Source organism: Chiloscyllium plagiosum, unplaced genomic scaffold (genome assembly GCF_037043375.1).
Source record: "Chiloscyllium plagiosum isolate Xiang-an unplaced genomic scaffold, Cpla_swu_hap1 HiC_scaffold_8, whole genome shotgun sequence".
Classification (NCBI taxonomy): domain Eukaryota; kingdom Metazoa; phylum Chordata; class Chondrichthyes; order Orectolobiformes; family Hemiscylliidae; genus Chiloscyllium; species Chiloscyllium plagiosum.
The window spans coordinates 23588907-23863551 of record NW_028270146.1 but is presented as its reverse complement, the minus strand read 5'-3'; the positions used below and the strand labels follow the sequence as shown (position 1 = coordinate 23863551).

Here is a 274645-nt window from a genome sequence, read left to right as displayed (position 1 = left end):
GGAGAGTGGGAGAGAGGGAGAGTGGGAGAGTGGGAGAGAGTGTGAGTGTAGGTGTGCATGTTAGTGTGTGCATGTAAGTATGTGGGTTTGCGTATGTATGCATGCTTGGTAGAGTGTGTGCTTTCAGAACACACATTCTCACAGGCTTATACTCCGTCACACTCATGCACAGACTCTACCAAGCACGCATGCGCCGCGCGTGCGCACACACACACACACACACACTTTCTTTCTCACACACACGCAAACATACACATACACGCACGCACACAAATAAGTCTATGAGATGAATTTGCACTTGCAGAATCGTATTTGCAGATACATTCCATTTTGTTCAAAAAGCATACAATCTGCAGTCAGTCAATGCAGGCAGTCAATCCATGTGACATTTTATAAATTCCTACTTTAGAAACAGAACCAGTCTGACTCAAGACTGGAAAACAGACAGACTCTAACCTCACATGTTTAATTCATTGTCTAAGTGGAGGTGTCACTTTTTTTTATAAAACCTTCAGTTATCTTGGAAGAAGTTCCGGAATTCACCTATTAATGAATCGAAACCTGCAAATCATTCTAAAAGATGAAAGACTTAACAGCGATCTAGGTTTGTTCAATGTATCATATTATGACACTAAGATCTTGTGCTATAAATTCTGAGTCTTATGATCCTGCCCCACTAGCTACCTGATGAAAGAGTAGCACTCTGAAAGCTAGTACTACTTTCAAATAAATCTGGAGTATAACCAGCAGTGCATACAGTGGCATATGGACAGCAGTGATTCAAGAAGATAGCTCATCGCCACCTCCTCAAGGACAAGTAGGAACAAACAATAACTGTTGGACCAGTCTGTGATATCCACATTCCAGAAGCTCATAATCACATGTAATGTCACAGTGTACAAACTAATAATTAAAATACAAATGTGGGAGATGATTTTTCCCTTAATTTGTAAATAATGGAAGGGATTAAGAGTCATTGTTTCCAAAGAGTAAAGGGGAATTTCAATTTCTATTTCATCTTTGTCCTGAGACCAACTCATCATGCCCAAAAATCACCTGTAGGAATTATTATCCTTTCTCGAGGGATAGTCAGATGCCATGCAGCCTTATTCCGTACCTAGGTAAAATTAGAAATAAAATAAATACAAACTAGCCGAAAAATGTTTAGTAATAATACTGGCAAAATAGTTTCAAAACCTTACGGCTAAAAGTTTCTTCATATCTTAATTACATACACACACTGATACACAGACATACAGGTCTTAAAATTTTGATTAAGTGTAAGTTGCATTGTGGTATTTGGAAGGATTCTCACCATGAGACTCAGTGAAATTTCTATTGATATCTAATTAGCAATAAGTAACGCAAAGGAAACAAATATAGATACACATAATGCAAACCAAATGCTACAATTTGATTTTCACATTCCATGTTCAGTTTTTCACCATACTTAGGTACACGTGATGGTAAATCAAATCAAGTCAAATGTTCCTCTCTGCATCCAGCTAAAGTCTACTGGAACTGATTGTCAATCAGGCCCTGTTTGCCTTGTAGAGCCTGATGCAATTGAGCTCTGACATACACGAGCAGAGTTTACTGCAGCTCAATATCCTCACCCTTCGCCTTAGATGACTGCTTCTATCCCCCTGGCTACTCAGCATCTATCACATTGTCATGTTTCCTGCTTCAACTGTGCTGAGCACAGCACAACAGGATGGTGTGGTATACTCAGTCTTGACTATGTTGCAAGCCACTCCCATATCGCTCCAAGGTACAGAACCGTACCATTGGCAGCCCTATCATCTGTTCCGCAATGGCCCTGGTCGCAAGCATGTGCACCAGTTTGGTGAAAGTGCAACACTGGATGAGTGAATAGTACTTTACATTCGAAAGGAAGTGGCTCTTGTGCTCTGAACCCCTTCTCATCTCAAACCCACATCAACATTCCACTTTACTTTGCATTCATTGAAGTCCATCATCACACTTACATGACATTCATACAACTATTTTCCCCTTGTCCCCTTGGTAGTTCCATAAATGATCGGAATCACAAAATTGTTTTGAGGCTATTTGGTCTTTTATGCCTGAACAGTCCCATTAAAAGAATATAATTCCCTAGCTCCAGATCTCCTATTTCCCCATTATTTCTATCTAAATAATCAGGATGGGGAACTGAAATACACTTGAATAGTGCATTGAGATCATTGAGAAAGAGGAGGTATTTGCAGATTTAGGAGGCTTGAAAGTGCATAAATCCCCAGACTAGATGAAATGTATCTCAAGCTACTGTGGGATGCAAGGAGGAGATTGTAGGGGCTCTGAAATTAATTTTCAAATCCTCTCTGGCCACAGGATTAAAGGACAGCTAATGTGATACCAGTATTCAAGAAGGGTGGTAAGGGTAAATCAGGAAACTAAAGGCCAGTGAGTATAACATCAGTGATGTGGAAACTATTGAAAACAAATCCTGATGGACAAAATTAATATCCATTTTCAGAGACAAGGATTAATCAAGAATAGTCAGCATAGCTTTCTAAGGGGGGATTGAATTCTTTTGAGGAGGTAACTCTGCATGTGGATGAAAGTGTTGTAACTGATGTTGTTTACATGGACTTCAGTAAGCCTTTTGACAAACGTGGAAGACCAGTGAAGAAGCTAAGAGCCCACAGGATCCAGGACAATTTGGAAAATTGAGTCCAAAATTAGCTTGTGGCAGGAAGCAGAGGATGATGGTCAAAAAATGTCTTTGTGACCTTAAACCTTGTCCAGTAGCATATCACAGGGTTCAGTGCTGGGTCCCTTGCTATTGGTTGTGGATGTTAATAAATGTGGCAAATATGTTCAGTAAGTTCTCAGAGGAAAATTGGGGGTGTGATAAATAGCAAGGAGGAAACTATAATATAATACAGACGGGCTGGTTAGGTGACCTAACAGTGGCAAACAGAATTTAATCCTGAAAAGTGCGATGATGCATTTGGGAGCACTCACAAAGCAAGGGTGTATATAGTGAATGGTCAGACCCTAGGAAGTACAGAGGATTGGAGGATCTTGATGTGCATTGACACTTGAAGGCAGTAGGATAGGTCAATAAGGTAGCTAAGAAGACAAATAGCATAAAGTATGTTATCAGGATTCATGGGTCTAAGTTGTAGGGAGAGTTTTTCTTTGGAGTGTAGGAGACAGAGTGGGGATCATTTTATAAGTAATAAGATCATGAGAGGCATGGATAGGATGAATGCACTTAGTCTTTATCCAGGTTTGGAGAATCGAGGACTAGAGGGCATCAGTTTAAGGTTAGAGGGGAAAGAATAAAAGGGAACCTGAGGTGAAACCTTTTTACACAATGGATGGTACGTAAATGGAATGAGCTGCCAGCATAAGTGATTGAGGCAGTTACATCAACAACATTTAAACGGCATTTGGACAAATACTTGGATAGGAAGGGGTTAGAAGGATATTGGGCCAAGTGCACAAAATGGGATGAGCGTGGATGGACATCTTGTTCAGCATGGACTAGTTTAGGCCAAAGGACTTGTTTCCATGCTATCGGACTCTATGACTCTAGTCAGGACATTGAATACAAGAGCAAGGAAGTTATGATGGAGTTATAATTAGACTTATTCCTGGGAGACAGAACTGACTTATGAAGAAATTGGAGTCAAAAAGTGTGGCACTGGAAAAGCACAGTAGGTCAGGCAGCATCCGAGGAGCAGGAGAATCGATGTTTCGGGCATAAGCTAATGAAGGGCTTATGCCTAAAACATGGACTCTCCTGCACCTCGGATGCTGCCTGACCTGCTGTGCTCCAGCGCCACACTTTTCGACTCTGACCTCCAGCATCTGCAGTCCTCACTTTCTCCTCATGAAGAAATTGTCTTGGTTAGGACTATACTCACTGGGGTTTAGAAGAAAGGAGAATCCCACATATGGCAAGTCCTTCATCTCCGGGATCATTCTTCTAAACCTCCCCTCGACCCCTCTAATACCAGTAAATCCTTCTTTAGATAAGAGGCCCAAAACTGCTCACATATTCTATATGTGGTCTGAACAGAGTCTTATACAGCCTCAACATACATCTCTGCTCTTGTATTCTAGCGCTTTTGAAATGAATGCATTTGCTTCATAATGGCCAACTGAACCTACATGAAAACCTGAAGAGACCCCTGAACTAGGACCTCCTAAATCCCTTTGTGTTTCAGATTTCTGAAGCCTCTCCCCCATTTAGAAAATAGGCTATGCCTCTATTCTCCCTACCAAAGTATATCACCTCACACTTTCTCAAGTTGTATTCCATCTGCCACTTATTTGCCCACTCCCTTATTCTTCTGCAGCCTCCTCTCTTCCTCAATACTACGTCCCTCCACCTAGCTTTGTGTCATCTGCAAACTTAGCAACAATGCCCTCACAGTTCCTTCATCCAGTTTGTTAATGTATAACATGAATGGCTGTGGTCCCAACACAGATCCCTATGGAACTTCACTACTCATCAGCTGCCACTCTAAAATACACCCATTTATCCCTACACCATGCCTTCTGCCAGTCAGCCAATCCTCTAACCATGCAGATGCCTTCTTCATAACTAGGGCTCTTACCTTATTTAGCAGTGTCCTGAATGGTATCTTGTCAAAGGCCTTATGCATATCTGAATAGGTCACGTATACTGGCTCTCTTTGTCGAACTTGCTTGTTACTCCTCAAAGAATTCTAACACTAATATCTTATCCCTGATAGCAAAATTGCAAATTTTGAGGTCTCATCTGCTTCCTGTTTCATTTCATGCTGCGATACTTTTAAATGCTGTCTAGTCAACCACCAGCTCTATTTAATCAGTCTCTAAAATTTGACATATAATCCAAATGTGTGGTCTCTGAACTCTGACTTAGCAATTTCTCCTTAATCAATTTTAATGGTCCTCTCACTTCATGCCCAAAAACTAATTCAAATGGACTGAATTTGGTTGATTCATTTGGTGCATCTCTGATTGCAAAAAGCACAAATAGAATTCCCTTATCCCAATCATCTGGATGATCCTGATTGTAAGCCCTCAACATGGTCTTTAGCATTTGATGCCATCTTTCTAGTGCTCCCTGCGATTCTGGATGGTACACAGTAGATTTGCATTGTTTTATTCCTAAGCTGTCCATAACTTCCTTGAATAGTTTGGATGTGAAGTTTGACCCTTGATCTGACTGTATGTCTATTGGTAGTCCGTATCTAGTAACAAAATTGGAGTAATTCCTCTTCAATTCTTTTAGCTGTGATATTACGTAATGGAACAGCCTCTGGAAATCTCGTTGATACATCCATTATTGTTAATAAATACTGATTCCCACTTTTTATTTGAGGTAGGGGACCTACACAATCAATTAAGACTCTGGTAAAAGATTCCGAAAATGCTGGAATAGGTATTAAAGGTGCAGGTTTTATTACCACCTGTAGTTTTCCAATTACCTGACATGTATGATACATCTGGTAAAATTCAACTACAGCTTTGAGCAGTCCAGGGCCAGTAAAAATGCCTTTGTATTTTAGCTTGTGTTTTCCTCACTTCTAAATGATCTCCAAGTGGTAGCTCATGTGTCACCTTCAACACCTCCTTTCTATACTCCACTGGCAATATAATTTGATAAATCTTCGCCCATTTCTCATCTGCTTGATTATGTGATGGTCTTTATTTCCTTATTAAAACATCACTTTTCAGTTAATAACATAGGGATGCATTCAGACTCATTTACTGTGTATGACTTTTGATACAAACTGCTTTAAATTTTCATCTTTCTGCTTTAACTCAATGAGTTCAGCAGAGTTAAAAATACTTGGATGTTTACCTATTTGCTCCTGTTTTATCCCACTTATATGACCGAACACAGTCTCTGCTAATGCCACTTCAGCTTCCTTATCTGTGCCCTTTGATGTCTCCTGCTTCAGCTTGTGACTCTGCGATCTTGTTACTACTCAATCAGGGAAGATTCCTGGATAAACATCCTCCGTTGCTTCAGTTGCCTGTGTCTCCACTGGCTTTTCAACCAGAGTAGGCAGCACGCCTACCAGTGAATCAGCTATATCATTTGCAAGGACATATTGTATTCCTGGAGCCAAGAGTTTGTCCAGTACTCCTACCACAAATTCTCCACACTTTTCTGGATACTAATCTCACTATACATAATTGAGCACTTTTTGTCACATCACGAATTCCTGTTACCAGTAACTTTTCTGGCAATAGTCCTTCAGGAATACATATCTCCTCATCCTTCAGCAACACAGACTCAAAAGACTCTGTGCCCCTTAATACTGTAACCTCTTTACCTGTTACTCCTGGCCGATGTTAATAAATTTTACCTTTGCGGATTTTTTTTCAGCAGATCTGGCACTTGCTCCTTAACCAACCTCTGATCAGCTTGCACACTCTGATACAGCTTTCTAGCTTCCACTGTGCTTTCTGTTACCACTCCAACAAAGCTTCCAGGCTTATCCGGCCTTCCCACATCTGGCTTTCCTGTGGTTTCCTAGCCCACTAACACTGTGATTTCTTGTGGTCTACTTTATTACAATGAAAACACAGAGCTTTTTAACTTAAGGGTTTCCTTTTTATCCTGTGGTGAGTTCTCCTTATGATCTCCATGTGAAGATTTCTCTTTTGGCCAAATTCTATCTGTCATGGATTGAAATTGATTCGGAAAGTCAAATGAACCAACTCATAGCCATCAACCATTTCAGCTGTAACCTTGCTGTTGTAACTCTCTGCTCTTCCACATGAGTTTGCACTGGTTCAGGCAGTGAATTTTCGAACTCCTCCAAAATAAATAAGGGCACTGTAAGTTTGCTCTATTTTTAAAGCTCTTATCCACCTACCAAAATTACTTTGTTTGATCCTTTCAAATTCAATATAGATTTAACCAGGGTCCCTCCTTAGATTCCTGAAACATTGTCTATAGACTTCTGGTACAAGCTTATATGCACTTAAGATAGCTTTTTACACTACCTCACACTCCCCAGATGCCTCCTCTCATAGTGATGCAAATACCTCACAAGTTCTACCTCCAAGTTTGGTTTGGATCAACAAAACCCACATGGTTACTGGCCACTCCATTTGTTTAGCCACCTTTCCAAACGAGATGAAAAAGGCTTCCACATCCTTCTCATCAAATTTATGCAATGCTTGAAGATACTTAAACTAGACTTCTCACTAGGCTTTTGCCTACCTGAAGGGCTCATGCCCGAAACGTCGATTCTCCTGCTCCTTGGATGCTGCCTGACCTGCTGTGCTTTTCCAGCAACACATTTTCAGTTTTGACTACCAGGGGCTTGCTCATCCTCACTCTCTTCCTCACTAAGCCTACCTTCATCCTTTATCTCCATTCTTTTACGCTGACTTCCCTTTTCATGTCAATTTTTGAAGTTCAAGCTCTCTTTTTTTCCTCTTCTGCTAGAGCCCTTCATTCTCTTTTTCTCTTTTGCTAAAGCCCTTCATTCATTTTTTTTTTCTGATTTTAATTATAACTCAAACTATTTCATTTCTGCTACCCTTTCCTTTTCTCCACCTCTAACTCAAGCTGCATCATCTGCAATTGAATGCTTGCCATTTCTACAGATCCTGATGGTATTTCTAGCAAATTTAAATACTGAGCTGCTGCTGAAATCATTGCATTTTTCCTCACATTAGGAGATAAATTCAACCCCAGCTTATCTATTAATTCCTGCAGCTTGGTTTTTTTTGCCTTTTATAAAAGCCTTAAGGTCTCTCTTTCAACCTCCAGAAACCCCTTGGTGACTGCAAAAGCCATTGCTGTCCAAGTGTTGTTTAAACCACCAAATCAACACCTAAAATGAAAGACACTAACACCCACCACTCACTGTTTAAATCCTGCAAAGAGCTCCCAATCTGTTATGGACTAGGTCAGGCCCCTCAAAATTATAAGCAGATAGCCCAGACCATAACTTTGCTCTTTGTTTAGCTAAGTGTATAGTGGATATTTTGGGTGTAAATTAGCTGGGTCGACTGCCAAGTTTTAAACAAATAAGCTTTATTTACAACATTACAGAATTAAACACAAAGGACAGAAAACAGAATATTGCATAACTTATCCTATACAAACTCAACTTAATGGTGTTGTTCTGAAAACACACACATCCCTTAGCACAAACAGTAAAACATGGCACAGGCAACTTACAGTTTGTAAGGAGAGAGAAAGTCCAGCAGCTTGTTTCATATATCCCCTGCTGCAACTGGATCAAAAAACCTCAGCTGCCAAGACTGGCCACTCACCTTTCATTACATAAGTTATTCTAAAACATGAAAGCCTTTGGTTTGAGGTATCATCTGTTTAGGGGTAAACAAAAAGGGCCCCAATAGACCACTCTTGGGGCCCTTTTTGTTTACCCCTAAACAGATGCCTGGGCTCTGTTACGACCCCTCTGACAAAAATCAAGGACACAGTAACTTTGAGAAAGAACGACCAGCTTTGTGACACTCTGAATATAATGATATTTAGGGCACAGCTGGAATACAGTGTGCAATGCTCCAACTGTCTCACTGCTACTTCATCCTCTTGCCCAACTTTGTTTTGTCAGACTAAAGCTTGAATTGTGCTATCTCTCAATGGGTTTATAAAATGCTGGCTAAAACAGCTCTTTTAAATACAGTTCAAGAATTATATGCCTTCTACACCTTACACACTGCTTGTATCCCAGTTGATATTTTGGATTATTAAAATCCCCAATATACAATTCTTTGAAATTTGTGTCACAAATAGGCAAGGTGGTTCAGAAGGAATTTAACACACTTGCCTTCATTGCTTAGATCTTTGAGAATAGGAATGCTTTTGCTTTTGCACTCAGGATCTGGCTACATATTTGCTTCTCTCTAATTATTTGGGAGCTCATAGTACATGACTAGCAATGTGGCTGCCCCTTTTTTTTTGCAATCAATCCAATTAGAGACATATAGTCATACAGCACGGAAGTAGACCCTACAGTCCATGCCAACCATGTTCCCAAACTAAACGAGTCCCACCTGCCTGCACTAGGCCCATATGCCTCCAAATGTTTCTTATTTATGAACTCAATCAAATAGCTTTTAAATGTTGCAACTGTACCTACATCTACTCCTTCCCCTGGCATTTCATTCCACACACAAAACAATCTCAGTGTAGAAAAGTTGCCCTTCATGTCCTTTTTAAATCTTTCTCTTCTCACCTTAAAAATATGTCCCCTAGTTTTGGACTATCCTAGCCTAGGGAAAAGACCCTTGACATTCACCTTATCTATGCCCCTCATGATTTTATAAACTTCATTAAGATTGCCCCTCAAACCCTTATGTTCAGGTGAAAATGTCCCAGTCTTTCCATTTTCCTTTTATATTTCAAACCCTCCATTTCCAGCAACATCCTGGTAAAAGTCTTCTGAACCCTCTCCTGTTTAATAATATCCTTCCAATACAGGGCAACCAGTACAGCAAAAAGAAGAGACCTCACCAATGTCCTGTACAACTGCAACATGAAAACGCATTCCTATTCTCAAAGATCTAAGCAATGAAGGCAAGTGTGTTAAATTCCTTCTGAACCACCTTGCCTATTTGTGACACAAATTTCAAAGAATTGTATAACTAAACCCTTAGGTGTCTTTGTTCTACAACATTACGTAGGGACCAACCATTAATTGTCCTGTCCTTGTTTGTATTACCAAAATGCAATATCTCACATTTATCCAAATTAAACTCCATCTGCCACTCCTCAGCCCATTGATCCAATTGATCAAGATCTCTTTGTAATCTTAGATAATCTTTTTTGACTGTCTACTGTATCATTTATTTTGGTGTCATCTGCAAATTTACTAATCCTGCTTCCTATATTCCCATCTGAATCGTTTATATAAATGACAATCCAAAGTGGACATAGAACATAAGAACTAGGAGCAGAAGCAGGCTAACAGGCACTTCGACCTTGCTCTGCCAGTCAGTAAGATCATGGACGCAGCTGCACTTACCCATGCTGTCACCGTATCCCTTAATTCCTTTATTGTTCAGAAAACTATCTACCTTAGCTTTAAAAACATCTACAGAAGTAGCGTCAACTACTTCACTGGACAAGAAATTCTACAGATTTACAATCCTCTGAGTGAAGAAGTTCCTTCTCAATTAAGTCCTAAATCTGCTCCCCCCAATTTTGAGGCTATGCCTTCTTGTCCTCGTTTCATCTGCCAGTGGAAACATCCTCTCTACATCTGTCTTATCTATTCCCTTCATAATGTTATATGTTTCTATAAGATCTCCCCTCATTCTTCTAAATTCCAATTAATATGATCTCAATCTACTCACTGTCTCCTTATAAGCCAACTCCTTTGTGGGATATAAATGAATTAATGTTATTTCTGCAAGTATAAATTCTGATACAGAACAGGAATGAGAAAATACATATTCAGCAAAAAGAAAGGATATGTTAGCATGAGACGTGAATACAGAACAATGGTGGATATATGGGCAAACAGGAAAGCATCTGTTTCCCCCTACTCGGAGACACAGGAACAAACCCTAATCAAAGAGGTCAAAGTGGCCTCTGGATGGAAATAGATGCTGATAGAAGAAAAAATATGCCTAATCAATAATCTACAATAGACTGACGTCAAACACCCTTATGGGAGTCAGAGATAAGAGTTTGTCACGGACAAGACAGGATAAACAGAAGTTGTGGGATAAGTCTTAAGGAAATGAGTGACGTAAGCGAAGCAGGGAACAGACAATGGAATAAGGAAAACATATGGGAAAAAACAGTATAAATTGCAAGGGTTTTTTGGGATATACTGTGCATTTTGTCATTGCCTTACCTGGCAATTAGACAAAGCACCCACCTATAGGTGTACAAATAAACGGCTGATTCAGATATTTGTCTCGGACTGAAATTATTAAAGTGAGTGAGCTTTTGTTTCTCACATCCTTCAACTCCGGAACCAACACAGTGAACCTCTTCTGCACCCCCTCTAGTGCCAGTATATCCTTTCTCAAGTAAAGAGACCAAAACAGCACGCAGTACCCAAGGTGTGGCATCACCAGCACCCTGTACAGCACAACATAATCTCTCTGCTTTTAAACTCCATTTCTTTAGCAATGAAGGACAAAATTCAATTTGCCTTCCTAATTACTTGTTGTACCTGCAGACCAATCCTCTGTATTATGCACAAGGACACTCAGGTCACTCTGCACAGCAGCACACTGCAACGTTTTACCATTGAAACAATAATCCTTTTTACTGTTACTCTGATCAAAATAAATGACTTCACGTTTATTAACATTGTATTCAATCTGCCAGGCCTTTGCCCACTCATTTAAAGTATCTATGTTCCTTTTGCAAAGTTTCACAGCCCTCTGCACACTTTGCTCTGCCACTCATCTTAGTGTCATCTGCAAACTTTGACACACTACATGTCATCCCCAATTCCAAATTATCTATATAAATTGTGAATAATGGCTGTCCCAACACTGATCCCTGAGACACGCCTCTAGTTACTGATTGCCAACCAGAGTAGCACTCACCTATCCCCAGTCTTTACTTCCTGTTAGTCAACCAATCCTCTATCCATGCTAATACTTTACCTGAAATGCCATGCGTCTTTATCTTATGCAGCAGCCTCTTGTGCAGCACCTTGTCAAAGGCCTTTTAGAAATCTAGGTACAGCACATCCACTGAGTCTGCACCGTCCACCTTGCTCGTAATGTCTTCATAGAATTCCAAAAGATTTGTTCAGCATGACCTGTCCTTCATGAACCCTTGCTGCATCTATCTAATAGAACAATTTCTATCTGGATGCCTTGCTATTTCTTTCTTGATAATAGACTCAAGCATCTTCCCCACTACAGAAGTCAAGCTAAGTGGTCTATAATCCCCAGTGGCATCATACTTGCTGTTTTCCAATCTACTGGAATTGCCCCAGAGTCCAGTAAATTTTGGAAAATTACCACAAGTGCTCTAGTTATTTCTCCCACCCTCTCTTTTACTATGCTGGGATGCATTCCATCAGGGCCAGAAGACTTGTCTATCCTTAGCTCCATTAGCTTGCCCAACACTACCTCTTCCATAATAATGATTGTTTCCTGGTCCTCACCTACCTTCATTTCCTTGTCAATTCCTGACATGTTATTAGTGTCCTTCACTGTGAAGACCGATACAAACTACTTGTTCAAAGCCTCGGCCATTTCATCAGACCCCATAACTAAGTGTCCCTTCTCATCCTCTAAAGTACCAACGTTTACTTTAGCCACTCTTTTTCATTTTATATATGTGTGGCTAAATTTATAGAAACTTTTGCTATCTGTCTTTATATTCTATGCTAGTTTTTTTTCTAATGTTCTATCTTAGTTTTCTTTACAGCTCTTTTTTGTGGCTTTCTGTTGACCTTTAAAATCTTCTAGTTTCCTGCTGTCCTTGGCTACTTTGTATGCTTTCTCTTTCAATTTGATAGCCTCCCTTATTTCCTTAGACACCCATGGCAGATTACCCCTCTTCTTACAGTCCTCTCTTTCCACTGTAATATATTTTTGCTGAGAACTTTGAAAAATTGTTTTGAAAGTCCTCGACTGCTCGTCAACTGTCCCACCATAAAGTCTTTGCTTCCATTCTACTTTAGCCAAGTCCTTCCTCATTCTATTGTAGTCTCCCATGTTTAAGCACAAGCTCTGGTGTTGGATTTTATTTTCACACTTCCATCTGTATTCTAAATCTAACCATACTGTGATTGCTCCTTCCAAGAGGATCCTAACTATGAGGTCATAATTATTCCTGTCTCATTACACAGGACCAGATCTGGGATAGCTTGCTCCCTCGTTGGTTCTGTTACATAGTGTCCAAGAAATTTATCACAGATACACTCAACAAATTCCTCCTCAAGATTACCCTGGCCGAACTAGTTTGACCAATCAACGTGTAGATTAAAACCCTCCATGATAATTGCCATATCATTTTTACAAGCATTAGTTATTTCTTTGTTTATTGCCTGCTCCAATGTGGCCTATAGACTACGCTTATCAGTGACTTTTTCTTCTTAGAATTTCTAATTTCCACCCAAATTTCAACCTTATTCTCCATAGAACCTATATCATCTCTCAGCGCCGCCCTGATGTCGTCCTTGAATATCAGAGCTAAACCACCTCCCTTACCTTCCTCTCTGTCCTTCCGAATAGTCTGATACCCCAGATATTTAACTCCCAGTCATGACCATCCTATAACCATGTCCTGATAATGACTACTAAATCATATTCGTTCACGATGATTTGTGCCATTAACTCATCAACCTTGTTACGAATGCTGCGAGCATTCAGATACAGTGCCCTTGTGCTAGATTTCATACCCTCACGATTTCGAACATCTCTCATAATATCTCCAAAGTTATCCTTCCTTTTTACTTCTTTCATAGTCTACCTTGTACTTAAACTCTCCTGCACACATGCTAACCTGCTGCTTAACCTTTTATTTACCATTATACTTTCTGTTGTTTTCCCTTTTCTATCCTCCCGACTCACTAGTTTAAAGTCCTAGTGACCACCTATTTATCCTTTGCCATTGGTACCAGATCGGTTCAGGTGGACCGTCCCATTGGTACAGCTCCTGCACGTTCCAAAACTGATGCCAATGTCTCATGAAGTGGAACCCCTCTTTCCCACACCACTCCATAGCCATGTGTTTATTTTCCTAATTTTCTTATCCCTAAGCCAATTTGCATGTGGCTTGGGCAGTAATCTGGAGATTATGATCCTTGAGGACCTTAATTTCATTCCTAATGCTTGATAATCCCCAAGCAGGTCCTCCTTCCTAGCCGTGCCTATATTGTTTGTTCCAGTGTGGGCCATAACAATTGAATCTTCACCCTCCCACTCCAATATCCTTTCAAGCTGCTCAGAGATGTCCTACACCCTGGCAATGGGCACCCAGTACTGATTCCTGTGGAACAGGCTTCCAGTCCAAAGAACAACCCTTTACCACCACCCTCTGTCTCCTATCGTGGGCGGCACGGTGGCACAGTGGTTAGCACTGCTGCCTCACAGCGCCAGAGATCCGGGTTCAATTCCCGCCTCAGGCGACTGACTGTATAGAGTTTGTACGTTCTCCCTGTGTCTGCTTGGGTTTCCTCCTACAGTCCAAAGATGTGCAGGTCAGGTGAATTGGCCATGCTAAATTGCCCGTAGTGTTAGGTAAGGGGTAAATGTCGGGGTATGGGTGGGTTGCTCTTCGGCAGGTCGGTGTGAACTTGTTGAGCCGAAGGGCCTGTTTCCACACTGTAATCTAATCTAATCTATCATAAAGCCAATTTTGTATCCAACTGGCAAGCTCATCCTGAATCCTATGTGATTTAACTTTACTAATTAGCCTACCATGTGGTCATGTCAAAGATTTAACTAAAGTCCATGTAAATACTGTCTATCGTTCTGCTCTCATCAATCTTTTTGGTTACATTATTAAAATCTCAATCAAGTTTCTCAGACATGATTTCCCACACACAAAACCATGTTGATTCTCCCTAACAAATCATTGCTTCTCCAAATGCATATAAATCTTATCCTTCAGAATCACATCCAACAACTTACCTACCACTGATGTCAGACTCACAAGTCTGTAAATTCCAGGCTTTTCCTTACAGCCTTTCTTAAACAATGGCACAACATCAACCACCTTCCAACCCTACCGTACTTAACCCACGGTAATAAATGATCAAAATATTTTGGTTAGGGGCTCCACAATTTGCTTCCTAACTTCTCCCAACATCCTGTATCACATTTGATCAAGTCCTGAGGACTTATCTACCAAGAAGTTTTCTAAGACCTCCAGCAGCTCCTCTTCTCTAATGTGAACTGTTTCCAAAACTTCTGTAATGTGAACAGTTTTCAAAACATCAATATTTATTTCCCAGAGTTCTCTAGCCTCTATTTATATCTCAACAGTAAAAACTGACATGAAATATTCATTTAATGACTCTCACATCTTCTGAGGTTCAACACAAAGATAACTTCCTTGATCTGGAAAGTGTCCTATTCTCTCTCTAGTTGCTCTCTTTGTCTTAAAGTATTTGTAGAATATTTTGGATTATCTTTAACCTTATTTGCCAAGGCTATCTAATATCCTTTCTTTAACTTTCTGATTTCCTTCTTAAGGATGCCCCTACACTCTTTATACTCTTCAAGAGATTCAGTCGATCCCAGTTGTCTACATTTAATATATGATTTTTTAAAAATCTTGACTAGAACTTCAATATCTTTATTCATCCATTGTTCCCTAATCTTACCAGCCTTGCCTTTCACTCTAAAAGGAACAGAATGCTTCTGAACTCTTGTTATCATATTTTTGAAGGCCTCCAACTTGTCAGTCATCCTTTTACCTGCAAAGAGTCTACTTCAATCATCTTTTGAAAATTCTTCTTTCATACTCTTAAAATTTGCCTTATTCCAAGTAAGAACCTTAATTCTTATGGAAGACCTGTCCTTTTCCATAACTATTTTAAAACCAGTAGTATTATGATCACTGGTCCCAAAACATTCCCCTACTAACATTTCAGTCACTTGCACTACCTTATTTCCCAAGAGAATGTCAAGCTTTTACATATCGATAAAGAAAATTTGCTTGAACGCATTTAACAAATTCTTCACCATTAAGGCAGTCCCCACTCAATGTTTGGAAAATTTAAATCCCCGAGGAGAAAGTGAGGACTGCAGATGCTGGAGATCAGAGCTGAAAATGTGTTGCTGGAAAAGCGCAGCAGGTCAGGCAGCATCCAAGGAACAGGAGAATCGACGTTTCGGGCATAAACCCTTCTTCAAAATTTAAATCCCCTACAATTACAACCTTATTATTTAACATATATTGGACAGCTCTCTAAATATTTGCTTCTCTATTTCCCTCTGACTATTGGGGACCTATAATATAATCCCATCAAGGGGATAATCCCTTTCCTATTTCTAATTTCAACCCATACATTTTCATTAAACAATCCCTCAGAAACATCTTCTCTAATTAGAATGCTAATCAAAAATGCCACTGGCCCTCCTCTCTTGCTTCTCTTTCCTACAACATCTAAAAGCCAGAACAGTGAGCTGCCAGTCTATCCTTCCCTCAGTAAAGTTTCTATAATTGCTAGAACAGCCCAGTCCTATGTTCCCATACATGCCCTAATTTCATCAGCCTGTAAGTCCTCTTGTATTGAAATAAATGCAGTTTTATAGTTCAGTTATTTTATTCTCTAACTTGCTCTTGTCTGTCTTTTCTAATTAACTTGCTCTTTTCTGATTCAGAACCATATGGCCTCATTTGTAACCTGATCCTCTTCATGCGCAAACAGCCTAACAGGCTCTACCAACCGAGAAGTGATTGCAATGCCCTAGACATCAGCTGCACACTCCTGCACCAGCATTTCAACATCTTATTCAATCACTCAATTCTCCTATTTCTGTATCCAAATACACAGGGAAATGGGTGCAATCCAATATTATTGCTTTAGAGGCCATGCCTTTCAATTTCCTACTCACTTCCCAAAATCTGCTTTCAGCACATCCCATTCCTACCCAAGTTACTTGTACTGATGTGGTGTTTGTATTTGTTTTGATAGGAATACTTTGGCTGGTTCTTTAAGACTAAATTCCCTTACTTACATTGTCAAATGCAATTAAGATCATAATTATACATTTGTATATAAAACAGGGTCTTACCAAGCTTCTTTCAAACTTGAATGCAATTAAGGAAGTTCTGTTAAATATCTCTAAACTTGGAGTCAGCCCCAGACTTGTATATAAAGGAGAAAGTATGTTCATAACGCCTCCTTCAATATTATCTACATGGTACAAATTACAGATGATTTCCTGAAAGATATAAGTAATTTTTCATTTCAACTCTGAAAATTACAAAGAAGTAAACCAACAGAATTAGCAAGAACTTTTAATAAATAGACAAGGAAGACCCACTAAGTTCTGTACCAGACATTTTTTGGGCACTCACTTTCGAGAAGTGTATAAGAAATCATTTTTGTGAACAGGGTTTTTATAAATAGATAACGTCCTGCAAAACCATACAAACAGATCATGATACACTATTAATACAATGTTATAGCTTCACTTTCCACCCGATGACCTAACTCAACCTCATTCAACCTAGAAATCTCCACTTCCCAATAAAGATCATTTAAAGGGATGTGAATCATTCACATGTTAGGTGCAAGGTTATTTCCTCTAGCTAGTGCTGCTATAAATAGCGTTAATTGTCCACTTCTGCAAAATTGTAAAAGTCTCGGTCATTGGCATAGAGAGTGGTCTAGCCAGTGATGGAGAACCTTTTTGGCAACCACAAGGCTTATAGATAAGCCAACTGTTTCCAGATAGGGGTCCTTGTAACATTTCACTTTCGCATTAGATATGACCAGGAGGCTATGCAGAAGTCATACAAAACAGTGCAAGCTGCTGGAATCTGGAGGAAAAGAAGGAGTGAAAGAAGTGCACAGGATACTCAGGGAGTAATTCTTTTATCTGAACTTCACTCTCAACCAATGCAATGAAGCACCTATGCCTCACCAAAGATGTTACTGAAATCTACACATAGTGCTACAGTCAGTGTTCCAACCTGTGTTGGCTCTGAGCTGTGCTTTATTGGGCTCCTTCCAGCGTGCTCTGGTGACAGACACATCTTTTCATGAGCATTACACTGATGCATAGGAGAGATCATTAAGGTCTTTCACACAAAGACAGCCAACTTCATTCTTTCTTGCCGGAGACAAAAAGATAAAGTGATCATGAATGTTTACAAAGATTGCAGCCATCTCACAATGCAGAATACCAGACTGCATTATTTTGCATAAATTCAGTGCGAAGTCAGCCACAAACTCGAACCAATAGGAATTCCACTTGATGAAGATGCACTGGCGTGTGACAACTGATACACATCATACAGCAGGTGCACACTATCTTAGCAACTCACATTGTATTCAATTTGCAGCATTCACTGACACCATGCCTTGGGGAGGCAATGACTCTGTGGTATTATCATTAAACTATTAATTCAGAGAGCCAGATCATGATAAGAGAGCTGCATTCAAATCCTGCCATGCTAGATGGTGGAATTTGAATTCAATAAAAATCTGGAATGAAGAGTCTAATGATGACCATGAAACAATTGGTGGTTATCAGGAAAAACCCATCTGGTTTATTAATGTATTTTAGGAAAGGAAATTGTCACCCTTATCTGGTCTAGTCTACATGTGACTCCGGACCCACAGCATTGTGGTTGACTCTTAACTGCCCTCTGGGCAATTAGCGATAGGCAATAAATACAAAAGTGGCCAGTGATACCCACATCCCATGAATGAATTTTAAAAACATGTATTTCAATAATCATTGCAAACCAAAGAGTGATTGTCAGGTAAAAATGGTTTCAAAGCCATTCAACATGACTCGTGACTCTGATTGAGAGGCAGTAGTGTAGTGATGCTATCTCTGGACTAGTATTCCATGTTGTGGGCTTGAAACCTACTAATTTGAATGATAAAATTTGGATTAATTAATATCCAGAATTAAATGTTAGCCATCTGCTTCACTAATGTTTTTCATGGAAGGAAGGTGACGCCTGCATGACTCCCCACCTAAACAACATCATGGAGAGTTTTAACTGCTCTCTGAAAATGATGGACTCTCTTGCTGTCGACAAAGGTGGTAGGGGGATATTGGAGGAAGAAGAGGTTTATGGGGATTTGTTTGCAGCAAATTTGATCCATTTTCGACTCTTCACACCTATCATTGACACTTTTCTTTTGCCCTCATATCTCTCTTCCACTACCAATGGCATTTCCTTTGTTTTGTCCTGGAAACTCTCATCTACTCAACTCATCTTGACCCTTTGTTAACAGCATTAAAACCATCACTTGCCAGCACTTTCAGTTCTGAAGAGTCACATTAGACTCAAAATTAGACATTAGACTTTAGAACATAGAACATAGAAGAATACAGCGCAGTACAGGCCCTTCGGCCCTCGATGTTGCGCCGATCCAAGCCCACCTAACCTACACTAGCCCACTATCCTCCATATGCCTATCCAATGCCCGCTTAAATGCCCATAATGAGGGAGAGTCCACCACTGTTTTTCTCTTCCCAGATACTGTTGAGTTTCTCCAGCACTTTACATTTTAATTTCAGATCTAGGTATCTGCAGTACTTTGCTTTCATTTAAGGATCAATCCAAGTTCAGCAGTCATACAACACCCAGTCATATTGGTGGTGAACAATTAAATAACTCACTAGAGAAGGAAACTTCACAAACACCCTTAACCTCAATGATGAGGCACCTAGCACACTGGTGGAAAAAAATGGCTAAAGTATTTGAACAATGTTCACCAAGAATGCTGAAGAGATGATCCATCTCACCCTCCTTTGGAAATGCCCAGCATTACAGTTGACTTCAGCCAAAATAACTAACTCCACGTATTTCCAAGAAATCTTTGAAGGCTTTCAGCCTTTGGTGCAAAGGCAAAAGACCATGACAATATTCCAACATTAGTACTGAAGATCTGTGCTCCAGAACTTGTAGTGCAACTAGGCAAGCTGTTCTCATGCTTACAACACTGGTAGCCCTGTACACAAAAAGCAGAACAAATCCAACCCAGCCAAATATCACCCCTTTAGCCTACTCTCAATTATCATAAAATTGACTTAAGGGATCATTAACGGTGCTATCAAGGAACATTTGCTTAGCAATAACCTCTTCACCTGCTCAAGTTAAGTTCTGCCATGATCACTATTATCATCAGACTACTAATCCAGAAGGTCAGCTAATGTTCTGGGGACTTGGGTTCAAATCCCACCATAACAGATGGTAGAATTTGAGTTCATTGAAAAGAAGCTGGAAATTAAGGGTCTAATGATAACCATGAAACCATCATCAATTGTCACAAAATTCCATCTGGTTAACTAATGTCCTTTGGGAAACAAATCTGTTATCTGTACCTGGTCTGGCTGACATGTAACTAAGGTTGATATTGGGCAATGCAAGTTAGACAATAAGTGCTGGCTTAGACAGTGATGTCTATATCCCATGAGTGAGTAAAAAAAACTCAGTTTCTGATTGCATTACAGCCTTGGTTCAGACTTGACAAATGAATTCCAATAGTTAGGATTGAGTGTCTGTGCTTGACTAAATGTGGCAGCAAAGAACCTTAGCAAAATAAGAATCGATAAGAACCAACTCTGCTGATCGGTGAGATATCCAGCATCCGGGAAGATATTTGTGGTTGTAGGAAGTCGGTCATCTCAGCTCTAGAAAATCTTGATGTAGAGGTGCCGGTATTGGACAAGATCAAAAATCATACAACACCAGGTTATAGTCCAACGGGTTTATTTGAAAACACTAGCTTTCAGAGTACTGCTCGTTCATCAGGTGCTAGTGAGAGAGAACGAACTTAGACACAGAATTTAGGCTAAGGTCTTCCTCTTTTACTAGCACCTAATGAAGGAACAGCACTCCGAAAGCTTGTGTTTTCAAATCTCCTGTTGGGACTATAACTTGGGTTATGTGATTTTTGTTCGAGAAAATATTTGCAGGCACTCCTCCAAATAGTGTTCGAGATCCAACCATCTTCAGCTGCATCATCAATGACTTTTCCTAAAATATAAGGTCAGTATAGGTGATGTAGGCTGATGATTACATGATAGTCTTCATGATCTGCAACTGCTCAAATGCTGAAACAGTCCACTTTCAAATGTAGTAATACAATATCCATGTTCAGAGTCACAACTGGTAAATAACATTTATGCCACGCAAGCACCAGGCAATGACCATTTTCAACAAGCGAGAGTCTATGGGTCAATGAGCTTAACATTCAATATCAACATTCTTGGGGTTACTATTAACCAGAAAAAAAACTGGATGTGCCATATAAACACTGTGTCTACAAGCCCAGCACAGACTAGATGTCCTGAAGCAAGGAACTCACCTCCTGACTCCTTAAAGCCTGTCCACCATCTACAAGATACAAGTATGGACGGTGATGGAATGTTCCCACTTGCTTAAATGAATGAGATTTCTACAACAGTCAAGAAGCTAGACAACATTAAACTCAAAGTAGCCTGCTTGATTAGCACCACATCCACAAACATTCTTTCCCTCTTCCACCAACGCAGAGTAACAGCAATCTGTATCTTCTAAAAAGATGTAGTGAAAAAATTCACCAAAGCTCCTTAGACAGAACTGTCCAAACTCAACCACCAAAATCGAGATGGAAAAGAGAAACAGATATCTGGGAACACCTAAAACCAAAGGTTCTTCTCCAAGCCATTCCTTATCCTTAGGCGCATTTTAGACTTATTTAGACAACCTATTCCTTTGCTGTCACTGGATCAAAATCCTAGAACTCTCTCCCTAAAACCACAATGGATACACTTAGATAACTAATGGACTGCAGGGGTTCAAGAAGGGTTGTTCACCACTACCTTTACAAGATCAACTAATGATGAACATTCTCTAGCAATTAACTCACTCCCGACCTTCCAAAGCCTGTCCTCTATTATAAAGTTACAGTAGTATAATGGAATACTTTCCATCAGTATGGATGACTGAAATTCAAAAGATACTCACTACCTTCAACTCTAACAAAGACAAAGCAGCCCACCTATTGACACAGAAAAACACTATCTTAAGTATTTATTCTCTCTACCACAGAGGAGGAATCTCAAGTCCTGAGATGCCCCCAAAATGACAGCAACCAATTTCAATATGGCAGTGAGAGCAGTTCTAAATTGTAAGTCCAAGGCTCACAGAGGTAACTGCATGTTAATGTGCAGCTGCCTCACAGTGATCTCATTTTCACTATTGGGCTGTTCAAAAACACAACTTGTACACTTTGGAACCAGGAGAAAGTCAAATGCCGCTGGTATTCTTTAGTGAGGGACAGTAATCTCTTGAAGAGCTACCTTGAAGCTTGAAAGGCATTCTTATATTCATAGTTCAAGACACCTTTGAGGAAGTCAGGTACATTTGAGATTGTAAAATGTAGACAATAATGTGTATGCAAAATGCATGAACTGATTAAGTTGTAAATTTCTTTGGAATTGTCAGCCTCATTGGAAACTGACACGAGCGCTGTCAAGGCATTTAAAATTCCTGACTATTAAATATTTACTAAAAATTATCCAAAGTATTTTTAAAAAGTTGGTGTTTGTTATTTCATTGTGTCTTTTACATAGACCTGAGAATTATCTTTACAGGATCAGTGTTGCTTAATAATCATACAACCTTTCATTATCACAATGGAACCCTACAAAAGCCACACAGGTCGTGACCCACATAGATAGTTACCTCACATCACTCTCAGGCCCTTAGGTAATCAATATATATAGTGTCATAATACTTTTTTTTCTGTCAATGACTTTAATCTTCTTGAGCAAATATTATATTGTAAGAGGCTGAGAGGTGACCTTATAGAGGTTTATAAAATCATGAGGGGCATGGATAGGGTAAATAGACAAGGTCTTTTCCCTGTGGTGGGGGAGTTTAGGTTTAGGGTGAGAGGGGAAAGATATAAAGAGAGACCTAAGGGATAACTTTTTCGTGCAAAGGGTGGTGTTTGTATGGAATGAGCTGCCGGGGCAGTGGTGGCAGCTGGTATAAATATAACATTTAAAAAGGGATCTGGATGGATACATGAACAGAGTACAGGGATATAGGCCAAGTGCAGGCAATTAGGACTAGATTAACTTAATCTGGTTAGCATGGACGAGTTGACCAAAGGGTCTGTTTCCATGCTGTACATCTCTGTGACTCTATCTTTGGTCAATTCAGTCTTAATGACAGCTTCAACTCTTTGAAGTGGGACATCATTAATTATGCAAGCAAGATGTTGAATCTCAGGGATTTGTGTGACAGACAGGAAGAAGTGACATTGGTGCCATATTTAAAGCCCACCTACTTCAGATGTTTCAAGCCAGAATGACCCCTTTATACTGTGGTACTCGGGTTTTGGAGAAGACTCTCCCAATATTGATGTATGTTAGTACATAGTTCAGAAGTGCCGACAAACAGAACCATGACAAGAAAATGCCAAAATTATGGAAGTAGTCAAACTGAGTGACTTACGAGATTGTTTGCAACGGTCTACTAAATTAATTACCACCCTACACTTCACCAAACAGAAAGAATATTCAATACCATATTGAATTCAATTAGCTTCAATTAGCCATGATCATCTGGTAGGTAGGAGTGGTTGCTATACGAAAGTGTGAGAAGTCAGTCTAAACTCCTAATACAGAAAGCAAATAGATTGTCCAATCCTGAGATTTTAACAGTTTCACATTTCCTAATTAAAGTCATGAAAACAGAATTTAAGATATGAAACAGTTTGAGGGGAGAAAATTGATTCATGCAGTGGTACTTAAAAGTCATCTCCTACTAATATTACTGAGGTGTCCCACAACTGCCACACAGGTAGTGACCCACATAGATAGTGACCCTGGCCATCGGATAACAACAAATTTAGTTGCATAATACATTTTTTCTCAGCAGTTTATTGTATTGTAAGTTGGAATTGTGCACGAAAATTAACATTCATAGAGCATGTTTCACAAAGTAGTACCCAAGCCAGTTCAAAGATGTGTAATCAGACATTTAACAATTAGTCACGTGAAATACCACAAATTCATAAAATCAAAGCTTAATTAATATGTTTTAAGGTACAATTTAAGACAGGAGAGAAAAGTTAGTGTCGAGTAAACATAGAAACAACGGCACATTTTTGAAACAGATTTCAATATAACTATTAATACAATAGCAAGAGCAAGCTTATGTTCATATCACTTACCAATTTTTCTAAATAAAGGTACATTCTGATCCTTTCTGTAAAATTGTGTCCTTTTTCTGTTATACATCTAAATCTTGTTGTGTCTTTAACTGAAAGATAAATAAACAATGTGGTTATAATTTTACACATGGTAACACATAAGATCATAACATAAAAAGTACAAACAAGGGTAGGTCTACAGTGTCATTCAAAAAGATCATGGCTGATTAAAGGAGGTAGGGGGTATGGAGGTAATGTCACTGGACTACTAATCTAAGTCCCAGACCAATGTTCTGAGGACACGGATTTGAAGACCACCTAGTCAGCTGTAAATTTTGAATTCAATAAAAAATAACTGAAGTTCAATCACGCATAATTGTGACCATGTATTTATTATAATAAAAGCCTATCTAATTCACCAATAATCTTGAGGGAACAAAATTTACTTGGGCCTACATGTTTGGCCTACATGTACTCCAGACCCACAACAATGTGGTTGACACTGAACTCTCTCTGAAATGATCTAATGGCTATGTAGCTCAATGGTAGTTTGGGATGGGCAACAAATGGTGGCCTTTCTTAGCGACACCCATAGCCCTTGAAGGATGTTGCCTTCGCTCTTTAACAGAAGATGACTGCAGATGTAAATTTAGTGAAGATCTGGCAGAACCCTGAAAGGAACTATAGAATGTCACACCTGAACTTAAAACTACAGCTCTACAATGAGAGAGATGCAATTCAAAACAAACTGGATTGTGATCCTTTGGTTTCAAAGATAATAAACGACTGACTACCCATCTCAGCAGAAAGCAATCACCTGTGAATTATGTCCTAAAATACAAACACATAGGTGTTTTACTCTTTCAGGAATATACAAAAAAATGTTAAAAAACAACTGCAACCTGAGTATTTTAGTGTGTTGATGTAGTAGTATGGACCAGTAAACTGTGGAAGTCTTAGTTTGTAGGGTCCATTCGGCACCCCTGCATTGTAAAGAAAGACTCTCTAAGTCTGAATGCTGTAATCAGTGAAATCAATGTTGAAATTTAAATAAGACAAAAACTTATCTGTTAACTTGCAGAAACAAAAATCTCACATTTTACTACATTATATTTCAATGTCAATTTTATTTTGGTCTAGTCACTAACCTAGTTATATTACTTTGCATCTTTGCAACCTTGTCATAGATTGCTACGGATGGCCAGCAGGATCTGATCACTAGTATCTCCCTCTCTCACTAGCATCTTAACATACAGATAAGGAAGGACACCATTTCGACGGGGACAACACATCCATCTTAGGACAAGCCAATCAGAGACATGCACGAGAATTCCTAGAAGCATGACATTTCAACAAGAACTCTATCAACAAACACATCAAGTTAGACCCCATTTACCACCCTGAGAAAGAAACAGGAAATGACATCACCAACCCAAAGAAACCCAAACGTATAAATAGAAAGCAGGATTCATGTACAGTGCTTTACCTGAGGCCCACTGAAGATGTTACCTAGTAGAGTGACGAAACATCTGGAAATTAACCTTCCAGCTCAACAAGCAAACCTCCATCCAGGATCTGATCACGTCATCCTCTCAAGTGAGGAGCAAAATAGCTGCTCCAACCAAAAAATGTATCACGGAGTGTTAAACCTCCGTAAGGCACGCAGCATTGGGTGGTTCAGTAGAATTTCAACAGCACAACTGGCTGCAATAGCTTGGAATTACAAGCAGCCCTACTAGTCTAAAGTGCATTAGTGCACAAGACCACATAGATTTGGAGATCTGTGCTGAAGACTGGAGGGGAGGCCTACAGACTGAGTGGAATGGGATTGTGAAGACAAGGTTAAGCATGTTTCAAGTATGTAAAATCTGGAGGAATATCCAATTTGAAAAGGGGACAGTAAACCAAGTGCACCCCACTTCCTCCACTGCTAGTGAAAAGTTTGCAATTAGTTAGAACATGGCCCTTAATAACTGACCACTAATGGGCCTCAAATAGGACAACTGTAGATGGGCTGACCCTAAATATCACTCTAAGATTGTGAACAGATCAGGAGTGAATGGTGGAGTGCAGAAAGGCCACATGCAAAAATTTATAGTCACTCCACTTGTAAACTCATCATAATATTCTGCCATGATATATGCCAATTAACACATTAAACAATGACATACATAAGGGGACTAATAAAAAATTGTGATTGTATTTCTGAAAATTGCAATTTCAAGTAAAATAACTTTAAGTGAAGTACTGACTCCCATGGAACCGAAGTTAAAAATGCCATTAGGTTCCATAAGACCTTCCTTTGCAGAAAAACAAATCCCCAAAAAACCATCAAAGCCTGTAGCTTGTAAGCTGAAATACAGTACTTTAAAAAGCTAAATTCCTACATCAGCAAATGTAATCATTGTTTATAACTAGAGTGCAGCCTATAATATGAGCACTGCCCAGAATGGTGCCAAGTAATCTTTGCAGATCAGGTCCCATGCCATTGCTGATCCTGTTGTTTGTGGACTGCTGACATCTTACATGGGGAGCTGTAGCACCCCTTGTGCTCAACACTCTTGATGGGATTGCTCTTCTTGGCCTTCTGCCCTTTCCTTCTAGGTGTTTGTCATGGCTGGGTTCAAATCAGCTCTTGTACTAAATCATGACTCTTAGCTGATACGGCAGAGCAAACAGGTTGCTGGATTTTGCCTGGCAGGGACAGAATGTGATGGAACTCTATTCTAAAGGACTTGCTAGGACCCCATGGCCAGTGAGAAGAAGTAAATCTGTCATGCATTGTGGGGTGGGGTTGGTCTGGGACAGTGGCAGTTAGTAGGTGAAGTAGCGAATGCTGCAGTAGTCTGACCCCAGGTTGGTGAAGGCTTGCTGGTGCAGCCTTGGGTTTCAATACACCATGGGTAACAGCTGCAAGTCAGAAGATTAGGTGTGGGGTTCAGCTTCAGAGGTTGAGTGTGAAAGGTTGTGTCAAAATGGCACAGATTGTTCAGATATAATAAATACCATTAAAAATGGATCTCTCAACATTCAACAAGTTTTCAGGTTCCATTAACATTTTTTTGTAATCAATCGCAGGATGTGGGCATCTCTGGCTAGGTAAGCATTCACTGTCCATTCCGAATTGGCCAGAGGGCACTTGCAGATCAACCACATTGCTATGGGTCTGGAGTCACATATAGGCCAGACCAGGTGAAACTGGCAGATTTCCTTCCCTGAAGGACATTAGTGAGCCCGATAGCTTTTCCACCAACAATTGACAATGGTTTCATGGTCATCAGTGGATTCTTAATTTTAGATATTTTTTATTGAATACAAATTCCATCTTCTGCTACGGCAGCATTTAAACCTAGGTCCCCAGAACATGAGCTGAGTTTCTGGATTAATAGTCTAGCAATAATATGTCTGGGTCATTAACCCCTCTTAGTTATGAGGTAGGTTACTGTTAACTTACTGAGGCTGTTTTGTTGCATTTGTAATCCTGCTCAATAGGAGAGGAACAACAGGCATGTGCTTTGCTGAGGAGCCAATGATATGAAGCTACCATCTGTGGAAATATGACTTAATCAGAATCCTGCCTGATGTAACTAATCAATATTGAAGCAAACACATTAAATGGGATAACATTCAACTGGAACTTTCTGTAAGCTAAAGTATAATCTGTGTGGGCGGCACGGTGGCACAGTGGTTAGCACTGCTGCCTCACAGCGCCAGAGACCCGGGTTCAATTCCCGCCTCAGGCGACTGACTGTGTGCACGTTTGCACGTTCTCTCCGTGTCTGCGTGGGTTTCCTCCGGGTGCTCCGGTTTCCTCCTACAGTCCAAAGATGTGCAGGTCAGGTGAATTGGCCATGCTAAATTGCCCATAGTGTTAGGTAAGGGGTAAATGTAGGGGTATGGGTGGGTTGCGCTTCGGCGGGTCGGTGTGGACTTGTTGGGCCGAAGGGCCTGTTTCCACACTGTAATGAAATCTAATCTAAAAAAAAATCTAATCTATAGTTGTCTGATGTATTATTGACTCTATACTTCAAATTTTGTCAAACAACAAAATTGACCAATAGTTTCTTTTGCTTTTTAAATTTTAAGTACTACACAGATGCACAGATAAATTACACTACCAGATGGAACTAAAATAGACTAATAATTATACTGTACATTTAGAATTCAATATGTGTTCTGAGTTAGAAAGCAATAATTTCATCAACGTGATGATTACAATATGCATCCATTCCATGCTGCTGGAAATAGTTTCTGAAATTTAAAAAAAAAAGGAATAAAAGTTATTGTATGATTGAGCAGTTACCAGCAAAACACTATGACATGCCTTCAAAAAATAAGTTTATATAAATTGATGACAAAGCATTATATCATACAGTCATACAGCATGGAAACAGACCCTTTGGTCCAACCAATCCATGCCAAACATAATCCCAAACTAAACAAGTCCCACCTGCCTATTTCTGGCCCATATCCCTCCAAATGTTAAAACATATTAAGGCTAGATCAACATTTAAGACATCTAGCATTTCTCAAGTGGTAAAGGTGAAGGCAAAGTCACCATAGTACCAGTGGACCATAAGGCTGCTCTCTCAATAGAGAGAGGCAACTAGTGGTAAATTTAATTCGATGGTCATGTCACCTCAATATGTTCAGCAGTATTCAAGTCATGGAGGTAGGTTATTCTCTCAACTTTACTGTGAGGCATAGTGTATATGTAAGATGAAAAGAAAGATTCCACCTTTTGCTATGGCAGCATTTAAACCAAGAACATGAGCTGAGTTTCTGGATTAATAGTCGAGCAATAATATGTTCATTAACTCCCCTTAGTTATGAGGTAGGTTACTTTTAACCTACTGCGGATGTTTTTTCAAAGTTCTTCAATTTCAAGGAGCAGAAATAGTGATTACACTGATGAGGGTACAGAGCAATTTACCAGGACATTGCCTGGGCTGCAGAGTTTTAAGTATAAAGAAAGGTTGGAGCAGAGTCGTCGATGGGGAGGGAGGAAATTGAGATATATAAAATTATATATCCTAGATGCAGTCCCTCACAATTTTATATATGGTAAAAACGAGGACTGCAGATGCTGGAAACCCGAGTCTGGATTAGAGTGGTGCTGGAAAAGCACAGCAGGTCAGGCATATCCGAGGAGTAGGAGAATACATCCCGATGCGGTCTCCACATTGGAGAGACTGTACGCCTCCTCGCAGTACGCTTTAGGGAACATCTCTGGGACATCTGCACCAATCAACCCCACCACCCTGTGGCCCAACACTTCAACTCCTCCTCCCACTCTGCTGAGGACATGCAGGTCCTGGGCCTCCTCCACTGTCGCTCCCTCACCACCCAACGCCTGGAGGAAGAACGCCTCATCTTCCGCCTCGGAACACTTCAACCCCATAGCATCAAGGTGGACTTCACCAGTTTCCTTATTTTCCCTCCCCCCCCACCTTACCCCAGTTCCAACCTTCCAGCTCAGCACCGTCCCCATGACCTGTCCTACCTGCCTATCTTCCTTTCCACCTATCCACTCCACCCTCCTCTCTGACCTATCACCTTCATCCCCACCCATTGTACTCTTTGCTACCTTCCTCCAACCTCCTCTCTGACCTATCACCTCCATCCCCACCCCCATTCACCTATAGTACTTGATGCTACTTTCTCCCCACCCCCACCCCACTCTCATTTATCTCTCTGCCATGGAGGCTTACTGCCTCTATTCCTGATGAAGGGCTTTTGCCCGAAATGTCGAGCAAATGCTCCTTGGATGCTGCCTGACCTGATGTACTTTTCCAGCACTACTCTAATCCAGACTCTGGTTTCCAGCATCTGCAGTCCTCGTTTTTACCATATATAGAATTATGAGGAACATAGTCAAGATATATGGGAAGGAACATCTCCCCTTGGTGGAGAGATCAATGACTAGAGGCAAAAATTTAAAATAAGGGGCAGAATGCATAGAGGAGATGTGAGGAAAACCTTTTGCACCCAAAGGGTGATGGGAAACTGGAACTACTAATTGTAAGGGTAGTAGAGGCAGACACCCTCCAACAACATTGAAGAAATATCCAGATATACACTTGTGATGCAAGACTATGGGCCAAGTGCTAGAAAGTGAGATTACAATCATTAAGTAGTGCTTTTGACAAGTGTAGCTTCGATGGTCCCAAAGGGCCTTTTTCTGTGCTATAGAAACTCAATTCATTATCAACTATTTAAACAAATCTATTGTTTGATTTCACCCAGTTTTTAAATCTTGAATTATACCATTACTAGGATCATACTGTTTTACTCAACCTATCCAAATGAAGTGTCACCAAGTAATTCAGTTTCAAAATTACACGATATATTGTAACTTTTTCTTTGTATGCGGAATGTTTGTAAAATATTATTATTATGGCTCCACAGTCAAGGTAATTAGGGTTTCGGTTTTCAGTTCTGTGAAGGTGACTTTTATTAGGAAGGGTCAAAAACCTCTTTTTAATTATGTTGGTCAAAACAGCATTTCCAATAAATCATATGAGTTATGCTAAAACTGGAGTCGCAGGGATTTGAGTGGGAGCAGCGTCGAAGTAAAAGCGAACCCGGGAGACTACAGCAAAGGTAAGACAGTTTGTTTTAAAATTGCTTACCTGTAGCGGGCAGTGGTGTGTTTTTTTTTAAACACTCTCTCCACAGAAAGAGCGGGAGGAGCAGAGGAAGTGACGGCAAGCAGAGGGGCAGCCGGGAAGGAAAAGTGAGTATATAAGTCAGGAAGGCGGCTAAACCCGAGATTCTACACCTGTAGTATCTCCCACCCACCCTCCTCCTCCTCTAACCTTCTTAACTACTCTGCTTTTTCTTTTAAGGTAAGGATTTTTATTTCTTTACCAGGGACTAGTTAAAAATTTACTTCTTTTTTTTGTGTGTATACATCAAGTCCTTATTTAGGGTAAAAAAAACTATAGCAGAGAGGTATCAGAAGGTATTCTAACTCATACTTGTACAAAGTAAGTAATTAACTAACTAAGCAGAGATGGCTGGGCAGGTGATGTGCTGTTGCTGTATGATGTGGGAGCTGGCTGATCCCATTGTGAACGGCAGTGACCACATCTGCAGCAAGTGTTGGTTGCTGGAAGAACTCCAGATCAGAGTTGATGATCTGGAATCTGAGCTTCAAACACTGCGGCACATCCGGGAGGGGGAAGAGTTACCTGGATGCTTTGTTTCAGGAGGCAGTCACACCTAGGAGATTAAGTAATTCACATTCAGCTAGTGATCAGGTACAAAAGAGTGTGACTGTAAGTGAGGCAGGTAGGGGGAACCGGAGTTCAGGAGTGGAGGAGCCTCAGCCCTTGACCTTGTCCAACAGGTACGAGATTCTTGCTCCCTGTTCGGATGAGGAAAAGGGCTCTGGACAGGATGAGCCAACTGACCAAGGCACCATGGTGCAGAAGGCCATTCAAGAGGGGGGAGCTAATAGACAAGTAGTGGTTATAGGGGATTCTATAATTAGGGGGACAGATAGTATCCTTTGCAAGCCGGATCGGGAGTCTCGCATGGTGTGTTGCCTGCCCGGTGCCAGGGTGCGAGACATCTCCGACCGGCTTGAAAGGATATTGGAGCGGGAGGGGGAGGATCCAGTTGTTGTGGTCCACGTTGGTACCAACAACATAGGCAAGACTAGGGTGGAGGACCTGTTTGGGCATTACGAAGCACTAGGCAGGAAATTGAAGCACAGGTCCTCAAGGGTCATAATCTCCGGATTACTGCCCGAGCCACTTGCCAATTGGCATAGGGCCAAGAAAATTAGGCAAGTAAACACGTGGCTAAGGGATTGGTGTGGGAAAGAGGGATTCCACTTCATGGGGCATTGGCATCAGTTTTGGAACGGGGGGGATCTGTACCGTTGGGACGGTCTCCACCTGAACCGATTAGGTACCAATGTTCTAGCGAAGAGGATAAATAGGGTGGTCAGTAGGACTTTAAACTTCTGAGTTGGGGGGGGGGGGGGGGGGGGGGGGGGGAAGGGAAAGTGAAAGCGACAGGGAGTATGGAGGTAAATGGCAAGATAAGCAGCAGGATAGCATGTTTCCAGGCGGATTTAAAATTGAGGCAGACTGAGAATGCAATAAAAAGCATGGATAACTTAGGACGTATGACTTCCAACATCTCTAATGATAAGGAAGTTAGCATTAAGGCACTTTACCTGAATGCTCGTAGCATTCATAACAAAGCCGATGAACTAATGGCACAGATAATAGTGAATGATTATGATGTAGTAGGCATCACAGAGACTTGGTTACAGGGGGGTCAGGACTGGCAGTTAAACCTCCATGGTTTTTCAACTTATCGAAAAGACAGAGAGGTGGGCAGAGGGGGTGGGGTTGCCTTGTTAGTTAAGAACAAAATTAAATCTATGGTATTGAATGACATAGCGTCGGATGATGTGGAGTCTGTGTGGGTGGAATTGAGGAACCACAAAGGCAAAAAAAACATAATTGGAGTTGTGTATAGACCTCCTAACAGTGGTCAGGACCAGGGACGCAACATGCACCGGGAAATAGAGAAGGCATGTCAGAAAGGCAAGGTTACATTGATCATGGGAGACTTCAATATGCAGGTGGACTGGGTAAATAATGTTGCTAGCGGATCTAAAGAAAGGGAATTCATGGAATGCTTACAGGATGGCTTTTTAGAACAGCTTGTCATGGAGCCCACAAGAGAGCAGGCTATTCTGGACCTAGTGCTTTGCAATGAACCAGACTCTATAAAAGATCTTAAAGTAAGGGAACCCTTAGGAAGTAGCGACCATAATATGGTAGAGTTCAGTCTGGAGTTTGAAAGGGAGAAGGCAAAATCGGATGTAATGGTGTTACAGTTGAATAAAGGTAATTATGAGGGCATGAGAGAGGAACTGACTAAAATAGACTGGAAGCAGAGGCTAACTGGGAAGACAGTAGAGCAAAAATGGCAGGAGTTTGTAGGTATAATTGAGGACACTGTACAGAGGTTCATTCCCAAGAAAAGAAAGATTAACCGGGGAGGGATTAGACAACCTTGGCTGACAAAGGAAGTCAGGAAATGTATTAAAGAAAAAGAGAGATCCTATAAAGTGGCTAAGAACAGTGGGAAATCAGAAGATTGGGAAGGATACAAAAGCAAACAGAGGATAACAAAGAGTGTAATAAGAAATGAGAGGATCAAATATGAAGGTAGGCTAGCCAGTAATATTAGAAATAATAGTAAAAGTTTCTTTCAGTACATAAGAAACAAACAACAGGCAAAAGTAGACATTGGGCCACTTCAAACTGATGCAGGAAGCCTAGTGATGGGAGATAAGGAAATAGCAGGAGAACTTAACAAGTACTTTGCGTCAGTTTTCACAGTGGAAGACATGAGTAATATCCCAAAAATTAAAGGGTGTCACGGGGCTGAGTTGAGTATGGTTGCCATTACGAAAGAGATAGTGCTAGAAAAGTTAAAAAGTCTTAAAATTGATAAATCTCCTGGCCCCGATGGGATACACCCTAGAGTTCTGAGAGAGGTGGCTGAGGAAATAGCAGAGGCATTGGTTGAGATCTTTCAAGAGTCACTGGAGTCAGGAAAGGTCCCGGATGATTGGAAGATGGCTGTTGTAACCCCCTTGTTCAAGAAAGGATCAAGGCAAAAGATGGAAAATTATAGGCCAATCAGCTTAACCTCGGTTGTTGGTAAAATTCTAGAATCCATCATTAAGGATGAGGTTTCTAAATTCTTGGAAGAGCAGAGTCTGATTAGAACAAGTCAACATGGATTTAGTAAAGGGAGGTCATGCCTGACAAACCTGTTGGAATTTTTTGAAGAGGTAACAAGTAGGTTAGACCAGGGAAACCCAGTGGATGTGGTCTATCTAGACTTTCAAAAGGCCTTTGATAAGGTGCCACACGGGAGGCTGCTGAGCAAGGTGAGGGCCCATGGTGTTCGAGGTGAGCTGCTGGGATGGATTGAGGATTGGCTGTCTAACAGAAGGCAGAGAGTTGAGATAAAAGGTTCTTTTTCAGAATGGCAGCCGGTGACGAACGGTGTCCTGCAGGGTTCGGTGCTGGGGCCACAGCTGTTCGCATTATATATTAATGATTTGGATGAGGGAACCGGGGGCATTCTAGCGAAGTTTGCCGATGATAGGAAGTTAGGTGGACAGGCAGTAGTACTGAGGAAGTGGGGAGGCTACAGAAGGATCTAGACAGGTTGGGAGAAAGGTCCAGGAAATGGCTGATGGAATTTAACGTGAGCAAGTGCGAGGTCTTGCACTTTGGCAAAAAGAATAAAAGCATAGACTACTTTCTAAATGGTGAGAAAATTAATAAAGCCAAAGCACAAAGGGATCTGGGAGTGCTAGTCGAGGATTCTCTAAAGGTAAACATGCAGGTTGAGTCCGTGATTAAGAAAGCGAATGCAATGTTGTCGCTTATCTCAAGAGGGTTGGAATATAAAAGCAGAGATGTACTACTAAGACTTTATAAAGCTCTGCTTAGGCCCCAGTTGGAGTACTGTGTCCAGTTTTGGTCCCCACACCTCAGGAAGGACATACTGGCACTGGAACGTGTCCAGCGGAGATTCACACGGATAATCCCTGGAATGACAGGTCTAACATATGAGGAACGGCTGAGGATACTGGGATTGTATTCGTTGGAGTTTAGAAGATTAAGGGGAGACTTAATAGAGACGTACAAAATAATACATGGCTTGGAAAAGGTGGATGCTAGGAAATTGTTTGCGTTAGACGAGGAGACTAGGACCCGTGGACACAGCCTTAGAATTAGAGGGGATCATTTCAGAACAGAAATGCGGAGACATTTCTTCAGCCAGAGAGTGGTGGGCCTGTGGAATTCATTGCCACGGAGTGCAGTGGAAGCCAGGACGCTAAATGTCTTCAAGGCCGAGATTGATAGATTCTTGTTGTCTAGAGGAATTAAGGGCTACGGGGAGAACGCTGGTAAGTGGAGCTGAAATGCGCATCAGCCATGATTGAATGGCGGAGTGGACTCGATGGGCCGAATGGCCTTACTTCCACTCCTATGTCTTATGGTCTTATGAAGAAGGTGTCTAAAATGCTTTCCTTTATTGGTCAGAGTATTGAGTACAGGAGTTGGGAGATCATGTTGCAGCTGTACAGGACATTGGTTAGGCCACTGTTGGAATATTGCGTGCAATTCTGGTCTCCTTCATATCGGAAAGATGTTGTGAAACTTGAAAAGATTTACAAGGATGTTGCCAAGATTGGAGGATCTGAGCTACAGGGAGAGGCTGAACAGGCTGGGGCTGTTTTCCCTGGAGCGTCAGAAGCTGAGGGGTGACCTTATAGAGGTTTACAAAATTATGAGGGGCATGGATATGATAAATAGGCAAAGTCTTTTCCCCAAGGTGGGGGAGTCCAGAACGATAGGGCATAGGTTTAGGGTGAGAGGGGAAAGATATAAAAGAGACCTAAGGGGAAACTTTTTCACGCAGAGGGTGGTACGTGTATGGAATGAGCTGCCAGAGGAATTGGTGGAGGCTGGTACAATTACAACATTGAAGAGGCGTTTAGATAGGCATATGAATAGGAAGGGTTTGGAGGGATATGGGCCGGGTGCTGGCAGGTGGGACTAGATTGGGTTGGGATATCTGGTCGACATGGACAGGTTGGACCGAAGGGTCTGCTTCCATGCTGTACATTTCTATGGCTCTATGACTCTAAATCACTGGCCAAATCACCTGAGGAGATATTTGCTGAGTTGTTTACTAATGAACAATGAGTTGTTTTATAATGAACAAATTATTAGCTTCTGTCTTCAATGCAGATGATACAAAAAATCCCCAGTAATAGCTGTAAATCAGGAAGTAGAAGAAAGGAACTTAGCAAAACAAGGGATGTGGTACTAAGCAAAATGATGGAGCTCCAGGTCCTTAACTTTGTAAAATGATTCCAAAATTAGATTCAGAAAAGATTCTATCAGAGTGGAAGCAGCAAAGAAAACAACTCTATTCAAGAAAGGAGGCAGAAAACAAGAAGCTGCAAGCCATTAGCTAAAGATCAGTTTGGGGCAGATGTTAGAATTAATTATGAAAATTGTGCACCTAAAAAAACCTCAAGGCAATTGGGAACCGTCAAAATGGTTTCAACAAAGACAAATCACGTTTAACCAATTTATTGGTTTTAGATACCACAGGAAGGACAGAAAAGGAAGGTAAAAAAAGGTGTGGTGGCACTTTTGAATAAAGGAATATATTCCTGCTGTAACTAGGGAAGATATTTCTGAAAAATCATCCAGTGAAAATAGATTAGATTCCCTACAGTGTGGAAACAGGCCATTTGGCCCAACAAGTCCACATTGACTCTCCGAAGAGTAACCCACACAGACCCATTTCCCTACATTTACCTCTGACTAATGCACCTCACACTATGGGCAACTCAGTATGGCCAATTCACCTGATTTGCACATCTTTGGATTGTGTGAGGAAACCCCAGAGCACCCTGAGGAAACCCACATAGACACAGGGAGAATGTGCAAACTCCACACAGACAGTTTCCTGAGGCAGGAATCTAACTCAGGTCCCTGGCGCTGTGCGGCAGCAGTGCTAACCACTGAGCCACCATGCCGCCCTATGGGTAGAAATTACAAACATGAAAGGAAAAATCACTGAGGGGATTGTACTATAGGCCCCCCCAATAGTAAGACAGAAGTGGAGAAACAAATATGGGAAATTTCAGATATATGTGAGCACAATAAGTTGTAATAAATGGGGATTTTAACTTTTCAAACATAGACTGGGACTACCATAATGTTAAAGGTTTATCGGTAAAGAATTTGTTAAATGTGTTCAAGAAAACTTTCGTTATCAATATGTAGATGCTCCTACTAGAGAAGGAGTAAAACTAGACCTTATTTTGGGCAATAAGACAGAGCAGGTGACTGAAGTAAAAGAGGGGGAACATTTTAAGTCAAGCGATCACAATTCTATTAGTTTCAAAATGGTTATGGAAAAGGATAAGTCTTCCATAAAAGTTAAAGCTTTTAACTCGAGTAAGGCAAATTTCAATGGTATGAAACAAGCACTTTCAAAAGTTGATTGGAGTAGACTGTTCGCAGGTAAAATGACGTCTGACAAGTGGGAGGCGTTCAAGAGTGTGATGATGAGAACTCAGAGGTATTTTGTTCCTGTTAGAGTAAAGGACAAGGCTGGTTAAAAAAAAATAGAAATATAGAAGATGGGACAGGAGGAAGCCATTTGGTTCTTCAAGCCTCCTCTGCTATTCATTATGATGATGGCTGGTTGTCCAACTCAATAGCCTAATCCTGGTTTCTCCCCATAACCTTTGATCCCATTCGCCCCCAGTGTTACATCGAGCCACTTCTTGAATACATTCAATGTTTTGGCATTATACTTCCTGTGGTAATGAATTCCACAGGCTCACTACTCTTTGGGTGAAAGAATGTCTCCTCACCTCCATCCTAAATGGTCTACCCCAAAACCTCAGACAGTCTGGTCACACCCACCATCAGGAACATCTTCCCTGCATCTACCCTATCTAGTCCTATTAGAATTTTAGAAGTCTCTATGCAATACCCCCCTCATTCATCTGAATTCCAGAATAAACAATTCTAACCTAGTCAATCTCTCCTCTATATAAAGACTTTGTTAGGCTGCATTTGGAGTATTGTGCGGAGTTTTGGTCACCAAAGGATGTGGAAGCTTTGAAGAGAGTGCAGAGAAGGTTCATCAGGATGTTGCCTGGTCCCAAGGGCATTGGCTATGAGAAAAGGTTAAAAAGAGTAGGATTGTTTTCACCAGAAAGACAACTGCTGAGAGGAGACCTGATAGAGGTCTACAAAAATATGAAAGGCATAGATAGAGTCAGAGGCTTTTTCCAGGGTTGAAGTTTCAATTACAAGGGGGCACAGGTTCAAGGTGTGGGGGGGCAAGTTTAAGGGTGATGTGCGAGGGAGGTGTTTCATGCAGAGAGTGGTAGGAGCCTGAAGAAGTGATGGAAGCAGGCATGTTGGCAACATTTAAGAGGCATCTGGATGGTTACATGAATAAGGAGGGTTCAGAAGGATATGGACCGAATACGGGCAGAATGTTTGTGGTAAGGTCCTAATGAGTGTTGCTGAACAAAGAGACCTTGCAGTGCAGGTTCATTGCTCCTTGGAAGTAGAGTCACAGGTAGATAGCATAGTGAAGGCAGCATTTGGTATGCTTTCCTTTATTGGTCAGAGTAGTGAGTGTAGGAGTTGCGAGGTCATGTTGCGGCTACACAGGACATTGTTTAGACCACTTTTGGAATATTGCTTACATTTCTGGGGTCTCCTTCCTATCGGAAGGATGTTGTGAAACTTGAAGGAGTTCAGAAAAGATTTACAAGGATGTTGCCAGGGTTGGAGCATTTGAGCTATAGATGAGAGGTTGAATTGGATGGAGCTGTTTTCCCTGGAGCGTCGGAGGCCGAGGGGTGACCTTATAGAGGTTTACAAAATCATGAGGGGCATGGGTCGGGGAAGTAGACAATGTCTCTTCCCTGGGGTGGGGAGTCTACAACTAGAGGGCATAGGTTTAGGGTGAGAGGGGAAAGAAGCGCTCTGCGAGAAGGCGTCCAGTCTCTGCAGCGTAAAGGAGATCGCATCAGGAGCAAAGGATACAATAAATGACATTTGTGGAAGTGCTCCTTTGGGGCCTTGGATGGAGGTGAGGGGGGAGGTGTGGGCGGTGGTAGGGAAAGGTGCTAGGAGGGGAGGGTGGGTTGTTGGGGGTTGCGGGGTGTGGGCCTGACCAGGTAGTCACGGAGGGAAGGTCTTCGCGGAAAGCGGATAGGGGCGGGGAGGGAAATATATCCCTCGTGGTGGGGTCTGTTTGTAGGTGGCAGTCATGTCAGCGGATGATGCGGTTTATGTGGCGGTTGGTGGGGTGGAAGGGGTGGAAGGGGAGGACCGGGGGGGTTCTATCCTTGTTGCGGTTGGAGGGGTGGGGTTTGAGGGCGGAGGTGCAGAACGTGGATGAGTTGTGTTGGAGAGCATCTTCAACCACGTGGGAGGGGAAATTACAATCTTTAAAGGAGGAGGCCTTGGTCAGCTATATAAAGCCAATTGTACACACTTATTAGGGAAAATAATACAAGACCCTCAACGCTGGGAAGATCTCCAAATATCTTGATTAGGTAGAGTAGACTTACTTAAGATGAATATTTTACCTCGTCTTTTATACCCTATGAGAATGTGCCCCTTGATGCTGCCAAGACAGGCATTGCGTTAAGCTTTATGGTTGGCTCGGCTCCTTTATTTGGAGTCATAGACAGCCCCTTATCAAACTACAAAAGTTGCAGCTTGCACAAGTGAGGGGAGGGCTGGACTTGCCGGATTTCAGGAGGTACCAATTGAACTCCCGATTATCTTATGTGGCTGACTGGGTCTCTTGTGACCCACAATCAATCTGGTTAGATATTGAAGCCTCCCAAGCATAATGTCCCCTCTTCAATTTACTATTTATGGACAAGATGAAAGTTATTACAGATTATTGTAAAAATCCTATTGTATTAAATACAATCAAAGCCTGGAGGATAATGCAACAAGAGGAGAGTAACCTGCAAAAAACCTCCCCTTATACCCCTATAGTGGGAAGATTAGGATTCCAGCCAGGGCTAACTGATGCTATATTCAAAATCTGGGAGTCCAGAGGTATCTCTGTTCGATGGGGAGGTCATGATGTCCTTTGAGCAACTGCGCCAGAGGTTTGGGCTGCCCAGCAGGGACCTCTTTCGATATTTTCAAATACGAGACTTTATACAAAAGAAGACCACACTGATAATCAATCCTTATAAATCGGATAGGGAAAAGGGAGTGCTTCGGCCAATGGGTCTGCCCTCGGTCAGTCCTCTCTACCACTTACTATGCAATAAGGTATCAAGGACATGGAACGGTTATATAAAACCTGGAGTGAAGAATTAGGGTTGAAAATCTCCTTAGGAATGTGGCAGGATGTCTGGGAAAATGCCAGGAAGATCTTTATCTGTAACAGAACTCAGGCTACTCAATTGAAGATACTTCACAGGGCTCACATGGCACCTGAACAACTTGCAAAGTTCAAGGCAGGAGCATCTCCAATGTGTCCTAAATGCAAAATCTAAGTTGGTACTCTCACGCATTGTCTGTGGACATGCCTTAAGATCCACAGGTATTGGGACAGAGTAGCGAATGCCTTGACAAAGAATTTGGGGATGGAGTTGGATTGGACCCAGTGTCCCTACGCTTTGGCTCCCCAAATTTCCCCTCTTTGGATGTATACGGGAAGAAATTATTCACTACCTTTTCCCTTTGTGCGAGGAAAAATATTTTAGTGAACTGGGTATCTGAAGGTCCCCTAGGACTTTCAAACTGGCACAGGATAGTCATAGAATATATCCACCTTGACCTCCTTACGAATATGGTGCACCAAAAAACGGAATTATTTTATAGAATTATTTTATCTCCTTTTTGAACTATACTGACACAGATATTTCGGCCATGTTGTCCAGGGCCTTTGTTTAGCCGTGGTAATGGTTCTGGCTGGCTCGGTGGCCCCTGGGAGGAAGAATCCCATATAAATACGGGTTTTGTTATGACTTGATATAAATCTATTTTGTGTATGTATTTAGTTATGTATTTGTTTATTGTTAGTAATGTATGATATCCTATTTTATGTTTTGGTTGTTTGTAGAATAGATTAGTAGGTGGTTTTTTAAAATCTCATTTGGTGTATTATTGTTGTAATTTTGTAAAAAAAAACTTTAAAATCTTCCTTTTTAATAAAAATATCTATTAAAAAAAGGAGGCCATCTGGTGTGTTCTGTAGTAGAACTGGTTCTCCGATATTTTTTACAAACTCACCAACTCTCACAGCTACCTGGATTATACCTCCTCCCACCTACCTTCTGCAAAAATGCTATCCCCTATTCCCAATTCCTCCGCCTCCGCTGTAATCTGCTCCCAGGAGGAGCAGCACCTCTTCCCTCAAAATCCACCTCTCTAACTGCAACAAGGACAGAATCCCCCTGGTCCTCACCTTCCACCCCACTAACCTCTGCGTAAACCGCATCATCCGCCAATATTTCCGTCACCTACAAATGGACCCTATCACCAGGGATATATTTCCCTCCCCACCCCTATCCACTTTCCACAAAGACCGTTCCCTCTGTGGCTACCTGGTCAAGTCCACCCCCCCCCCCGCCACACCCCAACAAACCACCCTCCCCTTCTGGCACCTTTCCCTGCCACCATAGGAATTGCAAAACCTGTGCCCATAGCTCCCCTTACCTCCATCCAATGCCGCAAAGGAGCCTTCAACATCCATCAAAGTTTCACCACCTCTTCCACAAATGTCATTTACTGCATCCGTTGCTCCCGATGTGGTCTCCTTTACATTGGGGAGACTGGATTCCTTCTCTTAGAGTGCTTCAGAGAACATCTCCTGGACACCCGCACCAATCAACCCCACCATGCCGTGGCCGAACATTTCAACTCCCCCTCCCACTCTGTCAAGGTCATGCAGGTCCTGGGCCTCCTCCACCCCCACTCCCTCACCACCCGATGCCTGGAGGAAGAACACCTCATCTTCCACCTCGGAACCCTTCACCCCTGGGCATCAGTTTCCTCATTACCCCTCCCCCCCCACCTCACCCCTGTTCCAAACTTCCAGCTCAGCACCATCCTCATGACCTGTCCCACCTGTCAATCTTCCTTCCCACCTATTCGCTCCACCCTCCTCTCCAACCTATCACCTTTACCCCTTCCTCCATCCACCTACTGCACTCCCAGCTACCTTCTCCCCAGCCCCACCCCCTCCCATTTATCTCTCCACCCCCCGAGGCTTCCAGCCTCATTCTCGATAAAGGGCTCCTGCCTGAAACATCGATTTTCCTGCTCCTCGGAGAATATGCCACATAACTGCCAGACAATAACAATCACCAACAAGAGAGAGCGGTCACTCAGTTACATAACAATCATTGAATCCCAGCAATATTAATATCCTGGGAGGTTAGCTTTCACCAGAAATCAAACTGCACAGGTCAGAGGCTATGAATTTTGTAGCAAATAACTTGCTTTCTGACTCTCCAAATGAAGGGACTGATACACAGGAAGAAATTGGGTCAGTTATTCACTAAATTTCAGAAGAATGAGGGTAATGTCATTGAATTCTATAAAATATCAAAAATGATTAGATGGTCTAGAACATTGTTTCTGGATCTCGATGACCAAGAAATCCATAACCGGGATCACAGCCTACTCCTGCTTTTGTATTCTATGTTTCAAGCCTAAGGTCATGTCATCAAGAAGAAGAAGGATAATAAATATATGGGAACATCACTATCTGCAAAGTCCCTCCAAGCCATTCACCATTCTGACTTAGAAATATATCAATGTTTCTTCAGTGTCATGGATTAAATTCCTGGGTATTGTGGATCTACCGATCGAAAATACGCTGCTGTTGTTCAAGCAAGCAGCTCAGCATGACCTTCTTAAATGCAACTAGGGATAGGCAAAAAATACTGGTCCAGTCAATACCCACACCCATAAGTGGATTTAATAAAACAAGCTAAATCTCTGAAATCCACAGACAAATGGAAAATCTTTCACACCAAGCTTTAGTTTGGATAGAAATCTACAAAGGTAGTCCAAATCTTCGGGTATGGATCTTTTAAATAACAGGTCTGAAGTTCAATTAGAAGACTGGCACAGGTACAGCTTGTTTATAGCCACTGTTACTTTTTCCAACTACCAACAATATTGTTACTTACTTTTGACCTTTCCAGATGCATGATACAGAAAACCAAGTCCAGCCAGGGTTGCTAGGAAATCATTGACACTGAACTACCATAGTTTCCTGCAGAGAGTTTTATTCCCCACACAGTCATATAGCTTATGGTCTTTTCCACAGAGAGAGAGAGAGAGAGAGAGAGAGAGAGAGAGAGAGAGAGAGAGAGAGAGAGAGAGAGAGAGAGAGAGAGAGAGAGAGAGAGAGAGAGAGAGCGCTATAGGACAGATGGAGCAGGATTTGTGAAGAAAGGTAGGTGGGAGAGATAGTGGAAGAGAAAGGGAGTGGAAAGGAGGGAGAGACAGGGAGAAATTGTGAAAGTGCGAGGGAGAAGAGGATGGAGAGAGGAAATGATTATAGGGAATATACAGAGTGTTGATGAGTTTAGATGTGTGTGAGGCTGAGAATGAGAGAAGAGGGAGAAAGTGAAAAAGTGTGTTGTGAGCTCACTAGACAAAGGTCTGGTTTGTATGTGATTCTATTGAAGCTGGCTGCAATATGGATGCCCCTAGTCAATATCACATGCAAGAGGTCAATCAACCAAAGTAAGGAGGTGCATTGGTACAATATTGCATTTTATATCAAACAGCATCGTTTTGATACAAAAAAATTGCATTAAAAACCATGTACATTTTATGTTATGTTACCCATTAGCTAAACAACAGTTCTCATCAGTCTTTGCACAAGCATTACACACCATACTTAAACTACACCAGTCTCATTGATTCACACAAGTATCGCCATTGTTCTACATCAAGTTACAGTCCAACAGGTTTATTTGGAAGCACTAGCTTTCGGAGCACTGCTCCTTCATCAGGTAAATATGGAACAGGATCATAAGACAAATTTGAAGCAGAAGATTACCATGTCATGCAACTGAAATGATATATTGAATAAACCTAGATTGCAGTTAAGTCTTTCATCTTGTAGAATGGGTTGCAGGTTTTGGTTCATTAATATGTAAATCCCAGAACTTTTTGACTGAAATGAAGTTCTGGGATTTACATGTTAATAAACAAAAACCTGCAAACCATTCTAAAAGATGAAAGACCTAACAGCAACCTAGGTTTGTTCAATGTATCATTTCAGTCTTAAGACTCTGTTCCACAGCTACCTGATGAAGGAACAGCACTTCAAAAGCTAGTGCTTCCAAATAAACCTGTTGCGCTATAACCTGGTGTTGTGTGATTTTTACCTTTGTCCACCAGTCCAACACCAGCTCCTCCACAACATTGCCATTGCTGATCATCTGGATGACGTTCCTTCTCCACACAGAGTCGCAGCTGGATCGTTTTTTATTGCTGCACTATCCGTTATTCCACTTCTCCTATCTGTATGCTGTGGACCTCTGGGACTGACAGTTATCTGTACTCTATGTGGATGGTAAAATCACCTCTGCCTGATCAGGACCCTGTAGCTGAGGAACAGCTGACCCAATTAGATTCATAGAGCCATAGAGACGTACAGCATGGAAACAGACCCTTCGGTCTATCCCAACCCAATCTAGTCCCACCTGCCATCACCTGGCCCATATCCCTCCAAACCCTTCCTATTCATATACCTATCCAAATGTCTTTTAAATGTTGCAATTGTACCAGCCTCCACCACTTCCTCTGGCAGCTCATTCTATACACGTACCACCTGTGTGAAAACGTTGCCCCTTAGGTCTCCTTTATATCTTTCCCCTCTCACCCTAAATCTATGCCCTCTAGTTCTGGACTCCCCTACCCCAGGGAAAAGACTTTGTCTGCTTATCCTATCCATGCCCCTCATAACTTTGTAAACCTCTATGAAGTCACCCCTCAGTCTTTGACCCTCCAGCTAAAAAAGACCCTACCTGTTCAGCCTCTCCCAGCTCAAATCCTTCAACCCTGGCAACATCCTTGTAAATCTTTTCTGAACCCTTTCAAGTTTCACAACATCTTTCCGATAGGAAGAAGACCAGAATTGCACGCAATATTCCAGCAGTGGCCTAACCAATGTTCTGTACAGCCGCAACATGACCTCCCAACTCCCGCACTCAATATTCTGACCAATAAAAGAAAGCATACCAAACGCCTTCTTCACTATCCTATCTACCTGTAACTCCACTTTCAAGGAGCTATGAACCTGCACTCCAAGGTCTCTTTGTTCAGCAATACTCCCTAGGACCTTACCATTAAGTGTATAAGTCCTGCGAAGATTTGCTTTCCTAAAATGCAGCACCTCGCAATTATCTGAATTAAACTCCATCTGCCACTTCTCAGCCCATTGGCCTATCTGGTCAAGATCCCGTTGTAATCTGAGGTAGCCCTCTTCTCTGTCCACTACACCTCCAATTTTGGTGTCATCTGCAAATTTACTAACTGTATCTCTTATGCTCGCATCCAAATGACAAAAAATAGAGGACCCAGCACCGATCCTTGTGGCACTCCACTGGTCACAGGCCTCCGGTCTGAAAAACAACCCTCCACCACCACCACCCTCTGTCTTCTACCCTTGAGCCAGTTCTGTATCCAAATGGCTAGTTCTCCCTGTATTCCATGAGATCTAACCTTGCTAACCAGTCTCCCATGGGAAACTTGTCGAACGCCTTACTGAAGTCCATATAGATCACATCTACTGCTCTGCCCTCATCAATCCTCTTTGTTACTTCTTCAGAAAAACTCAATCAAGTCTGTGAAACATGATTTTCCACACACAAAGCCATGTTGACTATCCCTAATAAGTCCTTGCCTTTCCAAATACATGTATATCCTGTCCCAAAGGATTCCCTCCAACAACTTGCCCACCACCGACTTCAGGCTCACTGGTCTATAGTTCCCTGATTTGTCCTTACCACCCTTCTTAAACAGTGGCACCACGTTAGCCAACCTCCAGTCTTCCAGCAACTCACCTGTGACTATCGATGATACAAATATCTCAGCAAGAGTCCCAGCAATCACTTCCCTAGCTTCCCATAGAGTTCTAGGGTACACCTGATCAGGTCCTGGGGATTTATCTACCTTTACCCATTTCAAGACATCCAGCACTTCCTCTTCTGTAATATGGACATTTTGCAAGGTGTCACCATCTATTTCCCTACAATCTATATCTTCCATATCCTTTTCCACAGTAAATACTGATGCAAAATACTCATTTCGTATCTCCCCCTTTTCTGCGGCTTCATACAAAGGCTGCCTTGTTGACCTTTGAGGGGCCCTATTCTCTCCTTAGTTACCCTTTTGTCCTTAATGTATTTGTAAAAGCCCTTTGGCTTCTCCTTAATTCTATTTGCCAAAGCTATCTCATGTCCCCTTTTTGCCCTCCTGATTGCCCTCTTAAGTATACTCCTACTGCCTTTATACTCTAAGGATTCACTCGATGTATCCTGTCCATACCTTACATATGCTTCCTTCTTTTCCTGAACCAAATCCTCAATTTCTTTTGTCATCCAGCCTTTCCTTTCACCCTAACAGGAATATACTTTCTCTGGATTCTCGTTATCTCATTTCTGAAGACTTCCCATTTTCTCGCCATCATTTTAACTGCGAACATCTGCTAACGTCAAAATTGGCCTTTCTCCAATTTAGAACTTCAACTTTTAGATCTGGTCTATCCTTTTCCATCACTACGTGCCATCAACTGTGCACATGTGCCAACAATTGTGACAGTACCTGGTCATTTCCTTCAACTGCATACAACTGAAGTGACAAATGCTCCAAACAGGTTCCGAATTCCCATGCTTGCTGACTGTTTCTACCCTGACTGGTTCTGCAATGCTCAATTATGGTATTGTTTTGCAATCCTATCAAAATACAATTTAGCTTTCTACTTGATTACTAACGTTTAACGGTTCCTACTTCCAGCTTCAACAGTTTTTTTTGTTCTTATAAGAGTAGTCCAGCATGATATTAGTATTCATACCAGACTACTTTCTACGCCTTCAGTAGGTATGTTTTGCGAGTCAAAGATTGCTTAACGTATATCTGCGCTGGATATGCTTAATTTCCTTATGATTCTTTTCACCGTTGCCTCGGTAATGCTGTTGATTCGGGATAATGGGAGATGATGTGTGGTGCTGAATTTCCAGCCCTTTATGAAGCAGCTGAATTCTTCACTCATAAACTGAGGGCCATTGCTACTTGTCACATTCAGGAATACTGGAACAGCCAAAGTATGCTTTCAGATATACTACAATCTCACCATTGGTCATTCAAAATCCATTGAGCTACTTTTCCAGCTTCAATCAAGATCTGTTTGTGTCATCAACTCTCTAGCTGCTTATCCTGGTACACATTGCAAGCACTGCACCTGGTCGTTGATGTTTTAGTTCATATTTGGCCATTACAGCACATCCTTTGCCTTCCTCAGACTTGACTCAATTTCTTGTTGGTTGCTTGGATGAACATTAACATCACTCCTCTCAAATCCTGTGTGTTAGAAAGGTGGCATCAGATGCTGAAGACCATGTTAAGAGCGTACTGTCAGGATTACCCAAATGATTGAGGGAAAGGTATTCCATTTGTACTGTTCGCCATTAGAGATGACCCAACTAATCTACTCACTTTACTCTGAGTAAATATTCGGACATGAAGTGGGAGGGCCTTTGAAATTAATGAAAGAAAAATTGATAGGAATGAAGTCAGAGATCTCACACTTGGATTATCTATCTGAGGTGAGGGAGAGATTAAAATCAGGTAAGTGAGTTTGATGTGCTCAAAATACATTAAATAATGAGATATCCTTGAGGAGTGGCATAGGTTATGAACTATCTGTCTCAGGAGCAAAGAACCGAGTTGAAAGGTTTGTTGGAGCAGTATGAGGACATACTTGGTCAGGGCCCATAGTGTTCAAGGTGAGCTACTGGCATGGATTGAGGATTGCCTGTCTGACAGAAGGCAGAGAGTTGGAATAAAAGGTTATTTTTCAGAATGACAGCCGATGACAAGTGGTGTCCCACAGGGTTCGGTGTTCACATTATATATTAATGATCTGGATGAAGGGACTGGGGGCATTCTGGTGAAGTTTGCCAATGATACAAAGTTAGATAGACAGGCAGGTAGTACTGAAAAGATGGGGAAGCTGCAGAAATATTTAGACAGTTTAGGAGAGTGGTCCAGGAAATGGCTGATGAAATTCAACGTGAGCAAATGTGAGATCTTGCACTTTGGAAAAAGAATACAGGCATGGACTATTTTCTAAGAGGTGAGAAAATTCATAATGCCAAAGTACAAAGGGACCTGGGAGTGCTAATCTAGGATTCTCTAGGATTAACTTGCAGGTTGAGTCCATAATTAAGAAAGCGAATGTAATATCGCCATTTATCTCAAGAAGATTGGATTATGAAAGCAGCGATATTTCTGAGACTTTATAAAGCTTTAGTTAGGCCCGATTTAGACTACTGCATCCAATTGCGGGCCCCACACCTCAGGAAGGACATACTGGCACTGAAGCGTGTCCAGCAGAGATTCACACAGATGATCCCTGGAATGGTAGGCCTAACATATGGTGAACAGCTGAGGATCCCGGGATTGTATTCATTACCACCAGCAGCTCCCCCATATTTGTGATAATGGCCAAATAAACCCTGGACTTGCTTACATGTTGGCTATGCCAGTCCATACATGGGCACAATGTTTTCAGTCATTGTGGACACCTATTCAAAGTGGCCGGACATGCATAAAGTTCATTCAATAAATATGGAGATGACAGTTGAAAGCTGCAAACAAATTTTGCAACACAGACTCCTGGAAGTGTTGGTCACAATCAATGGGCCATCATTTATCAGAAAGGAATTTGAGTATTTCCTAAAATTGAATGACATTCAGCATCATCCAATGGTCGGGTGGAAAGAACAGTCCAAATTTTAAAGGTAGGTTTAAGTAAAGAGCCTACAGCTTTACTCAAACTGTCCAGGTTCCTATTTGATTGTAGGGCCACCCCTTATGCAACAGCAACACCTCAGCAGCATTGCCAATCAGGAGAAGACACCACACCAAGTTAAACATAATTTTCCTGAACCTGGGGTCAAGGGTGAAACGGCATCAAGAATGCTAATGCTGGACACAAACCTCCTCTAAACGAAAGAGGCAGTTTACTTCAGGGGACAAAGTTTAGTGTTGAAACCAGAGGAATTGCCTTGCATGGGGAAGAGGCATGTCGACTCAAGATCAGGTCCTGTGATGTGCAAGGTTTGGGTAGGAGAGGCAATTCTGAACAAACATGTGGACCCCATGAAAGCTGAAACCTTGCAAATGGAGCAGAAGCAAAACATCCTGGCCTGTCAGCACATGCATGGGTTCTCCCCCTCCACCAAGCATTGAAGAAACCTCTGAGGATGTGACGGATATGGCAGATATCATAGCCTGGTCAGCATTATTGCCTGATGAATTTTAGCTGAGATCCTCCGGGCGCAAGAAGTGGGCTACAGTCTGGTATATTCTCCCAGTATCCCAAGCAGAATCAGATGATGTTGTGGTTCTGTTCGCCGAGCTGGGAATTTGTGTTGCAGACTTTTTGTCCCCTGTCTAGGTGACATCCTCAGTGCTTGGGAACCTCCTGTGAAGCGCTTCTGTGATGTTTGAAGAGTCAGATGAATCTGACCTGGTGCAAAGGGGCTCCAGACGAAGCTATAGGAAAAAGAATGGAATTACATCCCAGGAGTTAGTTGGTGGGGGGATGTAGTGATTGGAATGAGGTCTGCCATGAAGACATCATAGAATAAGAGCTCCCTGATTGGATTGTTAACCAGGTTCAATCAGGGAGTCCTAGCTGACATATATAAACAGGACTTCTCACTGGCCGCTCGGGTGTTTCCTTTCTTCCTGGTGATGAAAATTCAATAAAGATTCGTACGCCTTGTGTGTCTCACTCCTGCACACACACAACATGGGTGCTGGGGAAAAAATAAGCACTACCGCAGTTAGGTGGTAATATGGGGGTAAAGGAAAAAAAAGAAAAAAAGAGAATAAACTGGAGTGTCAGAGGTTCTGCTTACTCTGAAATAAAAAAAATAAACAGGACTTCACTGCTTGTCACTGGCCACTCGGGTGTTTCCTTCTTCCTGGTGGTGGAAATTTGAATAAAGATTCGTGCACCTTGTGTCTTTCACTGTGTCTCACACCTGCACACAGACAACATGGGTGCTGGGGAAAAAATATAAGCACTACCACAGTTAGGCGGTAGTGTGGGGGTTAAAAAATAAAAAACAGGACTCGGGCTGTCCTAGAGGTGGTCGAAAGGTATGTCAGGGCAGACCGAGAACTGGAAGGGGCATGGGGTGGACCGAGAGCTGGAAGGCGTGTAGGGGCGGGCTGCCTTAGAGTGGCCGGAAGGTGGGAGGGACGGGTGCTTGCTGGGTCTATATTGTATGCACCATTTATGTAACTGGATTGTCTCGTGTACAAATGTCACTGTCACTGTCTTTTATATGAATCTGGGATTTGTGGTTTGTCCTCAATTACCTGCTACTCTCCCTTGTAAAATTGCTGTTGTATACAGCTGTAAATGTTAACTGTTTTTTGTAAATTGTTTTGTAATTTGTTTAATAAAATATTATAAACAGATATATAAAAAAAAGGACTTCACTGCTTGTCACTGGCCACTCAGGTGTTTCCTTCTTCCTGGTGGTGGAAATTTGAATAAAGATTTGTGCACCTTATGTCTTTCACTGTGTCTCACACCTGCACACACACAACATGGGTGCTGGTGGAAAAATATAAGCACTACCGCGGTTAGGCGGTAATGTGGGGGTTTAAAAAAAAACAGGACTCAGGCTGTCCTAGAGGTGGTCGAAAGGTGTGTCAGGGCAGACTGAGAACTGGAAGGGGCATGGGGTGGACCGAGAGCTGGAAGGTGTGTAGGGGCAGGTTGCCTTAGTGGTCGGAAGGTGGGAGGGACGGGGGCCTGCTGGGTCTGTATTGTCTGCACTTTTGTATGTAACAGTATTGTCTAATGTACAAATGTCATTGCTGCAGTCTTTTACATGTAGAACTGGGGATTGGAGGTTTGTCCTCATCTCCCTGTAAACTGGTTGAACAGTAGGGTTTGGGGCCTAGCTTTGCTGCTCCTCTCCCTTGTAAAATTGCTGTTGTATACAACTGTAAATGTTAACTGTTTTTTGTAAACTGTTTTGTAATTTGTTTAATAAAATAAAAAAAAACAGGACTCGGGCTGTCCTAGAGGGGTCGAAAGGTGTGTCAGCGCGGACCGAGAACTGGAAGGGCATGGGGTGGACCGAGAGCCAGAGCTTAGGGACAGGCTGCCTTAGAGTGGTCAGAAAGTGGGAGGGACGGGGGCTTGCTGGATCTTTATTGTATGCACTTTTTTATGTAACTGGATTGCCTTTTATGTACAAATGTCATTGTTGCTGTCTCGTCATACGTGAAACTGGGATTTGAGGTTTGTCCTTATCTCTCTGTAAACTGGTTGAACGGTAGGGTTTGGGGCCTGGCTTTACTCCTCCTCTCCCTTGTAAAATTGCTGTTGTATACAGCTGTAAATGTTAACTGTTTTTTGTAAACTGTTTTGTAATTGTTTAATTAAAAAAAAGGAGATTCAAAAAAAATAAACAAACAGGACTCGGGCTGTCCTAGAGGTGGTCGAAAGGTGTGTCAGGGCGGACCAAGAACTGGAAGGGGCATGGGGTGGACCGAGAGCCGGAAGGTGTGTAGGGGTGGGCTGCCTTAGAGTGGTCGGAAGGTGGGAGGGACGGGGGCTTGCTGGGTCTGTATTGAATGCACTGTTTTTATATAACTGGATTGGCTTTTTATGTACAAATGTCATTGTTGATTACTTTTCATATTTGAAACTGAGATTTGAGGTTTGTCCTCATTTCCTGTAAACTGGTTGAACGGTAGGGTTTAGGCCCAGCTTTGCTGCTCCTCTCCCTTGTAAAATTGCTATTGCATACAGCTGTAACTGTTAACTGTTTTTTGTAAACAGTGTTTTGTAATTGCTTAATAAAATTTTAAAAAACAAACAGGACTCGGGCTGTCCTACAGGTGGTCGAACAGTGTGTCAGGGCGGACCAAGAACTGGAAAGTGCGTAGGGGCGGGAAGGTGGGAGGGACGGGGGCTTGCTGGGTCTGTATTGTATGCATTTTTTATGTAACTGGATTGTCTTTTATGTACAAATGTCATGGTTGCTGTCTTGCATTGTTTGAAACTGGATTTGAGGTTTGTCCTCATTTCCCTGTAAACTGGTTGAATGGTAGGGTTTGGAGCCTGGCTTTGCTGCTCCTTTTCCTTGTAAAATTGCTGTTTCTTTGTATATAGCTGTAAATGTTAACTGTTTTTTGTAAACTGTTTTACAATTGTTTAATAAAATAAAAAAAAAGGACTGTCACACCTGCACACACACACAACACGGGTGCTGGGGAAAAAATAAGCAGTTAGGTGGTAGGGTGGGGGTAAAGGAAAAAAAGAAAAAAAGAATAGAAGTGTCAGAGAAAAAATGTAAAAAAAAGAAACAGGACTGTTTGGGCAGCATGGTGGCTCAGTGGTTAGCACTGCTGCCTCACAGCACCAGGAACCCTGGTTTATTTCCCACCTCAGGGGACTGCTGTGTGGAGTGTGCACATTCTCCCTGAGTCTGCGTGGGTTTCCTCCAGGTGCTCCAGTTTCTTCTCACATTCCAAAGATGTGCTGGTCAGGTAAATTGGCTATGCTAAATTGCCCATAGTGTTAGGTGCATTAGTCAGTGGTAAATACAGGGCAGGAGAATGGGTCTGGGTGGGTTACTCTTCGGAGGGTCAGTGTGGACTTGTTGGGCCAAAGGGCCTGTTTCCAGGCTGTAGGCAATCTAATCTAATCACTAACGTGAGCTATGAGTAACATTGGTTGGAGTGTGAGATGACACAAAAGCACAAAACAGGATTGTCAGGGGTTCTGTTTATTCTAGGAGCACGCTCTCAGCTAGCTGTATCAGCATAATGTACAAAACGTGTAAATAAAAGTTGACTTAGTGACTAGATACTGGTCTTCATGGAGTTATTTCAATAAGAACATAAGATTTGGAGGAGTAGGCAGGTCAGCCCCTTAATTCTCCACCATTTAACATGATGATGTGTGATCTCATCTCATCCTCAACTCCACTTTTCTGTGTGCTCCCCATGATTCAGGAAACAAAAGGAACCCCTCCAATGAATTCGGAGCACTGGTACCATTGAACTGCCTCCCCAGTAGTTTTTTTTCTGCCATCCATTTCTGCAATTTTTTTTGTCGGTATGTATAGAGGGCTTTTTAAAAGATTAGATCTTTAACTTTGTTGACAACTTATAATTGTTTACTTGAGGTTAACATCTATTTATTTGTAATGAATAAATAGGTCTCATTAAATACAGAAAACTAGTCCACGTTTTCTGTTAAACTGACAGATTAAATTTGAATTTTGTGTAGTTTGATAAAATTTTTAACTTGTCACTATCCTGAATATAACAGAGCTTGATTTTCTAGGGTGCTATTCCAGTGAGGTGTACTTAAAACAGGGCAACATGAAATAGTATTCAGCCTACATCACAGTGAACAGCTGCAAGTTGGTTGCACTTAGCCATCAAAATGCTAATTTCCAATGGTTATCAAATTTAACCCCCAGGGTGCACTGAACTTCTTTAGAAAATTCTTGTAATTCTGTATTTATTACACTCCTTTCAAGTAAAGTTAATCATATCACAATGTACTCTACCAAGTTTCTTCAATACATTGTATTCTATTTACTTTCAAACTCATGCTGGTAAAATGAAAACCTCAAAAAATACCAGTTAATTAGGTGGACTTTAAACAAGATGATGTTAATCACATTTGTTCCAACGTATTGGCAAGTCTTGACCCATGTTAATTAGCAGTTACTATCAATTCTGATGAATTGGCCAAAGCCGAAGACATTTTCTCTGCTTTCTCCACACAGATGCTGCCAGATTGTTGAATTTCTTGAGTAATTACTGTTTTTGCCCCAATTCCCTTATCATTCAATAGTACTATGTCGATCCCAACACTATAAAGTATCTTGCAACATACATTAAGAATTTATATAAACTAGTTGTTTTTAAATGAGTACATTATTTGATTTAGCCTTTCATTTTTGTTCATTTTAGCACCTCACAATGAACTTCAAACATTATAGCTTGTGATATCAATCAGCAGTGAGAACAGCTGTACAAGTCCTCAGTTTGCACTGCACCCACCAACAAACGCACAGGTTTTCCTACAGCAACATCTTGCTGTGACCCAGCAGCCAATGCTTTTTCTGCTTACACAAATGGTGCCACCATTCACTCTCCAAAACTCTGTGCCACTATTCCAATGCACTTTTCCACCACCTCCACATTTCACCTGTCAGAAGGTGGCCTATTCCCGTTCCAACCGAAGGCCTGCCTCCAGCTTTCCTTATAGTATGAATATGCGAAACAGGTATAAAGTTCTGTCAGGAATATCCATCTAAAAGGTAGATTTCGAAAGTTGAAGCCTGTAATTTCAGTCTCTGGGTTCCACATCACCAACAGTGAAATGTTGTGGCGTCAGAAAATTTTAAATGTCTGTACATATTTATGAAATGCATTTTTTTGCGCCAGTACTTCATTTACACAAGATCACAAGTGAGTAAACATGACTGTTTCTGCTCACTGAGAAATGAACATCATGCAAATAGTGACGATACTGTCACATTTTGGGGCAACAAGCAAGAGCTGATTTTAAATTTTCAATTAGCCGGCTTCATACATCACACGGCAATGGGGTGCTACGCGGGGGACACAATATTCGTGCTAAGGAACAGGACGGACCGTTGTGGTGAAATATCAGAGGAGCTGTTTAAAAAGAAAACTTATGGGCGAATCAAAAAAGATAGCAATAAAAAAAATGCAAGCAGACCTAACATTTAAAGCAGTAGGAGAACAGTTTGCAGCAGCTGGGCTGGTGTTCGAGTTGCAAAGGGCGTGACACTATCTTTTAGCCTTATTATTGGCCGGAGGTCGAAGAGAATTTAACAATCGGTTTTAATGGTCACTTCTCTCATATATATCCTTGATTTCCCCCACTGGAGAGATTCGAGCATTTTTTTTCTCCTACCTCTGTCTCTTGGGGACGAGCCTGGCCGTTGGTAAGCCCTGACAACCGTTTAAACTGTAGCGCGAGCGTGGCGCAACTGACGCCGTTTCCACCCTTCTCCGCTCTCGAGGACCTCAAACAAAAATGGCCGCCCTTCTACTGGTTAACTGTCGTCATCAGCATAGGAACCTCCATCACCTGGAAACAAGTTTCACGATTTAAGACACCTCAGACCGATGACATCCCCCAGTTATTTACTTAAAAATCACACAGCATCAGGTTATAGTCCAACTGGTTTAATTGGAAGCACACTAGCTTTCGGAGCGACGCTCCTTCATCAGGTGATTGTGGAGCTCCACAATCATCTGATGAAGGAGCGTCGCTCCGAAAGCTAGTGTGCTTCCAATTAAATCTGTTGGACTATAAACTGGTGTTGTGTGATTTTTAACTTTGTACACCCTAGTCCAACACCGGCATCTCCGAATCATGACAGTTATTTACGCGGAAGCTGAAGTTGGGGGAGGGATGAGGTGAGTAGATGGATGAAGATGGAGCCGCCAGAGATGGAGATAATAAAGGTGTAGGTACTGAGTACAGCTAACTCGTTGCCTCTCCTAGCTCTTCATCATGACGTATCCAGCTTCTGTTATGACATGCTCTCCATGATCCTTTTCATCTCTCTCTCTGGATTTAGTTTCCACTTATCCCCTCCCCTCCATCAACTTTGGTTTCAGCGTAAATGCCTCATTTTCTTATGTTGAAGAGTCACCAGACTTGAAACGTTAACTCTGCGTGCTTCTTAAAGATGTTGCCAAATTAGCTGTATTTCTCTAACAATTTCTGTTTTTGTTTGAGATCTCCAGCATCTACAGTCTTGGTTTTATTTGACTGGTTTTGAAGCAAGGACATTAGGTCAAATGTATCGAACATTGGTTTGACAATGTCATAGAGATATATGGCATCAAAACAGACCCTTTGATCCAACTTATCCATACCAACCAGGTATTCTAACTTAATCTAGACCCATTTGCCAGCATTTGGCCCATATCCCTCTAAACCCTAGGTAAAAACAAGGGCTGCAGATGCTGGAAACCAGATTCTAGATTAGAGTGGCACTGGGAAAACACAGCAGTTCAGGCAGCATCTGAGGAGCAGGAAAATCGACGTTTTGGCCAAAAGCCCTTCCTATTCATCGAGATGTATTTTAAGTATTGTAATTGTACCAGTCTCCACCACTTCCTCTGGCACCTCATTCCATCTGTGTAAAATATTTGCCCCTTAGGTCAATTTTAAGTCTTTCCTCTCTTACCTTACATCTGTGCCCTCTAGTTTTGGACCACCCTACCCTGGAAAAAGACCTTGGCTGTTCACCCTATCCATGCCCCTCGTGATTTTATAAACTTCCAATAAGGTCACCCCTCAGCTTCTGATGCTCCAGGGAAAATATCCACAGCTTATTCAGCCTCTTCCTTAGCTTAAACCAACCCTGGCAACATCTCTGTAAATCTTTTCTGAACCTTTTCAAGTTTCACTACATCTTTCCTAAAGCTGGGAGTCGAGAACTGAAAGCAGTGTTCCCAAAGTGGCCGAACCAAATTCCTGTACAACTGCAACATGACATCCCAACTCCTATACTCTATGCACTAACCAATAAAGGCAAGCATACAAAACACCTTCTTCACTATCCTGTTTGCTTGTGACTCCACTTTCAATGAACTATGAACCTGTACTCCAACGTCTCTTTGTTCAGCAACACTCCCAGGACCTTACCCATTAAGTGTATATGTCCTGCCTGATTTGCCTTACCAAAATTTGCACCTCACTCTTATCTAAATTAAATTCCATCTGTCACTTCTTGGCCCATCGGATCAAGGGTCCTGATGTACTCTGAGATAATCTTCTTGGCTGTTCACTATACCATCAATTTTGATGTCATCTTACTACTCACCACACTTCCTGTGTTCATATCCAAATGATTTATATAAATGACAAAAAGCAGTGGACTCAACACAACCTCAATTTCTCAATTTCTCAAACCATCCAGCACTCTCTACACCTACCAGCCTTACCCTTCACCCTAACAGAATCATACTGTCTCTGTACTCTCATTATCTAATTTTTGAAGACTTCCCATTGTTAGGACATGGTCACAGGTCTCTAGTCTAAAAAACAACCCTCCGTCACCATCCTCTGTCTCCTGCTTTTGGGCCTGTTATGTATCCAAATGGCTAGTCCTCTCTGTATTCCATGTGATCTAACCTTGTTAACCAGTCTGCCCTGGAAAACCTTGTTAAATGCTTCATTGAAGTATGTATAGACCATGTCCACTGCTTTGCCTTCATCAATCCTCTCTGTCACTTCCTCAAAAACTCATTTAAGTTTGTGAGACCCTATTTCCAATGCAAAGGTTGACTATCCTTAATCAATCCTTGCCTTTCCAAGTATTTGTCCCTCAGCATCCCTTCTAACAACATGCCTACCACTGACGTCAGGCTCACTGGTCTATAGTTCCTTGGCTTTTCCTTTCACCTTTCTTAAATAATGGCATCACGTTAGCCAGCCTCCAGTGTTCTGGCACCTCAACTGTGGCAATTGATGATACAAATATATCAGCGAGGAGCACAGCGATCACTTCCCTAGCTTCCCACAAAGTCCTAAGGTACACCTGATGAGGTCCTGGGGATTTATCCACGTTTTTGCATTTTAAGATATCCAGCACCACCTCATCTGTAATATGGACACTTTTCAAGATATCGCTATTTACTCCCCTGATTTTTCTCATTTCCATAGCTTTCTCCACAGTAAACACTGATGCAAAATATGCATTTTTTTAAAAATCTCACCCATCTCCTGTGGTTCCAAACATAGGTGGCTAAACTGATCAATCAGAGGCCATGTTCTCTCCCTAGTGACTCTTTTGTTTTTTATATATTTGTAGAATCCTTTTGGATTCTCCTTAACTCCATTTGCTAAAGCAACTTCCTGTTCCCTTTTTGCCCTCCTGATTTCCCTCTTGAGTATACTCCTACTGCCCTTATAATCTCCTCGGGATTCACTTGATCCCTGCTATCTACGCCTACAATATGCTTCCTTCTTTTTCTTGACCAAAACCTCAATTTCTCAAACCATCCAGCACTCTCTACACCTACCAGCCTTACCCTTCACCCTAACAGAATCATATTGTCTCTGTACTCTCATTATCTAATTTTTGAAGACTTCCCATTGTTAGGACATGGGGTGAATACCCGTGCTAATTTAAACCAGCAACACAGAAAAGATTTACCCCATGAAAATTCAAGAGGGAAGAACTATCCCAAAAGTCACTATTTAAAGTAAAAATTAACAACATTTTTTTTAAGTCTAACAGAGAATATTAACTAACAATTATTTACAACTCATTTATCTATTTATTACCTTCACCTCTACAATACTGGTCCGATAAGACCCCCGATTAAGATTTACCGAAAAATTCAAATTTCAAAACCAGCCAGCTGTTGAATCTTCTCTGTGTATCTTCCTCTGTAGATTTGCTCTCCAGGTCAGCATCGATGCTTCTTTCTGTGCAAACTCTTTCTCTAGACAGGTACTTCTCAGAGAGTTCTTACTAGCAGCCCACATCTGTTGATCTTTTGGCAGTTCTCTTTCATCTTCAACTTTTAGAACCTGTGATGTCATTCAGTCCTTGCCATAGTCGCCGGGTGTCTGTCTGGGTCTCTAGTTTGGATCAGTATTGGTCCTTGGCTGTCTTAATGGCTCTGCAAAGGTCATACTTGGATTCCTTATATTTGAGTGGGTGTCCTGATCTGAAGGCCTCACACCTGGTTTTTAGCAAGTTCTGTAAGTCCTGAATAATCCAGGGTTTCCTGTTGGGGAACACCCGGATTGACTTCCTCAGTATGGAGTCCTCCACACATTTGCTGATAAAGTCTGTGACAGTGGTGGCGTACTCTTCCAAGGTACCTACGGACTGTTTGAACATGTCCCAATCAGCCGATTCCAGACAGCACCAATCCTCTGCCTCCTCTGACCAGCACTGGACCTGTATCCTTGAAGGGTTCTCCTGCTTGAGCTTTTGCCTGTAATCCGGGAGAAGAAACACGGCATTGTGGTCAGAATTCCCAAAATGGGGGCGGGGGATGGAGCGGTAGGCATCTTTCACAGTGGTGTAGCAGTGGTCTAAAATGTTTGGGCCCCTGGTGGGGCAGGTAATGTTCTGGTGGTACTTGGGCAACAACTTCCTTAGATTGGCTTGGTTGAAATCGCCAGTTACAACAAACAGGGCGTCTAGGTGTTCCATCTCCAGGGTGTTAGTGGTGGAGTACAGCACATCCAGAGCTTCCTCAATCTTTAGGAAGCCCTTTTCGGAAGAAGGGCTTATGCCCGAAACGTCAATTCTCCTGTTCCTTGGATGCTGCCTGACCTGCGCGCTTTTCCAGCAACACATTTTCAGCTCTGATCTCCAGCATCTGCAGCCCTCACTTTCTCTCTTCCTCAATCTTTGTTTGTGACAGTATGTACACAGCAGTTAGTGTAGCAGTGGTAAATTCCCGTGGTAGATAGAAGGGGCATTTGACAGTGAGGAATTTAAAGTTTTGGGGAGCAATAGCTGCCCAGGGTTGCAATGTCCCTGCAGCACAAGTTGTCGATTAAAAAGCAAATCCATACATCCTTTGTCTTACCTGACGACGCTGTACGGTCCATCTGATGGATAGAAAAACCTTCAGTCTAAAGTGCGCAGTCGGGAATGTATGAGTTGAGCCAGGTTTCTGTGAAGCAGAGTGGGCAGCAGTCCCACAGTTCACATTGGAAGCTGAGTTGTGATCTGAGTTCGTCCATCTTATTCTCCAGAGAGTGTACATTTGCTAGTAGTAAGCTAGGAAGAGGGGTCTTGAAACTGCGTAGTCTCAGTCTCACTAGCAGGCCGGCATGCTTACCCTGCTTCCCACAGGTTTCTTACATTTGAGTGATCCGGTGGTCTGTTGGAGTGGATTGTGACTGCTTCCAGTTAAGTGATCCTTCCTAGGACCCTGTGGAGCAGGTAGGTTGCAGTTTGGTGTATGTTTGCAGAGTCTGCTTAGGACCCAGTGTAGCAGGTAATTTACTGTATTTTTTTTACCAGAGAGAGTTGCTTAGGACCCAGTGGAGAAGGAAAGTTTCTGCTTGTGTTCCGATTACACTTACAGATAACTGAGATCTTACAAATTTGCTTCTTAATTTTGCACTGATTATTTGGGAGGTCTATAGCGCAATCCCAATAAGGTGATCATCTCTTCCTTAATTTTTAGTTCCACCCAAATAATGTCCCTGGACGTATGTCAGGAATACCTAAGTACAGCTTTAATGGTATCCCAATCAAAACACCACTCCCCCTCTTCTGCCTCCATTTTGTCCTCCCTATAGCAACGAAACCCTAAAACATTTAGCTGCCAGTCCTGTCCATGTCTGAGCCATGTCTCTGTAATAACTATAATATCCCATGTTCCCAACCATGCTGTTGAGTTCATCTAGGAGAAAGTGAGGACTGCAGATGCTGGAGATCAGAGCTGAAAATGTGTTGCTGGAAAAGCGCAGCAGGTCAGGCAGCATCCAAGGAGCAGGAGAATCGACGTTTCGGGCATGAGCCCTTTTTCATTCCTGAAGAAGGGGTCATGCCTCACGTCGATTCTCCTGCTCCTTGGATGCTGCCAGACCTGCTGCGCTTTTCCAGCTACACATTTTCAGCTCAGTGTTGAGTTCATCTACCTTACCTGTCATGTCTCTTGCACTGAAATAAATCTTTAATTTATCAGTAGTAACTCATTGTTTACTTTGCTTCTGCCTACGTTCACTGTTTGACTTATTCTTTTTCCCAACTGCATCAGCCTCACACTGATCTCATTCCTCACTATCTATCTGGGTCTCACACCCCAACTTCCCCATCCATTTACTCCATTCCTATTCTCATATCATTATCAATATCATTGGCACTTGATATTACTACCCTTGAGAACCTACTTTTTAACCTCCTGTCTAATTTCCTATATTCTCTCCTCAGAACCTTATCCCTTTCTCTTCTTATGTCATTGGTTCCAATGTGTACAACAACTCCTGCTGATCCCTCTCCTCTTTGAGAACATTCTGCACCTTCTTCAAGATATCTGTTGATGCTGGTACCAGGGAGGCAACTCACCATTCTGATGTCTTGTTGTCAGCTACAGAAACGTCTGTCTGTGCCTTTGACTAGAGAGTCTGTTATCACAATCGATCATTTGGAAATTGACATATCCCTTCATTACATTAGAGCCAGTCTCAGTACCAGAAACTTGTCTGTCAGTGCTACATTCCACTGAGAGTCCATCACCCTTATATTTTCCAAAACAACATACTTGTTTGAGATGCACTACCTGCCTACCTCTCCCAACTTTCCTAACCCATCTACCTGACTGAAACTGTGGTTTTTCTACCTTCCTGAAAATGCCATTTATCACACTCTCTGGCCCCTGTAACTTCCTAATTGCCTCTAACTGCCATTCCAAATTATCCATGGATCCAATAGAATTCACAACCAAACACACTTCTTGCATTATAATCATCAGTAACATTGAAATTCTCCCTAATCTCCCACATCTGACAGGAAGAGCACATCACCCTACTAAAGACCATCTTTGCACAATAACAATCTACAGGCCTAGAATATACCACAGTCTTACTGCTCTAAAAATACTGCTGTAGATAACTTAGTACCTATGTTTTTTGATTTTAAGAAACCTTAATTAGATTAGATTACTTACAGTGTGGAAACAGGCCCTTCAGCCCAACAAGTCCACACTGCCCCGCCGAAGCGCAACCCACCCATACCCCTACATCTACCCCTTACCTAACACTACGGGCAATTTAGCATGGCCATTCATCTGGCCTGCACATCTTTGGACTGTGGGAGGAAACTGGAGCACCCGGAGGAAACCCATGCAGACACGGGGAGAATGTGCAAACTCCACACAGTCAGTCGCCTGAGGCGGGAATTGAACCCGGGTCTCTGGCGCTGTGAGGCAACAGTGCTAACCACAGTGCCACTTGCCGCCCACAAATCAAGAGACAGATCTCAATAAACATTTAAACAAAACTATTTTAGATTTACGAAGAAAAACATAAGGTTGCCTTTAAAAGAAACACATAGCTGCTTCCTTGCTGTGAGCAGTTCCCTATACTGAAGTTTCTCTGAGATCAGCTGTGCATTTCACTGCTTATTTTTCTTAGATGAACTCGAATGTCCAGAGATACTTGAAGTTAAACAGCAGAAGCAGTCAGCTGTAAAAGTTCACTACCTGGTCAGTCAGCTGTGCAGATCACCTTCCACGTGGTACCTGCTCACTCAATTCCTCCCATTTTAAAACAGCCTTTGTTTTGATCTTTCCCAAGATTCCAAAACAATGAACAGCTTATAAAATAGTACTTACTGCTTCAAGAATTCGAAGAAATCCGTGCCAACACTGAAGAAAATCCTCAATAAAGGAGCAGCTCTTAAAGCCACAACGTTTTCCCGACCTCCATCTTGGATTACCAGTTCATCTTTAACTGGAGTATCCCATCCAGTTTTGGGTGCCACACTTTCAGAAGGATTAGAAATAGAATTAGGTTTTACTGTCACATGTATTCAAATATTGGGATACATGGGTACTGTGAAAAGTGTACAGTCGCCATTTCTAGCGTCATCTTAAGTACAAAAGTACCTAGTTACAAAATCTTCAGTGTAAATTAGAAAAGTAAATAAATAAAGTTAAAATTTCAACATTACAGTCCTTCTAAAGCAGCGAAAGAGTGGGGAGAAAAAAGCAGACAGAACAGATGGCTTCACAATGAGGCTTGGAATTCTTGAGTCCACGTTGGACTTCACCTCGAGGCTGAGAGTCCACATGGGGCTTCACCTCGAGGCCAGAAGTCCATGCTGCACTTCACCTCAAAGCAAGGAGTCCATGTTGAGCTTCACGTCGAGGCTGGGCATCCGTGCTAGGCTTCACGTCGAGGCTGGGTGTCTGCACTGGGCTTAACATTGAGGCTGAAAGTCCATGCTGGGCTTCACCCTGAGGCTGGGAGTCCATGCTGGGCTTCACGTCGAGGCTGGGAGTCTGTGCTGGGCTTCACCCTGAGGCTGGGAGTCCACACTGGGCTTCACCTTTAGGCTGGGAGTCCGCGCTGGGCTTCACGTCGAGGCTGGGAGTCCGCGCTTGGCTTCACCCTGAGGCTGAGAGTCCGCGCTGGGCTTCACGCCAAGGCTGGGCATCCACAGGGAACTTCACTTTGAGGATGAGAGCACCCTGGGCTTCACCTCAAGGCAAGGAGTCCGTGCTGGGCTTCACATCGAGGATGAGAGCAGCCTGAGCTTCACGTCAAGGCAAGGAGCCCGCGCTGGGCTTCATGTCAAGGCTGAGAGTCCTCAAATCCATTCTGGGCTTTACCTCAAGGCCGAGTGCAATTAAGTCCGCACTTGGCTTCACCTCGAGGCAGGGAATCCGCTCTGAGTTTCACCTCGAGGCAGAGAATCTGCGCCGGGCTTCACCTCAAGACTGAGATTCCAAGCTGAGATTCCCCTCGAAGCAGAGAATCCACTTTGAGTTTCACCTTAAGGTCGGGAATCCATACTGAGAGTCACCTCAAGGCCAGGAGTCCAGGCTGGGCTTCATCCCCAGGCAGGGAATCTGTGTTGAGTTTCGGCTTGAGGCCAGAAATCTGCCCTGAGATTCACTTCGAGGCCAGGACTCTGTGCCAAGACTCACCTCAAGCAGGGAATCCACGCTGCGATTCACCTCAAGGCCAGGAATCCGCAACGAGATTCACCTCGAGGCAGGGAATCCATGTCGAGTTTCACCTCGAGGCAGGAAATCCACGCTGCGATTTGCCTCAAGGCCGGAAATCCACGCCAAGATTCACCTCTAGGCCAGGAATCCGCGCTGGGTTTCACCTCGAGGCAGGGAATCCGCGCTGGGTTTCACCTCTAGGTGTCCTTGAGACCGTGCTGACCTTTTCCTTGAGGGTGGAAGTCTGAGCTGAGCTTCACCTCAAGTCCAGGAATCCATGCTCGGGTTAACCTCTAATCCATGTTGGGCTGCCCCTTGAAGCCAAGGGTCTGCACTGGGCTGCACCTTGAAGCCGGGTATCTGCGCTGTGCTGCACCTTGAGGCTGGGGTCTGCACTAGGCCTCACTTTGGTGCCAGAGTCTGCGCTGGGCTTCACCTCAAGTACACGCTGGCTCAACTTGTTTCCTTGTTTCTGATGTCATCTGAGGACAGGAAGTAAGTAGAAAGGAAATAAAAACATGAAATGAGAAAAAAAGAAGAAATGGATGGAGTGGAGGAGCTCCAGTTCAGGAACCCTACTCCACCACCATCTTGATTTGATATGAGAGTGCCAAAGACATTGAAGCAACTACTTCCAGGCTTGAGGATATAGGATATAGCAGGGTGATCAACAGTCCTGGATTTTCTTGGACCATCCCATAATGTAGCTTTTCATCTCACATGGTCAGATCTTCTTGCGATGGATTTTGTATTGGATTTGTGCAGTCACTGTTTTCACCCCCAGGCAAGGAATCTGTTTCTGGATCAGTGGTGCTGGAAGAGCACAGCAATTCAGGCAGCATCCGAGGACAGGCAAAATCGACGTTTCGGGCAAAAGCCCTTCATCAGGAATAAAGGCATAGAGCCTGAAGCGTGGAGAGATAAGCTAGAGGAGGAATCTGTGTTGAGTTTCGCCTTGAGGCCAGAAATCCACCCTGAGATTTACTTCAAGGCCAGGAATCTGTGCCAAGATTCACCTCAAGCAGGGAATCCATGCTGTGATTCACCTTGAGGCTGGGAATCCACGCCAAGATTCACCTCAAGGCCAGGAATCCACGACGATTCACCACAAGACCAGAACCATTACCTTGAGGGTGGGAGTCTGAACTGAGTGTTAGAGGTTTGCAGGAAAAGAGAGACAGGCTTCCTGGGGAAATCCTGGATCCCAATATCCAAATTGGGTCATTGGACAAGTTGAAATTTCCCCTCTCCAACCATTGTTTGCTGTTAAAGGCAATGACTTGTAGGAGCTGTGACTTTCGGGAGCTGTCAATAGGGTACCCAGCACAAACTACCTCATGCTTAGAAAAGCTTATAGCTTCACCAATACTGTTCTCCAGTATCACAGCTCCACCATTTCCTGATTAAAAACCACTCATTCAAGCTCATATTCAAAGATGGCCCTTAAGCTATTCTCCAAGAGCTGATCACCCTTGATTTAGAGTATTTGGCAAAGAAGCAATAGTGACATGGAAAACTTCTTTCCTGCATTGAGTGGTTAGGATCTGCAATTCATCGTCTGAGAAGGTCATGGAGATAGGTTCGATCAAGGTAGTAAAGAGAGAAGTGGATTATTATTTTAAAAAGAATGCTGCAAGGAGAACTTGAGAGAGAATTGCTCCTTCACAGAACCAGCACAAAGACCATAAGCAAAAGGCCTTCATCTCTCCTGTAACCATTGTGCGATTCTGATTGTAATTCCCCGAATCAAATAGCCAGGAACAGTTGTGTATTTTACATGCGCTGTGTAGGCATAGATTCTCTAACCAATGATGTCAAAGGCCTCAGCCAATCAGTTGGTTTCAGTGCTGATTGCATAAGCATCTTGTGATGAGGCTGCTCCTTTAACACGATTACATGTCCTTGGTTTTTTGTTCAGGAGGTAGTAAAGACCCAGACTCCAAAATGTCTGGGGTTAATCTATTTGAGAATGCTTTTAAAAAAACACTTGTACAAGTGAAAGGGGAATGGCCAGTTCTCCCAGCTCAGCTTTTTTCTGGTTTGCTTTGGTTTGGTTTTGGCAATCTGGCTGTTCACTGAAAGCAATCAGGTCAGTTTGAGGTTGCTGATCCAAGAAACAGCTATCTGGAATTGGGTGTTCCGTGCTGCCATCTCTCTCTCTCCTGTAAGACCCTGTGCTTGATTTTTCCTTTTGTGCCAAAGGGCATTTATGGGGATTGTTACAAACATTTGGAAGAGCATCATTAAATTGGGATAATCTGTTGGGTTTTCAGATAGGTTAAGATATTCTCTATTCTGTTCTCTTTTATTTATGTTTTATTTGGTAATCTTGTAAAATTCTGTTTTGTTTAAAGCTAAGTGGTTAGGCCAGCTGCATCCCTTCTGGAATATCCAAACTATACCTGCTTAAAACAACTAGCAAAGTTAGGGTCTGGGCTGCTTCCTTGAAATGTTTTGAGGGAGTCTGGCCTGGTCCATAACAACCTTCCAAGTCACCATTCAGCAGAATCCTCATCACCCTCTTGCAAATGCATATCTCCTCTCCACCAAGTGCTCACTACCTCTCTCCAGAATCCAAGCATCCTCCTTCCCAGTGAGGTAGGATAAGGAGACATTTTCAGGATGGCAACTTATAATTCAAGGAGTGTCACTGGGATCAGTGCTGGAACCACAATTATTCATAATATATTTTAATGACTTACATGATGAAAGTGAATGTGCTATCACCAAGTTTGTGGATGACACAAATGGACAAAGAGCAAAGGGATATACATAGATTAAGATTAGATTAGATTACAGTGTGGAAACAGGCCCTTTGGCCCAACAAGTCCGCACCAACCCACCGAAGCGCAACACACCCATACCTCTGCATTTACCCCTTCACCTAACACTACGGGCAGTTTAGCATGGCTAATTCACCTGACCTGCACATCTTTGGATTGTGGGAGGAAACCGGAGCACCAGAGGAAACCCACGCAGACACGGGGAGAATGTATAAACTCCACACAATCAGTCGCCTGAGGCAGCAATTGAACCCAGGTCTCTGGTGCTGTGAGGCAGCAGTGCTAACCACTGTGCCACCATGCCGCCCTAAGTAGGCAAAAATCTAGCAGATGGAAAATAATGTGGGCAAATGTGAGATTGTGTACTTTGGTAGGCAGGATAAATGATCTAAATATTATTTAAACTGAGAAATTTTCAGGAAGTGGTAAAACAGCGGGATCTTCACGTGTGAATCATAAAAAGCTAGTATACAGGTTCACACAAGTGAGAGATTAAGCATGTTGGGTGTATACTTATTGGAGTTTAGGAGAATGAGTGAGACCTTATCGAAGCATACAGAGTTGTAGGGCACTTGACAGGATAGATTTGGAGAGATTGTTGCCCCATGAAAATGTTTAAGACTAGAAGGCATAATCTCATAATAAGAAAGCAGCAATTTAAGGCAGATTTGAGGAGGAATTACTTCTTACAGATGGTGGTCAATCTGTTGGATCCTTTATTGCAGAGGCTTGTAAAGCTTAGGTTGTTAAATGTATTCAAGGGTGTGATAGGCAATTTGCAATTAGTAAAGAAATCAGTGATTATAGGAAAAGGCAGGAAATTTGAATTTGAGGATTAATAGATCAGCCATGATCTCATTGAATGGTGGAGCAGACTTGATGGGCTGAATGGCCTACTTCTACTCTTGTGTTTTAAAGTCTTAAGGGACACAAGATACATTTTATGAGACTATTTCATTTCAAGAAGTGAATTTGACCTCCCTGAAAAATAACAGTTCCATCTTGCTTTCTTTGTAACTTCCCTCAGAAAAGTGCATAAGCTAAAAATGTACCAGTATACATCTTCACACTTCATGGAGGATTCCTGGAGAGGCTTCGTTGGAATCCACCTCCCCGTCCAAAGCAAAGGAAATTCAACCAATACCACTGTTCCAGAATGACATTCCAAGCCAGCAGCTGGTGTGTGTTCAGACTAACTTCAAGATCAGAACACCATTCGGGACAATCTATGACTTTTTTTTAAGTTTAACTATTATTTCTTCAATTAATTAATTAACAATTTACAGCTTTTTTTTTCTCTCTCCTCAGACTTGCGTTTGTGCTTGTTGATGTGTTAGATTTTTAAAAAGGGTATATTTGTTGTAAGCATATACTTGCATCATCTAAATTGTCAATGATATTTCGATCCTTGTTTAAGTAAGTGCATTTTTGATAATAAATTAACTATTTGCTGTCAAATAAAGAAATCTGACAGACTTTTTCTTAATACTATACCTAATATAATCTGAGATCTATCAATACTTTTAATCACCAACCTGTTCAGACACATTATGACACATACCTGGAGCAGGTGGAACTTTGTTATAAAGTCATAAAGGTCTACAGCACAGTAAAAAAAGCCCTTTGGCTCATTGAGTCTACACTGGTCAAAACAACCATTAACACTTCTCATCCCATTTACTAGCACTTGACCCATGGCCTTCCATACCTTTGCATCGCAAGTATACATCTAAATATTCCTTAAATGTTAGACCATAAGACATAGCAATGGAAGCAAGGCCATTCAGCTCATCGAGTCCACTCTGCCATTTAATCATGGCTGATGGGTGTTTCAACTCCACTTACCCGCACTGTCCCCATAGCCCTTAATTCCGTGCAAGATCAAGAATTTATCAATCTTTGCCTTGAAGACACCCAATGTCCCAGCCTCCACTTCGCTCCATGGCAATGAATTCCACAGGCCCACCACTCTCTGGCTGAAGAAACGTCTAGGCAAAAGTGAGGACTGCAGATTCTGGAGATCAGAGTCTACATTAGAGTGGTGCTGGAAAAGCACAGCAGGTCAGGCAGCATCCAAGGAGCAGGAAAATGGACGTTTCGGCACAAGCCCTTCAATGTCTCCTCATTTCCATTCTAAATTGACCCTCTCTAATTTTAAGGCTGTGCCCATGGGTCCTAGTCTCCCCGCTTAACGGAAGCAACTTCCCAGCATCCACTCTTTCTAATCCATGTATTATCTTTTAAGTTTCTATTAGATATTCCCTAAACCTTGTAAACTCTATTGAATACAATCCCAGGATCCTCAGCCAATCATCATATGTTAGGCCTACCATTCCAGGGATCATCCATGTGAATCTCCACTGGACACTCTCCAGTGCAGTATGTTATAAGAATTTCTGCCTTAGCTACACTTACTGTCAGTGAGTTTAGATTCCCACCAGCCTCTGGATGGAAAAGGTTTTCTTCACATCCCCGCTAAATGTCCTTGCTTTAAATCTATGCCTCGGCCATTGATCCATCCACCAAGGAGAAAATGTTCTTCCCATCCATCTTGTCTCTGCTCCTCATAATTTTATATATCTCAATCATGTTCTGCCTCAGTCTCCTCTGCTCTAAAGAACAACCCCAGTCTGTCCAATCTCTCTCAATATCTAAAACTCTCCAGCCCAGGCAGCATCCTGGTAAATCACCTCTGCACCCTTTCCAGTGCAATCACCTCCCGCTTATAATGTGGATTCCTGACCTGCACATGATACTCTTTCCGTGGCCTAACCAACATTTTATGCAGTGCCAGCATCACCTCCCTGCTCTTAAACTCTATGTCTTATCCAATAAAGGCAAGTATTTCATGTCTCCTTAACCACTTTATTTCTCCAATTCCATGTTATGGGAAGGCCTACTGGTCTTTATTACTGGACTGTTAATCCAAATACCCAGGAAATGTTCTGGAGACCATATTCAAATCCTGCAATGGCAGATGATGGAATTTGTATTGAATAAAAATCTGGAATGAATAGTCTAATTGTTAGAAAAAATCCATGGTTCACTAATTTCTTTAAGGGATGGAAACTGCCATTGTTGCCTGGACTCCAGACCTTTAGCAATGTGGTAGATTCTTAACTACCTCCTGGGATAGGCAGTAAATGCTGGCTGAGCTAATGATGCCCTCTTCCCAAGAATGAGTTAAATAAAATAGAATTAAAAATCTATCTGTCCTGCTACTTTAATCCAGAACTTGAACCCAGACCTTCTGGTTCAGTTGTAAGGACATTACCACTGCACCACAAGAGCCCTCATCCATGACCCAAATAATTCACCATAATGTCCAATCTGATTAAACTTAATTTATTTTAACAAGCGAAGGACAGTGACGAGAAAAAGAAAACTGTTCCTCTCTAACCTCAGTCATAACAAATGTCATAATAAGCCATAAACAAAAATGTGTAATTGGAAGTGGGAGGGAGGGGTATTTTCTTTTTAAAATGCCGGTAGAGGTTTCTTGAAGTACAGATGAACTTCAATTATCTGGCATTTGATTAACCGAATTTCGGATTATCCGGACAAGATCGCAAGGTCCCAATGCTTGGCTAATTATGTTATCTGGCATTCGAGTATCCAGCATTGGATTAACCAAACGAAATACTCCCCGCCTGTGTCCTTTGGATAATCAAGGTTCCTCTGTATCTAGTTTTGAATCAAATGTGTTTTGTAGCAGAGTGGGATACATTTTAATACCTTAAAGACATAGCTCACTGATGAACTGGAAAGTGAAGCTGGACGGTTGAAGAAAAAATTTAGATCAAAAGCTAAGACAAAAGAAATCATAAAGTTAGCAGTCAACATCTCCGTATTAAATTAGGAGTAAGAGGGAAGTGTTGTACTGGAAGTGGACCAGGTGGCATTAGTAAGGATTGAGTTCAAACAGAAGAGGATAACATGATGTTCAGAAGACGTGGGAGAAAAAGTAAAAAAGAAAGCATTTCAGAGAGAAAAAGATAGGAAAATTTAAGAGAAAGGACACTTTGAAAGGAAAAAGCAGAGGGGCAAGGGAGAAAGGAATGAGAAAAGATTATACATTTGTATATATTGGAACTAAGAAAGGAGGATCTCCATGAATTCTGTGGTACTACAGATGGGGAGAGATCTGTCACCAAATCATTTCTCAAACATTTGAGAAATTTGACAAAGGGAATTTAATGTATTTTTCATTTTGTTTCAAGAACATTGCTAAACTGGAATGTAGAAAGCTGGACACTGCTTACAGAGAGTAGGTTGCACGATCTTGCTCTTGTACGAAACTCACAAAGTTCTGAAGAATTCATAATTTCTGAGGAAACAGATTATGGAAGGGCCAAAAAAGACAATCCTCTGTGTTATGAGTTAGTCACTAGGGCTTATAGCCAGCAATTTTGAAAGTGGCCTGGGCAGACTCGTAGAATTTGAGAGAGTAAAACAATTAGCCTGTGATCATTGGAAGCGAACATTTGAAGTAGACTCCACATATTAAAACTTCAGGGAGGTAATTTTCCCTCAAGAATTTAAAAATTCACTCCGTACATCAATCCTTCCTAGAGGACCAAAAGGTTCCAACAGCCAGATGACAATTACAACATTGTCCACAAGCCATTATTCCAAGAGAAACCCTTTCTGTCATCGTCACCGCAAACCTGAGAAAGATAGATAGTGGGATGGTGCAAAAAAAAAGGTCAAATGGAACAGCTAAGAATGAAAAGGGATCTTGCCACCACACCAGGCCAGAAAGGAAGGTATCCAAGAGTGGAAGTAATGCCTAGAAGACGATGTTCTTTCATGCTAAAAGATGGAACACCTTCTGGTGGATTCCTGGAATTTAAATAAACCATAGAGTTTATCAGGGTTCACCAGGTCAATATTGCAAATGGAGCTGAAATGAGAGTATGGCAGACAAAGCTGTGATTTTGACTGTAGCTGTAATGTCTGTAAAAACATAGTGGTGGGAGCAGGGGAACTGAACAAGGTCCATGACAGTTATGAGGCAATCTTGTCAACGGCAAAAGTAACTTCCTACCTCTCAAATGTAGCAGATAAGTTTATTGTCATATTTGGGAATGGAGAGTCTATCCAACCCCTTTTGCTGGGGAAGGGCATGACTTTTCCACCAGTGTGCGCTCAATAAATTTAAGTGCGTGGTATCTATAGGGATTATATATGTATAACTTTGTTTCTCACCTAGAGTGTAACCTAAAGCCTAAGCTTCACCACAAAGAGGAACAATTCTGTACGATTGCCTAAGGGGGTAGACAGCCTGCGTGCTTGTGTGCTATACATTGAATGGACACATGACCAATGTTCTTTCCCTATGATCAGTGTTTGCTGCAGCCCCATCCCTAACAACTCAGGTCACTAATGCCTCCCATATTGCATGTGCTCCAGATGTTTTCTTCCCCATTATGCACTTTTGATTTCCAGCATAATGGAAAGCAACTGAGTGACCACTCCTTGTCCATGGCTTTCTTATAACTCATCCCATTATTCCCAAGTACTTCATGCTTCTCCAAGTCCTTGCACAAATCCATTAACATACACCAACATACACCTATGTTTTCCAACCAGCCCCAGGGTATATGAGGTGAACATACCTATATGGTCATTCATTGCCCCTACCCCCTTGTAACTAGGTTGCTCCAGTTTGTAGATGACCAGCCACACCACTCACTGTTACACCTTCCAAATTGTTCTTTACTGTAATCCCTCTTGCAATTCTTACTGTCCTCTTCACAATTATACTGCACTCTTGCTCAGAGCTTGCAATCTTCTGTCCTAAAGACTTAACTGCCAAGACCTGCAGGAATGGCCACACTTGCACCCCTCTTTCCTCTTAGTTTCTGCAGATGGACTCAATAAATTGACCATGGCTCAACCCTTAACCAACATGAATGGAGAGCCCTGGACAAGATGTACCCAGACTACTGACTGGTGCCAATACATCACCCCAACTAAGTTTGTCCGACCACTCTGCGGACTTGTGATTACAGAAGCAATGCACTGACTGTAACCCACATTGTTGACAGCAGAGGTATGCACACCTTAACCAGATGCCTAACCATGATCAACTCCCTTGACTGGTATGAGAGACTACCCTTAACTTACAGTGCCAGGACCCCCTGACAGGCTGTTGCATCAGTGGACTCAGTGAGGACTGCACCCAAGGCTCTGAAACTTGCCTGCCTGCACACTACACATGCTGCTGACACAGGGTAAGGGTCTGAGGTCAACATAGCACATTGATGTTCTACAAGATATACCATCCCCAGTCTGAAGACTTCTTAACAGCAAGCAGCTGCCTGTTTCTGTGACTGTGCTGATTGGCATAGAAAGGCAAGGCAGGGATGCTGTGGGAAAGCGGGTAGGAGCCAGGTGAGCAAGTGCTCAGACAGCAAACAAGCTTCCCTAAGATGCAGCCTAGTCCAGTCTGTGAACTGGATAAAACCACATGAACTGTGGATACTGTAAATCAGAAACAAAAAACATAAATTGCTGGAAAAGCTCAGCAGATCTGGCAACATCTGTGGAGAGAAATCAATGTTAATGTTTTGAGTCGCATGACCCTTCCTCAGAACTTGTGAACAGAGTGCGTATCTTTGAGCATAACGTGTCCAACTGCAGCCTTTCAATGGTTGTTGCCAGTGCATCCTGTAATGCAAGTACAGTATGCAATGCCAATGCATAGAAGTGTCAGTATAATAGTTCCAGATCAGAGAAGACACAGAGCATCAGACAAACCTCAACCATCCCATTTACACACTGTCTCTTATTTAGTCAGAATTACATTGAATAACTGTTAAGCACTCTGAGGCTTGGATCCTACCCCACCCGAATTTAGTGTCTGTTCAATCAATTGCTCCTCTTTCCCCTTATATCCTTCTGACATAACACTGCAGTGCTGTGATTCTGTGCATGTGTGCTTGATGCCCCACCTAGTGGTAACATTTGCCTTAAACACAGGAAAAGGTGAAGGAATTGGGGCAAACACAGAGAATGGTGGAGAACAGCAGCTGGTCTGGCAGTAGCTCCAGAGAGAGCATTAGAATTAGTGTTTCAGGTCCATTCTGATTCATCTTCAGAACTGAAAAATGTTCCAAGTAGCAGACTACACTTGACAGTTCTCTTCCAGTTTCTGGATTAGTGATGCTGGAAGAGCACAGCAGGTCAGGCAGCATCCAAGGAGCAGCAAAATCGACATTCCGGGCAAAAGCCCTCTGCTTTTTACCTCTGGGGAGGCAGATGCCCACGGCAAAAGAGAAAGGAGTTGTTTATGGTGAAGAAAGGGGAAAAACAAAGTAAGATGGGACTAGAGTAAGATGTGAAAGGGAGAGAGTGCATCCTAAGGGCAAAGTAAACGAGACACAAGCAAGGCGGTGGAGGGCATGCAGGGGAGAGAACATTTAAAAAATGGAGAATGACAATGTGATCAGTTTCTGAAATTATGGAATTCAATATTGAGACCTTGCAGTTGTAAAGTGCCTATTTCAAAAGTAAGGTTATGTTCCTTGAGCTTGTGATGTGCTTTGCTGGAAAATTCCAGCAGGTCCAGGGCAGAAATATTAGCATGAAAGCAAGATGGTTTATTCAAAAAGCAAGCAAATGGAAGGTCATGGTCATTCCTACAGAGTAGAAGTGTTCCACAAAGCAGTCACCTAGTCTATGTTTGGTCTTGGCAATGTAAAGGAGACCACATTATGAGGAGTGAATTTAGTAGACTAGATTGAAAGAAGTGTAAGTGAATTGCTGCTTCATCTGGAAGGTGTGTTTGGGATCTTGGACAGAGAAGAGGGAGGAGATGAGTGAGCAAAGGTTATACCTCTGTGATTGCATAGGCAAGTTTCATAGTGTAGTGAGGAAGTGTAGGGAGTGATGGAGGAGTGGACAAGAGTGTCACAGTGGAATGCTGACAAAGGATTGGAGAGGAAGATGAGTTTGATAGTGGCATCTGCTGGAGCTGATGGAAACAGCATAAAATGATTATTTTATTGTAAAGACAAGTGGGATTTGAAGTAAGGACAAGAGGAAAATTATTGTTGTTCTCGAAAGGGGAGGAAGGGGTGAGGGCAGAAGTGCAAGAGATGGATTGGACGCAGCTAAAGGCCCTGTCAACCACAATGGGGGTGAATCCTTGGTTGAGGAAAAAGGACATCATGTCGGAGACAGTTCAGAGGAAAGTAGTATCTTCAGAATAGATGTTATAGAGATGGAGAATCTAGGAGAATGGAATGGAATCCTGTAGGAAGCAGGGTGTGAGGAGATGTAGTTGAAATAAATCTGGGAGTTGGTGGACATACAATAGATATTGGGGGAAAATCTATCCTTAGAAATCAAAACAATTAAATCAAATCAGGGAATGGTCAACGATGGATCAAGTGACAGTGAGAAAAGGATGGAGATTGGAAGTAAAACTGATAAAATGTTTGAATGAGAGCAGGAAGCAACACTGAAGGTATCATCCATGCACTAGAGAAAAAGTTGTAAATGGTGGCCATGGAAGACTGGAGCAAGGAATGTTCAACATTCCCCACAAAGAGAAAGGCATAGATGGAACCAATATGGGTATCCAACAGCCAGACCTTTGACTCAGGGAAAATAAGATGAGGTGAAAGAGAAAAAAATGTAAGAACTGCAGATACTGGAAATCTGAAACAAAGACAGAAATTGTTGGAAAATCTTGGCAGGTGAGGCAGGAGCTGTGGAGAGAAATCAGGGTTAACATTTCGGGTGCTGCTCTTTCGCTTGGTCCAAAGCGTTAACTCTGATTTCTTTCCGCAGATGCTGCCGGACATGCTGAGATTTTCACGTAATTTTCTATTTGAGTTAAAGGAGACATTGTTCAATGTGAGAACAAGCTCAGCCAGACTAAGGAGGGTAGTTGTGCATTCAGAGTGTACAGACTTCTTTTCAAGGTAGAAGCAGAGAGCTTTGAGACCATCCCAACGGTAAATGGATGTATAGAGAGATTGCACATCCATGGTGAAGAGGAGGGAGCTAGAAAATGAAAACTGGAAATTATTGAATCAATGATCTGTTGGATCACCTGGCCAGGTGATCAAAGTTTCAGTGGGGGAGCATTTTGGCACTAGCGATCATAATTCTGTAAGTTTTCAGATACAAGAGATGACCTTGAATGAAGGTGTTAATTTGGGAAAGGCCAACTGTAACTGAATTAGGCAAGAATTGAAGAATGTGGATTGGGAGTGGCTGTTTGACATTAAATCCACATCTGACATGTACAGGTCATTTAAAGACCAGTTGATTAGAGTGCAGTACTGGCATGTTCCTGTGAAAATGAAGGACAGAAATAGCAGTTTTCGGGAATGTTGGATGACTGATGAAGGGCTTTTGCCCGAAACGTCGATTTCGAAGCTCCTTGGATGCTGCCTGAACTGCTGTGCTCTTCCTGCACCATTAATCCAGAGTCTGGTTTCCAGCATCTGCAGTCATTGTTTTTACCTTGGGGAAATTATCAGCTTAGTCAAAAAAGAAAGCATACCTAAACTTCCAGACAATTAAAACCAGACAAAGTCTTTGAAGAACATTGAGAAAGTAGGAAGGAGCTTAGATGGGGAGTTAAGAAGGCTAAAAGGGGCTGTGAAAATCTCTTGGCCATCAAGGCTAAGGAGAATCCCAAGGAATTTTATACATATATTAGGAGCAAATGGGTAGCTAGGGAAAGATTTGTGTGGAGCCAGAGGATGCATTGGATACAGAACTGTCTCAGTCATAGAAGACAGAGAGTAGTGGTGGAAGGGTGCTTTACAAGTTGAGATCAGTAACTAATGGGGATCAGTGTTGGAACCTTTGTTATCTGTAATATATAAATGATCTGTAAGTAAATATAGGTGGTCTGATTAGTAAGTTTGCGGATGATACCAAAGTTGATGGAGTTTCAGATAATCAGAAGGATTGTCAAAGGATAGTGGGAAATAGATTGGGCAGAGAAATAGCAGATGGAGTTTAATCCAGACAAATGTGAGGTGATGCTTTTTGGATGATCAAATTCAGCTGTGAATCATACAATAAATGGCAGAATCCTTAAGAGCATTGAAGGAGGTATCTGGGTGTACAGGTCCACAGATCCCTGAAAATGGCAACGCAGGTGGATAAGGTGGTCATCAGCCATCAGCCAAAACATCAAATATAAAAGTTGGTAAGTTAGTTAGGCAACATTTGGAACATTACAGGCAGTTCCAGTTGCCACACTACCAGAAGTATATGGATGTTTTGAAGAGGGTACAGATATTGCCTAGTGGGTCTGGAAGGTTTTAGTTATAAGGAGAGTTTGGATAAACTTTGATTGTTTCACTGGAAAGACCAGAAGCTGTAGGGCAACCTGTTGGCAGTATACAAAATTACGAGAGGCATAGAAAGGATCTAAGTGATTGTTTTTTTTGTATGGTGGAAAGATCAACTCAAGAAGGGACAAGTTCAAGGTGAGAGAGAGATAATTTAGGGACAAAGTGTGGGGAAAGTTGTTCACAAAAAGCTGGTGGGTGCCTGGAATACACTGCCAGTGGAAGTGATGGAAGCAGATACATTAGCAACATTTAAGGCATATCTTGATTGGCACATGAACGGAAGGTGAATAGAGTCATAGAGATGCACAGCATGGAAACAGACCCTTCGGTCCAACTCGTCCATGCCGACCAGATATCCCAACCCAATCTAGTCCCACCTACCAGCACCCAGCCCATATCCCTCCAAACCCTTCCTATTCATATACCCATCCAAATGCCTTTTAAATGTTGCAATTTTACCAGCCTCCACCACTTCCTCTGGCAGCTCCTTCCACACATGTACCACCCTCTGTGTGAAAAAGTTGCCCCTTACGTCTCAATCTTTCCCCTCTCACCCTAATCCTATGCCCTCCAGTTCTGGACTCCGACACCAGGCAAAGGAACCATGTATGGGTAATAAGAAGTGGGCCTAAATAAGGATTAGGAATCGGTGTGTCTTGTTGGGCCAAAGGACCTGTTCTTGTGCTGTATTGTGTTGTAATATATTTTATTGATGTAAGACATCAGAAGAATCATGAATGAGATTAGACAAGTGGGGAGAAAATAGAGCCAAGATAGAAAGAACTTGTTTTTATTTCAAAAATATAACTTATAAAAATATCATTATTTGCATACATAAAGCAGTTCAGTTTTGTAGATAATATTAAGAAATAAACATTGGAGTTTGACTCTATGCAGCAAACAAACCAAAAAGCACTTTTTATTTGTACGAGATTTTGTTTACATATATTTGAGGCACCAAAAAGGTCCCAGAACTATACAGACCTCCATTTAACTTCGGCAGAAAGACCTTACTCAGTTGTCTTTCCCCACTGCACCTTAGCAGCAGCTGTCCCAAGCTTTAGCGCACATAATCCTGGACATTGGAATGTGCAAGTCTGCAACATTGTCAAAGTCAACTCCTTGCTCTGGAAGACCAACAAATTTCAGGCAGACCAAAGAGCATCTTTCACCAAGTTGATGGGGTGCAACTGAGGTTTGTCTCAGTGTGCACCCTGGGAAACAGACCATACAACACAGTACTGGGTCATGGAGCTGGTCAGGTCAAACCTCAACAAAAACCATTGCATCCTTCTCCAGACTTATTTTGCAAAGGCACCTTTCAGCAGAACTTCAGTTGAGCAGGAAAAGGTTGAAACAATGCATCTGCCAAGGAGTCCTGTGTGTCCTCCAGGGAAGTAGAACTAACTTCCCTCAGGATTGTAACTTTTTTATGATACTAAAATCTCCTTGTGGTTGTTTAGTAGTATAGAATTGAGAATTTCTGAAAAATAGATTTTTTGTTGAAGCTTTCCATCTTTCACTCATGAATACTAATGTAAAGGAGAACAATATTTTAATGAGTTCAGCATGCTGACTAGTAGAAATGAACTGTTTCCACAAGATGTGTTTTTTTAGCAAAACTCAATCTCCTTATGTGGTTTACTGAAAAATTGAAAGCTCTTGTGATAAGATTGGAGCATTTTACCATGCTATAAATTCGCTACACAAATACAAGTTGTTACTCTGAATCATTAGAAAGACCCCAACAATTAATCCAAATTATCTTTCAGAGGTATCATTGTTGACAACAGAAAATTTCTGGAATTGCCATAAACATTACTGTACTGTAACTATTACATGAACAAAAAGTAGTCAGGGGAAACAGGTGATGTGGAAAGATGATTACACATGGTGGCTCAGTGGTTAGCACTGCTGCCTCACAGCACCAGGGTCTCAGGCTTGATTCCAGCTTCGGGTGACTATCTGTGTGGAGTTTGCACTTTCTCCCTATGTCTGCGTGGGTTTCCTCCCACAGTCCAAAGATGTGCGGGTCATGTGGTTTGGCCATGCTAAATTGCCCATAGTGTTAGGTGCATTAGTCAGAGGGAATAGGTCTGGGTGGGTTACTCTTTGGAGGACTGGTTGGGCCAAAGGGCCTGTTTCCACACTGTAGGGAATCTTAACTTTTAAAAAAATGGGTTCGGATGGTGAGTAAATTGTTACAGATCGGTGGAGAGAAAAGCAAAGGAAAATTGACGTATCCAAAAAGGAAAACCCAATACAACTTGTGGCACGTACTGGTCTGACCCATCCTGTACATTGGAGCTCCAGCACTTTCATTTCCCAAATACCATCCAAATACAGGAGAACATGCGAAGGGATGCCATTTTGTCAAAAGAAAACCGGTTCCCCGATTAAGTGAGGAATACCGTGTACTGTATTCTTTACCAAATACCGCTGCAGTCTAGTTCATCCGCGGCCTAAAGTGTTCAATAAATGCACAGCACCAAAGGAATCCACTGACTTGATTACAGTATTACTGAAAAATAGACACATTTTGTCGAAGCTCAAATGTGTCTTTTTTTCCAGGAATATTCTAAACTGACAAACGACTCAATGACCGACTCTTTCAGACGTCTGTCAGTGATATCAATCGAAGTGCTGCGTCTGCCCTCGGAGTCTCTTTTTGCGACAACATTTGCAGACGGAGCAGAGGCTTTGTGCGTGTGTGTGTTTTTTGGGGGAACTTTACAGCCTTGCCGTAAAGTGGTCGGTGTGGGTGGGGAAAATGTGTTCAAGGATGCAGTAGTTGGAGATTGCTGGGCTGCAAAGCGGATAAATATACCAGACGGAGGGGAAAAAAAAAATCTATTTTGTGTATTTGAGGGGAAGGAGCGAGCTGGTCGGCAATGAAGTCGGGTAGCAGGCAAAAACGATACAGTTGCTGTATGTTGTTACATTGCAACCTGACGCTTGCTGAGTGAGAGTCTGCAGGTTGTATTGGGGCAGTCGAGCCTCGGAGCCAGCGATGTCTCCGCGACACCTACCCTCCAGGAGAAGGGGACACACACAGTCCATATTTCAGCGGCCGGAAACACATACCTCATAAACCTTGCCCTGTCCCCTCGAATTCTGTTGAAAAACGAAATCGATTTCTTAAATCCTCAATCGTTAAGGTAAGTCCACTTCTTCCCATACTAGAATTATGGAATGCAGCATTGTTGGGGCAGAGTTATAGATGTTGTTGATCATCCCGTTCAGATGTGTTAGGATGTACCTCAAGTGGAAGTTGAACTCACATTTTTGGCTCAAAGGCAGGGACGCTAACATTGTACTACAGGGTCCCTGGAGCACAGCTTTAACTCGGTTCCAAATGTTAAAACTCCGCACATGCTTGTTAATTAATCGCGAATAAAACGAAACGAGAAATGAATCCAACCTGGAATCTCTCGACAGATAACCAAATTTGAATATCTGCTGTCGATGCTGTTTAAATGTGTCATGTTGAGAGCAACAGCTGAGTGCCACGGGAAGATTTAGCAAATTAACACTTATGATAGTATCTAATTAACTTGTATTAGCATGCGTTTTCAAAAAAAACCACTGGCTTCAAGGAAAGTGTCAGACAAGCTATTTGGGATGTTGAATGAAATTAAAATTTGTCATCACTGTTATGCAGTGAATTTATAATTTGACACTGTCAACAGCTGAAGAGCCATGAAAATGACAGTGCTGGAAAACCTAAACATGAAGACGTTGTATAGGATTCAAAACGTTAGTTCTACATCTATCTTCATAGAGGCTACCAGACCTTTTGAGTTGCCACAGCACTTTGCTTTTATTTCAGATTTCCTGCATCTGCAGTATTTCACTTTGTGTGAGGCATTTGTTGGTTTCTTTCATTAAATGGTGCTTTGTTTCCTTGTTCCAAAACAATAGCCTGGTGAGTAAAAATTAAAGTTTTGCTCCTCTCTCAAACAAGTTGGCACAGTGGCCTAGTGGTTAGCACTGCTGCTTCACAGCACAAGGGACTTCAGTTCAATTCCATCTTTGGGTAATTGTGTTGAATTTGCATGCCCCCCTTGTGTCCATGTGGGGTTCCATCAGGTGTCTGGTTTCCTCCCACAGTCTAAAGATGTACAAGTTAGCTAGATTAGCAGGGTTAAAGGGTGGGCTATTCTTTAGAAAGTTGGTGTGGACTTGATGGGCCAGTTGGCCTACTTCATGCAGTAGAGGGTTCTATGAAGTTCCATAATTCATGGCAGCTGTATTTTTCCATAAAAAGAAGGTACGTTTAGGTTGTGGAGGATCGTGCAACAAGAAAGTGATGCATGTTGAGTTGAAATGTTTTTAGTGCATTTGTTCTCCTCTGTGGGTTCTGATTTGTCTGAACACCCAGGATATTCCAGTCTTACCTGTTTTGTCAGATGACTGTAGTACATATGGGCTGTCATTTGTAATTTGCATGAATAATTGTAATATCAAGACCAATCTCTTTATTTTTCTGTGTTTTTAATTGTGAACTGAAATGCAGACAGAACTGCATTTTAAAAAACACAAGGATTGCTGCATGTTTTGAAAACAAGTAACTGATGCTAATTGTAAGCACTGTTTACACAGCTGCTTGTTTGAGCAGTGATCAAAGTTTGGTTGCAGATGAACTGGAACCAAGCATTTGTGTTCAGATGGAGCTTTGGTTGGTACCAGTAGCTGATTGGTTGTGGACAACAAGCTTCTGCTTCACAACTACCTTTGTGACTGATTCTCAGGTGGCTGAACTTTTTGGGGTTATGAACAAAATATAGGGAAGTCACCACCAGCTCAGGAGCACTCTCTGTTCTCTGCAGGGAAAGTCACTTTAGGTCTGACAAAAAAACATTTTATCTTTACTTCAATAGTTTATGTAAACTATGATTTTTAATCAATAAGTCAGGCATCGTTTATACAAGTGAACCAGCCACTATTCTTGCAAAATAGTGGAACTTCTGGAGAAGGGCAACCGAGAAGGAGCATTTTGATCAGCACAAGAATCATCTCAAGAACGGCTTATGGAATCATGGAGTCAGAGATGTACAGCACGGAAGCAGACCTTTCGGTCCAACTCGTCCATGCCGACCAGATATCCCAACCCAATCTAGTCCCACCTGCCAGCACCCGGCGCACATCCCTCCAAACCTTTCCTATTCATATACCCATCCAGATGCCTTTTAAATGTTGCAGTCGTACTAGCCTCCATCACTTCCTCTGGCAGCTCATTCCAAACACGTACCACCCTCTGTGTGAAAAAGTTGCCCCTTAGATATCTTTTTATCTTTCCCCTCACCCTAAACTGATGTCCTCTAGTTCTGAACTCCACCACCCCAGGGAAGAGACTTTATCTATTTATCCTATCCATGCCCTCATGATTTTATAAACCTTTTATGAGGTCACCCCTCAGCCTCTGACGCTCCAGGGAAAATACCCCCAGCCTCTGGGTGCTCCGATTTCCTCCCACAATCCAAAGATGTGCAGGTTCGGGGAATTGGCCATGCTAAATTGCCCATAGTGTTAGGTGAAGGAGTAAATTTAGGGGATTGGGTCTGGGTGGGCTACTCTTCAGAGGGTCGGTGTGGACTTGTTGGGCCGAAGTAAGTATTCTAATCTAATCTATTCAACCTCTCCCTATAACTTCAAATCCTCCAACCCTGACAACATCCTTGTAAATCTTCTCTAAACCCTTTCAAGTTTCACAACATCCTTCCGATAGGAGGGAGACCAGAATTGCATGCAATATTCCAAAAGTGACCTAATCAATGTCCTGTACAGCCGCAACATGACCTCCCAACTCCTTCTACTCAATACTCTCACCAATAAACGAAAGCATGCCAAATGCCTTCTTCACTATCCTGTTTACCTGTGACTCCACTTTCAAGGAGCTATGAACCTGCACTCCAAGGTCTTTGTTCAGCAACACTCCTGAGGAGAAAGTGAGGTCTGCAGATGCTGGAGATCAAAGTTGAAACTTTATTGCTGGAACAGCACAGCAGGTCAGGCAGCATCCAGGGAACAGGAGATTCGACGTTTCGGGCACAGGCCCTTCTTCAGGAATGAGCAGAGATTGTTCAGCAGGAGAAGATAAAAGGTAGGGAGGAGGGGCGTTGGAAATGTGATAGGTGGAAAGAGGTCAAGGTGAGGGTGATAGGTCGGAGTAGGATTGAGGCGGAGAGGTCAAGAAGAAGACTGCAGGTCAGGAAGGTGGTGCCGGGCTGGAGGGATTCGGCTGAGACAAGGTGGGGGGAGGGGGGATGAAGAAACTGGTGAAGTCCAAGTTCATCCCCTGTGGTTGGAGGGTTCCCAGTCGGAAGATAAGACGCTCCTCCTCCGACCGTCGCGTTGTTGTGGTTTGGCGGTGGATGAGTCCAATGACCTGCATATCCTCGGTGGAGTGGGAGGGGGAGTTGAAATGCTGTGCTACAGGGTGGTTGGGTTGGTTTGTCCGGGTGGCCCAGAGGTGCTCTCTGAATCGCTCCGCAAGTAGGCGGCCTGTCTCCCCAATATAGAGGAGGCCACACCGGCTGCAGCGGATGCAGTAGATGATGTGGGTGGAGGTGCAGGTGAATCTGTGGTGGATATGGAAGTTTCCTTTGGGGCCTTGGAGAGAAGTGAGGGGGGAGGTGTGGGCGCAAGTGTTGCACCTTCTGCGGTTGCAAGGGAAGGTGCCGGGAGTGGAGGTTGGGTCGGTGGGGGGTGTGGATCTGACAAGGGAGTTGCGGAGGGAGTGGTCTCTACGGAAAGCTGATAGGGGAGGGGAGGGGAATATATCCTTGGTGCTGGGGTCTGTTTGGAGGTGGCGGAAGTGACGGCGGATGATGCGCTGTACATGGAGATTGGTGGAGTGGTCGGTGAGGACCAGTGGGGTTCTGTCCTGGTGGCGGTTGGAGGGGCGGGGCTCAAGGGCGGAGGAGCGGGAAGTGGAGGAGATGTGGTGGAGGGCACCGTCGACCACGTCGGGGGGGAAATTGCGGTCCTTGAAGAAGGAGGCCATCTGTGTTGTACGTATTTTGAACTGGTCCTCCTGGGAGCAGATGCGGCGGAGACGAAGGAATTGGGAGAATGGGATGGCGTTTTTACAGGGGGCAGGATGGGAGGAGGTGTAGTCCAGGTAGCTGTGGGAGTCGGTTGGTTTGTAGTAGATGTCCGTGTTGATTCGGTCGCCTGAGATAGAAACAGAAAGGTCTAGGAAGGGGAGGGAGGAGTCCGAGACTGTCCAGGTGAATTTGAGGTCGGGGTGGAAGGTGTTAGTGTAGTGGATGAACTGTTCAACCTCCTCGTGGGAGCACGAGGTAGCGCCGATACAGTCATCAATGTAGCGAAGGAAAAGATGGGGGGTGGGGCCAGTGTAGTTGCGGAAGATGGATTGTTCCACATACCCTACGAAGAGGCAGGCATAGCTGGGGCCCATGCGGGTGCCCATGGCTACTCCTTTTGTTTGGAGAAAGTGGGAGGATTGGAAAGAAAAGTTGTTCAGGGTGAGGACCAGTTCGGTCAGTCGAAGGAGGGTGTCGGTGGAAGGGTCCTGGGTGGTACGGCGGGAAAGGAAGAAGCGGAGTGCTTTGAGTCCTTCGTGATGGTGGTACCTTACCAGTAAGTGTATAAGTCCTGCTAAGATTTGCTTTCCCAAAATGCAGCACCTCGCATTTATCTAAATTAAACTCCATCTGCCAATTCTCAGCCCATTGGCCCATATGGTCAAGATCACATTGTAATCTGAGGTAACCTTCTTCGCTGTCCGCTAACTACCTTTCCAGTCTTCCTTCAGTCCATGATACCCATTTTTCCCCTTGTGTGCCTGAGTGTAAAGGAGAGTTTATAAAGGCATCGAGTTTTAATTATTAGAATTACATGCTGTCAGTTTGTAACTGTTTTACCTGTAGAAACAGTCTAATTATTTGTGATAAATATTTGTTTTTGTTAAGTACAGATACCTGGTCTGTGTTTTCTGTCATAGTGTTCTACAGCATGGAGACAGGCCCTTTGACCCAAACTAGTCCATGCTGACCAAAATGTCCATCTATGCTAACCCCATTTTCCTGCAGTTAGCCCATATCCTTCTAAACCTTTTCTATCCATGTATTTATCCAAATGCCTTTTAAATGTTATTAATGTGCCCGCTTCAACCACCTCCGCTGGCAGCTCATTCCATATGCGTATCACCTTCTGTTTAAAAAAAAGTTGCCCCTCAGGCTCCCTTTTATTCTTTCCCCTCTAACATTAAACTGATGCCCTCTAGTCTGCAATTTCCCCAACCCTGAGAAAAAGACTGAGTGCATTCACCCTATTCGTGTCTCTCATGATTTTATACACTTCTGTAAGATCCCCCTTCAATCTCCTATGCTCGAAAGAAAAAAGTCCTAGCTGTCCAACCTCTCTCTAACTAGACTGTTGAGTCCAAGCAGCATCCTTGTAAATTTCTTCTGCACTCTTTCCATATTAATAACATCCTTACTATAGCAAGGTGACCAAAACTGAACACAATGCTCCCAAGTGTGGCCTCACCAATGTCCTGTACCACTGCAACATAACTTCCCAACTTTTACAATCAGTGATGAAAGCCATTGTGCCAAAAGCCGCCTTCACTTGACACCACTTTCAGGCAACCATGCACCTGAACTCCAAGGTCCCTCTGTTCCAATACACTCTGAGGCCCTGTCATTCACCATGAAACTCCTACCATGATTTGACTTTCCAAAATGCAAGACCTCACACTTGTCAATATTAAACTCTATTTGCCATTTCTTGGCCCACTTTCCCAGCTGATCAAGGTCCTGCTGCAATTTCTGACAACCTTCCTCACTGTCCATGATACCGCGTATTTTAGTGTCATCTGCAAACTTGCTAATCCTTCCTCATACATTCTCATCCAATTCATTGATATGGATAACAAACCGCAGTGGGCCAATGGTAAATTGGGGAATATTTGCCTATGTTTTAGAATTAATTTTGTCATGCTGTGGAAAGCGGGGCTTGATTTCCAGCAGTGAGGCATAACAGTAATGACCCCTGCACATGTTCTGTCATGCCAGCTGACAGGCCACAGATGCCAATGAAAGCCCTGCTTTTTGGGTTGTTTAACATCAAAATCAGTGCATTTGTTCACTGATGACTAGGTCAGAGAGGCTGGAGCTGATGATATAGAGCTTTTCCTCCTCCTTTGGAATGCAAACAGAGTCCAGTACTGTGAGTGAATGTGAGGAGAGGCTGACACCAGAAGCTAGCACCTGTTATTGGGGGTGGGGAAAGGCTGGCACCAGCCCCTGTTTTGTTTAGTGATGGACAGGATGAACTTGAATTGAAATGCATCAGTTTTTATTATTTTAAAATATGAAGAACTTCAGGATCACTATTGAGATGATCTATTGAGATGTGCACATGCAGATCCTTTTCCCTACTTACAGGAAGCATTTATATAAAGCAGAGATTTATAATTTTCTTGTATTCTCAAAATGGTTGGACAATGAGCATGGACCTCTCCTGTAATCTGTTGGATTGTATATGATAATGGTTGAAAGGCACAGATTATATTCTGCCTTTTAATCTTAAAAAAATTTTTAATCCCCTTTTACAACATGCGTGTCTATGATGCTTTGTCGAAGCAATGGAAGGTCTGAAGAAATTGAAAGGTTTATTTGAAACTGGGTTGATTAGCCAAGGTCTTTTCCCCAGGCTGGGAGAATCTAAAACTAGAGGAGGGTTTAAGGTGAGGCAGGAAGATTTTCATGCAGAGAATGGTGTGTATGTAGAATGAACTACCAGAGGCAGTGATGGTGGTTGGTACAATTACAACATTTAAAAGGCATCAGGATGGGTATATGAATAGGAAGGATTTAGAGAAATATGGGCCAAATACTGGCAAATGGGACTATATTTATTTATTTAGGATATCTGGTCAGCATGGAAGAATTGGACCGAAGGGTCTGTTTCTGTCTCTATGATCTTATACATAGGTTATTGAGATTACTAATTACATCAGTGGAACAATTATTTTCATAAACTTACAGAATTAATTGGACTATCATAACATTTATGCAGTTTTGTACACTCAAGCTTTAGAATTATAATGAAGTGTTGTTTTAAATTAATTTTTTGGCCAACAAAATAAATTATGAAGGGAGCCAAAGCAGTTATCTAAAATAACATTGCTTATGTAGTTGTTAGCAGGTAACAACCTGACTCATGACTAAAGGTCAAAAACATAAAGATTAAATGACAAACTTGAGTCAAACAGTCAAAGAATATTTGAAAATATTGTGAATACTGGAGATCTGAAATTAAACACAAAGTGCTGGAGAAACAACAGGTCTAGCAGCATCTCTGCAAAGAGTAATTTATGTTTCAAGCCATGTATGGCTTCTACGGAATTTGCTCATTTGTGAATTTGTATAGTGTCTCCATCCCAGATGAGGTTAAATCTGTCAAAAATGGTGAATTATCCATTTCAGAAAATGATTGAAGTTCATAATGATGTAGGTGATTGTTTATGCTTTGTAAATGTAGCCATTTTCTGCCCTGCTAGATAATGGTGAATGATAATTAGATGGAGTTAAGTATGGGATTTATTGTGCAGCAAGATCTCTTCTCAAACAGTTGTGTTTTGTTTTTCAAAACTGAAAAGAATTAGTTTTATTTATATGCATAATTGTGATTTTAAATTGGCTTAATTACAACTGTTCTTGTGCCAAGTGTGTGGTGTTATTGAATGCTGCTTGCCTCATTCCTTTGTATGAGGCATGTGGAAGAGTGGGAGAGCTCCCACAGGTGGGTGCTTCCCTGTGCAAGTTACAACTGGCTGACGACATCAGCCACCAATCCAATTTAAGCATTGTGTGTTTAAGGAGCATGTAGCTTTCGCTATGTGTGTGGGCTGTCTCCATCTTGCAGATGCCGTCAATTTTACTGTTAACTCTTGCTGTGCTGATTGCTGCAGATGTGGCAAGATGGTTTTCAGCCTCACTACAGCTGAAATGTAAGCGACAAGTCTGGTATGGATCAGCCTTTATTGTTTTTCTTTAGAGGACTACTTCTGTTTGCAACAGTTTTACAACATGCCAAGGTTTGCAATTCTCCAGTCTCTACCTTATTTCTACTTAGCTAAATTTAAAAGCTGCAGCGAAACATTTTATGCATGATCTTAATGTATTTTTTAAAAGGCAAATCATTTTAATTTCTGTTCATGCACCTTTTCAGGACATTGGATAAGGTTTGTACAAGCTAGAAATTTGAAATCAATGTATGTTGAATCTGTACTGCTCACATGCATGGAAATTACTGTCAGATGTGCAGTAATATTGAAGAATTTCTTATCTTTTTTTGAAGTGTACAATGAGTACTGTTTTATGCTCCAAGACTCAATGAGTACAGTGGAAAATAATTTTCCATTGCATGCAAGCCTCCCAGCCAAGGCACCATTTCTTTGTTTAACACTTCAGGGAAGTGGTTTCTGCTCAGTTCTGTTTTCTAGTGAACAAATGATATGATGATGCATTCTCTCAGCCTTAATTGCCATTGAATATGACTTGGTAGACCATTTCAGAGGGCAGTTAGGAGTCAACCATATTGCTATGGGTCTGGAGTCTTGCAAAATTCAAATTCCAACAGCTGACTTGATGTGTTTCGCTTCTGTGTACATTCCCCCCACCACCACACCCACTTCAGTTACAGGTTCCACCCCCACTCCCAGCTCCACACCCACACCAGACCCCAGCTCCCAGCCCTGCCGAGTTTTCACCATCCCTCCAGACCTTCCCCTTACTGAGGATGAACGATCAGTCCTCAGCAAAGGACTCACCTTCATTCCCCTCTGTCTACGCATCAATGAATTTAATACACGCCGTGACGTCGAACAATTCTTCCGTCGCCTCCGCCTCCGAGCTTACTTTCACAATCAGGACCCCCGCCCACCTTCCGAGGACCCCTTCGCCCACCTCCAACACACTGCATCCACCTCTTCCTACTGCCCCCTCGACCATGACCCCACCCCCCCATCACCAAACCATCATCTCCCAGACCATACAGAACCTCATCACCTCAGGAGATTTCCCACCCACAGCTTCCAACCTCATAGTCTGGGAACCCTGCACTGCCCGGTTCTACATCCTTCCCAAGATCCACAAGCCTGACCACCCTGGCCGACCCATTGTCTCAGCATGCTCCTGTCCCACTGAACTCATCTCTACCTACCTTGACACTGTCCTATCCCCCCTAGTCCAGGAACTTCCCACATACGTTCGAGACACCACTCACGCCCTCCACCTCCTCCAAGACTTCATTTCCCCGGCCCCCAACACCTCATCTTCACCATGGATATCCAATCCCTCTACACCTCCATCCGCCATGACCAAGGCCTCCAACCCCTCCGTTTTTTCCTCTCCAGAAGTCCCCAACAGTACCCTTCCACTGACACTCATTCGTTTGGCCAAACTGTCCTCACCCTTAACAATTTCTCCTTCGAATCCTCCCACTTTCTCCAGACCAAAGGAGTAGTCATGGGCACACATATGGGCCCCAGCTATGCCTGTCTCTTTGTTGGCTACGTAGAACAGTTGATCTTCCGTAATTACACCGGCACCACTCCCCACCTCTTCCTCCGCTACATTGATGACTGCATTGGCGCCACCTCGTGCTCCCGTGAGGAGGTTGAGCAATTCATCAACTTCACCAACACATTCCACCCTGACCTTAAATTTACCTGGACAGTCTCTGACACCTCCCTCCCCTTCCTGGACCTCTCCATCTCCATTAATGACGACCGACTTGACACTGACATTTTTTACAAACTCACCGACTCCCACAGCTACCTGGATTACACCTCTTCCCACCCTACCTCTTGCAAAAATGCCATTCCATATTCCCAATTCCTCCGCCTCCACCATTTCTGCTCCCAGGAGGACCAGTCCCACCACAGAACACACCAGATGGCCTCCTTCTTTAGAGACCGCAATTTCCCTTCCCACGTGGTTAAAGATGCCCTCCAACACATCTCGTCCACATCCCGCACCTCCGCCCTCAGACTCCACCCATCCAACCATAACAAGGACAGAACACCCCTGGTGCTCACCTTCCACCCAATCAACCTTTGCATAAACCAAATCATCCGCCGACATTTCCACCACCTCCAAACAGACCCCACCACCAGGGATATATTTCCCTCCCCACCCCTTTCCGCCTTCCGCGACTACCTGGTCAGGTCCATGCCCCCCTACAACCCACCCTCCCTTCCTGGCACCTTCCCCTGCCACCACAGGAACTGTAAAACCTGCGCCCACACCTCCTCCCTCACCTCTATCCAAGGCCCTAAAGGAGCCTTCCACATCCATCAAAGTCTTACTGGCACATCCACTAATATCATTTATTGTATCCGTTGCTCCTGATGCGGTCTCCTCTACATTGGGGAGACTGGGCGCCTCCTAGCAGAGCGCTTTAGGGAACATCTCCGGGACACCCGCACCAATCAACCACACTGCCCTGTGGCCCAACATTTCAACTCCCCCTCCCACTCTGCCGAGGACATGGAGGTCCTGGGCCTCCTTCACCACCGCTCCCTCACCACCAGACGCCTGGAGGAAGAACGCCTCATCTTCCGCTTCAGAACACTTCAACCCCAGGGCATCAATGTGGACTTCAACAGTTTCCTCATTTTCTCTTCCTCCACCTCATCCTAGTTCCAAACTTCCAGCTCAGCACTGTCCCCATGACTTGTCCGGACCTGCCCTACCTGCCTATTTCCTTTTCCACCTCCACTCCACCCTCTCCTCCCTGACCTATCACCTTCATCCCCTCCCCCACTCACCTATTGTACTCTATGCTACTTTCTCCCCACCCCCACCCTCCTCTAGCTTATCTCTCCATGCTTCAGGCTCTCTGCCTTTATTCCTAATGAAGGGCTTTTGCCCGAAACGTCGATTTCACTGCTCCTTGGATGCTGCCTGAACTGCTGTGCTCTTCCAGCACCACTAATCCAGCATCCACCTCTGGATTTCTAGTCTAGTTATTACTAATACCTCACTGTCTCCATCACCTGAGGAATCACCATTGTTAAGAAACTGCATGAACTGTATAAACTTGTAACCTTAAGTCAAAGGTAAGGTTGGGTATCTTACAACTAGTGAGTTACCTTCTGATTGCTGGCAGTGTAATGAAATATTGCCTACTTGCCTAATTGGGTGCAACTTCAATAACATGCCAAAAGCTCAGTGCCATCCATTCAGGGCAAAGCAATCTACTTGAATGGCACCCCATCCACTTCCTGCATTACCCATGTGCAGATAGGTATGCGATTGAAATGAAACAACTTGCATTGTTTCTTCAACAGCACCATTCAAACTTCTGATTTGCTTCACCTCAAAGGAAAAATGACGGCATTGCCACCATGATCCTATTCAGATCACGTACAATTCAGACTTGGACACTTATTACCTTTTATTATTATTGTCCCTAGTTCAACATTTTCCACAATCCTTATTAAATAGCATCATTTGTTTGTTTATGAAAAAGTTAGATTGTCTGCCCATTTATCTTAGTGCTGTTTGTAATAGCTTCTCCTACATTTGAGTTCAATTGTAATGGGTGTATTTTTTTTAAAAAATGGACTCCAAAACACTTTCAGATAGTTTGTGCTCCTGAAAGTGTGACACAAATGTTAAGTTTTTTTCAAACTTGCACATTTGATGAAGTAGCAATTTCAGCCAGGTATGCAGCTGACAGTGTACACATTGTCCAAGTAGGTGAAAAACTGTGATGTAAAAGGGCTTGATATGAACAGAAATGCTTTTCAATTTGATGATTTAGATCATTGTTTAAGGTATATGCAGAGGAAACCTGTTGAAGGCACACTATCATTGCTACCTCGTTGTGAAATTTCTTTGGAAACTTAATTGCCAATTTTCATATCTTTATTGTAGTTGATGTTGCCTTTTGTATTTTGTGCTTCTGTAATCTATCTAGTTTAACATCTATGTGGGTTAATTAAAGGTGGGTGGTCTCAAAGTACTAACTATGAAAACACTTGTTCAGTACAGTTGTGAGAAATTATCAATCTTGAAGGACAAAATGATGATAATTATCTGAAATGGAAATAATACTATTGGACCTGCCCTTCTATGGCAAAGAGTTGGACAGGCTTACCACAAAATATAGAGATTCTGTGCACATTCCCCTTCAGGGAATGATTGTTGCAGATCGAGTTAGAAGTGTTCCATGCCTCCCATTTTTATCATAACATGAAATAAAATTGAAGGCTGTAATTAACTTTTCTGTTTTTCTGCTCTTGTCATTTGACTAGGCTGATTGATTTCAATTTCGGCTGCAATGGTGCTGAGCAGGACTGAGTGCGAAAGAGCCTGTGTGCACTGAAACACTGACCATGTACAGCCTCCCTGGAGGGAGGCCACCTGGACAAGATGCTGAACCCTGCTCTCGTCCCCTGTCTCAGGCCCGTGTCTACTTGGAGCAGATCCGGAGCAGAGTATCTCCCAGTATCTCAGAGACCCAGCACGCAACCAGAAGCACAACGACCAAAAGAGACTACCTTGTTGATGCGGCGAAGCAGATCCGCTTAGCCTTGGACAGAGAGGTTAATGAGGATTACGAGGCTGCGTTTAACTATTACAAGAATGGTGTGGATCTGCTCCTGAAGGGAGTGCAAGGTATACATTTCATTTAGTGCTCCCAAATGTTTTAATCCACAGTAATTTGGAATAGGTTAGTTTCTTAAGGATGAAGACCAAAATGTGCATGTATTTATTATTGAAGTTCAGGCTGTCCTATAGAAATCTTTGTAGCACAAACGTTTTGGAGTCCTCTTTTGCTCAGTGAATTTAATTATTCACATGACTTGGCAAGTCTATCATTTGTTGATCATCAGTGATGACTCATTCTGTAAATCTATTACCTGTAATGGTACTGAGTCATATCAGTCTGATTGGTTCCAGTTTTGATCATGCATCTGTACTGAGGTAATGATTCCCACCAGGATAGTGATGAACGTGGTCAGCTTAATCAGATTGCTTAGGGTTACAGTCCCTGACTTGCATTACTACATTCAGGACAGTAGAAGAACAATTGGATCTGGATAATTTAACTTTTTAAACCAATAACTCGTTTGAATAGACTTGAAATATAACATGCCACTTCTGCATGATCAATGTAGGAAAGATTGAGTGCTTTCTTCCTTTTCCATGAAGTTGTCAGTACTGCTTTTACCTTTTATTAATATATATAATTAGTTTAAAAAAAGAGAGGTGGTGCTTGACTAGGCTAACTAGCTTTGCCTAAAGCATAACAAATCAACTGATCCTGAGGGAGAGTCCTTTGTGGAAAGCTATAATTGATTTCAGTGCCTCTATATCATGGTGATAGAGATTAGTCTGCTCACTCTGAGTTTGTACAAGACAGGATGGCACTTATTCGGGATGTTTTCCATATTGAGCAGCCTGGTGATTTCACTCTACAAGCTCAAAGGTAGATGAGGGCTTCTTTGGTGAGCTGCTTGATGTTTTGCACTACCCAGGGTCTGCAACATACCATAGAGTCAATAAATATATTTGGGGAAAAAATTGATAATCAAACGACATGTTATTTTAAATATGAGAAAGTTACATTAGTGCAGTAACAAGAGATGTAGCAAGAAGATGAAAATTCAGAATAAATGCCTAGAGTGAAAATATTGAAAGTTGATACATATTGTTTGCATGGTGAACAACAGCTAAATCTGGTATTGTACAATTTTGCTGTCTCAGCAATTAGTTATTTCATTTGTGATTCCAAATTAGCATCATGGATGTACATGCACGCATACCATTTGGGAGCAGTAGTGTCCAATTTGACCCATCAAGAGTCTCCACCGTTCACTAAGATCTGATCTGTTTTTTTAGAATTCCACATTCTCCACTACCCCCCATTTCCTTTTGCCTATCAAGAATTTACTTACCTCTGAATTAAAAGTATTCTTAATGACCCGTCCTCCACTGCTTTCTGAGACAATCAGAATTTTGTTTCTGCCTGAAAGGATGATAGAAACAAAATTCTGATTGTCCTTTTTAAAATTTAAGTTATAGTGTTCTAAGTGTACATGTTGCAGATCCAGAATCTGAAAAGTGGGGATTAAGCTGGATAACATTTTTTATCGCTTGCATAGACAGTTCCCTTCAGTGCTGTAAATATGCCATGTTCTTCTAAGTAGTATCCTTGCTTTCCAAGCAGGTGATTCTTCTTGATGTGAATTGGAGAGCTATCATGGGTTTCCAAAATGTGATTTGTACCTGGAATCGTAAAATTGCTTTTATTAGGTTGTCAGGGCCATTACATTTATAGTTCTGAAGTCTTGAACTATCTCCTTGTCTGTTGGCAAAGAGGGTGCAGTTGACTGTGATTGGAGAGAATTATGTCGATGCAAACGAATCCTGAGTTGTCTTATCAGAAATAGTGAGACTTAGCACTTATACCCTGGGGAACGTGGAGGTTGGGTGACTAAATATTTTTAGGACAGGGTTGGGCAGACTTTGATCTACAATGGAAATGAGGGTTATGGGAGATGTGCAGGAAAGAGGCGTTGAGGCCACAATAGATCAGCCCTGACCTTATTGAATTGTAGTGCAGACTTAATGGGCCTGCTCCTATCTCTTATAGTTTTAACTTAGCCACGTAATTTGAGCCCCTAATATTTCCAAACCTTTGTGGTGATGGAGGGTCATTCTTGCATTATGCATTTCTTCCAATGTTGGCACAGAACAATCAATTTCTCAATCATCAGATGTGAAGATTGTGTGCCACTCACCTATTTCGTTGATTGTTCTGGCTCAAGCAACTTTCATTGTTCTGCTTTTTTTGTTACAGTTGATCCAAACAAAGAGCGCCGTGAAGCTGTGAAACGAAAAACAACCCAGTATTTGAAGCGAGCTGAGGAAATATTCAACTCTCACTTACAGGGAAGCTTAGGAAATGGTACCGACGATTCTGGGGTATGAAGAGTTGCACAGAATCTGGCAACTGATGTTAAGTGTTGTAGTACGAAATTCACTGGGATGGAGAGCAGGCTGAGTTCTTGTGAAAAATTCAGTCCTTTTTCCTAAGATTTCTCTCTTCTAATGTTAGACTAGCCTTGGATCTTTTCTCTCACTGGGATCTGTGAATTGCTGTGACCACTCCCATGAATGTTTGTTATGTTAGGACATTTGAAGACTGGTGTCATCCATATAATATTCCTCTGTTAACCCATTATTTGGCTCAGAATGATTAATCCTGGAAAGCATACAGTTGTGCATCCAATTGAACTGTACTGGATAGAGTACTGATTTTACATTTGAGAAGGTTGGGTTATTTGCATCCAGATAGTCATCAAGGCTGAACCTATGATTATTTAAAACTATGTGTGGTCTTAATCCATCATATATATCATACTTTCCCCCATATAAATATGTATAGTGTTTATGGTTAAGTCTATTAATTTTGAATAATCATAAGAAGTGGCAGAAGGCAATTTTAATTCAAATGGTAGAATTTTTCATCTCATCATACTATTTACAAGTGTTTATGAGCACACCACTGTGCTATTTTCATGTTGATGAAAGTTGTACATTTCTTCTGTGATGCCTGTTTCTTTTAAAATATGTAATGGGACTTTAGGTTATATTAGTTGATGGGAGAAAGTAGGACTGCAGATGCTGGAGAGTTGGAGTCGAAAAGTGTGGCACTGCAAAAGCACAGCAAGTCAGGTAGCATCAGAGGAGCAGAAGAATCAATGTCTGAGTGTAAGCTCTTCATAGGAATGTGGAGGGGGGAAAAGGGGCTGAGAGATAAATGCTGGGGGCGAAAACAATAGGTTGATGTGGTTTGGGGGTTGATAGTGATAGGTCGGTGGAGGGAGTGGAGCAGATAGATAGGAAGGAAGATGGACAGGTCAAGAGAGCGGTGCTGAGTTAGAGGTTGGATCTAGGATGAGGTAGGGGTAGGTGAGATGAGGGAACTGGTGAAGTTGACCTTTATGACCACACCATTCTCCATATCTAGCATGTCCAAGTCATATGTAGGGGTGGACTCAAAGGGTCCAGTTGTTCCAGTCAGGATCAGAAGCCTGATCTGCCAATGCTGATCAGATTTAAAAATTACCAACTTTAAAAACTACACTGGAGATTCTTGGAGAAGATCTCCTGTTAGGGGCCTATTCAGAAATTCACAAATCCATTAGCAGAAGACAGATCTCAGAATAACAGTTACTCAACAGTGAGAAAAGGTATTTAATTCTCAACTTTTCTTGGAGCACTACTAAGCTTGTCTGAACCCTCTGAATTGTCTAACTCTGAGGGACGTTTTCAGATTGTTTTAGGTCCAGCTCATTTGCCCATCAGAAGTTTGAATTTCCTGGGCTTTCTCACGGAGTGCTTTGAGGATTCCGTACAATCCAGTAGACAACCCCAGTATGTGCTGCTCCCCAGACTATCTGGAGCAAGATCTTTTACACTGTTCTTTCAAGTATTCTGAGGACAATCTTGCACTGTAAAAGTATGTCGACTTGTGCATAATGTATCAAATGATTAATTGATTCTTTTACATTTGAAGTTAGCTTTTGTTAATAACGGTGTGAACTACCTTTCTTTTTTCATCATTTGTAGGGTTTCAGTAGCCTGAGGTTTCGGCCAAATAGAATTCTCAGCTCACCTGTAGAGAACCTGAAAACATCCAAAGTCATAGCAATCATTGACAAGGTAATGTTTAGACCTTCTCCTCCACTTGCTATGGCATACACTTTGACAACAAATGCTGCAGTGTCCTTGATTTGTAATACAGGTAATCCCCTGCTTTTCGAACGTTCGCTTTATGCAACTTAGCTTTTATGTAAGAGCTAAATTGGTAACTGTTTTCACAAACCTGAAGAGGATTTTCACTTTTATGAAAAACGGTGATTTTTTTTCCCATAAATCATGGACCTTCGTTTTACACTATTTTCAGCTTGCAAAATGTTTCCTGGGAACGTCCCACTTTTGATAGTGGGGGCTACCTGTAAAAGGCTCTTGTAAGTCAATTGTGGATTTAACATATATCAATAATATTTTAAAATTGAAGTCTACTGGTACTTTTTTCTTTTGTCATAGTTATAAAACTTGGAAACAGACTCGTCAAAGCCACCAATCCATGCTGAACATAGTTCCAAACTAAACTAGTCCTACCTGCCTGCTCTTGGCCCATATCCCTCCAAACCTTTCCTATTCATGTATCCATCCAAAAGTCTTCTAAACATTGTAATTCTACCCGCATCCACATGAGAACCACCATCTGTGTAAAACAACTTGTTTCTTATAACCCAAAGAAGATTCTCTCTTGGTTATCTATATGGTTGTTCCAACTAATAAACAGTAATCGATATTAAGGATTTAGATTTAGATTACTTACGGCGTGGAAACAGGCCCTTCGGTCCAACAAGTCCACACCGACCCGCCGAAGTGCACCCACCCAGACTCATTCCCCTACATTTACCACTGCACCTAACACTATGGACAATTTAGCATGGCCAGTTCACCTCACCTGCACATTTTTGGACTGTGGGAGGAAACCGGAGCACCTGGAGGAAACCCACGCAGACACGGGGAGAATGTGCAAACTCCACACAGTCAGTCGCCTGAGGCAGGAACTGAACCCGGGTCTCTGGCGCTGTGAGGCAGCAGTGCGAAGCACTGTGCCGCCCAGATAATAACTTTGGAAATCTCAATGTTAAGTTGATCTGAGATAATTGAGTTGTACATCAGTGTTTCTCAACAAGTGGAACATATCCCAGTGGGGGAAACAAAGGTGATCTAGATTGGACCCTAAGAATTGACATATGTGCCAAAAAAATTCAAGAATCATTTTATCCCTAATGACTAAATTATTGTTGTTTTTTCACAGTTTAGCAATTAAATGTTTTCTCAGCAAAATTATTGCAATTCTAATGCAAATAAAAATTTCTGTTAATGGTTAATGTACTAAATGCATCTAAGCATAAAAATACTCCTTGGAAAATGAGAGGTTTTTATCATGGTAAGACCAGAGTTTTTTTGACAAAGTAGTTGATCCCATGTAACATGCAAAGGTTGAACTTTGTTAATTCTTTATGTACTTTTGGTTTATTCTAATATTCGGACATCTCTGTTGAAAATGCAAATTAAGAGCAGATTATTATTTTTCTTCCCTATGCCGTCATTTCTATAATTTTTGTCCCCATGCTCCTGATATATTTCTTTTAGGTTTCTTTAGAAATTAGTAAAAAATGTTTCCTTGCAGTTTTTCTCTCTTATTACTGTTTCCTCCTTTTTCGTTATCACTTTTTAGTCTGCCCACAAGTTCTGCTTTCCTGGAGCATTTAACAGGTGTGTGCAGTTTTTGGACTTTCAAAACCCCACAGCTCTGGCCCTCTATGCAACAGAGATGAGAGTAAAAAAGACGTAGTTTTTGAGTACCTCCACTTTGAGTGGAGCTTTGGTCCTTGTGTGTGGGAGACCATCACTCATTTGTGAGAAAGATTCCCTTGTCTCACTCCATTTTAAAAGTATCTGCCTTATACTCACTAAAGTTAAGTAAATCAATAAACATGTTTCCTTCCCACTTCTGTTTAGGTGCTGTTGGTCCAGAATCCAACCACAAAGGAGCCCTTCATAGTGAAAGTAGGTATATGAATTACAAACTGACAAGGAATGTTACCAGTAAAAGGTCAGCTGTTTGGCACTGGCATTAAAGATAGTGTGCAATTGCATTGTCCTCCAAAGTTATATTGAAAAGTTTTCATTGGTTGTGCTTTCGATTGCTTTGGTCTTAAATTCTGGAATTGCTTTTGACTCTTTCAAACTCTTTAAGACACAACATGAAAGCTACCTCTGACCAGAATTCTAATATCTTATGTGACTCAAAGTCAAATTTTGTTTGACAGTAGTTTCGGTGACCCTTACAACACTTTATTATATTAAAAATGCATAGTCATTGCATGCTATTAATACATAACTGCAGTGACTGATGAAAATGCAAGGTAATGAGTATGGTGAAATACCATGCAAAACATGTCAGTCTCAAATGAAAACAGAAAATACTGAAAATATTAATTGGGAACAGCAGCTATGGAGAGGGGAATAGAGTTAAGATTTAGGGTTGATGACATTTCATCTGAACTAGGAAAAGATAGGTCTGTAATGGGTTTTGAACTGCATAAAAATCAGAGTTCTCCACCTCATTAGTCATCTTCACAGACAAGATCAGTACAAGGAAAAGACTTTTGCCATGATATCAATCCAACTTACCTTACTGAATATTACATTTCAGGCATTGGAATATGGTTACTTTTGGTGTATGTTGGACAACCGTATCTAGCTATTGCTCATCTGTCAGAGGGTTGCATTTTGCACAATTAACTTTGATTTTATCCACATTTTGCACTAAGGTAAGTTGGACTGATATCATGGCAAGTCTTTTCCTTCTATTGATCTTGTCTGTGAAGATGACTAATGAGGTGGAGACCCCTATGAATTTAATGCAGTTAACCGGTGAGAGGAGAAAACAAAATAAAACATTTACTGACCAGATGTCTTTTTTTCTTGGGGAGGGGAAGGAAATTTTAATATTAGGAAATCCAAGGTTCATTTGCTAATAACGTTAAAATTTGTTTTGATGTGGTCCCTGATCTGTTAGATTGACAAATGTCTGTCACTGGTGTAAGAGCCAATGATTGTGAACCTAATTAGTTGGACCTATTTGAAAGTACAAATCTGAACCTTCAAAACTCTGCATGACAATTAATTACTTTTTTCCTTTTTTTTTAAAAGTCAGCTGTTTATCTTTTTCTTTAGGGTAAAATGTATTATCTATGTGGTCATACTGAAAATGCCACATAAACAGTAGGCAGTTTTATCAGGACATCACTTTCAGACATAGCAATTTTAATGAGTAGAATGTTTAGTTGAACTGATGCATCACTGAAAGTCTAAACATGGCTGATATTGTGTAATTTGACAAAAACATTGAAGTCCTGGAAATGGGCATGCAAGGTACATGACTAAAATAGAAGGTCTAAGATCAAAGAAGCAACTAATAAACTAGGATCACATTCGTCTACTAGCAAGTTCTTTACTTAATCGGATTGATTAAAGCTATTACACTTAACAAAAGTTAGTATATGTCTCAGGGTAAATCAAGGCGCACAGTATTTTTTTTTCTTTTTAAGGAATGCTGTTGAGCTTTTCTTGAACTGAGCGATAGGAAGTAGAGAGTAGAAGTTGATAGACATTTTTGGCTGGAGGAGGATGCTCCCAGAAATTAGTCTTGGGATCCTTGCTTTTCTTGATCCAAATAAATGACACACAGCTTGGTGTACAGGGCACAGTTTCCAGGTTTGTGGACGACATAATTTGGACACATTGCCAACCGTGTGGAAAATAGTGTGGAACTTCAGGTTTGATGGAATGGATGGACAGATGGCAGATGAAGTTCAGTGTGAAGAAATGGAAGGTAATTCATTTGGGTAGGAGAAACATGGAGAGAAAATAAAGGGCGCAACCCTGAAATGGAGTGCAGGAGCAGATGGGCCTCAGTGCCTGAATGCATAAGCCGTTGAAAGTGACAGGGCAGGCTGAGAGAGCAGTTAATAAAGCATGTAGTAACCTGGTTTTATCAATGGAAGCATAGAAAATAAGAGCAAGGAGGCTATATTTATTTGCATAAAACACTTACTTGGCCTTAGCTGGAATAGTTCTGCATGCTGTACTTTGGAGTATGAAGAAATTGGAGAAAGGATTTAAAGAGAATATCATCCCAAATTAGGAATTTCAGTTATGAAGGTGGAGTGGAGAAGTTAGGACCATTTTCCTTGGAGAAATGGCTGAAAGGACCCTTAATGGAGATATTCAAAATCATGAGGGAACTGAATAGAATACAATGCCTATGGTGAGTGAACAGGCTGACTGCCCAACAAACCCACACCGACCCTCTAAAGAGAAGGAAGAAACTTACCATTAGTGAAGAGATGGAGAATGAGCGGGCATAAATTGAAATTCTTGGAAAAAAGAAACAGAAGTGATATGAGGAAAAAACATTTTTTTAGCAGGTGATTGAAGTCTGGAATGTACTTCGTCTCACTGTGGTGAACGTACGTTAAAAGGACTTTGATTATTTTCTGAAAAGGAAGAATGTGTGCAGGGTTATGAGAAGAAGGCAGAAGAGTGGAACAATGTGAATTACGTTCTGAAGAAGGGTCACTGGACTTGAAAGGTTAACACTTCTGTTCTCTTCAAAGATGCTGCTGATTTTCCCCCATCAAATTCCACTTGCTGCAAATCGCTTATTCGTAGAGCTGGTGCAGACACAGTGGACTTTATAGTCTTTTTGCGCTGTAATAATTCTTATAGTTTTTGATTTTTGTGAACTACTTTTTATTCTTGCTAGGTGATGCATTTATGTAGCATCATTTGTCAGCATTTAACACCTGCAGAAGCAGAGTTATAAAAAAAGTTAGAACTTCCTTTGACAATTATGAACTGTGTATTAAACTTCAAGTTGTAACACCCACCTGAACATGGTGTTTAGATTGGTACAAGTCAAAAGACATAGGTTAGCAACAAGGTTTTTTCCCTCGAAGTAATCGACACAATTCTACATACAAAAAGTCAACACCCTAAGCACACCTGCCATAGGCTGTGGGAGTCACTGTTAGTGTATTTTCATTCCATATGCACAAAGCTGGAAGTTTAGTGCATATTAGATCTCCATTTCCGATTTTAAATTTGACAGTTGGTGGTGTTCATTATAATAACATCTGCTACATTTTGCTGGCCATGTTGTAGCTCCTGAATATATACAGCCCTGAGCGAGATGTGGAATTTAAAAGGAATTAATTACCCCTCTAATTTTTAAGTTTTATACATTCTAGTTAGCCGTGTATTTCTTTTTGACATTAAAATTGGTTCTCGTTTTGCAACCTCAAGCATCTTTCTTCATCCCTTTACAGCCTCTTGCCCCCACATACCTCTGCATCCAAGCAGTGTAGTTTGAGTTTAGAGTTGGCATCCATAGACACCATCATTATATTGTGAGTTTGGAAATTTAAGATTGGCTCTAAAACCTGAACCCTCAAATTTGATGTATTTGAATTGATTGACATGCATCCGAATTGAGTGTGCCTCTCTCTTTTAACATTTAAATGCTGCCTACCTGATGGAGATAAGAGAAATGGATTTCCACATCAGAAAGTGTCATTCCAGATTGTGTTTAAGTTCTAAACTGGGGCTTTAAACTGACAAAGGACATTATTCATCTCAATTCTGCACTTTCCTCATTTTTTATTCACCTAATTGCTTACATTCTGTTCACTTTTTTTTCAGCTAAACTCCTGAAACAATTGGATAAAGTTACCTAAGATCAGTATTTCTCTTGTTCTCAGAAATATATTTGCCATTGTCATTTTAACATTTGTGGCACATCACTGTATAATCAGCAAAATGATCTGAAACCGTTTATTTAGTGCAAACACAATATAATACCATGGAGTGTTCGGATTATCAATTTGCATGAATGATGTTTTCTTAAGTTTAAAATACTGAGCAAAGGCTATGAGGAAAGTGAAGCAAAGTTGTTCTTCATGCTTCTCGCCAATGGCTGGTTTTCGTGACTGGAGAAAGTTAGCTGTCCTGTGGTTTAGCTGTGGGTTATATGTGGTACAAGAAGGCAAATTCCAACAAATTCTACTTTCTCTTCCTATAGAGTCTACCCAAATGTAGCCTGGTGAACCGTGAATGTCCGACAATAATACCACAGGGTGTTCCATTTATGGTGCAACTCCTGCAGTATTATGTGAGTGATGATGCAGTCTTCCTTCACCTGGAGCATGTACCAGGTAATGGCCTGCTTGAAGAAGATTGAAGAGGAGGAATGATGAAGAATGACACTTATAGAATTGTGTATTGAGAACTAAATCCTTTTTATGATGTTTGGGGAGGTGGGGGGTGTCAAAAACACTAGCCATAAACGTTGTTCGAAAATTGCTACCTTGAGTCTGTGAGGAGAAAGTGAGGTCTGCAGATGCTGGAGATCAGAGATGGAAATGTGTTGCTGGAAAAGCGCAGCAGGTCAGGCAGCATCTAGGGAACAGGAGAATCGACGTTTTGGGCATTAGCCCTTCTTCAAGACATTCCTGAAGAAGGGCTAATGCCCGAAACGTCGATTCTCCTGTTCCCTAGATGCTGCCTGACCTGCTGCGCTTTTCCAGCAACACATTTCCACCTTGAGTCTGTCCCTAACTGACTTCATTTAAAAAGTGATTGCACTGGGGGGGGAGTGCAGAAAATATTCACCGTGATATTGCATGAGATGGAGTGTTATAGCTATGAAAGGCTGGATAAGCTTGGGCTATTTTCTTTAGGGAGAGACTGAGAAGAGACCTGATTGAGGGAGGCATGGATAGGATGGTTAGGAAGCAGCTATTCCCCTTAATTGAAGGGTCAATAAAGAAGGGACATTATTTTAAGATGAAGGGCATGAGGTTAGAGATAGGAAAAGTCATTTTTCACCCAGAGGATGGTGGTAATATGGAATGCAGTTCCTCTTAGCCTTTTAAAAATGACATTTCAAGTGCTCTTCCATTCAAGACTATGGGCTAACTGCTGACAAGTGGGACTACTGTAGATGAGTTGATGCAAACTTGATTGGGTCAAAGGGTCTTTTCTGTGCAGTATGACTCTGACTCTGGTATAATTACCACACCTGTGCTTGACTTGGTTTCATCTCTTTGTACTTTGTATCATATTTTATTTGTTGCCCTGAGAACTTCTACTCGTCAAATTGGCCATATTTCTAGTTAAGTGGATAGCAAGATTACATGGGTAAACATAATGCTGATACTATTGAATACACCTGAACCAGGTTGTCCAGGTTCAAGTCCCACTTACTCCAGAGATGTATAATAACATCGCTGAACAGGGTTGATTAGAAAATATCTGCTATTTCATGTTCTTTGAGATTTATGTCAAGGCCTTATTTGTTCGCTTGAGTAAGGGAGCTCTCCTTGGTGACCTGACCAATGTTCCTCAAAAAAAAGTTTATCTAGTCCAGATCTCTCTCGTTTTTTGCAATCTTTCCTCCATTACAATAGTGACTGTGCTTCGAATGTTCTTGCTACCTGGGACATTCCAATGTGGTGAAAGATGCTATTGATTTGCAAGTTCTTTTTGTTATGACCCTGACTAATTTCATTCCACAAATGAAACTCAGGGCTGAATATTTTAGTTCAATGTTTTAACTTCAGTAATCCAGAAAAAGAGACCGTTGTAGACAATGCAGGTTGTATAGGGACTATTCAAGGTAGTGAACTTAATAGGACAATTGGGCACAAAAACAATTGTTTCTTATCTTGATGAGGAACTTCATTTGCATAGAAATTTGCCTGAAAGAAAACTTACATTTTAATAATGCTTTTTGCAACCTTGGGACATTCTGAATAAGCTACAATAGATTAAGTGTAGGTCTTGTGTGTGTACAAACAATACAAATTAGGCGCAGAAGTAGACCATTCAGTCCCTTGAACCTACTGTGTCATTCAATAGGATCATGGCTGATCTGTTTGTTTCTTCCCTACATTCCCATCTATCCCAATAATCTTTGATACCCGAATGTAACTTAGGAAATATGAAAGCCAAGTTAACACGTTCTCACAAATTCCATTAAGAGACTTTGTTTTTTGCTTGTTTCAGCAGAGTCGGTTGTGAGATACATATTGGCCATGTTGGCATGGAAGTTTTCCAATGTTATTCTTCATAATAGTGTTATGACGTTTTATGAGTGTAACCTTTGCCTGTTAACCATGAACCACTTCCTCTGTTCTGCACTGGTCTGTTCAGCTTGAAATTTATGCTCAAGTCATGTTAAATGGGACATGAATCCACTATCTTCTGATTGCTGTAACTGTGCTATCAACTGAGCTAGAGCTACTATATGTGTTACATCTTTAATCACTGCTTACTGCTTTGCATTGGTAAGACTACAGTTAAAATATTTTCCACTGTCTAATGCAAATTGTAAGGCTGAAGTCTTTGTTCTTTGTCTTCAGCAGGGAAGCTTTGGTCTCAGCTGCGTCACCTCCGTCCATCTATCACAGAAAAGGGTATGGAATTTCCAGAATGCTCCAGTCCACATCACAAAACCATTAAACTGAGAAACAGCTATACTGCTCCCTCTCTCTCATCCATGTGCAGTGACAATTCCATACTTCCACCCAATAGCAAGAAAGAATGGCAAAGAGAGATCAAGAATGAAATAAATGGCAAATGTGACAAGAAGTATGAGTACAATACTGATGGCATCAATGATCCAAAATCAAGTTCGCAACAAGAATCTGTGAACGACCAGGCATCCTGCCAAGTAAATATCACGGACCAACTGAGCGCACACAGTGCGAGTGCAAACAAAGCAAAAATTTGGCAAGGAAATGATGGAATTTCAAAGGGTTGCCTGGCATTGAATGGCTTGAGGGGGAGTGCTGAGGGAACAAGCTTACAAATGGCGCATCTGATATATAGCGATGATTTAACCTTTGACCTCAATGTCTTGCTTCCAGAAAAGAACGCCAATCATGCCATGACAATAACTGTGGACCATTTCATGCAAAAAGACCTTCAGAGTGAAAAGAGTCAGCTTCTCTACGAGGATAAGATTTTACGGTCCCATGATTGTTTTTCAGAAATCAAAAGCTCCAATGATGCATTGAGCCCAAAGTCATCAAAAACTCACCAAAGCCAAGCAGGTTCAGATCTGCTGAAAGAAAAGGTTATTTTGATTCATGAGAAGCCTCTGAATGGATCTAGTCCAATTAGAAGTCCTGTTAGAGCCACCAGCTTGAACTTGAAGGCTAGCAGACGGCAAAGAGGTTCATACCAAATTACAGTCAATCCTTTAGATACCATTGAGGATAGTAGCAAAGTCACTGGTGTTGTGGATAATTCTGAGCTAGTCCTTGTAGGAGCATCATCTGTAATGCCTGTGAGAAATACCGCTGTCACAGTGTTGGGAAAGGGGCTGTCAGAGCAGAAGACTTCAGTGAGTGTACTCAGCCCCATGCAACAACCTAATACGCACTTGAAATCATCTTTAATTGAGCCTCCAGTAAAGGCATTAACGTTGAAAGGTATCTCAACTAATGAAGTGGAAGTGTTGACCCACAAAGGTGAAAGTCCTGAGAGGATTGACCATCTGTTTAAACTTCCAAACCAAACGTCAGTTCCTGAAACCTGCTGTGACCATGAGAATTGCAATGCCAGAACTATTTTGTGCAAAGGGTGCCTTCGCAAAGCTGAGAATGGAAGGTGCTGCAACAGGATGTTGGGCTTTTCTGCTCCTGACAAAGCAGAAGATTTGTCAGGAGCATGTCTTTCAACTCTGAATTCAAAAGCTGAACTGCCTGATCCAAATCAAGCCACCTCTGGTCTGTCTGAGGATCACATTAGAATCTGGGCAGCTGAGATGGTTCTCGCCTTAGAAAGCTTACATCAACAAGGAATTGTATGTCTGGATCTAAATCCAAGAAATATACTTGTGGACAATGCAGGTGAGACGGGAGGGCAGGGGCTTAAGATTTGTACTAGTTTTTCTCAAATATTGGTGCTTCCATCATGTAGGACTGGAGGTTGTGTGTGTTGTGTGAAATCATTGATGAGAACTACTATTTTCTACCTTGATAGGTCACATTTGCCTCACTTACTTCGGCCAATGGAGTGAAGTTGAAGTTCAATGTAGTGCTAAAGCGATAGAGGATATGTACTGTGCACCAGGTACCGATTTTGGTTTTGGATTACAAAACTAAACTCACATACTAGATTTCCCAGTGAAGTATCTGAAGACATTTAACATCTTTTTGAGATAAATGATAGCAGATTTACTTAATGGGTAATTGCACCACATTCGCAGAGACACCCAAATCACAATTGTACTAGATTCACTACATGCTCAGAATTATCTGACCTGAGCTCTGCTTTTGGAATGTTAAAATGTAGGAGCAAAGAGCCACCATTTTGTGCAGTTGCAGCTTGAAAGTTATGTAATTGGCGGTTAGATGGAACCTAAACCAGATTGCTTGTGATGAGACTCGGGTGAACAGTGTATCAATCACTTGGTTTATAAATGGAGAGAGAATATTTGGGCAGGGAGTAAGAAAACTGGTCAGTTTAGGCTATAACCCTTAGTTTAGTAGTCAGCTTTTCTGGGAAAAGATTCACCCATCTCCCCTGAGCTTACAAAATCTACATTGGCTTCCATTCAGACAACTGAATGTTGTTTTCAAATTTCTCCTTGGTCTCTTTGTTCCCAATCCCTGTAATGATCTCAGTCCCACAACCTTTTAGAAACCTCTGCTTATCTAATTATGATGAATTGAGTATCCTTGATTTTTAATTGCCACAGCAGTTGTGGCTGTGTTTTTTGGCTGCCTGTTCCCTCGGCTCTGACATTCCCTCCCTAACTCTTGTAACTTTTTTTTTTCTTTGTTTCTTCCTATCTATCTTTTTGATAACATACTCCAATGAAATGTTTTGAGATCTTTTTCACATTAAAGGCATTTCTATAAATATTTTCTGTCCTAGATTAATCTCATTCTGCCTGAAGTCTAATTGCTAGTTGTTAGTTATCTGTTTGACATTTACTTAATCACTCAACTGTCATGTTTCTTCTTTTTTCTTGTTGACTAAAATGATTTCCTTCTAGCATTTCTTTTTTCTCATTGTTGGGCTCTTTAAGATGAATTGGCAATTCACCTTAATGAAAAGTGGAATTCCAGGTGGATAAACCAGAAGTAGCATGTGGAATTACAGAAATAAACAGTGGTGTTTAGTAAAGTTATTACAATGTCTGCTTTAGCAGAATAGTCAAAAAAAAATTTGAAGGTGTTTTAACTGTCCAGTGCTCTGCTCACGATGTACTTCAACATGTTTGTGGTTTGGCCACAGAGTATTAGAGATGCTCCGTGTAAAGGTAGACCATAAAACATATCACTACAGTCTGATTACCAGAGCAATGAGAGAGAACTGAGAGATTTTGAATTTTTCATCTAATAGAGTGGCAAATAGATAATGTTAGGGAAAGGGGATACTGCCTCAGTCTAGTAAGTGGTGTTGTATTGGGAACCTCTTCAGAGTGATCCATCAGAATGTGTGGTAGAGGCAAAAACACTGATATCATCTAACAAAACAATTACGTCCAACATTAGGAGAATATAGAGCTATTCTGGATGGATGAAATAAGATGGGTGAAATATATTCTACACTGAATATTGCTGAAAGAAAATAAATGCTGACTAGTATAGGTACACAATCTTTTATTTAAAACCCTTGGGATCAGCTGGTTTTCGGAATTCGGAATTTTTCGGATTTTGGAATCAGTGACAGTTTAACGGTGAGATTATTTACAAAACGTACTGAACAGCAGACACATCTGTGAGTACTATGGACCCTGTGACAGAATTGACAGCTGCCATTGCTGGGTCATGCCCCAACATTGCATCTGAGTGATGTGGGTCAAATGAGTGTGGAGTTGGGTTAACTGTTTGCATGCCAAACAACCTTGTTAATGAGAGGAAAAACTTCACAAAAATATCTTCGGATTTTGGAGCTTTTTAGACTTTGGATAAAGGAGTGTCTACCTGTACTGCATTTAAGCCTTGCTAAAATGAGAGGAAATCAAAGCTTTTCTTCATGTACTCATCAGGACTGGTTCACAAGAAATAGACTTGAGGGAGTGGGGGTGGGGGTGGGGGTGGGGAGGGGAAGGGAAGGGAAGTAATGATCTGGTTGAATGCTCACAGTGGGCAGCTTATTGACTGACCTGAAGCAGCCCATGCTTGTTTCTGAACACCATGTCCACCATTTGGATATAATTCTGCTGTTAGACAGTGTTTATAAAATAACCCATGCTGAGAATTACGCATGAAATTAGTTTAGGTTTGTCATTAGGCTCAGTGTGCTGCATTTGCATGTAATAGAGGCACTGTATTTTAACACACAACCCTGTTTTATGCATTACAATTTTTTTTTCATTGGAGGGAACAAGAGGTCATAGATGGCTAATCTCTTCTGCAAACCTATGATAGCACCCAGGATTGATGAGGGCAGAGCGATGGACGTGATCTATATGGACTTCAGTAAGGCGTTTGACAAGGTTCCCCATGGAAGACTGGTTAGCAAGGTTAGATCTCAAGGTTAGGTGGTGGAGGGTTGTTTTTCAGACTGGAGGCCTGTGACCAGTGGAGTGCCACAAGGATCGGTGCTGTGTCCACTACTTTTCATCATTTTATATAAATGATTTTGGATGTGAGCATAAGAGGTATAGTTAGTAAGTTTGTAGACGACACCAAAATTGGAGGTGGACAGTGAAGAAGATTACCTCAGATTACAACAGGATCTGGACCAGATGGATCAATGGGCAGAGAAGTGGCAGATGGAATTTACTTTAGATCAAAGTGAAGTGTTGCATTTTGGGAAAGCAAATCTTAACAGGAATTATACACCTTAATAGTAAGGTCCCAGAGAGTGTTGCTGAACAAAGAGACCTTGGAGTGCAGGTTCATAGCTCCTTGAAAGTGGAGTCGCAGGTAGATAGGATAGTGAAGAAGGTGTCTAAAATGCTTTCCTTTATTGATCAGAGTATTGAGTACAGGAGTTGGGAGATCATGTTGCAGCTGTACAGGACATTGGTTAGGCCACTTTTGGAATATTACATGCACTTCTGGTCTCCTTCCTATCTGAAGGATGTTGTGAAACCTGAAAGGGTTCAGAAAAGATTTACAAGGATGTTGCTAGGGTTGGAGGGTTTGAGCTATAAGAAGAGGTTGAATAGGTTGGGTCTGGTTTCTCTGGAGCATTGAAGGCTGACGAGTGACCTTTATAAAGGTTTACAAAATCATGAGGGGGATAGACAGGATAAATAGACAAAGTCTTTTCCCTGGGATGGGGGAGTCCATAACTAGAGGGCATAGATTTAGGGTGAGAGGGGAAAGATGAAAAACCTTTTCACGCAGAGTGTGTGTTTGTGTGTATGTGTTAGTACGATTGCAACATTTCAAAGGCATCTGGATGGATATATGAATAGGAAGGGTTTGGAGACATATGGGCTGGGTGCTGGCAGGCGGGACCAGGTTGGGTTGGGATATCTGGTCAGTATGGATGGGTTGGACTGAAGGGTCTGCTTCCGTGCTGTACATCTGTATGACTATGACCAGTTGCAATTTATCCGTTTGGTCTGAGAATGAAGATTGCCAATTAACTATTCCTGCTGTATCTCCATACCAACTGTGACTCAACCAATCCACCTTCATTATACTATATTAAGTATACATTATTCAAAGTCTGTTTTTTGTGTCTTAGCATTGATAAGTGCACAACTTTGTATCTCCTTTCAGCAATGTTTAAATTAAGAAAAACTAAAAGAATAGTTCCTACACTGCACCTCCAAGTACTGTTTAAGAAGAAAATGTGGAACATTAAAATTATAATATTTGTAATAATTTAAGGTCACCTTCTGTAATTTCTAATTCTTTTTAAATGTTGGCAGAGGTTGGTGGGGTTGGAAGAGTAACAGAGGCCTGTGACTGGTGGAGCCTTGGAGCATTGCTGTTTGAACTTCTAACTGGGATGGTAACTGTTGACGCTTTTGTGACATCTTGTTTTTTTTTTGTTGTTGAGATTTTATACCAGTTGCATAAAGGTAAGTGGCTCGACACATCCTGACACCATTGCTGCAAATAATTGTCCCTTAAACGATTCCAGGGTTTAGACTACCTGCACTCTGGTGCTGATCAATTTGTTGATCTCGCCTTTTCACTAAAGGACATTCAAATCCTAGTATCTTTCAGTACTCTGAGTACACGTCCTCCTCCTATTTTTTTCAATTTCAATGACTATCTTAATCAGACTGTATCTTTTTCCATTCCTTTTAACCACTTTCCATGCTTAGAAAATTAGGTCACCTGTCTGGTTCCTGCTTGCAACACAAAAGCTCAAGTTACGCTAATCTCACTCAAGCTACCAATGTTCCTACTGAGCTTTGCGGTTCCTTGACTGGTACAATACCTTGTGTTTTGGGGCAGCGTTATCTGGGATGAACTCTGACCAGAACATTGTATGGTTTTATCACAGCTCCGTCAAACTTATTTTTATATACTGTTGAATTTGTTGATGGCTGTTTTGCATCATTTCGAATTGTAGCAATTCAAGTCAACCAAAACAAAGTTTCTTTCTTCTTCCCCCTTAATCTATTCAAATCCAATCAAAACTGAAGTACTGTTTCCATGTTTTTCTTGAAGTCATTGCTTTAATGTAGACATTCCATGTAACCTACTGTTCTTTCTGCGTATTACTGCCACTCATCTGCAAAGTTGACAAACTTGCAATTGACTGAGTTGCAAATGCAAGTCATTTGATCCAAATTAGAAAAAAAAAGTAGCCTCCATGTACCCTTAGAATATCCAACTGATTATTTTGCACCTGGTTTGATTCCTTCAAGTATCCATTTGTTTTCTATAATTCAGCCAATTTGAATCTACTCTTAAGTGTGAATTGCTTATTTTGAGTTTCTCATTAACCAAGTGATAATTTTTTTTTTAATGTATTAGTCGTCAGAAGTTATACCCCTGCTGGAGAAATACAATCAAAGGACTATTGACCCAGAATTGTGTTTCTCAGTATTGTAAACTGATGTTCTGTATCTCTGTCTGTCCCAGACCTTGTCTCAGTGCTACCCTTCCAGAATCCATCCTTACACCCAGCTCAAACTCCCGGACCATCTCAGTCCTACAGCAGTGTCACTTCTCCAACAGGTGAGGGTGCCAATCAGTTAATTGTGCTGTGTACATCAAGATTTTTCTCCTCAGCATTTGAAGTCAAGTGCTCATGTGGCACAGTGGTAGTGTACCTACCCTCTGAGCCAGGAATCCAGAGTACAAGTTCCACCTGCTCCAGAGGAATGTGGTAACATGTCTGAGCAGGTTGATCAGGAAATATTGAAATTTGAAGACCATTTCTGAATAAAGTGATCAAGAATGATGATGATTCAGTTATAGCTTAACATAACTTGGTCTGGAACATCTATATACAAATAAACTTCTTCCATTTATATTGCAGTTTATCAAGATTTCTGTGCTTCAGATCTGACAAAGAACACCAGTCTAGCCAAGCTTTTATAGACTAGTGCTGCAGACAGTTTGGACACACTATGGACCCTGAAGTACAAATGAAATGATTTGGTTTTGGTAGCATCAATTGAGGGAAGAATATTGTCTCAAGCATCAAAAAACAACTCTTGAGAGTTCCAAAAAATCTTTTGGGTTCACCCTAACAATATTTCAGTTTAATATCTATTGTGAAGGTGGCTAACTGTGACAATGTTGCTCTCTTTACTTTTGCACAGAAGTTGGAGACTTTGGCAACATTGTTTAAAGTCAACAACTGACTGTATTCTTGCTTTGAAGGCAAACATTTGTTGACTTTAAACAATATTGCCACAGTCTCCAACTTCAGTGCAAAAGTAAAGAGTGCTACATGTCACAGTTAGCTGCCTTCACAATAGATATTAAACTGAAATCTTGAGAAACAATCAAAAGCACACACCAAAACAGAAACTGCTGGAAAAGCTCTTCAAGTCTGGCAACATCTGTGAACTGAGTACTAAGGTCTGAGGAAGGGTCACTGGACCCGAAACGTTAACTCTAATTTCCGTGCATAGATGCTGCTAGACCCACTGAGCTTTTCCAGCAATTTCTGTTCTTGTGTGTGCTTTCGATTTATTTCTCAAGATTGCTCATTTTCTTTGGCAACAACCTAAAGCAGTGAGAAAGATCTGAGTATGTCTAAACTGATGACAATTCATTTCATAAAGTGATATCACTTAGATGGACATTTTGCTTAACTGATATCAACATTGCTTTTCAAAACAATACACAATTCTCCAGCCAAGACCTAACCAGTACTTTACATACAGTGGTTGTAACCTCCCAATTCTTGTAATTTCTACCCCCATTTATGATGCCTAGAATATGGTATGCTTCATTCACAGCTCTCTCTACCAGTCCTGCCTCATTTTTAATGGCTGTGTGTATCTATAGCCAAGTGTCTTGGATTCTTCACACCCTTTTTAAAAAACCGTGTCCTTTTATACCAAAATGCATCACACTTGCATTGAAATTTATTTGCTACCTATCTACCTACTCCGTCAAAGTGTCACTATCTGTTTGAAGTTCCTCACCCCCCTCTTCAGGGCTTTCATTTACCCAATTCTTCTCATCTGCAAACTTTGAAATCGTCCCCTGCACACCAAAATTTAGATCATTTATGTAACAGGAAAAGCAAGGGTCCCAGTACTAACACCTGGAGAGTCCCACAATTTCCAGCTTGTAAAATGCCCATCCGCCATTTCTCTTCATTTCCTCTTTCTCAGCCAGTTTTGCATCCATATTGCTACTGTGTCCTTTTTTTTTACTCCATGACTTTTATCTTGCCTGATGTTTGTAATTCTCCAATCCTCTGGCATCATCTTCAATCTAAAAGAGGTTGGAAGATTATTGCCAGTGTCTCTGAAATTTCCACAGTCACTTCCTTCAGTATCTCTTCTGGTCCTGGTGCTTAATTAAACTTAAGTACCAACAACTTAACCAATATGTTATCTTAGTAGCTTATCTGTGAATTTTAAAACCTTCTCGGGTGAAAGGAAAGACTGGTAGGTTTAGGCAATGCTGGATGACTAAAGAAATTGAGGGTTTGGTTAAGAAAAAAGAAGCATATGTAAGGTATAGACGGGATAGATCAAGTGAATCCTTAGATGAGCATAAAGGCAGAAGGAGTATACTTAAGAGGGAAATCAGAAGGGCAAAAAGGGGACATAAATAGCTTTGGCAAATAGAATTAAGGAGAATCCAAAGAGTTTTTACAAGTACATTAAGGACAAAAGGGTAACTAAGGAGAGAATAGGGCCCCTCAAAGATCAGCAAGGCGGTCTTTGTGTGGAGTGCAGAAAAGGGGGGAGATACTAAACGAGTATTTTGCATCAGTATTTAGTGTGGAAAAGGATATTGAAGATACAGACTGTAGGGAAATAGATGGTGACATCTTGAAAAATGTCCGTATTACAGAGGAGGAAGTGCTGGATGTCTTGAAACTGGTAAAGGTGGATAAATTCCCAGGAACCTGATAAGAAGATTGATGAGGGCAGATCAGTAGATGTGATCTATATGAACTTCAGTAAGGTGTTCGACAAGGTTCCCCATGGGAGACTGATTGATTAGCAAGGTTAGCTCCCATGGAATACAGGGAGAACTAGCCATTTGGATACAGAACTGGCTCAAAGGTAGAAGACAGATGGTGGTGGAGGGTTGCTTTTCAGACTGGAGGCCTTTGACCAGTGGAGTGCCACAAGGATTGGTGCTGGGCCCTCTACTTTTTGTCATATACATAAATGATTTGGATGCGAGCATAAGAGGTACAGTTAGTAAGTTTGCAGATGACACCAAAATTGGAGGTGCAGTGAACAGTGAAGAGGGTGACCTCTGATTACAACAGGATCTGGACCAGATGGGCCAATGGGCTGAGAAGTGGCAGATGGATTTAATTCAGATAAATGCAGGGTGCTGCATTTTGGGAAAGCAAATCTTAGCAGGACTTATACACTTAATGGTAAGGTCTGAGGGAGTGTTGCTGAACAAAGAGACCTTGGAGTGCAGGGTCATAGCTCCTTGAAAGTGGAGTCGCAGGTAGATAGGATAGTGAAGAAGGCGTTTGGTATGCTTTCCTTTATTGGTCAGAGTATTGAGTACAGGAGTTGAGAGGTCATGTTGCGGCTGTACAGGACATTGGTTAGGCCACTGTTGGAATATTGTGTGCAATTCTGGTCTCCTTCCTATCGGAAAAATGTTGTGAAACTTGAAAGGGTTCAGAAAGGATTTACAGGGATGTTGCCAGGGTTGGAGGATCTGAGCTACAGGTAGAGGCTGAACAGGTTGAGGCTGTATTCCCTGGAGCATCGGAGGCTGAGGGGTGACGTTATAGAGGTTTACAAAATTATGAGGGGCATGGATAGGATAAATAGACAAAGTCTTTTCCTTGGGGTCGGGGAGTCCAGAACTAGAGGGCATAGATTTAGGGTGAGAGGGGAAAGATATAAAAGAGACCTAAGGGGCAACATTTTCACGCAGAGGGTGATACGTGTATGGAATGAGCTGCCAGAGGATGTGGTGGAGGCTGGTACAATTGCAACATTTAAGAGGCATTTGTATGTGTATATGAACAGGAAGGGTTTGGAGGGATATGGGCCGGGTGCTGGCAGGTGGGACTAGATTGGGTTGGGATATCTGGTCGGCATGGACGAGTTGGACCGAAGGGTCTGTTTCCATGCTGTACATCTCTATGACTCTGATTCTATGACCGGGTTTCTTCCTCTTGTCAGAATGGCTAGGTAGCATCTGCTTCATAGGTAAACACAGTTTGCAAATTAATCCTTTAACACTTCAGCCATTCCACTTGCCTTTATGTTAATGCCACTTTAGGTCACTAATTGGCCCCACTTCTTTTTATTACCATTTTATTGTTGATAATCCTATTGAAGACTTAGGGTTTTTCTTTTTCATGTTAGCTGCCACTCTTCTTTCATAATTACTTTGTTTCACTGCATTTGCTTTTTCACCTCCCTTCTGGATCTTCTCTATTCTGTGTAGTTCTCAACTATATCTCGTAATGACATCTGTCACAAGTGCACTTCTTGATCTTCAACTTAATTTCTGCTGTCTTTGTCATCCAGAGAGCTCTGGATTTGTTTTATCATCTTTCCTTTTTTTTTGAGGGAGTCCATCTTGACTGTGTCCAAACCGTCTCCATTTTGAAGGTAGCCTATTGATCAGCCACTGTTTTTCCCTGTCTGTTGGATTTTTCCATATTAAAGCTTGCTCTCTGCTGATTGATTACCCTTACACTGGAGAAAAGAATGCCATTTTCTCCCATCATCTTAGATCTTGCCATACAAAGACCACTGTCTCCTGAATGTTTGCTACTGTCACTTGGTCTACTTGGCCCATCTCATTCCCGAGAAAAGGTGTAGCAGTGTCTCCTTTCTTGTTACACTGGGCACGTATTGCAGGAGAAAGTTCTCCCAAAAACGTATAGGGTTCCTCACTGCCCCTTGCATTACTGCTATAACAGCCAATATCAAATGACTAAGTTAAGGTTCCTATTATAACTACTTTGATGTTTTACTCCTTTCTGTATTTTTATTGTAGATCTTTTCTTCTGCATCCTTTCCACTAGTTGATGGTCTATGTATTACAATGGGCAATCAAATTGCATGCTGATTATTCATTAGGCCTAGTCAAATCAATTGTGTCCTTGAACTCTCTGAAATGTACTCATCTCCAGTATTGCATGCTCTCCTTTTTTAAAAAAAAAAAGACTCCCTTCTTTTCATCCTCCTTTTCCATCTTTCTGATATTTTGAAACTAGAAATATTAATTACCCGAGTTTTGAGAAGATTTGTAGCTCAGGTTGAGGTTCTGGATGTAGGTCCGTGAGCAAGTCTGCATTCATATTAATCACCCTTCCCAAAGGCTAGGCCTCCATTATCACCACATCATAGTCATAGAGTCATACAGCCTAGAAACCGACCTTTCAGCCTATGCTAACCAACAAACAGCAGACTACACTGAGGAATGGATAAGAGCATGGAATTATCCATCTAACAGGATCTATTTTGAGCTACACACCATTTTTACGTGGGTGTTCTTAGTGGTTTCAAAAGTCTGCAGTCGTAGTGTGCCATGATTTAAGATTAAATGACAGGTGAATAACCTTGGTCATTAAAGTGATGGCTTCAGTTAGTAGGAGGGTCTGAAAACAAACATTGGTATCCACAATATGATTAACTAAACATTTATTGTGAGGAAAGCATATATGATATGATTCTTTTTCTGGTGACTTTGGTAGAAAATGGGGAAATGTGTTTTTAAAAAGAATCTAAAGTTACCACAGTCCTACTGGACTGTAAAGCTACTCTCTGATTAGAGAGGGATGACTGGTGGTAGTTTAGTGTGAAGGCCATCACATCTCAGGTGACAGGAGAGATGCTTCGTGGTAACTTCAGCCAGTGAGAGAATTGAACATAGGTTTGCTGTACATTCGAAAACCAGCCATCCAACATGCTAAGCTGGACCTTGGGAGTGTTGAGGTGATAATTCCACACTGTTAATAGTCTATTTCCAGCAGTGTTTATAGCCTTTTGTGTGCCTGTTTCGAGCACAAACAAAGCTAAGGTCAGCTAGATTTCCTTCACTTTGATTTTTTTTTCCTCTCTCCCTTCTCCTAGTTGTTGCAGTGGGATTATCGCTGCCGGCTTGGTTCTGGTGAGAATGGAGCACAGGAGATAAAATCTCACTCCTTTTTCAGCACTGTCAACTGGAACAAGCTGAATGGTTATAGATGAAGCGATTTGCAGAAAATCCTCTACCTAACAACAGAAACTCAGAAGGAGAACAGAGTGGACTCGGACGATCAGGGAATTGATGCACCTATGCTGACTCTTAAAGTTTCTGCAGCCATGAGCAACAGCAGAATGCAGCCAAGACTGGAGATCTACAAGGCACATTTAAGCCAGTTACAATGACACTAAAACTGGTCATGGGTCCCTTCAGCTCACTGCAACAATGCCTGTGTTGGCAAAGAACCAATCAGACACTCTTCAGTGAATTTTAAACCTCGATCAAGTGACGTTAATCATTTTTGTGATGAGATATACATAGACATAAAGGCTCTTCCTGGTTTAGGAACCCTTTATCTGGCAGCCAGCTCCTATTTGTCCATAAGGGAATCCCCTAACTCTCAATTTTGCGGTTTAATGTATTCGTCTTTCTCTTTGCATCTCTGTAGCAAATAACCACTTTCTACACCAAATGATCAGATTTGCTACTTTTCCTGAGCTCACAAATACAGGCAGGGTTGGCAATCCCCAACTGCCTTGGCCTGAATTTCAAAAATGTATCAAGGTATACGATGCTAAAACTAAAATGGGGCCTATTGATTAATTGGATCAGTAGTGAAATCTTGTCAGGACGTCTCTTCTTTCCCCCTCCTATCTTGGAGAAGTATCTGGTGGTGTGAGATCAGACATTTGGGAACTTCAATGAGAAAAGGGTCCTGGGCATGTACCTATGTCCCACTATCCTGTGAGGTCGCATATTGAGCTTCCAATAATCCAGAGCTGCCAGACTGCTGTTTTCTAAATATCTTACAGAATTTTAACAATAAGCATTGAAGTAGTTTGGTTCAAATGTGTCAGTGAATGGGGATCTGCATTTTGATAGCTATTACATGTCACTCCTCTGGAAAGCAAGCCCCTCTACCCCCAGAAGTATTGCTAAAGATTCTTAACAATACACAGAGTTCCCCACTTTACTTGCCTATAGCCCCAAGTTGACAGAATAGAATTCTACATTTAACAAGGATTACTATCTATAATGAATAAATGGGTAAATAATTATGAACTATTTGCATATGACACAACTAGTTGAAATTCTAAACCCTTTATAAACCCCTTCTACACATGCATGTGGGCAGAAATACAACATGTATGTTATGGGCAGAGAGAGAAGACTTGGAAGACCGGGTTTATTGCGATTCCTTTGGCTTACCAAAATGTCGTAATCCTTGATTCTCCTTTGGCACCTGATTGCAAGAAGACACAAGGTGTGTAGGTTCACATGCTTTAACTCTCAGGTTTACGAGTTAAGAGCCACTGCTTACAAAACTGCTAAGGGAAAAGTAAACTAGTGACCTTGAGGCTCGCGATGTTTTAAACTACATCTTTTGCTTCTCACCTTAAAGCTATGCCCACTAATTTTCAACTCCCCTACCCTGGGGAAAAGGCCTTGGCTATTCACACTATCCATGCCCCTCATCATTTTGTAAACTTTTGTTAGATCACCCCTCAGTGTCTGATACAGAAACCCGGAAGGACAACAGAGTGGACTTGGATGATCGGGGAATTTGCGTACCTATGCTGACTCTTAAACAATTTTCGCAGCCATGTGCAACAGCAGAATGTAGCTAAGACTGGATATCTACAAGGCACATTTAAGCCAGTTACACTAAGACTAATCAACCTCTCCCAATAGCTCAAACCCTCCAAATCCAGCCCTTGCAACATCCTTGTTAGTCTTTTCTGAACCTTTCGAGTTGCACCACATCTTTCCAGGGTGACCGGAATTGCGCACACAATTCCAAAAGTGGCCTAATCAATATCCTGTCCAACCTCAATATGACCTCCCAACTCCTATACTCAATGCACAGACCAATAAAGGCAAGCGTACCAAACATCACCTTCACTACTCTTGTCTACTTGTAACTTCACTTTCAAGGAACTAATAACCTGCACTTCAAGGGCTCTTTGTTCAGCAACACTCCCTAGGACCTTACCATTAAGTGTAAATCAGAAAAAGCAAGGGTCCCAACACTGATGCTGGGGAGCACTGTTTTCAACTAGTCTTCAATCTGAGAAAAGCTAACCAACCTGCCATGTGGCACCGTAGCAAATGCTTTCTGAAAGTTCAGCTATACAACATCCCCAGCGCTACCCTCACCCACTGCCGGTATCACCCCTTCAAAGAGCACAATTAAATTTGTCAGAAATGAGCTGCCCTTGACAAAGCCCCATGTTGACTGTCTAATATTAACGTTTTTTTCCCAAGTTGTTTCAGTTACCTGGGACCCAATCATATAGTTGTTGGCAGACCTTTGTCATCAATAACCAGTCACAAGTCCATTGACCAATCAGGTACTTAATTACCAGCGAAAGTTCCTTTTGTACACATTCTGATTCCAGTTCAACCGAAAATTAAGCTTTCACTACTGCTTGAAGTTTTTTTTCCAACTTGTTCAGAGATGTTGTGAGACACACCTCATCTGCTCCAAACTTGAATCCAGGCCTGTTGGCTGAGAGGTAGGGACATTACCACTGTATCACAAGAGTCCAAGAAGTAGTTGTGTAAATACTACTTACAATCGGTGTCAGATTACTTTTTTAAAGAACTGCAGCAATCTCCTTGCATTTTACACCAGTTCTTTTCTCATTCCAGTCCACAATTGTAAACAAAGAAAAAGAAATAAGATGGTCTTTACACTCCTACTGGTTCTGGGCCATTACAGAAGTTAGTCTCTTACATCTGTAAGTGTGCAGACCTGTGGTTAAAGCTTTTACTCCTTTCAGGACTTGGATTGCTATGCTCAGTCAGCTGTTTGAACAGATGAAGATAGTTGTCATTGACAACTTCAATCTGACTTTCCTTTTCTAGCCTTCCAATTACATGTTCTCTGTCCTTTTTTCAGAACAAGTGAAACCATCTTTTGCTTTAAAGTACAGACAGGACAGGATCCAGTACCGAATTTTGTAATGTCTCCCAATAAAGCTATATCATTGGGCTGGTCAATCTGATATAAATGTATTGTTCTGGAGTCTTACTGGCTACTGAAATGGGGAATAATTCAGTTAATGCCTAGTATGTTAATGCTGCATGTATTCTATCCTAGTGTTTGCTGCAACATGATGTCTGCTGCAGTGATTCCATGTTTAGCATCATGGTATAAATAATTTTCATTGTAAAGTATTCACAGTTCTGACTCTGGAGCTTGGTATCCATTGTGGAAAACTCATGGGTGAAGAGGAGTGAACTGGGCAGCTGGGGAAATGGTTAAGTGACCATCTGTCTGTCTACCTCCAGTTGCAAGCAGTCATTAGTTGAATTTTCTGCATCTCCCTCTTCTGTTTTTTTTAGCTAAATGCCCATGTTTTGTTCATTAATTAAAAGTCTATGCTTCAATGTTAACTGTGCAATGCACAGTACAGCTAAATTTATTACTGCTTTCTGTTAAAATGTCAAAAGCTAATTATTGTTGCTGAAGGACATTTGTAATTGTCATGAATGAATTCTTTTATCTACTTTTTTTAAAAGGAAAACTATTTATCCCTCTTCTGTTGCCTTTTTACTGTTTTATGAATTCACAAAATCACAGAATTGTTACAAGCACTGAAGGAGGTTGTTTGGGCCAATTATCCAGCATTACCATCAAGTATGATTGTAAGTCAGATCCCAGCCAGCATTAAACATGGCTTCATAGGTTATATCTGAAAATGTGTTGCTGGAAAAGCGCAGCAGGTCAGGCAGCATCCAAGGAACAGGAGAATCGACGTTTCGGGCATAAGCCCTTCTTCAGGAATGAGGAAAGTGTGTCCAGCAGGCTAAGATAAAAGGTAGGGAGGAGGGACTTGGGGGAGGGGCTTTGGAAATGCTATAGGTGGAGGGAGGTCAAGGTGAGGGTGATAGGCCGGAGTGGGGGTGGGGGCGGAGAGTCAAGGAAGATGATTGCAGGTTAGGAAGGCGGTGCTGAGTTTGAGGGATTTGACTGAGACAAGGTGGGGGGAGGGGAAATGAGGAAACTGGAGAAATCTGAGTTCATCCCTTGTGGTTGGAGGGTTCCCAGGCAGAAGATGAGGCGCTCTTCCTCCAACCGTCGTGCTGCCATGGTCTGGCGATGGAGGAGTCCAAGGACCTGCATGTCCTTGGTGGAGTGGTAGGGGGAGTTAAAGTGTTGGGCTACGGGGTGGTTGGGTTGGTTGGTCCGGGTGTCCCAAAGGTGTTCTCTGAAACGTTCCGCAAGTCGGCTTTCATAGGTTATATGTTTTAATTTTGCAGTTGTCTGTTGAGGTGTTTAGTCATTAAAACATTTTTAGGAGGTTGCAGATGTTCTTTAACAAAGAACATAAGTTAAATACACAAAAGAGAAAAATTAAACAAATATAAGATAAAGATTTCAATACAAACACCTAAACAGCAATTTCCGCCAGCCAAATATTGTTCCACATAATTTTTTTTCCCCAATCTAGACTGACTTTCACCATATCATTTTCTTGGATTGTAGCGAAACACTTATGAATCTGAATATCAAGACAGACTGTAAGAGTTCTTTAGCATCTCAGTTCTTCTTTATGTATTTGAAAGTAAAAAAAATGCTGGAGGAAATAATAATGAGCAACCAGGCTATCATAGAGGAGTTTCATAAATTCATTGTAGTCTTCACAATAGAATATGCTAATGTTCCAGAATTGTTAAATAATCAAGGAGCAAAAGGCAGAGAGGAAATGCTTATGATAACTCACTAGAGAAAACGTGCTGAGGAACTAAAGGCGTTAAAGTCTGAGTTTCCTGGACGAAATGGGATGTGTTTTAGGATATTAAAGGAAGTAGCTACAGAGTTAGTGGGTGCACTGGCACTAATCTTCCAAGAATCCTTCTGAAAAAGTTTTTTTCCAAACTTCAGGAACTAACAACTTTTTTAAAAGGGTCACAGACAAACATCTCCCCTATAGGCTATGTAGCTTATCATCTGTTATTGAGGGGAGAAAGAGTCTAAAGAATGCAATAGCTGAGCATTTAGACATGGGGGTGTTGGTAAGAATTCTGGGAGAGGTCACCACAACTAAGGAGGGGATCGTAAACAGCCAGGTGTCAAAGAACAGCAGTGTTTCCCTCACTCCCTCTTTGAAATAAAAAGAGAGACAGAGGTTGTTAGAAAATTATTTGCAGCTTAGAAACAGCAGAACTTCAGCACTATGCATCACCTTGACCGATAAAGATGGTAAGGACTCTTGGGAACGTTTGTGATGTGTGAGGCATTGAATGCACAAGACATCCAGACAGTTCCGCATAAAGTGCCAGAGGGTAAGAGTTCTTGAACAACATTTGCTTGATTTAGAGCAGCAACTGTCCTCGCTATGTACCATACAAGAAGGAGAGAGGTTTATGGATCAGTTGTATGAGAGAGCAGTCACTCCACAACATGATAGGCAGGCAAGGAGTGGTGCAAAAATGGCAGGTGAGTGGGTGAGCATTTGTCAAAAGGAAAGGAGACAGCAGGTCCAAGAAATCAAGAGCTCCTTGGAGCTGTCTTAACAGGTATGAAAGTTTAAATGCCTATTCAGTGAGCAACATGACTAAGTAGGTGGTGGATGACTTCAGGGAAAACCACAGCAACTGAGGCGACTGTGAGATGACAGAGACTGATAGGCAGGTTAGTAAGATAGTAGTGGGTGACTTAATAGTTTGAGGGATAGACAGTCTAGTTTGCAGCTAAGATCATGTGCCTGTATGTTGCCTCCTGGGTGCAAGGGTTCAAGACATATTGAAATGACTGGATGCCCTTCTGGAAAGGGAGGCTGAACAACCAATGGTAGTGGGTTCAAGTGGGAACCAAAACCATAGTAAGGGACAGCTTGGAGCTCTTGCAGGATCTGTTTCAAGAGTTATGGAGTAGATTGAAATGCAGGGCTTCCAGGACATTGATCTCAGAAATACTATCTGTGCCACAAGCTTCACCATTTAGGTGAAGGCAGACCAGGGAGGTAAATGTGTGGCTTGAGGGTTCATGAAGAAAGGAGGGGTTTCGTTTTGGACATTTGGATTAGGAGAAAGCTGTTTAAAGAGATGGGCTTCACCTGAGCAGAAAATTAACTATTCTGGCTGAGAGAGTACATAACCTTAGAGAGTTTTGAGAAGATTTGTATAAATAATGTAATTGTGGTGAATTTAAACGTGTGTGTGTGTGTGTTGAGGGAGGGTGGGGGTGTAGGTTCACAAATGGGCCCAGTTTTAGAAATATCAGAGAGGGCAAAAGAGAGAAGATGGTGAGTAAGGGAAGGTTGAGTTTTGACCTTGAACAAAGAAATGATCACCCTCCAATAGGCAAGAAAAGAGAGGATGATACAGTTAAATTGTATATGTAAACGTAGGAGTACAGTGAACAAAATTGAGGAACTTGAAACAGAAATTGCTCTGGGAGCATATGACATAGTAGCATTAACAGAAATGCGGCTCAAGTCAGAACAGAACTGGTTACTTAACAGCTTAAGTTATGAGGTTTTCAGTAGAAACAGGGTGGGTAAAAGGGGAAGAGATACAGCACTCTTGGTCAAAGATAGTATCATCACCCATGAAAAAGATACAGCTCCTGAATTAGAATCCATATTGTTGAAGGTGAGAAACAGGAAAGGAGCAATTACCTTGTTGACTATTTATTATAGACCTCCACATAATAAAGAGGAACTGGAAGACAGTATTTGTGGGCAGATTGTGGAAATCTGCGGGTCTAGTAGGGTTCTGATAGTTGGTGGTTTCAATTACCCTAAGGTAACCTGGGGCAAAAAGCAGAATCTGGGGTGCAGATGGGGAGAAACTCCTTCAATGAGCCATACATTTACAGTCGTACCAGGACAGGGGCTATGCTGGAGCTGGTCCTAGGGAATAAGGTGAGGCAAGTGGAGAATGTCAAAATGGAGAAGCATTTGGCAAGAAGTGATCATAACATGAGGTTCAATTGAGGTTAAAAAATGGGTAAAAAAAAATCAGTCAGTGATTAATATCACAGATGAGAAATGGGCAGATTTTAGGGGTCTAAAAGTTGAACTCGAGCAAATTGATTGGAAACACATTTTGATGGATGAAATTTGGGAAAATTTCAAAAGGGTGATGAATAGTGTACAAGCTAGGTATATACCCATGAAAAATAAATACAGGGTATCCAAAGCTAGAGTATCCTTTTTGATGAAGGATATTAATGAGAAAATAAGGAAGAGAAAAGAAGCATATGATGTATCGCGATAGGAGCAGTATTTCAAATTCAGGAGAGAGGCTAAGAGGAAGTATGAGGAAAGGACGCAGGTTGCACTAAAACAAATAATAAAATATTGTTCAAATGTACCAGTGGTAAAGCATTAGTGAAAGACAGAGTGGGACCTATTAGGAACAAGAAGGGTAAGCTGCTCACTGAAGCAAAGGATGTAACAGACGTACTAAATGATTAGAGCTGAAAATGTGTTGCTGGAAAAGCGCAGCAGGTCAGGCAGCATCCAAGGAGCAGGAGAATCGACGTTTTGGGCATGAGCCCTTCTTCAGGAGGGCTCCTGCTCCTTGGATTCTGCCTGACCTGCTGCGCTTTTCCAGCAACACATTTTCAGCTCTGATCTCCAGCATCTGCAGTCCTCACTTTCTCCGTACTAAATGATTATTTTGTTTCTATCTTTATCAACTTAGAAGATGCTGACAATGGCCTAATTTAAAATATAGGTGTTGAGCAACTGAGTAGTACAATGATGGATAAAGAAGAGGCTAAAAATGCAGGCGCACTCCAGGTAGAGATATTGCCAGGCCCAGATGGGATGAATCCTAGATTGCTGAGAGAGTTAAGGGAGCAAACTGTGGAATTGTTGACAGAAATTTTCCAGGCCCCTCTGAACACAGGATTAGTCCTGAGGTACTGGAAGATTGCAAATGCACACACTGTTGTTTAAGCAAGGGACAAAGGATAACCCAGGAAGCTACATACCTGTCAGCTTGACATCCACAATGGGAAAACTGTTGAAGGCCATAATAAGGCAAAAGGTAAATATACAGTGCTGTGGATGTTGTACATTTGAACTTTCAGGTTAGCAAGTTAAAAGTGTTTGGGATTAATAGGTCCTTGGCAACATGGATTAGATGTTGGCTAAAAGATAGGTCACAGAGGGTAGGTATAGATGACATTTCTCAGATCACAGATTGGTTGAAAATGGTGTTCCCCACATATCAGTGTTCAGACCATGGTTTTTGAGGTCCTGGCTGAATAAATAGGGCTATTTTCCCTGGAGTGTCAGAGGTTGAAGGGTGATCTTACAGGGGTTTATAAAATCATCAGAATACAGATAGAGTGAATAGCCAATATATTTTCCCAGAGTAGGAAAGTCCAAAACTAGAGGGCATAGATTTAACATGAGAGGGAGAATATTTAAAAGTGACCTAAGAGGGCAGTGCATGTATGGAAAAAGCTGCCAGAGGAAGTAATGGAGATTGGTACAATGATAGCATTTAAAAAGGCTCTGGATGCGTACGTGCATAGGAAGAACATAGAACATAACTTGGAGGGATATGGACCAAATGCTGGCAAATGGGACTAGATTAACTTAGGATATCTGGTCAGCATGGATGAGTTGGACTGAAGGATCTGTTTCCACGCTGTACATCTCCATGACTCTATGACTATGATTTGGAGATGGGTGCTGAGGGCAGAATCTCTAAACCTGCAGATAACAATAAGCTAGGGAGAATAGTGAATTGAGGATGGCACTGAGTGACTTCAGAAGGAATTGACAAGTTGGCCAAATGGGCAGAAACCTGGCAGATGAATTTCAATGCAGAGAAATGTGTGTTTGATAGAAGAAACATGAATTGACAATACAGGATCAATGGTACAACTTTGTGGGGAGTACAGGAGCAGAGTCACCTCAGGGTTCATGTGGATGATTCTCTGAAGGTGGCCAGGCAAGTTGAAACAGTTGTTGAGAAGCCTTCTAGGATCCTTGGGCTTATAAATAGAGGCTTAGAATATAAAAGCAAGGAAGTGATGCTCCACTTTAACAAATCATTGATCAGACCACATTTGGAGTATTGTGTACAGTTCTGTGTACCTAATTTAAGAAAGAATGTTAAAGTTCTTGAGCGAGTTCAAAGGAACAATACCAGGAAGGAGAGATTTTAGATACAAGTAAAGATTGGAGAGATTGGACTTATTCTCTTTGGAGCAGAGATGATTAGGAGGTGATGAAAATGATGAACAATTTTGACAGATGAAAGAATGATATTCTATTTCCACTAGTTTTTATGTCAGTAACTAGGGGTCACACTTTCATGATTGTCAGCAAGAGAGCTAGGACTGAGCTAAGATACTTCTTTACTCAGAGTGATTAGAATTTGGAATGTGCTATCTGGGAGAATATTGGAGGCAAATTCCATAGGAGGTTTCAAAAGAGCTAGATATATGTTTGAAAGTGATTAATTTAGAGGGCTGCGGAGATAGGGCTGGAGAATGGGACTAGCAGGATATCTCTTTCAGGAGCTAGTATGGCCACAATGATCTGGGGTAGCATAATGGCTCAGTGGTTAGCATTGCTACCTCACAACATTAGAGACAACTAGGTTCAATTCCAGCCTTGGGTGACTGTCTGTATGGAGTGTGCATGTTCTCCCCTTGTCTGTATAAGTTTCCCCACACAATCCAAAAGGTGTGGAGGTGGATTGGCTGTTCTAAATTACCCTGTAGTGTCCAGGGTAATAAAGAGGATTGGCCATGGGAATTGCAGTGTTGCAGGGAGAGAATAGGGGACAGGCCTAAGTGAGTTACTCTTCAAAGGATCAGTGTGCTCTCGTTGGGCCTGTTTTTATTTTAATGAATTGGTCTCCTTCTGTACTGTAAAATTCAATGAAATATGACCAAGCAGAGTCAACATGGCATCATGCAGGGAAAATTGTGCTTCACACATTTGTCAAATTCATTTGAAGAGGTAAAAGGCAAGATAAAGGAAAGCAGCAATGAAATGTATTTGGATTATAAGATGATGTTTTGATAAGGAACAATACATTATGCTGCTTAAGGGAAGACACTAGAGTGTTGGAGTTGAGGATACTCAAACCAATCAAGGACTGGAATAAAAGGTGGGAGTTGCATTTTCAGGATGGCAACCTGTAATTAATAATATTGCCACAATTATTAACATAATACAGGATAATATCTCTCTCTCTATATATATATATAAAATAGAGAGTTGGATGAGGAATCTAAATATACTGTAGCCACGTTTGCAGACAATGCAATAATAGGTGGGAAGGTAACTGGTTTGCCAAAGGCCATAGACAGGTTAAGCAAGTGGACAAAAGCTTGGCGGTTGGACTATAATATAGGGAAATGTGAGTTTCAACTTTGGCAAAAAGAATAGAGGAGCTGAATATTTGTATAAATGGTGAAAGATGGCAGAAAGCTACAAACCAAGGATTTAAATCACAAAGCAAGCATTCAATTTCAGCAGATAATAGAGAAGACCAATGGAATGTTGGCTGTTATGTCAAAGGAAAAGGGCTTAGGGTAGATGGGGAATTCTTCATCCAGTCATGAATGGTAGTGGAAAATTAAACAACTCACTATAGGAGGAGACTGTACAAATATCCTCATTCTAACAATGGAAGAGCAAAAGGTAGTGCAAAACACATCAGTGCAAAAGGTAAATCTAAGGATTCCCAGCAATCTTTAGCCAGAAGAACAGAATGGATGATCCATCGCTGCTTCCTCTAGTGGTCCCCAGCAATTCAGTTCACTCCATGTGATATCAAGAAATGGTTGGATAGTGCATAGGCTACAGGTCCTGACAATGGCAATAGTACTTGCTTCTCCCCTAACCAAGCTCTTCCAGTACAGTTACAACACTGGTATCTACCCAGCAATGTGGAAAATTGCCCAAATATTACACAAAAAGTAGGACAAATCGAACCCAGTCAGTTACCACCCCATCAGCAAAGAGATGGAAGGTGTCATAAACAGCGCTATTAAGTTCTGCTCAGCAATAACCTACTCATTGATGCCTAGTCTGGATTTCACCCTTTTCTGCTGGATAAATTGTAACTTTCTGTTATGTCAAATTTTATATTAGATTCCCTACAGTATGGAAACAGGCCCTTCAGCCCAACAAGTCCACACCAACCCTCTGAAGACCAACTCACCCAAACCCATTCACCTATCCTACCCAATGCAGCTAAGGCTATGGGTGATTTAGCATGGCCAATTCAACTGGCCTGCACATCTTTGAACTCTGAAAGGAAATCCACCCAGACATGAGGAGAATGTGTAAACTCCACACAGTCACCCAAGGCAGGAATCAAACCCAAGTCCTTGGTGCTGTGAGGCTGCAGTGCTAACCACTGAGCCACCATGCACCTTAAGCTTACCCTGTAAGCTTAACTCTTGAGAAAATACAGGGTTTCTCATTATGGCTTCTCTCTAATAGTTTACTAGTTGCTTTTGGATACAGACGTGGTCAGTGCTCTTATGCTCCTGATTCACCTGTGCTGAAACGTATGATGCCTTACAAGCTCCACTTTCTTATTTTAATCACTGTGTTGTACTCAAGATGGTGAAAACCACTTCTCACCTTAACCCAGTCTTCCTCTGACTCCTACATTCACAATGTTTTTAACTCCAATGGTTTGCAGCCTATGACATCACATAATGTTTGATTTACCTCAGATCCTCCGCACGCTTTTTTTGTGTCTTCTTGGATTGTGGTTTTTCAGCCACTTTCAAGCCCCAATCACAATAAGTACATGTTGTTCCTTGACCAGCAGAGGCCGCTGCTCACTTCCCATCCATTCAGAAAGACTCAATGACACACAAATAGCCAACAATTGATCGTTATGGTTAGACTTGACAGGGCTACAGGACTGTATTAATTCCCCCTTTTCATCATTAGATGTTGATTCACACTAAATTCTGTTCTGAACATCGATGTTACTAGCTTTCCCATCTTTCATGTTCCATCTTTTGCAAAAAGCAGATTATTGAACCTGTTTAGTAGTTAAAATAGGAACCCACCTTTTGAGACTATTTCAAATGATCCTAATCAATAAACACCCTTTTCCAATAGGAAACAATATAAGATAGAAATGGATGAGTCCCACTTTAAAAGATTCCTGATGGCAAGTCAGTGTCATGACATAGAGTCAAAGAGATGTATAGCATGGAAACAGATTCTTCCATGCCAACCAGATATCCGTAATTAATCTAGTTCCATTTGCCAGCATTTGGCCCATATCCCTGTAAACCCTTCCTATTCATATACCAAACCAGATGCCTTTTAAATGTTGTAATTATACTAGCCTCCACCACTTCCTCTGGCAGTTCAGTCTATATATGCACCACTCTCTGTGTGAAAAAATTGCACCTTAGGTCTCTTTTGAATCTTTTCCCTCTCACCTTGAACCTATGCCCGCTAGTTTTGGACTCTCCCACCCCAGGGAAAAGACCTTGTCTATTTATCCTATGCATGTCCCTCATGATTTTAGAAACCTCTATAAGGTCACCCCTCAGCCTCTGAGCTCCAGGAAAAATAACCCCAGCCAATTCAGTGTATCCTACAGATCAAACCCTCCAGCCCTCACAACATCCTTGTAATCTTTTCTGAACTCTTTCAAGTTTCACAACATCCTTCCTATACCAGGAAGACCAGAATTGCACACAGGTATTGCAAAAGTGGCCGAACCAATATCCTGTACAGCCTCAACATGACCTCCCAACCCCTCTACTAAATGCATTGAGCAATAAAGGAAAGCATATCAAACACATTCTTCACTATCCTATCTACCTGCAACTCAATTTTCAAGGAACTATATACTTGTACTCCAAGATCTCTTTGTTCATCAATGCTTCCCAAGACCTTACCACTAAGTGTATATGTCCTGCCCAAATTCAACTTTCCAAACTGCTGCGTCTCACATTTATCTTCCCTGGAAGTATTTCTGGGAATATCCTCCTTCAGTACAGCTGTAATGCAATCCATTATCAAAAACGCCACTCCCCCTCCTCTCTTGCCTCCCTTTCTATCTTTCCTGTAGCATTTGTATCCTGGAACATTAAACTGCCAGCCCTGCCCATCCCTAAGCCATGTTTCTGTAATTGCTATGATATCCCAGTCCCATGTTCCTAACCATGCCCTGAGTTCATCTGCCTTCCCTGTTAGGCCCCTTGCTTTGAAATAAATACAGTTTAATTTATTAGTCCTACCTTGTCCCTGCCTGCCCTGACTATTTGACTTGTTTCTGTTCTCAACTGTACCAGTCTCAGATTGATCTCTTTCCTCACTTCCTGGGTCCCACACATCACCACCAACAGTTCCCCCACCTCCCCCATCTTACTAGTTTAAATCCTCCCAAGCAGCTCTAGCAAATCTCCTTGCCAGTATATTAGTCCCCTTCCAATTTAGGTGCAATCCGTCCTTCTTGTACAGGTCACTTCTACCCCAAAAGAGATTCTAATGATCCAAAAATGTGAAACCTTCTCCCATACACCAGCTCCTCAGCCATGCATTCATCTGCTCTATCCTCCTATTCCTGCCCTCACTAGCTCGTAGCATCGGGAATAATCCAGATATTACTACTCTCAAGGACCTCCTTTTTGAATTCCTGCCTAATTCTCTGTAATTTCCCTTCAGAATCTCTACCTTTTCCCTTCCTATGTCGTTGGTTCCAATGTGGACATTATTAGAAGCAGATGACAAAATACTTGATCAGAAGATTTTTAGAATGTTTTACATAAGTAAAGCAAGGTATTTAAGGACAGAATTCCAGACCTTGGGCATCTGAAGACATGGCTACCAATGGTGGGGCAATTCAGAACATAAACTTGGTATGGCACAGGTGGGCCAGTGGTTAGCACTGCACCTCACATCACCAGGCTTTGATTCCAGCCTCGGGCAACTGTCTGTGTGGAGTTTGCACATTCTCCCCGTGTCTGCATGGGTTTCCTCTGAGTGCTCCAGTTTCCTCACACAGTCCAACGATATGCTGGTTAGGTGAATTGCCCGTGCTAAATTGCTAGTAGTGCTCATGGATGCGTTAGTCAGGGGAAATGTAGAGTAATAGGGAAGGAGAATAGGTCAGCGTTGCATACTCTTTGGTGGGTCAGTGTGGATTTATTGGGCCAAATGGCCTGTTTCCACACTGTAGGGATTCTATGAAAAAATTCTTAGATGCCCCATTACAGAGATACACAGGCAGATAATACATATGATTATGTCAGCTTACTATCGCTGATTTTTCATAGACCAGGTCACTAGCCAGGATCCAGAGGTAATAGCTTGAGGAATGCATGATTGCTCAGAGTATGTGCCCAACTCCTATTACCTGCCATAGGAATGTTGGAAGGATTTGAAGGCCATTTGGTCATGTCATGAACAAGGCCTGAAATGGGGGACTCAACCCTGAGCTCCTGGTTAAAAGGCAGGAACACTCTCAGAGTGTGTATTGCAGCAGGATATAATTTCTGCTGTTTGGAGGGGCAGTGCTGGCACTGAATTATGACAAATTACTCACCGAAGCTGCGAGTAAGGTCAATTGAAAAGTGAAGAGCTGAAAATATGCCTGAGCTGGACGTGGATGCAATGTCAATGTGGCACAGATCTGTAAAAGAAACCTTTGAAGTTGTAGTCTTAAATTACAAGTTATATAAATCAACAGTGAAATCAGAAACTGTTTACTTAACAAAGGGCCATAGAAACCTCAATTTTCTCTTCTTGTGGTTGTTGGACCAATTGAAATCTCCAAGACTGAGACCAATAAATACTTCTTAATTAATGGTATCAAAGATTAAGGAGCAAAGGTAGTTAAATCCGGTCACCTGATCACCATCTACAACACCCAAGTCAGGCGTGTGATGGAATTTGCCTAGATGGGTTCAACTCTAACAGCAATTGGGAAATTTCAGGACAAAACACCTCATTCACCATCTTTAACATTTACCATCTTCATCAATGATCACCAGTTGCAGCAGTTCGTACATCTACAAAATACATTGCAGCAACTCACCACAGCTTCTTCAACATCACCTCTTCCATCTCAAAGGACTGGGCAGCAGTCGCATGGAAACATCACCAGCTGCATGGTTTCCCTCCATGCAATGTACCATCTTGACTGGCATCTATATTACTGTTCCTCATCTGTTGTTGGAGCAAAGCCTTGGAACTTTCTTGCTAACAACACTGTTGGTGACCTTATATCCCAAGCTCCAGGGCAATTAGGAAGGGGCAACAAATGCTGATTTGGCATGCAATGCCATACCCCATGAATAAATAAAAAGGTGATGCCACCTTTCATATGAAATATGAAACAGCAGCCCTAGCTGGCCTCACAGGTGAATGTAAAAGCATCTGTAATACTAAGGGAAATAAACAGCAATTATCTCCTGGTTAAAATGTATCCTCAATCAAGGTCACAAAATAACTGATTCTATGTAATTATTATATGGCTGATTGTAAGATATTATGTTAACTAAAGGTGATTCATTGTCTCTAAAATCTTAGGTCACGGAATACAAATCATTTCTTAATCTCTGTTTCACATCATCACAAACAACTTCTTGCAAGATATAAGCACAATTTATTAAAAGTTATGCTGATGCTAAAGTGTTAAATAATGTTGTGGGATTTCAATTCTCAATGTTTTCTGTTTTTCCAGACAATTCCTTTACAGCAGAGACTATTCAAAGTCAGATTTTAAGTTAATATGTGAATTTGTGGATTGGGTAGGGAGTGCTTTATGATCTGTGACTTTTGTTGAACATGAAACTGCAAAGATTCAACATGATTAAAGTTGGACCAGTTTCAACAAAATATGATTTCACAACATATAATTAGACACAGTTGCAGAAAAATACAAGGGAGCATTTTACTACATTAAAGGTAAATGATTATCAATTTCACTGTGTTACATTATTAGAGTTTTGCAATTGGTAGGGTCGTTGTACTGCAGTAGTAGTGTCCATACTTCTAAACTGGAAAACCTGGTTTAAGTCCCACACTATCAAAGGTGTATCGTGAAACATCTGGATAGATTTATTAAAAATATCAACTTTGCATTCCTAACCCAGCTACAAGCATTAAGGGAACGGCAGTTGATGTTGCAAGGAATACTGACAGTGGATGCAAACCATCCAGCACTGACACCTTAGAAAACAAACCTTTATATATGCAACTCCTCAGAGAACTAAACCAAATGACAAAGTCAGGGAAAGTTGAATTACAACTGAATTAGGTATAGACTATAGGGTTGGGAACCTATGATGTAGTTCCAGTACACAGGAAGATGAGAGTAGGGAAGACATGGACAGGATTTCATGGTCACAGGAATGTGCTGGCAGACAGGTTTGAAGTGTGTCTACTTTAACGCCAAGAGTATCCGGAATAACTTTAAATGAGCTTGCAGCATGGATAGGTACCTGGGACTTCGATGTTGTGGCCACTTCGAAGACATAGATAGAGCAGGGTCAGGAATGGATGTTGCAGGTTCCAGGGTTCAGACCTTTCATTAAGATCAGCGAAGGTGGTAAAAGAGGGGGAGGAGTGACTTTGTTAGTCAAAGACAGTATTCCGATGGCTGAAAGAACCTTTGATGAGGACTTGTCTACTGAGGTGGTATGGGCTGTGGTCAGAAACAGGAGAGGAGAAGTCACAATGCTGGGAGTTTTTTATAGGCCTCTGCAAAGTTCCAGAGTTGTGGAGGAGAGGATTGGCAAAATGATTCTGGGTAGGAGTGAAAGGAACAGGGTGGTCAATATGGGCGTCTTTAACTTCCCCAATATTGACTGGAAATGCTGTAACTCTAGTATGTCGGATGGATCAATTTTTGTCCAATATGTGCAGGAGGGTTTCCTGACACAGTATATCGAAGGGCTGACAAAGAGGGGAGGCCATACTGGATCTGGTACTTGGTTATGAACCAGGTCAGGTATTTGATTTAGTGGTAGGTGAGCTTTGGAGAGAGTGACCATAGTTCGGTTACATTTAGCGATGGAAAGGGATAGGTACATGTCACAGGGCAGAAGTTATAGATGGGAGAAGGGCAGTTACAATGCAATTAGGTAAGACTTAGGAGGCATAGAATGGGGTAGTAAAACGCAGGGGATGGGGACAATCGAAATGTGGAGCTGGTTTAAGGAACAGATATTGCGTGCCCTTGCTAGGTATGTCCGTCAGGCAGGGAGGAAGTGATAAGGTAAGGGAACCATGATTTGCCAAAGAAATTGTATCTCTTGTTAAGGGGAAGAGGGAGACTTATGTGACATTAAGATGAGATGGTTGGGATGAGACGATGGAGAGTTACAGATTAGCTTGGAAGGATATAAAGAAAGCGTTAAGAAGGACAAGGGCGGGGTACATGAACAGTCTTCAGCAGGTAGAATAAAGGAGAACCCTAAAGCTTTCTATAGATATATGAGGAATAAAAGGATGACTAGGGTAGGAATAGGGCCAATCAAAGACAGAAATGGGATGTTGTGTGTGGACCCTGTGGTGATCAGAGAGGTGCTAAATGAATATGCCTCATCTGTTTTCACTCAGGATAAGGAGAATATTGCAGAGGAGAAGACTGAGATATGGGCTTATACTAGAAAGCATTGAGGTTAGTAAGGAGGACGTGTTATCAATTCTAGAAGGTGTGAAAGTAGATAAGTCCCCTGGGCTGGATCGGAGTTTTCCAAGAATTCCCTGGGAAGCTAGGGAGGAGATGGCAGACCCTTTGGCCTTGATCTTTGCGTCGTCATTGTCTACAAGTTTAGTATGTAAATATTTGTGCAAGTTATTGCAAATGTTGTGCCCTTGTTCAAGAAGGGCAGTAGAGATGACCCAGGTAATTATAGACCAGTGAGCCTTACTTCTGTTGTAGGAAAGGTTTGGGTAGGATTCTCAGAGATAGGATTTATAATCATTTTGCAAGCGACAATTTGATCGGAGATAGTCAACATGGATTCGTCAAGGGCAGGTCATGTCTCACAAACCTCATTGAGTTGTTTGAGAAGGTGACCAAGCATGTAGAAGAGGGTAGGGCAGTTGATGTGGTATACATGGACTTCAGTAAAGCCTTTAATAAGGTTCCACATGGTAGGCTTTTGGAGAAAATGCAGAGGCATGGGATTGAGGGTGATTTAGCAGTTTGGATTAGAAACTGGCTTTCTGTAAGAAGGTGGTTGATGGAAAATTTTCAGCCTGGAGTCGAGTTAACAGTGATGAGCCACAAGGATCTGTTTTAGGACCACTGCTATTTGTCATTTTTATAAATAACTTGGACGCAGGCATGGGTGGATGGGTTAGTAAGTTTGCAGATGATACTAAAGTTGGTGGAGTAGTGGACAATGTGGAAGAATGTTGCAGATTGCAGGGGGACTTTGATAAACTGCAGAACCGGGCAGAGAGGTGGTAAATGGAATTCAATGAGGATGTGAGGCGATGCACTTTGGGAAGAATAACAGGAAGGTAGAGTACTGGGTCAATGGAAAGATTGTTGGTAGTGTGGATGTGCAGAGGGATCTTGGAGTCCATGTACATAGATCCCTGAAAGTTGCCACCCAGGTTGATAGTGCTATTAAGAAGGCATTCGGTATGTTAGGTTTTATTGGTAGAGGGATTGAGTTCCAGAGCTGCAATATCATACTGCAACTATGCAAAACGCTAGTGTGGTCGTACTTGGAATATTGTGTACAGTTCTGGTTGCCCCATTACAGGAAGGATGTGGAAGCATTGGAAAAGGTGCAGGGGAGGTTTACCAGGATGTTGTCTGGTCTGGAGGGAAGGTCTTATGAGGAAAGGCTAAGAGACTTGGGTCTGTTCTCATTGGGGAGAAGAAGGCTAAGAGGGGATTTGATAGAGACATACAAGATGATCAGAGGATTAGATAGGGTAGACAGTGAAAGTCTTTTTCCTAGGATGATGACGTCAGCTTGTATGAGGGGGCATAGCTGCAAATTGAGTGGTGATAGATTTAAGACAGATGTCAGAGACTGGTCCTTTACTCCCAGAGTGGTAAGGGTGTGGAATGCCCTGCCTGCCAATGTAGTTAACTCAGCCACCTTAGGGGCATTTAAACAGTCCTCGGATAAGCAAATGCATGATGATGGAATAGTGTAGGAGTATGAGCTTCGATTAGTTCACAGGTTGGCGCAACATCGAGGGCCGAAGGGCCTGTTCTGCATTGTATTGTCCAACGTTCTATGAAACCACTATAGAATTTTTGCACCTGTTCAGGGGATTGGTAAGACAATATGGTGGACAGTTTTGGTCTTTATTTGAAAAAGATGCAATCACATTAGAACCGAGAGAAGGTTCTCTTATGACTGGGATGATAGGCTTATCTTTTGAAGAAAGGTTGAACAGACTGGGCCTATTGCTGTTGGAGTCTAGAAGAATGAGAGGTAATCTTATTGAAATTTACAAGATCATAGAAACCCAATGCAGAAAGAGGCCACTTGACCCATTGATTCTGCAGAGTATCTCTGAAGAATATCCCACCCAGACCCAACCTCCACTCTATCCTCGTAACTCTGCATTTCCCATGGCTAATCCACCTAGCCTGCACATCCCTGGTCACTATGGGCAATTTGGCATGGCCAACCCACTTAACCTGCACATCTTTCTTTGGACTGTGAGAAGAAAATAGAGCACCTGGTGGAAACTCAAGCGGACATAGGGAGAATGTAGAAAAGCCACACAGTTACCCAAGGGTGGAATCAAACATGAGATCACATCCAGAATGACACACAACCTGAGTGAGTATATTGTTTGGGGAATTTGGAAGCAGTGTGGGAATTTGGTGCAGAGAAGAGGAGCTTTCTGCTTGCTTTTTGACTCATCGTTTGTGGTCTTTTTACAAGATAAATTGAAGCCCAGAATTGGTGTCCAGTACAAATAGGTGATAACTACTCTTTTGAATGTCTATGAAAGGATACTTTCAGATTGAAGGTTAATAGGGGAAATATTTACAGGTTACAAACAGGTCAGTAGGAAACTTTTACAAAATAAATAGGTAAATAAATAAAATACAGATGCAGGGTCAGGCGATATGTTGTACCTTCATGATGTGGGGGCTGGTGGACCTCATAGTGATCACACTTGTGGCAAGTGTTTATTGCTTGAGGATTTCCATCTTGGAATTGATCAGCTGAAATCTGAGCTTCAAACATTGTGACACATCAAGTAGGGAGAGAGTTACTGGATCCTACATTGGAGAAGGCAGTCGCATCCTTTAGATTAACAAACTCAAACTCAGTCAATTGTGGGAAAACTGACAGAGGCCATAACATGGAATAAGGTAAACATACACTATTTTACTCTCAGTTAATATCATCCTTATAAATCAAGCTGTCCACTCCTGGCAGCACCCTGGTAAATCTTTTTTGATCCCTCTCCAATTTAATAACATCCATCCAATAGCAGGGTGACCAGAATTGCACACAATACTCCACCAACATCCTGTACAACCTCAACATGACATCCCAACTCCTACACTCAAAGGTCTGAGCAATGAAGGCAAGCGTGCTCAGTGCCTTCTTAACCATCCTGTCTACGTGTGATGCAAATTTCAAAGAATTATGTACCTGAACCCCTAGGTCTCTCTGTTCTACAACATGATCCAGGCCTGTACCATTAATTGTATAAGTCTTGCCCTTGTTTATTTTACCAAAATGTGATACTTTGCATTTCTCCAAATTAAACTCCATTTGCCATTCCTCAGCCCATTGACCCAATTAGAGTCATAGAGTCATAGAGATGTGTAGCATGGAAACAGACCCTTCGGTCCAACTTGTCCATGCCGATCAGATATTCCAACCTAATCTAGTCCCATTTGCCAGCACCCAGCCCATATCCCTCTAAACCCTTCCTATTCAAATACCCTCCAGATGCCTTTTAAATGTTGCAATTGTCCCAGCCTCCACCACTTCCTCTGGCAGCTCAGATCCCTTTGTATTCTTTGACAACCTTCTTCACTGTCCACTATACCACCAATTTTGGTGCCATCCACAAACTTACTAACTGTAATTCCAACAAAAATCATTTTCAAACTCTGCCTCCCCTTTACAACTGGATCCGCGACTTCCTGACCCACAGATTGCTATCAGTAAGGATAGGCAACCACCCCCCCTGCCCCCCAGGATAATCCTCAACACCAGTTGTCCTGCAAGTCTGTGTACTCAGCCCCTTACTATACTCCTTATGCACACAACCGAGTGGCCAAATTCAGATGTAACTCCATTTAGAAGTTTGCTGATGACACCACAGTAGTGAGTTGGATCTCAAACGATGATGAGACAGAGTACAGGAAAGATTTAGAGAGCTTAGTGGCACGGTGTAAAGGCAACGATCTCTCCTTCAACTCAGCAAACCGAAGGAGTTGATCAAAGACAGCACTCCTGTCTGTATCAATGGTTGAGGTGGTTGAGAGCTGGGAGTAAATATCACCAACAATCTGTCCTGGTCCATCCATGTCAATGCGACAGTCAGGAAAGCCCATCAACACCTCTACTTCCTCAGAAGGCTAGGGAAATTTGACATGTCCAAATGACTCTTACAATTTTTAGAGATGCACCATAGAAAGTGTCCTAACTAGATATATCACAGCTTTGTATGGCAACCGCTCTGCCCAAGATGGCAAGAAATCGCAGAGTCATGAATGCAGCCCAGTCCATCACAAAAACCAGCCTTCCATCCACTGACTCCACGTACATTTCCCACTGCCTCGCGAAAGCAGCCAATATTATCAACCACACCTCCCACTCCGGCTATTTTCTCTTCCATCCTCTTCCATTGGACAGAAGATAACAAAACTTTGAAAACGCGTACCAACAGATTCAAGAACAGCTTCTTCTCTGCTGTTATCAGACTTATGAATGTGGAGGGATGGTGGAGGCTGGTACAATAATAACATTTAAAAGACATCTGGATGGGTATATGAATCGGAAGGGTTTAGAGGGATATGGGCCAAATGCTGGCAAATGGGTCTCAATTAATTTTACATATCTGGTCAGCATGGCCAGAGAAGGTTCACTTGGATGAAGATATGGCCTTAAAAGAAGAGGTTGCGGATCTGGGGCCTGCATTCATTACAGTGTTCTGGATGTATGTTTGTTTGCCGAACTGGAAGGTTCATTTGCAGACGTTTTGACACCATACTAGGTAACATCATCAGTGAGCCTCCAGTGAAGCACTGGTGGTATGGCCCACTTTTCATTTGTTTTTAGGTTTCCTGGGGTTGGTGATGTCATTTCCTGATCTTTCTCTCAGAGGGTGGTAAATGGGATCCAAGTCAATGTGTTTGTTGATAGTTCTGGTTGGAATGCTATGCTTCTAGGAATTCTCATATGTGTCTCTGTGATGTGTTGTCCCATTCCCATACATATTGTTTATATAAATAGCAAACAAAAGTGGACTCAACACTAATCCCTCTGGAACACCACTGCTCACAGGCCTCCAGTCCAAAAAACAACCCTTCATCACCCACATTTAATCTTCTACCAAAAAGCCAGTTTTGTATTGAAATTGGCAAGCTCACTGAGTCCTATGTGATCTAACTTTACCATTCAGGACTGAGCCATTCCTGTTGCTCAGTGGAACCTCACCAGAGGCATTACAAAAGTTCATGTCAGAAATGTTTACCATTCTGCCCTCATCAATTCTTTTGCTTACTTCCTGAAAAAACTCAATCAAGTTTGTGAGTTTCCCTCACAAAAAAACCATACTGACTGTCCCTGATCAGTCCTTGCCTCTCCAAATGCATGTAAACCCTCGCTTTCAAAATCACCTCCAACAACTTACCCACCAATGTCAGACTTGCAGGTCTGTAGATCCCATTCTTCTCCTTACAGCCTTTCATTAACTACCCTCCAGTCCTCTGGCTCCACACATGGTTATAGATGATGCAAATATTTCTACTATGGGCCTCGCAATTTCTTCCCTAACTTCCCACAAATAACTGGGATACACTTGATCAGGTCCCAGAGATTTATCCATCTTTGTTAATCTACCTTTCTAAAACCTCTATAATAGAAACATGGAAGATAGGTGCAGGAGCCTGCACCATCATTCAATATGATAACTGATCATACAGTTTCAGTACCTACTCCCACCCTCTCTCCATATCCCTTGATTCCTTTAGCTACAAGGAGCATGTTGAGCTTCCCCTTGAAAATATCTTATGAACTGGTCCCCACAGTTTCCTGTGGTAGAGAATTCCACAGATTCACAATTCTCCAAGTGAGGAAATTCTTCCTCCTCTCAGTCCTGAATGGCTTAGACCTTAAACTGTGACCCTCAGTTCTGGACGTTCCCAACAGCAGCAACATTCATTCCACAAGTAGCCTATCCAGTCCCATCAGGATTTTACTTATTTCTATGCGATCTCCCCTGATTCTTCTAAAGTGAACTGTTTGCAAAATACCAATATTTATTTGAGGAAGAATGTTAAAGCCCAGGAAAGAGTTCCAAGGAGACTTACTAGAATGGTAGCAGGAATGAAGGAATTTAAATACAAGTAATGATTAGAGAGATTGGGCTTATTCTCCTTGGAGCAGAGAAGAGTAAGAAGCAACCTTATTCAGGTGTTGAAAATGCTGAACAATTTGACAGGATATTCTGTTTTAACTAGTTGCTATGTCAGTAACTGGAATCACAATTTCAAGATTGTCACCAAGAAATCTAGGAATGAGATGAAGAGAAACTTTCTTACTTAGAGTTATTAGAATTTGAAATGCACTGCCTGGGAGAAAGGTAGAGGTGGATTCCACAGGAGGTTTCAAAATAGAGTTGGATGTATATTTGAAAGTAATAAAAGTTAGACTGCGCTGGAGATAGGGCTGGAGAATAGGACTAGCTAGGTAGCTCTTGAGCTGGCACAGACATGATGAGTCAAAATGGCCTCCTTCTATACTGAAAAATTCTACAATTCTATGGTCAGGGACAGAAATGTGTGACTATGAGCAAGATAGGTGGAGAAATCTGGGAGTAGTACTGAAGGAGCTGCACCCTTTGAGCTTGTCTAACAGGTTTGAGATTCTTGGTTCTTGTATGGATGAGAGTGGGGGCCTTAGGGAGAAATAACCAATTGATCATAGCACTATGATACAGGATTTGTGTAAGAAGGGGGAGAAAAGGAAGTTGTAATCAGGAGTATTATAGTCAAGGGAATTGATACTGTTCTCTGGGGCCAATATTGAGAGTCCTGAAGGCTATGTTTCCAGTGGGATGTTGGGATCCAGGATCTCTCATCCAGGCTATAGAGGAACCTGGAGTGAGATATGAAAGATCCAGTTCTCGTGTGCCACATAGGTACCAATGGTATATGCAGAAAGAGGAAAGAGGTTCTGCTGAGGGAATATGAGCAGCGAGGGACTAAATTATAAAACCGAACCAGGAAGGTTACAATCTCTGCATTAGCATCTGAGCCATGAGCAAATTGGCACAGGGTCAATAAGATTTTAAAGAGGTAAATGCATGGCAGGAGGTTAGTGTGGGGAGAAACATGTACACAATTTTGGGATAGTGGCGCCTGTACTGGGAAAGGGAGTGGCTCTGATGGGAGAGGCTTCACCTGAATCATACTGGGACCAGAATCCTAGTGAATCACATAGCTAACACTGTGAAAAGGGCATTAAACTAACAGGACTGGGGTAGGAAGAAGTACATGGAAAATAATGGAAAATGTTAAAGGGGTGGGGGGTGCTCAGCAGAGGTTATTAAAGTTTCCAGACAAAAAACAGAACAGAGACTATGGAAAGGGTCAGGAATCTAACTTCAGGCACAGCGGATCAGAGGACAACTATGAGAAGGGGAGCAGTCAGTGCAGGACTGAGGGTATTGGACTTAAATGCACACAGTATATGAAACAAGGTAAATTAGTTTGCAGTGCAGATTGAAATTGGCAACGTACAATGTTGTGGGTGTCACAACGTCTGGTTACAAGACAAACAAGGCTGGGAGCTAAATATCCAAGGATGCATGTCCTATGGAAAGGACAGGCAGGTGGGCAGAGGGAATGGATTGCCTTGTTAATAATAAATGAAATTAAATTGATAGCAAGAGATAAAATAGAGCCAGAAGGCATATGTGAGTAGAGTTGAGGAATCACATAGGGCACTGGTGGGAGTTGTGTACAGACCTCCTAGATAGAAAAGGCATGTAATAAATGCACTATTATAATAATCAGAGATTTCAATATGTAGGTGAACTGGAATATCAAGTTCATGGCAGACCCCAAGTAATCAGAGGAATGTTTACAAGATGGGTTTTGTTTTTGGAGAAGCATATGATGGAACACATGCGAGCAGCCATTTCTGGATTTGATGGTGTAATGAGGCAGACTTGATAGGGGGTTTAAGGTGAAGGAACAGTGATAGTGACCAAAATATGATATAATCTACCCTGCAGTTTGAGGGAGAGAAGCTGGAATCAGATGTAACGGTGTTACAATTGAGTAAAGGTAACTATAAAGGTATGAGGGAGGAGCTGGCCAGAGTTGAGTGGAAGGGGAGCCTACCAGAGAAGACAGTGGAGTAGCAATGGCAGGAGTTTCTGGGTTAATTCAGGAAATAGCAGAAATTTACCCGCAGGAAGAAGAAACATACTAAGGGGAGGATGAGGCAACAATGGCTAACAAGGGAAGTCAGGGATAGCATAAAGGCAAAAGAAAAAGCATACAATGTGATGAAGATTAATAGGAAGCTAGATGATTGGGAAGCTTTTAAAACCCAGCAAAGGAGAACTTAAGAGGGAAGATGAAATAAGTGGGTAAGCTAGCTAATAGTATAGAAGATTGCAAGAGTGGACACTGGACTTTTGGAAAATAAAGCTGGAGAAGTAGTAATGGGGAATAAAGAAATGGCAGAGGAAGTGAAGGGGTAGTCTGCATCAGTCTTCACAGTGGAAGACACCAGTAGCGTTCATAACCTCAAGAGTCAGGGGCAGAGGTGAGTGTGGTGGCCATCACAAAGGAGCTGGTGGGGAAACTGAAAGGTCTGAAGGTGGATAAGTTGTCTGGACCACATGGTCTATACCCCAGAGTTCTGAAGGAGATAGCTAAGGAGATTGTGGAGGCATTGGTGGTGATCTTTCAGGAATCTTCCTGAGATCAGGAAGAGTCCAAGAGGGCTGGAAAATGGCTAATGCAACATCATTCATTTAAGAATAGAGGGAGGCAAAAGGCAGGAAATATAGGCCAGTTAGCCTGAACTCAGTTTTTGGTAAGATTTTTATTAATGATTATTAAGAATGAGATTGCGGAGTACTTGAAGTGACTGATCAGAGTCAGCACAGTTTTGTCAAAGGTCTGACAAATCTGCTAGAATTCTTTGAGGAGGTAACAAGCAAGTTAGACAAAGGAGAGCCAGTGACGTGACCTATTTGGATTTCTGGAAAGGCTTTGACAAGGTGCTGCACAGGAGGCTGCGAAACAAGAGCACACAGTATTAAGAACAAGGCACTGGCGTGGATAGAGTTCTATAGGGGCCTGTATGGAGATCACAGTATTCATGTTATAGATTAACGATTTGGACTAAGGAGCTGAAGGCATTGTTGCTAAGTTTGCAGATGAAGCAAAAACAGGTAAAGGTCCAGGTAATGTTGAGGAAGTGGGGAGACTGCAGAAGGACTTGGACAGACTAGAAGAGTCTAAAATACCAAAAGGGCTAAAATACAACAGCAGAGATGTATGTTGAGACTGTTTAAGGATTTGGTCAGACTAAATTTGGACTGACATAATTTTTGGGTCCTGTGTCTAAGGAAGGATATGCTTGAGTGGAAGGGGTCCAGAGGTTCACGAAAATGATCTCAGGAATGAAGGGCTTGTCATTTGAGGAATGGTTGAGGACTTTGGGTCCATACTCGATGGAGTTTAGAAGGATGAGGGGTGATCTCATCAAAACCTAGAATTCTGAGAGGCCTGGAAAGAGTGGACAGAGATGTCTCCACCAGTAGGAGAGACTAGGTCCCAATGGCAAAGCCTCAGATGGAAGGGATGACCCTTTAGAACTAAGATGAGAAGGAATTTCTTCAGCCAGAGGATGGTGCATCTGTGAAACTCATTGCCACACAAGGCTGTAGAGGCCAAGTCATTGAATGTATTTAAGACAGAAACTGATAGGTTCTTGATTAGTAAGGGGATCAACTGTTACCAGGATAAGGTAGGAGAATGGGATTGAGAAACATATCATACACGATTGAATGGTAGAACAGACTCAATGGGCTGAATAGCCTAATTCTCCTCCCTTATTTATGGTCAAAGTGATAGCATCTGTCAGCACTGGATCCATCAGAGGCCCAGAATTAATGGGGATCATGGTGCACTTCCCAAAGGATTGTAGTGCAGACTAACTTGCTCTGAATTTAATTTCTGAAACCTGCAATATTTAAGTTCACTAATTTAAAAATTCTCTCAATGCTAAAATGATCAATCATTGCATTTTATTTTTCTTGCCCCTCCTTTCCAGACATCATTCTGATGTTCATCGTACAGCTGGTTGGTAAATTCACATTACTGATTCAACTACTGAGAGCTCATAACAAGAGAAAGCTTATAATTTACATTGGGAACTAGTAACCCTTTGTTTTGGATTGGCAGACAATGATATTATAAAAAAACATTTTGCTACCAGATCTCTGTTCCCTAACTAAAAAGCAACCATCTTGTGACTTTGAAAATTAAATGTGATGGAAGATCAACATCCCTAAAACCCATCTGTGCCATCTAAACAGAGCAAGAACTTCATTTCATATGCTTTGGATAGGTTCACTTCCAGATTGGAGACACGAAGGATTAACATCCTAGCCCATTGTTTCACTCTAGTAAAACAAGACCTTTATCTTGTTTGCCTAGGATAGATTCTCATCTGGATCATGAGATGAAAGGCCACTGTTCACCTTGTTACAATAAAATTCAACTTTGCATAATGCCAAGCTTTAATACTAACAGCAAACAATACTATCCTATTGTTTTACCTCTTCTATTTGGCAGGAAAAGACCAAGATACTTTGTACAGAAGTACACATGAAAACAGAATTATTCAGTTGTTTCTTTTGAAAAAGAAACGAGTTATCCAATATTCCACCTTGGTGCCAAATTCTGAAAAAAACACAGATGTGTAAATAAATAAATTAGTATCAAAAACACCTTAAGCAGCAACAACCGAATTAATTACCACCCCCTTGCTAATGGAACCTGAAGAGGATGGAATTGAAAAAAATCTAAAAACATATTGTTCATTCCACATGTCCATATTAGAACTACTTCTATTCTCATGCAGATCAAGCATTCATCTCTACATTGGATCTAATGAGGGGCAACTCTTTCTTTATCTGCTAATTCATTGTGTGGAGCAGTGTGGACTCCAGCAACAAGACAAAGGGATTCATTTGAATACCTTGTGTCAATTTAAAAAATAGTTTGGTTTGCCATCGCAGCTGCGTACACTTGATATGTTTTTGGTTTGAGGTGGGTGGGGGCGGAGCAAAAAGGACCAATGAACTTTAGAAGAAACCTCTTCCTTTCAAAGTTTTCCACAGACTTGACAGAAATAGTTTTATATACATGCATTAGTTCAGAAGGAAGCATGAACGCACAGGACTTTGGGGGTTAATCACCAAACCCAACAGTAAATAAAGTGTGAAAGTAAGAACATTGGGCTTTTGAAACCATAAAACTGCACACCATGCAGGTGAGTCAGCAAGGCACGTTCACAAACACAATGTATGCGGACTTTGATAATTTGCAACATAAACACAATAGCTTTGGATGAATCAAACTCCAGAACATACAGTCCTTAAGGACTTGTGTATAAATCTAGTGTACCAGACCAAATATGTGCCAATACCATTGTGGAGAAGGCATTTTTGTGGAGTCCTACTCGACCTTTCCAATGTGGTGAGATTAACCAAATGATCATCATAACCAGATGAGCTGATTAGGCTCATTAAAATTCAGTTACCATAATCCTCCAAATAAAGGAAAACAAAAAGTGTTTAGCTACAGGAGTGCAAGACTTTACTGTGGCATTCCAAAGGGGAATGAGATAAACCAAACTGCTCGTCACAAGTTTAGGGCGGCACGGTGGCTCAGTGGTGAGCACTGCTGCCTCAGCGCCAGGATCCCACGTTTTAATCCAGCCTTGGGCGACTGCCTGTGTGGAGCTTGTTCATTTTCTGCGTGGGTTTCCTCCGGGTACTCCGGTTTCCTCCCACATTCCAAAGATGTGCAGGTCAGGTGAATTGGCCATGCTGAATTGTCCATAGTTGTTAGGTGGTGCATTAGTCACAGAGGGGTGGGTTACTCTGCAGAGGGTTGGTGTGGACCGAAGGGCTTGTTTCCATACTGTAGGGAATCTAAAGTTCTTACATTGATTAGACCAATGAAAATTTAGCTATCACAATCTTCCAATTAAATAAAATTTCTCTGTGGCCCAGGCTATACCTGCACTGCCCTAGGGATAGTGTCAACTGCAGGAACGTTTAGTGGAGTAAAAGTGAAACAACTTCAAAATTATTGAAATGCAGAAAGCTGGGAAAGGAGTTCATCATTTGCTTCTCCCAATTGAGAATTCTTATCAATCAACATTTGAAGAAAGTGGAATGTACTTGATGGAATATATGCCCAGATGGCCATGGAAGGAAATTAAGGTGGTAAAAGGAATATCTGTGACAATGACCTGGGACAGTACAGCACCGTTGCAGCAGCAACAATCCAATTATCCTGTTACACATTGATAATTTGGCACTTTTTAAACTGGCCTGTACTTCACTATGGCCATTATAAGAGCTGCTTTCGTGGAGCATCATTGGATACTAATTCTAGTAAATGGTGATCCCATTCAATGTGATAAACTAATTCTGTGACGCACAATTCTGATGTAACTACCATAATTGTATGTTATCCTCGTTCCACTTAGTGCTTGCACGGTCACTAACTATGACACATATAACAATGGATCAATAATAACATACTGCCATATGGAGTTAGGAGTCAAATCCACTGCTCACCTCCTTTGCAAATGTTTACCTAAAAAAAAATCACTTTCTTCTTTCAGGGATTCTTTCAGGCACCCTTATCTATTCATGCCCACAAATGATGGCCTGCAACTCTCACTTCAGTTACCCTCCTATCCGTTATTAATATATAATTCCAGCAACTCCCAGAATCCACCTATCGCTTTCACAGCTACCTTCCCCCCAACCCCACCTGCCTCCCATTTATCTCTCAGCCCCGACCCACAAACCGCTCATTCCTGATGAAGGGCTTATGTCCGAAATGTTGATTTTCCTGCTCCTCGGATGCTGCCTGACCTGCTGTGCTTTTCCAGCACCATACTTTCAACTCCCAGAATGGTCCCAACTCTGACCAGAGCGTTGACTTCCAAGTCATTGGTCTTGCATAAGGAAACAAAAAGTGGGTTCTTCCCCTTTAAAACTGATCTATAAATCCTAATTATAGGCCACAACCCATTCATTGCAATCACTCTCCAGATGCTTTCTGGCCGTTTCAGATTATCAGAATTATAGCACATGGCAAACAACTGCAACAATCCTTTCTCTCACTATCAACCCCACCCTCCCACCCAAAACAACAATCATCATCACAACCAAAAAAAATTAAGGATTCATTTTTCAACTCAGAGTAAGCATAGAATTTAAACTTATGCAAACACCACAGCTAACTTCTACATAATAAAATGAAAAAAGGGTAAAAAAAAAATGACAAAATGATCATCCATCTTCCATTCAGAATGGTTTGTTGTTCCCCAAGCCCCTAAAGCATTTACAAGAGGACCTGAATAGTTAGATACATTTATTTTTGTTTTTCAATAAACTATTACATAGCAATTTCTCCTTGGCATCATTCCAACTTTACTGTCACATTCCCGGTTATAAATGTCAATCTCTTTGGAATTTCAATAACTGAGTGGTACATGGAAATACTAAACATCCCAAGTGTCATGAAAGTCACATCAGACAAAGCAGCAACTAGGAGTGGATCAAATGATACAATGAAATATGAGTCATCCAGCAAGCACACAAAAGGTAGACGTTATATGGAAGCAAACCTTCAATAACCCTCCAGGACTTTGTTCTCTTTACTATTTTGGTTAGTGAATCTATTTAGCACTCAGGTTGGCTTCTTTTTTCCCATTAACCGCACTGCGGTGCAGGTGATTTAAAAAACAAAAGGCATACATACATTTAACTGTCTCCCATGACCTGAATTGCAAGAAATTATATTGTGCCACAAGTAAAAACATGGCCATGACCATGTACCAAATATTTAAAAGTTGCACAATTTGAGGAAAGTAATATGGATACTCAGTATCACTGTTAGGCAACAATGCGCAAGTCTGAGAGAAACTGGAACAACACTAGTGACTATGTCTATTTGTCCTCAGCAAGGAAGATAGCTGGGTCATTTTGTTTTGATTAAAACCCAGTAACGTCAAAGAGGATACATGTACCCTGTAAATTGAAATTTAATACTCTCTCTCCTCATTCCCAGCATTTTACACTTTGCTTCCATCAGCACCCCCATCACCAAACAATCTTACTCAACTCCACCCAATCAGCCTTTCATTCTCAATCTTTACATGTATTGTATACTTATGACCACAGTGCAAGACTGGCAAATCCCTACTGACTGCCATGTTCTCCAGAAGAGTAGTAGATTGCTGTCCTTATTTTCTTTTCAGAACCAGCTATCAACCATTTATCAATTGGTACAATTATAATCCATCTACATAAGAAGGACATTGCATGTCAGACAATACTTTACAGCTAATAATTACTTTTAAAGAACTGAATTCACTCAAGGGTGGAGGAATATTTTCTTACATACAAAAACACTATAAAGATACAAAGATATGCTAATTTAAATAATGCCCTGACATGTTGTTTTAAGTTTGCCAACCCTACTAATACTGTCTGCAGACCTCAGCACCGTGCGGGATGAAAAAATTGTGCGTATTTATCCATCTGTAAAGCTAGCTTAATTCTGAGAGCAGGAAGTAATTCCATGCCAGAAGTTGTTTAGATTGGTTTGAAACATACTGCTTTATTCTCAATGTAGTGACATGGTCCCATAGTGTGGTACTTGGGCAACTTGACTAATATTATGCAGCACAGCAGACTGACAAAGAGGATCTCCTGTTTCTGACACGTAGGTGCTTTAAATTCCCTAATTTCAACTGAGCATTTCAGAAAGGGGAGTGATGGAGGGTGAAAAGAATGAAATAGTAGCAAATCTAATACAAAGATGAAGCAATAGGAAAAACCTGAACGGGTTTAGTGCAAGTGAAATACAATTTTTTAATGCTGTAAATTTATACGCAAGCCGACAGGCAACTCTAGTGACCTCCCTATACCAAAGGGAACCATGTACTTCGACATTAACATTAGCATTTTTGTAATTCAAATTGCCTCATCTGACAAAACTCTCTAAATTGGTTTTGCGATAGAATGGTTTCACCATAGTTTGAGAGATGTAGAACTCCACTGTCTACCTTTGTTATCCAAAATATCTTCCGAGATTCCTTCATTACAAACGTACGTGAACTTTAACAGCAGAAATAAATTAATCCTGTTAGCATGAAGTCTCATGGTGAGTCACAGGAACTGGGAAGTTAAGATCAAGTACTCTCAGATTTAGGAAATTTTGCTGCAGAAACAGTAATATTTTTGCAACACAAAATCCCAGAACAAGGACAATGAGTTTAGCTTCTCCCTGTACTTAAGTGAATGGGCAGCAATGTTGCTGAGGTATTCTCAGTTTAGACAGTGCATTTAAAAATTGTGTCAGTGGTGGAAAAGGAAATATTTTAGCACTGCTCCATAATTATGAAACACTCCATCAAGAACATTATTTGTTAGAGGCTTCACAACTTGCCTTTGTGACAATCTAAAGATAAGCAAACCCAAAGTATCAGTATGACATTTCCACTTCATGCACCAGTCCACCACTGCAGTTTCTTGCAGTGTAACCACTTGTGTTTGTTTATTACCAAATTATGAGGGAGGAATCTCAAAGCTGCTTTCTTCAACAAAAAGACCAGTGACAAATTAGCCTTGCTAGTATATCCAGTTACTTTAAACATAGTTTAGCTAAGACCCTGACATGCAATATCCTTCCATCATAAATCACTCCTACAAAATTGCAATCTGTCCACAAAACATTCATTTATAATTTTAAACATCAAAAAAAGGTTGAACAAACATTTAATATGTGAAAATGCATGTGGTATATTAAGTATGTTTTCCTTTAAATAACTATTAGAGTCTAAATGTCGAGAAGCAGCACACGAGGGTCTTCAACTGCAGCTTTAATTTTTCGAAGGAAAAGCACAGCTTCTCTGCCATCAATCAAACGGTGATCGTAAGTAAGGGCCACATACATCATTGGACGAATCACAACCTGCAATGAGAGAAAAACATATGACATACTGACAGTGGATATTAGCTGTCCCTTGAAATGGAAACTTTGCAGCACTAGTTAAATTAATGTATTTGACTATCAAAAGCCCACCTCCAAAATACAGCAATGCACTCATCCGGCCAAAGACTTTGCAATGATAAAGAAGTCACTGCCCCTTCAGATACAAGCCCACAATCAGCACAATGCAACTCAATTTACTGGTCATAGACAGTAAGATAATCCTTCTGCAGTTGCTATCAGCACTAAATGTAGGACAGCATTTACACCAGGAGAAGGCAATGTTTCTACCATCAAGAGGAGGCCTGTCAGTTCCCTTCATGCAGGACAACACAAACCCTTCAACTTTGACTTCTGTGGATGTAACTCTCCACATGTAATTATATTTTTAAAACAGCACATGTTGAAATTACAGAACTGGCCTGGATAGGAGATGAGGGTGTCTTAACAAATGCAGGCTGCTGATACCAATTTTTAATTTTTTTTTAACATCAATTACTTCATGTGAAATTCTTAACAGCTGGATTAAAAACCAAGTCACAACTCGGGAGGCCAGTCATCAAATACAACACGGCTTGTACATTTATTGGTTTCAGTCGAGTTACAATTTCAGGATCCAACATGGTTTAAACTATGAAGATCCTTATTACAACATCATGAAATATGCCATGGGATATGCTTGTACAACAATGGTAAAGGTAGAAGGAAGATCAGCTCCCAATTCCAAACCAACAGTTGAAAAGAATTTCTGCCACTGGAGTAGACTCAGATTTACACAACCTGGTACTTTCCTGTAGGTATTCTGTACAAATGCTGTCTGTTTATATCCTGTTTGTATAATTCCTGTAAACATATTAAGTCACTCGAGTGGGGATCAAGTCGGGTTTGAAGCTGGTGCATTAATTAATGCTCCAGAGGACACCTCTGCAGATGTCAGGTTCAAGAGATCTCTACAGTGTTAGAAAATGATGGCAATACCACTTGAGGATGCAAAGAAATTAGACAAATCTATTACAAGAATTACTAAATATTCTAAATGTACATTTTACCTCTGATGGTAAGTTGCAGTCTATTCTGTCACAATGAATAAACACTTTCAATCTTTTGACAATAATAAGTCATATAGGAATCAAAACAAAACTGTATTTTACTCACCTGGCCCTTAACTGCAACTGGTCTTTCAAAAATAGCATGCATGCCAAGAATGGCAGACTGGGGCGGGTTAATGATTGGTGTCCCAAACATTGAACCAAACACTCCTCCATTGCTGATTGTGAAAGTACCTCCATCCATGTCTTCTATAGCCAGCTCATTTTTACGAGCCTGCAACAAGAAATTCATCAAAAATGCGTTAGGTTCTTCAATTGTGCATGCATTTTTCCTCATGTTATGTAACTGCATCTTATATCCTATCCTACTCCTTCAAAAGGACAATGTGAGATAGTTCACCTGGACAGATGAACAGTGAGAGACAAATACACTAAGTGTATAGATCATTGAAAGTGGCATGTTGAGTGATGAGATCACAAAGCATATTGATACGTTTCAAGAAGGACCAGCATGCTGAAATGTTATCAACAGGATCTAGCTGCCATTCCTTTCTGCACAATAAAAAACTGATGCGACATATTTAATATCTCCTGTGGTTTGACACAGGCTACCTCGACAATCCATAAGGGGCCCTGTTCTCTCTATCCTGTTGCTCTTTTGCTCTAATGTACATGTAGAATCTTTATGGATCATCCTTATCTGCTGAGGCTCCATCATAACCCTTGGCTCAGCTATTTGCACATCTTCAATTAACATTATCTCTTGGTAATTAGAATGATTATGGCAGAGACAATCTGCAGCTTTCTCTATCCTACATCATCTCTCATCTGTACAGTGTAAGGCACAGTCCAATCATGCTATAGTTTTGTCTGACACCTATTGCTCACCTGTGGTGTAATTCCTTGCCAACACTTTAGAGTCATAGAGATGTACAGCACGGAAAAGACCTTTCGGTCCAACACGTCCATGCCAACAAGATATCCTAACCTAATGTAATCCCATTTGCCAGCACGTGGCCCATATCCCTCTAAACCCTTCATATACCCATCCCAATGCCTTACAAATGCTGTAATTGTACCAGCCTCCACCATCCCCTCTGGCAGCTTGTTCCATACACGCACCACCCTGTGTGAAAAAGTAGCCCCGGAGGTTCCTTTTATAACTTTTGCCTCTCACCCTAAACCTATGCTTTCTAGTTCTGGACTCCCCCACTCCAGGGTAAAGTCCTGAGGAGAATTGCTGAACAGAGAGACCTTAAAGGGCAGATTCATAGCTCCTTGAAAGTAGAGTCGCAGGTAGCTAGGGTAGTGAAGATGGTGTTTGTTATGCTTTCCTTTCTTGGTCAGACTACTGAGTATAGGAGTTGGAAAGTCATGTTGCAGCTAAACAGGACATAGGAGTTACCAAAAGTGGCCTAACCAATGTTCACAACCAAATCACTTACATAAATGACTAAAAGCAGTGGACTTCTTGATCTTTCTAGAAAAGGCAGCATTCCGCCTTATTCCCTCGCTAGAAAACCTGATTGTTGTTTCAATCAATCAAAAACGTTACAAAACTGGCACTTTACCATGAGCAATACTAGGGAACTTTATAGTGGGCTATGATCCAGTGTGTTAACAAAAATTGGCTCAGAAATGCACACCAAGGTTCTTTTGATCCTCAGTATTTCACAGGGTCGTACAGGTCATCATGTATTCCCTTGTTTAGTTTGTCCTGCCCAATTGCATCATCTCACATTTATCCAGACTGAATTCCATTGTGTGAAAAGCAGTTTGGTTCCACAGAGTTAACAATCAATTCTGTAATAATTAGACTTTGCGCCTAGCTACATGGACTTTGATTAGTCAACTCCAACAAATATGGGCACCCCAACCCAAAAAGCAATTCAACACCATGTGCACGAAGTAATCTAGGAAGAAGCTACAGAAGTTGTAATTAACAAACAGCAATGCAGAACAATTGGGACCCAAATCAAAAGTCATTTAGACTGTTAGAGAACCAACATCTTCAACATTAACTAAGATGAAATACAATTACCTTCTCTCCCAGCTCATTGATTGCTTTTTCAATGTCAGCGTAGTTCATTGTTTCAACATTTCGGATCACGGGGACTACCAGGCCCTGCAGCAGAAATAAAATTAATCACCTCGTATTTATATAATGTATCAAAATGACTCAAAGAGGAGACTTGGATTGTACACAATACCGCAGGAAAACTTTTTGTTTTTAACATGACAAGAAATACACAATTCTAATGATTTAGTATTTTGAACATGAAAAAGAACAAATGATCCAAATAGTTGAGTTAAGCCATTTTAACCAACGGATGCCTCTTTCAAAAGAATATCAATATAAATTGAGAGTAACAATGAAAAAGCTCTTCAATATAACAGTAGTTTTTAAAGCCGAATGTTATCTTGGAAGTACCACAACATGTTTTTAAAAAAATGTTTGGTGGGTGTAGTAATAAAGTTCAATGTACTAGCAAACCTATGCACAAGGTCCAACAAACAAAAATATGAAAAGTGAGTCAACAATTTGATTTAGTAATGCCGCTCAAGGAATAAATGTTCTCCAGGACATTGAATAAAAAAAACCCTATTAAGTCTTTAAATAGTACCAGGACTCTAAATGTTTGTCAGACAGAGCAAATGGGACTTCAGGGATTTGCAAACAGCAACAGCTCTGGTAATGGTGTATTTCCTTGATACAGCTGAGTATACAATCTGACATTATCATGTCCTAGATTACATTAAAATCTCTGGAACAAGGCTTAAACCACAAGTAGTGAGAATTACATAGAATGGTTTCTATGCATACAGTGCAACTGATCCACCTACCAGCATATCCTCTATCTTTTTCTCCTTTACAATACTGTTTAATTTTCCCTTAAGTGTATCTTTGTTATATGCCTCAATTATTCCAAATGGTTGAAGTTATTAGTGACTACTCCACATATATGATCTCTCGATTTGAGCACCCCTGAAATATGAACACTTTCACATTTCTACCCAATAAAGCCAAGTCATAATTTGAAAACCTCCAGTAGATCATTAGTCAACAGGATCTAAGAGAGAGGATTCCCAGCATATGATGCATATAACCTGTAGTTTCTCATTAATATCTCTGATTTACAAGAATAATATCAATGGGATTAAAAAGGATTTGCTGAAAGGCTAAAACAAACCCAGACTACACTTAACTAGGCTGGATACAAAAATAAGGTTACATGTTTCTTCAGCTACTCTCTTTAATAAATGGGAACGTAAGGCAATAGATAAATTGTTTCTTATCTCTGATAGACACCCTAATATACCAGCGATTGAACAGAAGTACAGAATTACATTCATGATACTATCACATGACAAGATAAACTCGAAGAACAATTTTAAAGGTAAGACCAGCATTATAAAATATCAAAGACAATGAGAGCCTTCACAAACCTTGCATTCATTCAATTGTGAAAACACACTTTACTAAACTGTTCAATGGTTTGAACATATCTAGCCAATGTTTTGATTAGAGTGGTGCTGGAAAAGCACAGCAGGTCAGCCAGCATCTGAGGAGCAGGAAAATCAACGTTTCTGGCAAAAACCCTTCTTCAGGAATGGAGGCCACCTAGCCTATGTCAATTTATATTTAGGAGAGCAAAATTAATCAAGAATATCTGAAGGAGTTGAAGCCAACTAGATTATGTAGTCTTAATTGATATTAAGGCATCTTTACACAGAATTATGGTGCTTCTCAGTCCATCTATGTTTTATTATGCTTGGAAATTATTAGAAGAAGCAGCTGCCCAAAAGAAAGCTCTTGAATAGAAAATTCCCTCCAGAGATGAGTGTGGCCCACAAGTTCCATTCAAGTTTACTACATTACAGAAAATCAGAAATAATGCTACACTAAATTTCTGACTCAAATTGTTTTGGGATTTAGAATGATTCCATAGATTGTCAAGAATATACACAAAAACAGGAGGCAAATCCTCATTACTTATAACTTTTACTTTCACCATCTCAAATCTAATATTAATATGCTCAATAATAGGACTTGGAACTGCAAATGGGCAACCTCTCAGAATATTTACTAAATTGTTATGTAACTAAATAAAAAATATTAGGAACCAATGAGAATTATGTAATTGAATTGATGTGGTAATTATTCCTCATAATACAACTGCATGTCTGATCACCATGACCAGAGGACTACCATCATTTGCACCCTACAGTTTACAGTTTGAATATAAACTGAAATAATGCAATATGTTGACTATCTAAAAGTCACTTGCATGTTTATTTGGCATGGAAAATAATGTAAATTCTTTTCCTTTCATTACTTTGCAAATAATTCCCATGGGTTTTTTTCACAGCACATACCCAAACCTGTGATCTCGAAATCTTAGGCAGACAAGTAGACACATGGAAAATTACAAATATTCTGACTTAGAAATATTTGTCATCAGTGTTTTGTCAAAACCCTGGAACTCCTGACCCAAGAGCACCAAGAGAATTCCTTCATCTCACAGACTGCAGCGGTTAAAGAAAGCAGATCACCATCTCTTTAGATAAGTTTGGGACCGAGTATTAAATGCTGGCCTTGCCAGTCAAGTTCTCATCTTCTGAAGAATAAAAAAAAGATGCCAGTGACCCAATAAATATTGTTCAATACTGACCTTTGGGGTTGCTACAGCAACACTGATGTCAACATAATCACGGTAGACCACTTCTTTGGTTGTATCATCAATAACTGGACAGAAAACACAAATTAAACCACTGGCAAGCTGCATTCATGACAAACATCAGAAATAAAACTATGACATTGCAATGGAATCAAGTGCTGTGGATATAGTTTACCACACTGAAGTGGCTTCTTACTACACAATGCAATCTTAATATTGTCTGCCCATTTGCAGAGACTACTAATGTATTTTTATTATCTGAACTGAATTTTTGCTGTTTCACCTTTGTTCTAGCCTTAGATTTTAAAAGTCCCACATGTTACTTTCTAGCAGGGGTGGGGTAAGGTGGGGGAAAACATGGCTGAACAGTTTTTCGTAGCTTCAACTCAATTAGAATACGTTATATCTCCCTTACTTATGAACAGAAATTAGTATAAGGAGAATGAAGCAAAGAGTAGATTTTGATTTTATTTTAAAAAAGTGAAATGCTTCCCTCAGTTTAGTTTGCTTTACAAACAAAAAGCTTTGAGATTGTCATTTTACTATATGTTAGTGCAAGTAAAATGAAATGACACGAATACAGTTCTGTAAAGTACAGATTGAATCTGATTAGGTACTTGTTCAAATAAACAATTTTATAGTAGTCTCACCAAAGGTGAATCAGAAGAATAAATACATCAGCGTTCACATTTATAAATAGAAACCCCCATTTAAAACTCAGTAGCTTTATTTACTTAAACTAGAAGGACAATTTCACATTGCAAGACTAAAATTTCTGACAAATTTGACCATTTTATCTTGAAACATAGTTGCAAATCAAAAAAAATTGAAAACATTGAATTCGAGTAGATAACAGTACCGTTTTTAGCCAACAAGCATTAGTTAAATAAATATGGAAACAAGGATATTCATTGACCATCTCATCAAAACTCTGCTAAAAGTCACTGAAAGACAAATTTTAATTCACTTCCCACAAGTAGACCCTTCATTTTTCCATCACTGTAGTGCTCTTAAAATCTGAACATTAGAAATAGGAAGTGGCCATTTAGTTTCTCAAGATTACTCTGCCATTCAATTAAATCAAGGCTCATTTATGGTAGCAACTCAATTTTCCTACCTGCACCCCGATAATCCTGGACTCCTTATGCTGACTTAAAGTCCAACTCAGTCTTGAACATATTTAATAACCTAGCCTCCTAGGTGATAAAGAAGTACGACAGTTTCTTGTTGAGTAGAACATGGTCTCATCCTTGGTTTATACTTACCAGCATTTACCACTGGCTGATTCTGCAGTGCAAAACTAGATGCTTTGACAAACGCAGACATAAAACCTAACTTTATATTGTGTTTCTTGAGGAAAGTTTCTTTGTGTAGAGTTCTCATTTCCTGGATATTACTGTTAGGTAAAGTGAGAATAAAGAACCATTAGTCTTTGAAACTAAACAGCAATGTATAGAGATTTCCCTAGAAAAATTGGACAGTATGTCAGTGCTTCAATGGACTGTACTATACAACAGCAGGAGGCAGAAATGCACCTCTCATGACAAGCTATGTAAGATTCAAAAAACCAATCACAAAATTTAAAACTTAGTCATCTTTTCTTAGCCAAAAATCCCAAATAATATTTCTTCCTAAATAGCTCAAATAAATAAAGAAAAAACAAACAGTTTATTTAAAAATGGAGGCAAGTATTTATTAAAAAAGTAAACAGCTGGGAAGAGCAACCAGGTTGATTTAAGTGGAGTAATAAGAACTTTAACTCAATAGATCAAAATCAAAATACTGCTATTTTTGCTAAGAAATGCACTTAAATAATCTTGATTTTACATTGTATCTTCAATGTAGAAAAAGGTAATCAACCTGTGTAGAGAACGTGATATGAACCCACCCCTAAGTCAATGGTTTTCTTCAATGATGTACAATGCTACACAAATGTAACCAAGCTTTGAATATAAAAGTTACAACTTGTTTTTAACAGTTCAATTAAATGCCCTTGAACTATACCCAGTCCAGTAATTAACCTTATGACTATGCTCATTTCTTACTGAGTGGATTATTGCAATTGTCAGACCCAAGTACAGTAATATGAACTAAAGCATTTACTTAGCCACTCCCTTCACAGATGCTTTGTGCTGAATATTTCTTGCATTCTGTTCTTTCACAATTATACTGGTTCTCATGAAAGAGATGACAATAAGTCTTTTAAGAATTAGATGCAGACAACATTGCCAATGGATTTAGGGCAGGAAATCTGCCACTTTTATCTGATCTGGCTGACATGCAATCCCAAGAGTGTGGTGGATACTTAACTTCCCCGCTGAAATGGCCTAGCAAGCTATTAACTTGAAAAGATATTAGAAATGGGCAACAAATGCTATTCTTGTCAGCAATGTCGTGAAAGAATTTAATTTAAACTTAGAAATGAAGAATTAGTAAGATTTAAGATTAGAAGGTATTTCCTCTGCGCCAACCCACAGAAATTGCAGATTAACAGCAAGAATGACCAGAGATGCTTAGTTTCTTAGGAAGAGAAACGAAGGTAACATAGATACGTACAGGTAGAGATAACCAAGTGTGTATAATTATAGGAGGCCTCAAGGCTCTTTTAAAGTATCAGAAGTCTCTTCTGTTTTCAAGTTTTATTTCTTACTTGAAACCCTCCAGTTATTTTCATGAAACAATTTTTTTCTCTGATTTAAGTAAAGCACAATTATTTTATTTGAATTCGTGTCCTTTGTTATATTATTAATTTGAAGTAGGCAAATAAAAGCACACATTCATCTCCTGCTTTTAAGATACGGAGGCTTCTCAATTGAAGCACAATAGCATCTCCCTTCATTCTCTACTTCACTTACATTAATAAACAAACAGTTATTATTAGCTCTTATTTTTCATTAATGACTTTCAATTTCACTCAACAGTCACTTAGAGACAACTCGGCCGTTAGACTAACAAGACTACTTACCTCATATCTCCCATCACTAAATATCATGTTAAGCTTTTGTGAAGAGGAAGCTGAACAACATTTTCTATGCAAAATACTTCTAGCTCAGTACAAAGCTGTGTATTCGATAACATTGTGCTGTGTTGATTATCATCTGAATGGCTTCTATAATTGTTTGAACTACTTTTTTAAAATGTCACAGTAATGAAATCAGCTTAAGGCTTTTGATTCATACATGGCCACTCCAGCACTATAATTTACATCTGTTTGACCTGAGCAGAATTTCAGTTTCTTACTCTAGAGTTATCACACAATAAATTGCACGGTTCTTCAGTCTTTCCAGCTCAAGGCAAATATTTATGACCTTGTCACCTATGTACATTACTCTAGCAATAGTTTCCAGTCATTAAAGATATGATTTTATTACACTTCTAGTTTGGCTTTGTTTCTCATCTCTCACCAAAACTCATCCTTTTGTGTGTCATTGGCATTGTTCATAAAAATTCTTCTAATGGGGAACAAAACATTCCAACTTGCAATAGAAATTTATATCTGCAAACTGTACAATATAATTTTGATAATGCTACAATCTGATGTGTAACACTCCAATTTTGTTGCATTACGTCACAGCAAAGGTTATTCTGTATAAATTACTGGATTACAGTACACAGGATACAAATTAATCACGTAAAAATCACAATTCGACTTGATGAAAAAATGTAAAGAGCATTTATGTAAAGCAGGTCCTTGTGCTCATTTTTTTTGTGTTGCTATGTTAGAACAAAGAACAGTACAGTGCAGGAACAGGCCCTTCGGCCTATCAGGACTGCACTAACACATGATTCCTTTCTAAACTGAAACCTTTTGTCTCCACACAGTCGATATCCTTTTTTTCCCCTGCCTATTCACACAGCTGTCAAGATACCACTTAAACGTTGCTATTATATCACCTCCAACACCACCTCTAAAAGGAGGTGGTTGCTGCTACAATTGCTTACCAGGACAGTGCAGCTGAAGGAGTATTCATTCCTAGCTCTTCTCAGTGCAGTTGAGTAGTGTTACAAGTGAAATGAGAGGACAGAACTCTTTAGTCTAACCACCCCATGTAACATAAGTAACAATTAAAAAAATAATCTGTCAAGTTTCTTTAATAAAGAGAAAATTACTGATTTATTAGAAAACAAAAAACATATTCCACAAAGATTGAAAATCTGATTAAAAGAGTTTGTAATAGGAAAATAAATGTTGCCTTTACGAAATAGCCCAAAACAAAGTGCACACATGCAGATAGTAAAGGGGGAAAAAGGATTTCTTTGGCAGAGATTCACTTTGGGAAGAAACACTTTAGGCTAATAATGGTTAGCTCCTGGAGGGGAGAAAGGGGTGTCTGCAGTGCAACATGTTCAAATGCCTATCAATCACTGGACTGACAGCTGTCTCTCAGGTCTTGGTAGACACAACTTGTTTATGAAACACAGCATCAAGAAATCTTCCAAATGTTTACCCACAGAATACAGAATATTTAAATATTTTAAGAAAGGTAGATAGACTTTCAACAACCAAGGGGATGAAAGATTATCAGGGATACACAAGAATGTAGAGTTAGGTTAAAATCAGATCAGTCATTATCTACTAAATGGCAGAGCAGGCTCAAAGGGCCGAGTGACTACTCTCGTTCCAAGTTCCAATGCTCTTCATAAGGACAATCATGTCTCATCAGCACAAGAGCGCTTCAGAAACTGGACTGTGTTGAGTCAGCCAGCTTTTCCTCACCTGGCTTTACTCCCCAACTGAAAACCAAACGAATGCCAAGCTACACACTGTTCAAATAAAACAGTCATAAAACTCAAGCAGGTGAAAGTGAGGACTACAGATGCTGGAGATCAAAGTCTAGATTAGAGTGGTGCTGGAAAAGCACAGCAGGTCAGGCAGCATATGAGGAGCAGTAAAATCGACGTTTCGGGCAAAAGCCCTTCATCAGGAATCAACATGAAACTCAAGCAGGTGATTCCCAAGAAATTGGTCCAGCAGTTAGCTGAAGTTGAGATTTCCAGAACCAATGACAGAGGAAGAGAAAAGGATGAAATTCTGAAGGCAGAAAAGAGAGAGTTAGGCAGGAATTTAAAAGGAGGTGCTCGAGAGTAGTAATATCTGGATTACTCCCAGTGCTGCGAGCTAGTGAGGGTAGGAATACGAGGTTAACCAGATGAATGCATGGCTGAGGAGCTGGTGTATGGGAGAAGGATTCACATTTTTGGATCATTGGAATCTCCTCTGGGGTAGAAGTGACCTGTACAAAGACAGGTTGCAGACTGAGAAACAAACTTGTATGGAGACCTCAAATACCTGTAAGAATAATAGGGTGGTTATGGTAGGGGATTTTAACTTTCCAAACATAGACTGGGACTGCCATAGTGTTAAGGGTTTAGATGGAGAGGAATTTGTTAAGCATGTACAAGAAAATTTTCTAATTCAGTATTTAGATGTACCTACTAGAAAAGATACAAAACTTGACCTACTCTTGGGAAATATGGCAGGGCAGGATACTGAGGTGTCAGTAGGGGAGCACTTTAGGGCCAGTGATTATAATTCTATTAGTTTTAAAATAGTGATAGAAAAAGATAGACCAGATCTAAAAGTTGAAGTTCTAAATTCTATGACTCTGACTATAAATTGGAGAAAGGCCCATTTTGATAGTATTAGGCAAGAACTTTCAAAAGCTGATTGGGGGCAGATGTTAGCAGGTAAAGGGACAGCTGGAAAATGGGAAGCCTTCAGAAATGAGATAACGATAGTGCAGAGACAGTATATTCCTGTTAGGGTGAAAGGAAAGGCACGTCAGGTGAATTGGCCATGCTATACTGCCCATAGTGCTAGATGCATTAGTCAGAGGGAAATTGGTCTGGGTGGGTTACTCTTCAGAAGGTTTGTGTGGACTGGTTGAGCCTGTTTCCACACTGTAGGGAATCGAATCTAATAAAATAGTGTTAAGGAAAACTCAAGAGGGTTTTTACAAATACATTAAGGACAAAAGCATAATTAGGGAGAGAAGAGGGCCCCTTAAAGATCAGCAAGGCGGCCTTTGTGTGGAGCCGTAGGAGATGGGGGAGATACTAAACGAGTATTTTACATCAGTGTTTAGTGTGGAAAAGGACATCAAAGATATCAAATGCAGGGAAATAGATGGTGACATCTTGAAAAATGTCTATATTACACAGGAGGAAGTGCTGGATATCTTGAAACGCATAAAAATATATAAATCCCCAGGACCTGATCAGGTGCATCCTAGAACTCTGGGGGAAGCTAGGGAAGTGATTGATGGGCCTCTTGCTGTGATATTTATATCATCGACTGTCACAGGTCAGGTGCCAGAAGACTGGAGGTTGGCTAACATAGTGCCACTAAAGAAATGTGGCAAGGACAAGTCAGGGAACTATAGACCAGTGAGCCTGATGATGGTGGTGGGCAAGTTGTTGGAGGGAATCCCCGAGGGACAGGATTTACATGTATTTGAAAAGGCAAGAACTGATTAGGGATAGTCAATATGGCTTTGTGAGTGGGAAATCATGTCTCACAAACTTGACTGACTTCTTTGAAGAAGTAACAAAGAGGAGCAGTAGATGTGATCTATATGGACTTCAGTAAGGCGTTCGACAAGATTCCCTATGGGAGACTGGTTAACAAGGTTAGATCTCATGGAATAGAACTAGCCATTTGGATACAGAACTGGCTCAAAGGTAGAAGACAGAGGGTGGTGGTGGAGGGTTGTTTTTCAGATTGGAGGCCTATGACCAGTAGAGTGCCACAATGATCGGTGCTGAGTCCACTACTTTTCGTCATTTATATTAATGATTTGGATGCGAGCGTAAGAGGTACATTTTTAGTAAGTTTGCTGATGACACCAAAGTGGGAGGTGCAGTGGGCAGCGAAGGTTACCTCTGATTACAATGGGATCTTGATCAGATGAGCCAATGGGCTGAGGAGTGGCAGATGGAGTTTAATTTAGATAAATGCAAGGTGCTGCACTTTGGGAAAACAAAGTTTAGCAGAACTTATACATTTAATGGTAAGGACCTGGGGAGTGTTGCTGAATAAAGAGACCTTGGAGTGCAGGTCCATAGCTCCTTGAATGTAGTGGCAGGTAAATAGGATAGTGAAGAATGCGTTTGATAGGCTTTCCTTTATTGGTCCGAGTATCGAGTACAGGAGTTGGGAGGTCATGTTGCGGTTGTACAGGATATTGGTTAGGCCACTGTTGGAATATTGCGTGCAATTCTGGTCTCTGTCCTATCAGAACGATGTTGTGAAACTTGAAAGGGTTCAGAAAAGATTTACAAGGATGTTGCCAGGGTAGGAGCATTTGAGCTAAAAGGAGGTTGAATAGGCTAAAGCTGTTTTCCCTGGAGCATCGGGGGCTGATGAGTGACCTTTATAATGGTTTATAAAATCATGAGGGACAAGGATAGAGTAAATAGACAAGGTCTTTTCCCTGGGGTGGGGGAGTTCAGAACTAGGGGGCATAGGTTTAGGGTGAGAATGGAAAAATATAAAAGAGACCTAAGGGGCATCTTTTTCACACACAGGGTGGTGTGTGTGTGGAATGAGCTGCCAGAGGAAGTGGTGGAGGCTGGTACAAGTGCAACATTTAAAAGGCATCTGGATGGGTATATGAATAGAAAGGGTTTGGAGGGATATGGGCTGGGTGCTGGCAGATAAGACTAAATTGGGTTGGGATATCGGGTTGGAATGGATGAGTTGGACCAAAGGGTCTGTTTCTGTGCTGTACATCTCTATGACTCGATGACCATTTGTTGTTTAAAGTGTTCTAATGCATCCTTTTGTTAATTCCTTATACAAAAAAGTAGTCCGGCATTGCCACAGAACTTGAAATTAGTTTATCTGCAATCCTTTTAGAGTCAAATTCTTCCTTGATAAGAATGGACGAAAGTCAAGAAATCCAACAAAATGTACCAGCTCTTGGCCAGCATGAAGAATTGTGGCAGCTGCAGTTAATTTAAATTGGTGAAAACTATGGTCTCTAACTCCAACAGCTTAAGTAGGGTGTCAATCCTGCAATGATCTGCAACTTCAGTTTGTACATCACCCCTGAGATTACCACAGAATCATACAGTCAACAGGCTTGCTGTCAGTCTTTGATAGAACCATTCAGCAATGGTCAAGCGCAGTCCAGGCCCTTCGGCCCTCGATGTTGCGCTGACCTGTGAAATTAATCTGATGCCTATCTAACCGACACCATTCCGTTATTATCCATTTGTATGTCCAATGCCCTATTTAAATGCCCTTAATGTCGGCGAGTTTACTACTGTTGTAGACAGGCTATTCCATGCCCCTACTACTCTGAGTAAAGAAACTACCCCTGATATCTGTCCTAAATCTATCACCCCTCAATTTAAAGCTATGTCCCCTCATGTTAGTCTTCACCATCCAAGGAAAAAGGCTCTCTGTCCACTCTATTTAACCCGCTGATTATCTTGTATGTCTCGATTAAGTCACACTCAACCTTCTTCTCTTCAACAAAATCAACCTCAGTACCCTTGGTCTATCCTCGTAAGACCTACCTTCCATACCAGGCAACATCCTACTAACTCTCCACTGAACCCTTTCCAAAGTTTCCACATCTTTCCTATAATGCGGTGACCAGAACAGATTTCAAATTATCATATCTTTTCAACAAGTTAATTTTTGGAGAAAAGTAAAAGAAAAAAATTTGTGTTCCATATTTTGGCTCAATTTATAAATCCCCATAACATTTTCACATACATTGGCAGAATTTAGTGCACACTTTTTGAATTTTCATGTACGAAATGTGCATGGATTTGGTTCAAAAGGCTGGAGAATTGATTAATCAAATTTGCATGGTCAGGTGATCAGTGAACACAGAGCAAGACACATTGTAAAGTCAACTGCACCACTTAATTTCACACAGAATGAGACATTTCTTAACATACAAACAAGCGATAAACAGGAAAGTTGATACTTTGACCAACTGAAAACGTTTCTTTTGAAGTTTTCACAAATCAAATGGTTCTATTATCTAGAGGTTTTAAAAATTTTCTAATATATTGATCTTATAGCGTGACTGGATATTGGCCAAGTGTATTGTAGGGCTAAGTTTGCTTGCTCTGACAAATCTTAATGGAATCATAGGTAACACCATCTACAATGGCTGGATCAAGATTCTCCATGGCAGGTGAAATTTACGAACAAGCACTGTTTGTCAGATACAAATCTACAGGATTATACTACAGGCAAAGAGCAGCTCTGATGGGTGAAAGCTGTGGGAGGCAGAATGAGACAAGAACGAGTCATTCAAAAGTATTTCCTTTCTGACTGAATTGATACTGGAAAAGCAAACATCAACTGGCCCAAATGTGACATGCAACTTTTCTGGAACCAACTTCAGTTAAATGCTTCAGGCTACCTCTTGGTGATATTACTAGTTCTTTTGCAAATTTATAATCCTGTGATCGAGGGTAAAGGCAAAAAGGAAGTTGGGGAGAGGGAATGTGGGAGGAAAACAAGGAAATAATATTTTGCTACAGATGAATATTACATATGTATTTATATTTATAAATATTACACACTTAAAAGTCGTGCAGAGGTGTGGTAAGGTATTCTAGATATGTGGATCTAGACAACTGATGTCGACCAGTGGGTGGAACAGTTAAATAGGAAATGCACAAAAGGCCAGAATTAAAGGAGAGCAGATACTTGAAAAGACGCAGTGCTGCACAAGATTATAAAAGATAGCAAGAGTGAGAGCATAGGAGGATTTGAAAACAAGGATGGGAATTTCTTAGCTAAGAAATTGTTTGACCAGAAACAATGAAAGGTCAGCTGGCACAGGGGTGAGGGAATGAGACTTGCTGCAAGTCAACTCATAGGAAACAGTTTAGATGACCTCGAGGTTATGGAGGGTAGAATGTGGGAGAACAGACAGGAGTGCACTGGAATTGTTGAGTCTAGAAGTAATAAAGACATGAACAAGGTAGCAGATAAGCAGAGTGTAATCAGGTGATGTTAGAGGTGGAACAAGTGCCTTCACTATGCTGGCCTATTTGTCAGAAGAAATCTCAGGGTCAGATGTGATCCCCTCAATACAATTCACTCTGACTACCCATATTCCACACCAACACTCCATCTTGGTTGCAGCCATGCAATACTCAAAGACAAATCCCAATTACAACTTGCATTCACTGCAGAATTTCTCCAGGGAGAAAAGAAACAAAAAATAAATGCAAAATAATAAACCAGAAAGATTCAGTTTCAGTCTTCCTTTACTGATATTACAGAAAGAGGAGTCATATTACAGCTGGAGATATGATTTTATTTAATATACAATGTTGAAAACAGTAGCTTCACTCTGTGTCTAATGCACAGAAACACTGTTCTTGAAGCATTTGATGCAGTAAAAATTTGGTATCAAAGGTGGAAAAAAAATTTCTTCCAATCTCTGGTATTAAACTGCAATCTTAAACTATCCAGTGAAGACAGAATTCCCTAGAGATAAGGATTCTGCAATAGTTAAAAATGGCAAATACATTTCAAGCAAAACTAGCAATGAAACAGTTAAAGGCGAGTGAAAATGGATATTGTGTTCACTGACCTGATAAAAAGGTGTCTATGTCTGTGTTTTCCCCTTAACCCTGTTTGTTTTCCTGCACTTAAGCTCATTAACTCTAGGATTACTTCCCTAACACCATTATGCATCCCCAAGATGCAAGAACACAAGAAAAGGAGCCAGGAATGATAAAATCTTCGAGTCTAACTATATCAAAATTTCATTGCCTCATCATTAAACTGCCTTCATTCAAAGACCAACCTTCTCCCTCGAGGGTTTATCTCTCCCCCCATCTCTTCTCTCCTTCTCTTCAGTCTCCAGGCAGATGTCAGTCTTGTAAAGTGCATTCTTCACTAATCTGTTTAAATAGGTATTATTACAGCTCACAACACTATCCTGAAGAGCTGTAAACCAAAACTGGCATATTAGTCCTCTAAACGAAATGTTAAAAGCATCATTTCCAGCACAAGAGACAAATATTTTCCCTTAAATTAATATTGCGCAGTCTGTCCATCTTACAACAAAAGCACATTAGACACAAATATTTACATGACTTTGTCTTTAAGTGGAGATTATGTTTCAGTTTGCTGAAGTGCTTAAATGGTATTTGGAAAGAAATTGCCTAATAGTTTAAGATGCAGCCTTCCTTACTTTGAAGTTAAAATCTAACATTCTGCCTTGAAAATCACCTCCTTGCTTAGTTTTGAAAGTTGCCCCAAGAGCTCTGTGATCAATTCAATAGAGATAATGTTAGGGATGGCACTGGGAAAGAAGAGGAAAAAGAAGGAAGTAGCAAGTTCAATACATAGAACAGGACTTGGGGATGTACCATGATGGTGGACCACTTTGTTGTGCCCTGAAGTGAAGGGACATTGGTTTGGGGCAGTGATTACTCATGCACTGAGTAACCAATTCCATTGTAGCTTACTTTAGGGAAGGAATAACTACAGGATGGGCCTTCTGATGTAGCTGGCTGGTTCCAGACAGCACTAGAGCAGGCTCTCTGAATTTTTGGTCTGAATGTTGCTATTTTAGAGATCCAAGAAAGGTTAAGCCATTTGTAACATATGTTACTCTTTATACCTCCTATTCCTCAACTGAATGCAACACGTTTTCTGCATCTCCTTTCAAAGCAAAGAATGAACAAGTTTAGTCTGTTCTTACTGATACTAGTATGCAAGTCATTATGAACTGATCACCCCTGCCTCAATGGAAACCAGATAGAAACACTTCATTCCGTTACAGGTCTTGTACCAGACTCCAGCCCGATATAGGTTTCAGTGAAAGAACTTAAGCTAGACTATGTTAAATAATATGGTTTTATATTCAAAGTTTTCTGATAGGCAACCAAAAGCACAAAACAAAGACTGAGCTGATATGTTTGTACTAAATGTCTCCCAAAGTGCTGAGTGTAATAGTTACCTCATGTCAATTTCATTGAAGGTAGTCAGCATGGCACAAGTATTCTGAGCCTCCTTTAGTCGCTGTGCAATTCGTAGCCGCATTCTGTTCATTTTAACCTAAACGTTTAGAAGTCAATTACAAAATTACTCTATTTTATACAAGATTAATTTTCAAGAGTTTAAATACATTACTTACATAGTATGCCATATGTTGAAGGACTATAATAAATTATGACAGGCAAGAATAAGATCCGCAGACAGCTCTCAGAGTTGCTGTAAACCATATCTTTCCTTTCTCAAAGTAAAATATCCTCCCAAAATTACAAATAAAAATACCTTATTAGGGTCATGCTGATACTTCTGGTGACAGAAAGATAGAGACAAAACTTGACTATTCCACAGGTACACCAAGGAAGGCAGACTGATAAAATCACTGTACTAATCGAAAACTCGAGGCAAATATTCTGGTCACATGCATTCAAATCCAACAACATAATTGAATTTTAAAAACTACTCTAATGATCATATGACCATTGTCAATGGTTGAGAAAATCCACCTGGTTCATTAATGCCTTTTAGGGAAGGAAATCTGTCATCCTTACCCGGTCTGGCCCACTTATGATTCCTAGCCCACGCCATGACCAAAATAAATGACAATTCATCTGAATGAACAAATAATTGGCCTGGTTAGCTACAAAACCTGGAGGAAGGAATGAAACTAGATAGATCACTTGGCATTGACCTAGGCACCAGAAGCAATAATGGCAAATCTAGCCCTGCCAACCTTGCAAACTTCTCCTCATTAACAACTTGAATCTTGTGCCAAACGAGGAGACCGGCCCCAAACAATACTCAAATAATATTCTGACAATATTATTCCAAGAATCATAGCTTATAGACAACGTGCCACCATCACCATCCCAGCAACAGTAGCACAGTGACATACAGTTGGGAGAGTTAATCCTGGGAGTCCTTAACATTAACTCCAGACCCATGAATTTGCATGACATCATGTCAAACATGGACAAGGAAATCTTCTGCTAATTACCAACGAGACACCCCTCCTCAGCTGTTGATGATCACTTAGAGGAATCACTAAGGATGACAAGGTCATAGAATGCAATCTGTTGGGGTACTTCAATGTACATCACCATGAGTAGTTCAGTTGCACCATGACTGACTGAACTAGCGTAGTCCTAAAGGACATAGCTGCTAGACTGAGTCTGCTGCAGTTTCATCCGACCATGGCATAATAGGTAGGAATGATCATTGCACACAGTCATTGAGGAGGCTAAGCCCCATCCTCACACTGAAAATACTCTCCATCTTGCATGGCATTACCATCTTAAATGGGACAGATTTTAAACAGATCTAGTAACTCAAAATTGGGCATTCATGAGGCACAATGGACCATCAGCAGGAGAATTATGGTCAATGATAATCTGTAACGCCATAGCACACCATACACACAACTCTGCTATTACCATCAAGCCTTGCAATGAGCACAGGAGGATATGACAAGAGCAGTGTTAGGCAAACCTAAAAATGAGGGGAGAAAGTAGTGAAATTACAAAACAAGACTACTTGCATACTCAGCAGAAGCAGTATTCAATAAGGTGAAGCTAAACAATATGCAATAGACAAGGTAAAGAAATTCCACAACTATCAGATCTTTAAGTTCTGTAGTCCCTCTGCATTCAGTTGTGAAGGTAGACAATTAACTACTTACTGGAGGTGGTGATTCTACAGAAATTCTCACCCTCAATAATGAAGAACCACCACACCAGTGCAAAAGACAAGGCAGAAGAATTTGCTCCTTTTCTTAGCCAGAAGTGCTGAGTGGGTGATCCATTTTGGCCTCCTATATAGGTCCCCAGCATCACAAAAGCCTGTCTTCAACTAATTCGATTCACTTCAAATAATATCAAAAAATGTTCGAAGGCACTGGACACTACAAAGGCAATGGATCCTGACAACATCCCAGCAATAATACTGAAGGCTTGTACTTCAGAATTAGCCATGCCCTTGGCAAATCTCATCCAGTAAAGTTAATTAGTCTACCTCACAATATGAAAAATTGCTCAATGTCATCCTGTTCACAAATGCAGGACAAATCCAATGCAGACAATTACTGGTGTCTGTCTACTCTCTATCATCAGCAAAATGATAGAAGGGGCCGTTGATCATGTTAGCAATTGGCACATATTCAACAATAGCCTATGCATTGTTCACAGGGAAACCCAGCTCCAGCCCTCAATATTGCCATGGTCCAAACACGAACTCCAGGAGGGAAGGTAATAGAGACTGCCATTGAAATTAAGGAAACAGTTGACTGACATGAGCAAAGACCCTAGCAAAACTGGAGATAATATGCCCATTTTCCTTCCCACGTATCCACTCCACCCTGGCCTATCACCATCACCCCCCACCTGCATTTACCTATTGCCTTCCCAACTACCATCCCCTAGCCCCACCCCTTCTCTCCTATTTATCTCTCAGCCCTCTTCCCCCAACATTCCTTATACTCAAAATGTCAATTCTCCTGCTCCTCGGATACTGCCTGACCTGCTACGCTTTACCAGCACCGCACTTTTCCTCTGCAGATAGTGGGAATCGGGAGGAAAATTCTCCACTGGTTGAAGTCAAACCGAGCTCAAAGAAGGATGGCTGCAGCTGTTTGAGGCCCATCAAATTCGGATGATAGCAAAGGAGAAGTGTTGGGTGTCCTGAAGAACACTAATGTGGATAAGTAGATCAGGATACTGGAGACGGCAAGAGGGGAGATTGCCGGTACCCTGACAGAGATCTTTGTATCCTCTTTCACCACAAGCAAGCTCCCAGAAAACTGGAGAATAGTCAATGTTATTCATTTCTTTAAGGGCAATTGGAATAATCCAGGGAATTATAGTCAGGTGAGCCTTATATCAAATGGTTGAGGGATTCTTCTTAGGGACAGGTGATGTGCTGAATGCCTTCAACATTGAGGGTGGGGATATCTGTAGAACCACCACCTTCAGTAAGTAGTTAACTGTCTATTAGAGATTTGTCTTAGGGACATGATTTACATGCATTTGGAAAATAATGGATTCATTAGGGATAGTCAGCATGACTTTATGTGAGGGAGGTCTTGCCTCACAAATTTGAGTTTTTTAAGGGAGGGTTGAAGGAGGGTAGGGTAGTGAATGATATCTATATGCACTTTACGAAAGCATTTGACAAGCTCCCTCAAAGTAGGCTAGTCCAGAAGATTGTGCCATGGATTCCATGTGACTCATTGTTAAGTTGGCTGAGTCATAGTTAGTTTTGAAGGGGTGTTGTGCTGACTGGACGTCTGACCACTGGTGTTCTGCAGGGATCAATGCCAGGATCTCTGTTGTTTTATATAACATATATGACTTGAATGAAAATATGCAGGTGGTCTCACTAGTAAGTTTGCTGACATGAAAATCAATGGAGTTGTGGATACTGAAGGTTGTCAAAGGATACACAGAATATAGATCAGTTGGAAAGTTGGATGGAGAAACGACAGTTGCAATTTAATTCAGACAAGTGTGCAGTAATGCATTTTTGGAGGCCAAATGCAAGACAAAAGTGTATAGTAAATAGCAAAACTCTTAGGAGTATTGATATGCAGAGGGATCATGGGGTGCAAGTCCCATAGCTTTCTGAAAGTGGCAACACAAGTGGATAAGGTGGTAAAGGCAGAATATAACATGCTTGCCTTCACTGATCAGGGGAATGAGGATAAAAGTTGGTAAGTTTTGTTGCAGCTGTATAAAATTTTAGTGAGGTCACATATGGAACAGTGTGTACAGTTCTGGTTGCCACACTACAGGAAGAATTGGGAACAAAAACTACTTGATTGACCCCCTTAACCACCTTGAGCATTCACTACACTCACCACTGATGCAGCAGCAATGTGCATCACCTACAAGATACATTGCAGCAATTCACCAAAACTCTAACAGTACCTTACAAATCCACAACCTTTACCACTTAGAAGGACAAAGACAGCAGATGCATGGAAACATCATTACCTACAAGTTCCCCACTAAGTCATATACCATCATGTGAACCTCCTTATTGCCACTGCTTCACTACCAGTGGATCCAAATAATAGATCTCCTAATTGCACTGTAGATGTCTCTACACACAAGGACTGCAGCTATTAAAGAAGGTATCTCACCATCCACCTCTCCTGGGAAACTAGGAATGGGAAATAAATGCAGATCTAGCCTTTGATGCCAATATATTATGAACAAATAGAAAAAACAACACATTAACTGTTGTGTTCAGGGCAAGTATATAGAAAGAAACTTGCAAACTTTCTAAGTTTGCACTTTCCTGTGCCATATCTGCCAATGAACACTTATGCTAGAATAAGAGGGTACAAGATAACTGGAGTTAACTTATGTTTCCACATCAAAATGCCAATAATTTTTCTTTAGCTATTATATAAAACAATTTATCAGTAATTAGTCAATTATGAATAGTGCACATTTATGCCCACTTACAGCTTGGCAAATTGAGGGTATTTTACTACTCAAACCCTTCTTTTCCTCTGCTTTAAATTCCTAGACCCGATACCACTTGCAGTCCAGAAAGTCATACCGTCAGGTGCAGAGGTCCAAGGGAGAATCATATATGAATGGCATGCTTTGATAGGTCCTTTTCTCCTATATGGAGATGCTTTACTTTGTTTTGACATGTTCCACTTGAGATCATAAGCACAGCAAGATGGAATCAAACGTACAGATCAAACTACAGCACATTACCACCTTGAAACTTAAAAGCCAATAATGAACTATATTTATGTGTAGGAGTGAATTCGAGACCAGCTTTTACAATAGTTCCCCCCCCATTTTGGTTGTAACAGGTCTTATTTATTGCCTCAAGTTCATACATACCCTATGCTCAGATCGGACACCTTTCACCCCCACATCTGCAGCTGGGGTGAGGGATCCAACAGAAGGCTTCACTGCCGACACTGGAACAAAAACAGAACATGAGATGATGTAAGGAGCTGGATGTGAAAAGCTTACATTATATCCTATTAGGATTACTATCCAAGTCATTATATGCACATAGAGGAAGAATGATAACAAACCCAGTAGTTAGAAATCACAGACCTAACACTGTAAACAGCATTATGAATATTGTTTACAGCAAACGATCACCAAACATACAAGACTAATAACAATCTATTTTCCCCACCATTTTCTTTGTGTCAACTTAGCTGACTCAACAGCATTTGACCTCAGAGTCAAAATATTATGGATTCAAGCTTCATCTAAGTTTGGAGACATATCCAGATAGCAAGGGTGTGCAGCATTGGAGAAGGGCTACAGCACTGGAGCTGCTGTCCTTCAGAAAAGGCAACCACCTACCTCCTGCTGGCAGATTTTTACATGGCAGGAATCCCCTTGTACCCCTTTTTAACATTGCTCCTTGATCAATGCAACCAATAACCCATATTGTAGCTGCCAGTGCGATTCTGTGGTACACAAGTTGATCAACACATTTACCAACATGATAAGTCACTTACTTGCATTCAAGATGAGGTTTTGGAGACATTACTGAGATATTGTAAAGCCCTTTTTAAATGAAATTCATTTATTTTACTCACCAGGTTTACTATCTATGGCCTGCATATTTACTGGTGGTACAGGTGGCATTGTGGTAGGAATTGCCCCTGCTGTAGCTGGAGGTGGTGGTGGTGGAGGTGCTGTATCTGGTTTAGGGGTGGGGGAGACTTCTGGTATAGGTTTTGCAGCGCCAACTGGAAAAGTAATAAGTAAAAAGACACATGTTACTCAAGTCTAAGATGCCATGTCTCAAAAAACACTTCGCAATATATAACATGTATTTATGTAGCTAATTTATCTTACATAAAATATCCCAAGGACTTCACAGAACATTGAAAAGCAAACTTTATCATTGATCGTCTACCCTAATTGCCTAATGCACAAAGGCTGGTCAAAGAAAGGTAGGTTTTGAAGGGCATCAGAGGAGGAACACAAAGAGGTGTTGGTTATGGGGACAGAAATTAGAATCTTTGCAACTGTAGTCATGAACACTAATGGTAACCAGGGAGCTTTAAGAGTCCAGAATTAAAGGAACACAGATAATTCAGAGAGTTGTGGATCTGAGATCAGAAATGTAAGTACAATCATGGAGGGAATTTCAAAACAAGGATGGGGACTTTTAAGATTGAAATGTTGCTTAAGCAGGTGCAAATGTAGGCCAACAATCAAAGAGAAACCCACCTTCTGCCCTCCTGAGTTTGAAGAGAGGGGTTCCTCCTTCCACTTTACCTCCATCAGGTACCAGGAGCTCCTCGATGATACCAGCATACGGAGCAGGAACCTGCACTGATGTCTGAAATAAAGAGGAACTAATTTTAGAAACTATAGCCTAGCAGCACGTCTTGTGGTGACCAAAGAATTCCCACACTTCCTTTCCAACATTGATTATTAATGGGGAGGTCATGTGCCGTAATTTTAAGCTTCTGTTCACAGAATGAGAGAATCTGTCTGGTTCAACGACCGAAATCATGGTCAATGTAACAGTACAGTTTTCAGGTGCAGGAGATGGATCAAATATGGCTGTCATATTGACTAACAATATAGTTAAATAAATACTAATCACAGAAACATTGAACCAACATTGACCTTTGTACAGATATGGAAATTGGACGATTCTTGTATTTCGATTTTGAAAATAATCTAGGTCCAAAATGACAAAATTAAGGCAGCAATTTTCATGAGGAATTTAATATCATTATGATAGAAAATGGAATGGTTAAGTGTTTTGCATGGATAACAGCATTTCGACAGATAAAATTGAATCCTGTTCCCTAAAGTAACCAGGTGACTGAAATAATCAACTGTTGCACAATAAATACACGCTGACAATTAACTGAACCAAAAGGATGACTGATGAAAATTTGCTAAAGTACAGAAAAAGGAGCAGCGATGAGGCATGTTAAAAGAATTCGGTGTATTCAAGCTAATTTTATTAATCCTCACTCAGCAACCTGAACAAAAAAATGTCATTGTGGCATGCATCTAAAGGCTACCTGGGAGTGATTTATTAAATTAATCAGATGGTGAGGAGTGTTCTGCTGATGGACAGTCATATGGTTGATACTGACTAAAACAAAAGGAGTGATAATGGTAATTAGACAGGAAAAATGTGAAAGAATATGTATAGTAACAGGTTTAACACCAGCATCAAGGATGGAGCCCAGTGAGTGCAAAAAATGAGTACCAGTGTAGGAGAAATTCCCGTCAGTATCAAGTAGAGACAGGAGCTGTCTAGCATTTACACCAGAGGATTCTTAGAATCCTGTTGAAATGGTGACATCATCGAGTACAGCAAGTACACAGGTGGTACTCCAAGAGAAGAATGAATCAGGTGAGAACATACAAAATTATTTTAGTTCAGAAAGCCACCAACGTCTTTCTATTCATTCACAGGATGTGGACATCACTGGCTGAGTCAGCATTTATTGATTAGGGGGCAGTTAAGAGTCAGCTAAGTTGATGTGAATCAGAAGCAAAGTATAATGCAAAAATAATGTGATGTCAGCACAAGAGAAGGTACAGATTGATGAGTAGCTGATCAAGTGTTCTATACAGTCGAAGTATTTGATTTATTTCTGTTAAATGTGAGGAATGGCAGGGCACTTCAGTCCTGTAAAATGCACACAATATTGTGTGTGGGAATTTCAGGATGTTTCTTGAATGCTGAACAACAATTGCACAAAGTGGCATAAGCTGGTGACTCCCATGGCTACAGGCTTTGGAGCTCGAGAAGCAGTTTGAATCACTGTGATGCATTCATGAAACGGAAGGTTGCACGATATTATGTTTCTGGATATTGCTTACTGTTTAAGGGAATGCAGGGAGGGAATGGGTGACAATCAATAGGAGGTAGGAAATGCTCAAGATAGCAGAGTGCATCTCACTTTCCAACCAGTATTCTGTTTTTAATAATAAAAAGAGAGATGATCTGGGAATGCTGCCACAGCCAACTGCACAGCACCATAGCTGACTCAGCTGTAAAGGTGGGCAAATGAGATTAAGAAAGCAATAGTTCAGGGAACAGACAAGTGTTTGTGGTATCACAGACATTGATCTTGATATTTCTGGTAGTGGTGGGAACTATACAGACTGGACACATTTCACCTCATCATAATTTGCAAACAGTGGCTAATCAACATGGGAGTAACAATGTTACATGGAAGGGAAATATTATGGGGCTGGGATACCCTGGGATCATCTACCATTTTAATACCAGCAATTATACAGGAGACTGTTTATCATTTCAAGCACGATTAGTTCAGAGACTAAAAAAGGAAAAAAAAAATTGATGGTCAGAAAAAAGTTACGAACCTTATCAGTTTCAATTTCACATACCACCTCATCTTCGCTTACTGCATCACCAACAGCTGTAACGAAACAGATGAAATACGGGTATTTCATAAGGGAATTCAGAATATAAGATCAAAACCCATTCAGGAACTGTGATAATGTCTCAACACCCGCATGCATATCCATGCAAGGGCTTCATAGAACAAAGTAAAATGGAAACAAGACAGAGGTGTTTCCCTTAAGCTTTCATAAAACTCCCCAAGTCTAGAAATTTATAACAGACCTTAAAGTACAATAGGTCACTCCAAGTCATAATCCTAAGGTAAATAAAACCCATCAGGCTGCCAAAGTAGCTCCCCTCAATTTGTTTTACATTGACATCATAAAGTCTATACCGATGCATCTTGCTCAACTGATCAGTGCATTTGGAAGTCTTAAATTACTACCCTAATGTTTTGTTTTCTCGGCACTTCTCCCTTCCAAATCTCCCTGCCAAACGCAGCTATTCCTAAGTCAGCCTGAGAATTTTGCTGGAGACAAAACAAACTGCAGATGCTCAGGCAGGAGGCCGAAAGTCAGGCAGCATCAGGACGTGGAGAAATTGACATATTGGGTGTAACCCTTCTTCAGGACTGGGAGTGGGTGTAGGGAGAGCTGCAGATAAAGGGGGTGGCGGTGGGGATAGGTAAAGACAAGAAGAGCATATGACCTGGTTGGTCAATGGGAGGAATGAATCCTGTTGGTGGCAGGGAGGAGTGGAAGGTATGGGAGGGGCTGGGAAGGGAGGTTATTTGAAATTAGATAACTCAATTTTGAGTCCCTCATGCTGTAGGCTGCCCAGGTGAAAGATGAGGTGTTGTTCCTCCAATTTGCGATGTGGTTCATTGTGGCAATGGAGGAGATCAAGGATGGCCATGACAGAAAGGGAGTGGCTGGGGGAATTGAAATGACGGGTGACTGGGAGGTCCGGTCGTCCCTGCAAGCTGGCTGCAATGCTAGGGCTGGGCCCACAGGGGCCGACAATGCTCCCGATGTAGTCTGCTCCACATTGTGGAAACCAAACAAACTTAGGGAATGGTTCCCTGAACATCGCAGCTGGGTCAAGGTTTCAGTTACCTACGGTTTACCACGGCCCAAACATATTACAGGGAACATTCCAGACCCAGGGACCAGGGCTGCCGGGAAGGCAAAATTTCCATTTAAATGAATGGGTTTGCTCCTATCCGCAGTAGTTGTTGGAACATACCCCCCGTGGGTACAAGGGGACTAATGTATTTAATTGCAGTACTAGATGATGGGCAGTGTACCAAACTCAAGATCAGTGCTGGTGCTGAAATAAAGATGGGTATTATCCAGTAATTAGATATAACGTATATTGGCCTCCAAGCACATGCAGGCACAGCGATAAACCCAGTTGTCACATGTTGCACAAGGACCAGCATCAGGAAGTGACTATGCATGTTCCAATTATGTCATTGCATTTCCATAAATCATTAGAACAGGTTGGACAGGTGAGGCAGAGATGTTGACCCTAGCAGGAGTGAGACAAAGGCTGGGTGTAAGAGCAAGGCCAGGAGGAGAGGTTGGGAGCATCTACTCTCTCCAACTGCTGCCACTTCATCACCGACTCTGAGGTGGGGCCTACTTGAACTTGGAGGCCACGACTGGGGCAGGGACTGGTTGCTGAAACTATTCTCCCCACCTCTCTTGAACCCCCGCACCACACTCTTCACTCGGTATTCAATGAAGTCATTCACTTCTCACTGCACCTGGTGCTGCCATTTACTTCTATCACTTTGTGACATAAGGTCATGACAGATTTGTGCTATCTAATGGTGGTGTAAACAATAGATAGTCAGCATAATCAAAATGTGTGCAATCTGACATTGGAAAAAGCAATAATATGATGAGAGGCAGTATGTAGATGAGGACAGGAGGGGTTTAAGATGCAGGAATAAGAAGGTGTAATGATAATAACTGGATAGATAAGAATGGAACCAGGGAAGTGCAATCCCACCCTGCTTGATAACCAAAGAAAGGCACTGGGGAAAGGTTTTATGGGTAACTGCAGTTAAAGACTTCTGACCTGTTGAGAAGGAATAACCTAGAATGGCCACAGTCAAAAATTACCAAGTTCCAAATATGGCTAGGTGATTTTCTTCGAGTAAACTGCACTATTTTAATTTATTCACATAACATTTACTTAAAATGGCCTTGAATATCTGACATGTTGGGAACTTCCCATAATAACAGTCCCAATATTGCGTTTTTAAAGGAATAAGTTAACTGGTCAACAAGCAGTCGGTATCAAATATAATGCAGTGACTCCACTGTGGTTCAAATAATTGCATATTTTTACAAAATAGTTATGAAGTTCCCCCAAAATGTACTGTACCTTTTTCCCACCTGACATCACCCTCTGTGACAGACTCTGCAAAGGGTGGTGTATTTACTGTTAGCACTTCATTATCTGTAAAAGCAAGACAACAAAGTTATTAAAACTTGCATGAAAAAGACATCTGTTGCAAATTGGACTGGAGAAAATATTTTACATTTAGAGGTTTGATCAAGCAGAAAAGCCTAATAGGCTTATAAATTACAAACATTCAAAACAAAAATAGACAATTCAGCCCCTTGGGCCTTCTCCGTCATTTAATAGTAGCTTGGCTAACGTTCTTATTTCAAATTTCACTTTCCCATCAACTCCCAATTTTTAACTCAGTCTATCCATTTGGAAGATGCTGAAGGTGGGATTGTTAAATATTTTTAACAATCCCACCTTCAGCATCTTCCAAATGTTGAGCAATCCTTCAGAAAAACATTCTCCAATCACTATCCTGAAACAGCAACCCCTAATTTTAAAATATCATCTTGTAGTTCTGAACTCATCCACAAGTGGAAACTTGAATGCTTACCATGTCCACCTTGTCAAGACTATTTACGATCTTAAAAATATCAATCAAGTCACCTCTCAATCTTTCAAACTTGAGTGGAAACAAGACCAGCCTGCCCAAAGTAACATCTTAAGAAAATCCACTTAATCTAGTAAGATTCTTCTCTAACGACTTCATCTTATTTAATGAAGGATGTTAATGCATTTGTTTAAAATTGCACACAGTAATCAAAACGTAGTTTCACCCATGTCCAGTATAAGTGAAGCAAAACATGCTCATTTTTATGCTCAATTCCTCTTGTAGTAAAAGTAGATATAATTAAAAAGACCAATGAAATACTGTGTTGTATCTGCACATTAAATTTTTGTACTCATATGCAAGAATATACAAATTCTTCCACACTTCAGAATTATGTGGTTGTTTTCAGTTTAACTAATACTCTACTTTATTCTTCCTGCCAAAGTGAACATGTTTTCCCACATTATATAAGGGCAGATTTCTGCCCACTCTCAACCAATCTATATTCGCCTGTAACTTCCACATGATGTTTTCTTCACAATATACTTCCCTACCTATCTTGATGTTATCTACAAACCTAGCTACCATGCCTAAGCTCCTTTCATCTAAATTAATGATATAAATTCTAAATTGATGAGACCCTCGCACAGAGAATGTCACTAATCACATCCTGCCAGTCAGACAAAAATCCATTTATGTGCATATATCCTGCCAGCCAGCCAAAAGATTATTCATGTGAGGAGAAAGTGAGGACTGCAGATGCTGAAGATCAGAGTCAAAATGTGGTGCTGGAAAAGCCCAGCTGGTCAGGAAGCATCTAAGGAGCAGGAGCATCAACGTTTCGAGCATAAGCTCTTCATCAGGAATGACCTGATGCAAGCATTGCACAACTTTTAAGATCTTTCTACTGTTAATGCCTAGTACATATATTATAAAACTAGCACACTCTAAAGCTTCCTTTGCTACATTCTCATAAAATACCTTGCTGTTGATCATAGCACCATTACCAGAATCAAGTTTATGACAAGGATCAAAATAGAATACATTTAATGCAACACATTTAACAGTACTCATGATGAACATTAATCCAATACCATACCAAGTATTACTCCACCTGCCCATTAACTCTTTGCTTCTTGCACAAAACAATGTGCATTAGATCTGCATTCTTTCCAGAACCCATTTTAAAAATCTTAAAACAAGTTTTCAAATGTAATACAACTGATATATTTCGTAGTTTTAAATGTTATTTCAATATTTATGATACTATGTCACTTAATACAAGATATCATTTAATAAGGTAATTTGGTTACACAATTAAAAACAATTTCCTGACGTTGTGTGACTGTAGCACAGCGGATTCACATAATGAATATCTAGCTACCATGAGAAGTCTTAAGGTCTCAAATAGGATAAATGGACCTGGAACAGTACGCCATATAAAACAATACATTACTTACTAAAGACTGCTGATGTCTTAAAGTGTCGGAGGTGGAAGATGCTGAATTTAGAGACATTTTGTCTGTAAACAACCATAATTAGAACCAAACATTATACAGAGGAGACAGATCAGATTACAAATAAACAACCTCCACTCTCAATTAGTCTACGGTTGGTAATACTTGCAGGTTTACATATTTGAAGATGGATTGGCAAGGCCAATGACAAAGAAAGAGATCCATTCACAAATAATTGCATTCTTCAGATCAAAGAAATAATTTTATTTATGATTTCTCTACATAAAACTATATTTCCCTTTAAATTTCAGTGAATCTGCACATGCATTTCATAAACAACCCATCCCTTGGATACAATTACTTAGATTGCTCTATCTTAAATTTCAGGTTTATTGTGACAATGTTTTTGTATAAACAAATCACAGTTCTCTAATGAACGTTTTGTGACTCTTAGCTCCCTTTTAGAGTAGGTTTACGTTTTTGCTGATGGTCAGTGTGACAGACGATAGCCAGCTGCATGTGATTAGCAGCACAGTAACTTCCTGGTATTTTTTTTAAACCACACAGGACAGTGAATCACCCTGCATTATATTATCAATGAATGGTATCCTATATTATAATGGAAAGAACATCCCTATTCAGCAAACAGTCAAATGTCACTTTACATTGGCCATATAATAGAAAGAAAGGTGAATTAAGTAACTGGGTGCCTGAAATCCCAAACCTGCACATCTTAAGTGTCTGAAGAAGAAAAAAAAAACAAAGATGAGTTAAAAAATACTGGTAAGGAATGGCTGAAAGAGTAAAGAGAAAACAAAAAGAGGCCTGGAACCTACATCATTCATGTATTTTCAATTAATACCACTGCTATACTGGTACTTACGAAAACTGTCTGCTTTTATCATAGATTGACCGATAGCACACTGAAAGACCAAGGAAAGACATATTTAGTTAGTCAGATTTGACATGCAGTAAAAGACAATAAAATGGTGCAGGCACTTTAAAAAGAATACTTAGTGATAATTTCAACAAGGTAAAACGTTCAGGCAGTAGTTATTCCGGCTTACAATATTGCTCCATTTTAAAAGCATGTGAATTCCATGCCCATTCTTCAACTTGATACTAGATATGTTTTAACAGAAGGCATTTGGATGGGTATATGAATAGGAAGGGTTTGGAGGGATGTGGGCCAGGTGCTGGCAGGTGGGACTCGATTGGGTTGGGATATCTGGTCGGCATGGACAGGTTGGACCGAAGGGTCTGTTTCCATGCTGTACATCTCTATGACTATGACTCTTAATAAAATAAGAGAATAAATAAATATGACCAATGATACTAAGAAGATGCCACATTTTTAAAGAACATATAGCTAAGAACAAGCCATCAAGTCGTATTGTCTATGGTTTATACACCACAGAAACCTCTCATATCCTTATTTATATATTCTTCTATTCCTTTCTTTCTCATGTACTAATCCACCTTCCCTTGATAAGGCATCTATACTATTCCTCTCAACTAATACACACAGTGACAATTTCCTATTTGAACCACTGCCTGGATATAGGCATTTCTTTGAAGTTCCTTGATGGACTTTTTAAGTGACATCTTGTACTGTTGGCACCTTGTTTCAGAAAATCTCCACAGAATCATGACAGTGAATTCAATACTTCAATTTTGGAAGCTGATCAAAATGGTTATGGTGCAATTTAGAAGATTCAAGGAAGTTTTATATACTCAAAATATGATTGATGTACAAGCTTAATTTACTCAGTGACCACAGAATAACTTCAGAATCACCATGAAGTTAATGCATCAAATATGGTAAGCATCCTGCCCTCTAGTCATTACCACTCTGAAGCTAACACCCAGGTAGTTCAAATATTTAACATGGATACTTCTCCCAGAGGGTATGAACCAGGCATCTTCTTCATACCTAAGTAAACTGAAGCTGCAATGACTAACACTGTTCAACAGTCCGTGCTGGGAATTCATCAGATGGTCTGTTATTCCAGAGTATTTCATGACAATTTATATGTTTGTCTGGAAAACTAGAAGCATTCTGTAAATATTTAAACTGTCTTCACTTTAATCATTGTTGATCTTAATAATGCAGAACCTGTTGTTACATACAGCATAGACAATATCAAGAGGGCAGATAAAGTTACACTCAAAGATTCATGGGGATCCTTCTCAGGCAGGTGAGCAATGATCAAAAGTGTCTAGTCCAACAATCCAGCCGACCAGACCATTATTTTCTGCCAGGTTTCACTAGAAAGAGAATATCAGGGCCTCCATCACCTAGTTCAGTTTGAATACCACTCATTTTTCAGCTAGTGGTAATTGTGCAAAGCTAATTTATTTAATTCTTCTCAGAAAAACTTCATATTTAATATTGAATTTTGGCTGTCAATAAACCTCCTTTGCCATTCTCAAACTTTCCAAAAATAGAGCCAGTTTCCAAGAATGATTTTGTGATTAGCTCTATTCGGCTACTCAGTGTGGCTAGTATTCCAGATGACCTTCATTAAGTGCAGAGAACATTGCAATTTTTGTGCCAGGGTAAAAGCTGTCATGAACTGCACAAAACTGATACAATGTACTGCTAGTTGTCTGCTCATCATCTTAGAATAGGCTGTTCAAATTAACTATAAAATAAAAACTTTATATTTTGAAGATCCGAGTTCCTCACATAGGTAAGGAAAATGTAGGATCAAGCAGAGCAGGGACCAGATCATAATTCATTTGTAAGAACAGTAACAGGATCATCAGATAAACCGAATCAACACAAACTTAAGGATTACAACAAATTAAATTCTCCATATTTCTACTCAGGAACATCTACTCACCAGAGGGACCTCTGCATCGTTGTGAGCCATTACCCTGCAGTAAGGAAGGAATACAAATTTTTTTTCAGGTCAGGTTATTTGTATAACCAGCTAACAAATTGCTAATATGTTGCATTAATAACACCATATTTAATCTTATGATATACAAGGCTGAAATTTTACAATTTAATTTTATTAGCCTTCTTCTGCATCATCACATTTGGGAACCTTGAAGGAAAAGAACAAAGTGTAACCTGCACATCATAGCCAGAATGATTACCATTCTATTTAACAGCTATTACTACTGGATGGTCAAAGAGACGTCAGAGATAAGTATATATAGAAATCGCTAAACTCTCAATTACTGCAATATTATATTCCCCATCTGTATTTCATTCGCTATCTTTCTCTTGTTTGGAGTACGCGCAATTACAGAATCAAAATTCTGTATAGAAATGAATCAACCTATGCTACCTTTACAACAAATGAGCAACTCTCTCAATCTTAAGGGCCAATCTGGTTCAGTTAGTAGAATCCTTGAGTCACAAGGTTGCTATGCAGAGCTGACAGCATGTTGCATATGTCTCTGAGAAGATAGAGTCATAGAGATGCACAGCATGGAAACAGACCCTTCGGTCCAACCTGTCCATGCCGACCAGATATCCCAACCCAATCTAGTCCCACCTGCCAGCACCCGGCCCATGTCCCTCCAAACCCTTTCTATTCATATACCCATCCAAATGCCTCTTAAAATATTGCAATTGTACCAGCCTCCACCACATCCTCTGGCAGCTCATTCCATACACGTACCACCCTCTGCGTGAAAAAGTTGCCCCTTAGGTCTTTTTTATATCTTTCCTCTCTCACCCTAAACCTATGCCTTCTAGTTCTGGACTCCCCGACCCCAGGGAAAAGACTTTGCCTATTTATCCTATCCATGCTCCTCATAATTTTGTAAACCTCTATAAGGTCACCCCTTAACCCATTCTCATCTCACTGTTCAAGTGAATGCAATAGCATCTCAAAAGCATTTTGCAGTAGTATTTTGAAGGGCAGGCCTGGTATGCTTGGTCTTCTGATAAATAATTGCTATTCAAATTAACATGATTATTCTGTCATTCCAATAATACTGTTTATGAGAACTTGTCTGGAAAAATGTCTACATGCTTCTAAATTAATCAGCACATTTCAAAAGTACGTAACTGGCTTCAAGTAGCTTTGTGATGTCCAGTGGACAAGAAAGCATTAAATACAAGTTTTTTCTCCTCTTCCTTTTTTCTTGTATCAATAATTTTGATCCAGTTTTTAATCTATCAACAATGGAAATCATCTTTTGCAATTATCTGCTCAACCCTATTTCTAAGTCTGAACTTGATTAGTGTTTCCTTCATCATCTTTCAACATAATCCCAGTTTGTTTAAACGTAAAATCTCTCAAAATTCTTATTATTTTCCTTAAATCATAGCCATAAGACATTTTCTCACGACTTGGATATCCTCTCTATAATAGAGTCCCCAAAATAGTATAGTACCGCACATAAAATAGCAACTGCACATCAGCATTTCCTGATATTTCAGTTCAATAGAGAACAATTAACTATATAATACCTTAAAATGTCAATGCCTTCAACAGAGTTTTACATTTTCCCTTTGTTTGTCATGTCCCTTATTTCGCAAAGTGATGAATTATTTTGCTCCTTATACACAAATCAAGTATGTACACAACTTAATCTCCCAAGGCACTGGACATAGTAATCAAGATAAAATGTAGACTTCTGTGAAGTGGTTTAAAGCATAGGTAGTAACTCATTACTTTTGTGATTATGACCTTCTATGTGATAAGGAGACAACGTTCTACTCCTCGAAATGTGACGTTTCTCACTTTGTAGCTATCTGATGATAGTGGGGTCAGATTTTTAAAAAAATTTCCTAGAAAGTAACAGGGGCTGGGTCCTGAAATTTACTGAATAAAAAGAGATAAGTAAATTTTTCAGAGACAAGGCAATGGAGGGTTACTTAGCGCAGATCGGAAAGTGATCTTCCTGAATTGCAAAACAGGCTTAAAATGCCAAAAGACCTACTTTGGATCTTGTGTTCATACATCCTAATAATTGAGCCAGGATCTGCAGGTATAATTCAGCTCCCATGTTAAAGTCAAATATCTAATTTAAATAATGTTTAGATTTTATTTTATTTAACTATTAATAAGAACATATTTTGAAAACTCAAGTGGAGATGGCTGGATCAGCGGCATTTATCTGAAGTACAAGATGAGCATTATGAGCATACAAGTAGTACCATCATGCTACTCCTGCTGGGAAAGTATAGTTACAGTGAAAAGAGTTTATATTTACATTTTGGCAAAAATGTGACAACAGAAAGTGTGTTTGTGTGAATAGGATAAGCAGTCAGACACAAAAACAGAAACTGCAAGAGAAACAAGTCTGGCATCATCTCGGGGAGAGGAAACAAAACTAACGTTTCAAGTCTGCTGACTCAGATGATGTTAACTCTGCTTTGTCTCTGCAGATGCTGTCAGACCTGCTGAATTTTTCCAGGATTCTTTGTTTTTGTTTCAGATTTGCAGCATCCGCGATTCTTTATTTTATTTTATTTTAAGCAGTCAGAAGACAGGTTATTAAGAAAAAAGGTCATTGCAAATTTAAGACTGTGACATAAATCTCCTTTGAGATTATCAGATTAATGGATATAATTCTCCTCAAAAAATTTAAGCAAAACAAAAATCAATTTGAAAATAAAAATCACAATAATATTTTGACCTTGAATAGCATTCAACACTGTCATTGTCCAGGTAATGAAGGAATGATCATGTACCTTTTCAGTCTACTGTCACCTTCTACAGCAAATACAGCAGAAACTGTGGTGCTAGAGTGGGGATGCTGAGCTGCACCAGGCAATGCTTAACAATACCACCACCATGGCACAAATCACCATCATGACACAAGACAGTGACAGATACGTCACATGAGACTCCAGCTTTCTTTTCATCTTCCTCACTCTGCTGCACTCCTAGTACAAAATCTTCAGCTCCTTCTGTGTTTGTAAAGTGCTGGGGTGGGAAGCATTCCATGGTCCCTTTAAAAGATTGTGCTTTTTCTGTGCTTTGAGATTTAAAATAGACGCCTGTAAGCAGCAGTTGAAAGTTTGCAAGTACACAAAGAACACCCGAATTGAAACATCTGTATCGAAAGGTCATACAGTTAGCAGGCCAAGTAGCAGTTTTTACCAAGACAGCAGACTTTTGAATTTAGCCAATCAATTTGAACCAGGTACTTAAATTTAATAGTTTTTTTTGCTACCTAAGTCTGATGGTTTAGACGAACTAGGACCAATCCTATGCCAGAAATATTGATATGACATTATGAGTATAAAAAGACCTCAGAGCAATCTGCCATCCGCCAAAGTGAATGACTCTCAGCTCTCAAGAGAGAATCACTGGCACTCACAGGCTTGTTTATGTCTTAAAGAAAGCACCATCAAAATAACAATGGTACCAACAGCACAACTAGCTCATATTCCTGACAGAAGAGTCAGCAGAGAAGGCACAAACATTCCAGAAGACATGTAACCTGGCTGCAATTTCAAGAAACAAAACTTTTCTTTTTAAAAATGTTGAGTGGAACTTGTACTTATTGGAACAGCATACTGCTTTATTTATGAGCAGCAAGTTAGCAGGGTTTTATTCAGTTTGTCAATAGTTTAGTTAATTTGTTCACTGTTAGATAAATAAATTATTCTTTGTTGATTTTAAAATGTTAAGGATTTATTTTTATTAACTACTAGAAGGCTGAAAAACAGGTTATAACACTTTTCACCTCTTTTTACAGATTATGGGACAAGGCGTTCCTCTTTGAATGTTTTGGTTTTAGTTCTCAGAAGGGAGTGTAAAAATAAATCTAACAATAGCAGGGCTTGATTTCCAGCATGTGATCCCAATGAGGTATAACAACAGTTGAAGTGGAGAGGTTGTTTCTGCTTGTGAGTATGTCTAGGACCAGAGGGCGTAATCTCAGAGTATGGGGCACTAATTTAAGACAGAAACAAGGAAGAATTTCTTTGAGGGCAGTGAATGTGTGGAATTATTTACCATGGAGACCGGTCATAGTACTGGGTCATTAAGTATATTCAAGGCTGAGGTAAACAGATATTTAAATCAGTCAGGGAAACAAGGTTATGGGAAAAAAAGAACAGGAAAGTGGAATTAATAACTATTAAAATCAGCCAGGATATAATTGAATTGTTTTTTATTCATTTGTTGTGCTTGGGTGTCGCTGGCTGGCCAGCAATGATAGCCCATCCCTATTTGCCCTTGAGAAAGATATGGTGACCTGCTGCCTTGAATCGCTGCAGTCTGCTTGCCGTAGGTTGACCCACAATGCCAGTGGGGAGGGAATTCCAGGATTTTGACGCAGCACCTGTGAAGGAACAGCGGTATACTTCCAAGTCAGTATGATGAGTGGCACGGAGGGGAACTTGCAGGTGGCGTTCCCAAGTACCTACTGCCCTTGTCCTTCTAGATGGAAGTGGTTGTAGGTTTGGAAGGTACTGTTTAAGGATCTTTGGTGAATTTCTGCAGTGCATCTTGTAAATAGTACACACTTCTACTGCTAAGCACCAGTGGTGGTGGGATTGAATGTTTATAGATACAGTGTCAATTAAGCAAGTTGCTTTAAGCAAGATGGTGTCAAGTTTCTTGAGTGTTATTGGAGCTGCGTCCATCTAGGCAAGTGGGGACAATTCCATCACTCTTGACTTGTGTCTTGTAGGTGGTGGATAGACTTTGGGGTGTCAGGAGATGAGTTACTTGCCGCAGTATCCCTAGTCTCTGACCTGTTCTTGTAGCCACTGTATTTATGTGGTGAGTCCAGGTGAGTTTCTGGTCAATGGTAACCTCAAGAATGTTGACAATGGGGGATTCAGTGATGGTACTACCATTGAATGTCAAGAGGCGGTGGTTAGAGTGTCTCTAATTGGTGATGGCCATTGTCTGCCACTTGTGTGGTGTGAATGTTACTTACCACTTGTCTGCCCAATCTGGATATTGTTGCATTTGAGCAGTATCTGGGGAGTCATGAATGGTGCGGAACACTGTGTAATCATCGGTGAACATCCCACTTCTGACCTTCTGACAAAGGGAAAGCAGCTGAAGATTGCTGGGCCAAGGACACTACCCTGAAAGACTCCTGCAGAGATGCCCTGGAGCTGAGATGACTGACCCTCCACAACCATTTTCCCTTGTGCCAGGTACAACTCCAACCAGCAGAGTGTTTGCTCCCTGATATCCATTGACTCCAGTTTTGCCAGGGCTCCGTGATGCCATACTCTGTCAAGTGCAGCCTTGGTGTCAAGGGTCACAATCACCTCATCTCTGGAATTCAGCTCTTTTGTTCATGTTTGAACCAAGGCTGTAATGAGACCAGGAGCTGAGTGATCCCGGCAAAACCCAAACTAGGAGTCATGGAGCAGGTTGTTGCTGAGAAGGTGCTGCTTGATAGCACTGTTGATGACCCCTTACGTCACTTTACTGATGGACAGTAGACTGATTGGACGGTAATAAGCAATGTTGAATTTGTCCTACTTTTTATGCACAGGACATGCCTGGATAGTTTTCCATGTTGTCGGGTAGATGCCAGTGCTGTAACTGTACTGGAATAGCTTGGATAGGGGAGTGGCAAATCCTGAAGCACGTGTTCAGTCCTCTTGCTGGAATGTTATCAAAGCCCATTGCCTTTGCTGTATCCAGTGTTCCAGCTGTTTCTTGATATCATATGGTGTGAAGTGAATTGGCTGGAGACTGGTATCCATGATGCTGGGGACCACTGGAGCAGCCCAAGGTGGATCATCCACTCAGCACTTCTGACTGAAGATCGTTGTGAATGCATCAGCCTTATCTTTTGCACTCAAGTGCTGGGCTTCTCCTTCACCAAGGATGGAGATATTTGTGCAGCCTCCTACTCCCATGAGTTGTTTAATTGTCCACTACCATTCATGACTGGATGTGGAAGGACTGCAGAGCTTAGATCTGATCCATTGGTTGTGGGATTGCTTAACTCTGTCTATCACTTGCTGGTTATGCCATTTGGCATGCAAGTAGTCCTGTTCAGTAACTTAAGCAGGTTGACACCTCATTGTTAGGAATGCGTGATGTTGCTCTTGGCATGCCCTTCGGCACACTCCAGTGAACCAGGGTTGATCCCCTGGCTTGACAGTAATGGTTGAGTGGGGAATATGCCAGGCCACAAGGTTGCAGATTGTGCTAGAGTAAAGTTCTGCTGCGGTTGATGGCCCACAGCACCTCATGGATGCGCAGTCTTGAGTTGCTAGATCGGTTTGAAGTCTGGCCCATTTTGCACAGTGATAGCGCCACACAACACTGTGAAGGTAGGACTTTGTCTCCACAAGGACAGGGAGGTGATCACTTTCACCTATACTGTCATGGACAGATGCTTCTGCAGCTGGCAGATTAGTAAGGATGAGGTCAAGTATGTTTTTTTCCTCTTGTTGGTTCCTTCAACACCTGCCGCAGACCCAGTCTAGCTGTCATATCCTTTAGGACCTGACCAGCTCGATCAATAATGCTACTGCCAAGCCACTCTTGGTGGTGGACATTGAAATCCTCCAACCAGAGTACATTTTGTGCCTTTGCCACCCTCAGTGCTTCCTCCAAGCGTTGTTCAACATGGAGGAGTACTGATTCATTAGCCAAAGGAGGACGGTACATGGTAACCAGCAAGGGGTTTCCTTGCCCATGTTTAATCTGACGCCATGAGATTTCATGGGGTCTGGAGTCGATGCCAAGGACTCCCAGGGCAACTCCCTTCCAACTGTACACCACTGTGCTACCTCTGCTGGGTCTGTCCTGCCAGTGGGGCAGGACATATCTAGGAATGGTAATGGTGGCCTCTAGGGTGTTATCAGTAAGGTATGATTCCATAAGAATGACTATGTCAGACTGTTGCTTGACTAGTCTATGAGACAGCTCTCTCAATTTCAGCACTAGCAAAGAGATATTGGTAAGGAGACTTTGCACGGTCGACAGGACTGTTTATGTTTTTGCTGTTATCTTTTCTGGTTCCAAGGTTGATGCCAGGTTGCCTGTCTGGTTGATTCCTTTGTTGTGACTTTCTAGCGACTGATACAAATATGAGTGACTTGCTAGGCCATATCAGAGGGCAGCTAAGAGTTGACTACATTGCTGTGGCTGTGGAGTCACATGTAGACCAGACTAGGTAAGGATGGCAGATTTCCTTCGCTAAGGAATATTAGAGAACCAGATGGATTTTTCCGACAATTGACAATGGTTTCATGGTTCTGGATTAGTGGTGCTGGAAGAGCACAGCAGTTCAGGCAGCATCCGAGGAGCAGTAAAATCGACGTTTCGAGCAAAAGCCCTTCATCAGGATGAAGGGCTTTTGCCCGAAACATCGATTTTACTGCTCCTCGGATGTTGCCTGAACTGCTGTGCTCTTCCAGCACCACTAATCCAGAATCTGGTCTCCAGCATCTGCAGTCATTGTTTTTACGTCATGGTTTCGTGGTTATCAGTCGACCATTAATTCCAGATTTTTTTTAATGAATTCAAATTCCACCATCTGCCATGGAACCCAGGTCCTCAGAACATTATTCTGGGTTTCTGGATTAATAGTCGAGCGATAATACCACTATGCGATTGCCTCCCCATGGCGGAATGGGTTCAAGGGCCTTTTCTGTTCCTACATCTTATTGTTTTATGGTCATGTCTTCCAATGCTTACAAATGAAAATGTTCACATGTTGAAACCTTTTCAGGACTTCGTCTACCTCCAGCTACACAACACTCTGAACTCTGCATTCACCAACACAGCCTCCTGCACATTCCACCTCACAGTCTTTGGCCCACAACTGGTGGTCATTCCTCCAAATGTCAAGTAGGCCAATAACAAATATGAACCAACAAAACAGGAGAGCTTATATATTTTCTCACAATATAAATATGCCTCTTATTACCTTTTCAGTAGTTGTGACGTTTCCCGCTCAGTTAAATATTTCAACCAACTATTTCTATAAGTTCTGCTTACCATAACCTTGAAAGGAGGATGTCATTTCAGCTAACCCCCACCAGGTAACAAAGATGTTGATACCCATTTTCTTAGAGAAATATATGCGGATTCTTATCCAGCATTCTGAATAGGAGGGTTAAAGATGCAGTACTCCTTTTCTTGGTTCCCTGAAATTAGATTAGTACAGCATCACAGGGAATTCCCTGTTAATCAAGTCTGACCCTAAACATGATCCTAACTAAGACCTGAATGCAGAAGAGTCAAAAATTATCCTCCATTTAACATAACTGGCACCAGTATATTTATCAAACTGAAGCGAGTGTAATATCAGTCAATACATTCTAACGCATGCCAATACCATTCTGCTCTCTCATGCTTCATGCTACAAAATGCCTCCAGGAAATACATGACACCTATAAAATTCAGTTCATGCGTAGGCGTTGTTCATTAGATAGACTGCTGTCTAAAGCCACCACCATAAATAAGCAATGCTTATTTTCCATTAAGTTCATTCTCCTTCCCCAACCACAGCTTGAAAATTGCCACTTTCACAGTATTTTTGGTCATGGAGTTCATCATACATCAAGCTGATTTATTTCAAACTTCACAACACTGTCTGCTTCTGCAGTGGCCTCCAGTGTCCTTCCATCATCCATTCTTAATAAACCCCAACTCACCCAATCAACACTGCTACACCCAAAATAACTGTGGATATTGAAGATTAAAATAAAAACAGAACTCAGCAGATCTGGCAGTATTTATGGCCAGAGAAAGAGTTAAGCTTTCAAGTCCAATGTGACTCATTTGGAACAAAGAGTCACTTTGGCCTTGAAGTAGTAATTGTTTTTCTCACCACAGATGCTGCCAGACCTGTTGAGTTCAAAAAAAAATGTAGTAGAAAAAAAACTGTTACACCATCAGCCTCACCCATACAGACTCTCTAATTCCCTGTTCTAATTTCTTCAGAGATTTTGTGTGTTTTTTTTTTGGGGGAGTTCTATACATTTGCTATGAATCCTGCCTCCATGCCCTTCTCATACAATGAGTATGACACAGCTTTCAGCAGCCTTGCTCCTCTTTAGTAAAGTTCCATTGACACCTTTAAAATTTTCTCAAATCCTATGTTAGATTAGGCTTTCAATACCATTCTACCATCTCACTTTTTAGGCTGGGATTCATTTTCTACATCCATTTTGAATTTTACATTACAGGTCTTCTCTCAATGAACCACTCCAGTTTGATGGTTCCTGGAGAGCTTATCAATCTCTATAAAATGTAGCATAAAAATGAAAATTATCTTCCTCTTTCTACATACACAAGAAAGATTACAGTATCACACCTTAGTGGCTAATATTCATTTGAGGCGCTTGACAAATATATACAACCAGGGCAGGTTATAGCCTGCTGGATTTGGCTTTGTTCCCAGTTAAGGTTCATTATCCTACAAGAATCCTAACTATTGTGGAACGGAGCACTGAGGTTGGACAATTGTAGAATCACTAAGGATCCTCTGGATGAAGAAAGTTGCTCAGCAGAGACTGGAGATGGAACCTTCTGATTTGTATCATTCAAATATGCATTGAAGAATATCACTGAACTATTGAGGGATCCTCAAAGCACCTTTTGCAGAACTTCAGTTTAGAGAAAAGCAAAAAATTATCCAATATGAGCAGCTGCTTATGCAGATCAAGATCACTGACTACTGTGTTCACTGCGACTTAACAGTCATATTCATATCTCAGTCATAAGGTTGAGAGCTCAAGGTGCGCCCCAGAAGTTTGGTTAAAGAACAGACTCCTACTCCAGTGAATAAAGAAATGCTGCACTGCTGCAAGTTCTGTCTCCTGGATAAGGCATTATAAATCACCGCACCATTTGCTTTCTCAAACAATGCAGAAGATCCTGTGGCACTATTTTGAAGAGAAGCTTTTCACAATTGTACAGACCAATGTTTATCCCTCAGCCAACATCACAAGCAAATTAACCGATCAAAAGAATGCACATGAAAAATACATGAATTGCAAAATGCCGCAAGTTATATGGAGATCATAAAAGCACAATACAAGATACTTATTATTTTCTGCTGAGGCTCAAAATATAAAGGATCAGGGAGATCTTTTTGGTAAGGTAAATATTTGATCAAATTTGCAGATGTTACATCTGTAACTTTTATCCCCACCCATGTTTTAACATCAAGGAATCAATCATCCACCACGCTTGTAAACCAAATTCCCTTATTCCAACATGAGAATAATTTGTATAGGTTTACAATTTCGACTCTTATATAGAGAAAATCACCTTTAGTCCCGTTTGGATAAGATCAAAGCAAAATTTGATAATTTTGAAATGAAAGGGAGTTCTCCTATTGTACTAATGAGCCTTTACTAATGAGCCACCAACATCACAATGAGAAATCTGGTCATCGTTACCTATAAGACATTGTCGTATATAGCTTTGATTACAACTACATTTCCCGTCAGTGACCAGCAGTGAGGCACTTTTGGACATTAACAATTCTGAAGGAACGGGCATGAACGCAATGAGGGAATGGGGAAGGCGAGAGAGAAAGGAGGAGCGGACCCCAGGGAAGGAGGAGTGAGATGAGCGAACCTCGGGAGGGTGGATGAGAGGGTTTACCCCGAGGCGGAGGGTGGGGAAGGGTTGACCGGGGATGGGGGAAGGAGATGACCCCGGGGTGAAAGTTGACCCGGGCGGAGGAGGTTGGGAGGGTATGAGAGCGGACCCCGAGAGAGAGGCCAGCCCCGGCTAGGAGTGAGAGCGGACCCCCAGGGAAGCTGAGGGAGGATCATAAGAGCGCAGCCCGGGAGAGGGGGCGCGGTGAGAGCTGACCCATACAGACACAGGCTCGGAGTAACAGCTTGCCCTTGGCCAAGGCCTCGGGCCTCCCTCGGCAACCTCTGTCTCCAGCCGGCTCGAGGATGAGCTCCTTCCACCCTCCCCGCCGCTCCGGTCCGGAAGGGGGCAATCTCTCCGGTGTCGCCTACCTGCAGGCCCCCCGGATTGCGGCTGGCGACGAAGCGGCTCAGGCTCCGAGCCAGGCACCGGGAACGGGACAACATGGCGGTGCTGCAGCTCGAGCAGACAGACCCAAGACCGGAAACCAACTGGGCTCCACCAACACCGAGGATCACGGCAGGGGGAACTGGTTATGATATGGTCTACTGTACCGTCTGAAATATTAAAACTAAGATACCCTTTCACCCCAACAACAGCCGTAAGACTTACGAAAAATTGACCTTTGTGTGTGCGTGTTCAATGAATCCATCATGATCCACTTAAAGAAATGGTTTGGCCCAAGCTGCTGCTGGACTATACGAATGTTCAGAATGTGTGGGATGGGTAACAAACAAACAAGTGCAAACTAACAACCTATGTAAGACCGAAAAATAAATATCTCCAAATATACGTTGTTTTTATTTTCCTTTACAACAGTACTGTCATATCGTTTAGATGTTTGCTTCGTGAAAATGTCATCGTCCCCTTACGTTCTTGGGCTCTTCCACACCGTGGTCGTTTGCATATATGTTAATAGATTACTTTGGATTGGCTACTTTGGGCACGCCCCCTTCCTCCTTTTAAGGAATGAGGATGAATGAATGAGGACAACGCGCTGGAGCGACAGAGTGTATCCGAGAGGAGAGCTGCATGGTGGGTGTGGGTTATTGCATTATCGTCATCCTCACCTTTAATATTTAATATTTATAGTGAATTTGGGGGCTACAGTATTATCATCACACTCGTTCTTAATACTGAACTGAGTGTTGTATTACAGTAATCATCACCCTTACCCTTAATACTGAACTTGATGGTGAGTGTTGTGTTACAGTAACCATTCCCTTTACCCTTAATACTGAACTTCATAGAGAGTGTTGTGTTACAGTAATCATCACCCTTACCCTTAATACTGAACTTCATAGTGAGTGTTGTGTTACAGTAATCATCACCCTTACCCTTAATACTGAACTTGATGGTGAGTGTTGTGTTACAGTAATCATCACCCTTACCCTTAATACTGAACTTGATGGTGAGTGTTGTGTTACAGTAATCATCACCCTTACCCTTAATACTGAATGTTTATAGTGAGTGTGGGCTACGGTATTATCGTCAGCCTTACCCTTAATATTGAATGTTCACTATTGTTATTCAATTGTTTCTTATTCTGATTAACAATACGGTAATAATTACTGTAAATAATATACTTGTCTCTGATATGTCCCGAAACTGAATGATAAAGTGAATAAGGGCTCTTTTGGCGCAGTTTCATTGGCCCTTCTTCTGGCCGAAAAGGTCCACGTTCAAGTACCACCTATCCATATTTGTGTCATAATACGTCCAAACAGGTTGACTAGAAGTTGCTAAAGTGAATCTGGCAAATTTGTGAGATTAGGGAAAAGTGACTGTGAGATTTTCCCCTCTATTTGTAAGACCATTTTAACAAGATAAAATTTTCAGTGACTTCTCTTGGCTGTGTTTCTATGTTAATGATTATAAAGATATCTCAAGGCACTTGTTCTCATTAATAATTGCAAGACATCACCCGGCATTCGTTTCCCACTTAGCGACGGCATAAATTCAACTAATGCCCAATCTCATTTGGACCAATCTTTTTCTTTAAAACTCAGATTATTCTTGGGAACAAATAACTTCTTTACCATGTTGCGTTTTCTGATTTTTAAAACTCCATTACGTTGTGAGTGAAAGTTGATTTTGAGTACAGATATCAAACAAGGTTTATGCGGATGACTCGCTGGCAAATCAATCATTTTCATAAAGTTGTTTCGCGTATACATTAATGAAATTACGCCTTCTTTATTCAATGGAATTTATTCTTTTTAAAAGAAAGCCTTAGATGCTTAAAAGTTTCTTCCATTGCCAATAAAGAAAATACAAGTTAACACTCCTGGCTAGAACCGGTGTGTGTTTATTTCTTTCTGGCCATTTTTTTGCAGATTTTATTATTGTTCAACACTATTTGAAATGTTCCGGGGGAATACATTTGGACTGCAGAAGCTGTCTGCTTGCAAGATTTCGTTGATGCACTTAGAATTCTTAAAATCATTTGAAATGTATTTATTTGGGCGACTATAGCTAACTGTTTTAAAATAGTACCTTTGAGCCTTCCATTGAACAATATTATTTCGAATTGTGGTCTAGTGGATATCTTTTAAGGCAAGAATAATTAAGTCTATAATGGGATCGATATACAGTATCTGTAGCAAGTCAACGCGGAGAGGCGCAGGGCTATCAGCCCGTTTTGAAACCTTTTTTTTAGTAATTGCAGGTTTTCTTCGTTATTAGGGAGGATGAGCCACAAACTGTTGCTTACCTATTGCATTTTACAAACAATTTCGGAGCAGTTGAGGTCACGATTTTAAAATTGAAATAAAGCTCCGCATTTTGTCACACCTTATACAAGGACGGCGAATGCAGACATCAAGAATTCCAACTTAAACATTAGGAATGTCAGACATAAAACTGAATCCTTTTATATAAGGAGAGTCATCATGGAGTAGCCTGTACATGTATTGTTTTCAAATTTTAAATATCGTAAACACGTGCAAAAAGAAGTTTTTTGTTCCTTCATAAAACTTATTTAAATGTTATGATCTTTATGATATTTGAAACAAACAATTGGATACTATTTTCAACCTGCACTGCAAAATCTGGTTCTAGATGTGAGGTTAACAACAGCTTCAGTGCTGTGGTCAAATAGAATAGAAAGCTTAATTTCTTTATTCAAATTTTAGCTTGGTACTGTGCCTGGGTTAGGATTTTAGAGACAGAATGTTAGAACAGCCTCGAGTCTGAATTATTTACTGTTCCCCCTCACCAAACTCTTCAACACCTCCTCTTCCATCCAGTCCAAGCTGCGAGTGTAGGGTACTGAAGAAGGGTTTGAAATGTTGATTCTGTTTTTCTCTGAGCATGATTTCTCCAGCAATTTGTTACCTTGTTGCTGCAAGTTTGGGGATTTCTGCTGGAGGGAAGAAACGGCTGTTTGTATATGCATACATCTTTGGCATTGTGTGTCATTTGAAAGCAGACTACCGTGTTTAAGTTTATTTTATCTTCGTGCGTCCGGGATAGAGAAGTTCAGATAGCAAGACCCAGTCTAATGGGCAGTTTGTCCCTTCCAGCCCAGCCATACAGATACCAACTGTAACATTCCTAAAACAGATACGGAAATGACTGCAGACAGAGAGAGAGAGATACCTCAGCAGATCTGCAAGCAGTTGTGAAGTTAATTTTGAAGCCGCATGACCTTCTTCAGAACTGAAAGATGTGGTGACAATCATTGCTCAAATCCCCTAATGTAGCAAAAAACAAACCCTGAAACCCTCCCAGTTTAGCAATTGGATAAACTCAGTCTGCCAACAAGGTGACTGACTGGCTGTGCTTTTCCAGCACAACACTCTTCGACTCTGATCTCTAGCATCTGCAGTGTTCACTTTTTCCACACATGCACCAGCCTCTGCGTGAAAAGTTGCCCCTTAGATCCCTTTTAAATTTTTCCCCTCTCACCCTAAACCTATGCCCTCTAGCTTTGGACACGCCAATGCTGGGGGAAAATCCTCAGATAATAGCCCTGTCCATGCCCCTCATGATTTCATAAACCTTTATAAGGTCACCCCTCAGCCTCCAACCTCCAGCGAAAATAGCCACAGTGTATTTAGCCTCTCCCAAAGCTCAAACCTTCTAACCCTGGCAATATCCCTTATAAATCTTTACTGCATCCTCTCAAGTTTAACAATGATTTCCTGTAGCAGGGAGACCAGAATTGAAAGCAATATGCCGAACCAATTCCTTCTTCAGAACAGAGTGCTCTCTTGCACTGGGCTTTGTTTCAGGGAATGTGAATAGTTTCTTGATATTTCTGATTATTTTATTAATATTTTTTCTTATTCATTGGCACAATTGTAGTTTAGTCATTCTGCCTAATTTTAATTTTGTGCTTTGAAAGTGGTGGGAATTATGTCTCAGTCCATGTGTTTTGAAAGTGTAGTTTCCCATGTTGAATATCCTGCTGTCGCTTCAGATGTAGCCAAAGGAGCTCAGTATCTTTTTCCCTGCAGAGCCAAGGATCATCTAATCTCTTCACTGTCTCATTCATAGGAAAGTTTGCAACAAAAAGGAAGCAAAAATTTGCCTTTTATACAGGAAGACCCAAAGGCATTTGCAACAACAAGACTTGTTTGGATATGGAGTGCTGTCAAAGAACTGGAAAATTGCAAATGTGGCATCTGTATTCAGAAGAGGGTATCAGGCTAAGGGTCAGTCAGTCCAGCCTCCCTGGAGGAAAATGAGAATCCCTGATGAAATGGGCACTGTGGATTAATGAAAGGAAAGCACAATGGATTTGTTTTAAGGACATTTGTTAATTGTTTAATTAACTTGATTGAGTTTTCTTCTTGATGAGACGGCAAGAAGAGTTGATAAGAATAAGGCAGATCATATTCTGTATACATGGATGGTGTTTGATAAAGTGACACATGGCAGCCTATCAGCAGACCTGAAACCCAGGGAATAGAGGAGACCATGGATTTAGATCTGTGGTTTCCCTATAGGGAACAGGAAATAGTGATGAAGGTTTCATTTAGACTGGAAGAAAGTACATAATGGGGTTCCCTAGGGGTCAATATAAGGAGAAAGTGAGGACTGCAGATGCTGGAGATCAGAGCTTAAAAATGTGTTGCTGGAAAAGCGCAGCAGGTCAGGCAGCATCCAAGGAGAAGGAGAATCGATGATTCGGGCAGAAGCCCTTCTTCAGGAATCAATATAAGGACCCCAGCTTTTGACAATCTGTACTAGTGCAACACACATTTGCAGGTGTCACAAAACATGGAAGTTTTTGTGGATTCATAATGTTATTGATATGTTTCACAGATGACATTTAATGTTGAGAAGTGTGAAATGATATGCTTTGACCATACAATTAAGTTGAGACAATGTAGACAATACAATTGCAAAGGAAGTAGAGAATAACGAGAGATTGGGTGACTGTCATTGAAGATGGTAGGGCAGATTGAGGAAGTGGTTAATAATGCATGTAGCATCATGAACTCTGTGAATGAGACAGAGATTAGGCATACACTTCAGGAAGGATCTGAAAACTTCAGAGCAGATCCAGAAAAGATGTATGTAAATGGCTCTAGACATGAGAGACTTCTACTTCTTTCATAGACTGAAAAGCTGGGGGGGGGGGGGGGGGGGTGGGGGGGCAGTGGGGAGTGTTCTCCTAAAGGAAAAGAAAGTTGACTGAAGATCTGATAATGGTTTTCAAAACCACAAGGAAAGAATCCTGGAAATGAGAAACTGGTCTCACTGTAGAAACCATGGCAGCTAACTTGCACACAGCAAGTCCCACTAGTCATGAACCCAGAATCCCAATTTAAGGTGATTGGTTAAAGAACCAAAGCTGGCATACCAAAAAAATCTTTTATGCAGTGAGTTGTTTGGAAATGGAATGTACCATTCTGAGAGTGTGTCGGAGACAGATTCACTCTGGTTTTCAAAATGGAATTGAATTATTATCTGAAGCCATTTTGTGATCCTACATTTATTTATGACCAATCATTTACTTTTAAAGTGAAGACATTGTTCAGTGTAGGAACCATGGCAGCTAACTTGCACATAGCAAGCTCCCACAAATACAAATGTGCAATGACCAGATAATATATCAGAAATAGATTAGATCTTCAGGAGTCTTGACAAAGTGCATTTGGAAAGGACTTTTCCCCTTGTAGAAGAATCTAGTTCTACAGGTCACTGTTTAAAAATAAAGGGTCACCTATTTAAGACAGATGAGCAGAATCTTTTTCTCCGTGTCGTGAATCTTTGGAAATTTTTTCCTCAAATGGTAGTGGAAGCAGACTCCTAGAATATATTAAAGACAGAGATAGATAGATTCTTGGGGGAGTGAAAGGTTATGGAAATGTGGATGGATCAGACCAACCATGATCATATTGTTCAATAGAAGAGATCTGGGGGTCTAATTGATACACTTCTGAGCTTCACTCATATGTTCATATGAAATGTATGTTTGTGATTTTGATTGAGGGATAAAGATTAGTTAGAACATCAGGCACAACTCCCCTGTTCTTCAAAATGGTGCCATGGTTTTATTTTGCATCCAGTTGAGAGGACAAACAAGGCCTTCCTTCATGGAGAGGAAACAGAATTAATGTTTCGGGTCCAATGACCCATTCTTCAGATCAGTCCCGAAACGTTTCTGATTTCTCTCCACAAATACTGCCAGATCTGCTGAGTTTTCCCAGCAAATTTGGTTTACATTTCTGATTTCCAGCCTCCATAGTTGTTTGGTCTCCTTGCTTCAACTCTCATCTTCTTAAAGGGGAATCCTGCATTCCATACGGCATTGGAGTATCAGCCTTTTGTACTCCAATCCTAGAGTGTGTCCTGAGCCTTAAGTGAGACTCTGAAGCAAGAGGATGACCAGTTAGCTTACAGCTGGCATTACAACTGAAAGTAAAGGTGTTCATCCATTTAAGGAAGGTAATGGAGTGTAGAATTGAGTAGAGAGACCACTGATCATTAGAGTTGGCGATGGATGGGCAAAGCCGACTGGGTTATGAGCAGGATTCAACTTATCCTTAAAAACAAGCCAGCTGAATGTTGAAGGAAATTGATAAATGTAGAATGGAGTCATCAGCAAAAGTATCAAGAGAGTTTGATCTGAAGAGGTCATTGAAATAAGGTGCGAACAGAAGGAAAACAGGTCCAGGTCTGGTGTAACCACTGAGGGAATATGAAAAATAATCTGAGAGTAAGCCATTAACTGTGGAGTGATTTGAGAGGTAATGAGACAGATAGATACAAGCCAAGCTTTGGTGGGATCCTGAGAAGAGATTTTGGAAAATACGTGGCATGAATTCAGATGCTGAATGTATCAGTAACAACATGTACTATCTTTTAACATAGTAAAGGATCCCAAAATGGTCCACAGACACATGATGAAGAATGTTTTGTAGTGATCCACATAAGGATATTTAGATGGATCAAAAAGCTAAATTTTAATGAGCATCTTAAAGGGGAATCTTTTAAACCACATAATTTAAAAGAAAATAATGTTACGGAGCAATAATATGGAATGGTTTATTTAACATTTTTTCTTTTGTCATTATCATAAACCCAGTTTTTCTGTAGCAATAATCTCACTAGGATTTTCATACAAATGAAGTCATGTAGAGTTAGTCTTAATAAATGTTGCCATTCCTATACTGAAATAAGCTATGTTATATGAAAGCTTACTAATTTAAAATTCTCATGTTGTATTAAAATCTCATGACCTCAGCTCCTTACCTCTGTTACCACATCCAATCCTGAAATCTTGAGAAATCTCTTAACTCCAATTCTGACCTCTTAAGTTTCCCCAATTTTCCTCACCTTCCATCTTGATGACCATACCTTTTGCTTATCTAGACTGTAAACTTTCCACTTCACTATCTCTCATCCCTTTAAGACATTCATAAAGCCTACTTCTTTTACCAAACTTTTAGCCACTACTCCTAACTTTTCCTCATTGGCTCAATACCAATGTTTGTCTGTCTGGTAATGCTCCTGTGAATCTCTTCGGACATCCTTTAAAGGTGCTATATAAGTTCAAGTCGTTGTAGTAACATTTCACTTTGTATAGTAGATACAAACAACTTGTTAAATACATAGCAGCATCCGATAAGCTTTATTTTATTGTGAAATGTCATTGCAACTGAACATGTTGTCAAATGACAATCTTATACAAATAATGCTGTGACAAATAGCATTCAAAAATACGTAATATTTTCTTGACATAGCTAGAACAATGAAAAATTCTGCCATGAAACATTTCAAATGATTATTTTTTAAGAAGGAAGTCTTCATACAGCGTCACAGTGCTCTTGGTGGATTAGAAGGCTGACTTTAGAAGATACTGCATTGAACTCCTGCAGGAACGATTAGTGAGAAATTCACTTGAGTAAACAAATATCTAACAGCAGGTTAGGTCTGTTCACCTATTTGTGAGTTGTATATTGTCCCATCGATCAGAATACATGGAAAAGGTAAATAGAAAAATGCAGAGAGCATAAGAATTGTATCAAAAATAACTGTATTGTCATTGAAATGGTTAAAAAGTTCAATTTGTCCTACCCAGCGAAGTGAAATGATATTATAAAAACAGAGAAGAAATAATAGACAGTTTGTGCTAATTTTCATTCAATGTATTAGTTCAATACTTGTTATATTAACATTCAAATGAATTGTGAGTATTTTCATATTTTTTGTTAAATCTGTGGATGACAAAGTAGAGATAAATAGGGAAAAATAATCCAGTTAAAGGTTTTAAGATAGACTTAGACCAAATCGGTAGACAAATTTCACATTGCACATCAGTTGAAAAGCAATCTGAATAGGTAGATAATGGAACTGATTTCACATGACAGGACTGAGTATAATGGAAGTAATAATTAACTCAGCACTTCCAATACAGAGATATTGCAATGAAGCAATTTAAAAAAAAATAAATAAAAGCTCTGGATGTACAGTCAGACCAGAATTCAATGCTAAGAAATTTCCATTATCAGATCTCAATTGCTGTGTAATGTAATGATTCTGAAAGTCATTGGGTGGAAAATTGACTAGTTTTGCACAAAGTCCACCTGGAGAGAAATGTAACATACCTGGATACTGATGATTGTAATTATGTCTGTCTAGTTAGTATTAATTGTAACTATTGCTATCATACAATATAAACAACACCTTGAGTGGCCCTGGAGTGAAGTGGTAGAGTCAGGTGGCCTGGGTTGAAGTTCCATCTGCTCCAGAGATGTGTAATAACCTCCCTGAACAGGTTGATCACAAAATATAAACAACACCTTGTGAAAAATTTGATTTATTATTGTCACGTGTCCAGTGAAAAGTGGTGTCTTACCTGCTTTATAGGCAGATTGTACTTTACAAACGCATCAGTATAAAAGAACAGAGTGAAGGATGCTGCTGAGAAGGTGCAGAGATATCAACATTACCATTAAAGAGGTCCATTCAAAAGTCTGATAACAGCAGGGAAGAAGGTCTGTTTGTACGTGTATACCAACCTTTATATCTTCTGCCTGACCAAAAGAGGGTGGAAGTGAGTATAATTGGGGTGGGAGGGGTCTTTGATTATGTTGGTTGCTTTCCCAAGTTAGCAGGAAGTATAGATGAAGACAAGTGACTTTTCTTGTTAAGACTCTCAAGTGGTCTATCCTCTGCCACTAATATTAAACATGCCCTTAGCATAGAAGGTCCTAATGTTTTGTTACCAGAAACTGTCTAATTTATTATTGTTCATCTAAAGGGGTAGAAAGGAGAATAGGTAGCAGTGACCTTCCTCAACCATCAGCAGCCAATGAATATTACCTAGAGGCAATTTTGACTGTAGTGTTTGAACATAATCACATTGAACGGGAAATCCATCTGTTTGGAGAGCAGAGAAAACAGAATAATTTCAAATGTAAAATAATCAATCTGGAGGGAGAAGTTGAACTATCCAAACAATGGGAAAAGTACTTCAGGAAGGATCATGACTGATTCCTCATGTACTAATTTTTATTTTACCAAAGTCCCATTTTTAATATTTTTAATGTTTCCTTGTGAAAGCTTAAGATTGTGTTGCCTTTATTCAGATGATTATTTTGATTAAATATGAAGGTTCTAATGCAATTTTTAAAAAACTGTTCAGTAATTGAAACAAAGATTAAAATTCATACAAACGAATACAGGAATTGCTGGAGAAACTCAGCAGGTCGGGCAGGATCCATGGAAAGAAGATAGAGTTAATATTTCAAGTCTGGTGACCCATCATCTGTATCACTGGACTCTAAATGTTAACTCTGTTTTTCTCTTCACAGATGGTTCCAGACCTGTTGACTTTCTCCAGCAATTTATATCTTAGTTTTTTCAGGTCTTCGCCATCCACAGTTCTTTAATAAAGCAAAGTTCATACAGTCTGACCCTTCTTTGGATGTACAGTCTATTTTCTGTAATTATATACTGTCTCCCAAAGGGCATTTGCAAAGATGCAATCTCAATGGCATTCTGTTCCTCAGACCAAACACCAGTTTAGTCCTACAATCTGATGACCAGCTTTTGGCAATTTTCTACAAAAAAGACACTTTTTTTTAAAAGATAAAGGAACTATAGTTGAACATTTGGTCCTTTTGAGCTCATTTCAACAAAATCTGGGCTGATCTTTTACTACAATTCCATCTTTCTACTTCATACCCCCATCCTGTAATGTCCATTGCATAAGAAATCTATTGACCACTCTCTCTTGCTTACAACTCAGCATCCGGCATCCAATGTCAGAATGCAATCAGAATATTTTACGTTTCAGTCAGATCTCCAGGAACTATAGTTCTAGTCTACCTAATTGTTTCTCACAGTTCAATCCCTTCTCGTGAATCTTTGTTGCACTCCCTCTAGTTCAAGCAAATCATCCCTCTGGTAAGGACATCAAAACTTCTCACAGTATTCGAGTGTAATTTCACTGATGCCCTGCATGATTGTTTTAAAATTTCTTTACTCCTATTCTCCTTCTCTAACAATATCTAACATAACATTTGCCACCTTAATTTCATGCTATATCTACTTGCATCTTAACTTTCTGTAATTCATATAACAGGGTTCATAAAGCCCCTTGAATAGAAACTTTCCCAGTCCTACACAATGCAACAACATTTTTCTTAAAACATAAACTTCGTACCATTAAAGAGTAACACTGAGTGTAGTCATGGTACAGGCCATTCTGCTATAACGCGGCAGTTGTGTTCCTCTACAATCTCATGCTATAGAAAGTTGCACTGTCGAAGGGCGCCAATATAAAATCGATCTACCCTTTCAGTAGAAAGTTCGCAATATCCAAACAATATCCACAATTCGTCAATCGCGTAATAACCAACTTGCACTGACGAAACGCGCAATATAACAGAATGACCTGCACCTCACAACATCACATTTTTGCTGTACTACTGTTGAGATGGAGGCAAACATGGAATGTGAATTAGTCTCCTCCTAAAATTTTTAACAAGGAAACCTGCTGTTCAAAGGACTGAAGCAGTTCAAGAAGGCAGTTCATCGCCATTTTCTCCAACATAATTTTGGATGGACTATACCTGCTAGCCCACATCATATGAACAAATAACCAACAATAAAGTACAACAGAAAACTGATAAAACGTTCCTAATTGTTGTTGTTTCAAACAAGCCACTTGGGAATTATGATGTCACGTAATGTAGTAAAATCTGCCATTTTACTTAATTCTTACAATTAATATTTCTAATAAATGTGTTTTGTGGTTTGCATGCTGAGCTATTCATCTGTTCAAAAGATTTAGGTAGTGCAATATTCAGTGCATTTATTAGTAACAAATGTATGTTATTGTTCAGCTCTGAATGTTATACTCTGCTTAAAGGTTCATCTTCGTCGAAATTGGAAATAGGTTTGCCTGGCTAGTCATAGAAAATATTATTTATTGAGATCAAACCATGTTAAGGGAAGGACCTATTGCGATGTACAGCACATTACATAGTATAGGTTAAGCAAACCAAGAAGTAATACTTGAAAATGAATTAGGCTGGTAGGATCAAAGGGCATAAATTTAAATATGCATAAGATAAATTTGAAATTGCAATGTATTTGGAAATAAATTTTTACTCAAAAATGATAAATGTTTGAAATAATCTGCCTCATAGTATTAGAAAAAAAGTGCTTTAGGCTTTTTCAAATATGTTTAGATCCAGTCCAGGAGGAGAGACACATCAGTGAGTAAAAATGGGACAAGTGGATCTTTCTACCCCTTTGACTTTCTTTTATCAGCGACAGGCTTGATACAATAGACAATTGCATTTAGAGCAGGAAAACAAAAATCAAAGTCATAAAATGGATTCATAACAGTGGCTTTTGTAAGATCTGTACAGGAACTCAAAAGCTAATTACCTTTTATTGTTGAGACTAATGGCTGGAACAAAAAAGCTTCCTAACATGGAACGGTCCAATTTAGTTCCAATGTGTGTTGCAGTAAACCAAATAACAGAACTGTACTGTTGCCAGAAGACACCGAATGGAATTTTCCCCAATCAAAGGAGAATAACAGAAGGTGTGTCATCCATTATCTGAGTTAATTTTGTTCTGCTGCTCGTGAGAGGGAATGACTGTTGATCGAAACGTTCCTGAGGAGATTAGCTGTCCTCTTGATCAAATGTACAGCATAGTGAAACTGATTCTGCGATGGAGTTAAGAAATAGATCCTGACTGAAATGTCTCTTCATCCCTCCCTCTGCCCGAAATCTTGACTCCCTCCCTCTCCCTTCTGAGTTCCATCTTACCAACATCTCCTGATTGCACAACACCACCACCTTTATCTGATGAAAGATCATGAACTTGAATTGTTATGTATTTCCCTCTCCATAGATACAAGCTGGCCTGCTAAGTATTTGTCGCATTTTCTATTTTTATGTCATCTTATTTTTTTTTGTCACAGTTCCTAAGAATTCCCACTGCTAAAGTCCTATATTCACATTTATAATGAGCTTTCCTAATATAAACCCATGCCTGCAATTGTACAACAAGACAAGAGCCATAGGTTCCATCAAATCACTCAATGTTTTCTGAATTATCTTTCTCCAATTGCCATTTTTTCTCAAGAACTTCATTTTAAATACCAAAGCAGAGGATTCAAAGAAGTCAAAGATTGATAAAAGATCGTATTTTTGCAATAACATGAACATATTTGTCAACTGAGTTATCATTATATTTGAAAATGTCATCCCTTTCCAAAAGCCAGAAGTTGAAGTTGATATTTTTTCCCAGAGCTGTCTCCAGCTTAGTTTGGATTATACAGTCTGAGGAGAAAGTGAGGTCTGCAGATGCTGGAGATCAGAGCTGGAAATGTGTTGCTGGAAAAGCGCAGCAGGTCAGGCAGCATCCAGGGAACAGGCGAATCGACGTTTCGGGCATAAGCCCTTCTTCTTTCCTGAAGAAGGGCTTATGCCCGAAACGTCGATTCTCCTGTTCCCTGGATGCTGCCTGACCTGCTGCGCTTTTCCAGCAACACATTTCCAGCCATTATACAGTCTGACCACAATAACATAAACCAGTACCAGTCAGTCAGTTGTACTGATGGAATATTTTTCATTAACCTGCAGAACTTATGTTCAGTATTTTTGTGAAAGAAGGTGCAACAATTATCTTTGTCTGAATGAAATGGATACCTACAGAGGCATTTATAAGACAACATTCGAGTCTGAATTGAAAAATGGGATATTAGAGCCTTATTAATTTTATAATTAAGGTACTGAGTTACCAAAGCTTGACTAAAAAGGTAGGTTTTAAGGAGTGTCTTAATTATGAAAGCTACTCTGAGGTAGACAGGCATTGCAAAGTTTAAGTTAAATATACTTAAAGTACATCGCAAAAGGTTCATTGGAATGAAATAACATTAAGAATATTTTACAAAGGAGAGAGCCACATTTCCATATGTGTTTGCCTGGTTGAAGACTGAAAGAACAGCATGAAGTGAGAGTCTTTCTCCATTTAATGTAACTTCAATTTTCAACTGACAACGATACCTGTTTGATAATTAGAGCAAGTTGGTTTGCAAGTAGTGTGAATTAGGGGCAAGTTTTGTATGGGAGAACAAGAGGGAGATTGAGATGTATTTGAAGGCATCCCTGTGCTCTGCTAAAAATGGAAATAATTCAATCCTTCAGTAATAACAACATCTTCTAGTTATATAACACCTCTAATGTAGTAAAACATGTCAAGGAGTTCATAGGAGTGTTACTAAACTAAATTTGAAAGCAAGACAACTGAGTCGATACATCAGGCAGATGACCAAGAGCTTGGTCAATATGTTAAATTGTAAGGTGAACCCTAGTGGTAAGAAGAGACAGAAAAGGTAGCAAGGAAATCCAGAACTTAGGCCCTTGGCATCTAAAGACACAATGGCCTGAATGGAGGAGTATTTAAAATCAGGAATACACAAGAGACCAGAATTTGAGTACTGCATCATCTCAGTGGCTGATGCAGAGGAAAGGAGGGTCAGCCCATGAAAGGATCTCAAATCAAGGATGAAAGTTTTAAAATTGAGTTATTGATTAACCAGGAGCTAATTTTGATCAGTGAGGGGTATGAGTGAAAAAGACGAATTAGGACAAGAAAGTAGAGTTTTGGAAGACTGAGTTCATTGGGAGTCTGATGTGGGAGACTGGCCAAGAGTATGTTGATTTTGCCAAGTAAAAGAAGTAAGAAAGGCGCAGATGAGGATTTCAACAGGAGACGAGCTGATACAGAGCAGAATTAACCACTGGTGAAAACCAATGATCTCAGTGATGGATCAAAGCTGACAAGATTGCAAACACCGGTGAATGGTCATGGGGAATTTAAAAAAGTGGCTGGGGTTACTGGTAGAGGAGTATCCTGGGGTTTAATAGGACCACAAAGAGGCTGCTAGATCTCAGAAGTGGTGAGGAAAGGATCTGTAGAGGGGAACTTGGCATTTGAATGTGAGGTCAGACACGTCCTTGTGGATTCCTGCTGCCTATTTAGATGGTGCTGAGGTGAATGGATGGTTGTATTGGTTCCTAGATGTATATGTGTCTTTGTTCCAGCACATTTAGAACTTTTCACATGAAGAGAACATATTAGCTTTATGAATAAGTGGACTCTAACAAACCTACAGAATAAGCATGGAATTGGCAAATGAATTTCAGTATGGCTATGTGTGAAGTTATGTGTTTTAGTTAGAGAAAGGAGGCCACATATAGCCTCAATAATAAGCGTATAATGGAGTAAAGGAGCAGAAGGATTTGAGGTTACCAATGCAAAGATATCTAAAATCATTTTTAACGGTACAAAGAATGACTGGAAAATGTGTAGAGGAATATTCACAAAGGTGATGCCAAGACACAGTGATGATATATTAATTAGGAAAGACTGAGTAGGCAGGGGCTCTATTCTACAAAACAAAAGGCTTAGGAGGGCATGATGGGCTTCTTTAAAGTAATAAAAGGGTTTGATGTAGAAGATAAAGTTTACAGTTGATTGGGGGGGGGGGGGGGGGGGGGGGGGGTGTGGGGGTGGATGAAATGAAATCTTGAGGTCCTTCATATGCCGATCAATAAAAAATCCAATAGCGATTCAAGATAAACATCTTAATTCAGAAGTATAAGTATTTGGACAAAAACTGAGTAGTTGAGGCAATTGGTATAGATTTATTTAAGGGGAAGCTTGATAAGCACATGAGAAAGGAATAGCAGTATATATTGATGGAGTGAGATGAAGGTAGATCGAAGACTGCTTTGAGGAGCATGTAGAGAGCATCAATTTGTCAAGCTAAATGGTTTGTTGCTGTGTTGTACACTCCATGTGACTTAAAATAAATTTTCTGGGAAAGTAACCTCACTCTTCTCTTTTATTATCCAGGATCCAGACCTCTAGCTGTTTCGAAAGACTGTGTCAGTAGTATTTTGACTTAATCGGATTGCCTGAATACTAGGCTTGATACCTTCTTTTAACTTTAAACTTTGCAACAAAAGTCAGGAACTGTTTTGAGTCCTGTGTCCAAGCCCCCTTGATCTATGCAATGAACCACAACATATCCAAACAGGAAATGCAAAGTTCCAGCAGCTGCTACGCAGAAGGAGACAAAACAAATCAGCTCTCTGTGCACCTGAAAAGAAATGCTTTTGAGGATTCTGTGCCATCCCATTCCAGCAGGGCTATCATTTCTCATTTTCTGGGCAAAGCTACCAAGAAAAATAGTTTAACAACTCAAGACTTTGACTTCTCGTCAAGGAATCTGTCCCATTCCACTGCAGAATCATTTCAGGAGGACAGAAGCAGTGACTGCTCCAAAGATAGTGTACAGGACCTTGGCTCGCCTTTCAGTCAGTACCATATTTCAACCAACACTGAAGGGGACCGATTGCTCGACAAACATTTGCAAGCAAAGAGGGCAAGAGTAGAGAACATCATCCGAGGAATGAGCAGTTCTCCGAACACCATCCTCAACAGTGAGCTTGAGAGGGACTGTTGCCAACGACCTGGAATTTTGGGAGATAGATACAAAGAGAATAAACGGAAGCAGAGACTTCCTCAACAACAGCAAAAGCAGGAGAATCCCTGGAAATTTCCCAAATTAACTGCATCACTCAAGAATCACAAGAGACGGGAATGTCATAAATTAAAGCAGCAGTTACAGGATATGCAGGGAAAACTCCTTGAACTTCAAGAAAAGTTTTTCCAGATGTATGATGCCAGTGAGTCTGAACAAGAGGACCAGGGGGACACTTCTGATTACAGCTTCCATTTGGGTGGTCCTGACTGCAATGGGGAGAATGGAGAAAATACTCTAGAAAGATGCCTTTCAGAAATGGACCAAGGTTATGACTGTGCTCAATCGTTTGGCCAAGAAAAAGAACTGACAATGCCAAAAGATGCAAACAAACATCACGATGTAGACAGGAAATTCAACAATCATACACATTTTTCGTTCTCTCTTGTCAAGGGTGGCTATCTTGCAGACGCCCTTAAATATGAATTAACCAACGCAGTAGCTCACATTGTAGATTCAGCAGTGCAGTTGTTCTCTGTGAAACCTTCAAACGTCTCTTCCCAAGCATTTCAAAGCTTGCCAGCCTCTCTGCCTAAGGGTCTCATGCCTAATGAGAACTCAAACTTGAGGATGGCCAGTCATGACCTTCGCCACTCTCAAGATTCAATGACGATACACAGATGTTATGACAACTCTCAAAGCCCTTCTATCTATGACATTCAGGATCAGACAGAAGCAATACCATTAGTAGTGAGGAAATCATCCCAAAACCAATCTAGCATTGGTAACTCTGTTATTAAACAGGCATGCCAAATGCCTAACACCAAGATACCTTTATCATTAGCGTTAGGCTCGCAGATGCCTCTGACTGAATTGCCTGAACCTCTATTGAGATATGGTGCACACAATGACATAAGACATTGCCTCTCAGCTACTGAAAAGGATTCATCTTCTGAATCAACGCCTCCTTCATGGGATGCAGTCAAAATGAGATCGAAGGTTATCTCCCATCATATGGCAGAACAGCCGTTCCCACAATTAGGTCGAAGTCCAGCAGAGAATCTCTGTCTTTCTCGCATTAAGTCTGAACGTGGAGAGTTGCATTCCATGGAAGATGTCACTCCATTCAAATCAGTTAATGTATCCTTTCGAAGTATCACTTTGCAAAACCCGTTAAGTTCAAAGTCAGACATGACGGGTGTTAGACACAGAGTAAAGTTCCACTTTAATTAAAATCAGACTTCAGAAGGACACCTTTCTTTGCAAGATTCTGCAAGACTTCATCCTTTCCCCACTGCCTCCACATTCTTAGGGGCTTTCTGAAGTATGATGCCTGTCAATATTAATATTCCTCCCAGTCAGAATCTTCAGTTGAAGTGAAATTCAAGTCATCTAAGTAAAATTGAACAGCGAAGAGAAGGAGAATGTGATCTTATCAGTTGTGTAAATTCAAGTTTCTGAAACCGTAGATATTAGTTTACATGATTTAGCAAACTCGCCACTCTCAAGAAAATGTGTACTTTTCCCGGTTCAATTGCATCAATAATATGAGTGTTTATATACCATCTATATTTAATTCGAACTTTTATGTTTCAAGTGCAGTGTTGAATTTCACATCACTGCCACTGCCACTGTCATAGAGCTGTACAGCACGCAGCCAGACCCTTCGATCCAACTCTTCCATGCCGACCAGATATCCTAAATCAATCTAGTCCCATTTGTCAGCATTTGACCCATATCCCTCTAAACCCTTCCCATTCATATTCATGTACCCATTCAGATACCTTTTAAATGCTGTGTTGTATCAGCCTCCACCAGTTCCCCCGGCAGTTCATTCCGTACTTCTTGTGTGTCCAAAAGTTGCCCCTTAGGTCCCTTTTATATCTTTCCTCACTCACCTTTTAAACCTATGCCCTCAAGTTTTGGATTCCCCTACCGTGAGTAAAGACTATTGACCTTATCCATGCCCCTCATGATTTTATAAACTTTTATAAAGTCACCTCAGCCTCCGACACTCCAGGAAAATAGCCACAGCCTATTCAGCCTCTCTCTAAAGCTCAAACTCTCCAACCCTGGCAACATCCTTGTTAATCTTTTCTGAACCCTTTCAAGTTTAAAAGACTCTAAATTGGATAGATACATGAATAAGAAAGATTTGAAGGGATATGGGCAGGTAGATGGGACCAGTTTAGTTTGGGATTATGTTCAGCATGGACTGGTTGAACTGAAGAGTCTGTTTCTATGCTATATGAATCTATAATTGACCCAAAAACCTTTTTTAAATATTGTTTTTATTTTTTTTCTATTTGGGGAGGGAAAGGCTTGGTTAAGAAGTAGTTTTAAAACATATCCTAAAAGATTTGCAATATATAAAATTATAAAGGATTCAGAGTCAATAGGGGACTTCTATCCCTTGGTTCAAGGGTCCACAAACAGCAGGGATAGATTTCAGGTATGTTTTGGGAACCCAGAGGAGATTCAAAAGGGTATGTTCAATTGCAGAGAGTGCTGAGATCTGAAGAGGTGGTAGCGCAGAAACCGTCATAACATTTAAAAGATACTTGGATGTGCATCTGAACTGCCATAACCTACAATATCTTTTTAGACCAAGAACAGGTAAGAGGTTTTAGACTGGGTGGTTACTTGTTGGCTGGCATACACAATAGGCTAAATAGCCTCCTTTCATTCTGTAAATTTCTGATTTCTGTGAGAGGGAGGTGAAGAACTCAGATTTAGGGAAGAAACTCCAGAGCATAGAAAATTGATGACCATGCTTTAGCTGTTTGCACTTTGGCCCCTGACAGTTGTAAACAGCAGCCCAGAATGCCAACCCCTCACTTATTCACCCACTCATCTACTTTGGAGAAACACCTGGATGTTTCTACAACCTAGCCACAACAACATGGCTGAGCTTGGGACTTCCATGTAAAGAAGGTGGTGGGTTCACATTGATATCTCCATTGCTATGGTGCTTCCGAAGGGTGGAAAAACTCTTAGAGTCATAGAGTCATAGAGTCATAAAGATGTACAGCATGGAAACAGACCCTTTGGTCAAACCCGTTCATGCTGACCAGATATCCCAATCCAATCTAGTTCCATCTGCTAGCTCCCGGCCCATATCCTTCTAAGCCCTTCCTATTCATATACCCATCCAAATGTCTTTTAAATGTTGCAATTGTACCAGCCTCCACCACTTCCTCTGGCAGCTCATTCCATACACGTAGCACCCTCTGCATGAAAAAGTTGCCCGTAGGTCTCTTTTATATCTTTCCCCTGTCACCCTAAACCTATGCCCTCTAGTCGGGACTCCCCCACCCCAGGGAAAAGACTTTGCCTATTTACCCTATCCATGCCCCTCAAAATTTTGTCAACCTCTATAAGGTCACCCCTCAGCCTCTGATGCTCCAGAGAAAACAGCCCCAGCCTGTTCAGCCTCTCCCGATAGCTCAAATCCTCCAACCCTGCAACATCCTTGTAAGTCTTTTCTGAACCCTTTCAAGTTTCACAACATCTTTCCAATAGGAAAGAGACCAGAGCTACATGCAATATTCCAACAGTGGCCTAACCAATGTCCTGTACAGCTGCAACATTACCTCCCAACTCCTGTACTCAACATTCTAACCAATAAAGGAAAGCATACCAAACACCCTCTTCACTATCCTATATACCTGCCACTCCACTTTCAAGGAGCTATGAACCTGCACTCCAAGGTCTCTTTGTTCAGCAACACTCCCTAGGACCTTACCATTAAGTGTATAAGTCCTGCTAAGATTTGCTTTCCCAAAAAGCAGCACTTCGCATTTATCTGAATTAAACTCCATCTGCCCTTCTCAGCCCATTGGCCCATCTGATCAAGATCCTGTTGTAATCTGAGGTAAACTTCTTCGCTGTCCACTACACCTCCAATTTTGGCATCATCTGCAAACTTACTAATTATACCTCTTATGCTTGCATCCAAATCATTTATATAAATGATGAAAAGTAGAGGACCCAGCACCGATCTTTGTGGCACTCCACTGGTCACAGGCCTCCAGTCTGAAAAACAACCCTCCACCACCACCCTCTGTCTTCTATCTTTGAATCAGTTCTGTATCCAAATGGCTAGTTCTCCCTGTATTCCATGAGATCTAATCTTGCCAACCAGTCTCCCATGGGGAACCTTGTTGAAAGCCTTACTGAAGTCCATATAGATCACATCTACCGCTCTGCCCTCATCAATCCTCATTGTTACCTCTTCAAAAAATTCAATCAAGTTTGTGAGACATGATTTCCCATGCACAAAGCCATGTTGACTATTCTAATCAGTCCTTGCCTTTCCAAATACGTGGAGAAAGTGAGGTCTGCAGATGCTGGAGATCAAAGTTGAAACTTTATTGCTGGAACAGCACAGCAGGTCAGACAGCATCCAGGGAACAGGAGATTCGATGTTTCGGGCACAGACCCTTCTTCAGGAATGAGCAGAGAGTGTTCAGCAGGAGAAGATAAAAGGTAGGGAGGAGGGACTTGGAGGAGGGGCGTTGGAAATGTGATAGGTGGAAAGAGGTCAAGGTGAGGGTGATAGGTCGGAGTAGGATGGAGGCGGAGAGGTCAAGAAGAAGACTGCAGGTCAGGAAGGCAGTGCCGGGCTGGAGGGATTCGGCTGAGACAAGTTGGGGGGAGGGGGGATGAAGAAACTGGTGAAGTCCAAGTTCATCCCCTGTGGTTGGAGGGTTCCCAGTCGGAAGATAAGACGCTCCTCCTCCGACCGTCGCGTTGTTGTGGTTTGGCGGTGGATGAGTCCAATGACCTGCATATCCTCGGTGGAGTGGGAGGGGGAGTTGAAATGCTGTGCTACAGGGTGGTTGGGTTGGTTCGTCCGGGTGGCCCAGAGGTGCTCTCTGAATCGCTCCGCAAGTAGGCGGCCTGTCTCCCCAATATAGAGGAGGCCACACCGGCTGCAGCGGATGCAGTAGATGATGTGGGTGGAGGTGCAGGTGAATCTGTGGCGGATATGGAAGTTTCCTTTGGGGCCTTGGAGAGAAGTGAGGGGGGAGGTGTGGGCGCAAGTGTTGCACCTCCTGCGGTTGCAAGGGAAGGTGCCGGGAGTGGAGGTTGGGTCGGTGGGGGGTGTGGATCTGACAAGGGAGTCGCGGAGGGAGTGGTCTCTACGGAAAGCTGATAGGGGAGGGGAGGGAAATATATCCTTGGTGCTCCGGGTCTGTTTGGAGGTGGCGGAAGTGACGGCGGATGATGCGCTGTACATGGAGATTGGTGGGGTGGTAGGTGAGGACCAGTGGGGTTCTGTCCTGGTGGCGGTTGGAGGGGCGTGGCTCAAGGGCGGAGGAGCGGGAAGTGGAGGAGATGCGGTGGAGGGCACCGTCGACCACGTCGGGGGGGAAATTGCGGTCCTTGAAGAAGGAGGCCATCTGTGTTGTACGTATTTTGAACTGGTCCTCCTGGGAGCAGATGCGGCGGAGACGAAGGAATTGGGAGAATGGGATGGCGTTTTTACAGGGGGCAGGATGGGAGGAGGTGTAGTCCAGGTAGCTGTGGGAGTCGGTTGGTTTGTAGTAGATGTCCGTGTTGATTCGGTCGCCTGAGATAGAAACAGAAAGGTCTAGGAAGGGGAGGGAGGAGTCCGAGACTGTCCAGGTGAATTTGAGGTCGGGGTGGAAGGTGTTAGTGTAGTGGATGAACTGTTCAACCTCCTCGTGGGAGCACGAGGTAGCGCCGATACAGTCATCAATGTAGCGAAGGAAAAGATGGGGGGTGGGGCCAGTGTAGTTGCGGAAGATGGATTGTTCCACATACCCTACGAAGAGGCAGGCATAGCTGGGGCCCATGCGGGTGTATTTCCAAATACACGTATTTCCAAATACGTATACATCCTGTCCTTCAGGATTCTCTCCAATAACTTGCCCACCACCGACGTCAGGCTCACCGGTCTATATTTCCCTGGCTTGTCCTTACCACCCTTCTTAAGCAGTGGCACCACGTTAGCCAACCCCCAGTCTTCCGGCACCTAACCTGTGACTATCGATGATACAAATATCTCAGCAAGAGGCCCAGCAATCACTTCTCTAGCTTCCCATAGAGTTCTAGGGTACACCTGATCAGGTCCTGCGGATTTATCCACCTTTATGCGTTTCAAGATATCCAGCACTTCCTCCTCCGTAATATGGACATTTTCCAAGATGTCACCATGTATTTCCCTACATTCTATACCTTCCATGTCCTTTTCCACAGTAAACAATAATGCAAAATACTCGTTTAGTATCTGCCCCATTTTCTGCGGCTCCACACAAAAGCCGTCTTGCTGATCCTTCTAATTGGAGTTGTTGAGAGAGAGAGAGGTATCAATAAGGGGGCAATATTTGAGTGAGTTATCTCTGGGGAAGTACAGGGATCACCAATCAAGTGCTTGCTAAGAAGCGCCATTCGGGACAGTTTCAATTCCTCACCAGTACCTCAATCACTGTTTCCCTCATTACCTACCTTCCGAATGAGTGAGATTGGGGGGTATTTTTCCAATAGGGAAGTTATGGTGACCTGTCTGCCAAATTTGGGGAGGGGCTGTAATTTACACAGTTGGGGACAATTGGAGGCAGAAGTGGAATCAAGACTCAAAGCTACCTCTTACTCTTGTCTCTGACCACCTCTCTCCCTATGACCCTCACCATGCAACAAGAAGATAAAAAACATTTGCTTGGCTTCTTGACTCCCTGAGGAGCAGACCTCCACCAATAGTCTTTTGGAACCACAGGCTGCCTGCCTCTAGCCCCACCAGTGTCAAAGCTGGTGATGGTCCAAAAATCTCTCCTAAACTGTTTGTTAGCTCTTAAGGAGTATATCTTAATGTGTGTGATTGGGTGAGTTAACTCGGTGGTGGAGGTGATATGTTAGTCACCTGGCACGCTGTTCCTATGGGAAAATTGTGTCCCAGTTTTTCGTAGAAGAGTCCTTGCACTTTGAGTGTCCCCTGCAATTTAAATAAATTGAGCATCTCAGCCTGTGACCACCTACTAAAATGAATAGATAGAAATCCCTGAGCTGGAGGGGTTACCAACATGATCTTGAATAAAGGTTTGTGTCCGTCCATTGTTCCAACAGTTTTCTTTTCCTTTGACACAATGCATCACACTCCTAAACGGATTGCCTGAGGGAATATTTTAAAATGCCACTCTTTCCTTTGTTTGCAAGTTTAATGTTATAAATAATACCAAAACACTTGGCCACATTAATGATGCTTGACATTGTGCCAAATGTGGTGCTCATTTGGTTACCCTGCCATCTGAAAGTGGAATAAAAAAGGTTTGCCAAGCAGATTTCCTGCAGGCACCTCTCTCTCACACACATAAGTAGGGTGAAATGATCAAAAGGAACTTGATAACGTTTGAAGAAACATGGACAGCAGCTTTGGAATTGTATATTCAGGTCAGCATAATGCAAGAGGTGGTTGTGTTGGTCCATAATGATCCAGGACTTGGATGATCCCCTCTATTAAGATTCATAACAAGTCTGTTTGATGGCCACTATACAGTCGTGCCATTGAACAGACAGCTCCAGTCACGACCTTTTTGAGGCAGCTTTGGGGAGGGATGTTTTGGGGAGGTGGATTGGGGTAGAGAAAGTACAACACCAGTGAAACAGAACTCTCAGCAAATTCCTATTACATCTATGAATAAAGCATTTTTTTGTGATGTGGACAGCTAACAAAATAAAAAATCTTGATCATTTGATGTGCTTCCAGAATATAACAATTGGGGGTTCAGTAAACTTTTCACTCAATAACTGAGAGTTTAGCATAATGCTCTTCATAAGTACTTGCTCCACTTGTAACTCCACCAACATTGCTTCCCCACCCCCAGAGCACTTTCAGTCCTAAGGGTTGAAGACAGACAAAAATGCATTGACACATTAAGAAATGGGAAAGTAGAACGACTTAATACAGAAACCCCTAAAGTGATTCATATTCCCAAATAAAATTGGATCACCTTTTGTTTTTTGCTTATTTAGTATGTAAAAAGTTTTTTGTTTAATTTAAGATGAGTTAGCAAACTATAAATTATTAGAGTGCTTTGTTTTAAATAAGATTTAGTGATACTCAAGGAAAGCTGAGTAGCTCCGAGCTTTCCATTACTACTCACTGCTCCAGTCCCACTCTTATTCCAGTGACTTCTCTGATGTTAATGCATACATTATCTCATAGTTTCCAGCTGATAATGTCCTCTTACCTGGTTGATCATTGGGAGTGATCAGCATTGATGCACTTCTCTTTATTTTACAAGTCAAGTAGCCCTTTCAAAATATAATTTCAAATGTAGTCTGCAGTGTCTCAAGTAGTGCCGCAAACTATTAGATGGGTTGAAATCTGATATGCCCATCTTTTATTATTCAAATGAAGCAAAAGCAACCAGTTTAATTGAATTCTCGATACATGGGGAATAATTGCATGGAAATATGTAGTCAGGGATCCAAGCATGGAAAAGTAGAACGAGAGCTGGAGAAACTGAAACACAGAAACACAGAGATTGATAGAGACAGATTCTCTAAACAAAGAAATACACCAGATGGACAAGAGATTCTTTTCTGTGCGTATGCAATGGTATAGATATATACACTTGCATTACAGATATATATGTGAGAAAGAGAAAATATTCAATCAGAGCATCCTTTAGGTCAGAACATAACAATTTTAACTTTTGATTTATCAATATCCTTCAGCAGAAACACTCCAATCAGCTGCGGGGAGATGCAGCTAGTGGTATTATTACTAGAATATTAATCCAGGGACCCAAATAATATTCTGCCATGTAGATGGTGGTATTTGAAACTAATAAAAACAAATGGAATTAAAAGTTTAATGATGACCGTGAAGGTGTTGCTGATTGTCAGGAAAACCTCATCTGGTTCACTAATATCCTTTAGAGAAAGAAACTGCCATTCTTACCTGATCTGGCCTACACGTGACTCCACAGCAATGTGATTGACTCTTTACTGCCATCTGGGCAATAAAGGATGGACAGCTGGCCCTTTTACATGTCCATTCCCCATCAGAATGGTCTCAGGGCTCTCTCATTCTTCTTGGGGAAAAAAGTCCTGAACCATTCCCATCCACAACTCCTCCATCGGGGTTGAGCTCACAAATGCACGTGTGGGCTGCTGATTGGGAGATACCACAGATGTAGCTTGCAGTTCACCAACAGCACATGGGGATGGCCAATAAATGCTGGCTAGCCAGCAAGGCCCATGTTCCACACAGGAATTTATAAAACGTTCTGAATTGAGATTTGAGGTTTTCTGGTGGATTGCATGTTCAATACCGCTGTGATCTTCAGCAGCACAGTCATAACGCTGCTTCCCATGCTGCATGACTGCACATTGGCCGTTAGGCGGTGGTGGTATAGGTGACTGCCTAACTCAGCAACTGAAGATGTCTTCACCACTGACTTTCACTCCTCTCGGTTGATAAAATGCGATCAGTACACATTGCCTTGGTACATGGTTAAAGAGTGCTGAAGATTCTGATTTCCTGCTTCAGATACTACTTGCTTATCCACAACTGTAGTCCCCTGTCTCTGGCTGGTGCTGGATGCTTCTTGGGCGGCACGGTGGCACAGTGGTTAGCACTGCTGCCTCACAGCGCCAGAGACCCGGGTTCAATTCCCGCCTCAGGCAACTGACTGTGTGGAGTTTGCACGCTCTCCCCATGTCTGTGTGGGTTTCCTCCCATAGTCCAAAGATGTGCAGGTTAGGTGAATTGGCCATGCTAAATTGCCCATAGTGTTAGGTAAGGGGTAAATGTAGGGGTATGGGTGGGTTGCGCTTTGGCGGGTCGGTGTGGACTTGTTGGGCCAAAGGGCCTGTTCCCACACTGTAAGTAATCTCATCTAATCTTTACTCCTCCTCCTTAGCCTCATCAATGCCAGTAAAGCGTTAGGTTTGGTTACCGAAACATTTGTTATGGAAATACTGCTCACATGCTCATCTCTACAAGGTCAGGCGCAACCTGACTGGTTTTCCTGTCCTTCATTCCTCAGTAATGTGAAAGATCTTTGTTGCCTGGATCATTGCTCTCCATGCATATTACAATTACCTAAATCTTACTGTTACTGGCTTTCATTGTCCCCGCAATACAGTCCTACAACCTTGGAATGTACAAGCTGCGTAACAATTTCATTCCCATGTTCTTTGCTTTCATGTATCTCAGCCTGCTAATGCTCCTGCAAGGCTGCATGTGGAATAACACACACACACACTCACTCACTCTATCACTGTCCAATCATGTTCACCATTGTCAGCACTGTTGAGAGAGTCTTGAGTCCCCTTCTTCTCAGAGTTAAATTAATCAATGAGTTAGGATGTCAGTGTTTGGAGCTGTCAGAGCCTTTGTTCTGTAGTGACCTTTGCTCAGTGCTAAGCCTTTAACAGATTGCATGCACAGTAGTATTTAACACTTTCTGTTATGGTTACTTCAGTTGAATATGATAGTGCTGTATAGGAATATGTGCAAACAGCTTGCTGGCCATTCTCTGTGAGGCCTTTTTTGTTGTGATGCATTTTAGGAGACTGTTTATTTTGCACTTGATTTGTTCACTCTTTACCCTCCCGCTCTACACTATAATTTTCCCACATCACTGTAGATGGTCCTCTTCTATTCTCTGGTGTCTTTTGTCTTTCTTCAATCGGCTATTTCCCTTGATAGTTCTCCTCGTTTCTCAATCACATTCCCATCCAAATCCCATGGTCAGCGTTGATCCTGTATTCGATTCATTTGCTCTTTCTCCCCTCCCTAGCACTTTTAATTACCCCATTGTGTCCCCCACCCTAAATAGGCAGTACCCACCTTCCTTCTCCTCCTTGCCTCTATCCATGTTCTTTAAGTTCCATTGCCTGCCATTCCTTTCTTGTTAACTCTCCTCTGTTTGAACCTTTAGAGTTCAGCTTGCATGGCCCAGTTAGAGTTGTTGCTGTCGACCAGTGTGGCTGCCTCGCTTGCGCAGGCTTCTTGACCTGATCAGGCCACCCCCCGCTCCCCAAACACACAAACAAATGTACGTGTTTCATAGCAACAAAAACCAAGGCCGCGTGTGACTTCAGACTTCTCAGGAGCTTATAAACCTGGTCAGTCTTCATCTTTTACAAAGTAAGTTCTTCCACAAAGAAATGGCTTTGTCTGTGATCAAGTGTTTCCCGTTATTACCAAACAAGGTTGTTACCAGAGGTGCACTCATCCTTCCTTAATGGTCATGGTAAATTGGGAATGTGAAGTTAGGTTGTAGTTGAATATAATTCTGCTGCTGATAGTCCACATCATCTCATGAGTGTCCAGGTATGAGTTAGCAGATCTGCTAAAAATCTATTCCATTTAACAATTTGTTAGTGCTATACAACACAACACAGGGTATCCTCAATGTGAAGAAGGGATTCTGTTTCTGCAAGGACTGTGGAGTGGTCACTCCTACTGATACTGTCATTAGATGCATCTGCTTCAGGTAGATTTGCAAGGACAAGATCAATACATTTTTCCCTCTTGTTGGTTCCCTCACCCCTGGAGGCCCATCCTAGCAGCTAGGACCTTGAGGACTTTACGAACTCAGTCAGTAGAAGTGCTAATGAACCATTCTTGATGATGGACATTGAATCTCCACCCAGAGTACTTTGTGTGCCCTTGGTACCTGAAGTGATTCCTCCAAATGGCATTCAATGTTAAATAGAACTGATTCTTGAGCTGAATGCTAGGAGATAGTAATCAGCAGGAGATTTCCTTTCACAAGTTTGACTCAATGCCTTGAGACACTGTGGGGTCCAGAGTCAATGTTGAACACTCCTTCCTGACTGTACATCACTGTGCTACCACTTCTAGTGGGCCTGTCTTGCCTATGGGATGGCACGTACCCGGGGTAAAAATGACCCATTATCCTGAATCTATTTTCTATTACTGAAAAATGTGTTGCTGGAAAAGCGCAGCAGGTCAGGCAGCATCCAAGGAGCAGGAGAATCTACGTTTTGGGCATAAGCCCTTCTTCAGTCCTTTACAACATATTATCTTGACAATGTATCTTTTAAAATTCATCTGATGTGTGACAAATTTAATAGGCAAAAATTTAATATTATTTTCTAACTAAATGTTATTCGCTACTTTGGTTGAAATGGATCGGGATTACACAAAAGGCAGAGGTTGTGGTGCTTCCAATGTGTGCTAAGAAATAAATAATCTCCATTTAGTTTGTTTCATCTTTAGGAATTGGTGAGTGGTAGAATAAGACCGTTTATATAAAGAATAGGCAATCTGTAACAACGTAAAGTAGGTTGGGAATATTTAATAGCTTTTGAGGAAGGGTCACTCGGCCTGAAATGTTAACTCTGATTTCTCTCCACAGACTCTGCTGAGCTATTCCAGCAATTTCTGCTTTTGCTTCTGCGGTTCTTTCAGTTTTTATTCAGAAATGTTTAACGTTTTGTAGCAGTGTTGACCATCCTGGTGCATCTTCCCTTAACCAGTCTCCATGTTCAGGACGGACTAACGCCTAATCACCTGAAGAAGGCCAAGCTGATGTTCTTCTACATCCGTTATCCCAGCTCAACCACATTGAAAACATACTTCCTGGATGTTAAGGTAAGCAAATTAAAATCGTAGCTGATCCTTGGCAACACTTGAGGAGCACGAAGTATGTGTTCGAGACAAGAAACCGTGCGTGTTCCAGTAAGGGGATGTGTGACTGTCTGTTAGGGACAGTCTGTACAGTAGTGCAGTGGGTTAGATTATGCATGCAGGGTTCTTGGTGGCCTCTGAGACAGGTTGAAGGCCTGTCAGCTCTGCGCTGGAAAAGGACAGCAATAAGTCTCTACTTATTCTCACATTGACACCTAGTTAAAAAAAAGTGATGGGTACAGCTTTCATGAGAATAGGCTCTTGCAAAAATAAAAATCCTTAATGAGAACACCATTTCAGAATCAGAGAATCCCCAGTGAGGAAAGAGACCAAACATCCTAGCGAGTCTGCTCTCACCCTCCAAAGACCATTCCATGCAGACCCAGTCCCCCACCTAATCCCCATAACCCCACCTCTCCCATGGCCAATCCACCTAACCTACACATCTTTGGACTGTGGGAGGAAACTGGCACACCCAGAGGAAACCCACACAGACATGGGGAGAATGTGCAAACTCCACATATACAGTCACTCGAGGCTGTAATCAAACCCAGGTCCCATGTCTTGTGAGGCAGCAGTGCTAACCACTGAGCCACTGTGGAAATGGGCAATCCTGTGGATCATGGAGCTTGTTCGCTAAATAGTAGAACACTTGTTATGATAATAACCATGCGCAAACTGTTTGATCCTAGTGTCTTAGTCTAGCAATCTCTTCCTTTTGGTCTTCTATGAGTATGATCCCTGTTTTTGTGCATCACTGACCCCCTTTGAGGTCACTGACAGGTCATGTAGTGAACTTGCTTCCCTTCCCCATTCTTGCAATTCAGCGTGAGAGAGTCTTCAGGAACAATGGGAAGCTAATCCCGGGTGTCTGACTCAATTCGTCATGGCTCTTTTACCTCTCTACAGCATTAGAAAGTGAAGGAGAATTCAGTGCCAGTATTTCCTAATAAAAGTACTTCACTTTGAGGAAATTTTGCAGTTTAAAGCATTTCTTTTCCACTCTCATTGTAACTGGTACAACATACAAATACTTTTTCTCAGCTGGAGATAGTGCTGGTTTTAAAATCTATAAATTGTTTATCATCAACCAAACTGGACTTGCACATAAGAACAGAGGAAGACCATTTAGCCCTCGATCTTATTGCACATTCAGTTAGATCATGGCTGAGCTGTATATTAATTAATTTTCCTTTCCTCAGTTGCATTAACACAGCAGGTCCGGATTTTTGTAAAGTTAATGACAGGCTGATAAGTTATGTGGAATGTACGAGACAGCAAGGGACCAACTAGTCTAACCCAAAGAGAATAATCTTCACAAACAGGATAGTTGAAATGTCCCTTCGGGAACTGTGCTGAGTGGAAAAGCGTTGAAGTTCTAAACAGCTCAGTCTTCAGCTGAGAAGTGGACAGAAGCTGACAGCTGAACAGACAATTAAATCAGAAGGTGATCAGTGACCCAAGCACAAACTCATCCCTTAATCTCCTGAGAGTATCTCCCAGGAAAGACACAGATCTGCTCACTCACCCATGAATATTGTGTTTTCTCAGAAGTGCATGGGAGTATTTGCACACTGCAACTGCGAGTTAATCCCATATGAGACGTCAGTCCAACCAACTTGTCCACAACACAATGGTCTCTTGAAAACGGCTCAGAAAAGACGCCCAATATCAAAGCCCAGTCATTCTTCCTCTGATATTTCTTTCACTTTCCCTTCATTTCTGTGCTGAATAGTCCTCCCTCCGGTTGTTGTATTGCCACAACATTATAATCTGATTGTCTCTTTGGTTGCTATCAGTATTATTCTGACTGTTTCAATATTAGTTTTTCCATATTTTGAATGAAATAACTTCCTTATCAAGATTGTGATAACAGAATTGTTATGATGCAGAAGGCCATTCGCCCCCCTGAGTTTGTACTGGCTCGTGAAGCATTTTGATCTTGTCACAAACTTGTGTATTTGCCATGTAACACTGCACTTTTTTTTCTATTTTTTACTTTCTATTTTCCATTTTTCTATTTATCTACTGCCCTCTACTTCCAGGCTCTGTGATCCATGCCCTAACCACTTGCTGCATGAAAATGTTTTTTCTCACCATGCATTTGCTTCTTCTCCAAAATATTTTCTCTGTCCAGTCCCCATGTGATTTAGAAAATGTCTATCAGATCTCCTCTTAGTCTTCACCTCTCCAAGTAAAACAGTCCCAATATGTCCAATCTGTGCTCTTAAAGTCATAGAGCCATAGAGATGTACAGCGTGGAAACAGACCCTTTGGTCCAACTCATCCATGCTGATCAGATATCCCAACCCACTCTAGTCCCTCCTGCCAGCACCTGGACAATATCACTCCAAACCCTTCCTATTCATATACTCAGCCAGACGCCCTTTAAATATTGCAATTGTACCACCACATCCTCTGGCAGCTTATTCCATACACGTACCACCCTCTGCTTGAAGAAGTTGCCCCTTAGGTCTCTTTTATATCTTTCCCCTCTCACCCTAAACCTATGCCCTCGAGTTCCTGGCTCCCCCACCCCAGGGAAGAGACTTTGTCTATTTATTCTATCCATGCCCCTCATGATTTTGTAAGCCTCTATAAGGTCACCCCTCAGCCTCCGACACTCCAGGGAAAACAGCCCCAGCTTATTCAACCTTTCCCTATAGCTCAAATCCTCCAACCCTGGCAACATCCTTGTGAATCTTTTCTGAATCCTTTCAAGTTTCACAACATCTTTCCAATAGGAAGGAGACCAGAATTGCATGCAACATTCCAAAAGTGGCCTAACTAATGTCCTGTACAGCCGCAACATTACCTCCCAACTCCTGTACTCCATACTCTGACCAATAAAAGAAAGCATATCAAACGCCTTCTTCACTATCCTAACCACCTGCCACTCCACTTTCAAGGAGCTATGAACCTGCACTCCAAGGTCTCTTTGTTCAGCAACACTCCATAGGACCTTACCATTAAGTGTATAAGTCCTGCTACGATTTGCTTTCCCAAAATGCAGCACCTTGCATTTATCTGAATTAAACTCCATCTGCCACTTCTCAGCCCATTGGCCCATCTGATCAAGATCCTGTTGTAATCTGAGGTAACATTCTTTGCTTTCCACTACACCTCCAATTTTGGTCTCATCTGCAAACTTACTAACTGTACATCTTATGCTCACATCCAAATCATTAATATAAATGACGAAAAATGGTGGACCTAGCACCGATCCTTGTGGCACTCCACTGGTCACAGGCCTCCAGTCTGAAAAACAATCCTCCACCATCACCCTCTGTCTTCTATCTTTGAGCCAGTTCTGTATCCAAATAGCTAGTTCTCTCTGTATTCCGTGAGATCGGACCTTGCCAACCAGTCTCCCATGGGAAACCTTGTCGAACGCCTTACTGAAGTCCATACAGATCACGTCCACTGGTCTGCCCTCATGAATCCTCTTTGTTACTTCTTAACTGAACTTTCTCATCCCTGGAACCATTCTCAGAATACAAGAGCAGGGATGTATTGCTGAGGCTGTATAAGGGGCTGGTCAGATTGCATTTGAAATGTTGTGAGCAGTTTTGGGCCCCTGTACCTAATGAAGGGTGAGTTGGCATTGGAGGGAGTCCAGAGGGGGTTTACAAGAATGCTCCTTTACAAGAATGAAGGGCTTGTCATACGAGGGGTGGTTGCTGACTCTGGGTCTGTACTCATAGAGTTTAGAAGGATAAGGGGGAATTTGATTGAAACTTAGAGAATTCTGGGAGGCCTGGATAGAGTGGACATGAAGATGATGTTTCCACTAGGAGGGGAAATTAGGACCTGAGGGAACAGCCTCAGAATGAAGTGACAACCCTTTTGATGTAAGGAGGAATTCCTTCAGCCACATGGTGGTTAATCCATAGAACTGTGGCACAGAGGGATATGGAGGCCAAGTCATTGAGTGTACTTAAGATAGAGATAGGTTTCTTCTTAATAAGGGCATCAAGGGTTATGGGGAGAAGGCAGGAGAATGGGGTTGAGAAACATATCAGTTACGATCGAATGTGGAGCAGATCGATGGGCTAAATAGTTTAATTCTGCTCCTATGTCTTATGCTCTTATTCTCATCAACCATTCTTTCCGATGTCTTTGCATCCTTCTTAAAGTATGGTGGTCAGAATTGTATATAGTATTCCAACTGGCTCAAGTCAGAGCATTCCCCAATACTGCAGGCCTGAATGGTAACGGTGACATACAGTCACAGCAACTCCAGCTGTTTCAGTTTTAGCTTTTCCATGTGTTGTGTGAAATTATTTACTTATCATAAGCATCATTAAAATAGATTATCTGATAAATTATTTTCTGTTTTGGCGACTTTGCAACTTAATTATGCTCTTTCTACAACAGTGACTTAAAAAAGGGAACTACAGCAATGTAAGTCATTCTCTTACTGCCAGTTTCCTGTAGATCTGTTCAAAAAAGTAGCTCTTCACTAATGGTTACATTTTCCAAGCTAAATCTAAAAAATCATTAAAGATAACTGGGTGAGAGTCTTCCTGTTGTTGTTAGCTTGATTGTTTTAATTACAATTTTCTGGTGGGTCAGCCTATATGTGTCAGCAGTTGTTGCGCTTATGAAGTTATTTGGCTTCACATCACAAGCCTGCTGACTCGCTGGCCTGGATTAGTGGGCCACAAAGGAAACAATTGCGCTGATGGCAGAATGTGAGGCACCCAAGAATTGTAGGTCGACACTAGCAGCACAGTTTAAAAACTTATGGCTGTTCACTTTGAAGAAAAATTGTTGATAGTGGGAGAATCGCAAAAATGAAGTTGACACAACTTGCCTAACATCCAGCCCCTTTAATCTAGAGTATAGCTTCCGCTGTAGCATTCTATCAAACAATCACTCCTTAGTCACAGATTAAGTAAGCTTGTGTCCAAACTTTGGTTGACCTGTTTCAACTGGAGAAACGGCTGCTAATTCTAAGTGGGCAATGAGGGAAGAAGAGATGGTGATATAATAGGTGATCACCAAATGACTTAAGTAATATTCATTTGTGAATCTTAATGGGTGCAAATGGCTTCCCTCTTTGCCTACTTAGGAATCATTCAATTGCATGTGAACACATTAGAGATAGTTCAGTGTCATGAAATGGTACTGTGTCTGTGATAAGAGTTCTGTTTTACTCAGGGTCACTTTCTCTAAATGTAAGTCTTTCCCTTTTAAGTACTACTTGTTGTGAAGCCAAGCAATGCCGAAGAGGAAACATGGTGCTGAATTAATCAAAGCAATATTTGGGGACCTACATTTATGTAGGACCTTTCGTAATCTGCACATCCTAAAATTCTTTACAGTCAACAAAGTTCTTTTGAAATCTGGTTGTTATTGCACTGTCGTAAATGCAGCAGCTAATATAACTGCAGCAAGGTCCCTCAAACAGCATTTGATAATGACAGAGTAATTTATGTTGGTTGAAGGTTAACTCATTACCAGGACAGCGGGGCTAGCATCTTTGCTCTTAGAATTGTGCTTTTATTTGCAGCACAGAAACCATTCAGACTTAAAAGTGTTGAAATTAATGTTTGACATGAGCTACCTCGCATCATACTCCATCTCGCCCAATCAGAATATCCTTCTATTCATCTCTCTCTCTCATGTACTCAAATTGACAGGGCCGATGACCAAGGGGGAAAAGCCTGTGATACTTGGAAATGGGTACACAGCACCTTTATTTTGAAGTATAGCAGATACGTATAATCTCATTCACCAGTTTTACTTTGTGGGTAGTTTGCAGTTTAATGCCGCATCACAAAAGATACTATGATCGGCAGTGCTGCATTCGCTCAGTATGGGGCTGGGATGGCAGTCTAGATTGTTGTGTTGACATCGCTGGAGCTGGACTTGAACCTCCAACCTCCGATTCAAAAGAAAGATTGTTACCAATGAGCCATGGTAGAAACTATTTGTAATACTGTAAATTACTAGCTTACCACTGTGCAAAGCCAGGGGAAGGGGGAAGCTAGAGCCTGAATAACTCTCCATTGTTTTGTGGTACTCTCCATGTAGTCAGCCCCCAATTAGCATTCCAGATCATGTGCAAAGATTAAATGTTTTGGGCAAGGTACCAGAGGAGTCTGGGAAGAATCTTCTGCAGTCAGAACACATTTGTCTGCGGGCTTCTATTAGAGTCATAGAGACGTACAGCACAGAAACAGACCCTTTGGTCCAACTCATCCATGCTGACCAGATATCCCAACCTAATCTCACCCCATTTGCCTGCAATTGGCCCATATCCCTCTAAACCCTTCCTATTCATATAACAATCCAGATGCCTTTTAAATGCTGTAATTGTCCCAGCCTCCACCACTTCCTCTGGCAGCTCATTCCATACAAGCACCACCCTGTGTGAAAAAGTTGCCCCTTAGATCCATTTCCCCTCTCATCCTAAACCTATGCCCTCAAGTTCTGAAATAAAATAAAAGCACCAAAAAACAAAGAGTGCTTTACAATTCACCCAAACTTGAAAATTAAAACAAAGCAGTGTTGTTCTTTTTGATTCTGAAGTTCTCTATCAAGTTATTTCAGGTATCAGCCCACAACCCACAGCAATCACATTTCTGTGGTCTCAGGACTCTGTACACTCAAGATATATTTATGTTGCTTTCTGAAATAAGCAGCCAGTGCTGGTGAGCGGGGTGAAATTCCCACAACTTGTGTTTTAAGTGGGAAGTAACTCAGAATTAAGGTGAGTAATTTTTTTAAAAATCTTGTGAATACTCTGACTTAGGTTGTTCCCAGTGCATTAATAGTAAGCAACACTTATATTTATGCTAAGACCATTATTTTAAGATAAATTGATTAATCTATGCGATAATTCTTCAAATGTTGGCATTAGGCCCCAGACGATGGCAAGGAGACAGTCACTGCTACAGGGAGAGTGATGGCCTTGTGCTATTGTTACTAGACTAGTGATCCACAGACCCATGTAATGTTCTGGGAACCTGCGTTTGCATCTCACAACAGCAGATGGTGGAAGGTGAATTTAATTTCTGAATTCAAATTAGAATTTCATGTCTAATAGTGACTGTGAAATGGTTGTCGTAAAAGCCCATCTGAATCATTAATGTCCTTTAGGGAATAAAACTGCCATGCTCACTTAGTCTGGCCTACATGTGATTCCAGACCACAGCAATGTGACTGACTCACAACTATCCTCTGAAATGGCCAAGCAAGCCACTCAGTTGAATCAACTGCTAGAAGGGAGAAAAGGAATGACAACCAGATGGACAACCAGGCATCGAATAAGGCATCAGGCTCAACAATGGCAGAAACAGTCTTGTCAATCTTGCAATGCCCTTCTCACAAACATTGTGTCAAAAGTGGGAGAACTGTGCCCATGGATACCCCTTTGTTCTGAAGGAAGTGGGAGGATTTGAAGGAGAAATTATTGAGGGTCAGGACCAGTTCCCCCAATTGAATGTTGGCAGTGGGGTACTGGTTGGGTCGGCAGGACAGGAAGAAATGGCAGGCGTGGAGGCCTTTGCCATGGTGGATGAATGTGTGTAGGGACTGGATGTCCATGGGGAAGATGAGGCATTGTTGGCCAGGGCTATGGGCACCATCTGGGCCCCAGCTATGCCTGCCTCTTTGTAGGATACATGGAACTGTCTATCCTCCGCAGTTAGACCGGCAACATCCCCACCTCTTCCTCCGCTACACTGATGTCTGTATCGGCACCACCTCGTGCTCTGACAAGGAGATGGAACAGTTCATCAACTTCACTAACACCTTCCACCCTGACCTTAGGTTCACCTGTACCTTCTCAGACACCTTCCTCCCCTTCCTGGACCTCTCTATCTCTGGCAACCAACTGAACATGAACATCTATTTCATACCTACCAACCCCCATAGCAACCTGGACTATACCTCATCCCATGCCCCCCCCCCCCCCCCCGTAAAAACATGATCCCTTACTCCCAATTCCTCTGCCACTGCCGTATCTGCTCCCAGGAGGAGTAATTTCACTCCAGAACATCCCAGATGGCCTCCTACTTCAAGGAGTGCAATTTGCCCTCCCACATTGTCAACAAGGCCCTCCAGTGCATCTCCTCCACCTCCGGCACCTCTGCCCTTGAACTCCACCCCTCCATTTACAACAAGGATAGAAGATACCCAATTCTCACCTTCCACCCCACTAATAGAGTCACAGAGTCATAGAGATGTACAGCATGGAAACAGACCCTTCGGTCCAACCCGTACATGCCAACCAAATATCCCAACCCAATCTCGTCCCACCTGCCAGCATCCGGCCCATATCCCTCCAAACCCTTCCTATTCATATACCCATCCAAATGCCTCTTAAATGTTGCAATTATACCAGCCTCCACCACATCCTCTGGCAGCTCATTCCATACACGTACCACCCTCTGTGTGAAAAAGTTGCCCCTTAGGTCTCTTTTATATCTTTCCCCTCTCACCCAAAACCTATGCCCTCCAGTTCTGGACTTCCCAAGCTCAGGGAAAAGACTTTGTCTATTTATCCTATCCATGCCCCTCATAATTTTATAAACCTCTATAAGGTCACCCCTCAGCCTCCGACACTCCAGGGAAAACAGCCCCAGCCTGCTTAGCCTCTCCCTATAGCTCAGATCCTCCAACCCTGGCAACATCCTTGTAAATCTTTTCTGAACCCTTTCAAGTTTCACAATATCTTTCCAATAGGAAGAAGACCAGAATTGCACGCAATATTCCAACAGTGGCCTAACCAATGTCCTGTACAGCCACAACATGAACTCCCAACTCCTGTACTCAATACTCTGACCAATAAAGGAAAGCATACCAAACGCCTTCTTCACTATCCTATTTACCTGCGACTCCACTTTCAAGTAGCTATGAACCTGCACTCCAAGGTCTCTTTGTTCAGCAACACTCCCTAGGACCTTACCATTAAGTGTATAAGTCCTGCTAAGATTTGCTTTCCCAAAATGCAGCACTTCGCATTTATCTGAATTAAACTCCATCTGCCACTTCTCAGCCCATTGGCCCATCTGGTCCAGATCCTATTGTAATCTGAGGTAACCCTCTTCACCGTCCACTACACCTCCAATTTTGGTGTCATCTGCAAACTTACTAACTGTACCTCTTACGCTCGCATCCAAATCATTTATGTAAATGACAAAAAGTAGAGGGCCTAGCACCGATCCTTGTGGCACTCCACTGGTCACAGGCCTCCAGTCTGAAAAACAACCCTCTACTCCTCCCTTCTGCCTTCTACCTTTGAGCCAGTTCTGTATCCAAATGGCTAGTTTTCCCTGTATTCCATGAGATCTAACCTTGCTAATCAGTCTCCCATGGGGAACTTTGTCGAATGCCTTACTGAAGTCCATATAGATCACACCTACAGCTCTGCCCTCATCAATCTTCTTTGGTACTTCTTCAAAAAACGCAATCAAGTTTGTGAGACATGATTTCCCACGCACAAATCCACGTTGACTATCCCGAATCAGTCCTTGCCTTTCCAAATACATGTACATCCTGTCCCTCAGGATTCCCTCCAACAACTTGCCCACCCACCGAGGTCAGGCTTACCGATCTATAGTTCCCTGGCTTGTCTTTACTGCCTTTCTTAAACTGTGGCACCACGTTTGCCAACCTCCAGTCTTCCGGCACCTCACCTATGACTATTGATGATACAAATATCTCAGCAAGAGGCCCAGCAATCACTTCTCTAGCTTCCCACAGAGTTCTCAGGTACACCTGATCATATCCGGATGTAATGCATTATTCTCTGCCATTTCCATCACCTACAATCAGACTCCACCACCAGAGACATTATTTCCCTCCCCAACCCTATTTGTATTCTGCAGAGACCATTCCCTGCATGACTCCCTTGTTAGGTCCACGACCCCCATCAGCTCACCCTCCACACCTGGCACCTTTGCTCTTAACCACAAGAAGTGTAAAACCCGTGCCCATACTTTCCCCCTCACCTCTGTCCAAGGCCCCAAAGGATCTTTTCACATCCGGCAGAAATTTTCCTGCACATCCACCCACCTCATCTATGTGTCCATTGCTCTTGATATGGTCTTCTCCACATCCGTGAAACAGCACACCAACTCGCGGAGCATTTCAAGGAACATCTCTGGGACACACGCACCCAACAACCCCATCGCCCTGTGGCCGACCTCTTCAGCTCCCCCTCCCACTCCACCAAGGACATGTAAGTCATGGGCCTCCTACACTAACAAATCCAAGCCACCGAACGACTGGAGGAAGAACACCCCGTCTTCCGCCTTAGACCCCTCCAACCACAAAACATCTACGTCAACTTCACTAGTATCCAAATCTACCTTATCCCAGATTATCCCAGATCCAACTCTCCAACTTGGCACTGCCATCTTGACCTGTCCTGCCTGTCCATCTTCCTTCCTACCTATCTGCTCTAGCCTCCCCACCAACCTATCACAATCACCCTCCACCTGCATCCACCTATCGCCTTCCCAGCTACTTGCCCCCAAACCCCATTCCCACATTCCTATTTACCTCTCAGCCCCCTTCCCCCCACATTCCTGATAAAGGTCTTATGCCCAAAACATTGACTCTCCTGCTCCTCAAATGCTGCCTGACCTGCTGTGCTTTTCTAGCGCCATACTTTTCGACTCTGACTCTCCAGCATCTAGAGTCCTCAGTTTCCCCCAATAAGCTGACATAGCCATATTCAAGCACACCTTGCACACAACATCCCAAACAACACCATCCTATCCTGACCCTCCAGCAAGGCAGATGCAGCAGAGGTGGTGGCACAGTGGTATATAGTCAGGAGGCATTTGCCCCAAGGAGTCCTGAACATTGACTCCAACCCATTAAGTCTCATGGCATCAAGTCAAACATGGGCAAGGAAACCTCCGACTGATTATGCATACCATCCTCTCTCAGCTAATGAATCAGTGCTTCTCTATTTTGAACAACATTTTGAAGGAAGCACCGAGAGTAGCAAGGGTGCAAAATATACTGTGGGTAGAGGTCTACAATATCTACAATCAAGATTGGCTTGGCAGCATCACTACTGATTGAGCTGATCAGGTCCTAAAGGACATTGCTACAGGACTGGATCTGTGGCTGTTGATAAGGAAACTAACGAGGCAAAAAGCATACTTGAACTTATCATCACCAATCTGCCTGCTGCATATGCAGTTGTCCATGGAAGTGGTGGTGAGAGTGACCTCCACACGTTTGTTGAGAATATCCACCTTTTTATTGTGTGACACTATTCCCGTGCAAAAAGGGACAGACTTAGAACAGACAGAGCAATTCAATTCTATGGGATGCTGTGGGCCATCAGCGATGGCCAAATTGTACTCCAACACAATCTGCACCTTCATGGCCCACAAATTCCCCCCAATCAACCATTACAATAAAACCAGGGAACCAACCCTGGTTCAATGGAGAGTGCAGAAGGGCATACCAGGAGCAGCACCAGGCAGAACTAAAAGTGAGGTATCAACCTGAAGAAGTCAACAAATAGCCAGATAGCCATAAACAACAAGTGAAAGACACATCTAAGCTTTACAGTCCTGACACATCCTGTTATGAATGGTGGTGGACAATTAAACAACGCACTGGAGGAGGAGGTGTCATAAATATCCACATCCCCAATGATGGAAGAGCCCATCATGTCATTGCAAAAGATAAGACTGAAGCACTGACTGCAACCTTTGGCCAGAAGTCATGAGTGAATGATCCATCTCTGTCTCCTCCAATGGTCCCAGAATTACAGATATCAGTTTTCAGCCAATTTGATTCACTCTATGTGATGTCAAGAAACAGTTGGAGACATTGGATACTGAAAAGGCCATGGGCCCAGACAACATTCCAGCAATAATACTGAGGACTTGTGCACCAGAGCTTGCCAATCCCTAAGCCAAGCTGTTCCAGGGCATCTATAAGCCTGACATCTCTCTAATCATCCAGGCATGTCCCGTCCACACAAAGCAGGACATATCCAACCTGGCCAATTATCCCAACATCTTGATCATCAGTAAAGTAATGGAAGATATCATCAACAGTGTTATCAAAGAGCAGTTGCTCAGCAACAACCTGCTCATTGACACCTAGTTTGGGCTCCACCAGGGTCACTCTGCTCCTGACATCATTACAGCCTTTGTCCAAAGATGGACAAATAGGCTGAATTCCATAGGTGAGTTGAGAGTGACATTTGACCGAGTGCGGTATCAAGGAGCCCTAGCAAAACTGGAATCAGCAGGAAATCTCTCCACTGGTTGGAGTCATGCCAGGCACAAAGAAAGATGGTGTGGTTGTTGGGAGTCAATCATTGCAGCTCCAGGACATTTCTACAGGGGTTCTTAAGGGTAGTGTCCTATTCCAATCATCTTCAGCTACTTCATCAATGACCTTCCCTGCATGATAATGTTAGAAGTGGGCATGTTCATTGTACAGTCATCAATGTTCAGCATCATTTGTGACTCCCAGACACTGAAGCATTCCAGATCCCCTAATGCGACATTATCTAGACAACATGCAAATTTAAGTTGACAAGTAACAGTAATATTCATGCCAAATACTAGGCAATGACCATTTCCAAGAAGAGAACATTTATCATTGGCCCTTGATATTCACTGGTACTGAAACTTTCACTACCAAAATCCTGGAGTTCACCATTGACAGAAACTGAACTGAACTTGTCACATAAATACTGCGACTATGAAAACAGGAGCCAGGAGCCTTGCACTGAGTAACCCCCCTCCTTTCTTCACAAAGCCTGTACATCATCTACACGTCAGGAGTGCGATGGAATACTCCTAATTTGTCTGGATGGTTGCAACTCCAACAACACTCAAAAGTTCCTTTGTTCAAAGCCCTTTACAACAAATGATTAGATCTCTAGTTGGGAAGAATGGTCACTGGACCTGAAACATTAACTCTGAATTCTCTCATAGATGCTGCCAGACATGCTGAGATCTTCCAGCAATTTCTGTTTCTATTTTCCAAAATTCTGTAGATTGGGGAAAATTCCATTAGATTGGGAAATAGTGAATGCAATTCCTTTATTCAAAAGAGAACAGACGTAAAAAGCAGGAAACTACAATCCAGTTAGTTTAACATCTGAAATAGTTCAAAGCTATTATTAAAGACATTATAGAAGATCACTTAGTAAAATTCAAGATAATCGGGCAATGTAGATATTCTTTTGCAAAAGGGAAATCATGTTTAACCATGTTATTGGAGGTCTTCGAAGACGTAATATGTGTTGTGGTTAAAATTGAACTAGTGGAAGTATTATACTTAGATTTATAGCACATAGTTGATGAGGCACCACATCAAACGTTATTGTGGAAATATAAGCTCATGGTATTGGGTATGATATGGTTGTCTAATTTCCTGATGGCACAAAGGTAGGTAGCAAAGTAAACTGTAAAAAGAACATAATGAGGCTATAAATGGATACGGCAATATTAAGTGAGAGGGAAAACATCTGACAAATGAAATACAATGTGGGAAAATGTGAAATCATCCATTTTGGCAGAATCGTAGAATCCCTACAATGTGGAAGCAGGCCATTTGGTCTATCGGATCCATGCTGATCTTCCTAAGAGCATCCCACCCCAACCCACTCCCTTATCCTATCCCTGTAACCCTGCATTTCCCATGGCTAATCCATCCAGTCTGCATATCCCTGGGCAATTTAGCATGGCCAATCCAACCAATCTGCATATTTTTGGATTAAAATATGTGAATGGTAATTGATTGCAAAACTCTGAGATGAAGTGTAATCTGGGTAATCCAGTGCATGAATTGCAAAATGTTAGTATTCAGATGCAATAAATGATAACATTCTATTACCTTTCATAATTATTTGCTGTAAGGAGAATTTAATACAAAATAGTGAGGTTATGTTTCTGTTATACAGTGCATTGGTGAAACTACATTTGAAGTGCTGGATATTGCATTAGCCTCCTTATTTAAGGATGTAAAAGCTAATACATGGAGGCGGGGTTGGGGGGTGTGTTTGAGTGGTATTACCTTTTGAGGACAGTGTATATCAGCTAGGTTTGTACCTGCTGGAGTTTAGAAGAGTAAGGTGCAACACTTGAAATATAGGAATCTAAGGGATCTTGATAAGGTGCATGTGGAAAAGATATTTCTTACAGTGGGAGAATGAAAGGACAATATAGAACTACAGGTCACTATTTAATCATTCAAGATCGAGAACATTTTCTTTGTTGAGTACTTTGAATGTCTTCCTCAAACTGTGATAGAGGCAGCGTCTTTGAATATATTAAAAGCAGAGCTAGATCAATTCTTAATAAACAAAGGATGGTAGATCAACAGGGGTGAGCAGTGGTGGAGTGATCAGATCATCCAGGATTTATTGAATGATAAAGCAGGCTTGTGGGGCCCTGTGCTTTCTCCTGCTCCAACTTCAATGTGTGCCTCTCTAACCATTCTATAATATCCCCTTGTAGCATCTATGCCAACTTATGTCAGCCCATACCCCTAATCACCATCCTTTGCTCTTAAACTCTCATGCCAACTCACCTAACATCCAAATGGGCAGACCTCAGGACCCATGTTGAAATTAAATACAATAATGTTGTAAGTCTATGCTGACTTCATATTCTTAAAAAACACTTCTTCCCACCCTACCTCTTGCAAAAATGCCATCCCGTATTCCCAATTCCTCTGCCTCCGCCGTATCTGCTCCCAGGAGGACCAGTTCCACCACAGAACATACCAGATGCCTCCTTCTTTAGAGACCGCAATTTCCCTTCCCATGTGGTAAAAGATGCCCTCCAATGCATCTCGTCCACATCCCGCATCTCCGCCCTCAGACCCCACCCCTCCAACCGTAACAAGGACAGAATGCCCCTGGTGCTCACCTTCCACCCTACCAACCTTTGCATGAACCAAATCATCCGCCGACATTTCTGCCACCTCCAAAAAGACCCAAACACCAGGGATATATTTCCCTCCCTACCCTTTCCGCCTTCCACAAAGACCGTTCCCTCCGTGACTACCTGGTCAGGTCCACGTCCTCCTACAACCCACCCTCCCATCCTGGCACCTTCCCCTGCCACCGCAGGAACTGTAAAACCTGCGCCCACACCTCCTCCCTCACCTCTATCCAAGGCCCTAAAGGAGCCTTCCACATCCATCAAAGTTTTACCTGCACATCCACTAATATCATTTATTGTATCCGTTGCTCCCGATGTGGTCTCCTCTACATTGGGGAGACTGGGCGCCTCCTAGCAGAGCGCTTTAGGGAACATCTCCGGGACACCCGTACAAATCAACCACATTGCCCCATGGCCCAACATTTCGACTCCCCCTCCCACTCTGCCGAGGAGATGGAGGTCCTGGGCCTCCTTCACCGCCGCTCCCTCACCACCAGACGCCTGGAGGAAGAACGCCTCATCTTCCGTCTTGGAACACTTCAACCCCAGGGCATCAATGTGGACTTCCACAGTTTCCTCATTTCCCCTTCCCCCACCTCACCCTAGTTCCAAACTTCCAGCTCAGCACTGTCCCCATGACTTGTCCGGACTTGTCCGACCTGCCTAGCTCCTTTTCCACCTATCCACTCCACCCTCTCCTCCCTGACCTATCACTTTCATCCCCTCCCCCACTTACCCATTGTACTCTATGCTACTCTCTCCCCACCCCCACCCTCCCCTAGCTTATCTCTCCACGCTTCAGGCTCTTTGCTTTTATTCCTGATGAAGGGCTTTTGCCCGAAACGTCGATTTCGCTGCTCCTTGGATGCTGCCTGAACTGCTGTGCTCTTCCAGCACCACTAATCCAGAATCTGGTGTCCAGCATCTGCAGTCATTGTTTTTACCTCGTTGATTTTTTCCCTCCCAAAGGGTACCTGATCTCCCCCAAAGAGGTCCCTGGACCTACCCAAAAAGAAATTTTGCCTCTTCAAAAGGAGACTCTACCTCTCCAAAAAGCTCCAATAAGTTTAAACCTTCTCTTGCAAAGTATAAAATTCACAAACTGTGCTCCCACCAACAAAAAAATAGATCTGTTTGTTGGAGGTTGCATGTTTTCCCAGGGGTGGGATTCCACAATGGGGGCTTCAGTGATAAATTGACTAAGTTAGAGATGTTCTCCACCATTACAAAAATTCAGGCCAAAGTTACAAGTTTTCAGTGCAACATAGAAAGTGCACAGAGCACTTAACGAGCTTCATCTCTCAATTAACTAGAAATTTGAAAGGGAGCGGTCCCTTTACACAATGTGATAATTTACAACAAGCCTCCTTCACTATTTGACATATACAATTGGAATTCCTATAGCTCCACCTGCTATGACTGGTTTTATCACCCTCTGCTATTAAGGGCCAAAGCTATTTGCTTAACCTGTAAGCTTGATGCCCAAATAGCTATGCAGCACCCAGTACATAACATGTGAATTCACAAATAGGCCCAAGTTTGTCATTTTCAGTTCTGAAATACGTCCAATCTACCTCAAGATACCCTAGAATAGTCAGCTATCTCAAGAATTTGAGGAACAGGAAAAGCTAACTGCCACATTTTGCTACTATACAGTCATAAAATTATTCTCCATTAATAGGATACAGCTGTCTGGCTAAAACGATATTCTACAAATAAGTAATGAGGTATAATGAATTTCAGTGTTGGTGCAGTGCTGGATACATAACCCATACATCCTATTGACTGGTGGATCACAACAAGCAAAGATTATCCTAAAACAGCCTGTACTCTCAAAACGTGGAATATGGTGTTCAGCATTAAATGGTATTCCGCAATCACACAGCATTTACTGAACAATCCTGCGTGTGCTAAGAATTACAGTAAAAACCAGCTGAAGATTATCAATTCAGTTTGCAAGTTGGTTCATTCATGGGTGTGAGAGGGTACACATATTGAAATGCAGGGACTGGTCGTCTGCAGGAAAAGAATCTTGTCCATGGATTGTACCTTTTCAATTAAAACAAACCTTGTGTTTTCTATGACAACTCCTGGACCAAATGAGAGTCCCCTTGGTATCTCGTCGGCACCATGTTTCTCATGCCAATAAACAATTGTTTCCTTTGAAATTGCTGTGTCTGCCCTGATGAATCCAGGATGAAAACATTCGACAGCCTGTTCCTTTATCAGAAATACTGTATGACTAAGCAACTATTTACATGGTTTTAAATAGATCTTTGATACATATTATATAATTCCTTAATCATGAGATAATACCTACTTGTGAATTTCGGGAACATTTATCAGATATTTAATACTGTCTTTGTCATCATTTGCATATTTTTAATAAGTTTATTAATATATGATTTAACAAAAGGAATTAAGGACGTATTAGGTGATGCAGAGACAGATCTGATTTGTAAAGACCAACTTCTCTTTAATCTGTTTTACCACCAGTTTAACAGATGCATCACATCACAGCTTATCAAATGGTTCAGCAATTTTCGAGAGTTTTACTATATCCAGATGGAGAAATTCGCCCGGCAGGCTGTAAATGATGGCATAACCAACGCCAATGATCTAAAAGTCACCAGAGACACTGAACTTTACCGTGCTCTCAACATGCACTACAACAAAGCTAATGATTTTCAGGTCAGTCATTTACATTTACTTTGAAGATTTCTCTCTATCATGATATTGATATTTAGTAGACACTTGAACCCCATTTCACCATCCTGTGATCCACATATATCCACATAAATCCAGTAATTTATGGATAAAGCATGAAATACGTACTACAAAAGATCATTTGATGTCTCAGCAAAGAAGTCAGTCATTGTCCCATCAATGTGTACTGGTGTTTCCCCATTTGGATGCAATCAACTCTTATTTATTCATGAAATGAACCAAAGAACTTCAAATACTGGAGATGTGAAACACACAAACATAGAAATTGTTGGAGAAACTCAGTAGGTGTGTGAAGAGAAAATAAAATTAATGTTTCAAGTCCAGTGACACTTTTTCAGAACTGAGGTCACTGGACTAATCTTTACCTCTTCTCTCTGCTGATGCTGCTGAGTTTCTCCACCAATTTTTATTCTTGCTTATTCCTTTTATTTCTTTTTCAGGCACTTTGCTAGCACTCTTCCATAAAGACTATATTGATTTCGTATCAAGATCGAATTAAATTTAGTCTAAAGAAACATTTTTTCTAATCTCTTTTAAGATTATTTGAAATGTCTTAACATCTCACCAACTGGTATCACCATTTATCTTTATTAGACTTCAAATAATCTCAAAATTTAAATTAGATACCTCTTAATCTTCTCAGTCATGTATTCTCAAAATTTTCCATCACTATAGCCTCTCATTCCTGGTTACCTCTGAGTCAACTTATGTTGCACCATTTTGACTATTTTTAGACCAACCTGTAAATCGGGTGTTCAAAGCAGTGCATAATACAGCCTCCTCTGCTCCAAGGAAAACAAACCCAACCTTTCCAGTCTCTCATCGTAACTGAGACTTTTCATCCAAGTCAACATCCTGATGAATCTCCTCGGCACCCTCTCTTGTGCAATCACATCCTTCCAAAAATGTGGCGACCAAAGCTGCACATGGTATTCCATCTGTAGCCTATTTACAAGCCAGTTTTGGAGCCTGTTTGCCAACTTGCCTTGGATCCCATGGCCTGTCACCTTCTGGATGGGTCTTCTATGTGAGACCTTGTCAAAAGCCTTACTGACATCCATGTAAACCACACCAAGTGCACTACAGGCACACAATCCTTTGTCCAAAATCAGAAAAGCTCTGAAATCTTTTTCGTGGAGTGTGGAGTGCCATTTTGGCATGCAAACAGGTGACCCAACTCAAACCACATCACTCAGATGTGACGTAGCGGTGAGGCCCAGCACTGGCAGGCGCCAACTGCGTCTCACTGCTCATACTAGTCACATGTGCGTCTGCTGTTTAGGTATTTTTTTTTAAATTTCACTGTGAAAATGTCATTTATTCTGAAATTTGAAAAATTCTTAATTCTGAAAAACAACTGGCCCCAAGGATCTCAGATAAAGGATTCCATACCTGTACTTTCAACAATATATTTAGTCACTTTTTCAAAAGCTCAATCGAATTAGTTAGATAGGATCTCCCTATAACAAATCTGTGCTGAATACTCCTGGGTAATCCTTGCCTTTCCAACTATTGATTAATTCTCTTCTTCAGATTTTTTTTCCAATAATTTCCTGACCACTGATGTCAGACCAAATGATCTGCAGTTACCTGGCCTATCCTTGGTGCCTTTCTTAAATGAAGGAACTAGGTGAATGGGCAAGCTATTGTAGATGGATTTTGAAATAAGCCAGTGTGAGGTTATCCATTTCAGACTGAAAAAGATCAGGATGTTTTTATCAGGCACAAAGTTAAATGCAGTCGATGCCCAGCCAGATTTGAGGGTTCAAATGTAGAACTCTTTAAAATGCCACAACAGAGGCAAAAAATAGTCAAGAAGGCGAATAGAATACTGGCCTTCATATCTAAAGGGCTGGTGTATAAGGATACAAAGGTTATGCTGCAATGTATACAAAACCCTAGTTAGACCCCACTTCAAGTACAGTGAGCAGATATGGGCACCAAACTTTATGAAGAATGTTTTGGCCATGGAGGGAGTTCAATGCATGTTTACAAGGATGATTCCTGGGGGTCAGGCAGTAAGTTATGAGAAGATCAGACAAATTAGGCCTTAATTCCCTGAAATTTAGAAGGTTAAGGGGTGATCTAATTGAGGTCTTCAAGATATTAACAGGGAAGTAGACAAAGATGAACAGCCTCTACTAGTTGAAGATTCTAGAACCAAGGGGCATTGTCTAAGAATTAAAGCCACGCCAGTCAGGAAAGCTGTTAGAAATCACTTTTACATGCATAGAGTTGCAGAGGTCTCTTCCTCAAATGGTGGTCGATGCTAATTTAATTGTTTAACTTGAATCAGAGAGAGAGAATTTTTTATTAAGCAAGGATATCAAGAGATACATCTCCTCTGCACAGCCGACGCCCCTCCCCCAAGTCCCTCCTCGCTACCTTTTATCTTAGCCTGCTGGACAAACTTTCCCCATTCCTGAAGAAGGGCTTATGCCCGAAACGTCGATTCTCCTGTTCCCTGGATGCTGCCTGACCTGCTGCGCTTTTCCAGCAACACATTTCCAGTTCTATCAAGAGATAAGGCAGGCATATGGTGTTAGGCCACAGATCTACTGAATAGCAGAGCAGGCTCAAGGGGCTGAATGGCCTATTCCTGTTCCAACGTTCCTAAATGTCTCTGCCAGCGCTCCAGCCATTTCTTCTCATAGTAACTTGGAATACAAACATCAGGTCCTGTGGATTAATGCACCTGAATCTCCAGTAAAACACCTGATATCTCTTCCTTATTTATCTTAGATTAGATTACATTAGATTAGATTAGATTACATTACAGTGTGGAAACAGGCCATTCGGCCAAACAAGTCCACACCGACCCACCGAAGCGCAACCCACCCATACCCATACCCCGACATTTACCCCTAACCCAACACTACGGGCAATTTAGCATGGTCAATTCACCTAACCTGCACATCTTTGTGACAGTGGGAGGAAACCGGAGCACCCGGAGGAAACCCATTTTCTAGAACCTCATCATCCCAATTGACATCCCCTACAATGTCTTTCCCCTCTGTGAATACAGATGAGGAGTATTCATTAAGACTTCACCCATGTCCACTGGCTCCATGCACAGGTTGCCCTTTGGTCGCTTTCCCTAATAATTCTCTTATTCTTAATAAATTATAAAAAGCCTTGTGGTTTTCCTTGATCCCATCTATCAAAGATATTTTTGGCGCCTCCTTAACCTCCTAATCTCCCTTTTAAGCAACCCCCTACATTCTCTGTACTGCGAAGGGCCTCCCCTCCTGTTATTAATACGCTGTACCTGAAATATGCTTTCTTCTTTTTCTTTATCAAACTCTCAATATCCCTTGACATTAACGAGTTTTGAGAAGATTTGTAGCTCAGGTTGAGGTTCTGGATGTAGGTTTGCTCACTGAGCTGGAAGGTTCCTTGACTAGGCAAAAGTGAGGACTGCAGATGCTGGAAACCAGAGTTTAGAACAGAGTGGTGCTGGAAAAGCACAGCAGGTCAGGCAGCATCCGAGGAGCAGGAAAATCGATGTTTCGGGCAAAAGCCCTTCATCAGGAATAGGAAGGTTCCTTGACATCTAGGTTCCCTCTACTAACTGCTTTTGCATTTAAGAGGAACATGCTGGCCCTGAATTCTCACTATACTACTTTTAAAAGACTCCCAGCTTCCAAATATAGACTTACCTACAAGTAGTTGTCCCCAGTTAATGTTTGCCGGATTGTGCAGATTGTGTCTGATGTTCAAATCAAGCTTCTCCCAATTTAGCCACTTAACTTGTGCACTATCCTTATCCCTTTCCACTATGACTTTGAAACTTCAGAGTTTTGGTTACAGTTCTCAAAATGCGCGCCCAATGAAACTTCAACCACTTGACCAGCTTCATTCCATAGGATTAGCACTGCGCCATCTCCAGTAGCTCTGTCTGTGCACTGGCACAAAAAGCTCTCATGATGCACTTTAAAAATTCCACTTATTTAATCCTTTCACACTGAGGGGATGCCAATAGTGGTTAGCAAAGTTGAAGTTCCCTACAATTGTAACCCTGTTTCTCTCACACCTTTCTGTGACTTGGCTACATATCTCCTCTTCTATCTTCTTCTGATTGTTGGGAAGCCTATCCTATAATCCCAGCAAGGTAACTGCCCCTTTTTTGTTTCTGAGCTTATTTGAGTTTTTTTAATTTGACTGATTTATTTATTATCACTTTTTTTTTACAAAATACAGTGAAATGTATTGTGTAGTTTGCCACTGTCTGGTGCCATCCTAAAATGCAGAAAAATAAACTAAAACATAGAATATAAAGGTGGAAAAATAAAGAACTTAAGAAAAAGTATTCAACTTTACAGTCCTTCTTGTCAAATGCTGCACCATGGGCCATGGTGGAGTCTTGAATGTTGCCTGGTATGGAGGAAAGGTCTTGTGATGAAAGGCTGAGGGACTTGAAGCTGTTTTTGTTAGAGAGAAGGTTAAGAGGTGACTTAATAGAGGCATACAAGATAATCAGAGGATTAAATAGGGTGGACAGTGCGAGTCTTTTTCCTCAGATGGTGATGGCTAGCATAGGGGGATCATAGCTTTAAATTGAGGGATGATAGGTATAGGATAGATGTCAGAGGTGGGTTCTTTACTCAGAGAATAGTAAGGGCGTGGAATGCCCCTCGCCAACATTAAAGGCATTTAAATGGTCATTGGATAAACATATGGTTGATAATGGAGTAGTGTAGGCTGGATGAGCTTTAGATTGGTTTAACAGTTTGGCGCCACATCGAGGGCTGAAGGGCCTGTAATGTTCTAGGCCCTGTGGGCCTAGTGGCCAGACACAAGTCCCCTTTACTGCGCTGTCACTGCTCAAACGAAAATTGCCACTCTTTGGCACCATCTTGCCTCTACTGACCCCCTCATCACTTTGAGTCCTCGCTAGACCTCGCCAATGCAGATGCTAAGGATGCTGCGGGGTGCCACACTGGCCCAAACTCTACTCTGCCACCGCCATGTGTCTGCTTCAGGCCCACCTCGTTGATACTGTTGGGTCTCATATTGGCCCCAAACTCTCCTCCACCACTGCTGCCTCCATGAATCTGCGTTGGGTGCAGATGTTGGCAGGAACCCAAACCGATGCTGCTGTCACGAGTCCATGCTGGGCTCAGTCACCACTACCGAAGCTGTCGCTGCGACTGAATTCTTCAACGAAAGATGGGTAAAATAAATAAAAGAAAAAAAGAAAAGAAACAAGAAAAACGGAGGAAAAAATAAGAACAAAGAGAAAAGCAAATGGAGTGGATGAGCCTCACCTCCATTTTACCAGAAGCTGTACTCAGATGGCCTCATCTGAAGACTCTTCTCGAACTTTCTCCCTCATTACTCCAATGGTGCTTTCCTTTATCAATAATGCAATGCCCCCACTTCTCTTACTTCTCCCTCGGTTGTGCCTGAAACTTCTATACCATGGAATGTTGAGCTGCCAGTCCTGTCTCTTGGTACAAAACCAAAGATCCCATTTGTCTTTTATCAGGCCTTATCTGCTCATGCATTTACCTTCATAAAGCTATGCATCAACACACTAAATTCCCTCTGCTGCTGTAATCCATTTGAGGTATATTTCCTTTCTCTGTTCTTGCTTCTACAGTATACAGTATATGAGTTCAGATTTCTCCAACATTGAATTGAATCTGCCAACAATCTGATTAACTTTGGTACTTAGCTATGCCTTCCTTTGTTTATGGAGTTGTTTTCCAGAGGAAATTATATTAATCAACGGTAGTTAACCATTTACTCTTCTGCAGATATTACATCAGACAATTGCATTTTTAAAAAATTCAATGACATTTATTCTCTATCCATAACTGTCCCTGAGAAGGTGTGGTGAATGGCTGCAGTTCACTTGGTGTAGGCAGACCCACAATATTGTTAGGGAGGGAATTCCAGGATTTTGACCCATGCACGTTGAATGAACAGTAATACATATATTCAAGAATAGTGAGTGGCTTGGAGAAATGCTTGCAGGTGGTGTCACAAGAGATCAGAGCTTGGTGCTTCATTGAGTGGCTGGTTTCACATGTATGATGTTGTTTAGTGACCGTTGGAAATCAGGCTCTATCCTGATGTGATGGCATAGAACATAACCACTTTCTCTAGTAGGCAGGCAAACTGATTCCCCTGCATCTACTCAGAGACCCACAAGCCATGATTTCTGATCTGTTAGCACAGTAAATCTCATTGCTTACATTGCTTTAGGTTGTGGTGTCAGGAGAGCTGGAGATCCATTTTCAAACATTCCAATTGATCTGAAATTGAATTAGGAGGTCAAACATTCTTTTTTAAAACAATTTCACAAATTTACCGTACCATGGTAAGAACTGATTTGTTTAATAATGTATTTCAGGGTGTAACGGTTCTTTGTTTTCCCTCTTCTGCCTTGCAATAGTTCTCAATCCCAAATCCCGTTATTAGGGGGCAGGTTCACTGTGTTATGGTGAATGATGATTGCTGCTCTTTGGTTCAGGCCTAGTAGGTATCCAGCATCAATCTAATAATGATTTTCCTATTCCTTTTCAATTCTTCCTTCTGCCTCCATGGGAGACATCTGAACAGAAGTCTTCTCTAAACAGTACAGTTTAACTCAAGATCTGTTGTTTGTAGATTAACTTCACTTTGTGGTGCTATAATTACTCCTCAAACAAACATCATCTCCTTGACATCCCTTAGCCAGGGAAGCCTGAAGGGTTTCTAACAGGTAAGCCACACTTTTTGGCAGACAAACACCAGAATATCCATCCTCTCCTCATCACTTCACAAATCAACCCTCAATGAGTCATTGATGTCCACAGCACAAAAGAAGTCCCTTCAGTCCATCGCATCTGTGCCAGATATAAACAACCGCCTGACTATTCTAATCCAATTTTCCAGCACTTGGCCTCCAACCTTGTATGTTTTGGCATCACAAGTGCACTTCTAAATACTTAAATGTTATGAGGATTATATCAAGGTTATACCTCCAATATCAATGTATCTTCCCTCTCCCAAATCCCATACTATCCTTATTATTTCCAGTGATGAGAATGACTTTTGATGTGTTTCTCTTTGATGTCAAGTCCATTGTGGGTAACTCACCATGATATACTCATCAAGCAAAGTGTGGGAATCGGAAGTCACGCGATCACACTAAAACAACTCAGGATTAAGTAATCCGCACGCTTGAGTGAGGCTGAAACTAGCATTGGCTCAGGATCCTGAGAAATGATTGTGTGCATTCTTACAGTGGGAAGGTTGCAGGGAGAGATTAACAGTGTTTGCTTTATCTCAACGCTAAGACATTCCATTCCAAGGCACTGGGTGCAAAACTGGATTCCATAGTACCAGTTGTTTGGACGCTGTGGGTGATGGTTGGGGACTAAAATGGTATGGAATGAGCATTCATATACTTTTGCCATGAATCATGCTCGGTGAGGGATCGTAGTATGGTGTAGCTAATTGCCTCTTGATATGCAGAGCAGAATGTCTTCATAAGTGAGTGTACAAACCTGGTGAATTTAACACACTGGTTAATGTTTTCTTGCAACTTAGCACAGCTCAGCTCATATTAAATAGCAGGAAGGATTCCCCTACTACTTCATTATCAAGAGTATTTAAAGGAGGTTATCAGCTATATGCAGGTTAATATGCAGAATAATTTCTTCTGTCTGTTGCTGCAACCATATATGTTTGGCATTCTCTACAATTCATCCAAACTACAACAGTCTGCAGCAAAGGAGTGGCATTGCAGGTAGTGGCTTCTGACTTTTTCCTGGCCACAAGACTTATCCAGCAAAATGTTCAGGGAGGAATTCTCCAGCTGCACTTTCCTGATGCACAATGTGTGAGACAGTTGTGTTTTAATAAAGAAGCTCTCGCTTAAATTTGCTACTTACTGTAGTAACAACTGTAACCTCTGACTACAGCAAGGATTACATAGTCAGTGAAAGTGATGATGGTAATGAACATTTATCTGGCTGGGGATCCTTCCACATTAGAACTGGTGATTCTTGTATCATGTTTCTGTTTTCCATCCACTGTTGTGTAAGGGACAGTCACTGAGGCTGTCATCTATTCAAGGAGCATGAACTATATTTAAACCGATGTAGCAGTTTTGGCTCATTTGGTTGCACTCCTGGCTCTGAGTCAGAAAATTTTAGGTTCAAGTCCCAGACAAGATTCTTGACCATAAAGACATTTTAGTGCAATACTGACAGAGTGCTGGGCTGTTGTCAGTGCCTTCTTTCAGATGAGATATTCAGATGTCGATCTTCTCAGGTGAATGTAAAAGACATCACGGTGTTCTTTTGACGTAGAGCAGGGAAGATGTTATGAGTGAACTGCCCAATGGTTAACTCTTAAGTAACACAGCAACAAGCACAGACTATTGCATTATTTTCACAGGATCTTGCTATGTGTAAATTGGCTGTCATATTGCTCACATCATAACAGCTCAGTGATTAGATCTGAAAGAACTTAACTGTCTACCAAGTGCCTTGGGATGTGTCTTGAAGTAGTGCACAAGTGTGTAAACAATGTTGGAAAGGATGGGCTCCATAATTTGTACAAGCTCCCGTACGAGGTTAGTGTTTAATACTTCAATATCTCTTGATATTGAATACTGTACAGGCTTTTTGGCATAAACCAATCATTTCATTGTACACAAATAAATCCATCAGCCTTCTTCTGTTGGCTGCATCATCTGAATCTGCTCAGCTTTGTGGCATCTCAGTATCTAGTAAGGTGGCATCTGCATCAGCCTTCCTCCCCCAGCTGCACTGCACTCACACTCTGTGTCTCACCACTTGCAGGTCCCATCTCTAATCTCTCTCAATCAGTGTCAGTATCTGAGCTGGAGACAATGAGTGTGAAACTTGATGAGTCCTGTGTCTTCATCATCACTCTTTCATTGGTGTTCCTCCAGATTATAGTTCTCAGGTAGTGAAAGGAGAAAGGCACAGGGCTAGATTTGTGGTGAAGGGAGCAGGAAATTAAGAAGTGCATGCTTACACTTTCTGCAGATTGTAAATCAGGAGAGATAGTGAGAAATTGGATTTCTGAAGAAATGTTAGATACACAGTGACTGTCATATTGGGTTGCAGCAGTTCCACTGGATATGGGTACATTTTAGTAATTGCCAAAAGTATTTCCCTACCTTTCCCTACCTCTTGGAAATTAGGACCTGCAGGCGTAACTGTCTCCTTTTGAACATTTCCGACTACCTCTGGTGATGCCTATGTGCATCACCTTACCCTGGAAGTTTGTCAGTGAGTACTATGCAACCAGTTTTGATAATGTGGTTGAACAGTTAGTTGGCAGTGCGAGATGTGGATGTGAGCCTTGCAATAGTAGAAAGTGCGTGAAGATGAGGTGAAGCTCTGAATCTTGGTGAGGAGTCCTGATGGATAAAGATTGCTGGTAGATCAATGATGTTTATTTAATTCATTATCAGGATATGAGTATTGTTGGCAAGGCTAGGACCATGTGGAGTAGGTACATTCACAGTTCTGTTAGGGAAGATGGAGCAGGATTTTGACACAATAGGGATATAATTCAATGTCAGGATGGTCTGTGAATTGAAGGAGAACCTACAAGAGGTTTGGTGAACTGAACATTTTCTAAGTCTAGTGATACAGTTGGATGGAGCATAGCAGTTGAAGGTGAATACACTGATTTTGTTTACTGATATGACATCCCTAAACTTCTTGTTAGCACTGTATCCAAGTCCTTACAGCTTGAGGCTTGGTATTGACCGTCATGACTATCTTCTCCGACTGTCTTTTGACCATATTTCTGGAGAGCACCTTGCAGACACAGTTCATAAGTTCATAAGATGTAAGATAATTAGGCCATTCAGCCCAATGAGTCTGCTCTGCCATTCAATCATGGCTGATATGCTCTTCACCCCACTCTTTTCTCTCCTCCTTTCCATAAAACCTCCAGTGCAGCACCTAAAAACCTTGAAGCCTGCTCTCTTTCAATCCTCACTGTTTCACAGGAAAGATTAATTCTCAGCACCAGGCAGATTTAGTTCCCTATTTAAACATGAGGCTAATTTTTAAAAGTTTGAAGGTCTTATGGTTGATGCACTGATGCATTGAGCCAACCAATAGTCTGGTTAACAATGACTACAGGTAGACATCTTTTAAGTGAGCAGGCAGCTTAGTGAGCTGTCTACATTTCAAATATGACACATTTCACGTATTATACATTACATACATTATGATCATTATACTGACTGTTGAGCTATTCAATTCAGTCCTCACTAACATTTACAGCAACACATATATTGGAGGGTGGAGATGTCACAGTAGGGATTTAGAACCCTGTCTCAGACATGATACAAAGGAAAACTGCTGAAAATGTAAAGAAGATCAATTGTCAGTCAAGAAAATTAGCCTTCTGGATGAAATCTTTGATGATCAGAAAAGTGGGACCTAGGACCATAGCATATGCATCAGCCTGTCTTTCCTCTTTCAGACGTTAACTTGTTATATATTTCCAACACATATTCATTTTGTTTAGATTGCCAACATTTGCGATTTACATTTCATCTCATGTGTATTTTATGCAGGAGGTCTCTGGCAGAAAATATCGGTGCCACATTCTTGTGTTGTGTTCCTTAATACAGAATGACTACTCTCATGGTGGACTGATAAAATCTCAAACAGGTTTACTTAAAAAAAACACTGACAACTTGCAGCTACACACCAACTGACATACACATCCTTAGTTTGACATGCAGTTACTTGGACTCCTTATGGCTGCTAGTCATATGTTCATTTTGGATCACCAGCATAGATCTTAAAGCAGTAACACAGAATTCTCTTTACTTTCATAGTAAAATTTCACACAGTAGAATAAAAATACATGTACAATAGGTAGTTGCAAAACTATTTACACAGACATAAGAACTGTATAATGCATCAGTTTAACAGTATAAGGGTCTGAATAAGCAGGTTTAACAAACTTTACAGGTTTTGTAATAGAATAACCTTCTGGAATTTTTAACTTGGTTGCTCCCCACATGCATGTGAGTTGATTTTCTTGTGTGTCATTATTGATGATTGTTGGCATGGTAATCTTTGACACCTTCATTATCCAATCATATCTTTATGGGTCAGTTGGCTTCAGTTTCCTTTAAGTGTTGCTCCATTAGGTTGTCTAACTTGATAGGATCTAAGCTCACTATACACTTGGAATGCCACCTTCTGTCCTGTATGCAGATTAGGTAGTTCAATACCTGCATGCTAGTCATGGTGGCTCGGCACGGTGGCTCACAGCACCAGGGTCCCAGGTTTGATTCCAGCCTCGGGCAATTGTCTGTGTGGAGTTTGCACATTCTCTCCGTGTCTGCATGGGTTTCCTCTGGGTGCTCCGGTTTCCTCCCACAGTCCAAAGATGTGCAGGTCAGGTGAATTGGCCATGTTAAATTGCCCATAGTGTTAGGTGCATTAGTCAGAGGGAAATGGGTCTGGGTGTGTTGCCCTTCAGAGGGTCGGTGTGGACTTGTTGGGCTGAAGGGCCTGCTTCCACACTGTAGGGAATCTAATCTGATCATCTTCATTCCTCCTTGTTTTTCAATGAGTTTGTCGTATATTGCTGAGAATTTGGACAGGTTATGGCTCCTGATTCCTGATGAAATGTCGACTCTCCTGCTCCTCGGATGCTGCCTGACCTGCTGTGCTTTTGACTCTGATCTCCAGCGTCTGCAGTCCTCGCTTTCTCCTCCTTAATGTGAAGATCCTGTTTTGTCACCCTCCACTTCGTGATAAGTGCTTTAATACACAAACCATTTACCCACATGGTTTATGGCACAATTATCGCACGTCAATAAAGGAACTGCCTGTATTCTGTGGCCTGTTATTAGATATGATCTATTCAGATAAACTGAATAGACTGTAATATTCAGTCACGGATGCATTTGAAAATTCCTTTAACGGTCTCAGAATTGAAAATGTGAAAAGTAGTTGGAGAGCAGTAGAAAACTGTTGCCATATATGATGAGGAAAGCAATTTTGATCCGACGGACTGATGGAATCTAGTGAGTGTGTGCAGATTCTTTGTTTTGTTATGGATGGTGACTCTAGCATGCCCTCACCATTTTCTCAATGTCATTGCTGATCCCTGGCCAATATACAGTACCCCATATCAAGCCTCTTGGTTGCTTAAAGTCCATATGTTCTTCTTGTAGTGGTAACAATATGTCCTGGAAAACACTTCTTCCTCTTTAAAATTTATGTCTCTTGGCATACCTAGTTTATTTTTGTACGGTCAAAAGCATCTTTTCGCATCTCTTTTATTATATTAGGCCATCCTTCATAGAATCATAGAATCCCTACATTGTGGAAATAGGTCATTCAGCCCAACAAGCCTACACTGACCCTTTGAAGAGTAACCCATTCCCCTATCGTTATTAGTCTACATATAGCCCTGACTATGCACCTAACTTACACATCCCTGAACACTATGGGCAATTTAGCATGGCCAATTCACTTAACCTGCACATCTTTGGATTGTGGGAGGAAACCAGAGCGCTCGGAGGAAACCCACGCAGACACGGGGAGAATGTGCAAACTCCACAAGAATGGGATCGAACCTGGGGCCCTGGTGCTGTGAGGCAGTCGTACTTCCTCCTCTGGTGATTCCCCAAAGTGCCTTGAGTGATGGCTCATTAGCTGTTTTGCCCAAGTTGTTTGCACTTGCATGGACTGACATTTATCAAATCGACTTTAAGCATATAGAATCATAGAAACCCTACAGTGTGGAAGCAGGCCATTCGGCCCATTGAGTCCACACTGACAGTCCAAAGAGCATCCCACACAGACCCACCCCCTCCTTACCCATTAAACCTTTATTCCCCATGGCTAATCCACCTAGTCTGCACATCCCTGTATACTGTGGGGCAATTTAGCATGGCCAATTCACCTAACCTGCACATCTTTGGACTGTGGGAGGAAACTGGAGCATCCAAAGGAAACACACACAGACATGGGGAGAATGTGTAAACTCCACCTAGACAGTTGACCAAGTCTGGAATCAAACCCGGATTCCTGGCACAGTGAGGCAGCAATGCTAACCACTGAACCACTGTGCTGCCCCTGACATCTTCTACTTTGATATCCATACTGTCTACTTCTATGAAATTCTGTGTTCTTATTTGGATTTGCTAACCTGCTCTGAGTGGCTGGGGTAACCATTTTGGTATCAGCCTTAGAGTCATCTTTACAACATGGAAAGTGATAACTTGCAATTACAAAGCAACTTAGGTACACATCCTTAATCTAGCTTTGTACTACCTGGAGTCCTCTAGCTGCTGGTCATGTGATTTCATCTTGGACCTTGACTCAATGGTCAGTGCTAACAACATTAATATAATTAAAACCATGATGTGGCATTGAGACCCCTGTTTGTGCCCTGTTACCACCTCCCCACATATACCTCCCTGTGCAGACAAAGAGCTTCAATCATGAGGCTGCGATGTTGTATCTTTTGCTTATGGCTGGATATGGAGGAATCATCGGAATATTGCTGTACCTGACTTCAGCAGAAATATATAGAGATATCTAAGTGGTGTGAATTAGGGAAACATTTTTTTCAAGTCTGGCCTTATTCCTATCATATCCAGCAGTTAGCCAGTGTGTTATGTTAAATATTTTATATCTCGATCAATGAAGGGATGATGCCAGATTCTATGTGAATAACAGATTTTACTTGGATGCTATAAATGTCTATTTCATGCTGCAGCTCTGACTTCCATTTCCTTCTCCAACTTGTTTTTTTTCTAAGTCCACACCCAGGCTTAAGCCAACAAGCACAGTGATCAGCAATAGTAAACAGACTCACTAACACACAGAATAATTGACCATCGTATGCTGAGATCAGATTATTTTATCAACACACTATATAAAGGATAGAGGTTTGCTATCTGCTTCCTGTACAATGCAGTACCCCAAAGTGCTTGCATTATCTTGCTGGTGCAGTCATATTGGCAATTTCCTGTGAATGGATCATATGTCTGTGTTCACTCTCTCAGCTAGGATAGTGGGGTAGGAGGTCAAAAGGATAAGCAAGTGATTTTTATTTCCTGAGTCTTTCCATTCCCATAGCTCATACAGGCAACCATTTTTCATGAAAATGCCTCAGTAGCAAGTTCTGGCCAAATATTTGACTACATATATCATCACAATTATAATTCTGTTCTCCACAATATCTAAACAGACCTCCAGTACCAGTCACTGGATAGTAACCAGAAACAGAAATACTTTTCCCCATTTTCCCCACTCCTTAGCTTAGCGAACTAACAACAACTACTTGTATTTCTATAAAGCATTTAGCATCATAAAATGCCCAATGGTGCTTTATGGGGAGCATTATTAAACACAATTTGACACTAACCTACATTAGGAAATATTAGGATAAGTGACTAAAAACTTGGTCAAAAAGTTGGGCTTTAAGGTACATCTGAAAGGTGGAGAGAGGGAAGGAGTCATGGGAGAGAAATAGGGAGGGTATTTCAGCGCTTATGGTCCAAATGGCTGAAGGAGCAGCCACCAATCGTGGAGAATGAAAATTGCTGATGTTCAGGTGGAATTTTTTCTTCATTCATGGGAATGTGGGCATCACTAGTCAGACCAGTATTTATTGCCCATCCCTAATTGCCCAGAGACAATCCCACATTGCTGTGGGTCTGGAGTCATGGTTTTAATTATATTAATGCTGTTAGCGCTGACCATTGAATTAAGGTCCAAAATGAAATCACATAACCAGCAGCTATGAGGACTCCAAGCAGTACAAAGCTAGATTAAGGATGTGTAGGCCAGAACAGGTAAGGATGGCAGTTTCCTTCCCTAAAGGACATGAATGAACCAGACGAGTTTTTCCGACAATCAACAGTGGATTCATGGTCATCATTTGACTCTTAATTCCAGATATTTAATGAATTCAATTGTCCCCAGAATATTACCAGGGTCGCTGGATTAACACTCTAGCAATAATAGCACAAGACCATCATTTCCACTTGCCTCCACCATACTGTCAGGCAGTACATTCCAGATCCTAACCCCTTGTTGCATGAAACGCTTTTCCTAATACCACCTTTGCTTCGAAATCTTTGCCCCATCCCCAATCCTTCTTTTGATGAGGACAATTTATCCCTATTACTGTGTCGAGACCTCACATGATTTTGAATATTTCAATCAGATCTTCTGTCGGCTGCCTTATCTCTGAGGAAAATATTCTCCACTTCTCTAATTTATCTTCATCATCAATAGACTCTAAGACACAGAAGCAGAAGTAGGTCCACTGGCCCATTGAGTCTGCTGTGCCATTCAATGGGATCATTTGCAGATCTGATAATCTTCAAATCCACTTTCCTGCCTTTTCCACATAACCCTTGATTCCCTTGCTGATTAAAAATGTCAACCTCAGCCTTGAATAAATGAACAATCCAACTTCAAAAACCCTCCGTAGATTCTCTGGTAAAGAATTCCACAGATTCACTACCCTCTGACAAAAGAAATTCCTCTTCATCTCTGATTTAAATGGGAAACCGCTACTTTGAGATTATACTTTCTCGTCCTAGAAGGGGAAGCAATCTCTCAGTATCAACAATGTCAAGCCCCTTAAGAATCTTGTGTGTTTCACAGTCATAGAGCTGTACAGTACAGAAACAGATCCTTTGGTTTAACTCGTCCATGCTAGCCAGATATCTGAAGTTAATCTAGTTTCATCTGCCAGCATTTGGTCCATATCGTCTAAACCTTTCCTAATCATATACACATCCAGATGCCTTTTTAATTTTGTAATTGTACCAGCCACCACTTCCTCTGGCAGATTATTTCATACAAGCACCATCCTCTGCATGAAAACGTTGCCCCTAAGATTCCTTTTAAATCTTTCCCCTCGCACCTTAAACTTATGCCCTCTAGCTTTGGACTCCCCTACCCTGGTGAAAAGAGCTTGACTATTCACCCAATCCACACCTCTCATGATTTTAAGAGGGCTATAAGGTCACCCTTCAGCCTCCGACACTCCAAGGAAAATTCAGCCTCTCCCTATAGCTCAAACTCTCCAATCCTGACAACATACTTGTAAATCTTTTCTGAACCCTTTTGAGTTTAACAACATCTTTCCCATAGCAGGGTGACCAGAATTGAATGCAGTATTCCAAAAGTAGCCGAACCCACGTCCTATACAGCCTCAACATGACCACCTAACTGCTACATTCAATGCCCTGACCAATAAAGGCAAGCATACCAAACACCTTCTTCACATCCTGTTTACTTGCGACTCCACTTTCAAGGAATTATAAACCTGCACTCCAAGGTCTCTTTGTTCAGCAACACTCCCCAGGACTTTACCATTAAGTGTGGAAGTCCTGCCCTGATTTACCCTACCAAAATGTAGCACCTCACATTTATCTAAATTAAACTCTATCTGCTACTCCTCATCCCAACAGCCCATCTGATCAAGGTTCCGCTGTACTCTGAGATAAACACCTTGGTTGTCCACTGTACCACTAATTTTCGTGTCATCTGCAAACTTACTAATTGTACCTCCTATATTCACATCCAAATCATTTATATAAATGACAAAAATCAGTGGACCCAGCACGAATCCTTGCGGCACAACTCTAGTCATAGGTCTTCAGTCTGAAAAGCAACCCTCCACCACCATCCTCTGTCTCCCACCTTTGTTTCAATAAGGTTTACTCTCATTCTTGTAAATTCCAATAAGTACAGGTCCAACCTACTGAACTAGGAGAAAGTGAGGACTGCAGATGCTGGAGAGTCAGAGTTAAAAAGTGTGGTGCTGGAAAAGCACAGCAGGTCAGGCAGCATCCGAGGAGCAGGAGAGTCAACGTTTCGGGCATTAACCCTTTATCAGAAATTCCTGATGAAATGTTGACTTTCCAGCGCCAGACTTTTTGACTCAACCTCATGAACTGTCCATATAAAAATATTTTATACCCAAGATCAAGCTGGGTAATCTGGTTAGTATGGATGAGTTGGACTGAAGGGTTTGTTTCTGTAATGGGGTTCTAGTTTAAAGTGGTGCTGGAAAAGCACAGCAGTTCAGGCAGCATCCGAGGAGCAGGAAAATCGATGTTTCGGGCAAAAGCCCTTCATCGGGAATAGAGTTCTAGATTAGAGTGGTGCTGGAAAAGCACAGTTCAGGTAGCATCCGAGGAGCAGGAAAATTGACATTTCGGGCAAAAGCTTTTGCCCGAAACGTCGATTTTCCTGTTCCTCGGATGCTGCCTGAACTGCTGTACTTTTTCAGCACCACTCTAATCAAGAATCTAGTTTCCAGCATCTGCAGTCCTTGTTTTCACCTGTTTCTGTAATGTATAACTCTATGCCTCTATGATCCTTCTCTGGATTATCTCCAATGCCAGTACATTTTTTTATAGATTAGAGAAGCAAAACAGATTACAGTATTCTAGGAGTGGGCTAACTAGTGGGCTTGTATAATTTTTGCAATACTTTCCTGATTTTATACATCATATGATTTGAAATAAAGCCCATTCCATTCCATTTCTACTTATTATGGTTGAACATACTGTATATACTTGTGTAAAAGTATTTTTTAGACTATTTTTAAGGATAAATTTATGCAGTTGACTATTACATGGATACTACTTTTGAGGGACTGAAATTCATGCTACATTCCAAGATATTGTATCATTAACAGAAGTCTAATTGATCGCTAAATGAATAAAGAAATAAAACACAATGAATTACAGTAATTGCTGCTATACAGTCTTCTCTGCAGCTTCAATAATTTTCAGTTCAAACATTGCTGCATATTTATTGTTTTTTCTGGACAAAATGACAAATCATATAATTGTGAGCTACACACAAAGGGAGATTGTCACCTGACTGACCTGATGCGTCTTAAACTTTCGTGCCATTTCCCTCCGTTTTCTCTTGTCTACTGTTGTTTTTGTTTTTTCGAACTAACGTTTTACACCTTTCAGATAAAAAAAGTTATCAGACTTTTCACTCTCATACAGTCTCACTGATCATTGTAGCTGTAACATTTACGGACAGGATAATACCTTGACTCTCAAATGTTCAACTGTTATCAGTGAAGAACTAGGGTCAATTGTCACGCGACATATATGGAAAATTCCAGATTGTTTTGATCCAAAACAGGGGGTCGACTTTTACATGAGATTGACTTTTTCTTGAGTATGTGCAAAATATACTAACTTCTTCAGATTCATGCACGAGGACACCTTCCCCCCACTATCTTTCTGCAGTCTTTCTCTATTTAAATAAATATTCAGCTTCTGTATTCTTCCTGCCAATCTACATAACCTCACACTTTCTCAAAATATACTCCATCTGTTAAATTTTTGCCCACTCACTTCATTTGACTATATCCCTCTGTACACACTTTGTGTCATCACGACTTACATTGCCTGCAATTTTTATACTATCTGCAAACTTGGCAATATTTCTTTTCCCTCATCCAAGTCATTAATATATATTGTAAATATATATGGCACAAGCATTGATCCCTGCGGCACACCACTAGGTTACAGGTTGCCATTCTGAAAATGCCCCCTTATCGCAATTGTCTACCTTTTACCTTCTATCAGTTAGCTAATCCTCTATCCATGCTACCCAAACATCACAGGCCCTTATCTTATTAAGTAACCACATGTGCAATACCTTGTCAAAAACCTTTTGTAAATTCAAATATATTACATTTCCTGGGTCCCCTTTAAATATCCTGCTGAAATTCCTCATATCTGGAAAGATTCTTGTAAATCTCTTCTATACTCTCTCCAATGCTTTTACATTCTTCCTAAAGTGCAAGGGCCAGAACTGTACACAATATACCATCAGAGGCCAAAATCGTGCCTTGTACATATTCTCCTAGCTCTTGTGTTCCATGTTGCTGTTAATAAAGCCTAAGATAATGAAGGCTTTATTAACTGCTCTCTCTTAGCCTGTCTTGCCACTTTTAATGGATTATACATGTATACACCCAGGTAGTGCACCACCTTAAAGTTGTTTTACATTGTTTCTCCAGGTTCTTTCAATCAGCATTTTCTGATCATTTCTTTTCTCAGATTCCCAAACAGTTTTTGGAAGTTGCGGAAGTGACACTTCGAGAATTTTTTAACGCAATCTACTCTGGAAAAGACTCGGACCCCTCCTGGAAAAAAAACATTTATAAGGTGATCTGTAAACTGGACAGTGAGGTCCCTGAGATATTTAATTCGCAGGGGAGTCTGCAAGACATCCTGTACAATTAGAACTGTGGGCTGCACCAGCTTCTGGGTTTGAGGGATTCGGCTTGGGGGGACAACATTCTGCAACAATGCACATTTTGATGTTTGGGGGCAATTGGAGCCAATCAGGACTGAGGTTCATAGGTTTTTGTCACAGTATCAAGGGATTTGAACTAAAACAGCTAATGGAGTTGAGACGCATGTTAGCCACAATCTAATTGGAAGACAAAAGGGCCTGAATGGCCGATGTTTAAAGTTTAAAAAAAACTGTTTTGGATTTCTTCTCACATCCAAGCCACCTTCCATATTGACAAGAGGACTATATCAGTAGAATTTCCTCTTGTTATACGAGCTAAAGATTTCTGGTTGTGAAAATAGTTCAGTGGACTCAAGCACTGATGTGTGAATAATCCAGAGAATGGAAGGTCATCATTTTCATTCCACTATATTCCCAATTGGAGTTCTGCTGAGCAAGAACGGACATGTTTGAGGGGGAAAGAAATTCAATGGGGATCTCACAATCAGCTAAGGAGGGTGTCCAGGAGTCTTGAAGCAGGTGCTATCGATTAAACGCTGTGGCTAAAAGCACTAGGAGTGTAGAAAGGGGGACATCCATGCACAGCAGGAGGAAGGCTGAAATTACTTGCCCCTTTCATCAAAGGGCAGGTGAGGTCTTATGGCTCAATGAGTATTGTCCCTGTCTCTGAGCCAGAGCTCCAGGTTCAATTCCATGGAAAGAACATTCATGATTCAGTTGACAGGGGGATAATCTGTCCAAATTTATCCATCCATTCCTGAAGGAGAAAAATCTGTGCGAAATTTGAAAAAGAAATCTGATGATATGTAGAATTCTGCTGCAAATATTAATATTTTTGTCAAAATGTAGAAAATTGAGAGAAGCAGGACAAATGGATGGAAAGATCAGACACTAAGTCCTGAAATAAAGCACTGTCTCCCACTGTGTTACTCCCATCCATAGCATGATGACAAGATATAGAGCTGGTCAGGGAGAAGACTTGACCAACTTGTTCTTGACCAACTTCTTGAAGAAATTGGTTGAATCTCCTGATACTCTGCATCATGAATGGTAGGAAACTAACGAAAATAGCGAACTGCTCACACTGGATTTTCTGATCTGAGTTGGCTGCCCTGCTTACTCTCAGATAATCCAATGTAATGAATTCAGAAGGAACAGGAATATGGCTGGGGTGAGGACAAAATTAAATATGTCTATTTAAATAATAAATTATGTAATAAAATCTAGCATGCAAAAGAAACTGTTCTCAAACACAGTGCATCATTAGTTCCATTGAAATAATACTGCATATTTTTAAAAGTTCATTCACATGATGTGAGCTTTGCTGGCGAAGACAGCATTATTTCCCATCCCTAATTATTGCTAAGAGTCAACCACATTGCTGTGGGTCTGGAGTCATATGTAGGCCAGACCAAATAAAGATGGCAGGTTTCTTTCTCCAAAGGGCATTAGCAAAACAGAATGAGTTTTCCACACAATCAACAATGGTCATTATTAGAAACTTATTTTCAGATTTTTATTGAATTAAAATTCAGCTATTTGCCATAGCAGGATTCAAACCCAAATCCCTCAGAATATTACCTAGGTCTCTGGATTAATAGTCGAGTGTTAGTACCATTAGGCACTCACCTCCAGTAATTCCTGATTGCCATTTAAGTTGATTTTGGTTATTTTTGCAGGACAGCAAGAGTTCATTATTGTATTTAATGGCCGACTAGATACTTTAATTTCAGACAGAACACTGCACATAGGGAACCATTTCAGATTGTCGCTTGTGTGATATCACATGAGGGGTTAATGGTCAGTAGTGTCATTATCATTTATTGCATGTTCACTTAGCCTTTAAAATATCTCAGCTGCACTTTTGCTACATTACAAAGATTTTCTTTGTATATTTTGTCAAAATTTTAAATTCATTCCTTATTACATAGAATGTTATAGCACAGTGCAGGCCATTTGGCCCTACAGGTCTATTTCAGTTTCAACATTGACAGTCATGCCTTTGGCCACCTCAGACCAACGGTCTGGAACTTCCTTCCAAATAAAACTCATACTTTGGTTTAGGTTGGATGTAATTCACCACAGATTTATCACAAACATTTATTTTTTGTTTTACAAGCTATTATTGCTTCACTTTCAGAAGCTGATGGTTGTATGTAAATTGTATTTTAAAATTGTGAGGCCTCCCCCATCCCCAAATGAGAACTTCATGTTGTACATTTATTTTCTGGGATTTGCAAGGCCAGCATTTTTCTGTCCAACCTTGAGTGACCTGATAGAGTCATAGAGATATACAGCACGGAAGTAGACCCTTCGGTCCAACTCGTTCATGCTAACCAGATTAATCTGGTCCCAAACTAATTTCAGGGACTGTTAAGAATCAACCACATATCTGTGGATCTGAAATCGTAGCTGGCCACACAAGGTATGGATGGCAGATTTCCAACACCTACCAAGTACATTAGTGATCAAATGGGTTTTTCACAGTTATCATTATGTTCCAGTTTTATTAATGCCACAATGGGAAATCAACCGCACCCCCCCACCCCAAACCAGAGTATTGACTTCGACCTCTGGATAACTAACCTAGTGACAGTACTGTGATCAAGGTTTGTGCAAAGATTTGTAGCTCGGGTGCCGTTGTCATTGCTGTGGGTATGTTCACCGAGCTGGGAAGGTGACTTGCAGATGTTTCGTCTCCTGTCTCTTTGGACCCTCCTGTGAAGCGCTGCTGTACTGTCTCTTCTGGAATTTATTTAGTTCCATTTCTCCTGCTTCTGGTTATTCGTTGTGGTGGCTGGTATATTGGGTCCAGGTCAACGTGCTTATTGAAACAGTCTGTGGATGAGTGCCATGCTTCTAGGAATTCTCTAGCTGTCCTGTATTTAGCTTGTCCTATGATCGTTGTGTTGTCCCAGTCGAATTTGTAGTCCCTGTCATCTGTGTGTATGGCTACTAGGGACAGCTGTTTGTGACGTTTAGTGGCTCATTGGTATTCGTGGATACGGATTGCTAGTTGTCTGCCTGTGTGCCCTATATAGTTTGTGTGTGCAGTCTTTGCATGGAATCTTGTAAATTACATTAGTGTTGCACATAAAGGGTATAGGGTCTTCTGCCCTGGTGAGTTGTTGTTCGAATGTGGCTGTCGGTTTATGGGCTATCATGAATCCCAGTGGTCTGAGAAATCTGGCTGCATATATTTGGTTGTTGAATGTGAAGTGTGTCGTCAAGCACAGGTCTAGTAGTTTGGTATGCAGTCCTTGTTGCACTTCCCCGACCGCTGGAATTCATGACAGTCAATAAACCGATAGCCACCCTCAGACAACTCACCAGGACAAAAGACCCTATACCCATCACGTGCAAGACTCCATGCGAAGACCGCACGAAACACTATATAGGGCAAAGAGGCAGACAACTAGCAATCTGCATTCACAAACACCAACAAACCACTAAACGCCACTGTCCCTAGTAGCCATACTCACAGATGACAAGGACCACAGATTCGACTGGGACAACACAATGATCATAGGACAAGCTAAACATAAGACAACCAGAGAATTCCTAGAAGGATGACACTCATCCAAGGACTCCACCAACAAACACACAGACCTTGACCCAATATACTGGCCACTACAACGAACACTACAACACTTCACAGGAGGGTCCAAAGCACTGAAGACGTCACCTAGACAGGACCCGAAATGTCAGCAAATCAATTTCCCAGCTCGGCGAACATATCCACAACCACAACATTACTATAATGCCACCATATCCGCTAGCTGTCATTTCACACTGGGAACAACTACCTAAATTCCTTAAGTTTTAGGAAGTCAAGGATGATGGGATTCTAAAATTAACTGCTTGGTAATTCAGAGCTAAACATTGTTAAAAAGAAACATGACGTCAAAGGTACTCATCAAGACTGATACACAAGTAACCTAAACTTAGAAAGGGAATATCAATTTATACAACATGAAAAGATAAAGCTGATTGGTTTGGATCATGGTGTGGTGATGCAATATAAATTGTTAATCTTAGTTAGCTGTTTAAACTCAGACTAGGCAGGTATAATTAATATTATAGAAAGTCATAAATATCTAATCATGATTATTTGTACCTGGCTGCAGGTTATTGATGTACTTATTTTTTATATGTGCATTAAATACCAATGTAACACTCCATTTCCTAAATGCTTGCAATTTATAAGTTGTTGTTTTATATTTTTTAAACTGCCTTAAGCGAATTTACTTACTTGCAGATAGTGAGACACCATACAGATGAATTTGTAGTACCAAGCAAAATTAAAATAAATTTAACCAAACTCATCATTTTGTCCTTGCTTACTGTTGGGAGACATTATCATTGATTATCTGAATTGGTCCAGGTTAATGAATTCCTATGGCTCAGTTTGTACGATCTTAATCATAGAATCCCAGCAGTGTGGAAAGAGGCCAATCAGCTCATCAAGTCTGGACGATCCCACCCAGATCTATCGATTTCTGGCTTGAACATGCATTGTGAGAAGAAGCTTTTTCATATGATGAGTGGTTTGGGTCTGGAGTCACTGCCTGGAAGAATGGTGGAGGCATCTTCAATTGAAAAATTCTAGAGGGCAGCACATTGGAATAGAAAGATTGTGCAAGGTCGCAGAGAAATGGTGGGAGAAATGGATATGAAGTCGCGATGCACATTTGGAGAGCTGGTACAGACATGATGAGCCAAATGGCATTCTTCAGCAGTAGAATAATTCTTTGATTCTGTGCTCTAGCCATTATTTGTCCCTCAATCACAAAAACTTATCTAGTCAATATCCATTTGGTATTGTTGCAAGCTTGCATACTTTAAAGCCTTCATTCCATTTCAAAGCTGCGGTCTTTTTGTTTGTAACTCTGTATCATACCATTTGGTGTATCACTGACCCATTGTGATTCTGTTGTTTAATTACAAAGATTACAGGCAGCAACTTCGAAAGATCAGCAAAATCACCTGGAGTGACATTTCCTTCTTTTAGAAATAGTGACTGCATAAATCAAGGTTGTGTTCATCTGGATTTTACCACACATGGCTCATTTTATTTCCCAATATAGCCCGTGTTAAAGAAAGCACAATAGGTGCATACTTCTCTGGCACTGAAGTATCAAATAGGCAAATTCTAGTGAAATGTCCATGTTCTCATTCTCTTAGCAACACTTGCAGGTTGTTGTGATTGTGCAATTCTTTTATCTTTAATTTTTGAACTCTTTGGAATATTACGTCCATGTTTTTATTTAATTCCAAATAGCGAGCATTACCAGATCCAGTAAAGCCATGAGCCAAACAGAGTTTTGCCAGCAACGTGGATAAAATCCCTGTGTTCCACCCCTTATTAGTTCCTTAACTCTAACTGAAGACCAAGACTTCTATTGGATCAATGTAAATTTACAGTCCATACAATATTCATATTTTAGTTTCACTAAATTTGATAGTTTATGCTAAACTTTAGGTCTTTTGCCTTCACAGAGAATCAGTTCTCATACAAATGGGAAACTTCCTCAAGGGTTAAATGTATACTGATAAAGAGCTATAACTTTTGTCAACATCAGTTGCAGTTGTGTTTGCATAGTGTTGTATAATTTAGAGAATGAGTATTTCTGTGTATTCACATAATACATTATCCAAAAGGACATAAGTGCTCTCCAGCCAATGCATTACTTTTCAAAGTGTGGTCGCTCTTGTAGTGTAGGAAGACACAACCAATTTTTGGGTTTCACAAGCAGTCATGAGTGAAAGGGTTAAAACACTGTTTTAGAGTGGATCAATGTTAATAGAAAGTGAAGCTGAAGGATGCTTCAAATTTTCTCTTTCAAACACGGCTATTCCTTATTCCCTTTCACCTCAGAGTACAAACATCACTTCAATGCCTCATTTACAAGCCCGTGCAGCATTGCGTTTTGAACCCATGACCACCCAATTCCAGCGGAAGAGTGTCCCATGGAGTCAAGGATAACACATTGGTTTAAAACAAATTTGTAATCACTTTTTTGAAGAGCATCCAAACTCCTCCAGGTAGTCTTGTGTTTAGTTTTTTTGGATCAGAGCTAAATGGATTGATTTAATTTTTTAAAATAAAAAACAAGGTGAATGGATTTTTTTTATCTGTTGGGTGTGGCAATCTGCATTTCCTGTTTACAAAGTCAAATTAGCCTTAGCTCTCCATCATTATCCTGTATGCTCCAAACGTAAGCTCTTTCTGCAATGGATGATAAATATCTAAATTCAATAATACTGCAAAGCAGCACGTTATTATAGATAAACATCGAGATACACGGAACAAATTATATCACAGTGGCAGTACTCTTTAGCACTTTCCATCTCTGATGTGGATGAGTATGAAAAGGAAAAGGTGAATTTGTGAAATAAAATGAAGAATGCAAAGACTGAACAAAAATAATTTGGGACTGATGGACCACTAACAGCACAGAAACAGAATCCAGAGAGAGAGAAAGAGAGAGAGACAGAAAAATCGATGCAAAAACCTCAGTAAATAATTGATGTACATCATGCTAAAGTTAGACTCTGCAGTTTGAAGTGAAATATTAAGTTATTAAAAGGGAAAAAGCTGAAAGCTGAGGATGAAGGGGAAGACTGTTCCAGCAGTTGCCTTTCTAATGATACAAATTAATTTGTCTTGAAGAGAAGGATGTATTTCTGCTTTAATCCATTTATTTTACAGATGGTGAGGAAAAATTTAACAATACAATGATTTAATTTAAGAATAAAGCACTTCATTTCCCTCATCCAAACCATTCTACCGAATCACTTGAAAAAAATGACAACAATGCCTTTGTTATAAATGTGCCAAATGTATATCAACAACTCCAATAATTGGTTATAAAGCTTGAACCTTTGCAATGACTGCCTTAATTATAAAGTTGTCTTCCAATTAGGTGAGTTACCTAATTGGATTTATATAAATTAAGGAATTAGTTTTGTTTTTCCATGTGGATGAGAACAGAAAAGCTTCAATTGTGAACTGTGGTGGTAAAAACCAACACTTTTTGGATACAGAACTGGCTGAAAGGTAGAAGACAGAGGGTGGTGGTGGAGGGTTGTTTTTCAGACTGGAGACCTGTGCCCAGTAGAGTGCCACAAGGATTGGTGCTGGGTCCTCTACTTTTTGTAATGTATATAAATGATTTGGATGCGAGCATAAAAGGTACAGTTAGTGAGTTTGCAGATGACACCAAAATTGGAGGTGTAGTGGACAGCGAAGAAGGTTACCTCAGATTACAACAGGATCTTGACCAGATGGGCAAATGGGGCGAGAAGTGGCAGATGGAGTTTAATTCAGATAAATGTGAGGTGCTGCATTTTGGGAAAGCAAATCTTAGCAGGACTTACACACTTAATAGTAAGGTCCTAGGGAGTGTTGCTGAACAAAGAGACCTTGGAGTGCACATTCATAGCTCCTTGAAAGTGGAGTTGCAGGTAGTATAATGACGAAGGCATTTGGTATGCTTTCTTTTATTGGTCAGAGTATTGAGTACAGGAGTTGGGAGGTCATGTTGCGGCTGTACAGGACATTGGATAGGCCACGGTTGGAATATTGCGTGCAATTCTGGTCTCTTTCCTATCGGAAAGAAGTTGTGAAACTTGAAAGGGTTCAGAAAAGATTTACAAGGATGTTGCCAGGGTTGGAGGATTTGAGCTATAGGGAGAGGCTGAACAAGCTGGGGCTGTTTTCCCTGGAGCGTCGGAGGCTCCCGTTATATCCTTCCTGTAGCATTTGTATCCTGGAACATTAAGCTGCCAGTCCTGCCCATCCCTGAGCCATGTTTCTGTAATTGCTATGATATCCCAGTCCCATGTTCCTAACCATGCCCTGAGTTCATCTGCCTTCCCTGTTAGGCCCCTTGCTTTGAAATAAATGCAGTTTAATGTATTAGTTCTACCTTGTCCCTGCCTGCCCTGACTGTTTGACTCACTTATGTACCAGTCTCAGATTGATCTCTTTCCTCACTATCTCCCTGGGTCCCACCCCCTCACCTTACTAGTTTAAATCCTCCCGAACAGCTCTTGCAAATCTCCCTGCCAGTAAATTAGTCCCCTTCCAATTTAGGTGCAAACCGTCCTTCTTGTACAGGTCATGTCTACCCCAAAAGAGATTCTAATGGTCCAAAAATGTGAATCCTTCTCCCATACACCAGCTACTCAGCCATGCATTCATCTGCTCTATCCTCCTATTTCTGCCCTCACTAGCTCGTAGCACTGGAGAGTAATCCAGATATTACTACTCTCGAGGACCTCCTTTTTGAATTCCTGTCTAACTCTCTGTAATCTCCTTTTAGAATCTCAACCTTTTCCCTTCCTATGTCGTTGGTTCCAATGTGGACAATGACCTCTTGCTGGCCCCTCTCCCCTTGAGAACATTCTGCACCCTGTTTGAGACATTCTTGATCCTGGCACCAGGAAAGCAACACACCATCCTGATTTTTCGCTGCTGGCCACAGAAACGTCTGTCTGAACCTCAGACTGGGCAGTCCCCTAACACAATTGATCTCTTGGAACCAGACATACCCCTCGTTGCATTAGAGCTAGTCTGAATACCAGAAACTTGGCTGTTCATGCTACGTTCCCCTGAGAATCCATCACCCCCTATATTTTCCAAAACAGCATACTTGTTTGAAATAGGTATAGCCACAGAAGGCTTCTGTACTAGCTGCCTACCTCTCTTACCTTTCCTGGAGTTACCCCATTATGTGACTGTATCTGAGACTTTCCCCCCTTTCTATAACTGCCATCCATACTGTTGCTGTTACAAATTCCTCATTGCTTTTAACTGTCTCTCCAACCGATCCATTTGATCTGATAAGATTCACAACCAACAACATTTATTGCAGATATAATCTGCAGTAACCCTTAAACTCTTTTTAAACTCCCACATCTGACAAGAAGTACATAATGCTCCTTCACAATCTACAGACCCAGAAAATAATACCATCTTATTCCTCTACAAAACACTATCTCAGGTTAAATTAATAGTTATGGCTTATGTTTTAAGTTTAATCAAGAGACATATCTCAAAAAACATATAATCAAGAAAGAACCCACATTACTCACTGCTGCAGACTTTCTGTGGGTCACACTTAAAAACAGTACACTTATCTGCTCTGTGGTGTGAACTTCACCCAAACAGTTCCTCCAAGATCAGTTGTGAATTTCGCTGTTTGTTAACTCTCCCAGACGCACTCCGATGTCCAGCGATATATGAATTCAAACAGCAAAGGCAATAACTGTGCAGGTTCACTGCTGTGTCAGTTTCTTTCTCTTTCTCTCCTGCACTGACCTCATCATGCGCTTCCTGTGTTTGTTCTTCTCCCTTTTAAAACTGCTGTTGTTTTGACTTTGTTTTTCAAAGTTCCAAAATAATGCAACAACATATAAAACAGTAATTGCTGCTCCTTATATTCAAGGAAATCACCTCCAGCACCTAAAATACCTCAACAAAGGAGCAGCTGTTACAGCCAGAAATTTTTCACATGGAATCAAGGGTTATGGGGATAAGACAGATACAGGATAGTGATTGTGGATGATCAGCCATGATCATAATGAATGGTGGTGCTGGCTTGAAGGGCCGAATGGCCTACTCCTGCACCTATTGTCAATTATATAGCATTTCATAGACATAATATAAATCAGAGAAAACAGGAGCGAGAATAGGTCATTCAGCTCATCGATCCTGCTCCATCATTCAACATGCTCACAGCTGACCCTCTATCTCCACCCCATACTTCAGCTTTTCCTCCATACCCCTTCAGAACTTTATTCCCTGGAAACCTTTCTAATTAGTTTTTAAATTTTATTCCGTGACTGTGCTTCCATAGCCTTCTGCAACAGAGAATTCCACAGGTTTACCACCAGCTGAGTGTACAAATTCTTCCTTGTCTCGGTCCAAAATGGACTCTATATCCTAAGACTGTGATCTTTATTCTGGAGCCTTGGCCATGGGAAACATCATTCCTGTATCCAGTCAGTCCAACTCCATCAGAAGTTTGCATGTTTCCATGATACCACCTTTCATTCCTTTAAACTCCAATGAGCACAGGCCCCGGCAACCCAAGATATCCTCATATGACAAACTGCCATCTCAAATTTCAGTCTGGTGTACCATCACTGCACTCTGTCTATAGCAACTTACATATTTTCATTGGTAAGGAAACTGCACACAAAACTGTAGGTTTGCCCTCACTCAGGCCCTGCACAGCTGCAGTATGACTTCCTTGCTCCTGTGCATAAAGTACCTTGCAATGAGAAAGCATTTGCTTTTCAAACTGCTTGCTTCTTTGCATGTTTGCTTTCAGTAACTGCTGTACAAGGATATGCAGGTTATTTTGTACATCAACATTTCCCAGTCTATCACCATTCAGATAATACTCTGCCATTCTGTTCTTCCTATTGAAGTGGACTTCATATTTATCCACATTCGTCCATTCACTCAATTTGTCTAAGTCGCTTTGAAGGCTATTTACTTCATCCTCCCCATTCACAATCTCACCAAATTTTGTGTCATTAGAAAACCTGACAATATTATTTCTGACTCCTTTAGCCAAATCACTGACAGATGTTGGGAATAGTTGTTGCTCAAGCACTGAATTCTTTGGCACCCCATTTCTGACCACCTTCCACTCTGAAAAAGGCCCATTTATTCCTAATCTGTTTGCCTTCTGCTAATCAATTCTCAATCTATAGTCTTATATTACCACCAATACCATGTGCTTTGATTTTGTACGCCACCCTCTTTTTCAAAAACTTGCTGAAAATCTAAATGCTTCATATCCACTGATTCTCCCTAATCTATTCTACTAGTTCTGTTTTCAAAAAAAAACTTCAGGAGGTTTCTAAAACCATAATTTCCTTTCCGTGTAATCACAGTGATAGAATCAAAGTGTCTTGTTATCACATCTTTTAAAATATATTCTAGCAATTTCCCTAACACTGATAATAGGTTAACTGGCTTATAATTCTTTGCTTACTGCTTTCCTTCTTTTTAAAAAATAGTGGGGCTTCATTTCCCAGCCTCCAAATGCTGGGGCTGTTTCAGAATTTGCAGCTTTGGAAGATGATAATGATTGCATCTATTATTGCAGCACCTCACATTTATCTAAATTAAATACCAATCTGCCACTCCTCGGCCCACTGGCCCATCTGATCAAGATCCCATTGGACTCTGAGGTAACCTTCTTCGCTGTCCACTACACCTCCAATTTTGGTGTCATCTGCAACTTTACTAACCATACCTCCTATGTTCACACTCAAATCATTTACAGAAATGACAAAAAGCAGTGGACCCAGCACTGATCCTTGTGGAACACCCAGGTGACAGTCTCTACCATCGGGGAGAAGGTACAGAAGTCTGAACACACGCACCAGCTGGTTTCATTACAGTTTCTACCCTACTGTTGTTAGAATATTGAATGGATTCACAATCACTTAACATTCGCCTGTACCTGTGTTTTTGTTTTTGCCGCTGTTTACCTATTACTTACTTAACTATGTGATCTGCCTGAATTGCTCGCAAGACAAAGCTTTACACTGTGCCTCGGTACACATGACAATAAATTCAATAATTTTTTGACATTTTTAAACATTTGTTTTGTGCTGTAATTCTACTTGTTGATTGCCCTTGTTTCTTCTGCCTTCCACTTTTACTTTCTACTTTTCTACCTTTAGTTGCCACCTTTGCTTCTCTTATTATGGCCTCCCCCACTTAGGATCCTACCCCCTCCCACTCTAGTTTAAACACTGCACAACAATATTTGTGAACACCCCTGCTAGGGTATTGGCCCAGTCCTGCTGGGGGGCAACTTGTCCAGCTTATTCAGGTCCCATCTTCCCCAGATTCAGTGCGTTTTCATCAAGAATTTAAATCGTTCCCTCCTGTATCATCCATCCAGGCACACATTTGACCGGTCAATTTTCCCATTCCTAATCTTGCTAGCACATGGCACTGGGAGTAATCCTGAGATTACCACCTTTGATTACTGGAAGATTACTTTCTTAATTTATTTCCTAGTTCCCTATATTCTGCTTGCAGGGCCTCAGCTTATACACAAGCCATTGGTACTGATGTAGACACAATCTCTGACTGTTATCCCTCCCTCTTCACAGTGTCTTACAGCTGCTCAGTGACATCCTTGACTTTAACACCATTGAGTCATGAAATCACAGATCACATACTGCTGTCGCATCTGCACAATCCCCTTACGATAGATCATTTTCTGCACACATACTGTTTTTTTCTATCCCCACCATGCAGCTGAATCATTCTCAGTGGATTTAGCTCTTATTGCATCCTGCTGAGACACCATTATTCTCAGTAATAACTAAATGGGGAATCTGCTATTGAGGAAGCTGGCCCATCAGGATCTTCAAAGTTTGTGAGAAGATTTGTAGCTCGGGTGCTCGTTGCTGTGGTTCTGTTCGCCGAGCTGGAAGTTTTTGTTGCAAACGTTTCGTCCCCTGTCTAGGTGACATCCTCAGTGCTTGGGAGCCTCCTGTGAAGCGCTTCTGTGGTGTTTCCTCCGGCATTTATAGTGGCCTGTCCCTGCCGCTTCCGGTTGTCAGTTTCAGCTGTCCGCTGTAGTGGCCGATATATTGGGTCCAGGTCGATGTGTTCGTTGATGGAGTTTGTGGATGAGCGCCATGCTTCTAGGAATTCCCTGGCTGTTCTGTGTTTGGCTTGCCCTATAATGATAGTGTTGTCCCAGTCGAATTCATGTTGCTTATCGTCTGCGTGTGTGGCTACTAGGGATAGCTGGTCATGTCGTTTCGTGGCTAGTTGGTGTTCATGGATGCGGATCGTTAGCTGTCTTCCTGTTTGTCCTATATAGTGTTTTGTGCAGTCCTTGCATCAGGATCTGTTATATTACCTGCCTAATGTTCTCCTCTGACCGGCAGACAACCATTTCCTTTCTGTCTTTACGTGTGGTGTCACCCTCTCGCTATACTTGCCACCCACTAAGGTGCCTTGCAAATACACAACAACGTCTCCCAACTACCGCTCCAACTCCAAAACACAGAATTCCCATAGCTGCAGCTTGAGACACTTCCTATACATGCAGTATTCCAGACAGGAGAAGAGTCCTTGACTTCCCACATTTCACAGGAAGGGTATTTCAGCTGCCCTTTGATCGTTTACCCATAAATTAGACACTTTACATTATTTCATTGACTTTAACTAATATTAAATATATACCTTATCTGGCTCATGTTCCTTAAATACTCTTAATCTAAACTAAAGACCAATTTGGGACTGTTCTCATTGGAGAGAGGAGGTTTTCAAAATCATGAGCAGGCTGGACAGAATAGACTGGGAAAAAAGTGTTCACGCACAGAAAAAGAACAAGAAGAAACGTGTAGATTAAAAGCGATCTGCAAAAGGAAAAAAGATGAAATGAAGAAAAGCGTTTTTACTCAGTGAATAATTAAGGTACGGAATGCACTGCCTGGAAATGTGGTGGAGGCAGGTTCAATTGCGGTGTTAAAGAGGGCATTGGATGATTAATTGGATGTAAATAATTTGCAAGGGCATTAGGATAAAGGAGGACATTGGCAAAAGGTAATGATGCTCATTTAACAAGCTGCTGCAAGCATGGTGGGCTGAATGGCTTCTTTCTGTGCCATAACACTTCTGTCATTCTGTTACTTTAAAGATTGGGTTGCAGATGTATTCACTTGATCTTACCTGTTCAAGGCTGTCACTTGTTTTGTGCTGGCTTCTGTTCCCACTTGATGAGCTTATGTTTTCCCTGTGATGTTACTTTTGAATGTTTTCAAAATTCAGCCCTCTTGTCCAGCTTTTCAACTCCTGGTTTCCCTGAAGACAGAGAAAGGAAATGGAAAAGAGCACCTCCTAGTTTCCCTTCTCACCATACTCCTGTTTTACTAATCTTGCAGTGTTAACACCCTACATCAAAGCACTCTTTGACAAAGCACTTAACCTCTCTTCTTTATCAATATGATATCAACTCATATAGGGAAATAATATGGTGGATAACTAAAAGCTTGGCCACAGTTGCAGGTTTTAATGAGCATGTTAAAGGAGCAAATCAAGATAGAGAGGCAGAGAAGTTAATGGAGTGAATACCAGAGTGGATGGCCAAGGCTTTTGAATATAACTGATGGTGGAATGTTTAAAATTGGGCATGCTTGGGTGAGTGGCTTAGAGGGAAACTTGCAGGTGGTGGTGCTGGCCTTGTCCTAGATAGAAGTGATCATGTTGTCTGAGGAGCCTTGGTGAATTTCTGCAGTGCATCTTGGTGATGGTACATTCTGCTGCTACAGAGCATCAGTGTGGAAGGAACAGATGTTTGTAGACGTGATGTCAATCAAGCGGGCTACTTTGTCCTGGATGTTGTCAAGCTTCCTCGAGTG

General features: G+C 41.3%; 4 protein-coding genes across 10 annotated transcripts in view; 2 read left to right on the top strand and 2 right to left on the bottom strand.

The window, feature by feature from the left end:
- The window catches only part of LOC122553403 (cation channel sperm-associated auxiliary subunit beta-like), an 87852-nt gene extending 33188 nt beyond the window's left edge, over positions 1 to 54664 (bottom strand). For all 3 annotated transcript variants that reach the window (XM_043697128.2, XM_043697129.2, XM_087989656.1), the window contains exons 1-5: positions 54597 to 54664; positions 27939 to 28034; positions 23805 to 23893; positions 16684 to 16833; positions 1057 to 1117 (exon numbers count right to left, since the gene is read on the bottom strand). In XM_043697128.2, the coding sequence (XP_043553063.2) occupies positions 1057 to 1117; positions 16684 to 16833; positions 23805 to 23893; positions 27939 to 28017 (379 nt within the window). In that variant the 5' untranslated portion in view covers positions 28018 to 28034; positions 54597 to 54664. The remainder of the gene's footprint in view (positions 1 to 1056; positions 1118 to 16683; positions 16834 to 23804; positions 23894 to 27938; positions 28035 to 54596) is intronic.
- A 24582-nt stretch (positions 54665 to 79246) lies between these two features.
- rps6kl1 (ribosomal protein S6 kinase-like 1) lies at positions 79247 to 120445 on the top strand. Of its 5 annotated transcripts, none has more exons than XM_043697123.2 (11): positions 79247 to 79615; positions 91756 to 92119; positions 94308 to 94432; positions 96083 to 96175; positions 98060 to 98107; positions 102186 to 102318; positions 104530 to 106020; positions 106154 to 106243; positions 110013 to 110095; positions 111181 to 111276; positions 116799 to 120445. In XM_043697123.2, the coding sequence occupies exons 2-11, from the start codon at positions 91837 to 91839 to the stop codon at positions 116913 to 116915; spliced, it is 2559 nt and encodes an 852-aa protein (XP_043553058.1). In that variant the 5' UTR covers positions 79247 to 79615; positions 91756 to 91836; the 3' UTR covers positions 116916 to 120445. The 5 variants fall into 5 exon arrangements, with proteins under 5 accessions (XP_043553058.1, XP_043553060.1, XP_087845781.1 ...); XM_043697122.2 differs by having other exon boundaries at positions 79248 to 79615; positions 104527 to 106020; XM_043697125.2 differs by lacking the exon at positions 111181 to 111276 and having other exon boundaries at positions 104527 to 106020.
- A 27239-nt stretch (positions 120446 to 147684) lies between these two features.
- On the bottom strand, positions 147685 to 194717 carry dlst (dihydrolipoamide S-succinyltransferase). Its single transcript, XM_043697121.2, has 15 exons — positions 194614 to 194717; positions 183572 to 183605; positions 181609 to 181648; positions 180729 to 180790; positions 178752 to 178826; positions 176378 to 176433; positions 174248 to 174359; positions 173608 to 173760; positions 172889 to 172968; positions 168001 to 168098; positions 157318 to 157448; positions 156047 to 156120; positions 153415 to 153498; positions 151480 to 151647; positions 147685 to 150306 (listed from the first exon to the last, which is right to left on the bottom strand). Exons 1-15 carry the CDS (start codon positions 194686 to 194688, stop codon positions 150172 to 150174), a joined length of 1377 nt encoding a protein of 458 aa, XP_043553056.2. The 5' UTR covers positions 194689 to 194717; the 3' UTR covers positions 147685 to 150171.
- Positions 194718 to 195206: 489 nt separating this feature from the next.
- Positions 195207 to 263550, top strand: LOC122553399 (prospero homeobox protein 1-like). The gene is made up of 5 exons (XM_087989471.1): positions 195207 to 195437; positions 210086 to 211856; positions 223213 to 223314; positions 240732 to 240926; positions 260035 to 263550. The coding sequence occupies exons 2-5, from the start codon at positions 210246 to 210248 to the stop codon at positions 260218 to 260220; spliced, it is 2094 nt and encodes a 697-aa protein (XP_087845597.1). The 5' UTR covers positions 195207 to 195437; positions 210086 to 210245; the 3' UTR covers positions 260221 to 263550.
- Positions 263551 to 274645: the final 11095 nt, after the last annotated feature.

Bases quoted from the DNA above. Each gene is read 5' to 3' on its own strand.
- rps6kl1 (XM_043697122.2), top strand. From the start codon at position 91,837: ATGTACAGCCTCCCTGGAGGGAGGCCACCTGGACAAGATGCTGAACCC. The intron at 110,096-111,180 runs GTAACTGTTGAC...TGTCTGTCCCAG, and splicing joins TTGAACTTCTAACTGGGATG to ACCTTGTCTCAGTGCTACCC. The intron at 111,277-116,798 runs GTGAGGGTGCCA...CCCTTCTCCTAG, and splicing joins CAGTGTCACTTCTCCAACAG to TTGTTGCAGTGGGATTATCG.
- dlst (XM_043697121.2), bottom strand. From the start codon at position 194,688: ATGTTGTCCCGTTCCCGGTGCCTGGCTCGGAGCCTGAGCCGCTTCGTC. The intron at 181,649-183,571 runs GTGAGTAGATGT...TTGGTCTTTCAG, and splicing joins ACGATGCAGAGGTCCCTCTG to TGTGCTATCGGTCAATCTAT. The intron at 173,761-174,247 runs GTGGGTTTCTCT...TTACTTTTCCAG, and splicing joins CAAACTCAGGAGGGCAGAAG to TTGGCGCTGCAAAACCTATA.
- LOC122553399 (XM_087989471.1), top strand. From the start codon at position 210,246: ATGAACCACAACATATCCAAACAGGAAATGCAAAGTTCCAGCAGCTGC. The intron at 211,857-223,212 runs GTATCCTTTCGA...CTCCATGTTCAG, and splicing joins CTCCATTCAAATCAGTTAAT to GACGGACTAACGCCTAATCA. The intron at 223,315-240,731 runs GTAAGCAAATTA...TTTTACCACCAG, and splicing joins CATACTTCCTGGATGTTAAG to TTTAACAGATGCATCACATC.